General features: G+C 40.4%; 7 protein-coding genes across 20 annotated transcripts; 2 read left to right on the top strand and 5 right to left on the bottom strand.

Moving 5' to 3' along the window:
* Positions 1-33187: 33187 nt before the first annotated feature.
* On the bottom strand, positions 33188-41919 carry CRHBP (corticotropin releasing hormone binding protein). Its single transcript, XM_021531853.4, has 7 exons — positions 41744-41919; positions 41215-41308; positions 40447-40604; positions 38349-38559; positions 36645-36793; positions 35210-35327; positions 33188-33917 (listed from the first exon to the last, which is right to left on the bottom strand). Exons 1-7 carry the CDS (start codon positions 41822-41824, stop codon positions 33760-33762), a joined length of 969 nt encoding a protein of 322 aa, XP_021387528.1. The 5' UTR covers positions 41825-41919; the 3' UTR covers positions 33188-33759.
* Positions 41920-50095: 8176 nt separating this feature from the next.
* On the bottom strand, positions 50096-75435 carry S100Z (S100 calcium binding protein Z). Of its 3 annotated transcripts, XM_085567833.1 has the most exons (5): positions 64474-75435; positions 57341-57486; positions 55796-55899; positions 54838-54995; positions 50096-53670 (listed from the first exon to the last, which is right to left on the bottom strand). In XM_085567833.1, the coding sequence occupies exons 1-5, from the start codon at positions 64570-64572 to the stop codon at positions 53512-53514; spliced, it is 666 nt and encodes a 221-aa protein (XP_085423959.1). In that variant the 5' UTR covers positions 64573-75435; the 3' UTR covers positions 50096-53511. The 3 variants fall into 3 exon arrangements, with proteins under 3 accessions (XP_085423959.1, XP_085423960.1, XP_085423961.1); XM_085567834.1 differs by lacking the exons at positions 55796-55899; positions 57341-57486; XM_085567835.1 differs by lacking the exons at positions 55796-55899; positions 64474-75435 and having other exon boundaries at positions 57341-57467.
* A 160-nt stretch (positions 75436-75595) lies between these two features.
* Positions 75596-81178, bottom strand: F2RL1 (F2R like trypsin receptor 1). Its single transcript, XM_021531851.4, has 2 exons — positions 80999-81178; positions 75596-77474 (listed from the first exon to the last, which is right to left on the bottom strand). Exons 1-2 carry the CDS (start codon positions 81066-81068, stop codon positions 76372-76374), a joined length of 1173 nt encoding a protein of 390 aa, XP_021387526.3. The 5' UTR covers positions 81069-81178; the 3' UTR covers positions 75596-76371.
* Positions 81179-110009: 28831 nt separating this feature from the next.
* Positions 110010-117909, bottom strand: F2R (coagulation factor II thrombin receptor). The gene is made up of 2 exons (XM_031507299.3): positions 117471-117909; positions 110010-111561 (listed from the first exon to the last, which is right to left on the bottom strand). Exons 1-2 carry the CDS (start codon positions 117529-117531, stop codon positions 110360-110362), a joined length of 1263 nt encoding a protein of 420 aa, XP_031363159.2. The 5' UTR covers positions 117532-117909; the 3' UTR covers positions 110010-110359.
* On the top strand, positions 116684-117500 carry LOC146763887 (uncharacterized). 2 transcript variants are annotated; one of them, XM_085567371.1, is made up of 3 exons: positions 116684-116824; positions 116945-116996; positions 117097-117500. In XM_085567371.1, exons 2-3 carry the CDS (start codon positions 116984-116986, stop codon positions 117396-117398), a joined length of 315 nt encoding a protein of 104 aa, XP_085423497.1. In that variant the 5' UTR covers positions 116684-116824; positions 116945-116983; the 3' UTR covers positions 117399-117500. The 2 variants fall into 2 exon arrangements, with proteins under 2 accessions (XP_085423497.1, XP_085423496.1); XM_085567370.1 differs by having other exon boundaries at positions 116760-116996.
* Positions 117910-121565: 3656 nt separating the features above from the next.
* IQGAP2 (IQ motif containing GTPase activating protein 2) lies at positions 121566-244820 on the bottom strand. Of its 11 annotated transcripts, none has more exons than XM_085567361.1 (38): positions 244754-244820; positions 223135-223234; positions 180661-180817; positions 179461-179538; positions 177682-177758; positions 173083-173150; positions 172615-172728; positions 168257-168438; positions 167594-167681; positions 166864-167039; positions 166277-166364; positions 163688-163851; positions 162990-163150; positions 160537-160661; positions 158355-158518; positions 150044-150134; positions 145963-146124; positions 144649-144791; positions 143538-143708; positions 140777-140860; positions 140002-140073; positions 139770-139839; positions 139257-139465; positions 138400-138549; positions 137439-137602; positions 136584-136808; positions 135834-135974; positions 135414-135498; positions 133814-134046; positions 131618-131750; positions 129991-130093; positions 128964-129105; positions 127200-127287; positions 126084-126296; positions 125129-125289; positions 124164-124307; positions 122960-123068; positions 121566-122502 (listed from the first exon to the last, which is right to left on the bottom strand). In XM_085567361.1, the coding sequence occupies exons 1-38, from the start codon at positions 244797-244799 to the stop codon at positions 122389-122391; spliced, it is 4995 nt and encodes a 1664-aa protein (XP_085423487.1). In that variant the 5' UTR covers positions 244800-244820; the 3' UTR covers positions 121566-122388. The 11 variants fall into 11 exon arrangements, with proteins under 11 accessions (XP_085423487.1, XP_085423489.1, XP_085423488.1 ...); XM_085567363.1 differs by having other exon boundaries at positions 166876-167039; XM_085567362.1 differs by having other exon boundaries at positions 168260-168438.
* F2RL2 (coagulation factor II thrombin receptor like 2) lies at positions 151490-156043 on the top strand. The gene is made up of 2 exons (XM_021531834.3): positions 151490-152244; positions 153955-156043. Exons 1-2 carry the CDS (start codon positions 152187-152189, stop codon positions 155040-155042), a joined length of 1146 nt encoding a protein of 381 aa, XP_021387509.1. The 5' UTR covers positions 151490-152186; the 3' UTR covers positions 155043-156043.
* Positions 244821-252732: the final 7912 nt, after the last annotated feature.

Raw genomic sequence — 252732 nt, 5'->3', positions numbered from 1 at the left:
GGCTTAATTTCATTTACAGGCATATGTTTTTAAGATACTATATTTCCAAAAAATATAGTCCAAAGACACCTGAATTTGAAAGCCATGGTACCTGGCAGTGCTATTTTAACAAGAATGCTACTGTTCTCTGTGAAGACTTGCAGTCATGTGCTGTGCATTAAGTACTGTTCTGACTGGAAACCACCACAATCAAATGACTGATCTCTAGAAGATGGGCTACATGAACAGACAAGAAGTAAATCTACTTCTGTCCATATCCTAACTCAAAGAAAATAGGGAAAAAATACATGTGTTTTGTCTTTAAAGCATTTTGTGGAAGGGTGTAAAGCTCAGCTGTGGACTGGAGGTCCTAAGATATACTAAAAGAACTAACACAGTTTCAGACCTCAGTTTTTCTCCTCTGTAATTTCTCATTGGAAATGTATGTCTCATCAGTTGAGAATTAGTGTATTGTCTCTATCAAGAAGTTTTATTTTAGGTAGTGGCTTTCTTTTGCATCAGGATAGTTTCACTTAATGTGTATAAGTAAGCAGACCTCAGCTGGAGGGAGATACTTCCTGAAATAGCAGATTTCATTCACTGCCATGTGTTAAATTGCCTGAAGTTTAGGGAATGGCACTACCTTCTTTTTAAAAGACTGGCCTTTGATCTGTAAGTTAAATACTCAATTGTAGAAGTAATGGATGTTGCAGTTTAGGCGGTGAAAAGAAGATGAAGAGTGATGCCAGCTCTCCAAACAGTGCCTATTCCTAAAGGTTTGCAGCAGACAAAAATGGAGAGGGTGGAGGTGACATGCATCCCTGCCACCAGTCTGTCAGTGCCACTTTCCTACCCATGCTCTTAGGGACCCTTGACATGGACTGAGGAACTGTTGTTGCCACCACCCCATCTGAACTCCTCCTTCATCCTCTGGGATTGAGTAGTTACATTTGGAAGTTTAGATGGCATCCCAATCCAGCTAGACAGGAAACAGATGCTTAGCTCTGGCACCTTGTGTATTAAAAGAAGGTGAGATTTTGGTCACAGGGGCATTTGCCATCAAAGCACAGAGGCCTGTGGAATGAAGATGAAGTGGTTGTAGGAAGCAGGGACAGAAAGGCTGCTGGAGCACAGACTGTCTGGCCAAGGGCATTATCTCCAGAAGAGCTTTTTTCACCAAAAAGTTGTCACGACCCCAGACCTGCATGCAAGAAGATGCTACAGTGCATGCTGCCTGCACAGGCAAAATTCAGGACCCCAACTCTGTCAGGGCCTGGAGGTGAAGGAAAGGTGAAGTCACAGAGCTCTGTTGCTGCCTGTTCTTTCCTTATACTGATGCTATGCAGGAACAACCAAGAGTTGCAGGAACATTGGCCAGCCTGGCTTGCATGGCTGGCTACAGGACTACTCTCTCTTTTTCCTGATTCCCCTACCCCAGTGGAGGATGTGATCCTCATCTATTCCTTTTTGCAAGCTTCTCCTAAGGGGAGTGGAAAGAGGTGGGTGGACGAGTGCTTGAAAGTATTGTTGCTATCACATCTTCAAGGCATTGCCTCACCTCTGAGATGGTAAAGGGTTCTGTGAATATGATTACATGTGTTTTCTATTGCAAAAATGGCCTTAAACATAGTGATTACAAATTCCTTGAAATTTGTAAACTTGGTGCTCATAGTTCCATATTCTTGTCTTGTCTTCTCTTTCTCCATGTGGATGCCAGCCCCACTGCACTTCAGGTTTTGGGGTAAATCTCTGGCTGTTCGTTTCTGGTTCAAGGTTTCTTAGGAAGTGGTGATAAAAGGCTTGGCAGATACGTGTTTTTAGCCTTGCAATGACATGGAGATTCTGAAAAAGTTCTTCAAGTGATGATAGCATACCTTGAGACATGAATTCTCACAGCAAAATCCTCAAAAATCTTCCTGGAACTTAATGGTTCTTTCATTAGCATACCACATTTGATGAAGCAATGACAAATACAAAGTTCAGTGCTTGAACATCCTATTTAAAGTAATAGTAGCACTACGGCACACATCACAACCTACACATATATCATAAAGAAAAATCAGCTACAGGGAAATGAAAGAGAAAACCAGTTGAATCAAGAAAATCTGTAGATCGAGCTGCAGATATTTTCAGCAGGGAACCCAGAGATCTTCTTCCCTGTCAGCACTCTCCTTTTCTTATGGATGCACATTAATTTAAAAAGAGATGCTTCCAAACTTGATCTAAGCTCTCTGGAGTGGTCCTAAGCTTTTTTTAAGGTGAGAACATTTTCTAGAGTGGCACTTCTCAGAGAACAAATTCTTTAGTACATCCACTGGAGTCACATGGTCTACCTCTTGCCATGGTGCTGCTTTAAAGAAGTCAGATTGCCTGTGAGTGGATTAAGGGCTCCTTTGCTGTGATGTGGAGTCAAAACTACGGGAGAGCAGAATGTGTTATGCCAGAGAACTTCATGGAGTTCCTCAGAGCTTGGGCTGATCACTGCCTTGGCTTTGCTCTTGTCTGTGGTACCAGCTGATTGCTGACCAGGGGTCCTAGTAGCATCTTCTCAGAGACATGAGGAGTATTTCTGCAGAAAAGCAGCCCAGAACATTATGTATCCAAACAGAAGACAACTGGTTAGTGACCTCTGTTCTGATAGGTACTGAGGATATGGCACAGGGGTTTTGTCAAGCAGGACCAGGATGTGCTTGTGAAAGGCTGCAGGTACCAGCAAAAAGTTAGTAATTTGAGCTGGAATTAATGCTATATAGACAGTTCCAGCCAGTGTTGACAGCTTGTTTTGCCATGCACAGAGATTTCAAATAGAATCAGTGAACTACTTGCTATAATCTACCTGTAGCAACTTTGAACCAGTTTTAAGACAACAGTATTAATAGGATTTAAAGTTTCTGCATGTGAGATTCCTTTTGTGCCTGCACCATGGGCGGCTGTCTCCCTGTACAGCATCTTAAGGCTTCTAAGTTTCCATAGACACCAACTGCATGTAGTAGACCTACCCATTGTGCTATTGCAAGGACAGGCTCCCCAGTTTGCAGCTGGGGATATTGCTTCTGTGTTGAGGCATTTGAAAGTGAGACATCATAGCACACAACTCTGCAGAGCTTGAGCTCTATGAACATATTTCCAATATTCCTAGAACTTCTGACCTTGAGACATTCAAGGGTAAGAATGTAAAGTGAACTCAGAAAATCCAAACAGGTCTAACCATGACTAGACAAGGACCAGTGTTTCCCTGTAAAGCAGGGGTGTTAAAATAAATAGCTTTTACCACTAGGTGGCATTTAAGGATTGGGTTTGGTGTTTTTTGTGTTTTTGTTGGTGCATTGTTTCCTTTTTCCTCACTCTTTAAATTTTTTTTTTTATTTAATGTTCTGAAATACAGTATTGAAAATTGCCTAACTAGGCCAAAGGGATTGCTAACCTAATTTTCTTCTTCCCTCCAGCTGCTGGAGACAGTCACTGAAATTGACTTGTGGCTATTCTTTGAGGTGATCTAAGGGCTGCCAGCAGAGTAAAAAGGAGCGAGATTTGCCTATTGCCTATAGGAATTGGTACCCTAAGACAGAGTGAATAATTTGCTTCTAAGGGACAGCTTCCTTCTACCCTTCTCCTTAGGAATGCCTGCTGCTGGGAGATAACTAGATCCTTAGTGCTGTAGGGTGAACAGATACCTTAGCACAGACACCTGAGCTGCTCCAAAGCCAGAATGTTCTTTTCTGAACTTGCTGTTAATGCAGAAGAGTAAATATGGATGTGCTGTTCTTGCTGTACAAGAGATAACACTGCATGCATTTTGTCATTACTCCCTGAGGAGCTTGTCTCAACCAGCACATGCACACTCAGAGGATGGGTAGCTCACCATCCGCCTACCAGTATGGACAGGTCACAAGAACAGCATCAACCTAAACTCTTTGGCTTTGATGATAACTTGGCTTACACATTTTATAAAGGCTATTAAATACACTTTTTTCAGTGGCATAAAGTTTCCAAATATCTGAAATATTTTCTTAGTGATTGTGAATAAACCGTGACAGCCTTGCTGAGTCGCAAAGGCAAAAATAGATTAATGCAGGAAAGATTCAAAGTGGTAAATGAAGCTTGTCTCTGAAGACAGCAGAGTTCAATATCTGAGGCTCGGGCTGAAGATCCCAGAAAAAAAATCCAAAAAACATCTGATGCTAATGATGCCAAAATAGTTGTAGGTAACCCTCTTTGCAATGCTACATCCCCATTGCAGAAGGATCCCACTGGCACGACAGTGATGACAATCATGGTGGATTTGTTAGTTTGTCATGCAGGTGAGATCTGACTTTCCTGTGGGGTGTAGTGCTGTAGTGTCCAATGCCTGTCGTGCTCACGTCCAAGGAGACTTCCCACTGTCCTCTTTCCAAGTACTCCTGTGTAAACCTACTTCATCCGCTCCATCTACACTTCTGCACCAGCCCTGCTGACATATTTCTTGCTCTTCACCCTGGTCTCTGCCAAATCTTAGGCTAACAATGGCCAGGCAATGCCAAAGAAGTGTGTGGCTTGCCTACACACTGCCTACAGGGCCCTTCTCTGCCCGTAGCATGCCCCAGAATTAAAGATGACAGTGCTTGTTACAGGAAGAGAAACAGTCACATAGGCCAATCAAAAGCAGATGGCTAAGACCAAGAAAACTGCCTGTGTGGGTTTTTTATCATGTGATAGCAGGGCAGACAGTGTGCCCATACCTCCATGGCCCATCACACAGTAAGAACATGTGAATTTTACACCTGTTTGATCAGCAATTGTTAAACTTTACCAATTACTACTAATAATACTACAATACTTATAGTATTAATTATTACATGTATTTTTGGAAGTCGCAGTATTCCGACTTCCTCTCATTGTGCTACAGTTGTTGCATCATTTTTAAGTTCTGGTTTTAGTAAAGAATCAAAAGGAACACAGAAAGACTGGATGATGTGCAGGTATGAATTTGGAACACTTAAATTGCTGACAATTAAAAAGCTCTCTTTACAGGAATTTTTCTTGCAAATGCAGAACTTTTCTAGTTCTAGTTACACAGTTTCCACTTGTGTAACTGTGGGGAATATGAAAAAAAAAAGTGAAAGAGATAGTTTTGTGAGGGGAAACAGGAAGCAAAGGAAGCAAACTCATCACTGGGTTAATTAAACTGTCAGGTTTCTTCAGCTAACTCATATTTAATGAGAAAGTCTATAGGTGTATTATCTGTTAAAATGTAGCTGGAGTAGTGATCCCTAAACTGCTGTAGTCATTTATAGCCATGGACAGATGCATTTAACTATTCATATTGCAATGCTATTATGTAGAGACTCTAATTAAGAACAAATCAGGTATGACATGTTTCATATGCCATATGAATTACCTGACATTCTGCTGGAAGCCTGATGAGTTAAAATGATCTTAATAGCTTTATTATTGGAATTGGAGCCAAATGAAATTTAATCTCATTAAAACAACAAAAAAAGTCAATTTTTAATATTAATTATTAGATTATTAAATGAGAACAAAATGCAACTCAATGTCCAGACTAGCCACAGTTTTGGTATGAAGACAAATTTTTAATTTTTACATGTTTTTGGATTGACATAGGCAATACATCTGACTTTTATCTAGTATATAGGATTTTTTTCTGCAAAAAGTACCATCTTTTCTAGTCTATGATAAAGTAACATTTAGGATTGTGAAGTTTTTCACAAAGCTTTTTTCATTCTCAGCAGCCTCTTGAGTCTGATTCATTCCTCACATCCAGAACAGCTTCCATCCCTATGGAATGGAACAAAAGTTGTGTCAGATAAGCAATGTTCAACATTATATCCTGTTCCCAATTATACCCCTATTATTTTCCTGTGCTTTCTCCTTCTGGGGGCCCATTTGTCCTGAAAGAGAGCACTGAGGCTGTAATAGTTTCAGTTTGCCATGTGAAACAGGTCTTTCAATTGAAACTTTACAAAGGTATTTGTAAATATATTGTCAGAATTTGTATCTGTATTTAACTTGTACTTTCATGTCACACACACACACACACACATGAGAATAGAAGGGGGTTTAGAGCTTTTATTATGAAAAATACAGGGTTTTTTAGTCACTCAAATAGAGTGGTTTAAAGGGGCATACCTTATTCCCCCTACATAATCCTTGAAATTTTAAAATAATTTTCCTAATATATTCCATCATGTCCTAAACCATCAGGAATAGCATTTACTGCAATAAAAACACAGTGCATGACTAGGAACGTTGTGCTCTCAAAGGGACATGCTGTACTTTGGGTCAATAGCTGAGGTTCAACTCAATTCCAAAATCACCACTGACAAGCCAAAGTAGGGAGATGTAGATGTGCTTTAGAGGGTTCTCTCTGCATGATGGTGAAACTTGTGGTGTCTTTCTTTGCTTAGTTGGCTTCCCAAACATCAGTAAATCACAAAATCTGGTGTTTCTTCAGTACGAGCTCTGAAAAAGTTGTTTTCCTGCTGTGCATTAGAAAAGTGCAGCAAGTAAGCAGGAATGCATCTGTGTTTTGAAAACAGGAGGGTGAGCCATGAAAATTCCACCAAGACCATGGTCTCAAAGCACTCCTCAGTTTGTATGGGTTTTTCTTTTCCCCAGAAGCTATTACAATGGTTTCTTTCCATATGGAGATTCTTCTTAGAAATCATCTGGTTTGAAACCTTTAGATTTACCAGGCCCTTCTTTTTAAGTGGCACCTCGGGGCAAGTGTGTAAGGAGACATGTAGGAGAATGTTGTTCCTCAGGTGGCAATGGCTACTTTTCTCTCTTTGCCAGCACAAATACATTAAATTCCTTTGCTAGAATTTCTTTGAGTCTGACTAGCCTGTACTGTTTATTTGCCACTGTATTATTATTTTAAATGTCTGTTGATATTTGCATGTGCAAATACACAAATCGCCACAAAATTTCTGTCTAGATCTCCATCAGCTGCAGAGCATAACAGCTGCCTCTTGTTATTAATCACACAAAAAGGAACTATTTGGACTTCTCACTCCAGAGTGCCAGTTTGCCTGCTCAGTTTTTGAAGGGTATGAGACTGGCTACAAGTGAGACCAACAGAAAGCCAAATTTCTCACTGTTACTACAGATTTTGGTATCTGATCCAGATACTGAGTTAGTGATGACAAACCAACTGTGAAGTACTAGCAAAACTGAATGAAAGCCTAAATTATATATGAGGCTGCAAGCTTTTTTCCCTTCTCTTTCGCACCTCTTCCTTGCTGCTAGTGTTGCCTGTGCCAAGTCATTTAGCAGTCCTCTTTTCACTGCAGATGGAGCACAAACACTTCTAGAAGTCTCTATTCATGCCCACAATAATGTTCAGCTACTCATGTCAGGAATACTGTAGTATTAAAGTGTAATGCTACTCACTGTTGTGCCTCTGTTCAAATGACTTCATGGTCAGTAATCAGTCCCAACATCATAACTCTGGTGCAAACATCTATATTTTTACTCTTCATAATGAGAGGGTTAAGGAGAGAATTTTATTACTACATTGCCAGTATAAACTAGTCACCTCTACTCTGAGAAACACACTAATAGCTTTTCAGATGAGAGGGATAAAAATCTGCTCTGTGCTAGCTAGATTTGTCAGGATAATTTAATATTAAGTAATTTATCTTTTGCCAAAGTAGCCACAAGGGATAGAGAGATAAAAATAATGGGTGATTTTGATGTGAAACTGGACAAGAATTAGGAACTTATTTAAACAGCTACTATGTACTGAGAAATAAATATATTTTCAAACCATTAAAATCTCAGAGGGGCCTGATGGCTGCTGGTGACAAAGGTCTGTGACTTTGATGCATGCACCCTTGTCCAACAGCTCTTCAGAGAAAACTGGAAAATTTCACAACACAAACATTCTTCTTTACAATCAAGCATCTCAGATCACTTAGTTCCATGGGATGGTGAAGTTTACCCCTGCCTACTTTGATCCTTTCTTTCTTTCCAGTCTTTCTGACACCCTACAAGGTTATGTGAAGGAGCTGGTGAGCTAGACTGCCAGGCCTGACTACAGGTGGTTACAGCTAATGGAAAAGCTCTTTTCTGCAAGGCTCAGGGCTCATGCCTGTGGCCAGGGGTGAGCTTGTTCAAAAGCCATCAGCAGCTGCTGGGAATCTGTCAAGCCTGCATTTACTGAACAAAAGCTGTAAGGAAAGCCAGTCCCTCTCACGGGAACTGACAGAGCAGGCAATGGGCACAGCCTGCAGCAGTGGCTGCATCCTACATGGCCCCAGCCCTCAGCTGCTGCACAGCTCTGTGAATGCCTCTGGCTTATGCAGAAATTGAATGGGGAAGGGAAAAGCATGTCCTTGGTGGTTCTGTGCTCCTCATGCTCGCAACTTGGTTGTAGCCAGAGCCAAGAGGCATTGGCTCCTCTGCCAGCTGCCCACCAGCCCAGGACAAGGGTGGCCAGCAGGATCCTTCCTTCCTGTGCAGGAGCAGTGGGGCCACAGGTACGGCCAGTATGATGTACAAGTGTGCTGTCCTGGGGAATTGTGTCAGGACTGCTCCCATATGTGCTTGAATTTGTTAGTGGCAATGCAGCCCCACAAGGTTCTCCTCAGCTTCTGGAGTTACACAAGCAAGCCTAGTGCTTCCCTGCCCTCACATAGCTGTATGCAGATACTGAATGTATGTGAGAGGACTCCTCAAGACTCTTGTGTGTCTCCCTTCTTGAGACTAGTTTTCTTGAGATGTTGTGGTCAAAATTTGAGATTAATTAAATTTTTTCTGTATTTCTAGCAAAATTTGTAGGGAGGGAGTATTGGAGTACTCATATGGGCTGCTGAGATGTTCTATCTCTCAGAGAAAAGTGTATTGCTCCTTACAGCTGCAAGATCTTATCTTAGGGTGACGTGCAGGATCTGGTGGCCATGAAGAATTGCAGCTCAGACCTGAGGACAGCATGGTTTTGTATTTGGACTCAGGAAATATGTGTCACTCTGCTTCCTCCATTATCTGGGACTAGCCACAACTTTCACATACAGAACAGGAGATCTCCCTAATTTTTTTTAAAACATTGCATACAAATCAGGGACTAACTTGCTTTAGATAATTGGCATATTCTTGTATACATCCATTCCAGGTCTTCACTCAAGGAAAACCAATACATTACCTGTAGCTGGAATTCAAATCCTTTAGTGACAGATTTAAGGTAGAGCTAGCTCTTGCTGGTGCCTTTAATGTACTTGGATCTGGTCTATGCACAGAAATGTAATTTAACTTGGGCAGGTATCACAGTAGCACAGCTGAACCACTCCCAGAACTGGTAAGAGAGACCACCAGGGCTAGCACTGTGCTTTGTAAATAAACCTGCTAGCTAGCAACCACTCTATAAATCGCTAATGCAAGACTGTAGTGCACAGATAAAGCTTCAGAGGCAGATATTGTAAAGCATCCAGCACACACAAGGAACAGCTGTGATAACCTGTCAGTTGCTTCCCTAACCAGATTAGAAAGCCAATACTAAAGTATTGAAGACATGTGACAGACTGTGTCTGTCTTCTGCCTTTGCTTACTCGTTTAAGCACATTGTGGAAAGTTTTGCATACTTCTCTTCAAAACAGCAAAAGAAGCATGAAGTTACATATATGGATCGTATTTCCTTAAGTTACCCCTACACAGAATTGATATATAAAATGTGGTGATATTCACAAAGGCTTGGCATTCAGAACTGTTCTGTAAATAAAATAGAAACTTCTTTTATATGCAAGTATATGGTGATTCTTAAGATACCTCAGAGATACCTGACTACAGTGGTTGAAAATATGGTTGTTTTGTTCTGTTCAGAAAAACCTTTTGATCTTGTTAGGTGCTGGTTGACTGCAGTGTGAGCACATGACATTGACAGCATGGCTTTCCAAGGTGATAGGAGCTTCATTTTGCCCCTCTGGATGAGCCCCAGTTCCTGGCCTGTGAGCACAAATGGAATTGCAACAGTTCTAATGGGCTCACAACAGAATGAGTCATTTGATAGTCAGGCTTGTACTTTCTATCATAGCCAGGAAATCTACCAGTCACTGAGTGAAAGAGGAAAAGAGAAAGGCTGGGGCAGGATTTGCAGGGAAAATGAAGTTTCTGTTTGTATGATAAGTGGCCTTTGGTCCACAAAGACCTTCCAGGTCACAAGAAATTAAAAGGAACAGTTCCCCCTGAAATGCCCCACAGATGCAGAAGATTGGCAGAAACCCAAAACAAGAAGATGTAGAAGAACACGTCAGTACTGGATGAAGGTGTCTCTAGCTGAGAGAAGGCATGCTTTACACATGTAGGGCATGAGCAATCATTGCACACTTTGTACAAGCCCACAAGAGCCAGTGCACACAGTTCTGTATGTACCAAGTTTACTGAAAACATTTGTCTCTATTATGAAAGATTTCAGCTCCAGACTGTTTGGGTTTTTTCCAAATAAAATGGTAGGGCAGCTTGAAATCCACCTGAGCTATAATAAGTTGCAGAACTTTAATGTCCAGTACTACATGCAGATGTTATCAGTGCCTGTAACTCATCTTTTCACTCACCATGGTGATGGGTCATGGTAATATCCCACAAGTTATGTAGGCTTCCCTAAAGCCAAAAAGTAACTGTGCTAATAAAATGCTTCTTCCTGGAAAATCTGATCAAGTAAATGTCTTTCCCTTCAGTGATTGCTCTATGAAATCCTTTGAAATAAAAATTTTTACAATTTAGAGGCCTGTAGAGTTCTTTAGATGATGTTTCCCTTTGGCAGCATCTGCACTTTTCTGAAAAGGTTTTTGGGTGAAGTGAACCATAAGATTGCTCCAAAGTAAACATTAATCTCTAGCTAGAAATGGCCTCATTACTCAGCAGGTTGTACATTCATTACCGGTTCTCGTCTGGAGATCTTGCAGAGTCACCTGGAGCCTCGTCTAAGTGTTTTAGCATTGGTGAAAATGGGTATTAATGATTGGACCTAATAGGGCCACATTGTAAGGTTTGATTTGAATGCCACTGAGTAACTGGGCCACCTGGAGTTGACCTGCCTGAAAATGTCAGCACAGCATGTGACTATTGAGAGGGTTAGGAACTACTGTTTCGATTAGTCATTTTATTACTCTGTCCCTAAATCCATCCATTCAGCCTTTTTTGGGCTTAAAGCCAACCCCAGCTGCTCAGGCTGGGAACTGCCTTCTCTTAGGAAGACCAAAGGAAATTATTTGTCCTGTGTCTATTTGAATCAAAGATCAGCAGGGGAGGCTTTCTTCCTGTCACAAGTGAGTTCAAGGCTCAAGTGGGTGACAGGTAGGCCACCACTGTAGCTTATAACGACTCCAGTTAAATCCCCAGCCACATAATTTAACTGCAAGTTAAATTAGGATATTGTACAAAGAGGGTTCCAGATGTAGGTGTCTTGCTTTCTTAAAATAATCCTTAAAAAGCAGTCACATGCCTAAAGCTCTATGATGTGGTAAAACTTTTCTGTCAAGCCATGACAGCTACCAATGGACTATGCTGCATCTGAATGCAAATCTGACTCCAACTCTAACACTTAAGAGATGTTATCTTTTGAGATAGTCATCTCTGGAGTCATCCTGTTTATTCAGAAGTGGAGTTTCACACTAAATATAGAGATCAAAATTATTAATGAAGTGAATTTTTTTAATTGCATGAATTGTGGTGACTATTTTCAGGAAAATGTAGTAATCTCCACTTTTCAGCAATAAAATCCATACAGTCTGTGTCTGATTATAGAATTGAAGGATAAATCAAGTCATAAGGGATCTTCAGAAGTCCTTAAAGCAAATTCCTGCTCAGAACAGAGTCAGCAATAAGGACAAACCAGATAATACAGGATTTGTCATGTTACTACAATGTCCATAGTCTTTGCAAGAGTTTTGATCCTTGCCCTTACCTTCTTTCCTCCTGTACAATCTGATGACCACACACATCAAGGTGGTTGAACTTGATGATCTTGGAGGTCTTTCCCAACCTTAATGATTCTATGATTCTATGAGAGTCTCCCAAGTGTGCGCCAAATAATGTGAATATATGTTTAATATATATATGTTAGGAATGGAGTGTGAGCTTACACAAGTCCTAGCTTAGGTTCAGATTTCTAGCAGTAGCTTTATTTGAGGCAACCTGCACACCAAATTGCTCTCGCTCACAAGTTCTTAAGGTTGGCCAATTAGATCTATTATAAAATGAAATATGTATTGAATAAACAAGATGAACAGACAAAAGACTTTAACAGACTATTTACTACACAGGATAAACAAAAGAACTACTAGTACATACATAAAGAGTGCATGATAAAGGTACCTATATTACAGCTAGTGAAGAAATAGCATAGACTTAGGAAATCAATGTAACTTACCACTGAATTGATGATGGTGCACATGACTTTCCTTTCACTCAGTTCCCAGAAAAGTAACTCAAGACAGGTGTTCCCATTTTGAGGATAGGTCCCCACACATTTCCAGAGAATGTGCAGAAGACTTCTGCATTGTGAAAGTTCTGTGTATCTTTTATAGTTTATAAAGTGAAGTGTTGGTCAGTCAGAAATGCAAGACTTACCTCCCTTCAATTTGCTCTCAAGGCAAGAGATAACACGACTGAAGAGCTGTCCAGCCTGGGTTATCTCACCAGTTAGCAGATTCAGGTGAGAGGGAAAATGCCTTGAGTAATTTTAGACAAAAACAGATAAGCTCTTCTGTGGTAGAGGGGAAATTCTGCTACAATATATTAGAAAAATACCAGAAAATGGACCCCAAAGTGCCTCTGTACTTGTTCGCACCTTATTAAATTGGTTCAGATCATCCTTAGTTTTGATTCTTGTGTGACCATCTTTCTTCAGCATTCAACAGGATGTCACAGAGTAATATTCAATTTCTGCATTAAAAACATTAACAAAAATGTGCAATATTTTTGCCACATAGCTGTCACTATAATAGGAATATCTCAAAAAATCATTATTTTATACACAGCAGAATTATATTTCTGAGTTGCACACTAGACACATGTCTATTTCAATTGACTTGCCAGCTCCTCACATATGTATTTTTCATGTTCACAGATACAGACTTCCTTTTTTTGATGTGTGATAAAAGATGTCTGTTGTTGATACAGTCCAGCTTGTCAGTTGATTACAAGGTTGTATGAATTTGCTACCCTATTCCACTACACCATTAATTTTCCTTGGAAAGATCTTAAACAGATGATCATACTCTTTTAGGCACTTGGAGAGATATCTCCATTTATTAATCTGTGAATGATATACCTTTAATGAAATACCAGCAGAAACATTTCCAAGTCATCATCACTCCTTCCTGTCTGTGCAGGAATTGATCTTTGACCAAAATGGAGAATGAGCTCCAAACTGAAGCAGCCTGGGTGCTCTCTCCTCCTGCTTCAAAGATGCCTTCAAAGACTCTGCTTGCAGATGCTTGCAAATAAGTAGTGTTAATGCTGGAAGTTACCAGCTCTGGAAGTTAGGAGAAAGCAGTCACACAACTTCTTTTGCCTATTCTTCAGATTCTATTTACCAAGCAAGCTCTCATCTTGGGCTGAAAGCATGACTCAGACCTATGTGAAAAAGTATTTCAAGAAGCTCATGAGTCTTAATCATTATCCTCCACCAGATGTCAGGGAGCTCTTAAAGTTTTTCAGAGACAAAACTCCAGTTTTTATCCATCTGGTCAGGACTAATTAAAATATGGTCTGGACAAGACAAAAACGTATGTTGAATAACTTAGCACAGAAAAAAAAAGAAGTGATAGCAAGACAACTTCTGTGAAACAATTAGCACTCTGCAGAGCACAAAGACTCAGAGCTGCTGTTGCCATCCTTTTGCACAGTAATGTTAACAGGCAATCTTTTTATCTCTGTGCTTATAGGGAATGACTATAAATCATCCCATTACTTTTAGTATCTATCAACAGGCCCCAAAAGTCCATTTTGGACAACCAAGGCTGAGCTGATATATGGTGGTAGCTTTTGCACACCTTTGGTGCATTGTGGTGCAGGCTCATATGGAGAAGTGTTGTAGGTTTGTCACGGTGCAAAAGAAGATGGTGTTTGTCATCCTTGCCTAAAGGCAGGAAATGCAGAAACAGCATTCAGAAAAAAGGGAACAATTGCTGGAACAATTAATCTAGAGGAATTATATTCAAAAACAGAATAATGGAGGGATTGTTTTTCTTTAGTATGAGTTAAAGAAGAGGCTTTTGTCTTTAATTGTTATTGATAAATGTAAAAAACCCACATTTTAATGAATACCTGAGAGAGCAAGTAGTCATAATAGAAATCTTTGCATAATCTAGCTTCTAAGTGTAGAAATATAAAAAGTTGTTTAGCCTGGAGAAAGGGAGGCTCATAGGACACTTTATCAGTCTCTTCAAGTATCTGAAAGAAGATTGTAGTCAGGTGGCTTTCTCCTAAGTAAGAAGTAATAGGATGAGAGAAAATGGCCTCAAGTTGCACCAGGGGAAGTTTAACTGGATATTAGAATTTTTTTTTTTTTTTTTTTTTTTTTTTTTTTTTTTGGAAAGAGTAGTAAAATATAGAAACAATCTTTCCAGGGAAGTGGTGGAGTCACCATCTCTGGAAATATTTAAAGACATGTAGATGTGGCACTTGGTATGTGGTTCAATGGTAGACTTGGTCATGCTGGGATAATGACTGAATTTCATGATCTTAAGGGTCTTTTTCAACCTAAACAATTCCATGATTCCATGGTTCTAAATAACTATTCAAAGCTAAAACAATCTGTATTATTCCATACAGTGGGCTAAAAAAAATAAATATAAATCACAGGGGATTCACGCTGAAATTTCATTCCGGTGACTCAGATACTTGTTTCCAGAAGAAACCCCATACATAAAATGTATGATAAGAGAAATAAACGAATCATTTTTAAAACCTGTAAATTGTAGAGACTCATTTTCCATTCCTCCCCTTATCTGCTTCACCAATGCCATCACAAAGCTATCAGCCAGCAAGCAGAGAAGGTAGCACTGCAGAAAATATGTGCAAGGAATTGGGAAGCAGGTACTATGAAAAAATGTCATTATGCTATATAAAAATATAACATATTTTTATATGCTTTTGGGATATTCATATTAAAATGACAGCTGCATCCTAAGAAATACAGATTATTTTTCTAAAATGTGGAAGATAAAAGTTTCTCTGCAAGATTCTATCTAATCCTGAAAAACACAAGCTTGATTCCTAGACTAGCTGATGAACAGCTGTAGTTTTCCAATTTGTTTTATTGAATGGTAAGACTTTGGCATAAAACAGCAAAAATGGAAGAGTAATTTGGTAGGTCTTGAGAAAAGCTGGTGTGAGGGCCAAAAAAAGGAAATGAAGGAAAATCTCTGCATTCCTGATGTGAGCTCTGGACCTTTTTATTTGGATTCTGACTGATGAGGTTTCATACTTTCTACATTATCTTTCTCCTTAAAGTACAAATTTTTAAACCTAAAGGGTTCAAAAGGCAAAAAATTATGTCTTCCACTGTGTAACTGTTCCACTGTTGTGATATATTTAATTATGTGAAGTTACAGCCTTAGCTAATTAGTTGACAAAAATACAACTTTTAGAGCATTTCCTCTGGATTTTTTCATGGAACTAAGGGTGTTTGTTTTTTCAGTAGTTGCTTAATTACAAAAAAGCTTCAGGAGATGTTCATCAAGAGAATTATTATTTGGAATATGCATTTTTCTTTTGAATCATTTTTTCAAGGGAAACTTTCATATATCTTTCCAAAACACTTCTCATGGTTTACCGTAGGGAAAGGTTCACAGCTGCGTGTGCTGCCTCTACAAAATTTCTTGTGTTTGTCTCTTTAGGGAACTAAAAGTGAATAGATCAATTTCAAGGATACCTTGATGACTGGTAATATGTCAATAATATCAATAAATATTGGTCTGATTTAGGGGTTTTGCCTGCTGAGATAAACAGTAGATATATAAAACCCCAAACACTATGAACTAATAAACATTTAGTCTCATGAACATTTGAGAGAATTCAAGAGAAGTGGGCTTATATCATACTTGCAGGGTTTTGTTTCATTTCAGTCCTCATCTGTTCTTTATTCTTCAGAGAATCCAAAGACGTCAGCTTGGATCTGTGGGCTTTGTTATACATACAGCTAAGTGATTAATCCAAAATTTTGAAGGACTTTTTGGTTGAGTCATAACCTCCAAAGGCACCTCTTCTGCAATGCCAACAAACATTTCCACCTTCAGCATGCAACCACATAATACCATAACACTGTGAACCTCCTGTTGGGTCTGTCCAAAATTTTTTGGCAATAGCTAGGAGAAAGAAAAAAAAAAAAGAGGTTGCTTTTATTCTGCCTCATTTTCCTGTTCTGCTGTACAGTGTTGCCTCTGCGTCACTGGCAGTGGGAAGTAAGCAGGTGAGATCTCCAGTACTCCATCCCAGGTGAAACACTCAGTGAAGCCCTTCTCCAGCAGAAAAGATGCATTTTAAAATGTTTTTCCCTAACAGCTGCTTCTGCTGTGATGCAGCCAGGCCAGAGCTTAGGTAGCTGTCTGGATCAGTCACCAGTGTCAAGCATTTGCAGGAAGTCCCAGCATTTGCCTATGCCCCCCCAGAGGGGACATGTTCTTACAGCCACAGGTGTGTACAAGGCGGGGGCAGCTGCAGTGGCTCTCAGCTTAGGGGACCATGCTGTTTGTGATGTGACTGGAGACCTGTCTCGCTTGCCAAGGGTAGCCAGAAAACTCCCATGGACCTGGGGAGGCTGGGAAGAAGCTGGGAAGTGCAGTTATTCTCCGCTCTCAGCAGCTGCCTCCACCATCCCTAATTTCTTCAGCCTTGACTGTCTGTTTATTAAGCCAATTTAATTTAGCCTTAAAGCGTAACTAATATTAAGATCCATTTCCTTTGCAGAAAGTAGCAGGTCCCAGAAGTTATCTTACTTGGAGAAGCATGATTCTGGAGCTGAAAAACCTCTCCATCACCATGGGCTTCTTGCAACATGCAAAATTTGGTTTATAACTCAGGAAGGTGAGGTGATGTCACTCTTGCTCCAAGAATGACACAAGAACAGATGAGAGACCAAATTGCAAGAGGAGAAAAAGAAGCTTTAATACAAAGGATTCTCCAGTTTATATAGACTGATATGATACATTCTATTTGATTGGTTACTTAATAAAAACATCTTTCTCACATACCATCCTTGAGAAGAACAGAAAAACAAAGTGGAAAAACACCACCAGATTGTTTATACTAACAAGTTATCACATTCTTATAACTCCCTAAATATTCTCACAAGCCACTGTGAGAAACGATTGCTGTGTCTCTGCCCCTGACCAGGCTGGCATCCACAATGTGTTGGTTAGAAAGAGGATAAAATGGCTCTTTTCCTATCACTAATATCAAGGTCATGGCTAACATTTCCTTCTCCATGATTATGGCTTACTTGTCTGCAATTTCTTTTCTCGGTCTGCTACAGAACTATTATAATGGTGATTTCTGTTACTTTATTAGTGACTCAGTGGCTTTAAAATGAGACTTTTACAATGATGTTATACTAGTATCTAATGGAAATGTTTTAGTTGAAACCCAAATCGTGTTGACATTTTAACTCCACCTCTGACTCAAATAATTAATACATTAAATGGGCACTGAAATATCATGAACAACCAGTTTTGAAGTAAAGTATCCCAGTTTTGAAGTAAAGTATCTTAAATTGAAAAAAAAATTAAAGCTAATTGAACATGACATATCCTTCAGAAATTTGGAGTAACAGCTCAGATGCACTGAATACCAACCCCCTTCCTTCTCCTGAGCACAAAAAGTATTTGTTTCTTTTAAACATCAAAATGTCATGAATGTGCCTTTCAACCACATTTGTTAAGAAATGCACTGAGCGGTGGTTAGAAGTAAACATGAGTTTTAAATGGTCTTAATTGTTTATCCTGCCCCATTGTACAGTCTTGGAGCTCATTCACCCCAAATGAGAAAACAAGCAACAGTTATTTCCATGACTCACCAGAACTCAGAAAAAAAATATGGAGTGTTTAGATATTAATCTGAGATTTTCTTTCTCTTTGAAGTAAAAACATTCATAGCCAGTAAAAAACAATTTAGTCAGCTCTGGTCATAAAGGACTAGTAGTAATGACATTCAGGAGCTCAAAATGTTGTCACTGCTGTTGACTCTCTCTGTTCTTGTATCCCAGTCTTGGCCCTTGCCATGTAATGGATAAGACATAATCAAGTTTTTCAGTGAGAGAAATAGATTGCTCTCCTCTTTTGAAAGTTAAATAAAATTTAGGGGATGGAATAGAGATCTTTACTGGCTTTGTAATTTGAAAACAATTGCTATTAATGAATAGCTTTCTTACAAAACACACAAGCCACTTTTCATTCCCATTCTTATACTACCAATGCAGTAAAAGGTATCTGAAATGTCAAGAATGCTTTTCATTTAATCAATGTTAACATTTATTCATCAGTTGAGGGGTTTATTAAGGAACTGTCTCTAGAGGAAAGATGAGGGGGGCAGCTGATGCATCCTTTTTACTGTGAAGGCTTAGAAAAGACAAACATGCAGACACCATGAGAGTGAACAGCAGCAAAGACAGAAACCCCAGTTCCATTTCCAGCATCTCTTATTCTTAGCTTCATTGCAAACAAAATTCAGGTGTAAAGCACTCAAACCTGTTTTTCTGACTTTATCTGGTATCACAGGGTTATATCCAGGGTTATCCATCTTATGGATTTCTGGGTCAAAAGCTTGGCTCACTGGCAAAAGATACAGATGAGGACATGCTCAGAAGAAGAAGAAAGTCTACTAATGCAATACAGAAAAAGGATCTATGATGAGAGAGGACACTCAGATCTCCCACCCCGTTTAGGACACAGCTGTCTCTACAGGAGCTGGCAGCATTTTGCTGAACACCGTGGCCAGTTCTGGATGGTTTCCATATTGTCATTGAGGCCACCCCAGTCTGGGAACACCCAGGCTGTCTGGGCCTCTAGGTCTTGGGGCTCAGTGACCTCTCCAGAGCATACGTGGTACCCCCCAGCACATTCGAATACATGCTCCATATATTATAATTCATATCTATATGTGACATCAGCTTCTGCAGCATTCTCAGCAAGTCTGGTGTAAAGGCAGCAGCAGAGGTGGGGCAGCATGGAGGTGGCACCCTTGGTTGAGCTCAGCTGGATGACATCTTCCAGCCATAGGTTTGTTGTCAATTTTAATATCGGAAATGTTAGTTTGACCCACAATCATAATGTGGTTTACAACTCTTGTCCCTTGTGTTCTACTGGTGTCTGATTTTTGGCAGAGTGAGTTAGTCACATGCAGGCTGATCTATTCTGCCTGGAAGAAACAGCTCTCTGAAACATGCCCAGGTTTTGTAAGGATGGGATCTGGTACAGAACAGAGGCTGGCAGCAGGTCTACACTTGCCCAGACTGATAGTTCATCAGCCCTTTTTGGTTGCTGGCACCCTCTGGTTAAATGAAATAAATATTTCCAGTGAATCTCAAGTATTAACATCCAGGATAACAAATCTGTGCTATTCCATTAACATATCCTCCTGCTTTTTGAACTGAACTGACAAAAAAAAAAAAAGAGGAAATTACTTCTCTGTATTTTGATCTCCCAAAACAGCTTTATTTCAGCATACAGTTTTGACCCAAAGATTTTCTCAACTTGCAATTACCATACTTGATACATGCAGGCTCATGCTGTGGCTTAGAATAACTCTATATTATCTACTTGAAGCCTCTTTGCTATTAAAGTCCTGTACCACTTCCAGTTCCTATACAAAAAGTACTATCTCCTTCTATTTTATTCAAGTATCAGTAAAAATAAATGGATGGAAAACCCTAATATCACTACAGCTGAACCATGATCTCAGTATATATCCCTGCAATCATTATCTGTGGAGGGAAGAACGGTGACGGATTTTGCCAGGAACCCTATTAGAGGTTAATTTATTCTTCATTATTTAATAGACAATGTTGAAAACACAAATATCAGTGGGATAAAAAATGGTTTATGTAAGAAGCAGTGGGGAAACTGTGGTAAACCAAAGGTGAGACTAATCCCCTAACAGAGAGGAGTGAGTAATCACAGCTGAGTCAGACAGAGCAAGATTTCACTGGGGGCTGAGCACGCCCATGAAGAGCTGAGCATTTCTGTTCTGTGACAGTGGTCACTACAGGTGAGGCACAACCTATGTGAGCACCACAACAATTTGGAGAAGACAAGCAAAAGGACTGTTTAAATTTCTAGTGAAACTGGACCAAGTGGCTTTTTACTATCTGTGTAATGAGAATTACCACTGAGCAATTCATTACTGGGGGTAAAAATGCTCAATGTCAGTGCTGCAAAAAAAACCAAAGAAGAATCATTACTATGCATTTCTTTTAAAAGGCCAGATAACCTTTTCAAGAGTGCTATTAAGCCAGGAACAGCATGATCTAGAACAAGAGATGTATTTCCAATGCTCAGCTAAGATCGTGCCACTTTATAGCTCTTGTTGAAGGTGTGCAACATCAGGAGAGAATTTAGTATGCTATTTCTCAGGGGAGCCATTTGCCTTATGGTATTTGCAGCTTGCATAAATGAGGATGAGAAGGATGTTGATTCTGAGTCTTTTTCCTAAGTATTAATACTGAAGAAAACAAAACAGGTGGGTGGCTAAGCCCCAGGGTGTGCTCAGAAGGTTGCAAAGGGAAATAATCTCTTTTAACATATACATTTGCAAACTTCTGTCTAATGGGCTGTCCCTGGAAAGCAAAGGTGTGTTCCAAAGCAATATCAGATCCTTAGCTAGCTGTTGTCTCAACAAATTGGGAATTCTCAGGCTGTTCCAGCAACTTGCCACTGCCAAAAAGGGGAGATTGTTTCCACCCTCCCCCAGCCTCAGTTACTCATGCCTGGCCTAGAATCGCAGTGGCTCTCTGAGTCCTTTGCTAAGCTGCACTGTCTCACTGGCTTTCCAGGGAATAATGTGACAGATTCTCCATGTCAGTGGCACAGAGGAAGGTCAGACACCCTGGAGAAGCAAGAAGGAAGAAAGAGGAGGACATGAGCAGTGTGACTCCAGCCTCAGTCATTAGCATCTCTGACATCGCAGCAGAGCAGATAAAATCTACTCTTTTTCTAGCTTCTTTTATTTTTAAAGAAGTAAACAGCTTTAGACCTTCCCTTCTCCCTGTCTCCACCATTGTGAGGGATGATGATTGATGATGATGATGATGATGATGATGATGATGATGATGATGATATGAACACAACTTACCTGCTGGCTTCATTTGCTGGTGTGTCTGTGTAGTCTTCTAGCACCTCTCCTTGGATAGTCTGGGGTCTGTGTGCTCCCTGTCAGAGTTGTGGTGCTCATTTACCTTCATGGCTCTTGAGGCTTATCTAGTCTTGAAAAAGTAAAAGGGTGAAAATAAATCATGCTACAGATTCCAGTCAGATGTTCACTTCTAAGCACAGGCTTAATAAATAATGCTCTATCAGTATCAATGCACATCAGTGACCATATTGTTCAGACTTGCATTTGGGAGTACTTTCCAATTAAAAGCAAATCACTGAAAGAGACTTCCAAATTGGTTTCATTGAAAAAGAAGAAATGAAGGGAAGCTACTTGAGATCTGACAATAGCTGGAGTGATTTGTAAGCATGAAGCATGCAAGATAACATTTAATTAACAGTGGCAAAAATAGAACATCACTTTGAATTTACGTAAGTTCTCTTGTTCTACATATGAGCAATGCCCTTTCTTTAAGTTCCTCTTCTTAGAAAAATGTATTAACCCTCCATTCCTGTACATGATACACCAGTCACAGGTTGGGCAGCATTTCCTCTCCCTTTTTTAAAGATTTCAATACTGACATGTAGGGTATCCAGACAGTATGTTTCAAAAAATCTCAATGAAATAATTTTCCCTAAAGCAGTGAAAATGACTGTTTGTAAAGTAGAAGTTACAAATAAATCCTTGTATCTAACTGCTGCATGAATTTGAAGCATCTCTGTGGCTCAATCAAGTATTATGTCCAGAGCATATGGAGCAGCTGGGATGCCTGCAACTCAGGGGACAATCCTGGCCCCTGATCAGCAGAGCCAAACAAACAGGGTTTTGGTGCCTGTTGCCGGATCTGTTTTGGATGCCTGCTGTTCCCAGGCACTGGCTTTGTCACTGCTGACCAGTGAGAGGTCCCTGACACTGTGGACAACTCCAATTACTCAAAGAGACAGATCTTGGGAGAGTCTTGGCTCAGAGCATACCTGCCAGCCCCATTACTCCTCTCTTGATTCCTATGAATGGGATCCCACAGCCTCTACTCAGCACACAGTGTGACAGTGTTGCTGTCTGCATCAAATTTGCACCCTGCATCAGTATGTCAGTGTTGAGACACACTGAAATGGTCACTGGGTTTGCTCCAAAACCCCCTCCCACCCCTCTGGCCTGCTGCATCTCCCTTTTCAGTGAAGCTGGGCAAGCTGCCCCTCTAAGGACACTGTTCTTGCCCACCAGCTTTGAGAGTCTGTGATGGTAGGCTGGTGACAAAACAGCAGCTGTTTAGTAGGACCTATGGTGCTGGACAGTATGCCCACCTTATTCACTGCTTCTCACAATTCCCTTGTGATGGAGAGGGTGTTTTAGACCTAGAATACAATTGCAGGGACCGTATAATGCTGAGTAGCCAGGTTATGGCCTCCCTGTCCATGGAGAACTCCACCCTTCACTGGCTAAGGCCCTGAGCAACTTGGTGCCACTATGGAGCAAGTGCCCAGATGATCTGCTGAGCCCTCTCCAGCAGAGCATCTCTGAGGGGCTGGGCACTGCAGTGAGCACACAGCTCACTGGCATTTGAACACACTTGGTTTTACTCCACTTTTGAGTTTTGCAAATTTACAGCATACTATACTACACCTCTGTAAATTAGAAAAAATCAAAGAAACCATATCCCAGTATGAAAACCAACAGAAGTTGTAGTAATAGTAAGCTGTACAGAAATTAGTAGTTAACTCATTAGTAATAAATAACTAATTATGCATGGCAATTAATCAAATCTACAAGAATTACGAGCATAGGTATGAAAGATCTACAAGAAAAATCTACAAGAAATACGAGCATGAGTTCTATTTCTGTGATCTTATTATTCAGAATTAAGCTATACTCCAGTTTTTGTGACAGTTGTTTTGGAGTTGTTGGCAGAAGTGATGGCTTTTCAGTTATGGTGTCTTCTAATCGTACCCCTGGGTTATGATGAACCAGCTTGGTCTTTTCTAAATTATTTTCCTTTTTGCATTTGATCCAATACAGACTCCAAAATCTACTTGACTTTAATGTGTCCTTTATAAAGTATGCAAATACATGCTTGTCAGAACTTTCCCCTTCTGCTCCACTTTTCCTTAATAAGATGGTAAGATGGGAACACACTCTGGTGGATCATGCTCCTTAATTAGGCTGGTTTTGGATAAGAGCAAACCACAACCACTGGGACAAATCCCTCAGGATTCAGGCTAGTTCATTCTTCATTTTTGATAAGATCTTTTGAACAACATTGCCACAGTATCCTCAGCCCCCCACAAAATGGTACCTGTAGAGATTGACAACTTAGATGGGCTGGGAATGAGCAGGTTTCATATTATTGTAATCCCTGTTATCTGTGTTCAATCTAACCAGATTATGGTAGAACACATAGTGCAATTTCCATGTTTTGTGAATAATCTATTTCTAACATGAAAAATAGTGTATTTTGACAGGTAAGGCTGATATAGCTGTAGTGACTAATAGATCAGCGAAAAGCAATCTCCTTCCAAAAATAGCTACATATTTGGATGTAATGAGATGATAAATGTGGGTGTCATTTGCATTATGAATGGACTTTATTATGCAGGAATGGCTCTGTGAAGCTTTCCAGATTTACTTCTTTTCTGTCTCTTATTTTGAGGATCCAATTCTTCCTGCTTCTAAGCAGGTCTTTTTTATTTTTTGTCATCTCATCTACTTAAAGGAGTGTACTTGAACAGGAGTCTTTTTTCACCAATTACTCTAGTAATATTGCTTCTTCCCAAAGCTTCAGCTCAGCCCTGGATCTTGCAGCAGCATGAAGACAAAGGTTTTTTAGTACAATAACAAACAGCCTACACATTCCCAAAGGTGAAGTTGGAGCTTTACTGATTAAACAGTCAGACACCCTGTTTGGTTACCACTTCATTTGGGATACTTAATTTTTGGCTTCCAATTGATTGTTGTATTTGGCAGGACTGAAGGAGGATTTACTATAACTCAAATTCAATTATGGCAGTGTAAGAAACACGCGTTATCAATCTTATTTGCCTTGCAAACTGGCCAAATTTCCAAACCGATATATTTTTAAGAGAAACCAAAAACTTGGGTCTCCTTTGAAAGGTGTTTGGATCTCCTTGGAAAGGTACCCAGTTTAATGCTCAGTTTGCTACAATACTTGAATTTGATCAGGAATGAGACCAACAGCTACTTAGAGATATTCTTGATTTTGTCACGTCTTGTAGACTCACAGAAGAGACAACAAAGTGCTTTGAACCTGCTTTTTGTCCTGTCCAAAGAACTCATCAGAAGAGAACTTTTCCCTTGTAAATATAGACATCTTAATTCAAAAGGATGTGAAATCTTTCCAGAGAGGTTAGTTTTTGACTGTACCCCTAGCTCCATATTGAAGGGCTTTCTGGGACCTGCAAAATCCACATGCACATAATTCTGATATCAAGAGGTGCCTAGTTTGGGTTGCAGTAGGTGACAGGCATAGGTTGTGAAGCTGCATGTGTCCAGCTCCTGCTGATCCACTCACCTCATGTGACTTCCCACCACCAAAGGTGTTTCGGTCTGGTAAAAAGCAAGGCTGGATCAGTTGATGCTCTCAGCAAATACCCCCATCACCGTAATTGAACTTCTGACATCTGAACAGAAGAAGTCATCACCATCCAGGTTCTTTGAGTTCTACTGTGCTGCACATATCTGCTGTTATTTGTCAGTTAATTAAAGCTGAGTTTTTCAAAGACAGTGATTATTCTTCAGACAAATTATTATGATTTTTTATCATCTGCTGTTATGATAATGCTGTCATTTTTTTTTGTTATGTGACAAGTACTCAGTCATGCCCTCTACTATTGCCTCATATTGTTTTAATAACTGAGCTTTATATAACATTTTATTTAAAATTTATTTAAAATTTATTGTGTGTCAGTGCCTGACTTTATCTGCACATGTCCAAGGTATGCATAGTGGTCAGTGGGCTTGATGATGGTCAGACTGAATGATAGTGTAGCTTCTGCTTGTTTCTTCCACAAAAAAGATCCCTCCCTAAGCACCTTCTCACCACCAGCAGTGGGAAGCACCCCAGAATGGGAGAAATCCTGTGGGAGAAGAGCCAAGATTATCCTCAATCCACAAGTGAGAGCCAGGCATGGCAGCAGGGCAAAGGGGGAGAGCTGGGGTGCTGTGCCTGTGACCTTAAAGATCAGAAGATGTTTCTCCTCCAGCTTTGGGGCGTGTGAGTTCCTGGCAGAAGCAATAAGGCATTCCTCATGTGGCTTCTCCTCTAGGCCCTTTCCCTCCTTCATAGCCCTCCTCTGGATGTTCTCTAATAGTTTATATTTTGTGAGAACCCCAGCCTTGCTCTGGGGTCTCATATGGTGGTGAAATTCCTCCTCCAACCCGTGCTTCCAAAGAAAAACTCCGCAGGCTTTAGCTGTTCGGTCTCAAGGCAGTTTATTGCTAGTTATCTAACAGATTATGTTCTTGGACTGCAGCTATTTGATCAGTGGCCTGGGTAGAGGCACACACACACACACCCTGACATCCTCTCTGTCTGCTGTCTTCTTCGTCTCTCTCCTCGCCCAGGGCTGCTGCTATCTTTTATATGATATATTACGTATAACATGTTTATAGTTTTCCCCCAATACCTACTACCTATATTACAAAGTGCTTTTCTACTCTAAACCAATCTGTGAGTGCAACATCACCAAGAACATGGAGGCAAGGAAAAGGAAGGAGGAAGGACAGGATCAGCCCACTTTCCTCCATCTTAGAACTTCTGACCCCCATGTACAAAGTGAAAACCCCCCTGTATATGTGCTAAACTCCCCCTGTACAATACTAAAAAAATTTCCCCTCTACTTTGTAATTACTTTTACTATACTATCTAACCTTTTGTGACTGCTTCTTCCACCTCCAAAGTTGGTAACTCATTCCATGGCTCTAACTCAAAGTTACAGCTGTTTTTCAGCTGTCTGCCAGGGTCTAGAATGCCTCTGACTAAGGCTTGGAACCTCTAAAAATGTCTGAGAGACATTTTGAGTTCCCACAATATTTTTCTTACACTGTGGCACCCAGAAGTGCCCCCAGCACTGGAGGTGAGGCCACCCCAGCTCAGAGCAGAGCAGGACAATCCCTCCCTTGCCCAGCTGGCCATGCTGTCCCTGATGCCCCCAGGACATGGGTGGCCCTCCTGGCTGCCAGGGCACAGTGGCTACCAAGTGGTGGGACATCCATGAGAAATGTGCCCTTCTGTGAAACAAGCATCATGTGCTTGACTTGAAGGACATGATAGGGGCTTTTCAAAATGCTGTGTGAGTCCTAATGAGGGATACTGAGCACCAGTATATAGATGGAAGGCAAATTTTGGTTTTAAATCTGCTTGCTTTCCTGTTGAGGGGCGAAGTTATAAAAAAACTATTAGTCAACACTGTAATTGATGGTTTGATGGTAATTTGCAACAGCACGGTACCATGAATATCAATTTTATTCAAAAGAACAGATAATGAAAACTTTTCATTTTGTAGTGACTCACGTGTAATACACTGCATTTCCTTTAATAGGAAATGATGTGCGTACAAAATCCATAGTTGCTATGATTAGTTGTTGCTGATCTTTAAAGATAAGAAGCAAAGTGGGGGGAAAAAATTGAAAACTGTGTCAATTTATCTACAAGAAAGTTACTCAGATACCATAAGTAATGAGTCTCTGAATAAAAATGACTATAATGAATCACTTCCTTGAAGTATAATTTAGCTGTGTTTAGAACTGAGTAAGTACAGCTTTGAGGTCCTAAGAAGAGAGCATTTCATGAAGGCAAGTGAAATTTCTTAGAGCCATTAAAAATTAGCTTGATCTCTGTAACATAATTGGTACTACATATATTACAGTGAAGGATAATGGAATCTAGAGTTGTTTGAACCCTGTGTGAAAGAAATAATGTGGTTCCTGCAGATACATAAAATCTAATTGGCATGTGAGGCCAGTGCAATGTGGTGGCACAGGAGATGTATTTTAAATTTGCAGGAGTAGACATTGGGTGGAAAGGAAATTATGCAGTCAAGTAGTTAATATGTTCTGCAAATCTACTTTCCTAACTTTTCAGCTTTCGTGAAACTCCACCCTGACTGTTAGTTGAAACTTCACCACAGAGAAAGCAGGGCACAATTTCACAGACTCAATGTCAGAGCAGATATTTAGGAGATATATTAGAAGTTGCTTAGACTGCCATTCAGAAAGACCAGACATGTCTTACTCTGAGTGCTTATTTTCATTGTCAGTTGAGAAAGATAAAAGTCAACATAATTTTAGTGGGAAACTTCAACTTTAAAAAAAACATTGTTCATTGTTACAGGGATTAGTACATTACTGCCAATAAATCTATGATTTTTTTGTTGCTGCTTTATGAAGAAAAAATCTAATTCTGGGAACATATGGTAACTTCCCACAGCAAAAAATCATTGTAATATCTCACTATTGCTGATCTTTCTTTCTTCAAGTTACAATTTTTCTTCTGAGTTTTCACCTCCAATGACAGAAATCAATGGAATTGAAGAATCATAAAATATCCTGAGTTGGAAAGAAGGTACAGGAATCAAAGTACATGTCCTGGCCCTGCACAGGACATCCCTGTGAATCCCACCATGTGCCTGAGAGCATTGTCCAAATAATTCTTGAACACTGTTTGGCTTGGTGCTGGAGAATCTGTTCCAGTGCCCTGCCACCCTCTGAGTAATGATCCTTCTTCTGACATCCAACCTAAACCTTCTCTGTTAAAAATTCAGGCCATCCTCTTGGGTCCTGTCACTGACCAGCACAGAGAAGAGATCAGTGCCTCTCTATCCTCTTCCCCTCACAAGAAGAAGATGTAGACTGCAATGAGGTCTCCCCTCAGTGTCCTCCAGGCTGAACAGACCAGGTGACCTCAGCTGCTCCTCATACAGCTTCCCCTCAAGGCCTTTCACCATCCTCATGGCCCTCCTTTGGACACTCTCTAGCCTTACATTAGGCTGTTGTGGCACCCAGAGCTGCCCCCAGCACTCGAGGTGAGGCTGCCCCAGTGCAGAGCAGACTGGGACAACAGTGCTGTGCCTGATGTCCCCAGGACACGGCTGGCCCTCCTGGCTGCCAGGGCACTGCTGACCATGCTCATCTTGCCATCAGCCAGGACCTCCAGCTCTCTTTTCACAGTGCTGCTCTCCAGCCTTTCATTCCCCAGTCTGTCTGTACACCCAGGGTTGCTCCATCCCAGTGCAGAATCTGTTACTTGCCCTTGTTAAAATTCACATGGTTGGTGATTGTCCATCTCTCTAATTTGTTGAGGTCTCTCTGTAGGGTCTCTCTGCCTTTAAGGGAGTCAACAGCTCATCCCAATTTAGTGTGATCAAGACAACTTTGACAAAAGATTTCTAATGCACCTTACTTATTGAAAATAACCCTTAATTTATGAGTGTTCTTTTTGTTTTTTGTTTTCAAAATCCCAAACAGCTTGAACAAATTTGTATCTGTTCCTGTATCAAATCCTATTCTATAAGGCCCTTGCCTTAGAAAAGGCAAGATTCTCTCAGTTTGTTAGAGCACAGTGGAAATAACACTAGGGTTGTGGGTTTGATCCCAGTGTGGAGACCATTCGGTAAAGAGTTGGACTTCGTGATCCTTGTGAGTCCCTTTCAACTCATAATAGTCTATGATCTCTGACTGCTCCATGTTGGTGGGTTCCATAACAATGTTCCCTTTTCCATTGCCAAAAAACTCATGACAAACCTTTCTCAGTTGACTAATCCTTTCAAATGCCTGGTGTAATTTCTCTTGGGACAGATTTTTCTCCCAGTACCTCCAGAATATTTCCATCTTCTGAATAATTTTGACAACAAAGACTCTGCACTCTCTATTAGATTTCTGCATTATAATTCACATATTTCATTTATACCTGGTATAGACGGAAAGAAAAACCCCAACAATTCAGATGAGGAGTTATTGCATGGTTTTAAGTAAAAGAGTTTTCATGTCAAATCTGAGTGGACTTGAGATTTTTAAGGTGGGAAATTCAGCTTCCCTTGGGACACTACATTATTTTTTCTGAACAGCCACCCTGAATTTAATGTTGTTTCATGTCCTGTATCCCTCTGTCTTTGAACAAATTTTTTTGCACTTATAATTGTTGATTGTTTCCTTTCCCTGTAGACAACAATTCTTGATAGTAGGCTCTTCAGTAGCTTTTGTGGTGCTGAAGAGTTTTTCAGTCACTGTTTAAGTGTCGGCTCACTTACAAATTCAAGGCTTGTTTTTTTCTTTCCAAGCTGAGCACAGTGCTCTTGTGCCATGTGTTGTTGTGGTATCATGACCCCTTTTATATCACTTCTCTAAAAAAAAAGTCAGTGGCGATGCCAAGTTAAAAAGATGAAGAAAAATGGTTTATTCTCAGATATCAGAGTCTGCACTAATGCTATCACTCACACCTTTCCCCAGGGATTTTTTGGGTTTTAGCATTAATTGTGAGATTTGATGATTTTGCCTGCAGTGGTGGATGTCAGGGTGTCTAAATACTGGACATACAGTTTGTTATCAAAGCCAACATTTCAAAACACTTCCTCTTCAAATACTTTTATTACATTTTTATTGTTAGGGGCTTGATTTCTTTCATTATTCTTAGGAGGCTTTCCATTTCTTGTCATCGTCCAGGCTACAACCTTGTTAATTGATGAGTGCTTTCCTTGTTTCTTTCAACAGATGTCAAGTTATTCAAGTTATTCACCTATTTCTAATCCTGTTTTTTTTTTCACTCACTTGCAAAATTTCCAGTTGTCTTATTTTTAATTTTTCTTCTTGCAGTGCTTTTATTGTCTTTTTAATTTTTTTTTCACTTATGAGGATACTTATTTCTTTATTTCTCCAGTAATAAAACCTTGAGTATTCATGCCATTTGACATCTAAGAGCTGACTTCTTGTGACTGAAGTTCTGCAGCTCCTGAAATGTGGAAAGCCTCCACAAATACACATACACAGATTGAAATGACTTGATTTTCTGCATGTGGTCGGTGTTAAAGCACAGACCAGAGAATGCCTGGTTGTCTGGGATCCAGGTTTGTCTAAGACAGCCATCAGAGAGGAGTAATAGAGCAGGAATACCATTGATGGTGCTGCCTAAATTTATGTGGATTGAAAGTCAGCCAGTTCTAAGAAAATCACTATGTACTGGAGTACTTCACATGAAACAGGATCAACAGGAGGTGCTGCCTCCTCAATACCGTCTTTTTCATTTTCCTTTACATTTTCTTACTAATAAAGTCCACTTCTGTACTTCTGTAAGGTGAAATCTCAAATCTCTTAGCATTACGAATCTTTTCTACAAGGCCTTGGTGTTTTGGAGGGAGCACAGGAAGCTGAAAGGTGGAAAATCCCACTATGAAACTGCATGAAGCAAAAGACTCTGAGTTTACCTTGACTGGTGACTTAGTGCTCAGCTATTGGATCTGAAATATGTTGTTGAAGTTTCAAGTCCTCTATTTCCTAATGACAAAGGTGTAGTGTTTTAAAGACCTCTGCCTCTCCCCAGTTTCAAGGGAGGCACATGAAAGGGAACATTTTGACATAAGAGTTTATTCCCAAATGGCACAATGCAGAAACTGCCCTGGTTCACTGCAGGTGCTCAGAAAAGGCTCGTGAGACTACTGCCCTGACAGTAACAGGCACCCAGAAAGGATGAACTGAGCAGCTGTCTGGGGACAGAGATGCTCTGTCACTTCAAGTTTTCACAGAAAAAAAAGATTTTTCATTGAGCCCTGTTTTTTCTTTCCCTGACTGACCAAATCAGTGTCTTTCTGTGATGGACTGACTGTATCAGTGGACAAGGGAAGGGCTACGGATGTTATTTATCTGCTCTTCTGTAAAACCTTTGACATGCTCCCGCACAACATCCTTCTCTCTAAAGTGGAGAGAAGGATTTTATGGGTGGATTGTTAGGTAGATGAGGATTGGCTTGACAGTTGCATCCAGAGTGCAGAGTCAATGGCTCAGAGTCCCAGTGCACATCAGTGACAGGTGGTGTCCCTCAGGGCCTGTACTGGGAACAGTGTGATTTAGATCTTTGTTAATGGCACAGATGAAGGGAGCAAGTACACCCTCAGCAAATTTGCAGATGACACCAAGCTGAATGCACCTGACACCATCCAGAAGGACCTGGACAAGCTCTAGGAGAGGACCCATGGGAATCTCTTGAGGTTTAACAAGACCAAGTGCAGGTGCTGCACCTAGGTCAGAGCAACCCTGGTACCAGCACAGGCTGTGATGGGCAGATCACAGCAGCCCTGCCCAGAAGGATTTGGGGGTGCTGGTGGCTGAGAGGCTGGACATGACCCAGCCATGGGCACTCCCAGCCCAGAGAGCCACACGTGTCCTGGGCTGCATCCAGAGCAGGGTGGGCAGCAGGGCCAGGGAGGGGATTCTGCCCCTCTGCTCTGCTCTGCTGAGAGCCCACCTGGAACCCTGCATCAGCTCTGGGGTCCCAGCACAAGAAGGACATGGAACTGCTGGAGGGAGTCCAAAGGAGGCCACAAAGATGATCAGAGAGATGGAACACCTCTCCTATAAGGCTGAGACAACTGGACTTTTTCAGCCTGGAAAAGAGAAGTTTTAGGAGTGATCTTCCAGTACCTGAAGGGAACCCACAAGAAAGATGGAGAGAGACTTCACAAGAACATGTAGTCAGAGGAATAGGGACATGGATTCAAACTGAAACAGAGTAGGTTTAGATTAGGTATTAGGAAAAAATTCTGTTCTGTGAGGGTGGTGAGACACTGGAACAGGTTGCCCAAGAAAGTTGTGGAAGCGTTCAAGGCCAGGCTGGATGGAGCTCTAGGCAACTTGGTCTAGTGAAAGGTGTTCCTGCCCACAGCAGGAGGGTTAGAATACATGATGTTAAGGTCCCTCCAAACTCATTCTATGATTTTATGATTATAGGATGTGATGTTTCTGATGTTGGATGGCAACACCAACACTGCCAGCACTTCAGCACAGCTTGAAAAGCCCACAGTGGTTTGCAGAAGGCTGGAGCAGGGATGTAGTGGCCAAGAATCCCTCAGTCAGAGACCCCCGTTAGGGTTACTACATGTCATGGAGTAACCATCAGTACTTCTGTCTGTTTTCCTTGGAATGAAGTGAAACATTCCCACAACCCCCACTTTTTCCATAAACACAACCCTGCAGGTGTGGATACAACTCACCTGAATTAGATCAGTTTGCCACAGACATCCATCTGTTCATGAGTCAATCACAAAAACAGGGCTTCCAAAAGCACAAGAGGGAGAGACTGAGGCATCCTGTGGTTTTCACCCCCTTCAGTCATGGAGATTAACTACAGAGCTGCCAAATAGTCAAGACACTTGATTTTGGACGGATAACTGTGAGATTAAGAGCCATAAGTTAGAGTGAAAGATTTCAGGAATGCAGCTGGATTAATTAGGTTTCATCGTTAACTAAGCCCTGGAGGAGGAACATTTTACTCTTGTTACTGGCAGGTACCACTCCCAGAAAACATACCAATCAGACCTTCCTCTCAAAGGTAGGACACAGCCCTGGTCCTCTACTGTACTGTCCTTCCCAGAGTTCTTCTAGGCTGACACTCCTTTCCTGGAAAGGCCTGGAAAAAATAAACCTATATTTTTGTATCCTTGCCTTCACAGGTCAGCAGGACACCTGACCAAAGAATCTGAAAGAAGGAAGGTACCACTAAGTGTACTTCTGAAATTTATTCTGTGTGGAGGGAAAACCTACATAGAGAAACTAAATTTTTGCTCGTAATAGTTCACGGTTTTTCAGCAATATGCATTAAAATTATTCATTTCCAGAAAACTGCACAGGAAGTTTAATCAGTATGTTAAAAGACGTCTTCAGGAAAAATACAACATAAGAACTCTTTGCCAACTCTTTGAATGTGTTTATTTATGTTTCGATTTGTGTAAGGAAGTCTCATGCTATAAATTTTTATTAAAAACATGTCATTAGAAATAAATAGTACATTTATAGTCATAAGTAAAACAGTAGTTTTTACACACACGAATGTTTGGCTTCCTCTTACAAAACAGGAATTGTATTTCACCATCTTTTTTTGTTTATTTGTTTATACTTGATATAAAAGGATAAAGCTGCTGCATGAAGTTTATATTTATTGTGGGTTTAATATATCCCCAGACTAGAGTTTTTGTCTATTTTCCTAATAATACTTATACAGGAAAAATACCCTTCTATTCTTGCTACTGATTTTTGATATGGTAAATGCGCTTAAACATTGCAGAAAGAATATAATGATAATAACAAAGATTATTACATTTGTTGCTTTTTCCTGCTTGCTGATGGGAATGACTGATTTGTATGAGAAAATAATTATGTTTATAGAAAGGCTCGACATCACCACCTAGCTAAAGGAAAAGATACATTATTATAGAACTTTATTTTGATTAGCTATATGAAGATGCATGTCCTGGTTTCTCAGATACTAGGAAAACAGAATTCCTCAATGCTGTTCTCCTTTCTTGTTTCTGTTTCCTGCAGATCCAGTTGGTGATACTCAAATGTCACACGGTTGATGTGTTTGCCACTGGAGACCATTCGCAGCACAGTGTTGTCACAGCCAATCTTCATTTGGGCTGTTTAGGGAAAAGAGATATAAAACCACATTTATATGAGAGAAAGTGAGGGAAAAGAGATATATAATGATGGAAATTATGAAGCACCAATACTTGCAATTTTGGAATTCACATGTCATGATGACTTGGTGGTGGTGATATTGCTAATTAACTTGTTTGTTAGTTTTGCTTTACAATGCTTGGGTATTTAATCATGTGTCCTTCCCTCATCCAAATGCTACTCCATGTCTGTGTGCTACTGTTAAATACTATGAGTGATAGGAAAGGGTAATGGCACTCTATCCTGGAGATAGCCAAAATTAGCAATATCAAAATGTTTCCCATTAGAGGGAAGAGTGGATTTTTGTCTAAGGACATTCTTCACAGGAAAAAAGGCATGTGAGAATCCCATCAAGACATACTCTAATGGTAGTGCCCAGCATGTGGTCCCACTCTGAGGGAAATGGAGTGTCACTAACTGCTGCTTTAGGCAAGCCATTTGAGTGGAGGCTTGGCAAAGCCTTTTTGTTTAGGGAACTTGGGGTAACTTCCCCACTTGAGGAGAAATCTGGTATGTCACTGGGAGAGCAGGAGCTGCTGAGAAGGATTTTCACTTCCTTCACACCACCAGGAATCTCATTCCAGTGCTCAATATTATCATTCAAGAGTAGCACTTAATAGTTAAATCTTTGAAAAGTGCCTGGACTGTTAAGTTGGTGCCCTGTTAGTACTCCTGAGATATGACAAGTGTGCCACAGGGGTTAGTCTGTCATATCACTGCCACTCTTTGTGGTCTGCTATTGAATATTAGGGAAACTGGAAGTTCTTATTTTTATGGGGAGAAAGAAGGCACTGGACCAGCATGATAGTGAAACATTCAGAGCCCCAGCAGGTTCAAAATATAGAATGGGAACTCTGTGGCTTTTGGGGCATGTGTTACACCTGCAGCAGAAAAGGTCTTGGGAACACTGAGTAAAGGAGAGAAAAGCTCTTTAACTGAAAATGTAACAATCTGGCTTTGGTTTTTGTGAATTTCCAGACCTTTTTATGTGCTGACATTCTAATATTTATTTTTGTCATAGGACAAGAATTCTTAAAATATGTTCAGCCTTGTCATAATGATTACTAAAGGGGCAAATGAAGGTGGTCATGAGTGTGCTGTAACACATAGCCTGAACAGCTTTAGCTCTCATGTTCTGCTAAATGTGAAGTTCACCAGTCTAGCAAGAAGTCCAGATGTGTGTGGGGGTCTCTGCATGTCTTATTATGATTAATTATTTTATTATGTGGAGGTAACTGGAAGAAGTTCTTACCAGACCCATGAAAGGAGTGACAGAGGTCAGCTAGTGGAAACATCTTGGATGGGTCTAAGCCAGCTCCTCCAAGAAGCTCTACAAAATCTCCCACTCCTGCACAGCTTGCAGATGGTTTCTTAAAAAGTCAGAGGCCAAAAGTTATTTACCATTCGTCTTCAAAATGTAGTAGTTCTGCAGACATTACTGTAGCTAGCAATAGATTTTAGTAATCCCCTGTGCTTAAAGCTGTGTAAAATCAGTTTCTCATCCTGAGCCGTACTACCTTGATTTGACATTAGTAAGTTAATTTTCTTAAGGCATTCCAAAGAAAGACCTAAGTAGACTCTGAAAATTACTGACAAGTAGAAAAGTTGTTGATTCAACTGCTTTTAATGCAGATAAGCAATCTGCATTAAAATGCAGATGCTGGTTCTGGATACTTAAACATGTAATCAAATTAATGCAGGCATGGGCTATATGTATGCCAATATTCCACTGGCAGGCAGGAACTTCAGTTCCACTATATCATACTCATTCCTAAAAAAATGCTAAAATGCACCATTGTGGCAAAGTTCAATTAAGGTAGAAATTATAAAAAAGAGTAGTTTTTTTTCTGAAAGCAATAGCTTACTGTATATTAAACCCACAATTTTCCTGATATTATTGCTGTTTGCCAAAAATATCTTGCATGGGCACCTTGAGCACCTTTGGGCTGTCATTCCTATGGTGCTATTTAAGTGCCTGGTTTCTTTACCTTCCTTTGCTGTTGTCCTTTTCTGCTCACCAATGAATAAGTCAACTAATTTACTTGCCCATCTCTCAAAACCTGGCTTGTTCAGACACTGGTAATCTCCTTGAAGAACTCAGGCTGTCAGGAGAAAACAAATTTCCTTACTCTGTTCTTCTGAATATTATGGAATTGGCACCTTCTTACACCTCCCAGGCACAAATATCACCAATAGCTCCTGTCCTTTTCTCTTGGTTTGTCACTAAGCACCAAATACCCTAGATCAGAGCAGAGAATGCTCAGGCAGTCAGTTGTGAGCATGTTTGTATTTTGTCTGTGATAATACTTCGCTATCTAGTGGCCCCTTTCTCTCTTCAGAGCGTTTGCTGCTTTCATTAATTTAAATACAGACAGCTCACAGAGAGAATGCTCCTTTCTTTATAATGAAATCCTTACCCTTTGTTATGGCAAGCAATTGTTACATTACATTCATTAATGGTACTTTGCATGATTTGGCTGCCATTGCAACATTAAGAGACAATGGCGAGGGGGCAGCCCCAGCTCTCCTCTCTGGGAGAAAGCAGAGCTCTCAGTGTGCACACAAGAGGTCTGGAGCACCCATGCCTTAGCAGCCAGCACCACAGCCTATCCCTGTTCACCCCTTCCCTCTTCTGTGCCCACAAAAATTGCACATGCTAGTATTTTCTTAGGAAATAAAGATCTCACCTTTAAAAAGAGACCATTTATATGTCCCAGGATAAGATCAGATATTTTTATCACCACTGGGTAGATTATGGAGAAGCTGCAGTTTCTGTGCTGGTGAGGAATGACCATGGTAAACCTTCCTGAAGGGGTCTGAGAGATGACATTGCAAGCTGGGACACAGGAAAAGGTACAAGAGTTACTTGTCCAGGCATCACTGTATGTAGCAAAACTGCATAATTAAAGTACCAAAAAAAGCAGAGCTAGTTTAATTACTGGGAGTTACAACCAAATGCTGAAAAAAATGTGTGGCATTTTCCGAGGTTCTTGCAAAGCATTGTTCTTTAAAAATTCCCTCCCCATTTTTTACTATATAGCACGAGGTCTGGCAGAACCTGAGGGTGAAGCAGTCAATAGAAGAGCTAACACCTAAAATCTGTACATCAGGGCCTCATGCCATCAAGGGCTCATACAGTTTATCAGTTTGAAGGAGGCTAAACATGGGTGGAGGGAGAAATTGTGTTTTGTTTTGATAGCTTATTGCCTGACATTGCCAGCAGCCCCCTAAATCCTGTTCTGCTCCTCTGAACTGGAGTTCCTTACACTCAAAATATCTCACTGGAATGAGAACATGATTTTATCTTCAAGTTCAAACTTAAGAATTCAGGTAGAGGAGTAACTTATCTTCTATGTGAGTAACCCAAGGGATTCTTGACATAGATCTGCAGTTGCTTAAGCAGGACAGTGAAAGACACCAGCCACCTCCAGCAGTTGAATGGAATAATCACATCCATGGGCAGGAAGCCACACCAGAGTGGGGACCAAGTCTGAATAACTTGGAGTAAAGTTGTAGCAGACATAATGTCACTGTTTTCTGGTTTTGGGGGCTTTTATTTTGGTTGGTGGTTTTATTTTGTTTTGTTTGTTTGAGGTTTGTTTGTTGTTTGGGTGGGTTTTTTGTTTTGTTTGTTCTGTTTTGTTTGGTCACTGAGTAGTTAGGAAATAAATCAGACTGGCCTGAACAATAATTGTTAAATGTCCTGTCCTTTCTGGAAAACACAATTCAAGTGAAGTACTGGACAGGTTGCCCAGCCAAGTTGTGAGTGCCCAGCTGTTAGAAGAGTTGGATAAAACCTGGAAACCTGGCCTAGCATGTGGCATTCCTGGCTATGGTGGGGAAGGGATTGAAATGAGACAATCTTTATGATCGCTTTCAACCAATGCTGTTCCACGATTCTATAATAATTTGTGCCTTGCCAGCTCACAGGCTTAGGCAAAGAACTTGCAGATCGATCTCTGTGATCATACATCTCATAAACACCACACAGCCATTCAACACACTGATTTTACTGTTGAACTTTTTCACGTATTTTTTCCTCATTTTTCACTCAGATCTAGAAAACACTGAGATTGAAGTTGCTATTTGTTCTAGCTAAATGTGTTGGAACATGCCAATATTAGATTGGGAGTGATCTTATTTGAAAGAGAGAGCCTTATGGGCTTGCATATTGAAGCCTGTGTGATCTCTTAAGCTGCTTTTTTTCCCTAGGGCATACACTGAGCCTGAATCAAGCCTGCAGGCATGCAGGTGCACGTGGCTCCACCAGCCTTACCGCAGCTATGCCAGTGCATAAAACCACAGTGAGAAAACTCAGTGCAAAGCACCACATTCTCTTTGCTTCCTGCCCAAAATCCAAGGCCCTGTGGTGGTATGAAACGCAGACTTACGGAAGAGATTGCTGATTTTCTTGACTGTGACAGTAAATCCATTGCCTGGTAGCTGAATCCTGAAGAAGATCATTGCCACGTTCTGTGATGATCTGATGCTCCTCTGAATATTCCCACTTTCACAGAAGTCTACATATCTTTGAGAAGTGGTGAGCGGATGGTCCAAGGAACTGGGAAATTTCTCTCCCTTGAGTATCCATCCATCAAACACCTACAGAGGTTCAATAATATAAAACAAGATTTTGCAGAAACATGAAGTATAGCAGATACTCTTTTCTTTTGCACCATATAACCTGTTCAAAGCCACAAACTGAAAACAAATTTGTTGTATTTATTGATTTCCTAACATGTAGCTAATTATTCACGCTTCAATGGATGTTTAGGAAAGGGATACATATAACTTTTAATGTTGCTTTTATCTCCTTGACAACTTTTGTTATCTATTTTTTTTTTTTTGAGGGAAGTATCCCTTTTTTCTTCAGCATCATCACCTTCTTTTTTTTTTTTTTTCTTTGGAATTTGCATTGTTACTATGAAAAGTTTTTGACCAGCTTGATTTGGATGCTTTACAGCTTGTCATTAATGGTCCCAGTGGTCTGGAAGAGATATTGGAATACAAAAAACTTTGGGGAAAAATTATTGGCAGAGGTATTGCTCTCACTTGTGTCACCTATTTTACCTCATCCTAACCACCAGAAAACAAAACAAGTCCTGCATTATTTATCTGGATCTTAAGCATCAACTTCTACAAATCTTTCCTTCATAACACAAAAGCAACAATCTTGCTCACCATCTTCAGATCAGAAGTAGAAATACATATTAGTTCTAGCACAGCTACTCAGCTGCCTGCCTTGCTGTTTCAATCCTCTCCTAGCTGCTCTCACATGGTAATTCATTGAACACTTCAGTCAATACCCCAAAATTAGAGGACCAGGTTCAGCCATCACTTCAGTCAATAATTCTGATGTGAGATTTCCTGATGAAAAAAACATCAGGATCTGTCTCTGAATTTGCCAGAACTGTAAGTTTCTGAAGTAATGGGATGCAGGTGCTCAAATTACACGAGGGGAAAGCTGCTTGTATATATATATATATAGAGAGAGAGAGAGAGCAATATAATAGAAAAGTTTGGGACACCATTACCAAAGGAAGGAAAGCTCAACAAAATAAAAAGATATCTTGGCATTTTTCTGTCCCCAAGAGTGACCATAAGTGCAGGTACAAAAGCCTTAGCCCCACAAGAGACTGAAATTATTCTCCCTGTAGCCACATGGGGAGAGATCTCAGCCAAGATATGGAATGAAAGGACAGAATTCTGAGCAGGAGACAAGGAAAGGGCTGAAGGGCAGCTTTCCTCCTTCTCTCTGTTCCTGGACCTCAGCTTGCCACTAGATGGGATGGGGTCTGTTCTGTGCCTTGCCAGTTCAGCACAAAGGGCAAAGGGCAGAGTGAAGGGAGCCAGGGACCATCAAGCCTCCCCTTCTCTCCTTGATCAAGTTCAGATCTTGGTAAATGCTCCTGCCTGCCAGAGAAATGTGCTGGGAAAGTTTTTTAATACTGGAATATAAATGACTCTGAGTCATGAGTCCCCTTCCGTTCAGAACCAATGTCCCAAAAAGTTCTAGCAGGGAAATTTTAAAGAAAGCCTGCAATGATCCAGTCACATATTGATATGATACTAAGTGACCTGAGAGCAGGGGTCCCAGAGCAGTAACAGTGATCCAGAGGTCCATATCATTATCTGAAGGGCTCCTGTGAGTCACAGTGCAGTAAGTAAATCCTACTGACCAAATTTTCAGCCATCCACCCAGGTATGGACACTCTATAGAGGTGCTTCTGTAAAAGTTCATAAGAGCCAGTACTGAAGGCTGGAGAGGGATCCTCATCCTGCCTCTGACTTTGATTTAGAAGAGTGGTGATGGGGGAAGACAGATACTCAGTGCCTCAGGGAGGAGACAGAGCCATCCCAGAGGGGCTTGCCTGTTTTTTATGCACAAACACACACAACACACAGATGTGCACGTGCACTTGCCTGCCCCTTGCACACACAGCAAACACCTCACGAGTCAGAGGAGGGCAGAGACATGCAGATTTTTACCTTCAGGAAGTCCCCCCCTTGGCAGTCGATGTTGACAAAGTCGTAGTGGATTGTGATGAGCTCCTCGGGCTCCCCGATGAAGAAGGTTGCGCAGTGCAGCTGTGGTTGGTCTGCACTGAAGGTGAACTGCCCCTCTATACTCAGCATGTCAATGCACCCTGGAGAAGCAGGGACAAAGGGCTGCTGCCTGTGCCTGCTCAGGAGGAAGACTCCGTGCCAGCTCCCACTGTGCAGGGAAGGAAGGGGACAGGAGAGACCCCCCCGCGCCGGGATCCGGCTGGCAGTGAGGACAAGGAGAGCCAGCTGAAGGAATTAGGAGCCTGCTGAGCATCAGAGGACAAGTAGTGACTGGCAGGTGTGACACAAACGTGTGACGGGGGGGAGAGGGGGAATGGTGTGTCAATGCATCTCCGAGCAGAAAACTCCGTGTGTACGTGTGCACAAGTGCACAAACACTCTGTTCTTTCAGATTTCACTCCAGTCACAGCTGCTACACCTGCCCCACCCCTTAGCAATGTGACCCTGCCTAGGGACGTGGGTGGGGAATCCCCATCCTACTCCAGTTATTTGGGACCCTTAACTATGAACCCCACCCTCTGCCTTAAACCACAGGTTTCTGTGGGTTTAATGCTTTGTCCTTCTTCTCCCTAGTCTTGCAAAAAGGTCCTACAGCTCTGTTACTTCCAATTAGCCCCTTCCCCTCCCTGAAGTATGCCCAGGATTCTCCCACCTGCCAGTATTCCCTAGCAGAACACCAAAGAAACTCACGGAGCGACCGCCGGTAGATCTGTCCTGCAGACAGCTCCCGCTTCAGATCTTCACTGAGTAGTAGGAAGGGGTCATTTTCACCAGCATCCCTCACCTGGTTAGAAATGGAGGGCAAGAAGAGTCTGGGGCAAAGTGAAATGCAGCTCTCTCCCTGTACCTCCCAAAAACAGGCACAGTGTATTATGTCCCCCCTCCAGAAACAATGCAGCTGTGGAAGAGCTCAGGCAGAAAGCTGCCAACCTGCAAGAGAGGGGAAATAAACCTGGGATCTAAGAAGTAAGCCCAGCAGCTAAGTGCACTGAGAGTTTCTTAAATCCTCAAAATTGCTGAGCATAAATAAATAGAGAGGTAGTACAGAATACATGGGACTGTGGCATTAATGTTACCCAGGAGTGAGTTTAATGCAGAAGAGGGAATAGGAAAGGAGGAGAGAATAAAGCATAATGCTCGAAACGTGAGAGAACAAGTTAGTTAGAAGATAGCAGCTAAAATCACAGTGAGATTTTTAATCATCAGCCCTACTGCTCACCTCTAGGTATCTGGTTTCTCCTTTGGAGGCTGCTAGGAAGATGAGAACGAGGTGGCATTGAAACTGGAAAGCAGACGGCATGCTGACACCTCCTCTGGCAGCCGTCCCCCTGTGGCCAAGTTTCTCAGGGATTGTGCCGGTATGCAGGAGCCGCTGGGGTGTCTTGGAGCGACTCTTTTTATAGAGCTGTTGGGAGGGGAGGCACTTGGTCCCCGTACTGATAGGGTAACCCATGGTAACTGAATTCCTCTCGCAGTGACACAGTACGTGGGCATGACAAGGGTCCAAATTGCAGCCACAAATTTTCAAGACGGTTGAATTCCCCTCTGTGGCAAATGTCTTTCCTCCTAATCTGTCTGGTGAATAGCTGAAAACCTCTGGGAGAGAGAGAGCCCATCCCTGTGCATATGGGGCACTCATGCACTGTGTTTATTTCCAGTTATTCAAAAGCAAGCAATGAGGAGCATCCCTCCCTCCTCCTGGGGCAGTCATGGGGTATTTCAGACCTGCAGAGCCTTCTGCCTACTTTCTGCCTACCTCTGCTGCAGTGCAGCTCCCTGCAGTGCCTGTGCCTGTGCTTCCTGCTGGCCAGTCCTGGGTGGGCACCCCTGTGTCCCAGGTGGGTTTGCAGCCTGTGCCAGCATCCCTCCAGGGCTCTGCAGCAAGCACAGGGGGAAAACCAGGCAGCTCTTCCCACCAAAACTAGCTTTTCTACAGAAATTATGAAAACTTGGTCTTCCCAAGGGCATATCCATCACAGAACTCCTGATACTGTTTCAGCCTTGATCCTCAAGTGAAACCTGAGAAGACCTTTAGAAGTTGAGCCTAGGAGTGAAAATTCATAACTCTGCAGAATACTAAAAGTCAGGAACTCAGCAGAGGTATTAGATGTGGGTATATACCTGAAATCCATTGAGGTTCCTTGGGAATGACAAGTTTTGTTGGAAAACTGCAGGGTTTAGTCCCATTTTGCATTAGAGGATGGCTGGAACATTAATCAGGAAGGTGACAGGTGCCTTGAAGACCATGAGGATCAGAAGGGGCTGCAGAGGAGCCCAGCCTTACTTGCTATTATTGTCTTCCTCACTCTCTAAAGAGATTGATAAAGAGATTGATAAAGAGCTTGACCACTCCAATCCCAAATTCTGGCTGCAGTGTCCCGGTTTGCCCTGTCAGTCCCCAGCCTATACCTCAGACACTGAGTGTTGAGGAATGCAACAGTGCAGGGAGCTGGATGTGCTGCTGCAGTGGGAGCTGCAGATGGAGATCTGGAGGGCAGGAGTCCGAGCCCAAAGTAAGAGGCTGTGAACTGCCAGCCTTTTTAATTCCAGAAAGCCCAGGGACCTTTGGCACCAGCCAGGTGACTAGACACTAGGAAATACAGCAAGAGTCGAGGACTCAGCTGGAAGATCACAGACCTTCATATACATAGACTGTGAGGGTGTAAAAGCCCAGGCATTCCTTTGTTCAGGGTCCCTCTCTGGAGGCAGTAGCTCAAGGTTTCTGTTCTGCACCATTATAAAATTACCTAAAGGAGACAGAGGTCTGAGGGTCTGCTGTGGGAAACCTGGGCTTGAACCAGCGAGGAAAGTTAGTCTGCCTGAGTGAGTGAGGGATGTGTAGGGAGTGGAATGGGCACCCATGGGCTCACTGGACTTGCACGCTGTGAAGGGGCTTGGATCCAAGCAGTTAAAGGTTCTTGTGGTGGGAGTGTGACTGCCTGAGTGCCTCCTGAATGGTCAGACTGGGACATTATCTTGCTGTGAGTCCTTCAAGATCTTCAGTGGAGGACAGCGTGTTTGATTGTGTGTGAATTTGTTACTGAAGATTTCAAATTTCAGAATTCAGCTCCAAATATTAGAGAAGGACACATGGCACTGCAGCTAAAATATTATGACTCTGTTAAACCAAATGTGAGGTGACCTACTCAGAATAAAACATACAGCAGTGACATCACCATAGTTTAAACTCTTGCCTATGAATAGCTGAAATCTGGGCTTAGTACAACATTCACCGGTGGAAGAAAAGCAGGAAGCTCCACGGTCTGAAGGACATCCTGGCAAGTGAAGTGAGGGTACTGTCTTTCTCCAATAAACAAGGTGGTGGGAAGGACAATAGATGCCACCTCCATATCCTCTGTAATTTATTGCTCACACAGGGACTATGGTGACTTTGAAATTCCTATGCAACACCTTGGAGTTTGTTATGAATATACAGATATTCTGTGTAACATTGGTACAAAAGCTGAACTCAGATGCCATTTGGTGTTGATGTGGAATTTAATTTTAACAGAGGTGCTAAGTTGGTTTTCCCCCCCCCTAGTTTTCAGCTCTGGGCTCAGCAGGAGCTGATGAAGCCTGATGACATCCTGACCAGCCACATCACAAAGCCTCCCAGTCCCTGGGATAACTCTTTGTGTCTTGAAACACAGGGCTGTCCTCAGCCTCCAGTCTCATATGCCCTCTTTTGTGCAGCTCTAAAGCTTGGGGAAGGCAAGTGTTTGGGATGGAATAGGGAATCAATGCAAAATGCAGCTGCTGCTGCTGGCTGGGGTCTGCTGCCTCAGGTGGAGCTCAAGCAGATAGATCCCCAAAGGGACCACTTAAAGGGAAAAGAGGAGGTTCATCTCCTAGCCATGTGTCCCAACTCCCAGAGGGTGAGAGAGAATGTGATATCATCTTCTCACTCAACTCTGCTGCCTCCGTAGTGTATCACAAGTCCACTTCCCCTCTACCCTCCCTTTGCCTGCTGCAGCACTGCTTTTGTTAAAAGTCACTTACAGAAACTGAGATTTTCAGGAGATGGGAATGTGACTAACAAAGTAAAGAAAAAGAACTTTGAATTGGGTTCAAAAGACCCCTGCAGCATTTCAGAAGGGAAAAGCACCTTCAATGTGATACAAACCCTTGGTGAATGAGGACAGTGTAATTTTTCTTCCATGGAATTTAGTCATGATAATGCTCTGAAGGACTGAAATTTTTTTGTTAATATCAAATTGTTTAGCACAGTAAAATGCCTTCCCAGTGACACCCTGTCACAAGCTAAATAATCAAGTTGATTGGCATCTTGATCTGCTCACAACTGTAAATTACTCTGTGAGCCGCCCCTTTCCCTGGCAGAAATGATGGAAAGCCATGGTGCTGTTAGAGTCTGGGCTGAGTGCAGGGCTTCACCCACTCTGCTGTGCTGCAGCTCAGCATTGTTTAGGCACCCCAGCCTGTGCAGAGCCTTGGGCTGTTGAAGCAGTGCTCATGGATGGGCTTTTCCGGAATGTGCTTTGGAGGACCTGCCTATCCCACTCATGCTCAAAGCTTGTAGGTGTCTTGTCAACTATTATAGAAAAGAGGAAATCCCAGCTATAGTAAGAAGTGGAGAAAATAAAACTGAATGAAGAGAGTTGTGAAGCAAGCTCCATTTACCCTCCCCCACGGTGATCAAATAATGTTCTGTCCTATAATACAAATGGTAAATGCATCTTCTCATAAAAAGCAAAACTAGTTGTCACAGAAAGAATATACATGAAGTGCTCAGTAGTGAGATTTCTTAGTAAGAAATGCTTGAGCTACAGACAATCCTTAGAGATCCCTCCATGTAGCAAACAGGGGCTGGGTGTTATGAACCCGTTCTGCTTTCAAAAAGGATCCCATGGGTGCCCATCTCTTCTTTCACCTCAGCTGCAGCCTGAATTCTTGCACAAGTGGCTCAAGCAGACCAAACCCCTCACTAGTATGAGGACCTTAAACATGAGTTAAAATTTTCTGTAATAGACACAGTTCCAAGCAAGCTTCACACCAGAGGGCTCAGCCTGGCTGCTGCATGTCCCTTGGGGGCTCCTCTGCTTGTGGTTTCTTGAACTGAGAGGAGCAGCAGTGAGACTGCAGTACAACTGCTCCAGGGAAGAGGAGCAGTCCTGCCCCAGGCACTCTGTCCTCAGCTGTTCATGCTGATTTCTCACTACTGCTCAGTGCTGGCTGAAGAGATGCCATGTGGGGTCACACACAGTGTGAGACATCTGACTGGACTTTAAACTTAATATCTTGTCAGCTGCTAAACAATGTGCTGAGCTACATTTATTTCCCTTATGCTTTTTCCCACTCTAAGTGAGAATTCATTCAGGGGTTAGCTTTTCATTTCCTTCATGGTGTTTGTGAGATGTAGTACTAGTCATTCCTGTCTTGTTATCGGGTGGCTGCAGGTCTCATACCAATATCAGTGTCTTTGAAGAGGAGGAGATTGCTGCACATCACTTCTAGTTTATTATACATGTTCAACTGTTTGTGAATCCTTCAGTATAATGTTTCTGAACAGTGGGATCAGTTAGCCCAGATTAAGGTGAGAAAGAAATCTAGTGCCTCTATAGTGTCACAACTGCTACAGTGAAGGCTACATTTTTTTGTCCATCTTTGCTAAATCACAATCAGTCACTGCTTTGAAATAACACCACAGAAAATAAAGCAAGGGGAAGACTGTACAGCAAGTCACAGTCCTAAAAGCCATTAGGAAACCACATCTTTGATACAGACATGTACAAGATTTCACTTCAAACTCTGTCTGAGCCAAAGACAAACATGTAAGGAGCTCCTGTTCCTGGCTCAGCTTAAGCACTTGGACTATGGACATACAACAGGAAAGACAGAATTCAGCATGGCTAAAGTAGATTGGCCCTGGGTTTGAAGATATGTTCTTTTTGCAAAAACAACAGAGTTGCAATGACAGCTGAAGAAGAGCACTTCCAGCAGCAGAAACACAAAGTCTGAGATCACATTTTGTGCTTCAGTCCTTTACTCTTGTGTTTGTTTCAGTATCAAGCAGGTGTCCCAACTGTCCATGATCCAACCTGAGACTGACTCCTCCCTCTGTAATCAGTCTCATCTCCATCAATGATTTCTGTTGCTACCTGTCTGCCTCAGCTTTGTGCTGGGTATGACAAGCCTCTTCCAAACCTCACAACATATCTCTCTGTAACACCACTTCTATTACTTCTCTGTGTGTGTCTAAATTTGCTTTAAATAGAGCTGAACTCTCCCTAAGGTGAAGTAAGAGTGACTTGATAACTCTGGGCAGTTTGACACAAGAGATAGTGTGATTTGTCACATTAAGTGGCTTAGAGGGATGACAAACACATGTGATTTATGAACTGAAAGCCTATCAGCATCATGCAGGCTTGATGATGTTGCATTAACTCTATTTATGGCATTGGCAAAAAGCAAAGATTGTGAAATTCGCAGTTTACTGGGTTACAAATAATCAAGCGAACATTATATTCAGACACTGAGATTACCCTGAGGGAGGTTATCTCTACCAGCTCTGCCTGTGAGTCAACCAGCATCTACACAAAGCACTCAGGCCCAAGAAGTGGGAGAAAAGTTTTTTTCTTAGGAAGGAGGAAAAATATATGAGAATGGATGACTGGAAAAAGCACATGCCATTGTTCTGGTGTTGGAAGAGGTGCTGGATTTTTGGTGAGCTGTTTAATTTTAGCATGGACTTTCCTCCTCTGTGGATCCTTAAAACAGAATCTGTGCCCTCAAGGGCTGCTGGAAGAAGGTCTCAACACCAGAGCTGCAGAGAGGTGCCAGCATGGCCCCTGGCAGCCTCTTCGAGCACATCACATCTGCCTTTGACAGCTGCAGCAGCTGCTCTGACCAGTACCAGTCCTGGCAGAAGAACAGTTTCCTTTCCAAAACATGGCACAGTTACTGCACCTAGACTTTGCTTGGAAGTGTAACCCTGATGGCCCAGGTCACATCCTGTTCTAGATCTCCTTTACCATGGCTGCAACTTTCTCCCAGTGACCCTCCCCAGAGCAACAGCCCCTGTTCCTTCTTTCCCAAATTTCCTGTTCAGCTTGGGGCTACTGGAGCATCTATCACTGTTTTCCATACTGAGTCAGTTTATTACGTAGAATACAATCTCAGATGTGTTGAAAAATCCCTGTATTTCCATATATCATGTTTTAAAATTTGTTTAATCTCTGAAATATAAACTTTACCTTCAACAAAGCACCACTTTCATAAGTGGTATTTTGAGATGCTTTGGGTTTTTTATCCAAAAAGGACAAGTATTTCTTAGCAGAAGTGACCCTCCCTGAGGAGAATAATTCTTATCCAGAAAAAAACTGTAATTCAACACAATTCTGGTAGTGTTAGACATCACAATAATGGACCCAACTTCAGAAACACTGTGAACTGTTACACAATTCAGGCAGTCAGTATGAGTCAGATAAGAGATGTCAGCATACCCAACATAATGGTATATTTATCCTTTCAACTGCTCCCTCTGCGTAGTCCTTTGTTTTTCATGTGTGTGATTCCTTACTAGTCATCCCCAGTACTGTGCAGTCTCTGGTGCCAATTTGGTCAGTTAGGCTCCAAATGCTTTTAGGTGAAAGTACAGGAATATCTTATGTTAGTGTTAAAATCACATATATTGAAGGACCTTGGCTCACCTGGTCAGCATTTTTCCACCTCCTGAAATCTAAAGGCAGTTTCACCTTTGCTAGCAATGTCACAGAGCATCTTTAGCTCCAGTGCAGTAATGGGCTTTTTAATTTCAAACATAAACAATTCTCCTTCTTGTAATACTACTCCTAGGACACTAAAAATGACCCAAGAAAAAACTTCCCTGAGAGAGAGGTTTTTTCTAAAATTGCAGAATTAGGTCATTAGTGCAAGGGCAAAACCAGTTTTGCTTTCATCTACTGAAGGCATCAATAGCTCAATGGGATAGAACTCTCCAGCCCGGTGTCTCATCCAGACACATCACTCAACCACAGGGATCTGTTTGCTACTGCCACTTGATATCCCCAGCCAGAGCTGAGGAATTTACATCTTTCTGCAACATTCTCTACTTCTTGCCATTTTTCTACTCTAAAAATACAATCTTGAGTAGAGCTCCAGGTGGTTCAGTTGCTTTTCTGCCCTTTATTACTTGTTTTACACACAGATTTTTTTTTTTCCTGCCATAGCTTTATTCTGTAGTGCTTTTCTTAGTTCATGCAACTACTGGGAATGTAAAATCAAAGCAATACAAGGAGTTTAAGGGAGAGTCCACTGACAGATATTTGAAAGCTATACTGTGATGATTGCTCTGCACCCCATGCAATCAAACAGGATTTGAGATGGCAGCTTGGAATTTAAAGCAAATGTGTAACAGGAACATTTTCCATTGATTTTCCCCCAAAGACCTGGGCTCTGAGAAACTACATCTTCTGTCTTCCTCTTTGCTGTCTTGTTGCAATATTTGCAGTTTTATAGACTTGTCCTTATTTAGCCAACCAGCTTACAGAAACACAACTTTCCATTGAAGGCTAATTTAGAGTCTCAAGCACATGTTCTCAGCTGCTGCAAAATTATGCCACTGAGTGCAATAGGCTCTGTCATTTTACATCAGCTGAGAATCTGCTTGCAAGGGCAAAATAAGTGGATGCAGCTGCAGTTCTCTTCCTTGGGAGTTGCCCCTTATACACAACTGATAGCAGGTGGCTGAGAGCTGGTATTTAAAAATGAAAAGTTTTTTGGTGTTTCTTTTTTATAAATATTTTTGCTGAAGTTCATTCATGTGCTCTCTTTGAGAGACCTATAGCCCACCATCCTCCAACTCAGAGGAAAGGATGGACAGAATTAATTTTGAAAACAGAATTCCAGATGATAAATTAAACATTCTCTCTCATGCCATATCATGTGGCAGAAGAAAGATAAAATTGAAAATGTTACCCCTTTTTTCTTCAAATAATACAGTGCTATTCAACAGATGTAATTATCCCTAAAGATCCATGCAATAATTGATGGCCTGTCAATCAAAGCCCTTATTAGACATACTCATGATGTCACATCACAGTCTATATCTTAATCTAAATCTAAATCTTCCTGCCAGTCAAAAACCTTTATATAGATTAATCTGATTTCAGATACAAGTTTTGTGTGCGGCCTTTTACCCAACCTTTTCAAGGCTGTGATCAGAGAGGAGCTGTATCTTTTATGTGTGCTGTTGAGCTTGTATCATGGACTCTGGGCTGCCCCTGAGGGTTTTTTTGTCTGGCCCCACCCTGCTTTATGCTCTAGCATGGAGCCTGGAAAAGGATCTGCCTTGGGTGGCTGAGGGACCTGGGGTGGACCTGCACTGCTACAATCAGTGGATGGCAATTACTAACATTACTGGCTACTGGAAACATCATCTGTTCTGCTGGGGCTTCCCTTCCCTTCCCTTCCCTTCCCTTCCCTTCCCTTCCCTTCCCTTCCCTTCCCTTCCCTTCCCTTCCCTTCCCTTCCCTTCCCTTCCCTTCCCTTCCCTTCCCTTCCCTTCCCTTCCCTTCCCTTCCCTTCCCTTCCCTTCCCTTCCCTTCCCTTCCCTTCCCTTCCCTTCCCTTCCCTTCCCTTCCCTTCCCTTCCCTTCTCACAATGCCAGGCAACTTTGTCCCTCATCTTTACAGGGCAAAAACAGTGTTTTGGAAGATTGTTATCCTACTGCACTTGATGCCTTGCGCACTGCTTGGGATTATTATCCCATTGCACTTCCACACCTTCCATTGAAAGGTGATGCCTTCCTACTGGACCTAGGTGGCAAGTCACCACTTGGAGGCACAGTTCCATTACAAACTCCTGTCTTCATGGTGGTGTCATACACAGCTCTTCAGGATTGGTAGTTGCATAACAAATCTGAAGAAGTTATAAATTTACCAATAGGTAAATTTATTAGGCTTTGTGTTGCCAGTGCACTCTGGCACTTCAAGTCTCTTTCAAACGGAAATAAAAGCAAATGGAAGAGGCTGACGCTTTCAAGATAATAGAATTTATCTTCTGCAAATCTGCTTTTTAGATGTCAAGCAAAGCAATTTCACAATATATAGAAAAGATCTTGTCTGGCATTGTTATATTTTTATTGGTCTTTGATGTAACTTGAAAATATTAGGCCATGTTTTGGTGTTCAATTTTCTATAGGTTTTCAGACAGCCTGATATAACAAATTGAAAAAATGCCTGTAATTAGACATCATTCCTAACACTGAGGCATTTTGGAGAAAGCCACACAGCAAGTTTGATCTGCATGTAAAACTTCAAAGTGTTCCCTAGATCCATGTACTACAAAAAGACTTGAAGTCAGCCAGAAAATAACAGTAAACAATGAGGAAAAAAAAAATCTTGCCTTCAGGTTTGAAAGAGAAACTGAAAACCCAAAAGGTTCACATCTGCTGGGTACCATGTTCATAGTGAGATTGGCCTTGAATGTACCCTCTTGCATAGCCAATGTCAGTGGTTTCAATGACATTTTGAACAGAGGATTTCTCAGTTTTTTTCTGGCCCAGAGGCAATTCAAAACTTCCAGGTGATCCTCATATATCTTTCTTAGAAATTATATCTCCTGGAATGAGTAATGTTCTAATGGAACATTAGTTGGTTCCTGCGGGAGACGGGTGAGAGAGGGCCACTGGTACAGTGGGTTAGCCCATAGGAATAGGATGGCTAGTCTTACTCCAGGCCCCATATTGTGTGAAGTCTTTGTGGGTTTGAGTTTTGAATGTATTTTGTGCATTTTCATACTTTTCTGCTTGGTTTCCAGTCTTTGTACGAAAAGGTTTCTTCTGACAGAACAGAGTTTAATATTTGTCCTTGCAGTTAAAACAGCAACAAAGAAACACACCTAACAAGACAAGTCAAAACCAGTGATTTAAGAGGTTCTATGAAACTTTGTTGGAAAAAAGATAATTTGAGTAATTCTCTGATGCATCTCATCCACAACTCATCTACAGGTAAGCTCCTTCCACAGGGCAGTTAGGATCCACACAATCCCTGGTAAATTCAGCTGATGAGATGGCTCCACTGTAACAATGACTCCTGCTGCCTGACTCCAGGGCAAATTGCTGCTGCCAGCTGTGACCCAGCATGAGTCTGCTATGCAGATGGGCTGCTACATGTGCAATAGTTCATCAGGGATGGGCAGAGGGTTTATGAAATTTCTGGAACTTCTTTCCAGAAAGATTCTTGTTCAAATTTTTTAAAGAAGGAACTGTTTTTTACTGTTTTTACTCGTTTTAGCTTGGAGTTGGAGCTATAAACAGCTCTTCTTTCACTTCCTCTTTGAGGACAGGGAAAGGCTTAGAGACTAGCAATGGTCTGGGACCCATGAGAAACCATAAAAACCTTAGGCTTTAGGTTTTCTAGCTAGTTACTTTTGCCATCCTTGCAATGATATTGAGGTGCATGACATTAAAGGGGACAAAAATTTGTCCAGTTGTTGCCAGTTTTACTTTTGTACTTTTTGTCGTGTTGGTCTAGATGATATTTTGTGAATTCTGTATAACTTTGTTGCTGAAGGCTTAAAGCATGCTGTGGCACTGTCACCGTTGTAAAGTTTTCTTTTCTTCTGGGATAATACCATATGGTGACAGCCATGTTCTTAGGATGATGTCTGCCCCTTGTTACATTTATTACACCCTGAAAAATACCCTGCTTATAATAAATTACATATTCTTAATCATATATAATTTCATACAAATGTACACTTTGCTAAATTATGTTTGGATGCCTGGGAAGGAGAGACAAGTGAACTACATTTCACAAATGTTGCCCGGCAGGGCACATCTTCACTGGGGAGTGTTTTTTTAATAATGCAGCAAATCTTCATTTAATTGAGATGCCCTTTATTATAGTGTGAAGTTACAAGAAAATAACAAGGAAATAAGAGAGCTCTCCATGTAGGAAAAAAAAGCCACAATATTCTTCCACGGAGGACTTGCAGGGCTTCAGAAGTATGCTTAATTCAAACAGGAGAGTGTAAATACTCTTAACTCAACCCAAGAGTAAGGATTCTGGAAGGGGTGGCCTACTCTCTCTTTGCCTGGCCATGCAGCTCAGGGAATCCCTGCTTCCATACAGGGTGGGCATCAGTGTAAGATGAAATAATCATTTTTCCATAAGATGACTCACATTACAAAGTTGTATCCTGGAATTTCATCATTAAGTCTTTCACAAGTGGTCCTAAAAGGCCTCCTTTTAACCATGCTAAAGTAGTGGAAGCAGAAGTCATTTACACATTTCCCCCAAAGACCCAGTCCTTCCATCACCCCTCCAAGCAATTTGCTGACTAAATCTTCTATGTACTTGAATAATTTATGATATGAGTATATTAATTTATGCCAAGTGAAGAGGCTGACTACTGGGATGCAGCAATGCCAACAAACCAAAAATGGAAGCTGGAGACATGGAGGAAATGAACCCGTAACAATGGCAAGTGATATTTTATGCTCCAGCAGCAAGAGACAGCTGTGACCACATCTGAAACATGAGTGTGGGGAGCAGCAGCTAACAAAGGTTTTAGAATAAGCAGAGCTGAGCTAAAAAGAACCTACTAGTTTTGAGCTGCAAAATAAAGTTATTATAAAATGATTGAAAACTAACTTGCATTACCATTTTTTCCATTCAGAAAGTATATAAGTAACATTCCTGTGACTTTTACTTTCCACTGACATTGAAGAAATGGAAGTCTCAACTTGTGCCAAATTATCTGTCAGCCCAAGCCCTTGACCTGGGCAACTGATGAAGGCATGTTACAGATGCATGGAGTGCAAAGACTGGAAATATTACACATCTCAAGTAGTATAAGCTGGCTGTGGTCCAGCTTACACCAGCTGCTGATTAGCTCCATAAATGTCTTAGAGCAGTAACAGTTGGAGGAATTATGGTTTGCATTCACTAAACACCAATGAGGGATACCTAACTAGGCATGCTATGCTTGCATTTGTGGCCAGGAGATTGATTACACCAAGGATTTTTAAAATTCCTCTTTCTTTAGCTGTTCTTCAAAGAAATCATTACATGCCACAGTCAAAGCAGCAACCAGAATTACAAATTCATTAAAATCCACTTCATTGTCCTTATTGGAGTCCAGGTCATTCATAATTTTATCAATGAGGAGAGGGTCCTTTTGGCCCTAGAGAGAAAGAAGAATGACTTAGCTGTGCAGATCTTGAATGTGCAGTTCTGACATGCCTGGCACCACTGCTCTGTTATGAGGCTGTCATTGTTAAAGGGCTGCATGAAATATGCACCTGAACAGCAATACATGTCTAGTCACTCTAAGATCAGAAACTAAAGACAGTACAGCCCTTATAAGGTATACAGGGACTAAATAAGGACTGAAATTAATCAAACAGGTTTTAGGAGATATTGAACATGGATCCCTTTTGTCAAAATGGATCTCTAAAGTGCATTTCTTTGTATCATCCCATGACCAATAGCAGTTAGATTTCCAACAGAATACTCAGAAATGGTCATATTATATATCCAGTCATCCAATTCAGAAGACCTCTGGTTGGCAAACAACCATCCTATTCAGTGGGAACAAGAACATTGAATATCATAATAATAAATCAATAGCCAAGATAAAAAGAAAATCCAGTTCAAGGAAATGGTTGCAATATAAAGAACATCCTGCTGGTGGTCAAGGGTCCAAATAATTTTTACAATTAAGAGGATACATAAAATCATTATTTTTAAAGCTTATGATTTCATACAAGCATCTATGCTGTGTAATGTAGAACACAACAAACATGCAAAGAGATATTCAAATTAGCAGCTTATCATTTAAAGGATTTTCTTAGCACCTCTTTGCAGTGTACACAAGCAGCAGTACTGTGTGGTCAGTGTGCACAAGCTACTTTCCTGTCTCATGACAACTGGTTGCTGCATTTAATCCTTCAATAGACTTATCTATGCCCTATTATTAAAAACAAACACACAAACAAAGAAACAAACTAACTAATTTATAATTTTTTAGCATTGACCTTGCTACTGCTTCTAGGCTGGCCTAGCCCTCTTGCTCAAAAGCACTGTGGAGTTTGCAGAGCACCAGTACCCATCTCTGCTGTCAGTGGTACATGGGAGGGCACTGGGGCTTGACCACCCTCTGAAAACATATTTGTCAAATGGGACATTTGACATCATATTCTTCTGTACAGCTCCACAAGGAACTATTATCTGAGAGACTGTGACAGGGTGGGCCTTGCACAAGGAGGTGCTATTCCTATCCAAGCCCTAGGATAGCTGCTTAACCCACTCATGGTACAGTCACTCAGGAGGTTCAAAAGCTGCATCTTACTGAAAGGAAGGCAGTGAGCTCTCTGGTGAGGAGCTCCTTGAGTTCTCTTTTACTGAGCTTATATCTGTCTCCTTCTTTGCCCGAGTAGTGATGGAAAATCCTGATCAAGGTGTCCATTGCATCTTCCAGTGGAGTGGTCATAGCAGTGAGCAGGAGAGCTGTGGGGTAAAGATATGGTCACTGACATTGCACAGGAGTCAAACCAAAGGCCAGTCTCTGAGGAGGGAAGGAGGGCCAGATGAAGACAGAGATTGTTAGGCTAAATTTAGGCTTTCAGTTGATCCATCCTATTAGCTGAGTGTGAGCAAGGATGGGCTGTAATTAAAAAAAACCCATTGTCCTGAACTCATAAGCAATCGCTTCAAACAGAAATAAAGGATTTTTATTTAAGGAAATGATCTACTGTGTATCCATTTTATAAAGCTGCTGTAAAAGGAAATCTTTTGTGCTCATACCTGAAAATACAGGAAAAATGAAGGCCCACCCTCCTACCTGCTAATTTTAAAATTTTCTCAAGAAAATGTCTTCGAAAAGTGCCATGTGTGAAAGTACATTTATAAGGAAAGATCCACACCAGTTTAAAGGTGGACAGAGGAAGTATCATCTGCCAATTTATTTGGTCATCTTTGCTTGGGCTGAGCCTTTTTCCTATAAATTGCTTGCAGCAAACAGGTGTGAGCTGGTCATCCCCAAGGTTTGCTTCATTGAGCATACAGCAAGAAGGTACACAGCGAAGCAACAACAACAAAAACACAAACAAACAAACAAACAACAACAACAACAACAAAACCAACCAGATGGAAATGTAATTACTTGCAAAGTAGTGTACTCTAAAAGTAACTGAAAATAGAAATCAAGTGTAACTGAATAAAGCCCAGAGAAAGATTAAAAAGCCAGAATGCACTTCAGGTAGGACTGGAGTACTGAACAATATTGTCATGCAGAGGTTAAGACTTACCTGCTTTACAGGCTAGTGGAGGTGTATGCAGCAAAATGAACAGATCGCAGAAGGTGATGGTTACCTTCCTTTCAAAACCCATGCACAGGCTCTTGTTTATCTGGCTGAGGGGGTGGATTACACAAATAGAGACAGACACAGGGATGACGGGTCTTCTGTTTCCCTCTGCATTTGCCTACTCTGTTCAATAAATGCCTCTTGCTGTAACTGGGTCACTAAAATATTCACTAGGTAGAGTAAAGGCTGCATTTGGAACACATGGGATACTTTTTATAATTTGGCCTTTTACAAATACTCCCATTCAGGGCCTTGAAGATGAAAATTAGAAAATGCTAACAATCACCAAGTCGATATAAAACAACTTTCCACCATTTCTAAAAGAACACTGTCTATTCTGTCTTTCAGCATTTCTGCAGTCTCAGTGCTGGCAGCCAGCATTCAAAGGCACCTGGGTACCTGGGGGTAGGCTTCTACCTATGTTTGCCACGTATCCCTTGAAATGTCTAATTTAATTTTCAGATATCTCCATATGCCTAAAACATTATCTCTTGATGAGTGTAAGTCTTGCTGCAGTAAATGAGTTCTCAGGAGGAAATCAGGGAACTAGTTTCAGTGGAAGGTGTGCCTGGAATAATGGTGTACACTGAACAACAGTCTTGGCTTCATTTTGACAGTCCTGCACAAAAACTGTAGTCCAGCATCTTTCTCTGAATATATAACCTGGACTAAGAAGGGCAATAAGCGTCTTCTGCCCCAGCTCCAGGAACTTGTTGATGCTGAGGGATGCAGGAAACAGCAGCTTCACCATGGTAGGGCTTACCACCCCAAATAGCAAATAACCAGGGTTTTCATTACAGAGACTCAGAGCAGAAAACTGCTTGTGAGTTTGCTTTAGGGTTTAGTTTCCTTTAATAAAGCCTTGTACCAGCTGCAGACATTTGTCCAGCAAGCACAATTGTGCAGGTGAACAGGACACAGAGCTGCAGCTCCTTCTTTGTTTCATTCCAACCAGAAGGAAAGAGAATTAGATGGGCATTGTTTTTAACTCTGAAATCCTCCAAGCACTCCTAATTTTGACTACTACCATATATATCAGCCCACATACCTGCCTGCCTGCTGTGCCTTCAGACATGTTTCTTCTGCCTGTGCTGTTGTGACAAATCTCCACAACCTGGGGGGCCTTGTGTGGGCCTTTGGGGAAAAAGGGAGGGAAGAAGAGGGGGTGGAACTCATAAAAATACTGGATCCCAGTGATGAGGGAAGTGACTGTGTAAAGTGTAATTTCCAAAGCAGGCAGGCCCTTCTGACTAGGGGTCCCCGTGGGCAGGCATGGTGCTGTGTGCAGGGCAGACACCTGCACCTGCCATCCCTGTGGCCAGGAGTGCTCACCAGGGAAGGGCGAGCCAGCACTCAGGGAATTATTATAAAACATTAAGGTAGAAACCAGAGGAACAAGAGGAACATATCTCTCCTGGAGTCAGAGGAAGGTGAAGAGGAGAGCTGCTCCCCATACCCCTTCTGTATTTGGGGAAAACTCGTGGGTACCTGATTTTGTGCAGAAGTTGTCGCTGTCCTTCTGTCCTCCTATCAACACTGGAATCTATCTGGATCATATAGAGCATATGAGAGAAGAACATGAGGGATATCAGCACAGCATATCTCTCCCACTCAGTTCTGGGAATCCTCTGTGGCTGCAGATGAGAAGAAAAAGCACGGAGCTCCTAATGTAGCTACAGTCACAGGGTTCTGTCTTGCCTGTGATTCACTAATGATTATAACTATTGCACAGAAATAGTATACAGATAAACATGAAAATACTTGGTTGTTTTTTGTTGTTTATGGGTTTATGTGGGTTTTTGCCATTTATTCAACAGCAGTTTCACCCACAACCAGAAAAAAAACCACAGGTGACTCTATATAGAAGAATGAAATCCTTCTGTCTGTTTATATATTATTATACTGATCCTCTGGCTAATTAATATTGCAAATTAATTATCTAAGCAGAGTCTACAGGAGGTACAACTTCCAGGAAGCAGGTATAAACTTTCAGAGTTGCCATCCTTAGGACAGAAGAAAGAAAGGGTTTACTCTGTTATCTCCAGAACATCAGGTCAATAATTTATACAGTGATATAATATGTGCAGATTCTTTCTACAGGTACTTTCACTCCAGCTAATTGAGCAAGGAACCTTCATTCCCACCCACTAGTGGGTGACATACACAGGGAACAGCTGCACTGAGCTTGTTTGTCAAGGGGTCCATGCAATTTGCTGTGTCCAGTCCTTTCCTCCCTGGCTAGTGAAATCCTGCCAGTGGCTCCAGTGACAGCAGTCCCACAACTTCTTTGAAGGCAAGTCCCAGCACTGTCTACTTGAAATTGATGATTATCAGTCAACTGTTATATACTTCCTCATCCAACACTCCAGCACAATCTGTTTTAGTATGATATCTAGTTGGCACTGAAGATAATTAAAGTCAGCACAGACTGCAAAGCAGTTCAGTATCAGGCAAAGCCTTGACTGTGTCAGCAAACACCAATATCCCATCAGTCCTCGCCCTGCACTCTTGTTTCCAGCAGGTTAAGCACAGGAGCAGCACCAGATGGGGTTGACAGAGAATGTAGGACTGCCTGTAGACACAGTGAAGGATGGTGTCTTCCTCATTCATACCTTAACTTTGTCTGTCAGAACCTGCCAAATCACAGCAGTGTTGCTGGGAAAGAACTTCTGGAGATGCTTAGTTCCACTGCCTACTCAAAGCTGGATAATCTTCAGCATTAGACTAGATAGACACAGTTTTGTTAGGTAAACATAAAAAACCTCTAAGGATGGAGATTTCACAAGTTCTTGAGTAACCTGCTCAGGTGTTGCACTATCTCCCTGGGGAAGATGGCTGCCCTAACATCAAGTCTGAGCATCCCAAGGTACAGTTGTGAGCACTGGCCCTTTTTGCATCACCAACACTACCAGAAATACTTTGACTTTATAAATTACCTGCAAATAGTGTTGACTTTTCACTTAAACTCAAAAATAAATTTGGAAGCAGTCTATCTATCTAGCGATCTACCCTGACTCACCCAATCTATTTCCATCTTTTACTGTCCCTTTCATGTTATGTCCTTGACAATTATATACTTTCCCAAAGAATATTTCAACATTAAAATTCCACATTGCACTGTGGGAGCAATGGCTGTCATAAGGGGAAGGGGCAGAGTCTCCACCTGACCCAGCACAAGTGGTCTGCAAGACTGAATTCTGCCATCTTTTCTCAAGCAAGTGATAGACTTAGGCTAGCTAGGCTTACACAGTGAGCCAGCCACCATGACTTCCAGAAGATGATCAGAGGGATGGAGTACCTCTTGTGTGAGGACAAGCTGAGTGACTTGAGGTTGTTCAGACTGGAGGAGAGAAAGCTCTGGGATGAGCTAATCAATCCTTTAGGCCTTCCAGTACCTAAAGGGAGCTGACAAGGCTAGAGACTGGCTTGTACAAGAGCATGTAGTGACAAGACGAGGGGTAATGGCAGCAAACTGACAGAGGGCTGGTTTACGTTCAATAGAAGGAAGACAATCTTTTCTGAGAGGCTGGTGAGGCACTGGCACAGGTTGCCCAAGGAATTTATGGATGCCCCTGCCTGGAGGTGTTCAAGACCATGCTGGAGGGAGCTCTGGGAAATCTGGTCTAGTGAAAAGTGCCCCTGGACACCTCAGATGAGTTGATCCTTAAGGTGCCTTCCAAACCAAAGTTTTCTATGATTCTATGATTTCACTGGAGGCTGTTGAGAGAAAGGGAGATTGTTCCTTGCCCTGTAAATCTGAGAAAGGACCCAACATGCAGGACTGATTTCTTTTATTTTAGTTAGGGCAATAGAAACTTGCACCCAGCTGGGAGGCTCTATGATACTGTTCCTCCTCTCCTACTTGGAGATGGGGCAGTCAAATCACAGGCTTATCTTATTACTATTTTTGAGGTCTCTGCTCCTCAAAAAATGAGCAGAGCTCTGACTTGTTTGAAAGTAGTCAGGTCAGCATAGGTCAGCAGTCTTTTTCCTCCACAGCTGGGAAGGAGCTTTGACTTATTCACTAGGATTTCTCCTTGATCTCAAAACACGAGCTGCCTTTAAGCCAGAGCAGTTTATAAAGTGCCACTTTAAGCCATAGTAAAATGCTACTCAGCTTAAGTGTGAGAATCTTGTACTTAGGGCATTTGGTTTTCATCATTTACTAGAATGCATGTGGGGAATATTTTCTCAAAAGTAATTATTGTACTGGGAAAGACAAGTCAGCTTCCCACCCACATCCTGTCATTATTTATTTTTCCCAAATTCACACAGCTCTTGGTATGCACATATTTTGAATCAGTGTGGTAGTCCCAAAGTGGGAAAAGGTGAGATGGGAGGCAAAACTGCAAGGCTCATAAAGACATTTATACTACACAATAAAAATCCTATATTGGATTAGAGCCTAGATTAGACTAGAGTATATTAGATAGATTAAGGACTTTATGAGAATTACATTTGAGTTAGAAGTTCTTGTTAAATTATAATGAGCATTTTCTCATTTTAGGATTGTCAGCATTTTCATTGGTAGTTTGTATCCATATCTGTGTGGCTGACTGATCTACTAATTTCTCCCTCCCCTGCAAGTTCCAGCTCACATCTTCAAAGCCGCTTTAACTGCTGTAATCCCATAGGCAGCAGAATAGCAAAGAACACTTAAATGTCTTCTTAGTAGCTTTTACCACCTAGATTTGGTGGTTCACTCTCTAGGTATCTTTTTTAATAGGTTACACTTCAAGGGCTGCACAGCTGAAGTGGGTCCTTATATTCTCTGTTGAGTTCTGTTTTGAACAAGTTACACACCTCTTTTCCAAAACACATCACTGAGTTTTTCACTGAACTGTCTGGATCATTGAACCCTGCTTGTTCCCATAGTGGTCATTCCTCTTGTGATACCCACTTAGCAAAGAAATTGTAGCATTGTCAGTATTTGAGTTACTGACTTCAGTTACCACTTACTGCTTTCTTCTCCTCCTCATAGAAAATTGCTCACCTCTGTGAGCAAGCATCCATTACTAGCCTGTGAAGGCAACATCTATTGTATATGAATGTACTGTAATCTGTAAAATATGTAGAAAACTTCCATTAACCATAAACTGGAGTTTAGAAGTATTTCTGGCTACAGTTCTTTCTTCCTCTTATGCCTCTGAAGCAGATGGATCTGTCCAGCTATGTTATCAGCCAAGAAATTTATGAACTTAACGTTGTCTATCTATGCCCAGGAAGGATGCCAAAATAGCATGAAGTATCTTGGTGTAGATGGAGAATCTGAGCCATTTGTACCCCAGGTAGTGGCAGAGGGTCCTGTTACAGAGCAGCCTGGTAATCAGAGACCACACACCCAGTGCCAGCTGGCTGTGGCAGCTCACATTACAGCTAGAACTTGGCAATACATCACCATCTGAACAAAGCCAGGATACTCATTTTCCCTGTATTAGATCTGCTGATCAGTGGGGCAAACCCATCCCTTGGAGATACGGTGGCTCTGACTGGCTCATGCTTTTTCCTAATTCAAACTCATACTAACATGCAGCAGTCTTCATCCTGGTTCACTCCAATGTCCGGTTCCTTCCACAAAGGTTTTGCAGCTAGATTCAGCTTGTGTTTTGTAACTATTGGGATCTCTCCTTGCAGGCAGTGGTTCTGTGTCTCGGGATGGTGACCAAGGCACCTACTAAATTGTAGTGGTAACAAAATCTTACACAGATTTTGCAGGGTTTTAGGTAGATTATTGAGTTATTCCTGCCTCAGTTCCTCCTTCCTGGTTTCCAAGCAATCATACAGCAGCTGCTGCTTTGGGAATGGGACTTCAGGGTCTTGTGTGACTAGCTTTCTGCTGCCAAGTAGCATCTCTGAGCAGTGAGGGCTCCTGCCCCATGCAACTACACAACCTGTGCTTGGCCATGCCATGTGTGAGGTGGCCATCATAGCTCCAGATGCAGAGCTCACCAGGTTTTTTCATCTTCTCTACCCTCCCTGTGAACTCAAGTGGGCCTATTTGCAGATGACTGGCAAATAAGCTCACACCTTCTTCATCACCAGTGCCAAACTAAATATTAAAAATACAACAGGAAAATAAACACTCCAGATGAACTTGATTCAGTATTTCTGGGCACTACTGATGTTAAATCAATATAGAAAAATGAGGAAAATACTGTGTTCTCTTAATTTGTGTGTGTATAAAAAAGTAGGAATATTCCTTTGGTCTGAAGCTGCCCCTTAGTGTCCTGTTGAAGAACTGCTTCTTCCAGATCTCAAGCTAGCAACGACTGCCAAAAGCTGTGGGAACCAAGGGAGAGAAACTCCCTCCTGTTGGCTCCAAGGTACACGCAGGTGTTTCACTACTGCTTTACTACAGTAAGCCCTGTATAGGGGTCAGCATTGTCAACAGCACACCAATCAAGATGCATTATCATTAAAAATTATAGAGGAAAAAAATAACCATTGCACAGCCCTGTTAGCTAGAGGTTTAAACTCTGCAGAGAATTTAAGTACTTAACATAGGTCAGTGTTAAAATAAAGGAATTTAGGCACATGATTTACTGAAGTCTAGCTTTATATTCCACTATTGGTCCTTAACAGCTCATCCCAGACTTACCAACTGCAGAGAGAAAAAGAAAGTTCAGAAGCATTTAAGGTTAATGCTCCTGTTTGGAGGGTAAATGTAGAAGTCTAGTCTAGAGGAGTGTAATGCTCTCTAGAAATGTTACAGGAGCATTCTGCAAACAGCCACGAATTCTTGACAAGTGCAGTGGGATCAAGAAACCTCAAGAGGGCATCGAGAGCTAGTAGATGGTGAGGGTATAGAAGGAAGACTTTAAAAAAATATATAAGGACATGGCTGAAAGCCTAAGTAGGTATTTTGCATGGTTTTTTACTGTGGTGGAACTTGGAGACATTCCCAGAGGATAGAGAAAGAGACATATTGAAAGGATCTAGCTTAGTCTGAAGTGAAGGTAGAACATGTTATTGAACAGATCCTCAAAACAAGAGGTAATGAGCCAGGACAGGATGGAATCCAGCCTAGACCTCTAGAAGAACTTGAGGCAGATGAACAATGGGAGCCTCTGGCTCAGACCACAGTAAGGAAAACTGACTGGTACAATGCCAAGTACCATCCAGAGAGCTGCTGAACATTAGATCTGCTGTCATGTTGGATAAAGAGGTAGAGACCCACCTGAAAACCAGAAGGATGGGAACATGACTAAACACAGTGTACTGGGGGAAAGTAAAGAAGAGTCACAATGTAAAGCTGCTGGCACTCCCTGAAGAAGTTTGTGATGACTGACTTCCTTGATTACTGCCCTTGTTCCCAGAAAGCATTCCTCACTCTTAAGGAAATGAGGCTGCCATGGGATACAATGAAAAGAATCACATAGGAAATGTCTAACTGGGAGATAGGTAATTAAGAATAAATTGTTCGGTTTTACAAGGAATAGAACAAGCAATGGGGTCTCACAGGCACGTGTTCAGGAGGCAGCGCTAATCAATATGGTCACTGGTGTTTTCAGAAAGGGAAGGAGATATACTTTTTTGTTGTTGATACAAGTTACACAGAGACAGAAGTTAAAAACATCCTTGTGCTGTGAAGGATGCAAGAGGACCTCATGGAATTAAGTGATATGTAAGTATAATATATATATAGTCAGATAAATTCAACATAGATTAAACACAAAGTGTCATGGGGGCATTATAAGCTCTGATTTGATTATGAGAATTCATGAGAAAGATCTTGGGGTTACTGCAAGTGAACATGTTGGTTCAATAAGAACCTGAAAATAAATAGGTCTAGGAAAGAAATGTAACACAAAAAAATGGAAGTCTTTTTATGCCAATGAGTTCAAGAGAAGCCCATTTATTCAACATCATGGCAGTCTTCCCACCTTCATTTTATGCTCAGTACAGCAGAATTATAAGAATAGCAATAAACAGCTTCTATGTTAGAGAGAGCTAAACACACAAATATCTCAGGCTGCAGAAATATGTAACTGGGTATGTAAAAAAATTATATGTATTCAACAATGGCACAGAGAAGGTAAGAAGTAATTATACATTATGCTTACAGTATGCTCTGGATGTTCTTACAGCAGGTGCAATTGCTCTGAGGGATCTGCTCCAGAAAAGTTGATTTTTGACAATACTAGGAAAGAAGCTGGACCAACCCTACAGGAACAATGCATGTCTCAGAGGAGCCAGTTTGAGCATTAGAGGCTGACGTGAATTAGGAGGCAGAGGCAGATATAGTTATGGTACAATTGATTTAATTGTCTTTAAAAAACAAGGAAATTAGTTGGTTGTTCCTGGTTTAATGAGCACCATAAATGGCCCAGAGATATTTTGCATGCATGTGAAAATCAAGAACAGCTGAGATGGTGGAAGTAACAGAGAAAGTCAACAGGCATAATTTCCTCTTCACGCTTTAGAATGTGGGGCTGCATGTTTTCCCTCCATTTGGAGGAGAAATTGTTAATACACTATGGTATGTAGATACACTCCAGTGTATCAGCAAGATGCACCACCCAGTCTGTTGTGCCTCTATCCCTCCCTGTGCAGGGCAGTAGCAGGAGCTCCCAAAGCCCTGGCAGGTACCACGTGCAAGCCGTACCTCATGCAAGCCATACCTGGCGGTCAGGGATCTCCTTCCTGTCAAACAATGTGGTGGCCCCTGGGCTTCCTGTGGTCTCCTGGCTCACACCCTGGCCACACACTGTCAATCTCATACCACAGCCCTGTGCCACCTGACATGTCTGGTGCCAAAAGGCTAGGTGTAAGCATGCTGACAGACAATGCACTTGCACTTGTGTGTCCCTGGAAACAGCACAAACACATTCTCAAGCCTTTGCCAGCACTTGCTGGGTACTGCTGTTCTGATTCATCTGTTTCACTTCTCCTTGCTGTTTTTATCCTTGCTTCTGCACCTCCCATGAATAACACTTAAAGACTTACAGCCCCTGCATTTGCAAAGGGCTCCCCTGGCTCTAGTAGCCTCCATTGCATCTCAGTCTGCAGCATGAGTTTCTTACAAAAAGAAACTCATAATTTCCCATCATCCTGCTACAGGAAGCCTCTTTTCTATGGGTGATCAGTTAGCTCACATTCAAGTCTACTACATTAGATGCACAAGATTAGCATGAACAGAAAAAAAATTAACGTTTCAGCTAACACCTTCAGTGCATAAAACCAAAGATGTTGGAAGAGACAAAGCAAACACAGGTGATTGCAGAACTATTACTCAACTAATACACATCATGGTTAAAATATATCATAAAAATTTGAAAAAAAAAAAGGGAAATAAAATCACCAAAGTGAGTTAAAATGGGTAAGAGTTTTGAAGCAATTACACTGAAATATGGACTATGTCCCACTAAAATAAGTCATCATGTCTGCTGTAGAAAGCACAGCAGTCATCCACAAATCCTTTGCTCTATTGCTTCTAAAAGGATGTTTTCTTCTATTGCACTTGCTCCATTTCTCAAGTACTCCACAACAAAGCCTTAAAAAAGCTTGAGTTACATTCATAGCCTCCTCCTCATCTCCTCCCTGCCATGCTGAATAGTATTACACCTATTATCAATGTGTCTTCTCTTTACTTTGAAGAGTGACATAATACTGTTTAAACTCTTTCTTAACCACAGGACATTGTACAGGTTGCATGCAAACTCTCTGATTGCAGTGAGTTCTCCACATCTGTTATACCTGAGAGTTTAATAATATTAATATAGTACCTTCTAAGAAACATATCACTCTGAATAGAAATTCCTTCATAATCAGATTCATATGATTTTCTGTTATTTCCTTTTCAGATATTTGAAAATATCAGAGTCCCTGATCTATGGAAAGGAGAACATCAGTGACTAATGTAATGTGCAACATTTTAAAATTTATGCTTTTACTTCCCCTGCAAGTTTGGTGGGGTTTTTTGTTTGTTTGTTTTGGGTTTTTTGATGGTTTTTTTTTTTTTTTTTTTTGGGGGGGGGGTTTTGGGGGTTTTTTTGGGTGGTTTTTTTTTTTGTTTTTTTGTTTGTTTGTTTGTTTGTTTTGGTTTTTTTTTTTAGAGTAACATTAGATTTTACCTCTATGGAAAGCCTTTTTCAAACTAACACTTTTCTCATCATTTAAAGGTTGTTTTAAAGTTCATTGTCACTCTGCTATTTCCAGTGAAAGCAGGACAACTGACATATATGCAAAGACTGGTGCTAAATAAGGTTTTAGGTGTACTTTTGATGATACAAAGCACTACCATCCCTGAATTAAAAAGCTTAATGATATCACCATCCCTACTTGTTCTCTTTTTCTAGAATATTCTGGTGTCTTGGGGTAATTGTCAGATGTAAGAGGCTGGTGGGTTTGCAGGAGAGTTTATGCTACTGTCTTCTTTCTCTTGTGTTGAGTTGGATATTTAAATATGTTTCTCTTGGTACAAAGGTGAAAGTATCCTTATTCTCAGATAAAAAGAAGCAATCTAGAATAACTGAGGCTGTTAAGACTCCTTAGAGGCATACTCCGGCAGAAGTATATCAGAAACAAGTATTATATCATTAGTGACTGCCTTAATTGTACATCTCTCTAATTATGGTACCTTTATTAATTGCACATGTTGTATCTTCCAGTGGTCATTGGAAAATAACAGGCATTGATGTCTTTTATTGTAGAGATTATCTATATAAAATTATGCCACTCACAGAACTTTCCAACTTACCGATGTTGCTGATCTGTGGAAAGTTCCTAGATGATATAACAAAGTATGTATTTCTTTTGTCAGGCAACTGAGCCCAGGCATTCCCCATTCTTCATTCTTCAGGTTACTGTCAAGAAAAGTCTGCAGTACAAGGAAAGGCAGGTGCTCTCATTTCCTCTAATGATGCAATCCCACTAATGGGACCGGTCCAGCACTCTCAGTTGTTCCTGACTCACCTGACACAACATGTTGCAGCTCAAGAAATGCATCCCAGCCCATGTTCTGCCTGTGATATCAAAGAGATGAGGACTTGCAGCGTTGTGCAAGAGGTATTACAATTCCTCATTGAGGAATTACAGAATCACACAGAATCACAGAATGACTAGGTTGGAAGAGACCCTCAAGATTATCGAGTCCAACACATGCCCCTGACACCTCAACCAAACCATGGCACCAAGTGCCACATCAATCTTTTTTTAAAAACATCCCGTGATGGTGACTCCACTGCCTCCCCAGGCAGACCAATCCAGTATTTATCACCCTTTCAGTAAAAAAACTTCTTCCTAATATCCAACCTATATTGGATAGATGAAGGTCTGACAAAAACCAGTACATATCAAGCTCTGCTTTTGCTCAAAGATTGATTCCTTACTTAAGAAGTATTTTTTTTTTTTCTTGAGTCCACTCTTGTGAAGCAGCCTCAGCCACCACCCTCAGCAACACAAAGTTATTTGTAACTATAATGGCATGGTAAATATGCATTAAGTTACAGGTAGAAGTTGAAGATGAAACAACATTTCCACAATGGAAAGCTTCATGTGGGCTCAGATGCTCTGGAAATAAAGACAGAAATCAACTATCAGTGACAATAATAATTTTGCATGTCATACTATTCCAGAAATCTGGAGATTACAAGACTTAGACGGCAACAACTCTTCTTGCTCAGATAAGCTTATGCTTTGAAGATTTGTTTTTATCAGTGTTTCAAAACCAAGAAAAAACAGAGGAGATTGAAAGATATTGTAATCATGTTCTACTCTGAAAGTTACATTTCAGGAGCCCCCTATCTCCCCAGCAATCTGCTTCCCCGATCCCAAACCTTAGCAGGGAAATTTAATATCACCTGTTAAGTCCTCCTTCTTCTCTTAAATCAGATATGAATGTGTATTTTGAAATGGGAAGCTACAAAATAAAGCACAGCACACGGAAACCGAATTCTTTCACGCTCGTTTGTTAAAGAGTGCGTAATAACAGTTAGAAACAGAAGAGGGAGCCTTTAATCACTGTAACAGCTCTGTTTGCAGATACTCAGAAAATTAAAACAAAGCACGATCCTGTATGTAACATTCCCCAGATGATCGACAGAGTCCTCGGCTAGTTCCTGAATACCACCGACCTCCTCGGGCTTGGACTGACAGCTTGGTTGGCGTGTGACACGTACCTCTCCCCATTTACTGAGAAGCCGTGCTCCTGCACCATGCCGCGTCCCTTTTGTCTGCTCAGACGGCACCATTTCCCTGGTGCAAGCCTCCTGAAGCTAGGAGGCTGAACACCAACAGTTTGGGTGTGATCTCAAGGGGGACTGTCTACTCCAAGGAAACAACAAGAGCCAAAGACCTTGCGTCTCTGACTTTAGTGCAATGGCTTTGGCCCCTCATGGGGAAGCAGGTGCTCTGGGAGGGAGGAAATAGGCTGCCAGGCAAGATGAACTACCTTCTGCAGGTGTCTGCCTATTCATTTAGGATGCTTAGATACCAAAGCAGAGATGTGTGTCTTGAGCTCACTTCTGATTACAAACTGTGAGGAACTTTCACTTTGAAAAAGGAATTAATTGCTCAGCAAAGAGGTCCCATGACTTCATGCTAAGGGAAACTCTGCATCAGCTGGCATAAGATATGTGCCATGTGCACACTTGAACAAGAGCACAACCTGAACAAGAACACAAATGCTCCTCAAGCCACAGTGCCCTGTGGACCCTTTGTTCTTCCCAATCACATCTGACAGGACTGGTTCAGTGTCTTTGAGTGCTACAACCAGCAGTGACTGTAGGGTTGGTGCTCATGCCAAACATTGTTTGAACTTAAACCACACATAGAAGATAAAAGACTGTTAAAACAAGAGGGCTGCTTTCTAAAGGCCTGCTATCTTGATTTGAGGTGTAAGCAGCCGAAGTCGTGACCTTAGCAGCAAAGTCAGGCACTGCCATTTTCCCATGTGTGGCAGAGGTGTCTCTACTCTGTGCTATCCCGTGTCCTTGAGACAGAACCTGCCCATGCCCTGCTATAGCACAGTTACCAAAGCAGAGGTAGCTGGTAGTGGACTCTCCCTCTACCCTCTTTCTTGCCATCTCTTCCTCAGCAGCTTCTTGGCTCAAACTGCAGATTTGATTACACAGAGCTCACTGTAGTCTGACTTCTGCTGATGCTTGAGCCAGCTCCACATCCTTCAATAGCAAACTGAAACAAAGGCACCTGCATTCTTCAGAGACATCAGACCAAACAGACTCTTGACCAACAGTGCACCAGCCATCACAGTTAGAGATTTCCATTGTCATCTACATTGCTGACCCTACTAATCAAAATGCCATGGTTGCTGGGAGTGCTGCAAGGCTCCTCAGCCTTGTCTGCTCACCTGGGGTCTGGCAGTCAGACATTTGCTGAGGATCATCTTACTTGGCTATCATTGTAGTATTCATGTCTCTTCCTATTTAGTCAGTGACACAGGGAGCTTCCAGGTAACCAGCCTAGTACACACAACACAGTCTGCATAAATTATGACTGAGCAGTTCCATAATGTCCTTTCAGCATTTCATTTCACCATCAAATCACTCTTAATAGCAATAGCACATTTCACCCCAGCTCAAAAATATCACTACAATACAGCCACCTGACCATTTCTAGCTGTGCTCCTGAAATTAATGGAGATATATTAGTGACTTCAAACCAAAGCAGGCACCTTCTTTGGGTGGGATACAGCACCACTTGCCTCCAACATGTCCTGAATTAGTGCTAGAGTCTTGTCCTAGATAATTTTACACCTTGAACCATGTTGTTCACCTCATCCACTCACCATGTTTGCCAGACAGGTTTGCCAGACTGGGATTAGAAGATGGGATGTGAAGATGAAATGTCAAGGGTTGTGTTGTGTCAATCTGAAAGTATGCTCTAGTCATGAGTCACTGCCAGCTAAATCCAGGAACACCACAGTGTGGCACTCCCTCCCAAAATAATGTCATTTTGGCTCATCGACTCCTTGTGTTTTCTTCATATCCTCCTGGGTTTTCTAAATCCATGACACAGGACACTCTTCCCATAAATGAAGGAAACTCCTTCTACCCATCACATTTTATCTTTTAATTTATGTTCTTCAAGTTAATTATTTCATTTATTTCCTCTTATTTAGTGGGCTAGCCTCTCCAAAGAAGCAGCATATCCCCTTGTTTTACCCACCTAAATTATTTCTTTTCCCTAAGTGCTTACATATGCAGAAGCAGGCTCCATCCAAACGAGCTCTACCTCTCCACTTGCTGCAGTACACAGGATTATGTGATAGAGCAGTCCTCATTGCAGTCATTCAGCTGGGGAAGCATGGACCCAGCTGCTGAACCACAACACTATGAGTACATACTGTCCTGAACTCAGACTCTGTGGAGAAAGCATGAATACTGATGGTGTTCTGCACTGCTACACTGCCATATAATTAAAGGCAGCATAGCTCAAATGTTCAAGACTTCCCTGAACTAAGCCCTTATTAAGCAACAGGAACTATATAGGTACCATGTACTGTGGAAGAGTATTAATCTCCTCTCCAAGACATCACATGGACATTAAATGCTTGGTAAATGCTAGAAATTAGAGAAGGGAGGAGAAAGGGTATTATCAAATAAACAGCACTTCAGATTCAAACATACTGAACTCTGTACCCAGCAGTTTGCTTCTTGAAGGTGAGACACAAAGCTGGAGTGCAATTGCTGAACCAAATATAGTTGATAACTGCAAGAGATAATCACTCATGCCTTTGTTCTGATAGAGCACTCACCACTTGATGTATGCTTGACAATTAAAATCCTACCAGCCTTAAGAATTACTATACATTGATTTTTACAAGTATTTTAAAATGCAGACATCCCTCCTCTCCATTGTTTCATCAGAGATCTCTGCACCAACTGACTGGTCATGGGAGCTGTAATACCTGGAGGTGAGAGCTGTTATCAGGGCATTTCTCAAGTTCCATATGTAGACTGGTCAAATTTAGGCTTTTCTTCTCCTACATTTTGTTGCCTTGCTTCACTAGACAAGTGCTCATTCATACTCTTTACTGCATATTACTAACACTTTTGAAACGAAGGATTAAGGCTTAGTCCATGTGTGCTACCTGCACATGCTACCTTCTGCATGTTGTTGACATGCAGAACTCCAAATACAGATCTAACCTTAGCAGCAGGACTCTGCTTTACAACACACACAATAATCCCATGGATACCAGGTGTAGCAAGTTCCACCACGAAGGTGCAGTCTCTAGGTTACAGCCACATTAGGGCTCTAGCTATGGGTCAGGTGATCAGAGATTGCACTTGTTCTCTCCTGTGCACACTCCTATGCTCTGGCAAAAAGCAATATCCAGCTGAGCACCACACTGACACAAGCTGCACATAGCATTCAATAGCTATGTGGCAGGGAAGCAGGGTACCCAGAGACATGGGAGTGGACACACTAGCTATCTCTGCACTTGAAATGCTGCATCTATATTGAGGCACAGACACTGGAGATTGACCCTGATAGGATTTAGTCACAAATACCAGACAGTTCTCAGTAATACTGAGTTGACTCTGCCAGGTGCAGTCACATGTTCTTGATGAACTCCAGAGCAGCTATGAACCTACCCATCTCCATGTTCACACAAACAGGCCTTTTTTCCCTTTTCCTGGCCTCCAAAGAGCTGGCCAGACCATCAGGGAAGCTGGTTGTAGACATACTTCAATGACAGAAAAGTCCAAGTCACAAAGGTAGCACTGGATCAGTGAGTCCTTATGGACTGAGAGAAGTTTTCACAGTATCTCTGCACAGCATTCCATGTATCCTTGTATTCATGTATCCATGTATCCTGGTCTTTTTTCCATTATCTGAAGCATCTCCACCACCCTTGGCCTGGATGACAGAGAGCTGACGACGTAGCCAGCCTGTTGTACTGGTCCTGCTAGCAAACAGTGCCTGGAGAATGTTTACCTGCAAACCTAAAGAAGGTTATCACTCCTGAGACAAAACATGTAGGTAATACATACCCTCCTGGCTGTTGTTGAACCAAAATGATGATGACTACTGTGCTTATGCCATATGTAAGAGTGATGCTGTTAATTAACCAGGTTCAAAGAGCCTATGACAGATCAAATACATCTGTAATGAAACTTGGGTCCCAAATGGCTGCTATTGTAAGTAGGCATTATGCTGTTTGATTCCCAGGGCACAACATAATGTGCTAAATAAATTCAGTTGTCATACCACAGTCAGACAAAATGAATGCTAAACTTGGTGGCACAGGTGGTATTAATTGAGGAGTTATGAAAAAACTTAGACAAAATAGCTGAATTACTAACTGAAGTGTGTTTCTCTTGCCAGAATTATACCTGATTATTGGGAGTCAATGCTGTAATCAATAAAAGGTTATGACATGTCAAGGAAAATACAGTTCCATGAGCTCAATATGTGCACTGAGCAGATAGTGAAGAGTATAAGAAGGGACATCACTACGGAACTTCCTGACCTTTCTGGTAAAAGTTGCCAGTTTTTTTAAAGAGAATTCTGGACGTAAAACTTTATGGAGTTCTTGGAAGAGGCTAAGCACTAGTGGAGATAAGGGTGATCTAGTATATCCAGTCTACCTGGATTTCCAAAATATTTTTGGCAACATTTCTGATCAAATAAAGTAGTCAGCCATGGAATAAGAAGGAAGGTTGTTTTAGAATAAGTGATTGCAAAGAAAGAAATATGTGGTAGCAGAAAATCAGCCAGTCTTCACTATGCCAGTAACTCACCAGTGTGGTGCTAGACATGTACTGTTCTGCACGTTTATAAATGGTTTGAAGAGGGTAAAACACTGAGGAACAAAAGTTTGCTGCTAACATTCTAACTTAGCATACAGAGCTATGGCTTGTGAAATGACTGTAGCCAATCAAGAGAGAGTTGCAATTACAGGTAGCTGTATGAAAATACCAGCTCAGTGCTAAGGAGCAGGACAAAAAAAAACCAACCCGCCCCCCCACCACAAAACAAAACAAAACAAAACAAAACCAAAACAAAAAAAACAACCCCAAAAAACACCCAAAAAACCAACATTGAATAGCAGGGGCTATTGGAGAAGCAACAGTGCTAAATAGAAGTCATCACTGTGCCACCCATAGCTCAAGTACTATGTGTCATTTGGAGACTGTATGGAAATGGGAAGGTCTCAGAGAAAGGAAACAACACTGTTGCTGAGAGTGGCTGGGAAGGAAGTGGCTATGACACCTCAATGTGCAAAGTGCCTAACAAGGAATATGATACTGGCTTACAAAATTTAAAGTGGATGGACAAGACATTTAGGGACTTATTCACATTATCTTCTACTTTAGGAATGAGGGGATATCCAATGAAGACTGTGGGTCCTGATTCAAAGTGAATAAAGTGAGGTTGACAACATGACACTCAAATGAGGCCATCCAAATTACTTAAGGAAATTCTAATGCTGAAGGTAGCAGGATGTTGAGACAGTATGATGGGGAATGTGATTCTTGGCTGTGCTGGTTACTCCAACCCAAGTATCTGCCTCTAACTTCTTTCTGTTGCTGTTAGACATGTTCTCTAGTCAGATAGTCCTGCTTGGCAGCACCTTTCCTGATAGCTGGCAAGGATCTTAGCTGCCCCAGCCTTTGTCTCCATTTTTTTTCTGAACTTCAGAGCACATTTCAACTATACTCCAAAGTACAGTATACAAATGGTGCTGGTCACATCTTCTGTGCATCTAGTATGTTGGCCAGGTGCCTTGTGCAGCAATCCTGCTGGTTTTTTTTGACATGTCCCTTGATGCCTTGCTGTCTTGTTGACCTCCACAGGAACAGGTGAGAAGATGACTCTGGCAGAGCTGGATGTACCCTTAGCCAGAGAGAGCAGAGCCATTCCTACAGACATTGGTGGAGGTTTGCTCCCTGCTGCCAGGGAGATTAGGCAGCTACTGTGCTCTGACTTGCCTTGCAGTTGCACAGTGAAAGCATGTTGATGGTGAGACAGTCTGAGCCTCTCTCTTGTTCTGAACAAAGAGCTCATCTAGCAAAACAACTAGATACTGTTCCAAGCCAAAAGTAAACTTTCCTCCTAGTTTAACTTTAACCCAGAACTGATCCAGTCCACCCCAAGGTCACACTTGCTTGTGACAGTATGAGGAAACACCATGATCACATAGCTGGGAAAGGCTAATCTATTTCTCAGGTGTGGCATAAGCTTGAGCTTGTGAAATATTGACATGGTGCACATAAAATACACTGATTTTCAACTCCCTGATGCTTTCATGAATGTTGCACTGATTATTTTTTAGCACCTAAACTTTAATCACTAATAGGTAAGAAGAGTTTTTGGTTGTCTTAGTGTTTGAATTGCAAAGCTGGCACTGCTCAGGAATGCATTTATTGTAAGCTGAAGACAATCACCTTTATACCAACCAACCCTGCCCAAGAGTACAGCCTCCCCTTCTCCACTCCCCCCCAAAAAAGATTTAAGCAACCACCTCCACCCTCCTAGGCTATATGCTCTTACTCTGCTATTATAGGCACATAATTGCCAATTCAAAGAACTGAATCAAATTGAATGAACAACCAGCCTAGTTTAACTGCTTTGTTAATTGAAGCAAACTAAATCATGCTAAATTCAGGATAAGGATTTGCAATATGGCTACACAAAGGGAAAGCTTCACTTACATGACTGTAAGCTCTTTGAATAGTATTCTCCAAAATCTGGCACACATCATAGAGACCCATTTTAAAAAGAAATCATTCTATTTACTAGAATTTCTTTCTCAAGTAGCTTTCAACATACTGCAGTACCATGTATTCTTAATTGTGCCACTGGCAGACCTCCACTGTTGCCACAGGTAAGAAAGATCCTTCATTGCAGCCTGCTTTGCCAACCTGCATGTAGGTGAAGGCTAGAAGGGAGAAATGGTCAAAAAATCAGCAATTTCCTTCACATGACCTTCAACAGAATTGTCTAATTATTTGACAGGAAAAAAAACAATGAAAAGACTATAAATATACAAACAGTGCTTAGTGCACTTCTGATTAAATAATGATAAGAAATAAATCTTGTTTCCCCAAAAGACAGGCTATATTAAGCATGTAATATTTTAGACATTTAGCAGTCATTTGTGAATCATGAGCAGTCTCTTTGTGGTATTATAGACACACGCTGACAATTTATCATCTTTACAACATATAACCTTTGTACTCATGACAGAACACAGGTAAGTCTGTAAATACATGAACTGGATGCCCTTTCTTCATATTACTCACTACTTCATATAGAGCAGGAAGCATACTGCTTAGCAAGATAAAGGGAACAGGCTACAGAACGAGTTCAGACAGCCTTTCATGAAGACAGTATAACTCTCTCAATTTCAAATTCTTCCAGTGAACTGTGGCCTCTTATGTACATTCATTTCCCAGTAAGGGTGCTAACACCTTCAGTTCAGTAATAAATATATAATTATTTTCCTGCATTTGTCAAGAAACAGGAAGAGAAAACTCAGTGGAGTAAACTCTCCACTCCTTAATGAGACACATGTTAATATATATTGCTATTTTAGCTTGGTCCTCTGAAATACGATCATAAAACACCCTACTTTCATTGGTCTCCAAACAAATGTGTCATTATGTAAATTTTGCTCTACCATTTAGACATTACAGCTACAATTGTCATGCTCATAATTAACTGTAAGGAGTATCATCTTTGTTAAGTGAAGTCAGGCAAGCTGAACTTGAAGTCAAGTTGAACTACTTTTGAAGTGCATATAAAAGAACAAAAGAAAGCACTCAACTCAAATGTGTTATATAAAAAAATCTTATTTAGATGTCTTAAAAAATACAAGGCACATTTTATAAAATCAAATAGCTATCCATCAACACTTTGTTGTATATCCCCATATGAGATCATGTACTGGCAAATGTTAAGTAACAGTGGATAATCTCAATTTTTTTATCCCAGCGCTAGCTGATAAGATCAGCTTGTTAACTTGAACAGGATAACATTATAGGTTTTTGCTATGTTAGTATTTACAGCACAGTAACTTGGAAAACATTACATATATTATGTCAAAGAGAATAAGCAGTCTAATCCAAGATGGCGAAATGGATTCTCCTCTATGTCTCTCTACAGCTTCAAATGATGTTCAGTGAAAGCAGGTAGACAGAGCAAGGTCCTATACACACAATCTGTTCAGATGCTTAATACATTACAGTTGCAGTTAAAAAAAACAGATTTTTATGGTAATTAAAAATGCTAACAATACTGCATAAGATTCCAGAGACATTTTTCTTTTTAGCAACTTTTATATTCAACAAGAATGTCTTCAGCCTCACTTTTAGGTCAGCAGCATTTTTGCACAGCATCTGAAATGTCTTCTTTTTTTCCCCCCAGTTTCTCAGGAATATTTATTTGCTTATCATTTCTACACAGAGCAAATGTCAGTTCCAAATTCCAGAGTTCAATGTAATTAAAATGCAGAGGTGTTTCTTCAGAATCTCTTGTACAAAATAAGTCTATTGTCACTCACATCCTTTCATCAGTAATAACAAAAGTTCATTTTTCTAAGATTTAACTCAGTAGGTTGATTTATTGGTCCTACTTGAGTTTGAAGAATAAGAACTCGATTTCTTGGGGTACCTGCTTGATGAGAGAGACACTTGCATCCTCTGTGTAGTTCGCACACTTTGGCAAAGAAGAGCATATTTAAGGTTGTCTCTGAAGTCTTTTGAAATATAATAATAGATGAATGGATCAATACAACTATTCAAAATGGAAAGACACAGTGCAGTTATGTACCACACATACAGATGGCTCTGGCTGTAGGCTTTGAGGAGTGAATAGTGCACAATAATCAGCACATTGCTAGGTGTAAAACAGATGAGATACATGGACAGGACAACAATAATGAGTTTGACTGCTCTTTTTCGTTTCTTCCCAGTGCTTACATCTATGATGGAAGCACTCAGGGTCTTAATCATTAGAATGTATGCAACAGCAGTGATGATAGCTGGGATTAAGAAGAGTCCAATTGCAAGTGAGAGGAAATAACTGAACATATCATGAGCTGAAACATTTTCAGGTAACACATCATGGCAGGTTGTGATGTTAAGATTTGAAATATATGCTGTCTGATTAACAAGATACAATGGTATGGTGCCCAACACAATCAGTATCCAGATAGCAATGGAGATGCCCAAAGCAATTTCTGATTTTTTTTTTGAATGCACTATGGGGTTCACTACTACCCAATACCGTTGTACACTGAGACATGTCATGAAGAGGATGGAACAATACATGTTTCCATAGAAAAACGCAACAAATACTTTGCAGAGACCTTCACCAAATAGCCAGTTATTGCCATTTAGATGGTATGAAATCTTCAGTGGGAACCAGACAACAAAAAGAAGGTCTGCCAGTGCCAAGTTAACCATATAAATCACAGCTGGATGTTTCTTCTTTGTTCGGAAAAAGAAGACCCAGAGGGCCATGGCATTGCTTGGCAAACCAATTATAAAGACAAAGATATAAACAATGGGAATAAAAACTGTAGTCAGCTTTCCTGTGAGGACTTCTGCTACAAATTCATCCACCTCGTATAACTCTTCAGAATTATTTGCATTTTGAGCCTTATAGCCAATGAAACTTCTTCCTTTTGGTTTGCTGGAGCCATCATTCTCTAAAAAAAAAAAAAAAAAAAAAAAAAAAAGTTGTTTATGTTGTTGAAGTACAGACTTTTTGCCCTTTTAAAAAATAAACTAGATACAGCAATTTCCTCTGAACATTTACAGAGAGCCTGATCAACCAGAAGATTAAGACTGATGTTCAAACACTTGATTTATCTTTCCTTTCTTTTAAATTTATTATCCAAAAGACAGCCTTTATCCCTTCAAGAATTCAAGGATTCTACCAGAAACAAAAACACTTCTCCATGTCACCAGAGATATTAAAAATGCCTTGTTAAAAGTGCATCTTAAAAATGGGCTGTTGGGTGCTCCTACCACCTGAACAGTTACAGTAGAAACTGCTTCAACTACACCCCAGGGCACCATTTTCACACAGCAGTGCCAGATCTGAGTGCTGGGTCACAGAGAACTTCACAGCAGGCTAATTTAATTGCAGTAGAAGCTTTGCCAGTTTAGATGGCCCAAAAATCAGGTATGTAGTAAAAAGAGAACATACAAGTAAAAAGAGAACATTCAGTAAAGCCAAAACTGAAAGTGAGATGCCATGTCTAAAGCCATGCACAAATAATCTCCAGGGCATGCCACATGTTACGGTGTATCTGAACAGAAATTTGAACAGACTAACTCTGTGCATGAAGTGGCAATACAGTCCTCATCTGAGACATCCTTCAGGAGAGTTGCTCTCTGTGGTTTCTACTCGAAGTATCAGGTGGTAGAGCCGACAGCTAAGGCTGCTCCATACTACAAGCCTTGCTCTGCCTCTTCAAATACTGTGGGAGCTTACAAACCATATGGGTGAGGCAGGTGCTCCTAACTCGAGTCCTGTAGGACAGACTTTGAACAGCCCAGTTCATGATCCCTGCACTCACAACACAGTCCTCCTCTGCTAACAGGCTAAATTGCACAAGCAATGTCCTGGAATGCACACCATTCCGAAAAGTCAGACATTCACCTACAGACATCCAGCTAAACTGTATGGACATGGTGGCTGCCTGGTTTAGGGAGGATAGTTTCTAAGCTTAATATCAATATTTGTGGATTTATGTAGCCAAAGCCTCCCAATTGTAACATAAAAAGAGTCTTTTTGAGTACCTGAACAGTGAGCAGCCATGAACAATGCTGAAGCATGGCCCATCCCTTTATTAAAATATAATTAATACAGTTCCAAATGAAAAAATGCTTCCACCTTAAATTTTAAAGAATTCTTACACAAGAAATATGTAAATACACAAGTGTGCTTTTCTCAGTACAGATTCCTCAAAGCAGCCCAGTTTAGATAGCTGCTCTTTTCAACTTATAACTGCAAAAGTCTGATGTACAGCATTAGATTTCTGTCTAGAATCTGCAACTTTCTGAAAATGCATACAAAAATATTGACAGTCTTCAGAGTTTTGAATTAAGTTAACTTAGATTCACTTGAGCACTTAAAAATCTCCAGGTCCAGGCAGCCTTCACTGGGAAACCAAGGTGCAAGAAAACTGCTGATTTCTTAGGCTCACAGCTTAGCTGAGAAAGATCATGGAGATGCTTGGAAGCAGATCCTATAGACTATTGACAGCAGTGATCAGGATACAGTAATAAAATGCACCATATGTTAAGCATCTGTCCATCAGAAAGTGGTCGATATTATCAAATAGTAGTCATGCTATTTTCATTCCATTCCTAAGACTCAAATTATTGTGGAGAACTAGAAGAATAAATACTACCACTTTGTTATTACTAAAGGTTTGTGATCAGATATAAAACAATGATTTGCAATTGAAGTTCAGAGGTTAGGTAGAAAAAAAAAGCCTCATCAAAAAGTCCTAAAATGTTAGTATGAGACTACAGTAAGAGGTACACTGAAGTGCATGCACAGATACCTGAACCACAGACAGGACTTTGTATTGCTAGAGTGTCAGAACAGGGACAAAGGTTTGTTTTATTCTACTTTGTAAGACACAGTGATTTCACAGACCAAGTCTTGTTCTTATGCTGACTTTAATTCGAGCCTCAAAATATACTGGGCAGCTTTTTTCAGTCCAACTAGAAACCTATACATATAAGGAGATAGCGTCCTGTTTCCCTGCAGTTAACACTCCCTCACGGAGCAACCGATCCTTTGTTAGGAATGTGCATTTCTACATCCTTTCCTTACTCATTCACCACTTGCCGTTTTCCATAACAATCGGGCTCTTTTCCAAGACCAGTTTCACCCTGCTTGACTCACATACAGAGAATGCTGTTGACTTGCTAATCTGCCCACGGGAAAAGTTTATTCTCTCCTCCCACAAAAGACTGTTTCAATACCCTTGCCATTTGTCCAGAAGATATAACCCACTACATACCAAACACAGGATTATGCCTACCCTGCAGACACAAAAGTGACAGCAGCACGGATTATGCCAAAATTAACTAGTTTACTCATGGCAGTAATACTCCCAACAGGACTAAATTTAAGATTATCCTGGTTTTTTGATCTGTAACCTCCCTTGTCCCCGAGAATTCCAAACTCCTCACTCCGTCCAGGCCAGACAATTAGGCTATTAAATGGCAGCTTAATTTCAGGAACTCTGGTCTGAAGAACATAATTTGCAGCTACCTAGCATCGATCCCTTGAGAAAATATGACGTATGTTTGGCTTCAACACGTATACAACGTATATCCTATACTTAGCTTCAATATTTACACAATCTTTACGCGTATGATTTTATTAGGTAAATAAGCCTAGTAAATGAAATATGCAAGGACACAGTGAAAAGGTATGCACAGATATGGCAATGAGGTTTATTATAAAATGTGGTGAAAAATTAACTTCATGCAGTGAAGTATTAATATGAATGACTGTTTAGGTTTTTTTCCTCAAACTGCACTTATATTCAACAAGCAATAGCACAGACTAAAAATGTAAAAAGAATCCTAGCTTTTTAGATTAGGGAAAAAAAAATCAAGAACATGGTCTTTAAATTTTTTTTTTTCATGCTTATCGCAAGGGGAGGCAGGAAGGAGACTACAAGAAAGTTGGAGAGGGGCGTTTTACAAGGCTACTTAAAGACCAGATGGAATGGTTTTAAATGGAAATAGAGTAGATTTAGACTAGCCAGTAGGAAGAAACTCTTTATGTGAAGGCGGTGAGGCGCTGGAACTGGCTGCCCAGAGAAGCCGCGGATGCCCCGTCCGTGGCAGCGTCCAAGGCCAGGCTACACAAGGCTCTAAGTAACCTGGTCCTCCCTGCCCGTGTCAGGGGGAGAGGGGTGGAATCAGACACGAGCTTTGCGGTCCCTTCCAAGCCAGCCCGCTCCACGATTCTGTTCCAGGCGGGTGAAGCCAAGCCCCACGCGTCCCACGAGCCCTGAGGGGGCTGCTCGCCGTGAAGAGCTTTCCCTCGCGGCCGCGGAGCCCTGCCCACGGTGCCGGCAGCCGCACTGCCACCCGCACGAGTTTTTCGGCTCCGCGGAACCCCGCCCCGACCACTCCGTGCTCCCCGAACCCCAGCCGGGCCGGACACCTGCCCCGCCGGCCCCGCTGCTCCGCTCACCTCCAGCAGCGGCGGCAGCTCCCAGCAGCGCACACCACAGCAGCAGGCACAACCCACGGCGCGCAACCATCTCACCGCGCCCGGCCGCCGCCGCTCCGGCCGCGCTCACCACCAGTTTCACCTGATACCTGAGCGGGGCGGGGCGCGGGGCGCAGCCGGGCCCAGGGCCAGCCCCGGGGGCGGGCCCAGGCCGGGCCCTGCCCTCAGGGCGGCGGGCGCGGTGCCCGAAATGGTGGGAGCCGCTCGCTGCGGGCTCCGCTCCCCCGGCGCAAGATGGCGGGCCGGCCGCAGCCCGCCGGCTGTCGGCCGCCCTCGGGCCGCGCCTGGCAGCCGCGCGGCCGCTGCGGGCGGAGCGGCTCCGCCGGTGCCGGCCCTCGCCCTGCTCACGGGCACCGCGCTGCTCGCGGCCCTGACCGCCCGGTGCGGTTGTCCTGGGGCACACCGGCGGGACCCCGCAGCGTTTAGTGCGAGCACAACACAGCCGTGTTGTGCTTTCCTGGTGTTTACCCTTCCGTGTTACATAGCATTACAGAATCACAGAATCGTGCAGTCTTAGGTCAGGTTGGAAGAGGTCACAGAAAGTCATCTGATCTAGCCTCCCTGCCCAGGTAGGGGCCTCTGGAGTGCATTACTCAGGATTTTGTCCCGTCCAGTCAGCTTTTGAATACTTCTGGAGAAGTATTCACACCTTTTCTGGTCAGTCTGTTCAGTGCTCTGTCACCCTCACAGTAGAGAAGTTCTGTGCATCAGTTTCTGCCTGTTACCCTATTGCTTGGCACAACTGTGAAAAGCCCGGTCCATCTTCCTGGCAGCCTCCCTTCAGATCACTAAAGACATTGATGAAGTCCAGTCTGTCATGGGCACTGTGGGTATCAGACACTCTCAGCCTTGTGGTGTCAGCAGACTCTCTGAAGAGGCCCTTCATCAAAGTCATGGATGAGCACATTAAACAGTACTGGGCCCATATGCATCATATATGGGTTACATGTGTCATATGACAGATGGGCAGAAAAATGTGTAATGACTGTTTAACCTACATGCATTTGTGGTACTCTGCTGGCATGACCCACTAAGAAAGTTTAAGTAAGACGTTTTCACTTGGCAGCTTTGCTTAAGCTTAGAATACACCAACTTCCCTTTGGTTTTGCAAAAAGGGATTTCAGGAACAAAATTAAGCACAAAGTAATGTCATCAGTATTTTCTGTTTATCTGCACAGATACAAATTTTGAATGTTTTCATTGTCATCAGATAAAGCACACAGCTTACCGAATTCCAGAATTAAAACCATGTGTTCAACCCTGGTTCACAGCTGCAGACAGAAATTATCTCTCTACCTTATTCTGCAAAATGCTCTGTGTTCAAGCAATAATAAAATTGCCTTCTTTTCCCTTTTTTTGAATGAGCATTATATTTATATGAATATACTCTGTTTTACGTGGTTCTGAAAGAGAATAAATTTTTTTGGTTTTGTCTTTCTGTGATGCTCACGAGATACAGTTGTCTGTGAGTACAGAGAGATGAAGGTAAATGGCACTGGGAAGTTTTGGGTGTCAGAATTGAGATTAAGGGTCTCTTGTTTTTGAGTCTTTGTAATAAGTTACTGCATGCTTAAAGCACAGTTCCTGTTTGTCATCCACACAATTTACAGATTTCTCATCTAAGTCCCAGCCTTCTAGCTAAACACTGGGAAAGTCATAGCCCATCCCTCCAGTGTCCCTCCCTTTCTCACTTTCAGTACTATTTTGTTTACCATTATAAACCACTTCATAGACATTTAATCCTGCTTTTAATCACCTTGTACCATGAGCTGTAGTCTTCTCATTTGGATCTATATTTAGCCTCCCTTTACTAGTCTCCAGAGTTTTTCCTCTCAGATCTCCATTACTAAGGAGTGGTCAGTCTTTCATCCTGTTCTGATGTAGCCAGTGCTCTCCTGCCAGTTCCCTGTTACAGTTTTCATTCTTAGTTCTCTCTTGATTTATTCCATCCAGTCCATTGTTTTGTCCCCTTTACATTCAAAGCAGAAAGCTCCTTCTCACTTTTGCTTGGATCCAGCAATAGTGGAAGGAAATAAGCACACATGGGAAAAGTATTTATTGCTGTTGCTAAGTAAAATCTGGTCCTGGCTGTCCCATGACAGACCAGAGCTACAACTGGAGAAGCTCTGTGGCTATGTGTAGAAGCACGTGTCACTGCAAGTGCATCTTCTGGAAATGCAGCTCTGGACTTTGCTCCAGGTGAGTGTAAGGAAATTATACCAGCATAGGTTTGTAATGCATCTACTTTATTGTAGAGGTTCAGAAACATGTAATTGATGGGAAGATAATTTCCTTTGAAATTTTATATAATTTAATATAAAATCATTAGATTCTCAAACAATTAAAAATGGAGCTTATAAGAGGGAATGCCAGATGACTTTAATATCAGAGAATTCTATCAACCTGTCTTATAAGAGAGACCTTATTGCAGCCTTATATAGAGTGGGCTTTTGGGAAAGGTGGGGAGAAACATTTTACCTGTAGTGATAGAACAAGGGCTAACATATTTAGCAAAAAATAAAGTAGATTTAGGTAAGGAGAGAGTTTCCTTACTGCAAGAGTGGTGGAACAGCAGAATAGGCTGCCAAGAGACATTGTGGACAGGACATTTCTGGAAGAGTTCAAGGCCAGGTTGAATGGGGCTTTGAGCAATCTGGTCTTATAAAAGGTGTCCCTGCCCATGGAATGGCATTGTACTAGATGGTCATTAAAGATTTCTTCCAACACCAATTACTCTATGAGTCTCTAGCAAATTAATGGTTTTTGGCACTTGTAAGCAGCTCCTGGTGCTTTGACCATGCAGTGCCAACCAGGCTTTTGTTCTGATTTTGTTCTGCTCAATTGAAAAATTAGAATTCCCAGTTTACACTTTTGAAGGCATAATATTTGTTACAAAGATTCTCCACATATAGTCTATAAATTAGTTCTTTCTCCTAACTTAAATAATATTTAATAGAAACTAGAAATTGTCTTACTCCTGCTCAAATTACTTGGACTTCTCAACAGAGCATGTCAAAACATGCCTTTATTGAAGACAGCTGATTTGTCAAACCTATTTGCAGTCCTAGCAATGTCTATTTTTCTTTCCAAACTATTTGATAGTTTGGAAAGAAAATTAATAATTTATAATAAACACAAAGCAACTATCTTCTTGTTCACACTTGTTTATCATTGGATAATAATTGACCTAAATACAACTGCCACAGGAAAAGTAACTATGTGATTGTAGAGGCTTATGAAATCTTCATTCTCTGTTATAAATTGGTTTCTCAATTTTCTTGGTTTTCTATGTACTTTTCTTTTTCTGTTACATATATATATATCTGTGTGTGTCTGTGTACACATATATATATAATACATATACATGTATATATAAATATAAAAAATACATATACTCCTATGTTATATTGTAATGAGTTGGGGGAAATAATCTTTAATACAGTGGCTTGAAGGGAGCTTTGACCTTGCACATCATTGCTTATCAAAGCATACCCAAAGCTGACAAAAGATAAGTGAACAGCAGCTCATAATTCTCTGCTCTGTCAATGTTTGTTTGGAGATGTTGTCATAAGAGTCTTGTGCACCCTGGGACAAAGGCCATTACTGGAAATATACCCTCCCTTCCACTTTGAGTAGCTGGTGAGTATGTTTTTAACACAGTCTAGCACAGGGGCTCCAAAGGGGACCTTCTCTGATATACTCCTTGGGCCTTGAAAATTTTAACATCATGGCAATGTCATGTAACCATGAAGATACGTTACTGTCAAAGATAATTATTACCCCTTTAGTAATTGAGCAATGAACGTGGTTTCATTGCAAGGCACTTGTCAGTACTCATGAAGTGTGTACTAGAATAAACATGTGGGAGCATTTTTATTATGTAGAGTTTGTGTGTGTACTTTTTTGCTCCATGGGAATTTCTGAATTCAGATGGCAAATATGCTTTTAGTGTGTGGCTTATTTTAATTATATGGCATGTCTGTTGCGGGAGAAGGTAAGGGATAGTTGCTTGTATCTGACACAAATATATGGATTTTTTTTTCTTTTTTTAAGGGGAAAAAAGGACTTGGTTTAGGAAGGGAAAAGGAATAAAAATACCCTAACTTTAAATATCAATACGTCTTGTAGGGTTGGCACAACACTTAAAATATCCTTCAAGGAATCTGGCCAGTGCAAGTATTCTCAGAGGGAGGGTAAAGTTTGGGTCAAATGAAACAATGTGAAGAATTTAATTTTAAAAACTAATGTGATTTTGATTCAAAAGAGCTGATGTATTACCTCTCAGTGCTTTAGCCTGCCCTCAGGCTAGCCACCTGTCTTCTTGGAAACTTAGATGAGTACCTGGGTACTAAGTTACAGTAAGACTCTGCTTTAGTAATGGAAGACCAGGACTGTGGATATAATAAGCATTTTTGATGACTCATTTCAACATCAAGTAGTTTTTTACAGTTCCTCCTTCTGTATCTCATTCTTAAAACCCTCTGTGCCATTTTAAGTGGTCTCTCTTGATTATTTTCCTGAGCCTTTGAACAGGTCTCTATTTCCTGCTTGGTTGGCCTTGCTGGCAGACCTGTTAGGTACTACATGAGGGTTGTCACTAATGCCCTTGCTCTATGTGTGTCCAGCAAGGAGCCTAGGGAACAAGAAATTATGGGCAGCAGCTGTATATTTTCCATTTCTCTGTGAGCAAGAGTCCATTTTATTTCATTCTGTGTTTAAGAAGTCTGTTCCATTCCCTCACTTACCCCATCTACCCCAAGATTCTTGCAGATTTTTTGAAATTCTGACCATGTAAAAAATATATAAGCACAATATAAGTCTATTGTGCTGATATGTTATTATGTTGTTACTATGTGAGGTGCCAGTGTAGTTGGCTTAGTAATTTATGGCATTTTTGGGGTTACTGTGTTGGCAGAACATCTAGGTAGTATTGGCTATTTTAGGTGATCTCTTAATGGTTACTGGGTATCATCCTGATTTGCCTTTCCTGACCTTCTGCCAGCAGCATCCTGTGTTTGTTTCTGTCTTTGGCTTTTAATTCTGTGTGTATTTTCACTTTCTTCAAAAGCAAGATCCAGGGTTGGGGCTGGAGGTATAACAAAGAAATGTGGTTAAAGTTGTAGATTAAAATGTTAGGTATTCTCAGTGCCTGAGGGGTAGAAACATAGATGGCCCAAACCAGGCTTCATGCTGACAGAGAAGTAAAGAGGTGGCTCCTGTTCACCATAACTTGCAGTGATAGAAGACTTGTGTGTTGAATTTAGTGAAACAGTTTGGTCTCAGCAGAATGTAAAGCAGGGCTTCTGTACTGCTGTTGACAGTTGTTTAGCATGAGGTACATCTATCTTCAAGTGTCCTTGCAGCTACATGAAAAAAGCATGTTAAGGTATTAAAATCAAGCAATTGAAAGTTAGGAGATGCTCTCATTTGGCATTCTGTTCAATTTTAATTCATCATTATTGTGCATATGATTTTTGAAAGGGATTTAGTTATGACCTCATACTCAGTCTTTCTATGGTTCACTTCATGGAATGTGCTCATGAAACCACAGATCTTGTACTTGCACCTCTACTTATATGTATATATACACTTGAAACACCACTATTTAGCTAGTTCTGATCCTGCTGCTATTGAAAACTGGGCAAGAACTCTCTCTGTATAGATAGAATACAGAGAAAAGGATGTGCAGATTGCTCAAAACTCAGCAGTACAGCCACTAGTTTAGGCTGAGTTTGTAAAATTGTCTTGAAGGGAATTGAAATTTATTTTCAGTATGGGTTTATTACAATTCTTGTCTTGTTTGTACCTCTATGCTGGAAGGAATACAGGGTGGAGTGTATAAAATAACAATGCCTCTTCAGGTAATATGAATCATTACATAGTGAATCACAAACATACTGTGTTCCCACAATGTTGTGCATCAAAGAAGTTGTTGTATGTAACATATTTCTATGTAGTTTGTTTGCTGTTCCATTGAGCACCAATGTATTATTTGTTGGATATTCTTTACTCCATCAAAATCTTCCCTAAAGAAAACCTAAAGTCCAGAGATGTTGTAAATAACTGGAAAACCTGAAGAACGTTTGTGTTCTAAACACTTTGTTTAGTCTAAAGAAGATTTGGAGAGACTTGATGACATACCTAAAATATGTCCAGGGCTGCAGTATATTTTCAATGTTCACTGAGTCGACTAAAGTTTTGGCAGAGCTAGATATTAGGAAAAATGTTTTAACAATCAGCACCAGTTTTCCTGAGTGCACATTTTCTAGAGAATCTGTAGGACATCCATCATTGGCACTTTTAAAGTTTAGACAAACAAGAATGATGTAGGTATGTCTAGTTCATCTTGACAGGAGAATTAGGTGATGCCTTGAGCACAGAAGTAATGCCTCCAGCACAATCATTAGTGACTCTACAGCAATGTTTCTAGCTGAATCAAATCCCAGTCCTTTATTGTACTGACCTCAGTGGTCTTACTTTTTGTTTAGAATCTGAATACAGTAAGATTTGGTGTCATGTTCTACCTTGTGATTCACCCTTGGTGGTTTCACAGACATGCACTTCTGTTAAAAAAAAAAAAAATGCTTTCAAGATCCTGTCTAATCTGATAATCTGATTCTGGCTAGGAACATTTCAGATCATTACTGAGCAATTGTGAGTCAGGCAACAAGGCGGAATCTATCTTTACCATTTGGGAGAGAAACTTGTTCAGCCCCCCTGTATTCTTGCTTCCCCACCACACAGATGACATCAGTTTTCCTAATCAAAGTAAAGACTAGGAGCCCAGAGGGAGAAGCACCAGGTGGAGCACCGAGGAAAACCACCACCAACTAGATTTCAGAGTAGCAGTAGACCTCTGAGGAGCCCCATGGGATTTGTACCTACTTTGAAGAGCTAGACCACAGGTGTGGGTAAAATGCCAATCGCAAACCACAATGTTTGGTGAATGCTGGGAATAATTGCCTTTTGAGTCTGAGATAAAGAGCATGAAGAGAGTGACATTGAACCTGGTGACCTTCAAAGAGCGGTACCTCATGCATCTACTTCCACCAGCCATTTAATATTTCTCATTTTACTGGAAGTATATTTTTGAGTGTTGTTCTGCTGCCCCTCTTACTACTCCTCACATCACAGTTCTCAGTATTTTTGACTCCTTCTGACTCATCTGTAGGGGATGCCTGTGGAAAAGAAATTCACAAATCAAGGGAAAAAGTGGTGATTTATGAGTAATGACTTGGTGATGCTTTTTTGTCTTTCCCTCTCAAGACCCCTTTATCTGCTTGCCAGAACTAAAACATACTGTGCAGCATTTAAATAAATCTCCAGCAAATCCACAGAGAAGAAAAATGTATGTGGAGAAGCAGGGATAGGCTGAGAAGTTTTGTGAAAGGAAGAACAGTCTTCCTCAGAAGAGTCTCATGAAACCTACACAAAGTTAAAATGGTAAACTTGCTTTAATCTAAGCCATAGTCAATAAAAGGCAGGTGGTGCTTTACTGCTGAAGTGAACAGCAAATACAATGTGAGCTGTGATTTGGTCAGTGCTTTCTGCACGTGTCAGTTTCAGATGATGTTGGTTTCAATTGCCTCAGTTTTGTTGACAATATGTAATTATCACAGTGTAGATAAGTCATGAGACAGCTGTGGGGATTGATGAACTCTGAGAATTGTTGATGATTCCTTGAACTTAGAGTTTGCCCAAGCAGTAATGCTGTTCTCAGTTGTGAATGAATGCCAAGAGTCAGCATCCATTTAATGGCAAAAATGAAATCCTTTGCACACTGATTAAGCACTTGCTAATGCTGGGATCTGTCTAGTCTTTTTAGATTCCAAATGGTACTTTCAAAGAGCAAAATAGAAATTAATTCTGAGAGCTTCATGGGAAGATCTCTGTGACAAGATCCTAGTTCAGTTGGACAGATTAACATGTGACATTCATTCATGATGGGGCTAACTGATGTAAAAATTAACATTGTAAAATAAAGGAGGGCTTTAGGACAAAATTCCTAAATCTGAAAACTCTCCTACTCTAAACAGTTTTTCTCTATGTAGTTGCTAGGTCAACTTTCCATTTTTAGGACCCGTCTCTTACTCATCCTTGAAATTTGATACTTGTAATAAATTAAAAGTCGTAACTTTTAGGAAAATATGATTTATTCAATCACAATATCATGTTCTAAAATGGAATGAGTCTAAGGTTTGTACTGTATCTGGTTATTTCCCCATTTTTATTCTGCAGCCTTTGGAAGTTTAGGATAGCTGCTAGTTTGAATTGCCCTTTAAGTTGCATGTATGAAATACAACATTTTGGCCACATCTCCTAATCATTTGTGAAAATTGTAACAGAATCATGCATTTATTAACCTCTGATCATGAAGATGACCTGCTTATTTAGTTGGTATGTCAGCATATCCATATTATGTACATTCATTTCTAATTTATCAGTGATCTAAATAAGATATGAACAATTGTAATATTTCTAGTCATCACAATAGTGAAATATTGCAACTGGCATCTGGTAGAGGATGGGGGAAAAGAAAAATACTTGAAAAGCCATAGGTTTTTTTTTTTTTCACAATGCAAATTGACTTGTACTATCTATCCCATATCATCCCTTTGGGTTGGCCCATAGGCCAGAGTAACTACCTAAGAATCATGGCATACTTATCCATAGAGAAGCAGAATTGTAACAGCATTAGTTCTCCAGTCTGGTTGATGCCTGTGTTGATGTAAAAGAGACAGTGTTTCAGATATGTGGTTTAAAAGTCCAAGGGCAATGAGTGGTCAGGCAGTTCACATGACAACAGTCCTGGTTTATGATATTTAAAGGATGCATGATGTTAGAGTTCAAAAAAGGCAAGTAGAAGAAATTATTGTTCTGGCATTGTGTGTTTTGGCAGGGACTATTGTAGTTTTATACCAATAGATTAATATCAAGGAAGTTAAGCAATACATATAGCAATGACTCTTGCAAGCTATGTTGAACAGGATTAAAGTTAACTTCTACAGCTTGGCATAACATACAGAATGGTCACATTAACAATTTAGGCATTGACAAGAGTCCAACAGTATTTATGGCACGATAGAAAGTACTGAATCACTTTTGTATAAGACCTGACTAGGCACCTGGCAACACTTCAGTCTATTCCACACAACTAGGGGCTGGAGTCAACCACTCAAACACTCTGAACCATGCTCAAATATAAAAATCATGGCACAAAGGATGTCCAGCATGTAGGAGACTTGTGAAGGTTCTTTTCAAATGATGCTGGGCATGCAAGAGGTTTCCATAAATTCTCATGAAGGTGATGCAACTCTTGTGGATTACTGAAGAGACAAACCATAACTAACTGGTGAATTTCCCTGAGCAGATTGTAGTATTTGTGTGAGAGAGTAATTGGGGAAATACCATTAGTATTTGTCCTCTTTTTATTTTCTGTGCATCTGCTTATGGTGACTTTTGTGGCTGGTATCCAGGACAGTGAGTCTTCCTTTGAATAGTGTGGTCATTTGCCATAGTTCCCAGGCTCTTCTGAGGTGTAGGTTGAACTTTAATATGGCCATGTGTCATTATGGATGTCATTCAGATTACACTTGGATGTCCTCCATCGCTTCTCTGTGTTTCCTTCTGTGTGCCAGCAAAGCCACAATTTGCTGATGAAGAGGACTCCTGGAGGCATTCTGTGCTCTCCAGGAAGAACAGCTGTGTTATGCATTGGCAGGATCTGCAGGTTTGGCTGGGCAAGCACTCACAACAGTGGACTGCAGTAAAGATCACCATCTGAGAGAGATGCTGGCACTTCATAACTTTGCAGAATTCCCTGCATAAAAAGTTGTCTGTGGAAGGATAGCAGGTCTCTGTACATGCTGCCTTGTGATATACCTTCCCTGCAAACAGATATTGCTAGTTGTGGCTTTGGGATGGGCAAATTACAAAGGCTGAAGGAGAAATCTCTGTTTGAACCCATGCACCTCCCAGTTCTCCAACATGGAAAAGATGTGTCTGTTTGCTTTGAGTATACATGGTCTTTTAATAGTTTTGATGTCATCCCTCTCTAACTCCAGTAAATGCTATTTCACTAAAATTCAAGTGGTTCACAGATAACTTTTTTGGGAATTTTTACTATCATTGTCATTAAAACATATGTCATTAAACATATCATTAAAGTGAAAGGGGGCTGTTTTTGTCCTACTTAGGGATTGTGTAATAAAAAATGCAGTGATTTGAACTATTTCTAATTATTTTATCAGTGAGATTGTGGTCTATTTAAAAGCAGAGCCCAGTGTCCACAGAGAAATTAGTTTAATGGAAAAAGTGTGTCAGTTGACCATGATGCCTGAAAATTATTTGGAAATTCCCAGTACTAAGAAGTATGTGAGGAGGAGATGCAACACAGCTGTGGTGAGTCACAGGCTTTCCACACAGGCATCCTGTCTGTTCACACAGTGTTTATTCAGTGTGGCAGGATACACACTTGTCCCCTCCCAGTGTCTCAACCCACCTCCCACTGTCTGCACAATCAGGAAAAACCACATTATCATATTCAATACCATCGATTGGCCCAAAATTGAAGCTTGCCACAGTATTAAAAAAAGCTAGTGTTATGACCAGAAGTAATTCTATTGTGAATGGTATAACTTCTTTTTAAGATTAATAAACAACAAAAAAATTATTATCATTCCTACTTAGAATTTTTTTTTCTTCTACTCAGCTGAAATTTTTCTAACTTTTAAACTGCGGATACATAACATGTATATGTCCTAGATGAAATATGTTCTAGATGGTGATAATGAAATTGCTTAGTCAATTAATATTTAGAAGCAAAGGGCTGTTAGGATTTGCAGGTTATTTGCTGCATGTGCAGAGCAGTCACTTTAACCACTGAAGAGGAAGACTATCAGAGAATTGGGAAGGACAGAAAACTTCCATCTGCCTTGCTGCAGGAGGATCATGTTGGAATGCCATACATCTGGATGCTACATTGTCCCTGGTTCTGCATTGACGTCCTTTGGGGTGGCAGGGAGAAGTGAACGCACACCAGCAGCCCTACCCTGATCACCTGAGCACAGCACAGCAGTACTGGAGCCAGCCACAAATGTGGGGCTATTGCTGCAAGGTGCAAAATCAGGAAACATTTTCATTTTCTCCTCTTTCTGTCTAAAACTGTTACATGTTTTTGCGGGATGCACAGGGATGAAGCAGAACTTGGATTGCTAATCAGTCCCCAGTACAAGGAGCAAGAAGTTAATTCCTTTAGGAAGGATGAAATAGTTTCTTCTAGCAGTTGCATTTATTTCAGTTGCACTGGATTGAACCAGTCCCCGGCAATTTTCACTACTTTGGTTGCTAGGTGACTATGTGAAATGAGATGCTTCACCCCAAGATGCAGGCATAAAGAGCATTCAGTGAGAGCCTGTCTTCATCAGCTTCTTGTGAGAGATAATCTTGGTTTTTTGATGGCCTGATCCATTTCTCAGGTAGTGGTATACTTGGCGCAAGCTAGGGTCTGTTACAGAGACTTCACATCCCTGCTTCTGCCAAGGTTCTAGTTCAGTTCCAGTTCAGTATCCACTGCAAGTCTGGGCTTCGCTGCAACTGGGCAGGCACAGTTGCTTCCGAGACCCTCTTTCTCACAGAATCACAGAATGGGTCAGGTTGAAAGGGACCCCAGTGGGTCATGTTGTCCAACTTCCCTGCTCCAGCAAGGTCATCCCGGAGCACATGACACAGGATTGTGTTCAGATGGTTCTTGAATATCTCCAGTGAAATTCTCCGCAACCTCTCTGGGAAATCTGTTCCGGTGTCACCTGCACAGTAAAGAAGTTCTTCTTCATGTTCAGGTAGAACTTCCTGTGCATAAGTTTCTGCCCATGGCTTCTTGTCCTATTTCCTGGCACTATTTCTGCTGTGCTCAAGGCAACTAAGCTCACAATTCTGGCTCTCAATGAGTGAGGAGCTGTTTTTCCTTTTTTCTTACTCTCTCCCAGCCAAGTCTTGCTGCAGCAGGGTGAGGTCAGAGATCTCCTGCCAGTTTTCCTCACTGCTGGGGAAAAGTCCCTGATGAACTCATACCCACCTGCTTCCTTTGCTAAATCCAAGTTATGGTAATCATATATCCTCTGAACAGAGAGAGATAGCTTTCCCAGGATTTTCCTGAGAAGCTGTGAGAAGCTATAAGACAGCTCAGAGAAAAGAATGAGAAACAATTCTTATCTTCACTTGTTGCACTTAATGTTGTGCAGATGTGGAATATGTTATGGAGATTTGTTTACCAAAGGGTGATTTCTTAATTGGCCAAGGGTGATCGTGTTTGGATTTCAATTAACCAATCTGGTCTGTCTGTTTGGACTGTCTGGAAGGGTGAAGTGTGCTTCTTAATAGTACAGTACAGTACAATACAATAAAGCAATTGATCAGCCTTCTGCAATCATGATGTCTGTGCTAATTAATACCTGATGGGGACCCCTGCTATGATACCAAGTAAACCTTTTTTATACTATGTTTAATAATTTTACATTGAAACAATATGATCTTACTTCTGTATATTCTTTTAAGAGTCAAGAAATATAATTTTGCACAACAGTATAAAAGGCGAAAGGCGGGAGCAGCAGTACCTGGATTTTAGCTCCCTACAGCTACTCAGTATATTAGCTTGGTTGTTACAGCTACTCAATATATTAGCTAACGTCACTGGGTTGGATGGCAAATTAACTAGGAGTATTAACTAGGTTGTGGGAATTAAGAAAGTCTAAATGTTTCACAAATATTTGCTCAGTGAAAGGTATATTCCTAGGGTTGCAAAGGTTAATTCTGAATATTTAATTCAACATATCAATTGATGCTGGCAACTTAAACACTAGCCTTATTGCTGAGCATTTTCTGCAAAATGAAGACAAATACTCTTCTACCTACCTACCCATCTGTGGTCCCAGGGATTTGAAATAAAGAAAATGCTGGACTTCATTTTGCCCACTGTGTTTGGGCTTGTTGAGACATTAGCAGAAAAGCTGGTTGATCTGGTTTTTCTAGGATGGAGTCATAAGAGTATTACCTTTCCTGACCTGATGAAAGATAGGGAATTTTTATAGCATGCATATTGTGGTGTACACAAAAAAATAATTGAAATAAGATTAATTTACCTCTACTTATATAGAAAAAATATATTTAAATATATAATTAATATGTAATTAAATATTCAGTATGGTGATAGGAGAATACAATGAAGTATTGTATTAAGATATGAAGGATTTATGAAAAGTAATTAGGTGGTTTAGGTAAAAACCTGATCCAAAGAGATAAAATTCCTGGTATTTGGCTTCCGACTCCCTGCAAAAAAAGTAGCCTTGTTCCTGCCAGCCTCCTATGCTGGGCAGAGCAGCAGGAGGCTGCCCCAGTGTGTCGGACCTCTGGATGAACTACAGGCAAGGCTGTCCCTGCTGGAATAAACTAACTTCTTTTGGCCTTAATGGGAGTTACAGATACCCTCTTGTGGAAGATTTGTCTGAGTGGAGCTGGTGGAGAACAGGTCTGGCTGTTTCTATTCTATAAAAGCCTGGCACTAAAAGCAGACACAAAGACTGCAAAGACAAACCCCGGCAAAATAGCTGTATGTCCTTACTGCAGGCACGAGTTAGTTCTCTCCATGCCTAAGGGCTTAGGGGGAAACTGATGAAAGTCAAGGTGCAGTCTGCTCCATGCCTGAGACACATCCAGAAGATCCTAATTCTGCTTTACCACTGGATGTGGAAACAAAAGATTTTCCTCGCTCTCAACCTTCTTCTGCCCAAAAGAAAATCTACAGAGAAACAGAAGGAAGAGGAACACTTCCCTTTCTCACTCATTACCTTGAAGACTGAGATATGTAAAGGGGCTTTCAGCTCAGGTAGATTTTCATCCTAAGCAGTGCTCCTATTACCAAGTTAAAAAGTACTGCAGTGTTTGGACATTTTGCATTCTATTTATTAAGAGTGACCTGACAGGATGTGACCTAATACCACAAAATCTTCAAACATGTGGAATAAAAATATGAAGGGTCATTCTCTACATTGCTTTCCACATTCTCAATATCTGCAGCAATGAAGTGAACAATTTAAACATTCAGCAAAACTTTACAATATTATCAGGCTCATTCCTGACAGCAATGAATTCCCTTATTTCATTACTGACTATGTAACATAATGGCAAACATGATATCCCCAGACAGTACCAGTCTTTTTTAGAGTGCTTGTTCATGGAGCTGTAAAATAATGCTTGCCATTCATTTTAACTAGTATATATTTTAGACCTCTCTCTTTAGTTCCCAAAACACTTACCAGGCAATTGGAAAAAGACAGATATGTTGAAAACTAGACAGTGGTTAACAACATGTCTATGGTTGAGTTAAAAAGAAGCTGTTGACAGTCGTCCCCTTGTCCCCCCCCCCCCCCCACCAGTTGATACTATTTTGCAAATAATAAACGTAGTTTTTCTTTCATTTATTTTAGCCATTAGAATATATGCAAGTTGAATCTTTAAAGGTTTTTTAGTTCTTCTGGGAAACTCAGAACTTTTTTTAAAACTTTACAAAAATACAGTAATTATAATCCTCATAATAAAGCCTCTTGGATTGTAATTATCAGCTCTTCAGGGCAAGGATTGCATAGTGGCTTACTCAGTAGGTGCACTGTTTGCGCTTGCTTTTTCTAGGTGCTGTCAAAATACACATTCAACTCACTTTTAAGGGAAAACCCATCCTGAAGTGATGAAATGAGGAGGTAGCCTGGAGTGATGCCAGTGTCTGCTGATGCCAACACTGAGCTGTCGGCACAGAAGCTCACTGTGCATGGAGAGCAACAAGGATCTACATTGCTGCCTATGACTTATTCTTTTGTGTTTTCTGTTCCTCACCCATGTGTAAGTCTTACAGTGAAATGAGTCAGATAATACTATGCCATATCTGGCCTTCCACAGGATATAGGATATCCCTTCCCCACTGGACAGTGCCAAAAGAAAGGACTTGATGTCTCAGTTCATCTAATGACCCTGTGCCCAAGGATGCCATCTGCATCCTCCTGTGATTTTTGGCAGTCAAATAAAATATGATATGAGCAGAAAGATGGGCTGCTGGGAAAGAAGACCAGCTTTGATGAAGTCAGGAATAAAAAGAAAGAATTAAAAAATTTGGGATGAGGAGCAGGAAACTCAAAAGGACCATAAAGATTCCATGAGGATATTCAAAGAGAAAACTGTAACAGCCAAAGTACTGCCATAAAATACAATACAAACTGGTTTTATAAATACTTTGACTTATAAATAAATTGACTTCAAAAGGTGGTCTAAGGAGAATCTCCATCCTTTTATCGGATGTAGAGCCAAACAGTGACAAAGGAAGAGAAAAAAGCTGAGATACTTAAGTGCCTTCTGTTCTTCAGAATGAAGTAAAATGAAAGCAGAATGAAATTCCCATAATCCCAGGGCAGATAGTAACTTGCTATACCACTTACACACAAGTGTGTGGGTCCAGATGGGATCTATGCAAGTGTACTGAGGAAGCTGCTGGAAGTGCTCACCAAGCTTCTTTGCATCATGTATCAGCAGTCCTGGCTAACTGGGGAGGTCCCATTTGGCTGGGGGTTGACACAAGAAGGGGTGGAAGGAGGATCCACAGAACAGGCTATGGTCAGTCAGTCCTTGGTGCCAGGGAAGGTCATAGAACAGGTTATCCTAAGTTCATCACCTATCCAGCATGGATTTGTGAAAGGCAGGTCCTGCTTTACCAACCCAATCTCCTTCTATGACAAGGTGACACACTTAGTGGAAAAAGGAAAGACTCTGTATATTTTCTGCATATATTTTTAAAAAGCCTTTGGCCATTTCCCACAGCATTCTTCCGGAGAAACCAGCTGCTCAGGGCTTGGACAGGTACACTGTTTTCTGGGTAAAATATTGTCTGGATAGTAAAGACCAGAGAGTGCAGTTTATGGAATTACATCCTGCTGGTAGCTGGTCACCTGTGCTGTTCCCCAGGGCTCAGCACTGGGGCATTGATGATCTGGTGAGGGCATTGAGTGCACCCTCAGTAAGTTCAGAGATAACACCAAACTGGGTGGGAGTGCTGATCTGCTGGAGGGAAGAAGGCTCTGCAGAGGGGTCTGGGCAGGCTGGATCATGGCCTGAGGCCAATGGTGTGAGGTACAACAAGGCCAGTGCTGGTCCTGCCCTTGGGTCACAGCAACCCCAGGCAGCTCCACAGGCTGGGGCAGAGGGGCTGGAAAGGCCCTGGGGGTGCTGGTGACAGTGGCTGGACATGAGCCAGCAGTGCCCAGGTGGCCAAGAAGGCCAATGGCATCCTGGGCTGGATCAGCAATGGTGTGGCCAGCAGGACCAGGGCAGGGATTGGCTCCTATGTTCAGTACTGGTGAGGCCACACCTCAAATCCTGTGTTTTCATTTTTGGGACCCCCACAAAAGGAAGTACCTTGAGGTGTTGGAGCGAGTCCAGAGAAGGGCAGTGGAGCTGGTGAAGGGTCTGGAGCACAAATCCTGTGAGGAGCAGCTAAGGGAGTGGGGGGTGTGCAGTCTGGAGGAGAGACATTATCGCTCTCTACAAATACCTGAGTGTAGCATGGTGACTGTCAGTCTGTTTTTCCAAGTAACAAATGACAGGACTAGAAGCAATGGGCTCAAGTTGCATCAGGAGAGATTAGATACTTGAAAATGGTTATTGATGAAAAGGGTTGTCAAGCATTGGGACAGGCTGCCCAGTAAAGCTCTGGAATCATAATCCCTGGAAGTGTTCACATGTGGATATGGCACTTTGGGACAGGGTTTAGTGGTGAACTTGGCAATGTGAGGTTAACAGTTGGACACAGTGATCTTATGTGTCATTTCTCATTTAAATGATTCTGTGATAGGCAGTTATTTTAGTTTTATATGTAAATACTCAGGCTTAAAAAACAATATTTTGTAATTAGTGTTCCTCTTCAGAACAGTTTATTATCTCACTGTTTTTTTTCATAATGAGTGTAAGGCTCCAATAGATGATAATGGCTAATTTCCATCATACATATTTGATATATTGAAAGTTGAGCTCTGACTTTGGGAGAGGCAGTGTAAGATCTGTGCATTTAAATAGGAGAAGAATCTGTTAGTGATGCTGACTGAGTAACCTGAAAAAACGGCACTTTTGCATATGGTTAAAAGCAGACCTTCAGAAGATTAAAAGCTCTTCAGTCCTGCCCTAGGCTGAAAAGAAGGGGAAAAGAATGGAAAATCCCTTGAATGCATAGTGAAAGCTAATGAAAGGGTGAAAATCTCATGGTTATTAATGATTGCCATATTCTCAATTTAAATAAAAATATATTTTTTTTTAATTAACTGGTAGAGAGTGTTTCTATACTGTCAGCTTTTCCCACCCCTGCTTATTAATGGAGTCATAACACAGTGACAAAATGCACTGCAAGAATAACATGTGGAAGGAGGTAATCTGCAAAATGGCTTAGTGTTTGGATTGTTATGAAGTCATGCTTCCTACCTGGCACTGAATTTTACAATAGCTGTTACAAAGTGAGTGTTGCTGACAGCTTTGGCAATTCATTGTTCTGAATTTCACTGAAATTGCACAGTGCAATAACTTGCCTTTAATTAGAGAAACAGTTATACTTGACAGAACTGGCTGCTACACTCTTCACACAAGCCCATGATACCAAAACCAAGACATGTGCAAAACATGTTGGCAGTAACTCCAGCAGAAACCGCAGCAACAAAACCGAAAAACCTTTCTGGATAGAACTCTGACTACACAACAAAAGAAGCTATTAGGAGAGAGAGAGCCCTGCTACTCTCCATCTAATATCTTCATTCTTTGTGCAATTAAAATTTGTAGTGCAATGAACAGAACTGCTACAGTAAATATCCAACTGCATAATTTGTACTTATGAAAGAGTTGTTGAGAGAAAGCTCTTAGCTATGTATGAGAAGAAGAGCACAGCAATGTCATTGATGATTATAATTGGATTTATTGCTGATATAATAGTATTGCCAGGGAAGTATAAATAAATAACCACTCTGTCATCTACTGCAATAGATTATAGTATAATCAGGTCATGTCCTTCCTGTTGAGTTGCAAACTTCAGTGACACCTCAATTGCTTTCTAAATTTCTCAGGGAAGTCTAGGTGCAGCTAGGTTGATTTAGTCTAAGACTGGTCAACAGTTTATCTCAAAAGTGCTATAATATAAGCAGGTTTGGCTAGAAATGTTTAGGTTTAGAGTTTTTTGCCTTACAGAACTCAAAATTACAAAGCAACAAAGCACCTATGTTGCTACTTTAGGATTTTATGTTTGTGTGGTAGTGCTTTTTGCTCACCGTCCAAAAGTGAGTGTTCCTTGCAGGCATCTCTGCCAGGGAAGGTGTTGACCCTGAAGCTGCCTGCAACATCAGGAGAAAAGTTTGCCCAGTTGACCTAGCCCCCATCAATGCTTTACCCTTATGCAGGCTGATGTGCACTAAAGTAAATCAAAAACATCTCAGCTCCCCCATCTCTGGAATACATTAATTATGCCATCATCCACACAGTTCTTCCTGCAATACCTGCCTGGTGTTTTATCTTAGGACAAACCATATTGACTACTAGAGTGAAAGTGGTGTGGTGGGGAAGGGCACACATGAAGATCTGATTGTCTTTCTTCAGCATCACAGTCAACTGCTTGCAACACAACAGGATTTTAGAATAAAGAGCAAATGTACTATATGCTGAAAGTTGGTTATATAACCAGGGCTGTGATAGCAAGCTGTACTGGCCATGACACAAATGAAACTGCCCTTACTATACTTCAGTCAAAGGATGTTACAATTATAGTAGGTTCTTGTCCAGTACAACAAGCAAGATCCAAGCAACCTCTTACAGAAAGGACAGCAATGCTATTTATTTGTCCCTACCTTTGTCCCAAAACATTTGTTCAATGAGTTTAAGAAGCTACCACAACCTGGAAGGACTCACTCATGGTATTTCAGCTTAGTTTATAAAATGAACTTCAGATGTTTTTCTACAAAGAGTTTATTCCTGTTGAACTGTCCTGAAAGATGATCCTTAAAAATGTCATGCTTTTGTTGCATGTAGTCTTGTTGCTGCAGACTGCTTTGCTAGAGAAGCCCTCTGTTTAGGCTGTGGGGCTGGATGTTGTTATCAGTGTCATTACGAGCAGTGATTGACTCTGGTTTTATGGCTCAGAAAATATCTGCTTCTCTATGTGAGAAAGAAAAACAGGAAATGCCTGCTTGAGAATGCTGTTGTTGCAGTGCCAGCAATAAATTAAAATGAAACTCTGATAAATGACTAATACATACATGTATCATGCAGCTGTCAAGTTGGGTTCCCATCGTGCATACACTCCAGAGTGGCTGTTCCTTGTGCATTAGCAGTGTTTGATATGGTTGCTCTATAACCTCACATACCTGCAGGTCCCTGGCCAGTGGAGAGACTATTCCAGTTCTTTTAACTGAAGGATAATGCCACCTCTATCTCCATGGTCCTACTGTCCTCACACAGGGCCTTCTTCCTACTCCTCCCCTGTTAGGAGCAGAGCAAGTCTGGGCTGTTTGTATATTGTTCATGCAAGAGGAAGAAATAAAAGAAAGCTGAAGGCAGCTAGTTGCTTTTCTTTAGTACTAAAAAAAGGGAGGCCAAGGAGGGTTATTCCTCAGTCAACAAAAACTCCTGAATTAGCCTATTCTAAGTCACTCAATAACCAAACCTTCAAAATTTTATATAGGAGAAACCTGATTGCTGATTCATTAAGCTAAATCTTGTTTCTTTCATCAGAGGCAGCTAAATTTTAGAAGCTGGGCCTGGTTTGTGGCACAAGACTAGTATATGCCTATTAATGAGGACAGCAAAAATTCCTGCCCTGCATATGTTAGGAATCCGAGGCTTTGCCTTGAACTAGCACTCTCAGGCATGAATGTTCCTGTGCTTGGGGCCAGAGCCTAGGCAAGCCCATGAGCACCAGAGAAACAGGAGGCAGAGTCTTACTTGCTGCACATCCTAGAGCTTGTATGCTGCTGCATACAAGTACACAGACTGCAGCAGAGCACATCAGATGGAGGTAGGTGGATGTTGATTCATCCTCCTGCCTCTCCTCCTCCTCCTTTTCAGTTTGGGTGTGCAGCTGTACTCACAGGAGTTGGCAGGTCAGGGATCGAAGAACCATGAGGGCCAGGACAGCCAAGCCACAGAGGCACCTGCTGCCACCCCAGCTGTCCCCAGGGATCTACGGGCTTTTTCTCCCTAGTCTCAGCTTGAGGACGTGATGCTGGGCTGGGTACATGAAGCACTCAATGTAGCTGCAAATTGTCTGTTTGCTCAGCTGAGTAGATTTGCCTTTCTTTGATGGTTTTGAAAAACATAGCAATGCAAGAAAATCTAAAATCCCACTTAGATTTTAGTATCGCTATCCAGCCACTACAGGTACTTCTCTCCCTTGAGCACCTCACAAAGCATGCAAAAGTTGAAAAGAAGATCCCATCAATGTATTTGTAGAGTTTTCCATATATTCATAAGAGAACTCTAACTCTCATCATGTAGGCAATGCTTTTACAGTCCTTAGTTTGCCCGCAGTGTAAAAAAATAGCCCTGAATGGAGAAGTGGCTTTTTCTTGAGTGGCTGTTCTTTGCTCATTTTGGTTTTTATATTCTGGTCTGGAAATGAGGTTGAGGAAGTTAAAAGCTAAAACATCTTGTTTCATTAGAGTACAAACAGGACATACTGTGGTGAAGCAAAGATGAAATACTTTGCTCAAAATAGCAGTTGCTCTTAATGACTGATTTTAAAGTTAGAAGATATTTTCACTGCTTTCATAGATCATGTCAGTGCACTACTAATACCAGTTCATAAAGTAAGATAATACAGACCTAAAATGTACCCAGAATGGTTTAAAGATTAGAAAAAACTGTCTTTTTTTTTTCTACCACAATGTAAAAGTGGGTGAAAAAAGATAACATACTTTCAGACAAGCCTGTTTCTTAAGCAGTTTTAAGATTTGAAATGTAATTTTGAAAGATTTTTAGCAAAAATATTTAGTATCTCTCCCATAGTAAAAAGGGTTAAAGACTGATATAAAAGGGTTATAAACCATTTAATGAAAAAAGCAATACAATTTAGCAAAGTAAAATATATGTTTCATCCAGTGAGGGAAATGAAGTATATCTCTCCTTACAAAAACTTTACTAAAGACAACATAAAAGTAAGAAAAAAATTTAGAGCAAAGTAAGATATCTATGCTGTATTTCAGAGCTTCTGTAAATAAGGTTTTCAGTGATAAGAGAATTATATTATATTCTTACACCTCCTAGCTTGTTTTTGAATGACAAAAGAAAAAATCTTCAGCATATTTTTAATTTCCTTGGTCATTAAAGCTGTGGTAAGTGACTGATGTATTATATTCTTTGCTGGGTAGGATTGCATGTTTCTTGGAGTCAGGAAAAGGAAACAAAAAAAAAGTGTGAAAATGAATGGAAAGAAATGCTAGAAATGGCACTAATATACAGGTTTACTCCTTATGTGACTGTGTTGATTTGGCACAGCCTGGTTTTTGCTAGTGGGGGAGGGTCACAGGTGTGGCTTCTGTGAAAAGCTGCTAGAAGCTTCCACCATGTCTGACAGCCGGTCACTGATGGCTCTGGAGATGAACATGCTGCTGGCCCAATTAGAGATGTTGGTAAGCCTCTGTGATGATATATTTAAGAAGAAAACCAAAACGGCGCAAGAGCAGATTTTTTCCAGGGATGGCAAGGCACTGCTGCCGGGGCCATCCTGGCATAGTATGTGGCGATGTGCCGCAGCCGCTGCCATCTCAGTGCAGCCTGCAGTGAGCCTTGCCTGGCTGGCTGCCCCTTCCCAGTCACACTGTGGCCACAAGGGCAGAGGTGGCACTGGTGGCTTCTCCTTCCCAGTGCCCCACATGAGGAGAGGTGTTAAATAGCACCAGTGCCACGGTGGCCACCACTGCCTGCTGAGGTGTTGGGGCCACCTGGCCAGCAGCAGAAGCATGGTGAGTGATTCCCCGATGTGGAACCTAGATGAGATCAACTTCTTGGCACTGCAGGATGCTGCAGGAATCTTTTAAATGGTAGAACTTGTTGGCAGTAGTACCTATGGGCAGCAGTTTTTCTTCTAGTCAGAGAAAAGAAGGACGGGAGGATGTGAAGGAGAACAACATGAAGGCACCAAGGTCAGTGGAGAAGGAGGGGAGGAGGTGCCCCAAGCACCTGACCTGAGAATCCTCTGCTGGCCATGGTGAGGACTATGGTGAAGCAGCTGTGCCTCTGCAGCCCATGGGGATCCAAGGGGGATGCAGGGATCCACTTCCAGCTCATGAGAGAAGTACTCACATGGCAGCAGGCTGGATAAAGTTGTGATCCAGTGGGAGAGAGAGGGCCCCTGCTTCCAAACTAGAGCAGCCTGTCCTTAGAGGACTGCACCCTGTGGAGGAGTGACCCATACCACACTTCCCCAACAGTTTTGGGAAGATTGTTTGCCTGTGGGAGGGATCCCAGGGCATAGCAAAGGCTCCTCTCCCTGAGTGAACAGTAGGAGATCTTGAGTGATTAACTAACCAAAAACCCCCATGCCTTGTCTCCCTGAGCTGTTGGTGGGAAAGAGGGAGAGGCTGCAGGTAAAAAGGTGTTTTAAAGGCTTATTTTACTTGTCATTATCCTCTTCTGATTCTGTTAACAATACATTTACCTTATACCTTTAAATTTGAATCTGTTTTGCCCTTAGAGTGTTTCTTCCCAGTTTTTATCTCAACTCATAAGCCCTTAGTTAATTTTTCTCCCTGTCCTCTGCCCAACTGTAGCAAGAAAGAGTGAGCCAAATGGGTTTTGTGAATTCCTGGCATTTGGCCAATGTCGACAGTGACCTATAGGAAAAGCATTCAAGAAAAATATCCTTTGAGTTATTCAGAAAGGAGGAGAAATATTAACACTTGAACAGGCAGATAAAACAATGTAGAAGTTTAGCTAGCAACATTTTTTTCCTCCTTCTTTTTGTTCTTCCCCATCTGGGACTGAGTTCTCAGTACACATGCTTTAGGCAAGCTGTAAATGTTTATCCATATTCAGGTTATACTACTCCAGTTATGCTAGCTGACTCAATTTTAGAGCTTAAATTTCTTGCATTAAATAGTTCCTACAAAACACGTCAGATGTGAATGGTATCACTTTACAAATCCACAGGTTTGCTGCAGGAAGGAAGAAATCTTCTTGGTTAGAACATGGTGTTAGTAACACAAGGGTCATAGGTTGGATCTCTTTTTTGACCACTCACTTAAGGGTTGGACTTAATGATCTTTGCAGATCCTTCCCAACTCAGAATACTCTGTAATTCTTCTATTTGCAACAACATTGATGAGTAATAGAAGATTGAATAGGCAGTACAGATTGTTTATTTTAAAAGAGAAAAGATGAGAGGAAAATCAAAGGAGTGACCATATCAGAAAATAAATACTTGAATCTCTGAGTTAAGTTGTTGAGTAATGACTAGGTGACAATAAACCCTATGTGCTTTGAAAGTAGATCTCCAAGACATTTTGCTGTGTAAATGATGACAGGAACTGTGTGGGATATTGTCTTGGACAAGAAGCACTCAGCGCATATGGAGGTTTCGGTAAACAGGACATAGTAGGAGGTGGCAGTAACAAAATGCACACTTCCACAGCTGGATGCCTGTTTTCAATTAAGCGCCATTCTATGAGAAAGGAAGTGTTCAGCAGCATCATTTCCCATCAGTATGACCACTGGCTTGTGTCCATCATAACATCTTCTAGCAGATAGACAGGGTCTAAGGGTTCCCCACCCTCTGGAGTTTAAATTGAGTAGTTGGACCTGGCTGCCTGGCTAAAATAGAGATTTGAAAGGTTTGGTTTTAGGAACATAGCCTACTTTATGTACTGCTGATCGTAAATGTTCTTTCCAGTTTGTAAGCAAAAAAAATTGCATTATTGAAACACATATCTAAAGGGAGAAAAAAAAGAGCATTATAAGGAGCCAAAAGTGATAAAATTTTTAGAGATAATCTGGCTCTAAAAGTATATTCAATTACTTTCCATTTCTATGTTCCCTTCTGAGGAAAGCATCTGTAAAAGAAGTCTGCCTTCTGTGCAGGAGTCAAAGGGAGAGACATGGCAAGCCAGCGACAGCAGGCTGTGAGCACCATGGGAGCATGAACCATGTGTCCAGGCACTGTGGCACATCTTCCCTGCTGCCCTGGGCACATGCTGCCCCATCCATGAGTGTTCTGGTTTGTTCTTGAGCTGTAATTGTTTAATGTTAGATTTTTCTAGGTTCTGTAATAATTCCTTCTATGTATCCCTGTTCAGTTTCCCTAATGGTACTTCCCTAAAGTTGTTTATTCCAATTTTCCCACCTTTCCCTGTGTCATTCCCTGTCCATCACCCTTGCACCTCCCATGTTTCCAGACCCTTCCCTGTCAATCCTTCAAATCCTGCCCCTGCAGCTTGTCACTCATAATTTGCTACACCCCTCTTACCAGAATGTTCTGTGTCAGTTATGTTATCCCTTCATATTGATTTGCAGATTACGCATTCACTCACCCCTTCTCTTCCCTATTGTTTTTTTGTTAATGTGAACCACCCCCCCGTCATGCTCCTCCTTGTTAGCTATCATTGGTTTGTAGGCAGTCTCCTCCCCAGAGATTGCCCACCCCACCCCTTTATAAACTGCTGTAATCCCTTTGTCTTGGCTTTTCCGTATGTTTTCTATGCAAGTTTTCATTGGTACACCTTTGGGCTTCTCCCTGGGTGGCGTGGGAGGAGCGGGGGAAATAAACGTCCTGGAGCTCTGCCACTAGAGAGTCCCCCCCTCTTCTTTTGCCACGCAGCCACCACGAGGAACCCACCTTTGGGTGTCCATCTTCGGCCAGGCCAAGTGGAAGGAGTGGTTCCAAGCCTGAGGCCAAAACGCTACCCTTGGCCCCAGTTTAGGAGCTTGAAGCAGGGAGTGGCCACATGTGACATTGCTTGGAGGAAAGGGACATTTAGCTGGTTACGTGCTCACCCCTTCTCCCAGGATCCAGGCACAGCATCACATGAGGATGAGAATACATACATAAGAGCTTCCCAAGAATTGCTGGCTCAGTACATAGTAGTGTGGCACAAAAAGCCAGTGAAGACACCAAGTTCCTAACACAAAACCAAAATGATCCTAAGGCAGGGACAGTGACTCTCCCAGGTCTGCTAAAGAATGAAGAAGAATTTGATTCAGTGTTATTCATTTTTATTCTAGTGAGAGAACAGCAGGACAGATTTTTATGGTAGGTTGACATTATCAACTCTGACCTTGATGGAATTATGTTGTATGCAATGCATTTAGTGACATGTTTTAAATGTCAGACACTGCTTTTGAGGAGAGAAGATTGTTTAGAGGCTACAGGCACCACTACTGTAAGGCTGGTAACACAAAGGTAAGAAAAACTATTTCCCAAAACTTTGCTGAACCTTTTTACAGGTTCTATTTAAAATCAAGCCACTTACTTTTCCAACAAAATTCCAGTATTTTTTTTCACTTTTTCAAGTACACATAGCTGAGACGGCTAATCAGTATTTTACAGTTCAGCATGATACTCAGATCTGGTTTTTAGTGGTCTCCTCCCCAACAAGTCAAATTACAACAGCCATATCTAGTTATTTTAATGCTCTCTAGTGTTGACTTGGATTATAGCATGTTATTTGTTCATCCTCTCCTGCTGTATTAGCAATGACTAAATCACAGCACTAGCAAAATATAATGAAAAAGCATTTGTTTGGATCATTAATGTTAGAGGTTACATTAATTTCTTTTTTAAAAATTTGCTCAGCATCTTGTGAGATTTAATTGTGGTCAGATCAAAAAAGATGAGAATTATTTAAAAAAAAAAGACCTTATTAGAAATTTATTTAAATATTGCATCCAGCATGTTAGATCCTTCTTCCCACAGCTCTTGGAGAGCTCCAGTGCAAAGCCATAATTTATGATCTGGCTGAAACTGATGATCTGATGAAGCTGGCTTGTACTTTCTTTCCATTTCTGGATCCTGTCTAAAGTGGGGAGAGATCCAACGACCTGATGCAGTTTACTTGGTGCAAAACAGTAACAAACTTTGTGGCCATGCTTACACTTCTGGCTAGGGTTCATCTAAATAGGGATGTAGAGCTTACAGCCAGCAGACCATATTTTGTCTGCAGTCAGGCTGCCTGCAGGTGGTAGGCTGTAAGGCAGGTGTATGCCCAGCATTATCTGATATAATGCTTCTAGTGAGAACATACCAATCCCTGCAAAATCCTTGCCTTGCTAAATTAAGCAAATCCTCCCATGTGAAATTAGTTATACCAGTGACAGCTGGTATATGAGGTATTCTACCAACAGAAGCTATGTTGAATAGAAATCTTCCTCCATCAATATTGCTGCAACATGCAGCTGGCATAACTGGAAACTTAGCAAGCTTCCTTATGCATGTTTAGTGCCTGACACATCCTTGTCTCCAAATATTATATAGCATAAACTGGTTCTATAGCTTGCTTCGTATCGAAAATTATGCGCCTTATATCCAGCATTATGGAAGAAAAATGAGGAAAAGACTGAAGAGCAGAAGGTATGGCTAAAACAGCATATGTTGTCAATGGTTTCACTTCTCTTGGTCAGATGTTTACTCCTTCCTCTTCCCCTGAAACAACCTGTTAATTTTCTTTCCCAGCTTGCAAGGTGCAGTAAACATTAAGGTATGGTTAGGTTTTCCTGTTAATTTAAGCATGTCAGTCTAAATTGCAGTACTTTCCTGGTTCAGTTTCTTCAAAATTTACCACATTCTGCTTTGCTGTGGAACAGAGTAGAAATTTAACAGGGTAGAAATCTATTTCAGATTTTAGTGAAATCTGCTCTTTTGAAGTCTGGTAACTCTGTTGTGCCCAAAGCTCCCTGTTCTTGCAAAAACCTTGTCCTACCTCAGTCAAGGAAAAGAATGCGAACTTCCAAGATAAGGAGAGCCCCTTGAACTTTGAAAGACAAGAGCGTAAAGCTGAGGCTGCTAGAAACAGACAAGATGACCACAGAGTTCTCTCTATACAAGAACTGATAAGGACTAATTGCAAGTTGTAATGCAAAACCAGCAAAATGAATATGCATGAACCTATTGTGAAACTCTATACATATGTACCAGTAAGGGGAATAAAAAAAAAGTTTATGAATTCTCAGGGGTGAGCATGTCTTTGAGGGGAACTATCCCCACATGAATCCAGGGCTAAAATAAACATACCAGCTTTACAACTTGTTACAAGTTGTAGAGTAAGTTTTTTTCCACAAATCATCGTCATGGCTATGCACAGCAGTTCATAGAATCATCAATTCATAGAGTGGCTTGGATTGGAAAGGACCTTACAGATCATCCGGTTCCAACCCCCTGCTGTGGGCAGATATTCCTTCCACTAGACCAGGTTGTTCAGAGCCCCACCCAACCTTGGCTTGAATAATTCCAAGGATGAAGCATCCAGAACTTCTCTGGGCAATTAGTTTCAGTTCCTCACAAACCTCTCAGTAAATTTCTTTCTAAATCTATTTTAAATCTACTCTCCTTCAGTTTAAAGCCATTACCCCATAACCTATCCCTGAAGGTCATGATATGTCTTCCTTTCTTTCTTAGCAACTTCCTTCAGGTATTGAAAGAGTGAAGTAAGGTCACCCTGGAGTCCTCTCCAGGCTGAACAACCCCAGCTCTCTTAGCCTATCCTCAAAGGAGAGGTGTTCCATTCCTCTGATCATCTTCATAGTCTTCCTCTGAACATGGGCTAAAAAGCAGATCCCCAGTCTGTAACTCCAGGAAGCACAGAGGTAATTCTTTTCAGCCAGCAAAGAGCAGATGTCCATGGTTTCAAGATGGATTTGGATTTTGCTGAAAAACAAGACCATCCCTAATGCAACATTAAACAAAATGAGAATGTAACTTGAGTATCTCCATTTGTGAGGCCTTAGGCTTGCAGACTACATATATGTATCATTCTCATTCATGTACTTAAAAATGGCAAAACCTTGAGAACAAAAATCTGTCTTAAATGTATTAAGGAACAGACACAAACCAACAAGAGATCATGGCTAGAAAGTCTCTCACTGTCACACCGTATGCAGAAAGATTATGTCTCCTGTCACTTGTGCTGGACTGACAAAAGCTCTTTTCCACTGCTGTACTTCTTGGCAGATGTATGTGGCAAATCCTAAAAACAAATTCCTACTTATATTGATTTCCATTTTCATGCACACTCCTATTACCTACATGCTTGTTTCTAAAATTGAATTGCTGTTATTTTTGCTTTACTGTTCTTTGTAGCAAAAGATTGCTCCAAAGAATGAAGTTAGCTATTGGTTAGCTACATACAACAGTCATTTCAGTAGATATGGTCATGGTGTAAAATGTGAAAAATGTCCATGCTAGCCAGGATAAAGGATATTTTCAAGTCCTAAATATATGCATGATGACCAACCATGTACAAGAAAGCACTGCATTTGGAAACTGCGTAACAAGATGGTGAATGGAGCTTTTCCAATGTATTTTCTTGGAGAGCCATTGACTTATTGTGAAAGAAAATCTCACAAATTCTTGTGAAATTAATTCTCAAGAATTCCTAACTAAAATGCCTAGTATACACTAATGGTAGGAAAACTAAAAACAAGCTAGCTCCAGCTGCTGGAAATTAACTCCCATTTTACAGATTGCACTAAGCAATAGCTGGGTTTTGGTTCCTCACATTCTGAAAACCATACAGACTGTTTTGAAGTGGAATATGTAAAAATATAAAATTAACAATTTCAGTGTCCAGAGACACTGAAATAATGCTAAGAAAGTAAGTTAATAGATAATTCTAGAAATAATGGAATATAGAAGGGGACAAAAAAAAAGCCTGGAAAGGTATTTTAACTTTTTTGAGGAACAACTGGATGGATGGAGTGATTCCATATACAATAATTTATTCAACCTGATAGGTACAGTTCAAAATACTAAACTGGAATTTCTACAATAAACTGAACAATGCAAAGGATTTATCTGAAAAAAGGTTTATTCAGAAAACACTCAACAGCTATTATTAAGAAATTATTTTCCCCCTACATTAACTTATTTACATATACTATACATCTTTATATATATATATATCTATGCATACACACATACAGAGTTTTAACTTGAATTGTGTATTGCTATATTGGATTCATAAAGTTATATATCATACAACAACTTGGTTTAAGACAGAACAGTCTTCTTTTTGTCTGTGTAAAAATTAAGCAATTATAAGACAAGTTATCTCAATGCATTGCTAGCAATTTCCTGTAGACACTGTTATTCACATTAGTTGTCAACGTAGCCCTTCTGGTACTAGTGGTAGACATCAACTGGCCACTGCTGTTACTACTGTTGGGATCAAAAGTCTTTTCACAATTGAAGAGACTGAAAAGTTGTCGCTGATACTGAGAAGAAGCATAGTAGTAAATAAAGGGGTCAATGCAGCAGCTAATGCTGCTGATAGAAACACAGAGTAGATAGGCAAAGTAAAGATACTCTAAGCTGTTGTCATATGAAAAATGGATATAATGAATTAAAAGGAGAACATTTGTTGGTCCAAAGCAAATAACGAAAACAGAAAAGACAGTCACACACAAAAGCAAGGCACGTGTCTTCTTGTTTTGCTTTGCAACAATGGTGGAAGAACTAAGACAACGAATGATACTCACATAACAGACAGTAGAAATTATAAATGGTACTATGAAAAACACAGAAGAGAAGACAGAGAAGAAGTGGAGGTAATAGCCGTGAAGTTCAGATTCTCTCAGCACATCATGGCACGTAGTTATATTTAACCTGGGTATTTCCATTGTTTGCTCTCGTAGGAGAAAAGGTATAACCCCAGCTATTGCTACAAGCCATATGATGAAACAAACCAGAGAGGCACGAGTTAGTGTACGCCACCCCAGTGACTGCATGGGGTACACCACTGCTAAGAAGCGATCGAAGCTTATGCTTGTCATAAGCATTATTGAGCAGTACATGTTGCAGAAGAAGGCAGCAGTGATGAAACGGCACATTAGAGGCCCAAAAACCCAGTCATTTCCTGAAAAGTGATAAACAATCTTAAATGGAAGCACACTTACAAAGAGAACATCTGCAAGGGCCAAATTCAACATGTATATTACAGCTGGCTTTTCAATTTTCATCTTTTTAAGAAACACGAGTATCGCTGTAATGTTCAGAGGGAGACTCAGCACAAGCACTAGGGTGTAAACTGAAGGAACAAAACGAGTCAGCCACGGACTAGTGAGGTATCTTGCTGTTTGAACTGATATCATTCCTTGTTCATGTAGGAACGATGCAGACTGATTGGCGGCTCCTGATCCAACTTCCAAGTCATTTTCAGTATCACCATCAACAGGAATAAGATCAGCCTCCAGACTGGAAGAACTACGAAAGGCAAAACTTCTGATGTGTGGTATGTTGGTGTTATTTGGAAAGCCTGAAAAGTAAGGAAGTATTAAGGTTAATAAGCCAATATTTAGATGGTATGGGGAAGTAAAAACATCTTTCAAGAAGGGAAGTTAAGATTACATTAGACAAACAAAATAATAAGGTTAATTTCTGATTCAAAGCACAGGTTGCCCACAGGTCAGCCATTTTATTTTAGCTCTTCCTGCTACAAATTTGAGTATGTCCTCCTATGTCTCCTATCTCTTAGCTTCAAAGTGTGGGAGGATGGATTGTAGGAGAATAGAGATAGTGAAGGCAATCTCACCCCTGAGGAGTTGCCCTGTACTAATTACCAAAGAGTAGGAACAGGCCTGCCCTTAACAGGGCACAGCTGTGTCCAATAAGGATGGGTGTTATAAAAGAGTGGATTAGCTGGTTGAGAGAGGGTTGGAGTCAGCTGCCTGTGGTGCTGTGAGGAGCAAGGGTCAGGCAGTCATGTTAGGGACAGTCAGGGTCAGTATGTGCTGCCAGGGACAGAAAGGGTCAGGTGTTGATGTTAGGGACAGTAGGGGTTAGTGTGTGCTGCCAGGGACAGAAAGGATCAGGTGTTCATGTTAGAGACAGTAAGGGTCAGTATGTGCTGCCAGGGACAGAAAGGGTCAGGTGTTCATGTTAGGGACAGTAGGGGTTAGTGTGTGCTGCCAGGGACAGAAAGGGTCAGGTGTTCATGTTAGGGACAGTAGGGGTTAGTGTGTGCTGCCAGGGACAGAAAGGGTCAGGTGTTGATGTTAGGGACAGTAGGGGTTAGTGTGTGCTGCCAGGGACAGAAAGGATCGGGCGGCAGTGACAGGGACAGGTAGAAGTCAGCTGGCCATGTGGAAGAGAGAGAAAAGGAGTCAGTGTTGCGAGGAGCTGCCTGTGAGAACTCACAGAGAGAAGGTATGAGAGTCTTACAGTAAGATAATAAACCAAAGGTGACAGTTCCCATCCACCATCGATTGGTGCCAAACAGCAATGCCAACAATTGGTGGCCCATACGGGGATGAGTTCTAACATGACAGCTTTTATTAGCAGTGATTCTAGCTATGCTTAAGGATTCCATCTAATCTATACTTCCCTTGGGCAACTGTAACACAAACACAACAGGGAATTTGCCAGCCTTGAACTGTCTTGGCCAGACCCTTCATGCCTTTTGTAAGAAATGAGATCCTGACTTAAGTACTCATACACAGAATTCCCAGTAAAAGCTCTCATTACCAAAATCACAAAAAGTAAAAGTGCAATTAAAACATAATGATTTTGAAATATTTTTGTGTGCTCTGGAGACATCTTACTCAACTCAAAGGCTCCCATCAAAAGAGATGGCAGAGCAGTTTTCAAGGTAGATGTAGATAGACCTTTTGCTTGTAACAGATGGGTAGCCACAGATTGTGCTGAAACACTTTCTGAGTTCTACTGATCTTAACCCACAGTGTTCAGGAGAGCAGCAGGGGTCTGGCATACCCCCAGAGCACTTCTGAAACCTACAGTTCTCTTTACAGCAAGGTCTTCTGCAGCATGCTTTTGTAGCTAAGTCAGGGAAGGCTGTCTCTGCTTTTTGAATGTAATAAGCCAGGCAATCAGTGCTATAAAGCATTAACTGTGTGGCTGTTGTTTGTAGGGGGTTATTTATGTAAAAAAAGAAAAAAAACAATCAAAAGAGCTATTTGGGAATTCTTTCAACAAACTTGTTTGTATGGAGAAATATTTTGTAATACTATAATTTTCAGTTTTGGCTTAATCTGCTTTGGCATAGAATAATTCAAGTGTAATGTGGGTAGACAGAAGTGAGAAAGTTACAACTACTCAAGTAACCAGTCACCTGTTTGACTGTGCAATTGATCCTTTGTTGGATCCTAGAGCATTAAAACAAAAATGAGGGTGTCATAGCTCAGATCTGTAAGCTGAAAGCACATGGAATGATTCATCTGTGCAAATGCTGTTTGTGAGAAGCAATTACTTGTTTTATAGTAATTGAAACCAATTTTTTTAATTAAAACAACTGAAGGAAGCAGATGGCAAAGAGAAAAGTGGCTGCAGCTTTAAGCAGACAATTGCCTCACTTTGTGCACAGGCAGTGACAGAAGGGTCCTACCCGGCATGGATTTTTGTGAAATTCGGACTTGAATGTGGGAGTAGTTCAAAGGACTGGTAAGGTAATTTGGTGATTTTTTTTTTTAGATTGGCTGTGCTTTATGTACCATGCTGTGTCATAGCAGCATTCTAGGGGCAGAGAGACAAAAGGCAAGAATAGTTTTCCTATGCAAAGTGACCAGATTGCATCCTCTGCCAGTCAGAAAAAAAGATGCTGGGAGGTTGTTACAGAGACTGTAGTAGGAATGATGTAGTTTGAAGCAGAAATGACAGAAGTGTATGAGATTTGGTGATTGCACAGAATGGCACTAAATGCATACAAGGGGATGTTCTGTCTTTTTAAAGAAAACATGAACAACAGGCAGAACTATAAGGCCTTAATCTGTAACAGTTTATAAATCTAGTGTAAGCAGTTGGATGCCCAAAGAGTCAGCTCCTAGCTTTGCAGCTAAGTTGCAGCACAAGTCCTTTTGTATGACACCTCTAACTTATGGCAGACATCAAAGAATTAGATTTTCTATATTTAATGATCATTGCAATGTCACAAATAACACCATTGGTCTTGATCTCTTCTGGGAGGATTATAACTATACTTGAATGAATGGCCCTCCCTGCACCAGATTTCTTACACCTGGAACCTTGTCTCCATGATAAAGACATCAGTGAAAGTGAGAAAAAATCTGTCAACTGTCCCTATAGTATCTCCAGTACACAAAAAGTTTTATGAATTTAAGTATTTTAATTCTATAAGTATTTATTTTCAAACCAGAAAACTATCGAAAGTTTGAAATATTGAAAACTATTTTAGTCTCCCAAAGGTTGACATTTCCATGTAGAATGGTGTGGAGAACCAAACAAAGAGGTGGCATGGTTCTGTGTGAGGAATGCATGTTTTTGGGAACACAAGATATAAACAGACTTGAAGAGAGAGGGAGAGTAAAGCCTGGAGTTAGGAACTGTGTTGCCAAGACTACCACTGAATAACATGGTAACTGAGGCACCAGTTGTCTTGTCCCAGTATCCCTCAGATTTGGAGGACCTGAGCTGTGCTGCAGTTTCACATTTTTGAGAACTAGCAAACCAACCCAATCAGAGTCACTGACCCTTAATGACTGAGGTTAAGTCTCTTAGTGTGGATGCCCTGGGTGATAACCTGAATGACTTCTCATCACCAGCTCCTAACTGAGAATGGTATAAAAATATGCTACACGAAAAGAATGCTATGAGTGGGACAGGTACCTTTTACTGACTACCAGCCATTGTCTAAGCTAGTGCTTATAGCTAAATGAACATTGCTAATAATTTTAATTATATTCTGAATTCTTGGAGGCATCTTATTTACAGGTTTCTTAGATGAAAGAATTTAGAGTCACTTTTACTCCATTACAGAAATTTTCTAGAGGTAGAATCCTATTACAATAAATCAAACAAACAAAAAAAATGTATAAATAATTTTAGATAAATATCTGGAATAATTTGGTGAAAACTATGTATTCTTTGTATAAGCAGAGGCTTTCTAAGTTCAGAATTGAACTCAACCTTCATTCTGCAAACATCACCTCTACACTGACTCCTGTTCTAAATCCATGTCCCCATTTTGAACTTAGAAGACATGAGGTACTACTTGCAAGCCAGCTTTGTGGGAAAATGTAATGAGGCATCACACTTGCTATTTCGCTGCCACTTGATAACATGAAGAATGGTGACCTAAACTTTCATGTCTATTTTCATATGCAAGGGACTACTCTGCATCCCACTCTGTGAAAGAAAATACAACTTTGACCAATCTTAAGCTCCAGAAGAAACTTGAAAAATATTTCTGTAGACCCATGAGCATGGACAGAATGTTACAAACCAGCAGACTTCACATCCCGAGGGATATCTTTGTGATGTCAGAGACTAGAGAACAGGCTTGTGTAGGAACACAAGCCAATTAAATATGTTCCCTATGTGCTGCTGGACAATAAATAATACTGATTTATGGGCATTATTGGCAACAGCTGCATACTAGCTTATAACAAATAGGTTTCTTTTATCTCTCCTTTGTACAACCCCAAGTGATAAGCATCTATAATCTAAATTACTCAGTAGCCCATAAATTAGGCATGTGAAGGCAGACTCTGAAGTGCATGCCAGACATGCATTAATGAACAAAATAAGACACAATCTTGTAGGAGTGATGACAGTTAATTGCTTTTATAAAAATAAAACTGAATTATTTATGAGTTCACATCTCTATTTATATAGAATTCATTATTAGATTACACAACTGATGTGGTAGCAATCTGAACACATTTTCTTGAACTATTGTTTTCTTGCAACTGGGTGTCTGCTCTGTTTTCTCATCTCTTTAACCACATATGCTGGCTTCAAACAATGAATAATCTCTGTCTTGCCATCAGTGTCTCAAGGCAGGGAATTCCAGGCAAGTTTCAGACCTTAGACACCTCAACAGCACTGGTCAGATAATTTGTAGGCACTTAACACCAACCTACTGCCAAACTAGTGCTTTTTCATCTGCCCAAAGGAACAGTGCAGGTCAGTAATGTGGTAACTGTGCACAGCGAAGGATGGCAGAAAAGCCAGAGCAGACCACAGGATACAAAAGTGCATGGGCAACAGGAATGATGTACATTGTGGTAAAAACAGGTTATTTAGGACAGCGGGGAAATTATATTATTATGATGGGAGTGAGCACAAGAAGAGCAGAAGACATATTCAGATGATTGGGTTTTGTTAGTTCTGTTGTACATGAAGTAACTGGAAGAATAGCACCAACAGTGAAATTTTTTCCTAGCATTAACATGTGCAGCTTGTCTTTTACACCACCTCCCCCTTTTCTTAAAAAGATATTTTCCTTAGACTTCTCATATGAACATGATTTCAGCTTCCTTCCCACTTGTCCTTGTACCAGGAAGTTGTCCAGCAAAAATTATTTGCCCTCTCTGATGCTTCCCTCCCAGCATAGTTACAAATACTAGGTCTATCCCCTTTCAGTTTAGCTCAGCAGTCAAAGTATGCTATGCTCTGAAATTTCCTCTTAGCTACTCATCTAATCAGCCCTTTTACATATATAGGACCTGAGGCTCTACTGCAGGCCATCGTGGGACGTTATTTCTACAGGAGCACTATCGCCACTACCTGATTGAAAGAAATCTTAAACTGAATCAAGGAAAATTGTAATAGCAAAAAAACCCCAGTGCTAATCTCTAAATGCACAATCCTTTGTACTGCTGTACCTCTGCCATAAGGTGTGAGGTTAAATGCATGCATGTCTTCTCTCTCTTTCCTTACCTCAGCATCTCCATCGTTTAACAAGCTCTGAGCAGGACGGATACATGGGCTCACCAGGTAGGGTTCTGATGTTGCTATATCGTGAATAACCATGAAATAACCATGAAAGTAGTCTATCTACTTGGGGTGCATATTCTGAACAATTTTGTGCTGGCAGATCTTCCGAAATTTGCACCTCCTAGAAATTCAGCTGGCACACCCTCTTCCTACGTTGCTAGTGAAAGGTTAAGAGAATCCAGCAGCAAGTCTCGCCGATCTGGTCCGTTCCCCCGCCACCTGCCACTGCCTGCCCCCCTCCTTAACCACGGCGTCACCCCGAGCCATCCTCCACCACCAAGAACAGCCTCTCCTCGCCGCTGCCAGGAGCACAAAGCGCCGAAGAAAACTCGGCCCGAACTCGCACGGAAAACTCCCAAGCGGGATCGCACGGCCCGGCAGCGTGCGGACAGGCGATGCTGAGCGCTGGGACGCCTCCGGCTCTTCGCTCCGCGGCCGGAACACGCCGCCAGCGCCGCGGCCCCGCGGACCCACCTGGCCGGGGCGGCGGGCAGCAGAGCAGCGCCAGGGCGCACAGCAGCGCCCGGGGCCGCATGGCCGCGCCTTCGGTCCGCGGTCCGTCCGCCCGTCCGCCCGTCCGTCCGTCCGTCCGTCCGTCCGGGGCTGGCGCACGCAGCCCGCACGAGGCCGGGGCTGGCGGAGAGCCGCACCGGGACTCCCTCCTGCCGCAGGGATGGGGCTGCGCGCCGGGGCTCGGCGGGAGGGGAGGAGAGGGAGGGGAAGGAAGGGGAGGAGGAGGCGCAGGGGCAGCGCCCGCGGGACTCGGAGCCCGGCCAGCAGCCCCCGCGCCCCGCTGGGACACGGGAAGCGGCGGCCGGATCGGGCAGGGTGAGAGGTCGGGAGCGCCGGAACAAAGGGTTATGTTCAAGGAATTATTCTAAGCTAAGTTTGCCAAATTTGCAGTCCGAGTGCCTCACGGGAGCAGTTGTACGGGCAGATGAAATGCCTGCATTACTCACAGCTGAAGGATCACACTGTTTCAGTTGATCTACTTCGTATAAAGGAGATGACGTTCAAGCTGGCTTGTATTGCATGTGTTCAGTAAACTGCGCTACAAACACAGGGCAACCCAAAAGCGATTCATTGCCCGGCTCTGCAGCCCTCTCTGCTGTTCCAAAATTCCCGATAAAGTGGTGCCACTCCCCAGTCCAGTGGCGCTGACAAACTTTGGAGTCTGTGATCCTTTTGAGATGCTCATGAATCAAGAAGTGGTTGAAGCAAAACCTACATGAAGGTTGCATAGGAAAATATTTTGGTAATTTTGCAGCTATTATTTAGAAGCTTTGCTTTCAAAACATCCCACTGTTGTTTAAGTGTTTATTAAGCCTGTAGGACAGTCAGAAGCTTTAAAGTGGACACTGGCTTGCTAGCGTGTGCTATCCATGCCTCAACTGTATATCCTTCTGTTTACAGCAGTACAGACAAAAATGGGAATGAGGGAAGGCTGATTTGAACTTGCTTATATGTATGAAGTGCCTTTATTACTGCAGAAGCACTGAGCTTTGTTTTTGGTGGAGAATAAAAATAATGGAAGACAAATTTCCCTAATCATATGTACTGGTTCCCAGTAAGCTCTGTGTCTCTATGGTGTTCCTCTCACAGTTCTACCACTACTTATAACATGGTTGAAGATGATTGCATTTGTATAGAGCAAGAAATAAATACAAGTTTTACAGCTAGCCAGCCTTCCCACAGCTCTATCATCCCACATGCTCTAGGAAACCTAGAAAAAAATGCTTTATACTTAATTGAACTATTCATCTGTTTAGACAATACCTTAATCAGAGGTAATTATTTCATCTGGGAAGAGAAAGTGAAGCTATTCTTTTTGTGAGGTGAAGCTAGTAATTTCTGTGTGGTCTCACAGTTCTATAACATGCACAGACGTTGCTCTTCTAACACTCTAAACCCAAAATAGAACTGAACTAAAACAGGTAATTGTAAAAATGACTCAGGTTCTCAAAAAAGCATATATTGCTAGTATTTTTCTTACATTTCAAGAAGTGTTAGCCAGTGGGCAAATGCTTGAGGAATAACTTAGATTGCAGAGTTTGTAAAACATATGAAGAGAAGCCTGGTTCTCTTCAGATTGAACCTCCAGAAGTATTTTAGTCACAGACATTAGAAACCATCATAGGGCTATGCCCTTTCATCTTTGTAACCTGGTTATTATATATACAGCAAGTGAATAAAACCCATGCTTGTTAAATTTTATGTCTGCATATGAAAACCAAATTTAAGTTTTGTATCCTGTAGTTTTTTGAATCAACTTGCTCCTTCCTCTCAAGATAACTTATTGTAACAGAGGTGAAGAGTTCAGGACTTAATAATTTTTAATGCTACTTGGTGTTTTTTTTAGTAGAAGTATGTTACAGAACAAAACTTCATTCCTTTTAAACACACCAAGTTTACCAAAAAGGACTGCACCTATCTAGCCAGACTGCTACATCATTACTGTTTGCGGAAGGAGATCTTTCTTACTACCAATACACGGATTACCCTGGTGCTTGTCAGAGGTGGGTGGTTACTGCTGAAAGATGAGCACAGAAACACACACCTCAAGCAGGGAAATCAGTCATCTAGGTAGAGGGTTGTGTATCTTGTTACAAACTTTTTGAAATCACATGTAGCTGTCAGTGTTTGGATTTTCTGGGAATGAAGGTTGTTTTACTCCTGTATTCTTTAAAAGAAAGTTGGACAGTTAAAGGAGGTCCACGGATCAGTGCAAAGTGAAACAGAACAAATCTAGTGCTTGTGTTGGTGCTCCTGTCTGCCTGGCCTAAGCAGAAGGATGTTGTTCTGCAATTTTGTGGGTAGCTTTTTATCTTTAGAGGCCCTTGAGAATGGAAAAATTCCAAAATAAACTAAGTAAGCTGCCAGGCACTCTTAATGAACTCTAAAGACACGTGATAGAAAAATGCAAGCCTTGTGGTTAAAAGGCTAAGACTATTACCGATTATAATTTCTTTTCCCTGCCACCAGTTAAGGAGGAAAAAGCTGAGAGATAGGCTGTGCAAAGAAAGATGCATTCTCTCCTGTAGTGACAACCGATGCATAGGCCCAATTCAGCTGTACTGGCATTTTTTCTCAGATTTTGGAACAGCAATGCAAGTCTTTCCACACCACCATTTCATGATTGAAGCTGATTTCAGCAAGTCCTTTCTAATGTTGGAATTCCCCACATTGCATCTTACAGTAGCCTCTAAAACACCTTTTTTTTTTTGTAGTTAGTAGCTGTCAGCAGCAGTGGGTGATAACAAAATCACTTTGCTCATTTGTATGGTACTTCACACTACCATCAATCTTACATGGAGGAAGAAAACATTGTGGTCAATCCTTCTCAGCAGGGTTCATATTATTGTTCAGTGACAAGGCCCTAAATGGAACTACCTAATTAAGGAAAAAAGCTATAAAGGAGTTCAAAGACATTAAATGGAAATTATTCTTTGATGTGCACTAGGAAGAACAGGAAGCCCAGGCTGGAAAAGGGGCATGCTGGTACACAGACTGTACCATTCATAATTGTCATTATGTGGAAATCAAAGAAGCTTTTCTAAGCTTGCCTGCTCCAGGAAATAACTGAGGAATGTGCTATTTGCATTAGAACCAGGCAGGTACTAGATGTGCAAGTATATCACACAAAATTGCATAACCAGGAGTGAGTTACTCCCATAAAGGCTGTGGGTCTCTGGCATGTCTCACCAGCACAATTCCAGGCTTTTGACACATTGCCTCAAGAGTCCGTCCTTAGGAGCAACATCACACCTGTGGCAGATTTAGTGCTCAGCTAGAGTTTTTTAAAAATACAGCCATTAGTCAAGTCTGTTGCAAATAAAAAGGGGAACAAAAGATTGGGAATTGAATTAATATTCAAGTAAAATTCAGTTCTCTTCTTCAGAAGGAAGAACGAAGCACTGTTTTCATTTTTCTATCCAGCTATTTTAAGTGAAGTAGGGTATCAATACTGCAGTATTTATGTCATATTAAAATGGTTTATACATAACCAGCTAGAAGAAAACTGGGATCACAGAGTAGTTTTTTAATCATTTAATTAGGGATATTAACTGTTTTAAAGTAGTCATGTATTCAAACTTAATGTCATACATAAATTAATATCTCCAGCAAATGTAATAATTTTTTCAGCTTGTGTAACACCACACATCAGTTAGTATATCAGCTGAGTTTGTAATCCATATATCTGCCAGTGACTTAACACTGTTCTATTCTCTTACCAGAGTTCTTACTTAATATTTGCTTTTATAATTAATTCCAGAATTTCTCACTATCTTTTGAAGTGTTTGTCACAGGAAAAGTGAGAGAAAGAAGTATTTTCTATTGGTCACATTACCAATGGCACAAACTTTTGCTCTGTTATAGTTCCTAAGCAAAATCTTCATCACATTCAATGGCATAAGGGCCATGAAGTCTTCACTGCTGAGCAGCTTTCCTCAAGTGTACTGGAGACAGGCTTAATTACATGCAATTTTATAAAAGCACTGATATAAATTCTTTCAATTACCATCTAGGTTGCAGCTTTAATAATTCCTTGAAATGAGATTTAGGGACCAAGCCAGTTTAATTAGGTGATGTTTATTTTACATAGAACAATCTCCAAAGAATATTTAAAAAACCCAATCTAAATACTGATTTTATTGCATTTATTTTCTTACAAAAAAAAAAAAAATAAAAGACAGGCACAATTTAGGTATTCAAATACTTCAAACTGAATAACTGTTCGCTATTCAGATTTCCCCAATACCACTCCAAAGGCTGTGAAAATAGAAAATGTCATTTTGCACAAGGCAGTAGTGCATTTAGTAGGAATGAATCGCAAAATATATTTTTGTGAAGCAAGTTGTTATTGTCACTCTATAATTACCTATAAAATTTTTTGAATTGCACAATATATTTGCTTTGCAATTGACAACTGCCACACAATAGGCCTAGTATGTAGCTAAGTATTTGCTCAAACTATCCCTTAGAAACAAATTAGGTTCTCTTTTGGTAAATACTTAAAGTCTAGTATCAGCTATATTATATATCTGAGGTAATTTAAAAATGTTTCAATAGGAAGAGGTTTATATATTTAACTAAATTCAATTTCTGTCTACTTTAAAATCTACACAATAGCTGTGTGTCCTAAAGAAAATTTTGATTTGAAAGTACCAACACCAATGAAATCTTGAGCTGTTTAAATGAATAGATTTCTTGGTTTTCTGTTTTGTTATCAATGCTGAAAAGGCACTGTGTACATTCCTCTGAACATTTGGTGTTTTAGGGTGTGTTTTTAAAATTTAACAAGCATCCAACGACAAACTTCAAATATTTATAAGCAAAAAAATACTGAATAGACTTCCCACTGATTGATGAAGTCCATGATATCTGAAAGTACTCATTTTCCATAGAACTTCTTATTCAACAAGAATATGAGCAAATTCACATTCACTTTAGCTTTATCAAACATTTTCATTACAGCCACACCTTCATACTGCATCTGAAGCAAATCCTGAAATGAGAAAAAAAATCATTAGTGTCCATCTAAATCCATACCTTACAGTAACAAGATGTGATAAACATCATCAACTCCAGGTTCTTAATAACTTAAAAAATTGCAAGCAAGTATTGGGATACATGTAGAAAACATTATGTGTCCTCTAGATCCTAAGCTACAGATGGTCAGTAACAGCAAACCAGAAGAAACACTGTTTTCTGTGTATTTCCATTTTTTTTTCTTAGTATTTCCTGCTTGCCACCTGAACTAATGTGGTGGTTGATTTCATGCAATTGCCCCGGAATAAACATTAAATCAATGCCCATGCCCAGCATCCTGCAGATATTATATAATTATTCTTCATATTAGCTGCTGCTCTGTACTGATTGACTGGTTTATGGATACATGTGAAAAAAATACTGAAAAAGCTTGTAGTTACAGCAGCAACATAGCAAAGGAACAAAATTCAAACCTGGAAATGGAGCTGCACTTTTTCCATCTCAACTCCTAAAAATTTTGCTTTGATTTCAAAGTCACCCACTTCTTCTCCAGGTGTGATATCAAACATCACATTCTTAAACCTTGAAACAAGAAAGGTAATTGAATACATAGGCTGTGCACTTTCATATAATCCAGAGACAGTTCTGGGGAAAAAGCCTTCAGAACATAGAACTTTGACCACAAGCCATGTCATTGGTGTCAAAGAATCACTCCATCCCTCCCTGCACTGCACTCCATATAGGGTCTTCTCAGAAATTTTCTTGTAGCATGAAAAATACAGAATTCTGAAGTCTTTTGTACTGGAGAAACAACCCCCTAGAAAAGCCCAACCCCAAAAAAACCAACAAAAAACAACAACAACAACAACAACAAACCACCAAAAAAAACCCACAAAAAGAAACAAAAATAAACCAACCCCAAAAAAACCCCCACCACCACAACAAAAAACTACCAACCAAAACCAAACCAACAAACAAAAAATGCAACAAAACACCAAAAAAAGAGAAGTATTTGGGAAGTTCAGTGAACAAATTGGATCCAACACCCAGTGGATAGAAACAGGACAACCAAATTTTCCTTCTGCCATGCCCAAGTGTCTCCTTGCAGGTACATATTTGCCTCATGTGGCTTCCTCTACCTGATTAATCCACTTGGGGAAAAAAAATAGAAAAAGAAAAAAACCTGAAAAATCTTTTCTGTGCAGAAGGTGGAAGGAAAGGTGCAGAGAATGGAAGACTTTCACTACCACAGCCTCAAAATGGAAGAATACAAAAGGGATGTTAAACCACCACATCCATTCACCCTGCCATAGTGAGGAAGAGCACAAAACATGAGGTTTACTAAGTTATTTGAAAGTGACTGGTCAAGATATGAAAAAGGATTGCTACAATTGCATAAAAACGTGGTCGTTAATAGTGAGTCTGCTGCCAAACTCACACTTGTTCGTGTAAGACAGTGCTAGGGCTGGCTTGTTAAAATATTTTCCCAAGGTAATCATAGAGCAAGGTACAAAGTAAAAAGAAATAATTGTAACAATTACACTGTAGCATCCTTCTGAGTGCAGAAGTCTGAGGTAATTTTAGCTGTGGCACAGGAAATTAAAATTTCTTTTATCAAAAGCCAGGCCTCTTCAGAAATTGTTGATCAGAAAATGCTCGGAATTGATTTGCACTTACTGATTGGTTTGAAGATCTTCAATTTCTAGGATGACACCTTTTTCATGAAGTCTTGCAGCTGTGTACTTTAGTGAGGTCTGTTTCAGCTTTTTGCTTCCTTTCACCTCCTCTTTTCCATCTAATTTAATTGACCTCCGTGAATTTCTGGAAAGAGAACAAGAAAACTGGTTTTTGATGTGTTTGTCAGATCCTTAATACTTCATTTACTCTTCTAGCCATATTTAACTTTCTTTCATTCTTTCTTGAACGTCTCTAAAAAAACAAAATTAACATCCCCAAAAATCTAAGAGTTGGAAGAATTTTTAGTATGCAGTGAATCATCTAAATATCTTGCCAATGAATTTTGAATCATCTTTTTAGCACTTCTTTCAATTCTATTGTGAAATGCAACTCTGATCCTAAAGAATCCACAATTTTCAGTTCAAAATTGCAATTTGTAAACTTAAGGTGACATAAATGGTAAATATTCTGTAATTAGAGTTAATTTTTGGATCAATGAAGTGTGCACTAGGATTCCTATGTCAGTAAAATGCTTTCATTTTAACATTTTGGTGGAATTGGTGAGGAGATTGCTTTCAAGTAACTCTGTCATATCTGGAAGGTAAAATTATTTAGGCATTTATTTTCCCCTTTTCTATTCTAATGACAAATCCCAAACCTTTTAAAAAAGGAAGAAACCAATAATTACTTCCCAAAACTTCATGATCTCTGACCTTGCAAATGGATCTGCAAAATAGCACCAATTAAATATACTGAAAACATCTATACATCTCTTTACATAGACTTTTCTTTCTCCAAGCACTCTTAAATAAATGCAAGACTTTAATATCCAGATGCTGACACAGTTAGCAACTCTCATGGACCTTTTGTAGACTGTCAAACTTTAAACTACAGATTAACACCTGCTTTTCATCTTGATAAAACACACTAAAAGACACATTAAAAGAAAGAAAGACTCAACTCACTTTCTTGTTAAGTTGTCTAAGCAAGTTTTTATATAGGTGTTGTAATAATTAATTTGTTCCTCATAAAATGCTGTCTTGGAGTTAAGGGCATTCAAAGTCTGCTGGAGTTTCACCAACTCAGCTTTTCGATGATGTCTGTATCTTCTTTGATTCCGGATATCCTAAATAAATTTATTAATGTCATTGTTTTATTAATTTGAAATTTTAAAAAGCCTTAGTTCATTTCCATTCTAATTTGTAATTACAAAATCTGACTTAATTACTGAGAGAAAGCACAAAACTAGCACGTTAGTTCTTACAAGAACTGTAGGTAGTACTACAGTTTGTTCCCATGGCAATCACATTGCTACTCATGTATAGAAGTGGTCTTGAACTTTGCTGTGCTCTTTGCTTGTGCTAAAGGTAGTTCAATATATTAAAGTTCTAATGGCCAGTATGGGTTGTGGATGTGGAATAGGATTAGTTGAGAACAGTCCCTGTGCTTTATCAGCATCAGGATGGGCACCACATTGACCCACTATTCTTCTGCCCAACCACAGCAGATCAGTGTTAATACCAATCAAATAATATTACATGGGAGTTTAAGACTTCTGAAACCTTACCAAGATCACAGCCATTCTTAATTGAAACACCACTGAGCAATTCCAATTACTGTTAATACAAAGTTATATTGAAACATTATAGAGGATGAGTTAAATCACCAGCAGCATCAAATTCAATATCAGATTCAGATAACAAAGGTTGGAGTTTTTTGTAATTTATTTCAGACAGTTATTCAGGAGTGTACTGCCTTTCACTTACTTTGTCAGGGAAGGAAAACAATTATTTTGTATGTGGATACTTGAATAGCTTAGGGTAGCATTCCCTGAAAAATATGTGTTTTACTTCTCTAATTGGAATGGATTTAGGCTAGATGCTAAAAAACATTGATATACAGGAAAAAAAATCAGTTTACCTTAGCAATCTCATTTATAATTTCTTGGTACTTAGTTGCTGAAGACACTAGTCCTGCTTGTTCCAATGTCCGGAGATTTCTCTGAATTTTCCTTTTCTTTTGTTCTATTGGTAGCTGCCCATCTTCAAAAACAGACTGACTCTGCTTCATTTTCTCTGGAGTTTTGGAATCTAAGATGGCACGTTTTTCTACAAGTTTCAAATTCTCAGATTCCTGGGGGGAAAAAAAATATCCAGAGCAGTTATTTTCTAGATTTTAATAACTGTTAAATGTTTAAGTACATTGAATTCTCAAGTACATTGCATAGGAGATTATCAAGAATCAGAGTGCAATCTTTATGTCGTATTACTACTTGGTCTCAAAGTACCCCATTTACTATGCCTTTGGACATACTTCAGCTATGTAGTGACAACACTGAGGCACATATTTGAGTTATTCAAAATGTCTAATTCAGCCAGGCTCAATGACTTCACCAAGTTGTGGGAAGACTGTCCAGATCTCACAGGTGTTTCCTATACATGCACACACTGAGGTGAACTAAAATCTGCACATTATTAAGATGCAGTTTTGCATGTCAGTGTCTATGGGAAAGACTTCAACTGTGAGCTCTTCCCACTCAATTCCCGTACCAAGGATAGCAGTTGTTTCCTGAGCATTGCTTGTAGAGATTAAGCAAATAAACTAAAGGGTCAGGCAACTTGAGTTACAATACTGAATTTAATGAGGGAGGCAAAAGAAGAGTACAGAGATTCACCTCAGGCTATTTGTTGTATTATAATATAGGAGAGAAAAGACCATGTTTACAAAAAATGTAAAGAAAAAAATATTCTAGTCATATTCTAGTGACTCCAATACATCAAGAAGAAATATTTTAGTCTAATCTAGCTCACAGCTCACATTTTGTTTATCTCTGAAGCTATTTCAAATTATACAGCAAGAAAACCCAACTATACAAGTCTCATATTTTGAAGATTCTAAATCTGAATAGTCTAAAACCACCAACAAACAATTTCATTATTAGAATGTGATGGAGAAAGCTGTCAGAGGTCTATTAAGGCTTTCAAATAGCTTTAATAAAATACTTCCTTCCCTATTCAGGACCAGTATAACACTTACCTGTTGTGCAGTGGCTGGTGTTTCTAATATTTCTGAGAGTGTATCCCCTGGTTGTGTTCGTATCACATCCACAATGAGTCTTTTGGTCCTTTTAAAAGGATATATGGATATTACAAAACAGTTATAATTTGTACATGTCATTTCTTCAGCCATAAAAGTAGTAAACTCCCCCTTTATTATGGATTATTGGTAAAATTTGCTTTCTAGCTTTTTATGTTTCACAGCTTCCTTTAACAGCTTTAACACTGAATATCTGGTTTCTACATAGTCTGAATAGAGAAATACATGTAAGCTTCCCTCCATTTATTTTAGAAAACTAGCACAGTAAAAGAGTTACTGTTAATAAAATACAAGCAACAACTCACATGTGGATTTTAATTGTGATCATGACAAAACAGCAGACAGAAATATAACATTTGAAAAGCCTGAGCCATTAAAGGTCATATTTACTGAATAAAGTGGAAATGCACTCAGAACTGCTAAACTTTGAAGAAATTTTTCATTTGATGCAATGCATTTACACAAACCACTTAAGGACAGATATTTCTCTAGTGACAACAGACAAGAAACATTTCCTTGCTAAAAAAGGGAAGCTGCTACACCCTGATATGTTAACCAGTTCTTTTCTTGGTTAGAATTTATCTCATTTCTATTTGTTCATAATACTTCCAAGAACATCCTGCTACAGAATTCTATTAATTTAGAGGACAGGGTTACTGAAATAGCTCATTATTCTTAACAATTAACAGAAAATTGAAGATGCAGTTAAAGTTTCCAAGGAAAAATGTCTAAATATTGTCAACATTTCTATTATATAACCTAATAGTTTAAAGTGATAATCTACTTAGGTGCAGTTGCTTCTTCAGAAGTAAAACTTCACACCATTGAGCAAATGAAAGAATACTTATTTCTGATTAAAGAAAACCCAAACAGCTTAATAGATCAGATTTGAATTACGGACCATGTCTGTCCTACTAGTTATTTGTGCTGTCTTTCCCTTTTAATATGAACTTTTGCCTTCACACCTATGAGGTACATACAAGCACAGTAATAGAAGAGAGCAGCATTCTGTTCTCCTCCTTACTCAGATTGCACTAGGATTTTAAGTAGGCCAATCCCTTTTCTGGATACATTGAAATATCAAAAGATGGGTGCCAATAATGTGAAACAAAGTACTGTGATGTAATTAATTTTTACTATAAAGTAGCCTATACTATAAAGTGTTCCAGAGCATCCCTGTAGCCATTTTTTAATTTGTTTCTAAGACAGAATAAACAACAATTTTCTTTCCCGGATAAAAGCATGCAGCATGCACTATTCCTGCTGAAGTAACAGTTACATTCTTTTCAAATGGCTGATGGAAGGATATCAGGAAAGTGTTTATTTTTGAGTGGGAGGAAAGGACATGGTAATACTGTTGGACCCTTTTCATCAGAAAAGACTGCTTTTCATCTCTGCTTTCCCAAGGCTGTAGCATTTTAAAGCAGAGTGCTTTTACAGCTTCACAAGAGAACATTTCCTAGATAAAGATGCAGTCATGCTTCAAAACACAAATGGCAATATATTTCTTTTCCTGGAAAAACTGACTGTTCTTCTGATTTTTCCAAAAGTTTAAGTAGCACTGAACACAAACTGGCTTTTGACAACTGAATGCACTCAGCACCTCAGAAATGCACTTAGACAGGGTAAATGTTTAAAAAACAATATTTAAAAACAAACAAACAATAAGCATTGGCAGAATATACATGTTTGAGAAAAACGTACTTTATCATCAAACTTTTGAGATCCTGATCTTCACCTTCTCGTAATTCATATTTGCATGTTAGAGACAGTGAAATCTCTGTTTTTGCAAGTTGACTCAGTGTGCTTTCCCTGTTGGGATCATTGGGATCAACAGCTCCTTCCCCTAAAAGGAAACATATTTTACTCCAAGTGTTCCAATTTTCTCATGATTCAGTACATGAAGCAAACAAGCAACTACATGAATCACTGTAAACAATCAGAAATACTAATCTTATGTTGTACCTCCACATCGTTCCTCTTAGAAGCAGTCTTTTTTTGGACATTGAGCAATCAAAACAATAACTTAGCTATTTATAAACCCAGTTACAATATTTTGGAAATTACAACAATCCTTGATTTTCAGGCTCCTGATGTGCAAAAGACTTTCATGTTGTCTTCTCAAAGAATAATACAAACAATGTAACATCCTTTATTCTAACATGCAGTGATAATGAAGAATGAAAGAGTATCAGCTATGTTAACAGGCTATTCACTTGAATGCTGGTGTTACCCATGACTACTTGCTACTTTCTAATATAATATAATAAATGCAAATCAAGTATCAGTCAAATGCATTACTTTCTAAGAAATTATACAAATTTAAAAGGTAATTTTTAGTTGTATAATTAAGTAGCAAAATAAAAAATGTCTGGTTTTAGACTTCTCTATATAGATTTTCTAAGTTTCTACTCAACGCTAGCAAATCATAAGACCAGATTGTTAAAAAAAAAAAAAAATCACTCTTTTCCTATCTGCACAAGTGGATCATTCAAAATATTAGTAATGTTTGGACTTTGAATCACACATTAAATTATAGAGTGAATATTGCAGTTAAGAAAAAGGTTCAAATATCAGGTTCAATGTTACAGTAAGTTTATGGAAAAATAATTCTGTAGTAAAAAGAGAAGCAGAAGCTCTTGCTCTGAGAGACACAAGAGAATTTAAGTCAAGCCTCTGTATAATTCTGCCCCTAAAATGAAGTTACCCATAAAGACAAAAAATAGCATACCAAGGAAAGACTCTATATCAGGAACAGGTCCCAGACCTTCCAGCAATTCATTCAGCAGGTCATTAGTCTCAGTGGCAATGGCATCTTGGTGTTCCAAAAGCAGCTATAAATAAATGTAAATGAAATCATCATCCAGAAAATGCTTTCCTGGTATCTTTATACTTGAAACTAGGTCTGGAAACCAAATGTAGAAAAACAGAGACACAGATCACAGTAATGATCAGGATTGTGGAAGACCTTCCCAAGGCCAGGAAGCATCCTGGATTCTGGGCTAAAATTTAGAGTTGCCCTTGCAAAAACAGCTTGTCTTATTCCTCCAGCTATTCTCTCTGGAGTGCTAAATAACATGGCTGTGCAGAAGATTTGCAATGAGGATTTAAAAATTCCTGATTGTCACAGAATAAAGAATGATAATCCCAAGCAGAGCATTTTGGTGCTGCATCCTTAACACCCAAAGGAATAAAGACAGTGCTGTTGATCCATAGAAAGACACCTATTTTCTGAATATCCATCTCAGTAGCTTACAACAGTGTCAGTGATACCTTTCAGAAAGGACTGTATTTTCTAAGTGAGGAACCAGCACTGCAGCACCCACTGCACCTAAGAGACATGTTATGCTAGTCACTAGACTCACTAGAAGGACTAATGTTCACATATAACTTCTGGTCATTACCTGCAGGCATAGGTCTGTTGCTTCAAAAATTAAAAGAGCAGGCACAAAGACAAACCAGGTTTTTTTGTCTTGGTTTTTTTTTTTTTTTTTTTTTTTTTTTTAGCAGATTAGGTTATTAGTTTTCAGATTAGTTATTACTTGAATAAAACTAATTTTCAGAGTGGCCTACTGTGAGTTGGCTGTTCTACCTTTTCCAAAGTGTATCTGGCAGTATTTGGGAGATTCTTTTGTGGTGTTTGTGGACTTGTTTTTTTTTGGTGTTTTTTTTTTTGGTTTTGTTTTTGTGGGTTTTTTTTTTTGTTTGTTTGTTTTTTTTTGATGGGGGAATGTTGTGGAGTTTTTTTTTTGACTTGGGCTGGGGGACACACAGGGGACATGTTGCAAGCCAGGAAACAGATGGTAGTATCCCAGTTTTAGGAGGAACATGTGGCAAATATTTAACTTATACCCTATTAGGTCATACTTCAGACTGCAGTTATTTTGCTCTTTACCCACAGTAAGAACAGGAATGATACCACAGCTTCAGTTGCTCTAAATCAGATGTTTTAATCTGCTTCCAACAAGTCACATGACAGAATGCCAGAGCCACAGCATACAATTTCTATTCCCAAAGGTTTCCTTCAAACTGCTTTCACTTTCTTACCCAAGACAGAAAATAGTTTTAAAGTTAGAAATGTTACGTAAGACTGGAACATAATTGTTCTTTCCCCTCATCAGAAAGTGTTACACACTAATTATTATTGAAGATGATGCTTGTGCATGAAAGCAGAATTTGCATTTTTCCTAGGGAAAAAGAAAATCTAGTATTCAGCTTCAGAGCATTTCAGACATGAAGAGAAGAAATTACTTCAAAAATAAGAATGAAAACTAAGTTTTCCCCCAAGAGTGTTAGCGGCAAATATTTGATAGTCTGTATGCTATAGTCCATTGACTAGTCTGTTTTGATTGACTTACTGAATGGGTATTGATAATTTCTTCAATGGAAATATATATGACAGGCTTGCTAAGGGTCACCATATCAGAGTATTCATCAATATTGAATTTCTCCTCTGGTTCAGGAACATCACATGCTGCTTGAAAAAAATTCCTAAGAGAAAATGAGAAAGACTTCAATAACTGTCCCTTATAAATTCACTTATTTCGGCTGTATTAAAAAAGCCACAGTCTTTGCCATGCGTTATGTTTCTCTTATAACCTCCAATCTACCCTCAATGTTTCAAGGAGGCAACACATCAATACAAGTGATGAAGTCTTCTCTTTCCTGGATAGCTCGTAGAAGACTATTTTAAAGGGGTTGGGTTTTTTCCACTACTTATTGGACAAAGTAAATTTTAAGGACTTAGATAAATATCTATTAATGGCCTAGAAATTATAAAAGGACATCTCTCTTATTTTGTGAAGGTACTTTGCAGTATGAGGTGTGCTGAGAAGGAATTGATTGAAATAGATGCACAAAATTCCCATTGTCCCACAAATGTTTGCTGTTAGGCAGAAAAGGAGCTGTTCAAAATGAGAGAAAATGTAGTATTGTTTATAAATATAAGAATACTGAAAGGAAAAAAATGCAGCATGGTTGAAGTGTTACTTTAGTGTGACTAGCATGCACATGGAGTACTGAGACTTGCTTCTTCCCAAAACGACATCTGCTGTCTCTCCATGCCACTGACTTATTCTGGGATGTGCACAGACCACCAAGAACCAGCAAGATCCTCTTGTAGAGAACCACTTTGTTTTCTGAAGTGAGACGACGTGAAATGGGGCAGCTGGGAAAAACAGGGTTTTAGATTGTGCGTATGGGTTTGCTTCAGGAGCGATATTATGCCAGCCCGATGGTGTTGAACAGGCTACACGTTTCAGGTTCACAGCACCTTTGAAGTATTAGAAAAGAGTAATTACAAAGAAAAAAGAACAAAGAAAATGGGCTGAAAATCTTAACTTTAGACAGGAAAACCTGGAGACTGTACAAAATCACAGTGGTATTGCATGAGTTGTGTGCAGAATTCATTAATCAGTCCAAAAATAATGACCAGTAGGGTATGCAATGAAACTGGAGGAAAATTTTAATTTTAACTGACAGGTAGCAAAATTCTGAATATTGCTACAGGAGGAGATGTGAAGGCAGGTGATCTCAAAGGCTTAGGAAGGGTATGGACAAATTTCTGCACAAGTTCATAAATGCAGAGTAAAAGATCTAGGCAGGCTTAATGGCTTTGAGCATAGCTAGCATTGCTAATAGTATTCCAAAGGGGAACAGGTAGCTAAGGGCAGCCGCTGTTGCTGTCTAAGAAGGGCTTAGTTAAAGTACAGAGCACAGGCATACAGATATTTAAGTTAGCCTAATTAGGAGAAGGATTCTTCCTTTTGTAGCAATCAAGGGCTGACTAGAATAGGGCTCTTTTGTTATCATTTGTTATTCTTGCTATAACACTTTCTACCTTGTAGCTTTTTCATGCTTATGCAATGCCCTCAAATACTTAATTAAAATTACTAAGTTGAATTGTTTCTGTATCCATGGTTGACATCTCTCAAGGAAACCCATTACATGAACAGTGCATTTGCTTTCACAAAGGGCAGACACTAAACACAGAAATTCTGAGTGCAAGTTTATTGCAAAATTCAACAATACCATGAAGTAATAGCAATGAATGGGCAGTAACCCCAAAGAACTTGTGTCCCAGAATGTAGCAAAACATGCAATTCCCTATGACTGCAAGATAAACAAAGGATATCTGTATAGAATCTGTCAGCAAAGATGAGAAAAAACTCTACAACTTTTTCCTGACAAATATTTTTTTTCCTCAAAGCATTCGTATCAAGCAGATCTGAAATCAAGATTAATCAAGCAGATCCCAAATCAAGCAGACATTGATTCTTGTGGATAATGAGTTACCTCAGTCTGTTCTCAGTCTGTGCTTGCAGTAAGGAACTGCAAGCAAAACAGTAGAGATGATCTCAAATTAATGCACAAGTTGGAATACAACCTGTTACTCCTGCTCCAGCTTCCTTGTCAGTGAGCATTTCTCTTTGCCATATCACTCAACATTTTTAACATTTTGAATAGGAAATTCCTATCAACAAGGGGTCCACCTCCCTTACTCATCCTAGAGGAAAGCTCTTAGTCTGTAGGTTATTTGTGAGGGCTGTGCATACCTGAACTTCTGGTAGGTCTGTGAGAGGTAAGTGTTCATAGATGACAGATGTTCACTTTCTCCTTCAAAGAGTTTGTTAGAAGCAGCGTGCTGGAGGACTTTGGCCACACAGCCTAGGTTCCTCCTCTGGTCAGGGTGTATCTGGCCCCCAGCTGATATATCGATTATATCAAAGCCATCAGGAGCAACTATGGCAGGGTTCATGTAGCGATAGTACAGAAGGTTGCCAACAACCTAAAGAAATGGAGAAAAAAGTTAAGAGATCTTCCCTTCGCATACAGGAGTGACACCTAACAAAACACAACCAATCATTTCTACTTCTAAATTAGACCACAGGGACTGGTTTTAGAAGAATCTTAAGAGACATGTTACCTATGGGGCTAACTGGACAGACCTCTTACATGACATTCCTCCTACAACACCTCTGTGAACATCAGTTACGGACTTTTAGCACCACATTTCAATTTGGTACTGGCTGTAGTTCAGCTAATGCAAGACATGGAGTTAAACACAAACACAACTCTTCTAAATTTTGCAAGGTTCCACTCCCAAGGCTCATTCTGTGAAGTCCTGCAGATACTGGCAGCATTTAATGCACTCATTGATAAGGGAACCCTTATCAAAGGGACTGGACTGCAATGCAGCTCTGTAACGCTAGAGAACAGATTTCCCAAACTGCAGTTACTGTAACAATGCTACAGCATCTTCTGAAGATGGCAACTTTAAAGAACCCCTGGTCTCAGAATCAGGCAGGACTTTGCTTTCTGCAATTTGCTTATATGTATGCACCTGCAGAACTTCCAGCTTACACATTTAAAAGCTTTCAAGTGGGTACTCAATTTGCTTTCTAAGTTTTTTAATAGGCTGAGCAATTTTTAAAATCTGTATTGCTGGAGTGATGGACAGTGAAGAATAGGGAAGTTCTGCTAAAATGAAAACCTTGTCATTTTAGAACCATGTAATTAAACACCAAAAAAAGGGTCTTTATTGAAGTGCAAAATAGTCTTAATTGGACAGGGTTGTCAGTCTCTCAGCTGTTTGGAAAGCTTATGGAGCAATTCCCCCAAGTCCTCTGAAGAGACACTGTGGCTGTGGTAGAGTAACAAGAGCCATTGTGCCAGTACCATACTTATCACTCATACCTTATTTTTCAGTCTGTACAAATGTCATGCATAATCTAGTCAAACTTTTCTTTTAGAAACATTCCTCATTCAATTTAAATTACAATTTCTTACCATGTTAACAACTTTAGATAGGGGAGAAAAAAAAGACTACAGTGTTCTCCAATGAAAGGACCGGTGATGACAAAGACCTCACTCCCAATCCAAGCCCCAGTCAGATAAACTCCAGCCTTGTCAGTACAATTACTATCCAAAACAGGTTGAGCATCCTCTTCCGTAAGAATTGCTGAGTGCCTAGATTAACATTGTGGCAACAGAATCATCTTCTCCCCTTCCTTAGCCCCTTTGCAACTCAATAAGAAGTGCCAAACTCCTTCAATAAATGCTCTTTACCCAGTTCCTTAGAATATTTATTGTTTATAAAAATCCATGTTGGCATTAAAACAACAGGCTGCTGACAGTATGCCCTAGGAAGTTTACCTTTAGTAGTTCATCTTCAGTTGCATCCGGGAATTTCTCATGGAGTGAGCTCTTCAGAACTTTGGCTATGTATCGCATTCCATAACTACATGTAGAACAGATGAAAAGGCAAAATATTGGAAAATACTTAGATGAAACAGAAAGCAATCATTCTAGTCAGCTTTTAAAAAGTTACTGGCTTTTTGCACACTCCCTTGACACACAAGTATGAGTTGATAATGGAAAACACAAAACGTTTCAAGTACAGGGACAGGTTTGCCAGGCTGCTAAAGCAGGCAGAGAAACCACTCCCTCTACAGGACATCTCATCCGAGAGGAAGTATCACAAGCCTTTGAAAGCATGGAAAAGATTTGAAAGGATCTCCATCACAGAGAACTGCATGTGAACTGCTGCTTGGAGAGTCCTAACACAGCACTTACGGCAACATATTGAGAGAAGAGAATATGGATGTGAGAACTTTGTCAGTTACTGCTCGCAAACTCTGAATAGATGATTCCAGTTTATTGACTACTTCTGCATGTGTCAGTGCTTGTTCTGTGGTCACGTCGTATGGTAGTTTGCTGCAAAGCAAAAAAAAACAACATGAAACCGGTTAAATACATTTGAGAATAAAATACTTTTTATTTTCATAAGGGCCATCAGTGAACAAAAATCTGACAAACGCAATTGAAGCTGGATTTTGTTACTAAAAGTCTTAGATGCTTTGGCCTCCTTTTTCCAAATTACTGGTAAGTAATTTGCTTAGTTGGGAGTGCACATGTTATCATGTACCTTCCCTTAATAACAAAAGTAGGATACAAATATAAAGCATGCATCTCCACATCCCTATCCCAGCATAGTTCATCAAAAGCCTAGGAAACTACTAACATGCTGTTAGTAAAAAACTCAAGAAAAAGACTTAAGTTGTTCCATGGCATAATCTATTACATTTACAAAGATTAAGTAATTGACTTTGGAAGGTCATGACAATGAAAGTGATCCTTTCATTTTTCAGGAGAAGTTAAAGCACCTGTTTTTCAAGCATCTCTCCCCAAATCTCTCTGCTGGAAGAAGACTGAGAAGGGGTGCATGGGCACGAGTACAGAACAATTTGTCAGGGAAAGAATAGGAAAGCAGAACTGAGGGATTCCTCATGTGTATGTTACACTATGTCCAGCTTCCTCACTCACCTGGCCTCACCAGTCTGCATTTCTAGCTGGTTTACCCATGCCTTGTAAACATCCACGGGACTAGTGTTGATGATGAGAGATTTGTCCTCCATGATTTCTTTCACCACCGGGCCCAGGAGCTGGCGCAGAGTGTTCTGTCCACGAGCGCCTCGGCTGAAGCTGACCACCATCTTAATGACCGTGGGGTTTCCAGTAACGATATCCTGGATCTGGTCTACCTTAGAGCTGTACCAGGAACAGAAGGGTTATGACTTATATGTGCAGTTATCCCTATTTTCAAATCCCACACTTTTAAAACTACACTATTTCTATGATGAAACCTCTTTATATAGCCTATTTCTTAAGATTTTTATCTGCAATAAGGTGGTATATAGAGACTGCTGTCTGAATTCTACATGTATTATAGTAATGTCCTGGAACATAGCATAGTCCATGGCAGCTAATTTATACCTGATTTAGACCCAAATACCTATTCAGCCAGTATCTGTTAGAGGCATAAAATAACATTTCATTATTTCAGGATAAGCCACTAATCTTCACTTACAGAATATAAGATTACATAAAGATACTTTTTCTACCCTTACATATGCAAGCACAAACTGAGCCCTAGCATCTTTTTACAAGCCATTTTTTCATAGAGGAATATGGTCTGCCATAGAAAGTTTTTTTTCCCTTGAATCAGCAATCACTTAACTTTAAGAGTAACACCCAGAAAACAAAGTTCTCCTGTAATAAAATTATATGTGTAATTTTATGGTAGTTTAAAGATTAACCACCAATTTCCTTTAAGCATGAAGCATTCATTGAACTGTCTAAACCACAAACTGGCTGAATACTTCCTGTGTTTGCACATACGTTATCTCCTCTTCTAGAGCAGTTTTGAAGAGTTTGAGAAGCAGGTATTCTTCCCGTTGATTTGAGGCATAGTTGTACAGAGTGAAGATGACTGTATCCATAAACTTTGTTGATTTGTTTTGTGGCATCTGGAAAATCAGCTTTGCCAGATATGTGGGATTAGTCTATAAAGAAAAAAAAAGAAAGAAAAAAAAAAAAGGAAGAAGACTTGTATATGATTGTCCAGGACAAACTCTCCCCAGCTGGAGGGCAGCTCTCTACATTTGTTCACACCTAGAGCAGTTATGTTGACTCAAACATATGTCAGTTTTCCATGCATCTTTTACTTTTCTGCAAATCCTAGTACATAAGAAACCCTGAACTGCACAATCTGTGAGAAGCTCCATTAAGGATTTTATTTGCAGTTCCTGTATAGTACCTCTCTGCATCTAGTCTATGTATTTGATGACAACTAGAATTTACCATATGACAACAGCTATCTACCAAGAAAACTTCGCACACTACATGTCTACTTTGGAGGGCATCTGCCCTGGGAGGATGTAAAATTCTTCTAAAAAAAATGTCAGTGAGATCAGAAAAAAAAAGGCACGAGAACAGATACGTTGTATTCTGTGAACTGCATTGCAGACCACCTTCCTTCCACCACGTGCAATGTATGCCATTAGTGACAGTAATTTACATGGACTACACGGAGATAAACGTTTCTCTTCAGACAGAATGTTCTGTACAGACAGAAGTATGCAAGCAAAAACCAGCCATATTTGCTGAACATTTTAAAACCAACAAGGATCTTCTCAATTACAGGAAGTATTAGGAATTGATCTGTGTCTGCTGCAGTCTGCATGTTATTTGGAAATATTTTCATAATCACTACTACAATAATTAAAAAAAAGTCGTACAATATATTTCTAGTTTTTCTTCAAAAAATTGCTGCTGTGTTAATTTTCGCAATAAAATTTACCTGTAGAAGGTAGAATAAGTGTTGATAAGCCTCCAGTTTTTTTCTTCTCTCTTTACTCAAACCTTTGATGCCCTGTTTGTCAACCATAACCATCTCTTCCAGTTGACTTTTGCTCTTTTTGTTAAGTTTCTTACTGTGCAGTACCACATCCTGCAGAAAGATGACCACAAGTCTGGATTATATATTCACAAAAAGGCAGATTGCAAAAATGAACATATTCACAACTATGTTAAATGCAGTATTACTCCAAGTACCTTAATTAGCAGCTTTGTAAATTTTGCTGCACTATTCACTACCCAGTTTTTTAACATCTTTATCTTTCACCCATATGGCTTACTAACAATGATTGTATGAGGTCTGATCTTCTATACAGGAGATCCTATAATTCATGATTATTTAGCATTGAACATAATCATAATTCATGATTAATTAGCATTGAACAAGCTGTTCAATATGATAAGGAGTCTACTCTATTCTAACACAGAAAAGATGTAAAAAGATTTTAAATCTGCCAAGTTATTACTATTGTCCACAACAGGTGGACATTCAACGCAGGACAACAGAACATCATCTAGCACAAGGCAGAAACATGTGAAGATTTAATTTGCTAGCAGTATTTTGACTAATTGAGGGTGACTGAGCACTAGTACAGGTTGCTCAGATTGTTGGAGATAATCAGCCATCTGGACATGGTCCTGGGCAACCTGCTCTGGTGTCCCTGCTTGTGTAGTGGGTTTGGACCAGATGACCTCCAGAGATCCCTTCCAGCCTCAGCTGATTGTGTAACCCTGAGTTCCTTCAACACGGGGAAGTGCTCAGTGCATGCTGCCAAGGGAGCCTGAACAGACCGCACTGACCTGAAGAGTGATTCTGTTTTTTACCAGCAGTCCAATCTTTATATCCATTAAGTTCAAATCCTTCTCCAGCTGTTGATTGGATCGAATTTTTGTAACCACTTCCTCCCTTAACCTTGTTACTTCCAGTTCTTCTTGAAAGTCTAAGTCACTTTGGTCCAAGAGGTAGGCAAATTTGCGCAGAACAGTCAAGGGTGGATTTTCAGCACCAACTACAGTTAGGAAAATAGGCTTGTTAGTTGACATAATACTGAACACCCCTAATGCCCTCAGGAAAACTATCACTATGCAGAAAATTTGAAGTTTATGCCAGTTAGCAGTACTTTTGTCACACTTTAAAAGTACAGCTATGCAAAGCAGTTTCAATTGAAGAATAATTATGTTACAGACACTTGCACCCACTTTTGAAGTTAAATAAGAGATTGAGAAATCTCATGTGAAACTTATAAAAAATCCTGACAGAACACAGTAACATGCTTGTCCCCAAACATACAACATCTAAATGTTACTACTTACTTAGTGTTCTGTAGTCCTCCCTGGCCTTGTTTGCTCTAAGAAATGCTTGTATCTTTACAATCTGGTCATTCTGAAGGGGATCAAGATTAAGCAAAATAATTAATTGTGATGCACTTCTGCTCAGAAACATACTGCAAAATTTGCACCCTCTTTCCTGTTTCCCAAAACTGCTCCTGCAGTCATATTATCTTGCTTCAATGCTTTTTGTTCAAAATGGAGAAAAATTACTTACATGATCCTTGAAGTATTGTAGGCGGTTCCTGTAAGCTCTCCTTGCTAGCCACATTTTGACCCATGACTGAATCTGAAAATTAAATAAAAATTTTTAAAAAGTTAAGGGACACAGCACAAACTTTCATGTGTGTGTGTGTTTATATTAACTTTTGAATATCTGTTTCTGCAGGCATGCAGTTCTCATGTGCTCAGGGCCATAGGTGACTGTACCACCAGGCTCCTTCTGGCCAGTGACCAGATAAAGGGGTTCCCATTAAGACACTAAATCAAGCTGAGTTCAAGTTTCTACCACCTGTGTGTAACATTATCTTTGGAAATAATTTATACCTTCAGGTTTCAGGTCTAAATTCTAAACCAATCTCCCTCAAAAACAGGAGAGCCTGTCACAATATTCCATCTGTGATCTACAATCCAATTGTGACATACTGCTCCCATTAGCATCTCAGAAAAGTGAGCACTTCTCAGAGAGAGATATTTGACAGCTTTTAAGGAAATAATATACTATCATCCCAAATGTTTTCTAGTTTAGTGTTGGAAAGAGACATGTAAGGAAATCTCTTTTAAGAGCCCCTCAAGTTCTGCAAAGCCTGTTAGAAATCAAACACAGAGCTTTCAAGAAGCAATTTGCTTAACCTATCAGTTAAACAACTTTGAATACCATGCACATTTCTGGAAAACCTCCAGCCTGTGCTCCTAGTCTCTGATTCCCAGGTGGTGATGGACTATGTCAAGGGTTAAAACATACTTGGCCCAAAAACATTGGGTGTTCTTACCTTAACAATAGCAGCAACATTGCCTTGAAGCACCTTTAATCTGTCAACATAGCTTTTCCTTTGTTTGAATCCTTTCCAGAAAGCCTATTTTAGAGAAGGCAGGAGACCATTATCCCTAGTAAGAAACTAGTATTTGTTAAATCTACATTACACACTAAAATCATTAACAGTGTTTATCTTTTATAAGAAAGTCTGCCATTTGTGATAAAGAGATAACTAAGGTATAAGTAAGATTGCCTCTATTTTTCACACATCATGTTAATTTTGACCAATCTCAGCAAACTTTATTGTCCTGTGCTATTTCCTTCACCCTCCTGAATTCATCCTTACTCTTATCACCAGTACACCCACATCCTTAGCATCCCAGTCACTGGCTTCATCCCACAAGTGACTTCCAGCTCTTGCCCATTACTTAGCCTCATCTCCATCCCTGGAAGGGTAATGGAGTGTGTCATCCATCCAGAGATGGGGACCATCTCTGTCCATGTGGATAACAAGAGGATGATCAGAGTAGTCACCATGGGTTTGTAAAGTAAGCTTGTAAGGGTAAGGGGAGAGCAGTGGATATTGTCTATTTGATGTTAGTAGGGATTTCAACACTGTCTTTTAACAATGTCCTCACAGACAAACTCAGGGATGTGGGCTGGATGATCGGACAGTGGGGTGGATCAAGAACTGGCTGAACAACAGATCCCAGAGGGTTACAATCAGTGGCAGGGTCTAGCTGGAGGCCTCTCCCTAGTCGTGTCCCTCTAGGGTTTAACTTATTCATCCCTGGTTTAGAGGGAGGGGCAGATGCCTCCTCAGCAAATTCAGAGGACACAAAGCTGGGCAGAGTGGCTGATAACCTGGAGTACTGCGCCCTTCAGAAGACCTTGACAGGTTGGAGAGATGGACAAAGAACCATCTGAAATTCAGCAAAAGCAAATGCAGGGTCCTGCAACTGGGGAGGAACAACCCCAGGCACCAGCACAGCCTGGGGCCGACCTGCTGGGGAGCAGTGATGTGGAGAAGGACCTGGGGGTCCTGGTGGACAACAAGCTGTCCGTGGGCCAGCAGTGTGTCCTGGTGGCCAAGAAGGCCAGTGCTATCCTGGGGAGCATTGCCAGCAGGTGGAGGGAGGTGATCCTGCCCCTCTTCTCAGCCCTGGTGAGGCCTCACCTGGAGTGCTGTGTCCAGTTCTGGGCTCCTCAGGACAACAGAGACATGGAGCACCTGGGGTGGGTTCAGTGGAGGCTACAAAGATGATGAGGGATTTGGAGCATCTCCTTTACAAGGAAAGGAAGAGGGAGCTGGGCTTGTTTAGCCTTAAGAAGAAATGACTGAGATGGGACCTCATCAATGTCTATGATTATCTGAAGGGAGGGTATCAAGAGGGCACATCAGGCTCTTCTCAGTAGTGCTGAGCAAAAAGGACAAGAGGCAATGGGCAGACACTGATGCACAATGAGTTCCACCTGAATATGGGGAAAGAACTTCTTTACTGTATGGGTGATCCTGCACCAGAACAGACTGACCACAGAAATTGTGGAGCCCTTAGGGGTGTTCCAGAACCCTGTGGATGCAAACCTGTGCCACGTGCTCTGGGATAACCCTGCTTGAAAAGTGAGTTTGGACCAGATGACCTGCAGTGGTCTCTACCAGCTCTACTCATTCTGTCACTCTGTTCCCTCCAGAAGTTGTCCCTTACTTATCTGGACCCCCATTGTTCATGCCTTGGCCTCTTTTCCAAGTTAATTCCTTCAGCTGACTGTCTGCTAGCTCAGAAACAAACACTTATCAAGGAACCCAGTGACAAGGATAACAGATAGTTTTACTGCTGCTTTTGCCTCTCATCTCTATCAGCTAGTGACACTTGTCCTCTATTTGTTGTCTTTCCACAAGTCATTTCTACTTTAATGCCAGTAGAAAGAAAGCAGAGAATTTGATTTACCTACATTTCTCCTTATTTTGAACCTATTCACACAGACTTTGAATTTCTCAAAGTAAAATTGTTTACTGGGCTCAGACACCATGCTGGAAAATGAAGAGCCAATCCCAAAAACAATTACTCGTGGTAAAGATATTTGTCAAAATGAATTGTTAAACATAGTTACAGTAGATTAGAAAAATTCTCTTGTGTATTTTTGCTTTTTTTTTCTTTTGTGAGTGGGTGGTGGAATGAATTGCTCCTAATAGGAGCTGGGTATTTCACCATTTAAAACCAGTGTGCATGCCTCTGTCAGTGTTTGCACCCTCAGCAGAACATTTCCTTTTGGAGTTCAGTAAACTGGAAACATCCAAGAAATACTGCCAAAGAACACCAGGCCAGCTGCCACTCCCTGTCAAACTCTGACTTCATGGAGCAGAAACAAACCACTTCCAACTAGGAATAATCTAGTAAGGAATGTATTGTTTAAGTCATGCTTTACCAATGAATTTTTTGCTTCAATACTTAACAAATACCTTCTGGTCTTGTACTGTGCATAGTTAGGCACACCACAAAAAAATCTGAGCATGTCAGAACAAAGCCAGGGCTGTGCATTAATGAGCTTTTCCCAAGTAACTTTCACTGGAAGTGGATGCGATTGATTCTTTTAAAATTGGATAATTGCTATGTGAAAGCACATGTATTTCCAGATGTAGAATTTTAAACTTCTGCTGCTGAAAACAGGGAGACAGATCCGTTTGAGATTTTTTATCAGGGTAGTAATCAGTCACATCACCTGCTACATGCAAAAAGCAGCCCAAGCAACATTAACTTCTTGTTCCAGACCAATACCTGTATTTTGATGGCAGACGGTTCCTGGTTTTGAAGATACGCTTTTCTTTCCTGATAGTTTTTTCTGACTAAGAACCCCCTTGCTCGGGCTTGCAGACCAACAATCAGATTTTCATTAGCAAGCCACAGCTGCTCTCGATTGTAATCTGCTGTAACTTGCCCAGCAATGTTCTGTTAAGAGATGACGGGAAAAGGTCATTTAAAAGACAAAACCATCCTGGAATTTGTACTATGTTCTCTCCATCTCTGCAGTTTATACTCACCCTATCCAAGTCCCTCTGATTTACTCCTGCATTTTAATCACAAAGAAGATAGAGCTATGTTCTTACTGCTGAACCCTACATGATGGGTAGCCAAACTGCTTTCAAGCTTCAGTCATTCAAGGGGGTATAGTATTCTTTTATACATTAGCAGGATTCTGCTTTCCTAACACAAGTGTCTTGTACAACTCAGACATCTAAAATACTAACTGAAGCAGCAAGTTCTCTGTTGAGGACACTCAAGTACTGCTGCATGCAGAATTCAGAAGGACTTACACTGACTCGAGTTCTTTGTGTAGAGGAGTAAGAGTGTAACTTAGGTGAGCTGCATCAGAATATAGAAGAACAAATTATTCAGAGGCTTGTGTGATCTGCTTTGTTCTACTTCACACTAGTGCAAAACCTCTACAGTAAGGGAGCTAAATAGCATGCTTATGCTCTTGAACCTGGAGATACAAGAATACTGTCAGAGGATTAGATGTTAACAGAAAATGGTGGTCCCACCTGCTCACAAATACCTCATAAAATTATTTGTTATAGGCCAATGCAAAGTCCTATAAAAGGATATGGAAGCAATCAGACTTTACTCCATTAGTGTCTGTTGATGTTCATTAAAAGAAATGCTGTAACTTCCAGTAAGGAAATCCTTAAATCATTGCCTGACACTAGACAGGAGACTGTGTTGCCTGCCATTGTCTGCTTAGACTTAAGTTGCTGCTCTTGTCAGAAGCAGATACTGATAAAGTAACCTTCAGTTTCATCCACCACAGCCTCTTGATAATTTCATGTCTCACACTCTCTCAAATATTTATGTTGCTTTTGCAATAAAAACCAATGTTTTAGCCACCTACCTGGATTTCTTCACCGGTTAACCATGAAGTTTTTGGTACAACTCCTTTGGGGGCAACACAGGTACCTTCCTCAGTTTCCACATTGTAATAGTAATCATACATGGCTTTCATTACAAGTTTAATCCATGGACTTTCACTAGAACCTAAAAGCAGTTCATACCATTAATGACCATTTGTGTCCTGTTTCACTTATAAATTACAGCTCTTCCTACTCATTTCCCCTCCCTGTACTTGCTGTGAAGCCCTTTGACACACAAAATCTCTATAAATCTTTGGCCTTTTTGTAGCAAGGATTTTCAGAATACCCGCTAAGTGGATGAGGGTCATTCCTCTAAGAACAAAATGGTGAAAGGGAAAAAGCTACAAGGCTGGTACAGATCCACTGCCAGCTTCTCCAAACCCTCATGTGTCAAATTAGTGCTCCTGAAACAGTGTGTCATCACTCATAAGTGAAACGGATTGTGTTTATAAAAAATATTTTTCTTGTCTTCTGCCCAAATTCTGGACTTACTGACTCTTACCTCACACATGACATTTCCTATATCCACATCATTTTCTTGCTTATTACTTTAGTAAATCAGTCTGCATTCTGACAGACAGGAAAAAACTCATTTCCTCATGGACAAAAGGCCCCAAGACAAAACTAGTAAGGCCTTTGAAATACTCATGTTGCAAGGTGAAACATGCCCATCTACTGTAAGAATGGGTACTACTACACTGACAGTAACTCTTTTTGCAACCATTAGCTAACCTTGGCTGCTGTTAGTTATGACCAGCTTTTGCAGCTCTAACATGATAAAAAATCCCATCGTCTGCTAAGAACAGATTCTAGCCCCAGCTTTTGCTGGTAACTGCTGCTCTGGCAATGCACAGAGACCATAGCTGGGCTGTGAACACTGTCAGATACTGGCTTGATCTTTGACAGTAATCTGTAGGACTGATGTGTGCGTCTCTGCACCTGCTAATATGACAAAAATTGTCAGCAAGTAATAGAGTTTTTTGAGAGAATTAACTCATCTATTGACAGTCACAGAGAAGCTGCCCTAATTTCACTCAGAGGCAGGTTTGAGATTCCAGAAAGTCTCAGCTAGATTCTGGAAATCACAAGACTTGCTTCTCAGCATGTACTGTGGTCTGCATTATGTGCACAACAGTACAATGTCAAGTAAAATGCACTTGGGAAAGTGTAACATTTGTCAAAAGATTTTAAGGCAGCAACTGTTTCCCTCAATTTACAGCTCCTTCCTGTTCTAGCTGTCTGGTTGCCTTAGTGACATAGACATGTGAAACTGTCCCGTTTAGGGAGTTTTTTACCTTCTGTAGTTTTCAAGTTCTTGGCTTCAGAGAGGCTCCTGAAGTAGGCTTCAGCACATTCAGCAATGACTCGTAATCCAAACCTTGACTGTAGTATCATTGGGATTGGCTGTGAATCACCTTTCTCCAAGCTCTTGTTGATCATGGATATTCCAACAGCCACTAGGGTCAAAAAATAACAGAAAATTTAAGTGTCTTATACTCTGTATGCCCATAACTCTAGCCTCCAGAGACTCTGAAAATAGACTTCTAAGACTGGCACACGCAGACAATATGGCATACACAGCAATTTAGTGCTTTACCCATTTTCAACCTCCTTCATACTTGTAAGGACAAGTATTTTGGAGAACAGCAAGCATGTAAGGTAGAAAGTGTGTGCTCTACTGGGGCTTGGATGCAGCCACAGCACAACTGAGAGCTTCTCCCCATCAAGTGACATATCAGGTGAAGTGGGGCAGGGGTTGAGGATGGCAAGTACCCACACACTCAGCCTGCCCTAACAGACAGGCCATCATCTACTGATCACTTGAGAGCCTTCTAGAGGTACATGAAGTAATTTGGTTACAAGCTGTAAACATTAACATTCACTTCTACCATACAAAATGGGAATTAAAACAGATTGCCTTGAGTAAATTTTTGCAGCAACCTACTCAGCACCCTGAAGTAGCCCTTTCTTGACCTTGCCTCTTAAGCTAATTCATGGCCTTGAATTTGCCAGAGATGCAGTTTTTGCTTTCAGAACGTATAAAAGCACCTTGAGAGGTGATGCTGTCAAGCATGTGCAGCTTTGGTGTTACATGGCATCCCTCATACTCTAATTCAGGACTTCCTCACGCAGATCCCACCATCACTGAGAGAACAGATTCCACAACACTTGGCAGCACACATGTGAAAGCATGTGCCACTTCAAAAGGACCTTACCCACTAGATGTTTAGGCTGCTTTAGAAATAATTGCTCTGGTCTTTAAAGTTGTTCCTTCACATCTAAATTCAAGATCCATGCACAGAGGAACAAGTGAATAGAGCTAGAACACCCATTCTGTGCTTTGAAACAGACCTCTGCCCAGCACACATTCTACCATTGCTGTGACACTGTGATATCCAGGCATCTCGCCTCAGCAGCATGGAAGCAGAAAAAACTGGGAAGCCACACATTACATCTGGCTGCTGCTGGCCCCAGACTCATACACAGTCCCATGTGCCTCATCAACTCTGTTCAGCAGTGTTTGAATGCTTTCCTTCCTCCTTTTCATCATGTTAAGGGTGCTGGAAGATATTTTTATAAAGACAAAAGAAAACACAGCTTAAGCTAAGATTCATTTATGTAGGTCCACTGTCATCTGGATTTTCCTCATATTTTAATTAATTATGCCTACATATTTGAAGGAAAATATAAGAAAAGTGCTTATCAGGGAAAAAGCTCAAGTTGGCAGAAATTATTCCTTTCATTTTAAAATGCTAGCAATTAATACTGTGGCTGTTGCTCTAGAGAAAGGCCATTTGGACCCTGAAAAATCATAAGATAACTGAGGGTTAGCCATCCTCCTCAACTGCCAGAAAACTGTCAGCTCCATTTGCTTCTCCAGCAGTTAGGATGCCAATACCAGATCAACACTGCAAAGGGTTTTTCTCCACACCCATCCTCCCTTTTAAACAGCTGTGATATACAAAACCACAGTTGTCTGGTGTGATAAGCCTGAACTCTCAACAAGGCCAAAGATCAGCTTTTTCCTATAACTTGGACTGTCTCAGGACACAGACTTCCTGCTTTGACAGACTCTTCCTGTGCAAGACTGAAGTCAGTGTTCAAATCTACTCCTGAAGGCTATACAGCTGATATTTGGCTGATGTCTTTTTGTCCTTCACTTAGATAAGGAGTACAATGGTTGAACTCATTAAAGAAGTGAAGCAAGGTGATGCAAAACAGAGCAAGCACCACAATGGGTTAGGAAATGCAGCAGCACTTACTGAACACTTCTTCCTAAATATAGGTAGAAGATACAGAGTCCTTTACTGACAACTTTAGGGATGACTGTAAAAGCCTTTCAAAATTTTAATAGTGTACCATTTAGTATTCATATAAGGCATAAAAGTTAGTTTGGAAGTGATCAAGACTGTTTCAGTACCACTGCCAGTATCTTCTCTTATTTTACTGCTTATTTTATTGCCATTACTGCAGCAATCTCAAAACCACATTTTAAACTGAAAAATACATCTTTGACTACCTTGTGAAAGTTTTGGAATTGTTTGCCTTTCAAAAATAGAGCCTGTGTGATAGATCAAATAAAAGTTCCTTTCCAAGTTGTGATCAAGCTGAACTTTAAGTTTAGACTACGTGAACACACATGCAAGCTTCCTGAGACAGGATGTGTTGGTTATAGGAAGTATCAGGTTCTGTGCTGTGGGGAAATGTTAAATCTCAGGTTTTAGCTGCAAAACCTTACAGCTCTCTAAGAATGTGCTGTGCTGACAGTGCTTCCTTTCAACCCACAGGGCAGAGTACATGAAATTAGTACTTTTTTTCTAAAAGTGAAATGTTAAAACAGTTCCACTGAGCATCCTTGATTGTGAAAAACTGTGCATTTACTACGAACAAAAATTATAACAAAAGATTTTAGAACAAGTGGATGGACCAGTAATTTACCATTAGAAACATTGTGTGGTATTGCTGTATGAATTATGCTGTCCTAATTTCTTCAGGCTGCTTATGATACATATTCTTGATGCTTTTACACCAGTGAACACAAATGAGGGCATTTTAAAGTTGCTCTTAAGGTTTAACTCAAATCTGTTTATACACTACATGTTTCCTTCCTTTCTCTGTGCTCATGTTTCCTCATGGCTCTGGATGGCATTCAAGGGAAGCAGGTTTTTCCACAAAAGAAGGTATCAGCACTCCTCAGCAGAAAATCTAGGTTGAGACAATATGCATGTATCTGACCCTATCTCAGAAAACACAAGCCCAGCGCTTTCTATGGATATGTGACCTACAAAAATACTTCAGATATCTTCTGTGTATCTGCCTTGTTACATGAAGATGACATTAGTTGTTTAGCTCAATTCCAAAGTAATAGCAACACAAAATGCAACATTCCTGTAGCAGGGATAGCTATTTGTAATGTCCATCTGTGTTCTCTTCCACCCACGACTGCCCAAGCAGTAACTCCTGACGTGCCTGTGCACTCACAGCAGCCCCATGGCACCAGGGATGGCTGAGCACAGCACTGCAGGAATGCACCCACTTCAGCACTTGCATTCACAAGCTCCAAAGCTCCAAAGGTGCAACAGAAAGAAGCACTGACTCACCCAGAGCCAAGTGAAGCAGAAGGCTGACCAATACCCAGTGCCTTGTCTGTGCTGTGATGGCAGGCACATCACCATGCTCTCCAACGCGCCCCATAAACCCAGTGATGCTTGCTGCTACGTTGCTTGCCAAAGTTTATTATGTATTATGAATACTTTTTCTAAAATTATCATATTCAGCCAAAGCTTTGACAAAAGGTGTTGAGTCCATTCAGTACACAGCACTCTGACAGATTAAGTCTCAGCGTTTTTCCTACAGATTGGAAGAGCATATGCTTTTCAAAAAGAGCTAGCATTTCTTGTACACTGCTTTAAAAGTTAATCTTCCTGATTTCTTTGTCAGCAATCCATAAAATATAAAGAAACATGAATAAGCAAAATTGTAAACATAAAAATTTGCCCTTAAAATATGCATAAAGATTTTAGTCTTAAATGTAGCAAAACAAGCTCCTGAACAGCATATCTGTTCTCATTCATATATTTCAGGAGCTACATGAAGATGCAGTGACATTAGAAAGATTGGTCATGATGTAAACCTGTATAACCAAATCCATTTAATTATTAGCCACACCTTAAAGATTACCACTTTAGATAGAACTAACACCACTCCTGTAGTTTTAAGTCATCTCAGTCTTAGTATGACAAAGAACATGCATTCATTTCTTTTCATGTATTTAAAGAGCTTGCACCTTCTCTGAAGTGGAAAATATAAATTACCAATTTCATTTTCCCAAGACCAAGAAAAACAAGACCAGTGGAGATGCAGGTTAATGCTTACAGGTTGCTGCTTCTTTTATGTTGTTATTGCTGTCATTGATTCCTCTTTGTATTTCATCCAGCCACAGAAGAGCTGATTCATCTTGAGATTCCTAGAAAAAGGACAGTAAAAAGCCTTGAAAAAACTGAATAATAAGAGTTATCTCAATATAGTGATACAGTTCCAATACACAGTCTCTGCTTTGCAAAGCTCTAGAACACAAAAAAAGGATTTGATTGTTTAAAATCATCAATGAAATACATTCATGTTTTGTTTACTGACTTGAAAAAGATCCTGTTCAGATACAAATCTCTGAAAGTTTTGATGTCTAGAAGAACAGAATTTGCTGATACTACTGGCAGAGAATTAATTCTACTAAAGATCAATACAAATTGAAACATTTTTTTTTCCATGATATGTAGATAAAGTAGTCTGAGTCATGTAAAATCACACAGACAGCAGGAAGCTGGCTTTCTTCAAAATCCCTTATTTGGAAAGGATCCTTGTGTATATCTAAGTACATATTACAGTGAATACTCTTATAGAAAGTCCAGATTTAGTAAAGATGACTTAGCTCATGCAAACATTTCTGTAATTAAGCTGCGGAATAGGCACTGCTATTCTTTCAGGCCTAAAGTGCATGACATTAAACCCAAGTTAAAATAGAAGGTGCATTAGAGTGGGATCAACATGCCTACTAACTAGCCCTACTGTCCAGGTTCACTGGTGATACCCACACTTCAGCAGATAAAACAGGGTTAAAGTAGTATTTTAAACCTAATCCAGTAGGTGGGTGGGAAATGCATGCTAAAGAGGAAATGTCACGCCTATCATAGACTAGCAATGAGAGAAGCTGGAATGTATTGATTAAGAGAGATCTAGGAAAATATACACACAAATATTTCAGGGAAAAAATACAGCTAGAAAGACATTCAAACTAAAACAGTGTGGATAAAGAAGCAGCTTTGCAATGAGTATCCCTGGTTAAGCACTGAAGCTCAGGTCAAATAATAAATCTGATATCCACAGAAACTACAAAAACAGGGTAAAAAAACCCCTAAAGACATGCTCTTCGGTTTACATCATGTATGTAAGCAAGGTAGCAGAATACTTAGTATAACATGAAGTGGTGTCAGACAATCACAGGACAGTGGACACATACTGCTTATTTTTCTACCAAGTGAGAGTTAGCACATGAGAGAATGTTCAATAAATCCCCAAACTGCCATTGCATTTTGAGAAAAGCTTTGAGAGCTTTTACACATTAAATACAAGAACAGACACAAATACTGCTCTGGAGCCAAGTAAAACTTATGCTGATCCTCACAACTAGCCTGGAAGCCAGACCAAGGCTTGGGTTAATTTGGCTTGGTGAAACAAGCTATTGCTATTTGGCATTGAAGGCAAAAAAAAAAAAAAAAAAAAAAGCAAGCCAGGCAGAGAAAAAGGGAGGGATCAACAAAGCAGGAAATGAAAACAGGGGAAAGGAGAGGAAAGGTTTTAGAGGCTGCAGTGTGTGGCAGGATGGAAACTGCCTGGGGAGAGGCTGTAGGTGGATTGAAGGAGCCAAACAGCTAATAGTGGGTAGGGAGGCAAAAGGCAAAGCAGAATGCAGTTTTCCTGAGGTATATTTGTATGTATGGTTTCTTTCTTTCTGTCTTTGCCTTTTGCTAAACTGAGATAGTCACACCCTTCTGCAAGCCCAGCTTTTCCCTGGAGAAGGGTACAGAGTTCAGCCACGTGACATTTTGGTCCTGAATGAGACCCTTGAGGATTTACTAAACACACCCCTTGATTTTTCCAGAAAAAAACTTTTTACTCCAAATACCTGTATGTACAAATGTCAGTAGAACCCTGCATATCAGCTTCAGGCTTGTGGTAAATTAGGAGTTAAAATGCTGCTGTAAAGGATTTTATCTCTGTGTTGGGCTGAGGCTGAAACTGAGTCATATGTGCATATTTGGATACGTCACACTCTCTTGCTGTAGTAGACAAAGAACAAGTTAGCTCCTTACCATAAACCTCATGCTTACAGGATGCTTCTGGAGGACAGATCAATCTTTCTTTAGTCCCTTACAGAGAGTAACCCCCCCCCCTACAAAATGTCTCTTGAGATGAACTAGCACAGCGCCATCCTTCAGCTGGCTGGATTTCACACACTACAATGAAGATACTGTTTTTCACTGGACTGCTCTCTCTTACTTCCAATCTTTGCACTACAGGTGAGTCCTCTTTTCTGTATCTATTCCATATTTTAGTCAAGACTTTTTGATAATGTTGCTTTACCAGCTGTGGACTTAAAATGAGTTGTACATGCATGTATGATTACAGAAAACTGCTCCGGGATGTCTCCTTTAAAGCAGATTTTTATACTTTCATTTCAGTGACACATTACCCCTGCCAGTCATTTTGTAAAAATAGTTTTATTTAAGAGGACTTTCTGCACTTACTGAAGACACATCTTTTATCTAGTATTTTTGTAACAATATGAAATTTTAAACCTGTAGTGTCTTGTTTTGCAACTTCACAGATGGTGTTATTAGAAGGAAATGCCCAGATGACTATTGTGATAAAAATAACTAAAGGAAATGATCAAATAATAAACCTTTCTAGAATTAAAAATATTTTCAAAACAAGCTCATTTAGAAAAGCTGGTATAGATAAATATATATATACATACATACATAATATACATATATATGTATTTACACCTATGTCTATTTATTATACATATATCAGCCAATGCAGGCACATGGATGACTCCTAGTGAGTGGTTAAAACTAAACTTCTGGAATAACTAGCAGAAAACTACTAGAAATTATGTAGTCTGCTAATTATTATTATTATAAAACATTCTACTATTAGAGTGAACATTAATAAAATTATTCTCTTTAATTTATTCAAATATGGAAAGGTAAAAAAGGGTCCAAGGATTTTCATCCATATTTCAGTTTGCTTCTGAATTTCAGTTTCATGGTGCATGCTGAAGGCTTAACAATAAGTAATTTTGCATTAAATGCACATAAGAAAATTTAAGTGACACAAATATTTACACAGTTGTTTACTGTGCAAAATCTATTCTACAGCACATGGCTTTAAGAAGCATTTTGAGCACATTTGTGCTTCATGTGGAAATGTTGATATATCTACAAATTTGTCTACTAAAGATTGAAAAACAGGTGTTAGCAGTATTAATATCTAATAGTGTGTTAATAGTATTACTGGTTTTGCCCACATGCTGACAATATTTACTCACACATAATTTTCCTACTGCTTGAAAAGTTTTATTCACTTCTTAGTAAATCACACCTAATACTTTCCCAACCATTTGTTTTCAATTTTCAGACATTGCCCTTTCTCATGTACAAGAACCTGAAAATACCAAGTTTGCTTTAGTCAAAAGCTGCAGAATAACAGTTTCACATGTGAGACCAAAAAAACCAAGGGTAATTTCAGTTTTCTAATTTGAAAGCTTCAGTGTTAGACTAGATAGTGCTTTTTGCATCTTTTGCAGTTACTCATTTAATACATGAAGTGACAGGATAGTAATGGTGGCTGACCAAGCCTAAACAAAGACTGCTTATATGATGAATGACCAGCATTCCTACTACTGGGAAAAATCCTCCACTGGTCATAAGCATTACTGAAGTGTCTGATGTTTTTCACCAAAGATTACTGAAAACACTCAAAGCACAGAAAGGTCAGCTAACACTACGTTAATGATGAATTTTCAAGATTTGATGTGAAATGATAAATGAAGACTGTTGTCTGTACATTTGAATACCCAAAGCAGAGGAGAATGTCCCCAAATCTTTTAAACTTATACTGCTTTCACATAAAAATGGTTATCTTTCTCTGTTCTGAAGGTGAGTCATCTTGTTAATGCAGTAGTTTGTCTTTTTTAACAATTCTCACTTTTTTTTATTTCTAAGCTTCAGAATTTTCACTGAATGGCTCTGCAATTAAAACCGTGTCTCTTATAAAAACTTTTCGTGGACTTTCAGCGAGAGACTATGATTACATCCCTCCTTATGCTATAGAAGGGGAAACAACAACCATCCATATCAGAGAAAACAAATGCACTTCAACAAAGCCAAATGATTCCACGTTAACAGAAGTGAGCAACACCACGCTGGAGTACCTCACCAGCTCCCTGAGCACCAAGCTAATACCTGCTGTCTACCTCAGTGCTCTTTTACTGGGTGTACCCTCTAATGCCATCATTCTGTGGATGCTTCTCTTCAGGATCCGCTCTGTGTGCACTGCCGTCCTCTACACAAACCTGGCTGTTTCAGACCTGCTCTTCTGCATCATACTGCCCTTCAAAATAGCCTACCACATCAACGGGAACAACTGGATATTTGGGGAGACCATGTGTCGAGCGACCACGGCAGTGTTTTACGGCAACATGTACTGCTCCATCCTGCTGCTGACGTGCATCAGCGTCAGCCGCTACCTGGCCATCGTTCACCCCTTCACCTACAAGAGCCTCCCGAAGCGCGCCTACGCCATCGCCGCCTGCGCTGCCGTGTGGGCCATCGTCTTCCTCTACATGCTCCCACTTGCCATCATGCAGCAAAGCTACTACGTGAAGCAACTGGACATTTACACCTGCCACGATGTGCACAGTGCCTGTGAAACTGTGTCTTCCTTCCAGTTCTACTACTACGTGTCCTTAGCTGTATTTGGGTTTTTAATACCGCTCGCAACTATCGTGTTCTGCTATGTCTCGATTATACGAACACTCAAGACTCACGAGTGGTTCTGGTATGTTAAAGTCAGTCTGTTGATTCTTACCATCTTTGCTATTTGCTTTGTGCCAAGCAATATTATCCTTATTATCCATCACATCAACTATTACTATTACAAGACAGATAGGTTGTATTCTTTTTACCTAATTGCTTTATGCCTTAGCAGCCTAAACAGTTGTCTTGATCCTTTCCTTTACTTTCTAATGTCAAAAATTAGAAGTCAATCCAATATTTATCTGACAATGGTTAAAATATCCAGGGAAAAATGAATTTATTTCTATTACTGGAATTATGATTTTGTATAGTACTAACAGAGACAGAAAGAAATCTCAGGTGAAACATTTATACATCAAGTAAAATCGGTTAGAAAACACATTCTCAGTTAAATTTACTTCCTCCCACACAAGGAATATCTCCAAAAATACACTTCTCTAGCTCTATAACTTTATTAAATGTATTGCAACACCTGTTTTAGATTCAGAGAAGTAGCTCTGCACCTCCATTTCTTTCTGAGATCACATGGAGAAGTTCCCAGAATATCAGCTACCACAGCCTCTAAATACCAGAAGGAGTCAGAATCCAAAGAGCACTTCTAGGGCAATACATGACACTTCAAATTAGCTCTCAGCCAACAATCACTGCAGAAGCAGTGTTACAAAAACAAGTTTTGGCCTGGTGAAAATGGGAACAAGCTCTTTCTACGTGCCTGGGCGCAGTCAAGAGCAAATACTCCCTGGATATGCAGAGGGAAATACAGAGTCCCCATAGGTTCACAAAACAGTGAGTCTACAGCCGTGGACACAGAGCCTGACTCTGCCAAGGCTACCTCTCCCACGAGGCTGTTTAACCAGTTCTGCACTGGAGACTTGTTCTTCCACTTTGTCAGCGCCTGCATTCCCCTAACCCACAGGGATTGCTGGGATCTAACCCTTATCAGTGTAAATCCAGGCATATATTAATCTTGCTTGGTAAGCAAAACAGGGAAGCTATTTTGTAGTATTCTCTATTTCCACATCCTCACAGCAAATACCTACAGTGTTACAAATATGGCAGCTAGTTACTATTGACTATTAGTAAAACAATGGGTCAATTTTTACCTTTACAGAAAGTCAAAACCTACTTATATACTAATTTCCTAGAAAATTACCTCAGTGGTTGTCATTTGAATTTGTAACTGCAGCATGTAAGTGAGGCTAAAAATGTCTTATGTTGTTTTGATAATAGTATTGTAAAAAAACTTTACTTAAATAAAATGAGTTGCACTGGAAAATGCCTCAAGGAAATTTGCAGCCTGGTGAGGGTCCCCTTTTTCTATTTCTTCTGGCTGTTAATTTAAGTTAGTTTTAATCCTGTCATTCCTTCAACATGCATAAGAACAAATTTTAAAGATAAATCTAAAATAATTCAAATACTACACAACAGTTGAAAATATAAAGGCAAACCTAACTAAAACCTCTGTACCTATCACACAAAAAACCATACAAACAAACATAGTAATTTGGTCTGTCTGTTTAACTTTCCAGTTATCCACAATATGCTCCCTTAAGATAGGGTTTTTCTTCAATGGGACCCAAATACATTTGGTTTGAAAATGATTTCAGAACTGTTAAGAGCTGTGGTTTTAAGATTTACAGGACAAAATAAGTTCCAGGTTTGCATTTTCAGTTTTGAGCAAGGAACAAATAGGTCAGATCTGAGATAAGGACCTCAGATTATAAGGATGATGGGTTCTGGCAGATTTGGGTGCAGGCTCCCCCAAATCATCACAGCTATGGGGAAATGACAGCAAGCTGCTCGGATTAAGTGAGTAGGTTTGACGCATATGTTTTTCCAGATGTTGGGGCAGGAAGTTTATAGGGAGACCTATCTGATTTGTGTAAATCAAATACTTCCTTTTACCACAATTCACTCTTAAAACATGCTAAACACAAATTCTGACAGATCTGCTTTATAAACAGGGATTAGAAAAAGTGGAAAGTAGACAGACTTCAGAAATTGCATTACCTTTACAATTGCGTTTGGATTTTTTTTTAAGGAAATGTCAGTCTAAGTCATATTTTTACCTAAAGAATGGTCATATCTATGATTGATCACTGTAAAGAGTAAGTATGCATCTGAGTGTTTCTTCTGGGAGCACGCTTGTTCTGAAACAGAAGCAACACTCCTATTCACAGAGAAGGTGCGCTCAGTAGTTGCCAAAAGATTGCAAAACCTCAGAAGAGAAAGGCAAAGAGAAATCTCTACGAACATTAAAAATCTTATAACGAGAAGACGTCAAAGAGATTGTACAATTTTTGTGCCAAAATTTGGAAACACCCATTTGTTTCCTATGAGCACATTCACACCCAGACAGGAGTAGGCAGCAGGTTTGCATTTAGGGAGCACTGGGGCAGCTGGCAGGAGCGAGCCAGGGTAGGACTGTTGTGTGCAGGCACTTGTGGGCTGTAGGTCTGTGCCTTGGGGACATCCTGGCTCACTGTGCACACACATGGCACGTCCTGGGTCAGCACTGTGCAGCCAGAACCCTCACTGTGCAAAACACTGTCCCCAGCCCATCCAGGACAGCTGAAGTCAGAATGCACGAAACCTTCCCCCAGCACACGTGGCGAGAGAGAAGGCTTTTCAGCACTGAGGGCTCAGTGAGACCAGCCCTTACCTGGGAACCCTGGTGAGAAATTGATTTGTGCAAACACCTTTCAAAAGTTCTGACAGCAGATTACAGAAACACATGGTTTCACAGCAGGTACCCCAGGCAAGGTGACACAAATGCTGGAAGACACTTTACAAGCCAAAGTTTGCACACTTTCCCCACCTCACCACATTGACTGTGAATTTTAATTGTGTTTTCCAGACACTGGGCATTTTAAGTGCTGTGCTAGTAGCTTTGGCTAACCTTGTGTTCAGTCACATCCTGCAAGCTGCTAGGCTCATCTTTGTTTATGCTTCCCTGAGCTGTAATGCTAACCAGGCCTCTGCTTTTGGGGAAGCAGATAGCAACATCCTGCTGAGATAGGTTTAAACTGAAGGCACATGCAAGACTGTCAGCTTGTTACTGCATGATAAAGCTTTAAAAGAAATAAAGCTTTAAAAGAAAACTCCAGTATAATAAAACAACATAAGCAAAGGAGACTCCTCAAAATCCTTCCCAAAGATTTGTTAAATAACACCATAATTGTGACTTCTTTCTGGCAAAAACCTGATTTTCCACCTATATTGTAGCTATCTGCCTGACACTGTCCTGTAACTGCATCCTTACACAAATTCTTATCTGAGTATTGCTCCTGCCTGTATTTTGTAATAGCTGCAAGAACTTACTAGAATTAAAATAAGTGAGATTACAGCAGTAGCAAGACGTATGCAGAAAATGTCTTAATTTTAATACATTGAGAATTATTCCATTTTGCCAGTCAAAATAAGTTATTGTGCAAAATTACTTAGTGCCAGATTGTTGTCACTGGCTTATTTATAACCTCTGTGGGCAAAGATAATGTGAACACTGGGGGACCAGGACAGGGACGCAGAAGCAAAAAAAAATAATTGGCATTTCACTTCTCACAGAGAACAACAGAAAAAATTCTAACCTTGCATTTTTGTGCTTTGGCGTGGTGCAGAACATCCTGATAATGCCTTGCATTTGCTGGTCTCACATCTTGCAGCTTGGCTGTGGGCAATAGCAGGGCTTCTAGAGTTTTCTCAGGATCTCCTTGGTCAACTGCTTCATTAATGTGTCCAATTGCAATGATTCCTATGAAACAGAAAAGTTATTAAAGATGCACTTATCAAAATTGAAAATTTTCTGATATCACACACAAATAAAGCAGTAACATGAAGAGCAGAAAAATCATGAAACAAGAAGCAGAGGCAGCAACAGCAGCTGATTTTAAATTATTTTTGTTCTTATATTAATTTGAAGCTATTATGCTATACAACTCTCCTTCCTATCAAAGTTATTGATATATCTGTATAAAACTCTTCATAAAAATCAGAATTATCCCTGGCAAAAAAGGGAAAACGGATTTTTTTTTTCTGGGAAGAAGTACCTACACAAAGCTTAAGAAAAAGTTGGGTGTCACAAATCAATATGTTCAACATATTGGCTCACAGTGCTGAAAGATTTCTTTTCAAGTGATTTCAGACCACATTACTTGAAACCCTGATTTGGACAAATGCATATATACTGCACTTGCAGCTACAGAATTACATAGCAACTTAACCTAATTTCATAGAATTTCACTGTAAATAACCAATCTAACAATGCTGACCAGTGGCACTCAGTACTTCAGTCAGGAAGTAAGGCACAATGTATTTAATAAAACCTTAACTCATTTTCTTCAGACTGGACCCAACAGTTTCAAACCAATTTCCTCCTGTCCCTAAACAGTAACGAAATGTACTGCTTGTGGTCCCTAAAGCCACCACAAAAAGGCTTCAGTCAAGGGTTTCCCATCACCTGTGATGCATGACATCCCTGCTCCCTCAAAAAGTGGATCATCCCTCAACAAGTGTCTCTATACCCACCACAACCCACCTGGTGAGGTCACAGATCCAGGTCATCATAAGGCTTGGAGAATGAGCAATTTTTCCAAAAGAGGGACTATGCGGATATGGGACTCGCTTAAGGAAAGAGAGGCCTCCCTTCTTCCTCTTCTCTCTGCCCATCCGCCCTCTCTAAACACTCCCAGGCAGAGGACAGTGTCACTGAGAGAAAGAGCAGCTCTTTTGGTACTGAAGGCTTTCACTGACCCTGCAGGGTCTGTTCCAACTCCTAACAAGTGCAGAGGTTCAGACCAAAAATTACTCTGGCAGTCAAATAAACTGCTCAGCACCCTGCCTGGTCAGAGGGCACAGAGGGCAGACATGGCAACTACTGGACTAGATTTAGGAAGCAATAATCCAGCCAGTTTTAGAAATTCTGCAATATAAAATTTCCCTTACCAGTATGAAACAGCAGCACGTAGGACACTAGTGGCAGTCCAGGAAGGGCAGGAGCAGCCTGTGTCTTACAAAGGCTCTCAGAGTTTACTGAGACTACTTCCAAAATGGCAGGCAGTCTGAAAGCTGCCTCTCATTTCCTTGCTCCAGCAAATTTGGAATAACTTGATAACCTCAAAATTCTACATACAGCAGAAGAATTTGGTGCTTTAGTTTTTTTGAAGGCCAAATGACCAGCTATCACATTTAATATAACACCACCCTCTTATGGCAATACAGTTACATTCAGCTTCAAAAATAAAATCTGAATCCATTCACATGAGAACACATGGGCATAAGAAGCTGCTTCTCAGGCAGGAAATCAAGTTACCCCAAAAGAGAGCAAGACAGATATTTGCATTGTCTAACTGCTTACTGATTCCTTTGTGAAAAACAGTAACTTGGAATAATTTACACATGAAAACACTTTTCAATTGAACACTGCTTGTAATTTCTTCCTCTATCTCTCAGTATGCTCTTTGCTTACAACTGCAAAATCCCCATAGTGTAACCACCCAGGTCTGGAAGAGACTGCCAAGCAGGCAGAACCATGGCATTTTTAACCATACGTAACCATTTTTAACACTTCAGAAGGCAGGCTCTATGATGTCCTTCAGCCATCTGAAACAAACAGGAATACTTCAAGGACATTCAAAGATCATCAGGCTTTCAAAAATTTTAAATGCTCTTCTCCTTTCAAGAGCATCTGAATGAGGCCACTCAGTTCATAGATTTACATACCGAAGACCCGGCTATGACCTCTGTGGGCAATGTGGAGGAAGAATTACTTACTTTCATTTTCTTCTTTAATTTGCATATTAACCATGTCAATGCAGTTCTGGATATCATTCCAGCTTAAATAATCTTGGCCTTGAGATGAAGCCTCTGACTTAATAGACAATAGTGTATCAGCATAACTATAAGAAGATATAAAATACATAAGTGTACTTCATATATAAGATAAAGTGCCATAAAGAATTAGTCAGATGTATCATCCATCATTTAGTGGCTAGTAATTTTTTATGACTTAATTTCAGACAAATTCAGCTCTTGCCAGAACTTATACATACATGCAAGCTGCCTGTTCTACACATGCATTTCAGGATCTGAAGAAATGGCCCTATAATTCAGAGAACTTTTCTTGGTTATATGGCATGATGGCAATACATACACGTACATACAACTTCTGTATGGTGCAACAGATAAATGTGGGGAAAATTACAGTCAGCTTCTTGCTTTAGGAAACTATTATTGTCTTCTTGACACTAATTCAAAGACCAGAATTTCAGTCAGTTATATCAGGTAGTAGCAGCAGATGTCCTACTACCTCCATGAGGAAGATGATGAACCATGGGCAAGGGACTGAAAAAAAAAGTAAAAATTATGCCTCTCTTCCCACAACCCAAGATCCTCCAAGCACAGACTCTGTAGCCTGAGTCTAGTCTTCCTAGAAAGCTCATGGATCAAATGAGCTGGAAACCTTCACAGTAGTGCAAATTCATATAAGTTGTATATAAGTTAAATAATTTTCATATTCCCAAATCAAACATAGAACTGCTACAGTATGCCAGATAAAATCTTCTATTTCCATCAGAAGCCTGAGGAATGAATGCCTGTCAGAAAAAAAAATAGGAGAGATTCTTAATTTCCTAATCTGATTTGTCATTCCAGCATCTAGTAGCCTGTGTTTAAGGGTTTCTGGAGCTGGAGACTGTGTATCACTTTAATTGTTGCAAACAAGGCTACAGTCCATTAATTTACCTGCTCTATTTTAAAACCTTATGTATTACTGAAGAATTAGCCCCCCTATGGGCTTTGTGAGATGACAGCTTTTTTTAAAAAAATTAAACTTTATAATTGATAGAGTCCAATATTTACTTAATTAAATTCTCAAAAATCCCCAAACAATTAGAGTACTATAAGCTAGTAACTGATTCTATTAACCTTCTCCACAACATGTGCAGTTTTTGGGACCTATGACATAGTTCTCCTAAATTGTCTCTTCCAGAAAACACATTCCAAACAAGTCCATCTCTTCTGATAGAAAGACATTGGACATCATCTCCCTCAATAAAGTTTTTCTAGCTCTGCTGGTATTGTGCAAGTCAAAGCTTCCTGCGATATTCAACGCATGGCTGTTGGCAGCACATGTTAACATAATGGCTTAATAAAATTCTATTTAGTTGTCAAATCCAAGTAATTCCTGCTGTTTCATCTGTGTTCACTGATGGTGCAATCTAACAAATGGGTCAGTAACATCACCAGAAATGCTGCACTTGGGACACTTTGGGGCCATTTCTGGATATTTATAACATCGCTTTTATTTCTCACAAGCACTGCCTCACATCAGCAGAGGCAAAGTAGCGGAATAGTTTTACTCCATTTTATGCCATTCTTCTCTCTCTGATCAAAACACTGCACTCTTAATCTGACTGCCTTCCTTCTGGCTTTGAGACACCCAGCAAAGGCCACTCTCAGATTCGTGTCCCCTGACACTACAGTGAAGATCTTCAGCTTCTGTGGTCCCTTTTGCCTCCTAATGCCTTCCAGAAGCATGTGGAGGTTTCCACTGCCTCTGCCAAGAGACAGGAATTGATCCACATTCCCATGCTCTGCCTTGCATGCTGGGGGCACACATCTGTCATGTTGCCTGATCTTTTATTGATAGACAAGAGAGCAACTGCAGTAACAGCACATCTATGGTAAGTCAGGCAAGTGACAGGGCAAGCAGCTGGCAGCCAAGTGAAGGCTACAATGTGATGCTGAACGTATGTGTATGCAACAGCATTTTATTCACTTTTCTAGCAAGCAAAAATGGGCTTGGCCATGGCTCAAGAGATCACCTGGACCTTGAGACATTAAACACTATCTCATTCCAAAGACCATCTTTCAGACTTGCAGAATGGTTAGTGACTAACAGTTTCCAGCTACAGCTGTTTCACATTTTAGTGTCTGCAAAAATTCTTGTAAGATGTTCATGTTTGATTTCTGAGGATATTTTCCCTGCAATTCACATCTATAGCCTTCAAGGCTGTGTTATTGCTTATATTTAGATTCAACTAGCACAGAAATTGTCACACTGTTCCTTATTAATTTAAATCACAGATGTTTATCTTGCAGCTCTTTCAACTTCACAGCCACAACACAGGACAGACCACCAAAAAAAAAAAAAAAAAAAAAAAGCCTACTTATTCTTTTTCAGAAGTTGCCAAGTCTCATCCAGACAAGACAAAATGAACCTTTACCGTTGCAAGTTTTCCTCTTCCAGATTATTGAAGCCAAGGCATGGGTCTCTGAGATGATTTTTTATCATTAGGATGTCCTTATTTTCCAAGGTCTGGTTTAGCAACACAACAGCTGACAACATTTCTACTGCAATAGACAGTTCATCATGTGCCAGGTAGTTCTGTAGGACAATAATGTACTGCAGTCAGGAAGCTAAATAAGAAGTGTATATATTTGAGTTACACACTCGAGATACCATCAAGGATATGGGCTTGAATTAAGAAGCCTGGAAAGTTTCCTAGTCACGGGCATGCCAGACTGGCACAACCATGGTGGTGGAGCTCAGTGGGTTTCTATGTCCCATCCAGTCTGCCTTTCCTTCTTTTGCCCCAAAATGTCATCTGTTCTGATCCTACTCATAACAGGGATAGATTATTTTCTACACAATATATAAACCAGAGTTAGTCCTCATTAAGAACATGCAACAATTAAAAAAAGTCCATTGATTTGTTGCAACACAAGAGCTCAGCCAGACTGAAGTGTGGCAAGAAAGAAACCCTGCAATTAAATACTGCCTTTTAAACCAAAATGATTCATGCAATACATAACACCATGGCAAGAGAATTATGTCTGATTTTACACAACATGCTATGTTTGTGCTCTTTCATGGTCTGACTACACAACTTCAACAAGCAAGTTGTAAGCTTTTCACTCTTACCACAGCATTCTGTTGTTGGAGGTTGAACAGCTCAGTCTGATAGACAGCAGCAGCAAATGAGTGAACAACAGGCAGCTGTGCCTCGGGTTTCAGCAGTGCAACCAGTGTTTTACTAGGATCACAGTTACGAATTGCTGTATTGATATTGTCAACCGCTATAAGTTCTAAAGAACAGCAGGGAAAAAAGCTTATTAATTTTCATATGCTGTTTGCTCTTCATGCCATGTAGATGACAACTAGGTTATTACAAAGAATATAATTTTCTGTCATAAGAGAAAAAACCATTTTTGTGAAATGATATGACTGCTGAATGTTGCAAAAACTGTCTGTGCTCAAAGATATTGAGCAAATAATTGATTGGAGGACTTTAAAATTTCTGGGCTTTTAGAAATGAGAGACTGCTTATTGCACCTCTAACACAAAACAAGGAGCTGACCACACCCTAGCATAGAGAAAGATCTAACTCCTCCTGGTTGTGCTTGCAGCAGGTATTGATGCATGTCAGCTCCAGCACCTCGGTCTTGCTTCACCCCAAGTGCTCCCTTCCTTCTGCACCACTTTTCCTCTCTCACCTCTTCCTTTGGCAGGATCTAATTGAGCTAGCTAAAACAGGCCTGTACCTGAAGTACCAACAACATTATCAGTTTCTATTTCAGGAGGCCTGGTGGAAATCAGCCAAATGTATTAGAGGGGTGGGATTTTCTGCCAGAAAATTAGCAGCTGAACTGATGAAAAACCATGTGCTATGGTTTCTAGAACTTCCTCTGCATGCCAACACCTGTTTGCTTTTCTGCCAGTGTGGAAGATCAGTCCTTACAGGCACAGCCATCTAGAAATTAATCCCTTTGTTACAGCTCAAATTTTAATTTAAACAGGCCACAAAGAGAGAAATATAAAGGTATGAGTGTAAACCTTTTCAGTACCTCAACAACTTGCCTGTTTTACTTTTTGCTGGACTGACATTGTCAGGGGCTTAAAGTCTAGCAGAAAATTCTGAAAAACACTTCCCACTTGGGCAGCTGCAGAAGCTTTACAACATCCCTCAGCTTAGTCACTGTCACCATTATTGCACACCTGGAGGAGCCATCTCTGAAGAAACCCAGGCCAGGACACACCCAGGAACACACTGTGCAGAACACCACTCTGGCCAGGCAGAAAGGGAAGCAGCCTTGAAGAACACATGTGGCCAATTGAAGAATAGCAATTATGCAAATTACTTTTCCATCAATAAGCCCCACTCCTCTGCCTTATCATATGGTTTTTCTGTATATTGTCATCCAGGGAATATTTTTAGTTAGCACTGATTGCCCAAATCTGAGACAAGACTTGTGCAGAAGACACCATCCACAGTTTGTGTATACAGCAACACTCAGATCTTATTTTACAGAACAAAGTCTTTGAAAACCTTTTGGCCAGGCCCACCTAAGAAAAAACACCTCGCCTCTCATTTAGTTTTCTCTGAAGCATAATCATATGGGACCACGTTGTCCCTGAAGACAGTCTCTATTGGCTACACTTAAAGTTAGAAACCAGGAAAAGCTCTCACAGCTGCAGCATGCATGCATGCTTTTAATGCTTTTTTTAAAGAAAAAAGTAAAGAGGAAAGGAGTCAAGGTCTATAAATGGACTAGACTAGTTCTGCAGCCAATAACCAAGCTACTGACTTCTAGTTTTGAAACCCAGCATGCAAATCACAAAACATATTTTACACTGCTCACAGTCCTGTAACAAAAGCCGCTATTTTTTTTTTTCTTCTCAAGCCAAACAGAAGAACTAAGTTACTCTCCAGGTTGCTGTTAATGCTTTTTACACATCACATTTTCTTCTTCCTTTCCTCTATCAAGAGGTAACTCTTTCAGAGAAAGTAATTCTCATCATGGCTAACTACTGTGAAACAGGCTAACATTTAAGGTATAAAGTCAAATTTATCTTCTGATATAAGCTGACCTCATAGCCTTTATAGCCTTTAAGGCACATCACAAAAGCAATCAGCCTGGATCTCAAAGCATTGAATACAGTACCAGAGACAAAATAGCCATGCCCAGATGCAGTATGAAATGACAGCAGAACAACCAAAGATTAGCTTCCTAGCAAAGAAGTTTCCAGTCAAAAGCAGCAACACATGCACTGCAAATTTAGATCCCCTTTAACTATATTTTTTTACAAACTATAACTTGTGATGTACAGGCTAAGAATATGTTAGATTTAGATAACATGTGTCTAAAAGTGAGATTTTTTTTCTCTGCAATGTGAAAAATACTCGTGCATCTTAATTCTACAAGTATGGTCATTGCTCCCAAGTGAGAATTAATACTACACTGATAAATATTTGTTCAAGCCATCAAACTTTCAATTTTTTGCTGCTGTGCTTGCCAGTAGCTCAAATCAGTTATTTCAATGAGAGTACATCCAATGCAGCACAGATTGCTGACTTGGCAATTGTGACACTGAGAAGAAAGATTATGAGAGTAAAATGCAATACCTATGGTTTCAGTTTGAGAAACCTCATTTATGTGCAAGAAATGGTGGACTCAATTATCTTAACATAATTAAATGGTGATGGTAAAGAGTATTAAAACAGTTACTCACTAAGCTTGTGAGCCTCAGCTTCTGCATTGGCAACACTAACTTCTTTCTGTATTTCACTTTTGTCGAGCACATGTGGAATGCCTGCTATCTAACAGATCAGAAAAACAAGGTTTAATTATGCTATTGTTTGATGGGAGATAAAGGATAAAGTCTGGTGATGGTACACTGCAATTTGATTGTACTATCACCTATGCATCAAATACAAAGCTCACTAAACACAGCATTAATCTTTTCCTGTGATTTTCATCTTACTTAAATTAACAGATTTTCTTCTTAAAAGCCAATTGGCATCTTATTTTAATGTCAATGATTAAATATTACTTTTATTTGTACTCAAGTTATAACTAATTTTGTAAACAAAATATTAGGGGCTGCATGTTACACCATAAATTTTCTTATTACATCTTAGTTAGTAAATACAAGGATACCATGCTCTTTAGAGCAAATGGAGCTCTTTGGTATTGATTAGTACATCACTTATTCTCAAATCTTTATAAAACTTTTCATAAATGATGCAGAAAGGCAGAGTAAAAACAATTTCTCTCTGGATTAAAACCAGCTAAAAAGTGCAAACTGACATGTAGTACCTGTTCGATTACCTGCATTTTCTGTTCTTTAGAATCACTCAATTGCAATAGGTACCATGAGGAATTTTGCGGCAGAACTTCAAGTAGGCTCAGAGCAGGGCGGTTCAAGCCTGCCATCAGTGCCCCTTCATCTTGCCGGTCAATAGCCTCATTCACTTGGACTAAAGCTATGTGAACTGAAATGAAAACAATGCCTATAAACAGCAAATACAGCTTTCCTGAGGAAAAGAAGTCCATTGCTGTCAGCATCTGACTTTTTGTAAAAGCCAGCTAGGGTGGCAGTCTTTATCTAGCAGAGAATTACCTCTTTCATGCCCATCAAAGGGAGTCTCTGGCTCTGTGTGAGCCTGGGTGGAAGCAGTTCAACCACAGGTAAGCAAAAGCTTATGAATTAATTTTGGGTCTATATAGAAGAGGGGGTCAAAATTTACAGTATTCTGCACACAGAAAGAACATAAAGAAACAGAGCAGGCAATAAATGATTTGATTCTGACCTGAGGAATCTTTACAGCAAAACCACAAATAGAAATTAGCCCCCCACCCCACAAAGATTAGTAGAGAAAGAAAAGCATGACAAAACCAGTTGTAGACAGGTATTAGCCACTTGTGCATATTTTACAAGTTTCCACAGAAATATTTTGTTTGTTCAGGTGACTCAAGTAGTGTTCGGCTGGAATCTTGGAGACCATGTATTTTGTGCTTATTTCCACGAGGATCCAGAATAGCTTACTGTTTATTTTATTGATATTGCCTTGAATCTCAGCTTGTGTCAGCAATTCCTCATAGACATCTCTCTCTTCATCAGAAATTGTGCCATTCTAAAGAAAAAAAATTGTTGCTAGTTCACACAAAACAGTTTGCAGAGAGAAAAGCTATTAGCCAAAGTCATTAAAACTGAATCAGCTGAAGCATTTACTGAATGTATTTGTAAAGCAATTTGTTGACTAAGTGAACTGAAAAAGTTAGCACTTTGTCATAGAGACCATTAGCTCTCATATAAAAAACACAGCAAATAATTTCACATTAAATATATGTGGCAGAGATTATACTTTATACTCAAGGGTATTATTGTGTTTACAACTTTTTAAGCAGTAGATTTTTTTTCCCTAAAGCAATTAATGGAAGAAAACTAGTTCTTTGACTATTTAGTCTTCTGGTATATTTAGCCTTTGGGCAAAGTTAAGCTGCATCATACTCACAGTAATTGTATTCTTATAAAATTGGCTTTTAGCATATTTCATTACCATTATTTCTCTTAGTTATCTTAAAAGTGATCGTTTCTTCCTAATTGCATGAATTTTAAAAATTAAGTTAATTTTTAGAGCAATAATAATGCTATAGCATGAGAAGAAACATGAAGAAATGTGTACAAGGAGTGCAAATAAAACACCACTACCTTGAGTCTTGCATTTGATTGTTTCTTTCTTTTAGCATCAAAGAGTTCATTCTGATAATCCTGCGCCAGTTCCTCATCCACGCTGAGCAACATTGCATTTGGGTTCCTCAGAGTCACAATGGTTTGCTCGGCTATTCCCTTCTCGACAGCTTCGTTGATTGCTATTACAGCTGCATGCACTAAAATTGAAAGCACAGTCCTAAGCTTCAGGAAGCAAAAAAAGTCAAAAAGCTGTCACTGTTTCTTCTGATTTCTTTGAAAGGACTGCTTAATTAATGTTCAATACTTTACAGATTTGAGAATTCCACTCCATGTTTCCTCTAAATTGCAGAACTTCGTGTTTACTCAAAGGTGGCACATTGCTGTCTGTTCCATGTTCACCCTTTCCCCCAAACAGGGGTGTGCTGGTTTCAGCTGGGGTAGAGCTAATTTTCTTCTCAGTGGCTGCTATGGGGCTGTGTTTTGGATTTGTGTTGAACAAAGAGTTGATAATACAGAGATGTTTTTGTTATTGTTGAGCAGAGCTTGCACAGAGCCAAGGCCTTTTCTGCTTTTGGTACTGCTACACTGGGGAGGGGATTGGGGGTGCTTGGCAGGTTGGGAGGAGACAGAGCCAGGACAGGTGACCCCAGCTGAGCAAAGGGATACTCCAGACCATGTGACACCATGCTCAGTGTATAAAGAGGGGAGGAGAAGGAAGAGGGGGACACTTTGGGTAATGGAGTGTGTCTTCCAAGTCACCATCATATGTGATGGGGCCCAGATCTCCTGGTGATGGCTGAATACCTGTCTGCTCATGGGCAGCACTAAATTAATTCCTTGGTTTGCTTTGCTTGTGTGTGTGGCCTTTGCTTTCCCTATTAAACTGTCTTTTTCTCAGTCCATGAGCTCTCCAGCTTTTTTTTTACCCTTCTGATCTTGCTAGCTGGAGAGTGAGTGAAGGGCTGCATGGGACTTGGCTGCTGGCTGGGATTAAACCATGATATAGTTAATATTTTACTGACAGAAAATAAAACATGAGTTATATTTTATCATTCAAGTCCTATTTTATTTAGAAGGTAATTACATGTAGGAATTGAAAGCATTTTTGGTAGTTTTTACCTTAAAGCTGTGTGTTTGTGTCCATATAAAAGTACTGTCTAAACTGAGTATATCTGAGAGATGAGGCAAAAGAATAAGGAAATTGAAGCTCCATTAACCTTGTCCTCTGCAAAAACACATTTAAGACCCTTCAGCCCCCAGGCAGGATGCAGCCCTGCACATTACATTTGAGCCTCCCTGAGATGGTTTCTTGCACATCAAGATCTCCTTGAACCCCTAGGCACATGTAACAGTCCCTCCTCCTGTCACCTGCAAAGCCACAAGACAGCAGACTTTAAACAGAGGCAAAAAAAATCCAGCAGGCTTTGCAGGGTCCTCAAAAACACAGGAAAAAGGGAAAAGAGTGCCATAGGACTCATCACAGCCACTGATCAGCTTAAGTGTTAAGAAAGAGAAAAAACCACTTCATTGGTTGACTCCAAGAAATTAAAAGTTACAAAAGCTCATGCTTTTTCACACAGTAAATTTGCATGAGTGTAGAAATTCAAAACCACTTATAGCTGAATTAGATGTAGAATAGAAGCTAACACACCCCTCACAGTTACTCCCTGAACACATTTGGCCCTAAAATCAGTCTAGATGAAGGCCTTGCACTAGAGCTGCACTTTATCTGGACCTTCATGCTACAGAGACCCCAACGCCTGTCTAGTGGCACGTTAATCTCAAGTATTTTACAGACTTTACTACACAAAATGTAAATTTCTGAAAAATGTGTATTTAGAAGATATCCCAAAGAAGGAACATTGCAGCTCCACATTTATCAGCACAGCAGCCTGCCTAGGATTTACTTTCATGCCACCAAGGAGACATGTGAAGGGAAAACACAATGACCATCTTTTTTTATTTTGTCAATACTTACTTTCTACTTGGACCTGCATGGTGCTGCTAAAGTGAGAAAAGCATGACAGTAAAAAGAGATTATTTGGATTAAGTTTAACTGAAGATTTAAATATCTGACTCTAAAAAAGGGAAAGCAGAGATGCTTCAGATTTGAGGTTTTAGGAAAAAAAGTACAAATTTAGAGAAGTCAGACAAAAGATCATATCACTGAACACCCAACAGGGGCAAATGAAGGAAGAAGTGAAGCTATACACCCTCAGAGATGGCAGCTACTGGAATTTACATAGCTGTTGGTGGATAATCAATTGCTTAGCACTGAGCTCATGCCAGGTTGTTCTAAAATTGTTTCACTCTAGCTCAGCAAAATACAGCTGGGCAGTAGAAGCAGCTAGCATGGTGGAGGAAATACAAGCAGAGAAGCACACTGGTTTCATTTGTCATTGAACTTTGTGAAAAGACAAAGTTCACATTGAACGTGAGGAGGTTTTCCATTGAGAGGGTGGTAAGTCATTGAACAGGCTCCCCAGGGAAATGGTCACGAGCTATTGTGCTCGTTTATAACAGCATCAAACCAGACAGAGCTCAAGAAGCATCTATGCAATGCTCTTAGCTGTATGATTTAGTTTTAGGTAATCCTGTGCAGATCAGAAACTTGGACTCAATTGTCCACGTGGGTCCCTTCCTCCTTGAGGCATTCTGTGGTTCTGTATACACCCATATCCACTCCAAGGGACTAAGAAAACTGTCCTTAGACACATATATGATCCAAACATCCTCATATAACAAAACACATTGGAAGGGTGGAGCTAGCTCCTAAATGGAGCTAGCAAAAAGCAGCCAAAAGATACAGTCAAGATTAGGAGAGAAATCAAGCAGATATTGGTAGATCTGAACCAAGAAGAGCAGGCTGGAAACTTGGAATAAGAGAGGTTTCCTTGCAGAATAAGCTCTCTGTGAAAGCACTCAACTTATTCTTCACATGCTGATTTAAACTATTGCTGACAGCAGAGTAGGAGTCGTCAGCAGTTGTTCCACTTTTGTATCTCCTTTTCCATACTCCATTTAGGAAGAAGGATGGTAGACCCCTTCCTTTGGCAGGATCTCCATTATCCAACCTCACAAATGTGTGAGGGTTCCCATAGCAGATGTTTCCTGTTGTGGGGCAGAACACGTTATCTACAGCACAATCCTTGCTCAGAGGGACAGAATCAGCTTCAGGAAACCCTGCTTTTCTAAGACTGAAATACTTCACAAGTTAAAGGAAGCCCTACACACATTGTAATAAGGCTTTCAGTGAAGCATGTTTCATCTTCAGGGGAAGAAGCCCTTTAATCTTCAGTGGAGGGAGCTCCCTTGAAAAAGTGCTTGGTAGTCACTAAATATCTAAAAATCTGCTAAACTCCTGCTACTTCAAAAGGCAGCATTTTAAGATCTACCTTTGGTGAAGCATGCACATATTAAGCAGGCTTCAAAATATACAACATAGACAATATGAATCAAAGTGTGTTTTTAGTTAGGCTCTGAAAATTTCAGCACATTAAGTAATATCATGAATCAGCTTGCCACTTTGCAGGGTGAATAAAGTAGCACAGACTTCTGTTCTTCAGTTTACCCTTCTGAAAATACTAGGATCTTAAAACAACTAAAAATGAATAAAGTAGCACAGACTTCTGTTCTTCAGTTTACCCTTCTGAAAATACTAGGATCTTAAAACAACTAGAGCTCAAGCGTTGATTTAAGTGAACACACTTGATTTCATGTCATTTAAATTCAAGTAATTTTTTTTTTGGTAATGTATCACCTCATTCCACAGGGAAAAAAAAAAAAAAGTGTTATAGAGAAAAACACCCAGACTTACACATGAATATGCATGAGAGAGCAGCAGTACAAAAAACATTTACTTTGGTTTTGAATGGAAGCTGCTCAAGATAGACTCAAAAGAACCCTAACTGTCCAGCAGAGCCTACCCTCCTGCAGGGTTCTACCATGCAACTACCCACTGGTGTTTTCGGAAAACTGCAAAAGGCAAAAAATAAAAAGAGGAGGCACAGAGAAGGTATCAAGTTCCCATGGCTGTCTTCATTGTACTCATATGGTGCAGAGGCATGCACAGGGGTCAATTCATTATTCTAGAGGAGCACTAACTACCAAAAAACATTAAACCTGTTCAAAATATTGTGAGAAATCTTTGCTTTTGGTAGCATTTATTATGGGTCAATGGAGATACCGAAAAAAACTCAGACTGCAAATTTTGAAGAGCCTTGTAACAATGAAGCAATGTGGTAGTGAAAACTTGGTGACTTTCCTTTCTAGCCCTTAAGAGGTGGCAGACTAAGTGAATGAGAGCACAGAAAACATATTGTTAGCATTCTGTCAAAGAACTTATTAGAGAACAGAACAAGAGTCACACTTACAGGCAGCTTCGTCCACTGATAATTCACTGGCCAGAATCCCACCAATTTTACTGAAAGATGGCATCTGGATACCATATTTCTCCAGCTCCTTTCGCATGTTGCTGATTTCTTCCTCTGTTCAGACAAAAAAACCCCAGAAATACTGTCAGAACAAGCATGACAATTTCACTATAAATAACTATACCTACTAAAATGTTTCTGAAGGTGCTTCTGACCAGGGCTTCTGAGCAGTTTTCCCTCCCTGTTTTGAAGGACTCTAAGATACAAGTATACAATGAAAACTCCCTCCCTCCTGTCCTTTTGAGACCGATAATCATTAAAAATAGCAGCCTTCCACCTGTTTAATTTGTAGCAGTGCTTGTAACAATGTTGTCAGAGGAGAGAGGCCATAATAGAAAATATGTACAATGCTAGCAGATTTGCAGTGTAAAAAAACCATCTAACATATGATTATAAGCATCTTTTTACCTGTGAAGTCAACTTTCCCCAGAAGGTCCTGGATCTGTGGAGCTAGTCCTAGCTTGAACAGATATAAACTGCAAAGAAGAAAGTCAGGCATTAAAGTTCTGCATGAGAAGTTTGCTTTCTGTACAAAAGAAAAGCACTTTAATGAAGCTTGCCCTTTAACCCTTTGACTTAGGTGTGGCAATACAGAATGAATTGACACTACAATTTTCTTTATGCTGTATTTTTAAGTCTTACAGAAAGATAAATCTTTTATTTCCAAGAAGCATCTCTAAGAGAGCGGCACTGTCAGTGTATCTCAGGTTACAGGGGATGTGTAAACAAGAAGAAAACCTCAGTAAAAGATAGGTAAAGAAATGCAAAAGCTATTACTAGGGGAAAAAAAAATCAAGATCTGAAAGCATTTTAGCACTGCTTATATCTTTGGATCTAAGTTCTGGTTTTACTTACATCAGTCACATCCCTGTAATTAACAGAAGAACACATAAATCACTGACACCCTTCTTACTAAGGGTAGAGGAACAAGGACCTGTAAGTCCACCCAACACCCTCTCAAAATATTTATGTCATCAGCTATTTTGTTCTTGGGAAATGAAGAAAGTTGATTTAATGTACTATCCAAGAACTAATACTTTCATTTCAATATAGTACGTAAAATACCTTCACTCATTCCTAGAGCTCTGGTGTGCTATCTGAATAAAACAGCTGAATTCATATAAATTTACTCAGTAGCTTCCAAACACAAGGCATGTATTTATCTGCATAGGACTGATGTTTCTATAATTTATCAGTGATATTCAATAAACAAGTGAGTTAAGTAAGAAAGATTAAAAACAGATAGGTTCTTAAAAAACATACTTAAATAACACATCCTTCCAAAGGATTATTTTTCACCCCTTTTCAAACTTATTCCACCCCAACATCATTCATTGCAAATGTGCTTTGTGTTTTAGGGGTTTTGTTTCTAGAGAAGCATATTTCCCTTCTGTGTTTTCTTGTAGGAGGGATATTTTGCTACTAGCAAATTATGGGATGAGATTTCAAAACACACATTTTGTAGCTGTTTTATGTGTTTAGGAGCACGTGGAATCAGTATTTATCTTCCATGCTGCCACAGCTACTCCTCTGTCCTGCCCCCATCTGGATGAACACAACACAACAAAGGATCTCTGGTAGGTCAACCTGCCTTTACAGCCTCTCAAAACCATTGCTGATACCATTCTTATATTTCAAATATATCTAAAATATAAATTAGGTTTTTCAGGGAGCAAAAATGTACATAGACTTCAGAAGACTAGAGTAATTAATCAGGTTCCTCTGTTACCCTGGTCTGCCTTCCAGTCTGAGTGAAGAAAGATTTTGCTCCAAATTTGAGACAGGGACACAATCCTGTCTAAAATGCTGGGTGTCATAAAAACAGTTATCCAAATCAGCAGCTGATGGTGCTGACTCTTTTTCTTGGGCCACCACAAGAAAAAAATACAAGAAGAAAGAGTGCTATGAACATTAAAGAATTTTTTTGTTGCTGTTCAGCACTTCCAGAAGGATGTTGAACCATGTGTGGTATTTCCTCTACTCTTTTGTTTGGATAAACTTATTAACCACCAGATGGTGCTGAAAATGTTCTTCAAGACTTGCAGAGGTCACAAAGACACTTCCCTGAGTTAACATATAATTTTGCTTGAAACAGCTTGCTTAACACTTTTGTTGTGCAACTTGAACCTCAGAAAACCCACAAAGTCAAAAGCAGGGGTCCTCGTGGTTAAGAAAACTGAATTCAAGGCATCAGGAGCAAGGGGAAAACAAAGGAGAAAGAACAGTTCTTAGATGAAACTCCTTTCAATTGAAAGCATCACCCACACAGAACTGCATCAGGCAGATGTTCCCAGGACTTGTTTTATTATTAGCTCATGTATAACATACTGTGAAGAACAGTTCTGAAAATAGCATGTTTTTTCTTTTACAACATTCTTGTTATTCTGCTGCTTCCTAGGAAAACAATGTTTTGAAGCAGTCCAGCTTCTAGAGGGATAGTTTGTCTAAAATATAGCAGTGATCTTTTTGCAAAGATAATTTGAAAACTAATTTTTCAGAGAAAAGTATCTCTAAGCACTACTATTTATGAAGAAGAATCACTGTTAGCATCTTAATTTAAATCAAGCTGTTCTTAACCTCATTTGGTGCAGGAACAAATCCAAATCTGCTTTCAAAAAAAAAAACAGTAATTGTGCAAATAATGGAATCTATGCCTTTGTATTTTTCAGGTCAGAACCAGAAGTTCCAGTTCTAGTTCTACCACTAATTTCTTCCTGGCCTTTTAGCCCAATCAATACTTCAAGTATTGATGTTTCAGTGAGAGAAAAGCAAGACGTAATTACATTCAACAGGAATAAAATAGGAAATCATTTGCTAAGTAGCTCTTTCCTGGCCAGAGCAGTGTTGTATTTGACAGCACAAGTCATCCCATGTGCTTTAAGTGCAACGGTGTTAATTTCAGACTTGAATCAGGATGTACCCTAAAGCTATATTTAAACCATCATGCTTAGAGTACCCATCTATTTTCAGGCCTTCTAACAGTAAAACATCAGCAAAACAATAAACAGCCAATGACTTTCTCTGCAAAATATTATCATTTCAGATGTCAAATATACGTTTCAGATACAGCTCAGCATTCCTCTGGTGCCAATCCACCTGGGAGCACTGCTGGCCAAGCAAAGCACTCTGTGTTTAATTCTGTTCTTTCCCAAACAGTTTTCAATGTAGCTTGCGTGGCATTCAACACTGAGATTGAAGTTTGATTTGAAAGACTAAAGTCAAAGACTTCTGGCATGCATTTTAGGAAAAGGTATGGAAATAAAGCTCAATCATTGTTTCTTCTATTCTTACATCCTGCACAGGATGCAGGCATAGGGGCCTACAATCTCATGGGAAACCATCATAAATGAAAGCATTCCAGGCCTATTCCCATTCAGTATGGCATGACACATTTGATATAAAGTCCATTTCTAAAATAACGGCACTAAAAAAACCCCAAAAACATAGTATGTACAGAGGTACAGAGTTGGAGCTTTGTGTTGATATGCATCAAGAGAAAGAAAAAGGACAAACTTGGAAGTGAAAGCTGAGACAACACAGACTAATTCTGGTACTGCATAAATCCTGGGGCATGCCAAGATGGAGAATGGAAAATTTTTACCATAGGTCAATCCACTGTAAACCTCGGCTCAGATAAGAGGTATAGCCATTGCAATGATAAGGCAGATATTAAGAAGATCTTTGATTAAGCTGTTGTTTACATAGCATTCAAATCCAGAGTTAATAATGTCCTATATACATGAAAGAGCAAATATTAAAATCAAATGTGTTCTTGCATCTCCTGCAAAATGTTTGAGCTGGCCTAACACAGCTTGGGAGTGGAGGGCACGCAGCCCACTGAGTCAGCCTGACCTGGTTGAGGTTGTAGTCCCACATATTCTGTTTAGGAAATCATTTCAAGCTTAGACAAGACACTTGCTTTCAGAACAGACTGCACTACCAAGTTACAGCTAAGAACCACCCTCAAATAGTCCTGGTGTCAATTCCCAGTTAATAGTACACCAAGTACAATAATTTTAAGGGGCAACTCTTGTCAAAGATGGCAAAAATATGCTGGACTGTCAAGTATGAACACCTGGGATGTTAAACAAATATGGTGAACTTTAGTGGTAAGTATTGTTTACTGCAAGTGCACATCCCAGGATACAACAGTGAGCACATCATTTCAAGGATTAACCATAAAAAAGTTTCAATAAAGCATGTATTGAATAGTTTCTCTGATAGCTCTGGAGCAGCTGATGTGCCTTTGAAAACCAATATAAACAGAGAAAAGTGGAGTGCAAGTTAATTCTGTTCTCTGAAATATTAGTGCCAAAAATATTTAAAGGGAAAGGTCTCTATGTACAAGAAATTAATTAGAAAAGCCACAGGAGGATGGAGATGTCTGCTAACAATACTGTTTCTCACACCAGGGACAGCACAGAGCAGATGTTTTTGTGCTAAACATAAAGAAAATCCTTAAAGCAGAACACACAAAAAAAGTTTAATCACTACTTTCAATGGTGTAGTCAAAGCTTCTCTGACTTTTCATTAAAAGTCAAGTTGCTTAGAATTTTGAAATCTTTAAGAATTTTATATCATTTTTACATGAATTACCACAGAATACAGTAATTAATTGCTTCAGTTTAGGGACAGAAATATGTCAGTTCATCATTATTTTCACTCTGATCAGCATGTCTGCTGTACTGTTGCGTTAATGTTTTGTTAAGTTTCTGTTAATTTGTTTGATTTCTGTTGAAGTATGTATTTTGAAATTGTATGTTCATTTTGCAAGGGGGTGTACTACTGAGAGAGGGATATGTGTGCTAAACTCAGTAATCCTTAATTTCTATTTTGAAAGTTATTTGTCCAACAGATCTGACAAAGTTCAAGTTTTGTCTCCAACTTAAAACTAATGAACTTGAAAATTCTGACAGATTTTGATATACGGGTTGTCCTAAAGCTATTGCAAGACTTACACTCCAAACTCTGTCAGCTACTATAACTTTTATTCTTGTCAGCAGTTACCTTAGAGCATGAATGCAGTATATCATCCTAGGGATGTTTTTGCGATCATAGACATCTGTAGTCTCTGGATAAAAGATCTAAAAAGCAAAGAGCATACAGTTAAAAGAAAAGACTTATTACTGAGCAGAAACATTTACTCTGCAGAACCATACCTTAAATTTACAGAATTTCAGCTGTTACTGTTATACAGCTATGAGTCACATCTCTTCTATGTTATTTTAACTTAATCAGTACTTTTCATAAAGAAGAGCTAAATAAAGCATAAAAGCTACTTAATAAGAGGGCGAAAAAGGAAGATGAACAGGCAGCATTTCAGCAAGAGTTTTAGAAAATATCCTTTGGCATAAGTTCAGCCAGTAGTGCTTGTCTTCTACAGACGCCCAAAACCTGGAATGCAGTTACAATTTGCAAAGCCTCATTACAAACCAAACCTATCAAGTATGGTTTAAAAATGCATAATTCTCATTGCCAGCACCCTTAACTTTGTGAATACATCATTTACAAAGAAAGAGATTTAGAGAGAGGAATATAAAGCAATTTAGCCAAGAAGTCACATCATAAGTTCCAGTTCTGGTTCTACCACTAATTTGTTCCTGGCCTTGATCCCAGTCACTAAACACTGTTTCTCCACAAAAATACAATAAAAAGACTTAGTTAACCGTGAGAGTTGGCAGCATGCTTCCAGCCCCGGCTGGTCACTCGGGGCTGCACTGTCCCATGGCTAATAGGACTAGACTGAGTAAGTCAGGAGCACAGTGCCCTCTTCATCATTTGCTCAAAACAGCTTTGTCAGGGAGAGTTGGGAAAGCTTTTGGCCATGACTATCCTTTGCAACAGAAACACAATCTTTCAGAGGAGAGATGGCAGGGTGGAAATCAGCCAGCTGAACAGAGGGCTGAAGGACTCAACTGGAAAAAAAGCCTGACCTGGAAAGGGCAGGACCCCTTCCTGTCTCTCTGGCATTTCTGATGGCAGTCGTGAGTGCCCTTTTTTGGTTATGGACACCTGCAGTGGCTTTGCCTACAGTAGCTGACCCAAGGTCCATTCAGCCCTTAAGGAGCTGCCTGAGCATCCCCACTGTGCCTGGCCACAGTGCCCCAGGCAGCACTCCGGGCACCCAGGCACCCTGGGGTGGGGAACTGCTTACTCTGGCCTGTGTGTGACTGCCAGAATGTATAAACAAACAGCATAGCTGCTTGCACACAGCCCTTTCTTAAAGGATTTTCATCCAAAACAGACTCACTGGCGCCCAGAAACAGCAGCAGAGGGGGGAGATGACAAGTGAAGACCCGCAAGGAGAAAGGTAAATATAAGAAGTGACCCAGGAAAGCAGCTGGTGGAAGAAGAGCAGGGCACAGTCACGCAGGTGCGCTGAAGGGTGCAAGAACAGTCTGGAAACAGGGTAGAAGCAGAGAAACTGGCACGTACAGTAAGAGGAGGAGGCAGCAAGAGGAACGATGCGAAGAGGTAACCTAAAGGAAGCAAATATTTAAGTTTTCTGTTTCAAACCATATTCCTTCTAGGCCCCCCCAGAGACTGCATTAGCAGTTAGCTCAAACACTGCTGGTGTCCCTGCCTCAGCCCACACACACTGCCAGCAGCAGCACAGCACTGACACTCCCACTGCTTTCCACATTACCTTATCCTCAGATTTGTTTTTTGAATTACCCCTTCCCTCTAGACTTACTGTAAGGAACTGTTTATGCTCAAGCAGATGAAAGTGAGCTCAGTGAGCCAATGATTTGATTTAAATTTCTTTGCTGAAATTTAAAGGCTTACCTTAGGCAGACCAATGGACTCCATTGCTCTTAACCACTGCACAGTGTTGTCAGTGTGCCGAAAATGAAGGCCAGATCTCTATTGGAAACATAGAAGATTATGAAAGTCACATTAAGAAAATTCTCTACCTATTGATCCTCCTGTTGTTTCCTAGTTTTATATCCTGAAGTCAAGTTCACTGAATTTTCCCTTGTTTGAACACAGAGACCAAAGTGTAACAGCTTCAATTTTGCTAATGAAGCATCCTAACACATAACAGCTCCACACTGAGCTCAGCTCATTCTTTCATGTTACATAACCCAGATTTGTACCCTTCAGGGTAGACTGTGATTGAAGTAGAAATTTGTACAGTCCTTCAGTATTCTTTGAGAGTAGAGGCTGTATGTCAAAGGCCAGGAACCAAAACACAGAAGTAGAAACACCGCTCAGCACTACCATGAAGTCTTGGAACTCTTCCATTCTACCTGAATACCTGACCCTCCCTAAAATCTATGCAGGCAGCATAAGAATACAATGGGAAAGTATTTTTTATTTTCTTTTCAATGTTATTTTTTAGGGTAAAGGGAAAAAGGAATTTCTCAAGTTTTGGAGATTTTCAAGAGAAACATTTAAATGTAACTGGAATTCTTAACCATACATTTTTTTCTGCCCCCTCTACATGTTGAGATAATGCATTCCATAGTGGGACTACTGTGCATGAGTGTACATATCCCTGTATTATCAAGGTTCTTGGAGCTACCAAAAGCCTACACAGGGAACAAGCTAAGCTCAGTTACTGTAGCTTGGTTTTGGTTTCTTGTTAAAGTTGATAAAACAAACATGGAGACGTAATGAAATGAATATCAAATATGCTCCATACAAAATGGAAAAAGTTTGAAATAGTTACCAAATTACTTCTGACTTCTATTCCTAATGAGAAATAACTTTATAATTTGAAAAGCTCATGATTTCCTTGGAGCCAGAAGTGCAATTTGTGCAGCTTTAACAACTTGAAGCAATACCAAAACATTTTTTTTAAGGGTAGAATATTTCTAACTTATCATACAGGCTTCCTACAGTTGTGCATCTTCTATCTAGTCCCTACAGCCTTAAAAGAAAGATACAGAAAACTAACCAGCCATGCTTGGGAATCTTTAAGAGCTGGAAGACAAACATTGCTGGGTTTTGTCATCCTGGTGAGAGAATTGAGAAAGTTATTACCTTGTAGCGTGCCTGCTCCACATCATAGATCTTTTTCTCTGACACCACATTAGGTGCAAAGAATTTTGCAAGCTTGGCAAGGTAAACACCATTTCTTAAGCCTTCTTCCAGTTCCGTAGTTGGGGGCAGCTCTTCGGCCAAGCAGACCTCCATCCATCTACAGAGATATTTGAGAAACATTGTTATTTGGGTTTTAATATGAGTTACAGCTTTTGCCCACAGCTATATCATACTTTAAATGTCACCACCACAATGTTATTATAACGGAAAAGGACAGGGGCTAAGGAGAAAATTGTCACAGTCATTTTCACATGGCATATCAAAATGATTAGAGGCTCATATCTGTGATTGTAAGCCATCAGTAAGCAAATAGCATGCTTTGAAGTATTCACACCCCAGGGGGTCTAACTCAAATATTGTGAACAGTACTAGGCTTTTGAATAAACAGTAAGTAAAGTGGCAAATGAGAAGAAAACATGGAGTGTTGTGTATTATTGATGCTTGCATTTATAAACCTCTGTGATTTCTATGCCAGTGCTGAACCTCATGAGCATCAAGGACAGCAGTGTTCTGGGTGAGGCAGGTCCCTGTAGCCAACGTGCTGTGCAACACAACCTCAAGCAATGCCCAGTCCAGTACAAAGCACTCCTGCAGATTATCCTCCTCCTGAACGAGAGCTCTCCGCTCTCACCCGTGAAACACAGTACTGATGCTGGAGGGACGCATGAGGGTTTTGTGGAAAAGCCCAAGGTAATTTACACATTTGAGGTCTGCCTGGCAGTAAGCAGGTTGAAACACAGCTTCTTGTTAGCAACTAAATCCTCTGAGGTTGAAGGATTAACTAAACTCTGAGTTTAACTAAACTAGTTATGCATTTGAGACTTAAGATGTGATAGACATGGTGCTAGACAGAAATCAGTATTAATTGAATACATAACCAGTTCAGAAGGCAAATAACTGACATGAAACCATATTATCCAGTATGTTTATACTGAGTAGCCAAGAGAAATTGCTTCCAAAGCATTTCCAAGAAAGATTAGTCTCTTAATCACTGGACCAGAAGTTCCTTACATTAGTGGTTTGGCCCTGTGATATTATTCTTATTTCCAGCAGCTAAATCACATTAGAAGGGCATTAAATCTGCTTGGTTCTTTGCAGTGTTGTATTTTATTTGCTTTGTCAAACTCTTGTGCTTTTAGAATGTTAATATCAATACAAATAAGAAAGATGAAGGGCAAGAATAAAGTTGAAGATATTAGTTCACTTAGCAAAGTGAACAAATAAAAAAGTGTATTACTGGCACTAAGGCAGCATCACTGTAAGCAAGACAGCATTACAAATCTAACATCACCTCCATAGGGGTGACTTCCTTTTGTTCCACTAATGCTTTGTTCTAATAATGTTCCACTTTTGCAGGACATACAAAAGTTGTTTCACTGCAGCACAGACTACCCAAATATATCCTTAGGAAAACAACACCCATAAATCCGACGCAATATCACATAGAACTGCACAAAGCAAGTGTCATTAGGAGAACTGTATTCTGCAGTATAAAAGCTGCTTTAGTGAGGAGAATCATATTCCTGATGAGTTTCCCAGCTTTATCCTGCACTTCATGTTTGCGTATTATGGACCCATGCCAAGGGTCCCAAAATGGCATTTTAGAAACTAAATAGATTTATACACTAAGGCGCCACATTTGGCATCTCCAAAAAAGACAAGGAAGAATATACATAGGTGTATTACTAGGCAAATATGATTTTTACCTGAGCCAGTTAACTTTTCCTATAGATTTTTCCTAGAATTTGACTTCTAGAAAAATAATTGTAGAGATAAGCATCAGGAGTTTGCTGAACCACAGCAGGTATTCACTATGAGCCATGGCTGACTCTGTTGTTCAATGGACCATCTCCAGAGATATGAACTGTGTCCTCCAAGCAGCATTTTGTACCTTACACTTCTAATTCTCAGTTTTCTTGTGAAAGGGTTTTTCTAACATCTTAAGTCCAGGGCACCAACATTGGAATTTTTTTGAAGAAGATACATGTGTCCACATGGAAATGCTTTTCTTCCTTACAGTACAAAAATTTACTACTTTTATATAAAACTGAGTAATTTCCTGAGCTCTAAATGAGATGTTAATCCAAAGTGAAAGCTACTCCTTGGCTTGTCAAACCTCTTGTAAAATTGTAAAATTGTTGTGGGTTTTTTTCCAGCATGGTGATAAGCCTTGAAAATTAATCTGGAACCCTCCTGTTCTAGTTAGAGAGGCTACCTAACTAGGTAGAGGTAAATGCAGCAGCCTGAGGAACAAACAGGAAACAGTATGAGGATGCAAAGAAAGCAGAAAGAAGAAAAAAATGTAACATAGAATCATAGAATACAACTGTCAAACTAATAAATCCAGATAAATATACAAGGGAATAAATACCTTTTGAAAGGAGAATGTTAGTAACTCAGTGGAAAAAAGAGGGGGAAAACTGGAGAGAACTTAGTGGAGCAGGCCTGAAAGATGCAAACTTTCTTTCCATTTATAACCAAAAATCTGTAAGTTATATCTCTAGAAAAAAAACAGGTGCCTGCAAAAGGGCAACTAACAGCATTTGGTAAGCAGTATCCAAGACTGAGAACACAGCTACAGCTGTATTACATGTAAGATATGTTTTACCAATGTCTGGAAGTTGCAGAACTTGGCTACAACAAGATCTAGTGTGAAAGGAGTTACTCTGTTTTGCACCTGTTTAATTAATCAGAGGAAGGAAAAACCTCAGTATTTCAATTAAAACCTGCTAGCATACAAACAACCTTGTAACTTTAGTTACACAAAACAGCTGGAAGATGCTATAAGTATTCTGCAGAGCCTTCTCTCCTCCAGTCTGAACAACCCCAACTCTCTCATTCTGTCCCCACAGAAGATGCACACCAGCCCCTCGATCAATTTTGCAACCCTCCCCTGGGACCTGCTGGATTAGGTCACATCTTTCCTGTGCTGGGACCCCAGAGCTGGTGCAGCACTGCACAGGTGGGCTCTCAGCAGAGCAGAGCAGAGGAGCAGAATCCCCTCCCTGGCCCTGCTGCCCACCCTGCTCTGGATGCAGCCCAGGACACGTGTGGCTCTCTGGGCTGGGAGCGCCCATGGCTGGGTCATAATGAGCTTCCAGTCAACCAGCGTATCTACAGCACTTTTCTCCCCAGTGCTTCTTGCAATTACAGAAGTTTTGTTCCCTTTAAACTGATTCAGTTAAAAGGCAATTGAAGTTTTAAACAGAAAGAAACCTTGTGAGGTTCTGCTTTTTAAGCCAGTTTGGTGAGTTTATGAAGGTTATAATGTGACATGGTACAGTCAGCAGGAGCACACTGGACTGAGAAAACTAGAAATGCTTCTACGTTGTTTTTTTTTTTAAAGTGAAACAGAGAATATCAACATGACAGCAAGGATTTATAAATACCTTTGGAGCAATTAATTTTGTTTCAAGGCTAAAGAAACAGCATTGCTTTTGGCCCACCCACTGTTTTCCTGAGCATACAGAACTGCAGGATCAACATCACCTTTAAATCTGTTACAGAAACTGTCGCCCAAAAAAGTAGTTAATATTGTTGATACACGTGATGAGGGGTCTGTAACTCAATCTTAGTATGTTTTCCTTCAGTATGAAGCTTATAGAGTAAGGCTGTTATAACTATAAAAGGTGCACATGCATTTCTACCATCCTTTTTAAACAATATAATCCCATAACTGTACTTTTAACAACTTTAACTTACTCACTGAGTTACACTATGAAAAACTTACACAATGGTGAACATGATGGTTTATTTGGTCTCATTTAAGATAAACCCAAACCCAGCTCCATGGTGGATAGACAAAAGTCAGCCTCAGGAAGCAGAGTAAAACATATAGCATCACTGAAGTTCTGGGTAGTACTGTCTAAAATTAAAAATCATTTAAACAGTCCTACAAAGTCACCCATGCCAGTTATAGTCCTACTGTTCAGACAAAACATGTATAAGCAGATATTTTCCTAAAGGTAACACGTAAGTAGAGCCCCACGTTTGATTTTCATTATACTGCAGTACTTGCCAACACACAAACAAAGGATTTGCCTTAGACAAATAACAAACCTAGATTTGATCAATGAAAATATATCTCCAAAACTTCAGTTCCAATACACAGTACTAAAGAGTCAGCCAGGACTGAGTATTGAGTAAGTATTTGCTTTGCTCAGTTTTGCTTTAACTCTTGACAATCCCTGGCAGTGCTGTTCAGCAGTGAATTTCTGGCAGGATAACAATGATGACTTCTATGCCAGACTCAAGAGCAACAAACAGCATGCCACTGACCAGGAGATCCAGTTTCCACATTTGACTATGTACAGAACAGATTTCCCATAGAGGTTGTGGAGTGTCCCTCACTGGAAATATTCAAGAAGCAGCTGGAATTCGTACTGTGCAACATGCTCTGGGACAGCCCTGCCTGAGCAGGGAAGTGGGACCAGATGACTGACTGTGGTCCCTCCCGACTTTAACCATTCTGTCATTCTGTGAAAGTAGCAGCAGTATTAGCTCAGACTGCATTTAAGAAGAAAACAAACCCTGCTGAACCTCATTCAAGACAAGGTCAAGGGAACTGGAAGCAACAGTTCTGCACTATGAACTTAACCAGTTATGAAGTTGTCATTGACAGCCTGCGTGGTCAGCAAAGCAGACCCACAGGTCAAGAGACTGGAAATGCTGGAGTCAATGTTCAGCAGAGAGGATACATTGCACAACCCACCCAAAACCCATCACATTCAGCACACATTTGTGCAGTACAATTTATACTTTTGCTGCCCTGCCCTTTATGCAACAAAATGTGGATCCAAGGGAACCAGGTTTGTACCTTGTGGGAAGCAGACCATCAAAGAAGAAAAGATGGGACTCCAGAGCCAAAGCTCAGACCACTGCCTGTTGCTGTGGAAAAGTTACAGTGAAGACAAGATAAATGTAAGTTGTGACTCATTTATAATCTCCCTTGCCCTCAACCACAGCCTTTCAACCTAGTTCAGCCCAAGTGAAACAGACTGTTGACCTTCAGAGTACGTCACCAACTTGTTCCAAAGAAAAATATATCTTTGCTAGAAAATAACACTAACCAACATCGACCCAAAGCAAAATGTTCAACTCTAGCTTTAAATGTCTGTGAAGTGGTGGAAGTGGTTTAAGTAAAAACTTTTACTTGGAGATATGTAGAAATATCTGAAGCATATGAACTCATAACTTAAAATTCTACACTTACATCTCTGGTTTCTGAATCTACAGATCTGTTAAGAAATCTCAGCTCTTAAATTTCCATTTGCTTAAAAAATATAATTTTCTTTTAGCTGCCAACATTTCCTTAAATATTATTTTTTCTATAAAAGATAGTGACGGCAGTCAAAGCAACCGAGGTGTGTTCCTTGGCTGAGTAGGGGGAGTGGTGATACTGTTGATTTGTTTATAAGGAAAGCCTGTATGTTAACTTAGGAATTTGTTCTCATAATACTGCAAGCTTTAGTATGATACATCTCCTAAACCATAAAACTGAAGAAAAGGTTATTTCACAAACAGCCACAGGCTACTTCCAGGGGAAAAGCAGGCACAGCTTCCAGCCATTTCAGGAAAATAGATACGTAAAATTTGAATACCACAGAAAAAACTATTAGTTGCATTAAAAATTGCACAACCTTGGAGGCTTGACTTTGAGGCTGAACAGAGTAGAGTGGATAGGTGAAAAAACTACTTTCTTTGCACCCTTTTCCCCCCCTCATGTTCTGATACATTCAGCATTCTTACAGATGAGAGCCTTAGCTCAAGCTGGAGCTACAGTTCTCTGATGCCAACTTACTCCTGGAATCAGACACCCTAGAAACATCAGCTTCTAAATTTGAGGCTCTAGATTCATACTCCAGAGACAGTCTCTACTGCATCTAAAGTTTACCTATACTAAGAACTTACCTTGTTTGAAAGGAATCAAACTCTGTGATTGTGGGTTACCAAAGCAGTAGCTGAAGGAAGGTGTGTGATCTAGGTCACCCCAGTCACAAGTTTTCTCATGTTACATACAAGAAGTAATGTGAAGGCTGCAACATGGACAACACCATGAATCACTTGGCTACACAAGGTCTCAGAACTGTAGCACATAAAGAAAATGTCAAATCCTTTAGTAACAGATTTTGGATAAATGTGCAGTTGCCAATTTTTTTTACACTTCCATGAGTTGATTCAAATTCAAAGCTGTGTATCTTTGAATCTCCAGCTAGTGTTAGATTTAACAGCATCTCAACTTTCTAGTCATGACTTCACCAGGAAGGATACTGACTTTCAGCAAGAGCTACACTGAAAACTATGAAACATTCATGTGTCGATTCTTAGTGTATAAATGTTAAAACAATACAGATCTCACTGCACATTTTTGCATTCAGTTGAGTTGCACATGCCAGCCTGAAGTTTGTTGCGACATTAATTTCCCTGATCAAAGCCCTTCTGATGCATTTCATATTCAATTCAATTAAGCAGAAGCTAGGAGCAGTGACGCCTTGCCTGACCTGCACAGCACACTAAACCAGCAATAAATCATATCAGCCACATTTTTCTACACCAGATTTCTGCTGCCATGACAACGCTGCCATATTTACAAAATAATCTTAAAGGTGTTATAAAATTCTAGTGCACAAGATGGCAGCACAGATACTATGTGGTGATTTAATCTGTTTTATGCCAGCCAGCCTTTATGTGGGTTAATCAGTGATTAAAGTCCACAAGGCAAGGTGCTGCTCAGGAAGCTGGCTCTGGAGCCATGACCTGGCCCCACTGCCATTGCAGGCTGCACGCACCCAGCAGCAGCCAAGTCCTGATTACTCAATGGTCTTTTGGTGGAGAAAAGATGTAGAGACTCAGCCAACATCACAGCTGACAAGAAGACATGTAACACACTGTGCATGTATTTCAGGACAGTCCTCAACCTCAGCAAACAGCAAGGCCTTGTTTTGCTTTCTTGTCTGTTTGCAGGACATTAAGATTTAGCATCGGGTATCAACCACAAACTCCAGGACTGCTATTTGAGATAATGTTGGTTGAGTGGGGGGTCAGCAAAGCCCAGGCTGATAGCCACAGGGATGCCTCATCTTTTCCCCCTGCTGTTGGCCTGGCTCCAAGCTGCCAAGGTCTGGAGAAGAAAGCTGAAGAGGCAGTAGAAAGAGCAGTGCTAGGAAGGGAGCTCACCATGGTGGTGGAGACTGATCAACCACAGCAAGTATGTGTCCTTAAGAAACCTCACCTAATTCTTCTAAGCAGAAACAACAGCACTCAACAGGTTACCTGAGCAAATGAGGTGGAATTATTAAGCCTGTGTTCAAAGGTCTCAGGAGAGGAAAAGTATCTGCTGATTGTATGGTTTGAAACCACCTTTTTTTTATGTGAAGAACTGGATTTTCATTTGAATGAAAAGGGGAAAAAAGGATGGAAGAAAGGATAGTGCTAAAAATCTCGCAAAACCTGTGCAACTAAGTTAACACAACTCATACTGACATGCATCACCCAGCTGCAGTGTCTAGACCAGTTTTAATAGCCTTCTCTTCCAACAAGCAGCAGAGACACAACAGCAGAAACACAAGTATTTCCTGTGCTAGTCTGGCAGTGGTGGCTCAGTGGCCCCTGGAAAGCATAATTTCAGACAGATGACAGATGCAAATCACTAATGAAATTTTAGGTAGTGCAGACACAAGCTCTGTAACAAGTCCCACATACAAACAAAATGTCTTCCTACAAATAAAACAGCATTTTTCTCTGAAAGGAACAGAAGATGAATTTGGCATATGAATTAATCTAAACTTACAAATCTTACAAATTTTCATGAATCTGTATATACACTGATTTGATAAACAGAAGCAGACAAAGCAATAAAAGCATTTATACAGCATAGCATTTGTATATGTGAAAATGTTGCAAAACAAGTTATTCCCCCCCAAACGTACCATGTTTGTTTTAGGAAAGCACTGCAGATTGTAGTTTAGACTTTCACATTATACTCTTGCTACATGCTACAGCAGTTTGCTTTGCTCTATTATGTCTTCTATAGCTACAATATGGTAATACTTTTTCGGACACCCTCTTATAACAGCACATAGTATTTTAGACTTAACAATTTAAAAGGTTCTGGCCTGGAATAATCTCATAGTCTTCCAAGCAATGCACTTCAGCAGAACATGCATGCCCCAGGCAAGCCTCAGAAATGCGGCAGTAAAATAACCAATGAATCCTGGAGATAGTCTTCGCACCTTCTTCACACAATAGTCCCACTAATCTTAAATTACAGTCTTTACTCAAAGCCTGCACCCTGCCATGGCAGTAATTCCTACCCAAATCCATAGAAAATAGAGCTACAGTCTCTATGAAGCACTCTAATAGTCATTTTGATGAAGCTTCTACTGAAATTAAATCACAGCTGTCCATTAGGAAACATGCTAATATGTCCATTAGGAAATATGTTAAGCCTCTCCCAAAATCCACCACATCAACAGATATGCTGTTTCTAGCAGCTGTCAAACTAGCCACACATGGAAGAATATCTAAAAACACCATCAAAGTAATACAGTAATTCTTACATCAAGATCTAGTACCATATGTGTTTGCCCCTTACCACTGCAAAGTGCCTTCCTCAGGTGTCAGAGGGATGTGCTATTACCTTTCTTTGCAGGTGAGAGAACAGGTATAAACATTACCACATGTCCACAATCATCACGCCTTTCTAAGGAAGGCAAGTGACCCAGGGAAATACTTCCTGTGTAGGTTCAACATACAAACTTTTATAGTGTGCAAGTGTTAAAGCCAAGGCTAAGATTCAAGATCAGCAACAGAAGGAGACAGTTCTGCCTGCAGACCTGCTTATTAGCAACTAAAGCAGCTGGATCAGCAGAAAACCCCCAAAGGAGGTGCAGACTGAAGACTGCATCGAGGCCACACATCGAGGCAGAGGAGGAAACCACACCTGAGCCTGGCAGGATGCAGAGTGCTGTTCTTACTCCCTGAACAGTTCAAGTCCACTGGATCACATGTGAACATTTATATTTTCCTGTCTAATATCTGACAAAGGTTAGTTTTGTGAAAGCAGCTAGCAGCAAGTCTGCAGGTACAGGAGCTGTAAAATAACCCAAGACATACATCTACTAGACAGGCAGTTGAAACTTTTAAAGAAAGGTACAGGACAGCAGCCAAATCAGAATTAAAAGCCATGCATGAGAGAACAAGATGTTAAGAGTGAAAAGACTGAAAGAGCCAGCTTGTGAAAGGCTGAACTGTTGTTCAAAGCATTTACTATTACATAAACCCTGCAAAACTGCAACAAGGAGTTTCAACTTGGTCTCATGTCAAAAAGAAACACAAGATTGAGGAACAAAGCTACAACCAAGGCATTTAGGTGAGACACAACATGCACAGCACCTTACAGTTCCCAGTTCCTGTTTACTTCTTCCCATGATTATGCAAGAAATGCTCTCCCCTCCACTTTCCATGGCTGGAGAGACAGAAGTCCCCTACCCACTTAATAACAATGTATAAAATTCTGAGAAGCACATGAACACAAATTAAGTATGCTGTAGAGGAGAAAAAGGCAAGCAGCCGTATAACAGCATTTGATAATCCATAAAGAAATGAAAACTTAAGAAATTAATGGTGTGACTTTACACTGGTAAAGAAAAGCAGCCATTCTGTAAGAGAAAGCATGAAAAATATTGAGTGCCCTGCAGCCTCACCTTTATCATCAGAACATACGCTAATAACTGCTGAACAAAACTTGGATCCTCCAGGACCACATCTTTTTCAAAGCTGCATAGTGTTTCATTCACGGACCTGAGGTAGACAGTTAGCACTGCTTTACACTAAGAGTGATAGCCAGAACTTCTATACGATACGTACATACTGGCTCTTGGTGAAGAACTGGCTGTAATTTTCCTAGTGTAAGCTGGAGTTTTTCTTGAGAATGTATAACCAAATGCTACATAAAATAGTAACTGGCATCTCAAACACATCTTTCTAGATAGCACTTAAGATACTTATTCTTTAAGAAAATGGACTGAAGGAACTAAGTGGTAAAACAAGGTTTTAGCTGTAGAACTCTAAAATAGTCACTTGGAATGAGGAATGTACTAAGGAATTATATTAATGTATTAAGGTAGCAATAGGACAGTGTGAAAGCTAAACTGTAGTCCAAAGACTAGGTTAGGCTAGAAGAAAAAAAAAGTTGATTGTAATCAACATGGTAAAAATTAAACAATGCAATTAATCATGTCATGCAACAAATGCCCAGTATCTAGTGACAGAACTTCAGTTTAAGGGTGCTGAGATCACCATACCCAACATCTGTGTACACAAGACAATCTCTTCTCCAAGAGCAAACAGTGATACACTCCTATCAGAGTACTCACCAAGTGATAAGCATCTACCATCTATGCCCTAGTATTCAAGTTACTCGAGACAGTGAGAGAGGTACAAGAAATACTTAATCAGCTAAGAGCCTTCCAGTTACCAGACAAGGTATTAGGGACTGGAAAAGCAGGCTACTGGGACACCATTTGGTTCAAAGGCCACAAACATGTCAATGGTGTATCAAGTCTGTGTTATGGAACCTAGAACCAGTTAAGGACATCCTCTCCTGCCACCACCTTGACTCCAAGTACCAGAATATATTTCCTTCTATCCTGTCAAAAAAGCAAAAAAATAAGTGTTTTGAATGGGTAAACCATCCATCAGCATCTACGTGCTGGCTGGCTCGCCTCCCCAGGCAGCCCTTGTTGTCTGGCTAGCTGGCCCAGCAACACAAGACCCACACATCCACGGCTGACCCAGGCTCTGTAACACCTTTGCCGCCACAGCCGCCACTCCAACAAGCTGTGAATGCCCCTGGATATCAGTGTCACCGTGTCAGCCAGCAGCAGGAAAGCAAAGAGGCAGGCAATTCCTTGCCAGTAGCAGCCCAAGGCAAGTGGAGCACATAGGAGCCACACAACCCCAGCCAGAATGCTATCACCATTACCCGTCACATTGTTTAATCACAAGATGCCATTTGCAAGAAAAGTCTTCTTAAACCCTATTTTGGGTGTTTGAGACTACTTATGAGAAACTACAGTGTTTTATGCAGAGTGGTAAATGTAAAACAAAGTTCTTCTTTGTTTTCTTGTTCATGCACAATGAGGAAATAAAAATGCAAGAATTTTAAAATCCAAAGGAAAAACTGACAAGTTTTAAAGGCTACTTCAGACCATTCATGGAGCTTATGCACTGTATCTCTGTTTCAAATGAGGTTTCAGCATGCTCTAACCCTCTAGCAAGCTGTTAGCTGCACACAGGCTTGCTCATTGATTTCTGTAGAAGTAATTTCTGAAAAATAAAAACTGCTGCAGAGAAGCTCAAGAGAGACTTTTTCAATCAACACAGTGCCCTATTTGGAAAGACTCCTGGTATCACCTCCAAGAGCTTTCAGGTACAGAAATTAACTTAAAAATTTCTGTATTAGAACATGGAAGTAGTTAGAGTCATTTTCATTTTGAAATCAAAGTGAATCACAGGGCAGACCCAGGCATCCTTATCAGCACTCTTTCATTAGGAAACAAATTTTTAGGCTGGTATAGCTCACTGTATTATTGTCACAAAAAGACAACAAGAAAGAAGAAACACCAAAATGGTTTACAGGAGCACTTTCTACTTTTCTTCAAAAACAGCAATAATCTCAGGGCCTCTAACTTGCAGTTAGCTAACAATTTAACACAGGCAAAAAAATTTCCTGTACCTGTGAACTTGAACCAAAAATTATTTTAAGTCAATTTACCTTGCTGCCAAGCCTATTAATGACTTAGTTACTTTGATCAAGTTAATCAGCAAACCACCACAACTTGTTAATTCTCAGCCCTCCACTGAGGCCTAAGCAATTTAGGTTGCTATTTTGACCTGTGAGTTTGCTCCCTTTCTTCCTCTGCCCATTCCTGTACACTTCATCCCAGTCAAGTACAGCACCTGCACAGCACTCTAAGCACTCTAGGAAGATACTGCTGCAGTTACACCCAGAAGCCACCACAAAAAGTGGATCCTCACTTTCCCCTATATTTCATAGAGCATGTTTTTGTATGTTTTTGGTAGGACTCGTGTATACTGAGCTACTGGCAGCTGCAACCTGCAGTCTGACCACCACAGGCAGTAAGAAGACTGATCTAAGAGGGCAGTGATGCTACTGGCTCTCATGACAATCTCTCTTTCAGTGTCCATCAGCCAGGCTGCACTGTGGCCAGCAAGGCAGCAGTGCAGGGTGTGAGGACACCAGTCACACACCAGTGCTGGGAAAACAACTGCCACAGGGGAGAGGAAGAGAAATGCAACCGTCACCATGCCAAACAGTTCCTGTCAACAAGAGAAATGGACAGGAAGAGCCAACCACAGTAGAAACTAGATAAGGAAGAGTCACAGGATGAACACGAGGACAGAAAGATCTACAGTAGGAAAGAAAAAGCCTGATAAACAATGATGACTGAGGTTTTAAAGGGGTGTGGAGGTTTCTGTACCTTACCCAGGTCAAGAACAAGATGCAGCTGTGCCCCAGAAAAAATAAGACTTGCCAAACTCTAAGGAATACATGAGATCCTTACCCTCCCATCAACTCAATTATCAGACATCTGAACATGAGCACTGGAAAAGATGCTTAATCAGGGGCAGGAAATTGCCTGGTGATCACAGCAGATTTGGCAGCAATAGTGAATACAGTGAATCTAAAGTTTCAAGAAACTTACAAAAAGAAGGAAGATCTCAAATGAGAGTATTAGTATAACTGTGCCCCAACAGATGCAAAATGAAACTGAAGGAATACGAAGTTCTGACACAGAGCACCTTCATACCTAGATCTTCAAAAAGATTTTAAAAGTATGTCTTGCAGAACTTCTGCACATTTACTTTGAAATCCAGTCAAATACTTAAACAGCATATTTACTTCAGCTTTTCATATAAAATTCAATATAGTCAAACTGTCTCCATACTCTTCTTCCACAGGAGAACTAATATGTATATCCAAAGAAACTTAACAGCCCAGTTGCTCTTCATTTAGAACACGAGAGTTACACTCTTTGATTTCAGTAGTGCAAGTGTTCTTGCAATGAAGTGAAAAGCCCTGCAGAAGTTCCATGTTCACCAAAGAAGATATTTGCTATGCAGAGGGGCAAATTGTTTTTCTCTAAGTGGGCTGCAAAAATACACAAAGACCCTCTCAACTTTCATCTATTTCAGATGGGAAAAAAGTGAACAAGCATAGTCCTCTTGCCCTTTTTGTTCCCTCATAACATTGTCAGCCACTAGAACTTCATCTGCTTCTAGTACCAGCTTCTAGTACAAGCAGGAGGCATTTGTGCAGGCAGCCATTTTCAAGTTCCTTAGACTGGTATCATGTTTTCATTACCACACTTCAATAAGGGAGTTTCTCCAAAGTGGAAAAGCAGAATTCCACCTAGTTGCCAAGTAATACCTTGTCCCATTTCCCACAACATGAAGTTCTCAAATAGGCCAAATCTTTGCATTCATCTACTTTCAACGTGCTTTTTTATCAGGAGGCTGGAGGTTTATCCAAATGTTTAATGTCCAGTCCCTTAAAATTCAAAAACTGTGTTCAGGAGATACCTGCATATCCTTCCTTGCAATGCTGCCACCACAGCACTGCACACAGGGTAAGCCCTATTCAGACTATGCACTAGCATGCTAAATGCTTTGTTTAAAAAAGAAAATAATCAAAACCACATTTCAGCTGTTATGTGTCTGGCAGAAGTAGGCTTCTCATGGAGGGGATGGACAATCCTTTATACTGAAGAAAATAAACACAGTACTACTGAATTCTATCATATAATCTGTAAATCCAGTACCTAAGTGGGAAGAATGTTTATAGATACACACATAAAGATATCTAAAGAATTTTGATGCCAGCATAAAAGTATCTGGGGGAATGGCAGTCTGGAAAAAGAAGTGCAGAAAAGCATTCAAGAGCTGAGCAAACTCCAGTGTTGCCCACCCAGTGACTCAACATCTGACCAAGCACTCTCCCTATTGCTATAGGGCACCATGGCTGGAGAAGAACATGAAAGTAAAAAAAAAAAAGCATGCATCCAGCCTAATGAGCTAAATGGGATGCCCAGCCTCTACCTGAGCAGCAAGTTCAATCAGCTCATTTGGTAGCTACAGGAAATAAAAATGTTTAACAGCAACTGCTTTTCCACTAATCATCTTACATATTATGTTGCCATTAAAAAAAAAGTATTATATTCATGCACAGTAACAGACAGTGAATATGTCTTTGAAAGAAACACTAGACTAATTCACAGCAAGTACATAATCTTTACTTCTCTTATTCCTATGAAAAATAGTGGAATATGCCCAGCATGCAGATGGCATGAAGTCCTAATTTAAAGATATCTCCTTCTTTCAAACAAAGAGCTGGAAATTATTCTCTTCTATATATCAGCACAAAAGAACTTTGTCTTCACTATGGCTCGCCAAGGAAAGAGTGTAAGAATTTATTCTTCAGAAATAAGGTTTTTTCCCTTGCCAATTGATTTACAAACATGGTAAGTAAAAGATAAGCTGTCTTTTAAATATCACTCTGGCAGATGTAGTTCTAAACAGCTTGTTAACAAAATCCTGAGCAACTTAATTCTACTTTTATAAATGTATATGTTATTCCTGAATTATAGCACACTCCTTTCACACAGCTTACTTTACATAAACACTGCCTCTCTGCTCCATTCTGGTTTGCTTTGGAAAAAAACCCCTACTGCTACTGCAGCATACCACATCTCTGGGTAAAGCATTTGCAACAACTGAATAGAGAAACACCAACTATATGAAACAGGAGAGTCAAGAAAACTCTAGATTAAGAGGGAGATTAAACTCAGATTTTTTTTTTTTTCAGAAAGTTTTCAGGTTTTTTTCATGCATTGCATTTTTGAACTAATTTCAGTATATATGTATTCTATTACTGATTGTATTTACATGCAAACAGCAAACTCCCAATCTCTCTCATGTTTATTAAGGTTAATTAGATTTTCCTATATGCAAATTTTTAGATAATTTGGGGCTCACAGTCAAACATAAACTTTACATAGATTTTTATTTTTTAATTTAAGATATTTGCTTACTTGAGAGAGAGCACCATACATTAGAGTATTCACTGCATAGCAATAACCACACAACTGCCTTTACTTTTAGGAGTCTAGCTAGAAAATTACAGTGAGGAAAAATTAAAACACTGTCTTTATATTGCAAATTACCACCATTCAATGGTGGCAAGAACTCAAAATTTGCCTTTGTGTTATATCAGTTTCTGTTATATAGATGAAATAGCAGTATGCTGTGTAAGAACAAAAACTAACCAGGACACAGCTGTAGCTCTTCATTTCAAGGAAGAACTTTCAGTCTCTCCTTGGTGCTCTCTGTCAAAGGGACCTAATTTTCTATGACAAAATACCTGCACAAGAAAACTTAATTCTAATTTTCAGTAATTGCTAGTGCCTTCCTCTTGCATCTTCTCAAAAAGCTAGAAGAGGTGATTTTTTGTTGTCTTGGTTTGTTTCTTCTAGAAAAATTTCATCTCAGTGTATTCTACTTTAATATGAATAAAAGTAAATTGATATTATTGTAGCAACTTTTATATTATTTGTATGTAGGCTCACAGGAATGTGCATCAGGCTGCCCAGCAGTCCACCAGCAACTCAGTTTTGAATTCACAAATCTTATCACCTTGATACTCATATCTAAGCACTGGGATTGTTTCAGCTCTGTTCAATGCATGCGAGTTTGCATGGCCAGAGTTTTCCAAGAGCAGAATGTCCATGTCAAGGGAAAGCAGAATGCTCAAAAACATCTAGAAATACTGAAGCAATGTGGATCCAAGTCTAGGTGGGGGCTTGAAATATTTAAACAACAAGAGGAATGCATTGCAACCCCTTTTAATTTTGCATACATATTATCAGGTCTGTACTTAGCTCTCCTAATGGAGATTAATATTGGATTTATGCTTTGTTTGGGATTTTTACATCTATGTAAACCAAGCGCCATGGTTATATCTTTGGCAATGCATTCATGACATATGAAGAGCAGTTATTTGAACCAGGATGAACAATATCCAATGTTCAATGTTCTCTAGTTATAGGCTGGTGGGAGCATAATCTCTTTTGATAATACCTGTCACCTCAATGCCTGAATGGAAATTCCGCTCCATAAGTGGAGGGCAGCCAGATCATGAGCTCTTCTAACTCCTTGTAAGCTACAAGTCCAAGATATGATATAGGTTAGGGACAATTGAAAGGCAAAGATCTTTCTGAATCAGTTTTAAATTATGAAAAATTTGACTTAAATGATGTATTTAATGGTCTTACCAGGAACATCTGTTGGTATTCTGGTTGCAATAATCAGGAGCAGAAGAAGCAGTAAGGCAAACTGCTCTAAGGGACAGAACCAGTACTATATCACATAGGGAAACAAAGTGCATAGGCTGAACATCTAGACTTATCTTGCTTAGTGTTGTACTTTAGTACAGGTGGATCAGTTTACATGCCAGGTTTTATTCACTGTTTGGTTTTAACACAGAACACAGAGACAGAAATTAAGTAATAAGAAACATGCTGCTCAGTTCATTTATCTTGGGAATACACTTTGTACAATATTCCAGGCCAGGGTCAGACATCTGAAAACATGATGGTTAGTAGCAAGTTAAATTCCACATACATTCCCAAACCAGCAGAACTCAAATTGATACATCTGCCAGAAACAGGAGAGGAACAGAACAAAAAACTAGTGTTAGAAGACTGTCAATTTTCCTACAAAATCATATGTGTTGCCCTCTTTTGCCTTTGCCAGTTCACAAAGGAAAAGCCTTTGACCCTGGTCTTACTTAATGCATCAGAATGCCCCAAGCTGCTGTGACAAAGGACTCCTGAGTGCTTTGTCACAGCAAGTGACACAGTGAGCAAGGGTTCCCCAGTGCAATCCTGCTCCAGGTCCCATATAGCACAATGACCACAAACAGGAAATGTTTGTTTTTTGGACCATGTGGTGTGGGGGCAAAGGGGACACAAAGTAGTATCTCATGTCAATACAGAAGATGTTAACATCTTAAATTCTGTCAACCTACTTAAGTGAGGCTAAGGATATAATATCAAGTTTGCTTTATGGCACAGATAGCTAGCCACTGGACAAATTAATGTGCTTCTCCTGCTTCTCTTTCTCTACTGCACTCTTGTCTGCATTTTCAATTTTGGCCACATCTGTGCCCTAGGGATAGTGGGGAGAGTACAACCAGGGAACTGATCCTGCTGAGAACTAATTCAACAACACAAGATTAATATGTTTTGACCAACTCAATTCCCTGATCTGACACCGCTTGGCTGTGTGAACTATTGCTGGCACAAGACAAACAGCAGGAGAACAGGATTACCCACTCTCTGGTAATCAGAAAACACAGTTCAAGAAACACTGAAGCTTTTCTTTATGCCTTTTACACTACTCCTGTATTTAATAAGCACACACACAATTATACAGATTTCAAAATTGAGATATGCATCTGAAATGCAGCTATTTCCTTTCTGTAGTTGTCAGCCTAATTTCTAAATAGTCTTTGGTTTGTACGTGGGATACTACAGTATCCAGATGACATCATTTTCTGGCAACTCTGGCAGGCTTAGCCTATGAGTCACTTTGCAAAATGTGGGGAGAGCCTAGCTAGGGAAGTACACAATTCAAAGGTTTCTATTGTTCTAGTTGACCATGGGGTCCACACAAGTTCAGCCAATGCTCAGAAAAAGAACAGCTATACAGAAAAAGCAGCTATAAATGAAAAGCAGCACCTTAGAGGAAAGATCAGGCAAACACAATTCTACAGTCCCAAACACCAGAGTTACACTATCACATACTTGCATGGATTGGTTTATTAATGGGCAGGTATGCAAACACACACTGAGGTACAACTTTATCTGCTTTTTCCAGCTGAGCATTTCCACAGCTGTAAGCAGCAGTTTCACTAACCCTGTTCACAAGTCAAGGCTACAGGACTACAAGGCTTCTCTACTCAACCCTGTCCAACACTCCAGTTAATCTGAGAAATAGATGGAAAGAGACACAGAAGACTATGGAAACAATTTCTCATTACAGACTGTCTTGAGGAATAATGCTAATTATCATGGAAGTGTTTCCAGTTCTTCACTGAATCCAGACACTTATCCACCCTAAGAAGAATGTTTCCTCTTTAGTCACTAATTGGATCTTGTTTGTAAAGCCAATCTTTGTTTCTAAGTCTGTCACAGTTTGGGAACAAGGTTGCTTTAGGGGCAGAAGATTTAAATGACTATCCACAGCTGACAGAGACAGTAGAAATATTGTCCACAGATAAAAGCATGATACACATTAACATACATTACTTTCCTTTTAGCTTTTATTTTGTAGCTTGGGTAGGATCTAACACTAATATCTCTTTTCAAGGTGTATTGGAAATATTTCACCTACGACAATTGGAGAGTCTCATTTCAAGTGTTTTCTAACCAAAAGGGCTGTCTGCACATCGAATGACAGATTAATTGCTTAAAGAGATATGTACTCCAAGAAAGAGCAAGCACTGCTTATTGAAGGCAGTGGTGCATACAGGAACAAGATACAGGTTTGCTGTACCAATGTTTCCTTGGTTCATTAACCATTTCTCCCCTCCCAGATAATGGTGTTAGCTAAAAATAATCAAAATGCTGTGACTGAGTTTGTGATGTGTGTACATCATCTTTGTGTGACACTGAAAACGGACTTCTTCCAGATTTTTCTACCCCAGGTCCCTAAAGTAATTATAACAGTTTAAAAGTAACCATAATTTGATGGCTTATATCCAACTGAAGTAATTTTGATGTGTTTCTGCATTTCATGACATTAAAAAATGAACACAACTACCATTAAAAAGCCATCCTCATGTTATTGTCTAGTGCTCTCTACTTTTTTTCTTAAGTGATCTTTGACTTCAGTTTTCTGACCTCTAGTCAAGGAAAGGCCAATGATACACCATATTCTCTGAATTCTAGCAGAGACCATGGCATCCTGAAGTATTTTGCACTCCAGCTGTGGAGGATGCTAACTTCTCCCAGCAGAGCACTGGATGAATTTTCAGACACAGGTACCAGATGGCCTCCACAGGCCAAGAAATCCTCAGCAGTAAAAAGATACAGAGCAAAGCTGTTGTTAAGCCAGCTCTGCCCTGTCTCATCTTCACCCTTCCCCAAGTCATCATTCAAACACTCCCAACCTCTCCCCTCAACTGCAGCTGTACTTCTGATAGAAGAGCAGCTGAAGAGCTTTCACTTTTAGAGCTGTGTAAAAGAGAAAAGTAATGCAGCACCACTCTGCAGAATTGCAAAGCTGACAGGTGACAAAGGACCAGCAGCCCAACACCCCCCACTGGCTACCACCATTACATTTATTCACTGAAAGCACATATTTTCATGATGATTTGTGGCTTGTATCAAGTTCAACTACCAAAACAATTCCTCAGCTTAACCCTTTTTTTTGCTACAGTTATGGAAAGCTACATCAGCAGTATATTTCTCCTGAAAAGCAGTCACAAAGAAGACTCTCCAAGCTAAGCTATTATGTATTTGTGTAATTTTAAAGTTCTGTTTTTAAATGTTAGAAAAATTATTCCATCCAACCATGAGGGTCAACTTTCATGCAGAAATGAAATGGACTTATCAATACAGAGGTTGTCTTTTAGCAGAAAAGTATATGAGGATTACTGAATATTGATAATTTTAATGCCAGGAAATCCTACTGGTTCCTGAATTCTATATCAAATTATTAAAAGCAAAATGCTTCAAGACAGAAAATTAGTATTTGTTTCCGATCTGATTTCTAAAATAAAAGACCATACTTTCAGCTATACCAAATACAATAAAATTGCATGGAGGGCTGAAAGCAGTTTAGATTGACCTTATCTCAAAAAAGATGGAAAAATGTGTCTTTCTCTGCACCTGTGAAAACAAGGGGAGAGTACGGCTTTCAAAGTAGTGGAAGAATGGCTCTAATTCCTGTGCTCAGTGAATTTGGATGCAGCAATCACTCCTGCTCTTATTATGCAGAACAGCTCTTTGATTAAAGAACAATTTGCCCAGGATTTGACTGTCAGGGGGAGGAGCAGTAACCAATGTTACTAAGTGAGTCAAGTCAAGTCAGTCAAATCTATCATACCCACAAGCAAATTTAAACCACTAGGTAAAATCACAGTATTTCTGATGGAAAACCTGGATTTCTAAAAAAGCTAGTCAACAGCACCATTTTGGGTTTTATCAATCAGAATAAAATATTGCAGGTCTGGATGCACTATCTGTGCTTACTCTCTGTTGTTAAGTACTTCAAATCAAACTGGCCAGATCTGCCTGCTTTGTAAAATATTCTCCAAATACTTACAAAAGACTTATCAACTACATTTGAAATAGTTATTTTTACGACCAGGTTCTCAGCCATTTATATGAGCAAGTATCTTAATTTCATGCTGCTTTTAAACCACTCTCTGAGAAGCATTTATTGTCATAAGTGTGTTGGGCTTTACAGAGCAAGTGCAAGTTTCCTCTTGCCAACAGAAGACTCCAAGCAAATAGTTTGACAATTTCAGTCCTGCATCTAAAAGTTTACCTGAATATGAGAAACATATGAGAGAAAATAAACTGAAGTGACAGTTACACAGGCTAGACAACAGATCCATAGCTCCATACTTTATTTCCCAGCATATTCAACAAAGAGGTACAAATAAGCTTATTAATTAATCTCATAATACTCTGAGGTTTCATTGAGTCTCAGTTTCTCAGAAGTTGCAAATTATTTTAAGTATGTAATTTCTCTGTACTACCAACTTCAGAGGGAGTAACCAGAGCTGGAAGAAATGTGACAGGTTTGTAATAAGCTTCTGTTCTGAATACCATTAGACCTAAAATTTAGGTACAAGACATCATGCTTCTTAGCACACAAACAGTCTTGGACACTATTCAAGAGGCTGTAACAGAGCACAGTCATTTATTCCAGTAGTTGCACTGTGGGAAAGCACAGATGTGTGCAGATGGTGCACAAGAAAAGCAGCATTCCCAAGGACTGAAGGCTCAAAATTATTTGGTTCCTTCAAAAGAAATCGAAACACAGCACGTAGAATCGTGTCAGGCTGAAATCCAATTAATACTTGTTTTATTAATTCATCTAGACATTTTTCTATGCATTTATATGGAATGTATGAAGGACTAAGAGGGACTAGTCTAATTATCTTTAGCAGAGCTAAGCTGCTGCTCAATTTTTTTTATACTAATCTACAAATGAAAGCTTTGTTGAAATCAAAGGCTGTCACTAAATTATGGGTCATTACCCCAGCATCTTAAAGATGTACATGCCTACTCTTTGTCAGAGAGATCAGCATATTTTATGAAGAGGTGCAGGTCTTTTTCACCTGATTTGAATATTTGTTATATGTATGGTCCTCTGTGCATCTCCTCTACAAACTGATGCAATGCCATGAGTCTGAGGACAGTGGTACTCATTGCCTTCTAAAAACTTTTTACTCTGCTTCCAAGGCACAGATCACCGGAGCTGATACATTATTGTGTAATTGAAGCAAAGTCTACATTTTTGCCTGAATTCTTAACCTAGGGTTTATAGGCCATATCTGAATCACTAACAAAAAAAGAAAATGGCATCATGTACACTGTGTCTGAAGTTGACCATCTGACACAGCAGGTTAGATGCTACAGATGTGTGATCCCTCCACCTCCAGCACTGAGAGCAAGGACAGAAAGACTGTGTGTCTTTATCACTGCCCTTTCAAGTGACAAACACCCTGCCATGCAAAGATTGTTTTCCAGTAGAATGGTTCAACACTCTCATTAAATATGTATATTGTTTTTTCATGCTTCATCTCTATTTAAACCCATTTTTTTATCCAAGTGGTATTTAATTACATTCTGGATGGAGATAATTTCAAAACAACAAGAGTAATTCTTTTAAGAACTCAAAGTCGATGCTTTTGAATAATTTATGATTTAAAAGGAGAATATGGGTGTCTTTTTGGCTGACTTTAACAGCTCTGACACCACATCTTCATGATAAATTTTCATCTGGTCAGTAGTGCTCAACAGAGGTCTTCTTTGATATATCCGTTTCAAAGGAAATAAATCTTGCACAGAGAAGAACTTGGCAATTGTCTCTAACTGAGGGTAAAGCAAAGTAAAGCAACAAAACCTAATTCAGTCTGACCCAGAAACAGGCTACTTCTACAACTGCTGGAATTTCTCCAGATCTCCACAAGTACCTTCATGGAAGCCACAGTAACCTCAAACAAGTGGTTAATACCTAGACAGCAACCTTGGCATACAGCAAAAAAGTTGTTTTCATAAAGTTTCATTATAGTTCTTCCATGTGTTATAATCAGCCTTTGCCTCACTACTGTCTAGTAATCCCCACTGAGGTCCACTGTAACAGGGTTCCCCAGTAAAGGGAAAGCCAAATATCTCCTTTAATTTTTTGATATAACTTTTTGGCCTGACCCAGGAGTCAGTTGCTCACACATCACATGATGTGTTTATCCAGCTGTGTGCTGAATATTTTCTCCACAAGGATGCTGCAAGAGACAGTATCAAAATCTCTCCTGAAATCCAAAAAGATCACATCAAATGGCTTCCCCTGATCAGCTAGGTGGGTTACCTTGTCATGAAAAGAGATCAGGTTTGATAAGCCAGGCTTTTCTTTCACGAAGCCATGCTGGCTGTGACAGGTGACTGTGTTGTCTTTCAGGTGTTTGTCAAAACATCCCAGAATAATCTTATCCAGGAATTCACCAGGCATTGAACTGAGACTGGCAGACCTACAGTTACCAGAGTTGTCCTCCTTACCTTTTCTAAAAACTGGGACAACTTCATCAGCTTCCAGTCAGCTGGAACTTCCAAGGCCCCTCAATCATCAAGTGAGGTTTTGCAATGAACTCATCCAGCTCTTTGAGGATTCTTGGATTAATTCCATCAGGACACAAAGATTTTTGGGAATCCAGCTGTAGCAGCAGATCCCCAACTCCACATATTCTATAACTCCGAGAAATAACTCTTGCAAATAAGACTAATTAGGCCATGAGTACTGGATGTACACATTTCCTACTTAATTGTATGATGTCTAATCAGCAACTCTGTGATGGGTACATTGACTTAAGCAAGTGTGCTCCTATGGGGAGAACCAGACGAGACCACAACCTAAAATAATTGAATGCTAATTTGATTTCTAGATGCAATGAAAGCCACAGCCAGCACTATTTGTCCACACTGCCCAACACACTGGCTGTATTGCTACTTGCCTTTCTTACATCAAATGCTAAAATGAAATACCAAGTAAACTGCAAGAGCTTCCAAATTCAATGGTAACAGGCAATCATTGTTCTAATGCCTGGAAATTGTGGAATGAAGATTAACAATGATAAACATCTGGCTACCATCAAATCATTCTTTGAGCATCAGAGAAGAGCATTAGCTGAACCAAAAGTATCTAGTGTTTCTACCTTCATGCACACCAAATGCAAAAATCTTTGCCAGAAAAAACTATCTGCACTGCACATAATAACAAACAGCTGTTCTGAAGCCTAACCAAGTCTCTTTTCCAGTGAAAAAAAAATGTGTCAGCCAGCAAGGAGCACAGCACAGGAGCTGCAGCTGGGGCACTGCAGCCACGTTCTCTACCAGTGCCCAGTTGCTGAATCCTAGAGGAGAAAATCTCTTCCAGGTTACATCATACCTGCCACAGTTTGCTTTGAAAGAGGATGAAAGCTATTCAGGTCAGGAAGGCTTAGTTTGTAGTAATCATGACTTGCATGAAAAAGAAACCTTCCAGAAACAGACTACACCAAGGTGTAGACACATGCTTATTAATAAACAAACCAAATGGTTAGGTGACTTACTTTGACAAATTTTGCACCTCTTAAGCCAAGAACATTAAATATGAATCAACTGATTCATATCTGATTTCTATGTCATTATGCTTGTTCTTATGTAAAAAGCAGCATTCTTGAGCTGATAGCATTCTGTTATGGGGTAGGATAGCTTAAAAGGACAAATATTCTACAATGATTCCTTTCAAGCACAGCATACTGGCAAACTTCCATCACTTGCAAACAAGAAGTTTGACCTGAGGGCATGAACTTCTATAGAATTTAAGATCACATTAAAATACATAGTTACAGCTTCTCATTACAGCACAAAATTTACAATGTGAATGCAACGTAAAAGTATAACCTAGTTGATGAGCATGCAGACAAATTGGTACAGTATTTTAATAATTTACTGTCTTTGCAAAACCAGGGAGATGATTCTAAATAATTTTTGCTTCTGATGTTCAAAATAAAGAAAGACACACACCTGTTTGGGGCAAAGAAGGGGATGACAATAAACGGTGGGAGCCTATTTGGCAGTCATAGGCAGGAAGCAAGTCTCTCAAGTGTCCCAAAAGCAAAGACTGAGGAAGATGGAGTAGTGGGAAGAAATTAGATTGACTGTAAGAGAATTGAAAAAAGGGAACCAGAAGAAAACTCCACTTTTTTTTTTAACCAAAGTGAAGGAGGCAGAACAGGAGTTGTAACTTATAATGAGGTTTGGACTTTTGTAGTTTTTGGTTTCGCCCTCCTCCCCTTCAATAAATAGAAAGATGCTAATTAGGTTTCATCTAGGATTGCCAACAAGATCTGCTGAAAAATACAAGAACTCATCCTCACAGCCAATGTCCTTCTTTTTAAAAAGATCCTTCCCTGACCACGCTTTAATTTTCATGCTTGCCATTAGCTAACAAGCAGCTTTTAAAATATTGCTCAGACTACACAAATAGTCAAGGATTTTCAGCTTGCTTTAGATCAGGCACACACCCATTTGCAGCACGTGTGAAAGTAGCAAGAGAAAGCATTTGATGCAGGGATACATCAGGTAGTGCTGTACAGATGAGTAAACATGCATCAGTCAGTAAGTAGCAAGCAAGAAACAAATCATTGGAATTTTAATATTTCTTAAATGAAAGCATAGAAAAATATAAACTTCATAAAGAAGTACTCAGTATTCCTGAACAGATTATATTTCTCCTTCTGGTAAGAATAACTGGTATAAATCAAATTACAGATCCTATGTTTTGCTCAGGAAACACTCCTCAAGTTTGCACAGGATACATGTCCGGTAAGCCAAATGTTTGAAGTTTTCTTCCCATGCAAAGTCAAAAGAAGAAAGGACAGAAACAGGGGACAATATTTAGAACTTAAGTTTCATATTCACTTCTCACAAATGACAAACAGCAAACCAAGACCTGATTCAAAATTAAGTGGGAAGCAGTGAGTGATCATGTAAAACTGACCTAGAGAATACATCACATGAGCCTTTGTCTGGATGAATTTTCTTTTTAGACAGTTCACAGATTTAACCAGGTCAGTACAAAATGTTCAGCAAGAAGACGCCATTCATCCCAAGAATTATCCTCATGCCTAGTCTGGATGGCTCCTTAAGTTTTGTCATCTCCCCCCATTCCCAAACTATTTCATTGGTTTGATGTATTTTATTTGTGCTTTTCTATACAGTAGGGGTCTCTGTTTTTCAAACACTATTTGATTAGTCTTGTCCTGTTCACTTTAAAGTAAACTAATAGCCACTAAAGTGGCGATTCAGTCCTTTACTGTAATGCCTATCTTCAAAACAAAAACTCCACCATAACAATGTGTTTAACGCCATGTTTTTAACTGTCCAAATTACTGTAGCAAGTTACCACTTGATTGTCAGATATCTTGGTTATACAAACTGTTTAATCTGACATGATCAGAAGTTGTTTAATCTAGGGTTCAGTGACTATCAGGTCTTCGGCACGCCAAGAAATGTGCCACCAAGAATGGGCAGACCTCGTCCCTCTCTGCAAGTTCCCCACCAAGTACAGAGCTGTGATCTAACAATCACCACATAGCTACCATAACTGTGTCGATAGTTATAGTGCATGTAAGCTAGTTTAAAAGACCAAAGAATGCAGTGTGCTTTTGCAGTTCATTATTAGATGAGCATACAGAGCTTACAGTTCAATATTTGGGTGGAGCAGAACAAAGATCATCTTATCCTTACAGAAGTGAGCACTCAGCACTTGTTCTGAGGGAAGAGCAATGTTTAAACTGTACTGATTCAAAATTCCAAAAATTGTAAAGAATTATTTAAAAGAAATAATTATCATTACTAATTTAGCTGTTCATGGCACTACAGGAAGTATTAGCACTGTACCTGCTAAACTAAGAGAGGTTAGAACAAAACTATGTCCTGGCAACTATCAGAAGCCCACCATGGGGCAAGCCTACATTACCTGATGGTCCTGCATGTTGTCAACTTCCTGCACAGCATGTCACCCCCTGAATTTTCATCCATCCCTTTCACCACAGCTCCAATCTGATTAGACTCATCTCTTTCTGCCCACTTCACAAGTACACTGCTTTCAATCCCATCTCTCTATCCAACTGTGCGCCTGAGGCAAAGAACAGTTTTTCATCCTCTGAAGAATCAATCTTCTCCCCTCATCCAAAAGGCTACTCTCAGTTACTCATCTCCTCCTTCATTGCTTTTCCATTTTCTTAGACTGCTTGACTGTTGCCTGTCAGGGCAGGCTCCGGGGAGAAGTTTGCAGAGTTTGCTGTCGATGTTCCTCTTCTCCCTGTATGGGTCTCCCCTGCTCCCCTACACCATCAACACATGTTTGCTTCTGCTCTTCATCTGGTTCCTTTCCTTCAAGCTCACACTTGAATTCTTTTGATGTCATCCTAGTCTAATTACTGACACAAAGACTATTCATGACTTTGCCAGCTGCTTTTCCCAGGACATACTCTGAGGCTAAAGCAGATGAACAGCAAGACAAAGTCTCTTCAAATTCAGGAACAGACTTTATTATCAGTGTCTAGGGAACTGCACCCACAAATCTGTCTCAAACACTCAGCCCAGCTGATGGAACATAAATGACCATTCAAATCTCACACTCAGAATAGCTTTTCATCTTTCCCTTCCCTATCTCTGTTGATGAAACCATTTGGTTATGGTATCATCAGAGAGCATCTGAACATCATCTCACCTGTTTTTTTTTACCAGTGCATGTCTATAAGTATTGCTATTTCCTCATCCAAGCCTCATGCTTTGGCACTCAGTGACAGTAATAAACCATCTGTACTGCACCATGTTCAAAAGTTTTCATTCTCTGCCTGCCTAGCAGAAAGCCATATGTGCTACAGCAGTGCCATACTTGCTGTGCAATGTCTTTTATATATACCAGGACAGGATATTCACTGTATTCAACCCTAATCTGTTCAAGTAGGTCACTCAGAGTTCAGTGTAGCACACACCACTGACACAGAGTATCTGGAAAACAATATTTCCCCAAATACTCTGAAAAAGTATGTCAAACATAGACCTCAATCACATTAAAAAAAAAAAAAAAACCAGATTTAATCAGAGCAATAATTTGTCAAAGTCAGAACCTTGATATCTGTAGATGTAGATCTTCAGATGCTAGTAAAGCACTTCCAAAATGAAACTTAGTGGGAGTGAAAGGAGAAAAGTAGCAGAAAAAAAGAGATTGGACCCCTCTGCTCTGGTGAGATCCCAGAGTCTGCAGTGCTTCATTCAGCTCTGGGCAGTCCCCAGGACAGGAAGGACACTGACCAGCTGGAGCAAGCCCAGAGGAGGAGCTGATTAGAGGAATTGAGCATCTCTCCTACAAAGAAAGGCTGAGAGACTTGGGTTTGTTCAGCCTGAAAAAGAGAAGGCTTAGAGGTAACCTAAATGTAGCCTTCCAATACCTGTAAGGTACCTACAAGAAAGATGTATATGACAAGGGAGGAAAAACTGAAAGAACAGGTTTAGATTTGATATTGGGAAAAAAATCCTTACTGTGAGGGTGGTGAGGCACCAGAACAGGTTGTCCAAAAAAGCTGTGGATATCCCATCCCTGGAACTGTTCAAGACCAGATGGGGAATGGCTTTGAAAAGCTGGTCTAATGAAAAGTGTCCCTGCCAAAGTTAGGGGGCTGGAAATTGATGGTCTCTTATGTCCTTTTTAACCCAAAACATTCTGTTTCAGCAGCAACGTTAGATTTGTATTAAAAGTATTTTAGTTCCTCCAACACACTCAGTCAGTGGTAAAGACTTGCAAGCTGTAATTCTTACGTACGAGAAGAACAGAGCTATGGCTGACTTCAATGAGGAAGGCCCAGAAATGCACATTAAGAAGTTAAATCTTAGAGATTGCATTTTTTAAGTTTTAGAGAAAAGGTATTAATGGGCTTCTTAGAAACACGGGCACATAGTTCTTTACTATTCACATAATGGAAAATTGTCAAACCTGCTGAATAAAAGCAAGTCAAATGAAACAAAGCTATCAGTCTCCTCTCTGTATCATGGCACTTTCCCAGTGAAAAAGGAAGAAAAGATCTGGATTACTATAAAGCACCTACTGACTGTTTCTTACACATTTTTTCTTAGGAAAGTAGCAGGAGTCCATCTTCAACTCACATTATAATTCAAAACACTTCTTCCAGTCTCCAACCTTGAAAATCTACCCTGGGACAATCAGCTATTTCACAAGCTCTTAGGAAACTTCTGCAGATCAAGTGATAATTCTCTGATGTGTCTTGACAGGTTCACATCAATTAATAAATTGTAGTTAGAAGTCTTACCTCTAGGAAAATCCTGTACAGTTCACTGATAGCACCATAAGCCAGCATAGCTAACACAAATGAATTATGAAAAAGGATCATTTTTATCACCAGCACAAGCACTTTTGACCTTTAAAACATGACCTCTATTCAAGGCAGAATTGTACTTTAAACTCATTAAGGACATATTATGTCAGGGTACTTCATCATGATTTCTGAATGTGTGCCTTGAGAGAAACTTTCCAACAGATGATGCAGCAAGAGAAAAGATGCCTGAGGTTATTCAGTTTTTTGGCTCCTTGATAAGACTCCTTGGAGTAATATGGTCATCATGAAAACATTCTGCAAACACTAACTCTATAGTATTTCAATGTTTAAATGTCAAAATTCGATGAAAGCAGTATTGTGCAAAAGCACTAACAACTGTTATTTTAGAAAGTGCTTTATCAGGCATTACCAAAGCTGTACTTCTAAACAAAGCAGTTTTCTTGTTTTACTTCCACGCTCTCATGCTTGCCAAACAGAATTTTTACTAGTAGGCAGCCATGTGAAAGGATTCACTGCCTTGAGGTAATATATCCCGTTTTAGACTACACACATTCTTATTTTAACAGCAACATTCAAAAAACCGAATGCTTCACATCAAATGTTTTTAGACCTAGTTCAGGTAACAAATCTGCACACACTTTCCCCTAATCCTTGCTCTGCCAGTCATGAGAAATTTAGAGTTTTCTCTCCTGTAGCAGGAGGAAAACCCCAGCTGCAGATTATTCTTCTGTACCTGCTTCATCCACTACAGATGCTCAAGCAAACCCAGGCTGCCCTCCTTACTCTGTCCCAGCACTACATATACCAGCACAATTATCTGACCTGAAACAAATGGCTAAGAGAAAGTGACCACAAAGAAAAGTCAGGGGCTTTGTACACTTGCTTCTTTAAATGAATCTGAGAAGTGGAGCACCTGAAAAAGAAGAGCAAGTAATTCCTTCAGTGCCTTTTCAGCACAGACATCAGCCAAGAGCACTTTTTTTTCCAAAAAAACAATGGACTGTTTTCCATGCATGGGAAAAGCACAAACATTTCATTTTACAAAACCTCTTTCTTTCACCTTATTCTGTCAGATTCTTCACTTTCTTTAAAAAAAAAAAAAAAGGACTATTTTGGTGGACTACCTTTCTGAAAGGCAAGAAATCCATTTTAGTTTTATTTCCACCAGTTGTTGGGGGGGGGGGGAGGCGTGTGGGAGACAGGGAGAAAAGTGTTAAAAGGAATTTGCTTATTCTTGAAAAATCCTAAATGAACTTCACACTCCCTCTCAGTCCCAATCCTTGCCATTCCTGTAAACATGAGAAAAAGACTCAGATAAAATCAAAACATTCTACAAATTTCTTATTATGCCCTTTTGGTTGGTGATGAACCATAAGCCTTTTGTAGATTGGAGGAAATTTTTCATTACAGTCACCTGCTTATTCACATCTTGCATCACATGAAAGGCCACACAGCACATTCAGCATTAATTATTAATCCAATCATGTTATCAAAGTACCAGCTAAGCAGGATCTTCAGAGAAGAGACAATTCCTCTGGTGACACCCAGTTCATACAGTACAGAAGCATAATAACTATAGAGCCTTGTGAACTCTGCCCTGAGACAGTCGCTTTTGAAACACAGAATCTCGACACTGATGTAAATCAGAAGCACTGCATGCATGTTTTCTCTTTGAACTTGCTGGAAATTATTGGATTGCTGAAAATTCTGCAGTGTAGGTATCAAGGCTTTTAGGAGGCCTGTAAAGCAATGGCAGAGTTCAGTCCTTGGTTTTGAAATCTAAAGACAAACCACAAGAAGGTGAAAGTGCTCAGACATGAACAGATCAAATTCTTTCTGCACAAAGGATGAATCCAAACAAAAAAAATGCATGAAGTATAATCTTTTGCCAATTACAGATTGGCAGAATACAGATACAGACTTTTTACTTCCTTTGCTGAAAGCAGAACAAATACAAATAATAGTTTTGCTGACCCCAGGGAATATTCAGTACATAAGGAGCCCTTGACAGATTTCAGAGGTCTCAATTCAGCAGCTGCAGTCTATCACCTCTTCCTTGCCATCTTGGGTTATTAAAGGTCAATCTTGTTAAATCCTCCACTTACCCCTGCTTTCCTAGTCTTTTTTTTTTTTTTTTGCACTGTAATGCAAAATTCAAACTTTCATTAGACACTTCTACAAAGGTCTGAAAATGCAGTTTAATGAGGGTTTTTAAAATTTATTATGGTCATTATTGCTATCATCATTATTGTTATCATCATCACTACTGCTATCATCATCATCATTTTTATAATTAAAAGGTTGGGTACTTGAAGAGGCTCCCCAGGATATTGGCCACAACACCAAGCCTGACAGAGCTCAAGAAGTATTTGAATGACACTCTTAGGCACATGGTGTGATTTTTGGGATCATCCTGTGCTGGGGCAGGAGTTGGACTTCCATGTTCCTTGTGGGTCCCTTCCAACTCAGGGTACTCTATGATTCTATGATTTCCCAAGAAGCAAAATAATTGCTGTTGACATTGAAAATACCACTGCAATCTCAGCCAGTAACCACCACAGCAAATGAGTTACTCCCTGCAAGTTTCAGGCACTGAAAACTTAAGCAGACACGATTTTTCTTACTTATATTGTTTGTCAACACTAAAGAAACAGAAGATGCTACAAAAATAATAAGAAGTCTCCCTATACTCCTCAACAGAGTGTAAGTGAATAAGCTCACAAATAAGTAACACTTCTGGGATAAATTCTATTCTCTCCTATTGCTTCTCAATTAGAAAAACAGTATGTGCTACTAACCATCATGTGATATGACTTTGACCCTGAGGAAGTGAAGAAAATGTTGAAATTGGAATCACAACAGAGCTATATTTACTTAGGAAAGACAGATCAAGATCTCTCTCTGTCAAGACAGAAAGCTTTATACACACAGAAAAAAGAATAAATGTTAATACCTTTCAATACTTCACCAAGACTTCAAGTAAAGTGTAAGCTCTCCCCAAAATAGACAGTAGACATCCCAGTATTAAGTATTATAGTAATCACAAAGTTAGATCAGGGGTCTCATGGAAAGAAAAAAAAATGGAAAAGAGACATGAACAAAGGATTTGAAAATACTGTAAAAGCATACTATTAAAAATTCAAAAATCAGCAAACATATCTCCTTCAATGTCAGTACTTCAGAGAAAAAAAAAAAGCAAACCATGATTTTTCCCCTCTGCCAATAGCTTATGTTCAACATTAAGTGGAATTTTGATTTTTGTTTTTTAAAACAAAAAGTTGAAGATAGTGTGCCTCAAAAGTTACTGGGTGGATCAAGTCAACACTTCCCTATTCTGTAGATGTTAAGCAGAAAAATGGGAAGCCCTAAAACCCAACTTCAGTCACGAATTCCATTGAACTCTGTTCCAGCAAAGAGATTGCCAGACCAAGGCCTGGCACTCTCCCAGACACGCTGCAAAGTAAATCCCATATGACCGGGTCTGTACATCAGGCTAATGCAGATGTACTTGAATAAAGCACACTGTGCTTTCCTTGGATCACTGCAAGGGAGGGGATGCAATCTGCAATGTGGAAACTGTCAGGAAAGAAATACATACCAGCTTTTAACATCTACTGATGTGACATCGTTTCACTGCTTTGTTTCTTTAATAGAGAAAAAGAGTTTGGCACAATGTGTAAACAGATATTTGATTTTTGCCCATTTTAGAGCAGCCTGTTTGACAGCCAAGCTTTAAAGATAGTCCTTCCACAGAGTGTAACTTACGATGCAGTTGATGCCTTGAGCCTTTCTCCAAGGCCAGTGACAGGCTGCCCTATGGGCAAATGTGACTGGCATGCTGCAGCATCCTCCAGATCCCCACCCAGCCTCACATCCCAGGAACAGCAGCCAGGGTCCATAACCTGCCTGCAGTGGTCTGCCACAAATTCTTCCCATGCTAAGCCTCCTATCTGGGGTTTTTGCACATTTCCAGTGAGCTATTTCCCTGTCTTTCCTTGCTCCCACAGCTTCTTTTATTCTATGCACTGTCAAAAAAACCACATGAGTGACCTGAGCATAGCTGCAACACTGTAGGGCAATTTCTGTGCAGTGGGATATGCATGCCTGCAGGAATTCCTGTGGGTATTTTATTGTCTCAGTGGACTAATTCTGCCTTTGGACCTACAATAAGGAGACTTAGAGAACATATGACAGCTGTAATGAAAATAATTGAGTTTAAGTCAATTTCATCTGTTAAAAGAGTTCCTCTAACACTCTTATGGCATCAAATTTTAAAATTCATCCACCTGCTTTGATGGCAAACAAGTTTTAAGAATATTTAACATGCTATAGTTGACAGAGGACTTGAGTTGTCAGACTAGCTTTATCACTTCTCTTGTCAGGTGAATACAACACCAATAGCCCATGCAGGAGCAATAAAAGACAGGATGAGAACAGAGTCTCTCATGTTTGCTCTCTGGAAAAGTGAGCAGTGTACTCCTGCCTTACAGGAATTGCACATTTTCACAATTACCAATCCATGGACTCTCATCCCAGGACAGTCAAGCTGTTTGTCCACTGGACAGCTGGAAAATTATACATGCCATTAGCCATCATCCTACCAGAATAAATCTACACTCAATGCCACAGGACAACTCACTTGTCAAAACTTACCAATTCAATTAAAATGATAAAAAAAAAAGCCCTGTAAGATGCTCTCCCTTTTAAGCTAGAAGAGCTGCTACACTTGCAGATCGTGGAGGTGTCGTAGCATTTATAGACACTAGAAGCTGTATGAAGTGTACATCCCAGCACGTAAAGCTCAAGAGCAGCCCCTTCCATTCACTTGAGAGTATTCATTAATGACCCTTTCCCCCAGACTCAAATTTGTCAGGCTCAAAACCCATTCACAGTTCAGTCTCTGCTTCTGAAACCAATTTCAGGCCTTATTGTCAGGAATGGTGCTAGTGTACAGTAGAAACGGTGGAGTGCATTAAATGTTTAAGGCCATGTCCTGCTGCCACTGCTGAAACAGACGATCAGTATCTCACCTCTTTTTTTGTGCCTAACACAAGGCTAATTCTGAACACATGCACCATATAACAGCAATATTTGGACTACCATTTCTCTTTTCACAAAAGAGGTAACTTCACAGCTTATCTTTTGTCTGTCTGTTTGTGAATTGATATCTAATAGCACCAACCACTTTATATGAGACACCAGTGAGCTCATATGATTTAAAACTGCAAAATAAAAATCTTGACAAGAAATTTTTTCCCTTATGTTTCAGATAAAACATTCAACTGAATTACTTTAAGTTGTACTGATTCAAGAATGCATGTCAGTGCCACAGCTCAGTTGAAAAACAAATACATCACTTAAATTTTCCAGGGGATGGTTTGGCTTAAAGAATCTTTCTCCCTTTTGGTGTTAAATCTGGGATTGAAGAGATTACGCTGTCTTCTTGTGCATTACAGAAAGTGCATAAGTAATTCAAAGAAAATGGAGAGCTGGAAAACAGAAACAATGAACAAAGCCATTTTCACAGGTCTCCCTAATCTGAGTGAGGTGCAAAGAATCTGAGGGGCTTACATAGCCACACACAGAGGTCTGCACATGCCTATCTAAATCTAGCAACAAAAATAGCAAAAAAAAATTATGGGAGGCTGTCACATTACCAGTCTCAAATGACAGTGGTTCCAGAATATCAAGTGCTCTGAGAAGTGTCCAAGCTCCTACAAAGTCTGTATAGATTCTTATCTGCTCTGGGACACTACTATACCTCTTAAGAGACCCTTGAATTTAAATACAGGTGAATACAAAGGCATCTTTAAAAAGCATATGAATCATTGAGGCCAACAGCAATCAAAAGCACCATACAGTGCACACAGTTGAGCCACACAGCTTCACAGCCCAATCAGCCCAGTTGTAAATCTGACCACATATTGCTTTAACAAGCAACCACACCCCTTGCAGAGGAACGCCACTCATCTCATGATGGGGAACACTGGTTGTGCAACAGCTCTATCTACTAACACAGGATTCACATGGTCTGTGGCCAGCAATGTTCAAAGCCAAAGCAATTTCCAGCATTGCTGCATTCTTAAATGTGAGATACGAACTGCCAGAGTGCTCCTTTTCTTGACAGCGAACGGTTGAGATATTTGCAACAGGAGTGATTTTCAAAAGAACCCAGACTACAATCCTCAGAAATTGTCTTATTCTATGAAGTGTTCGCTTGCAGTATCTAGAAGGCAAAAGCTGGATGCAATGGCATGCCTGCACATTCAGTGAGCACTGATCCCTCCAGTCCTTGAGCTGTTTTTTCCATCCAGAGCTGGGGATACAGCACCACACTGGCTTTTTTGTAAATCTAAACATTCATTGGACCAATTTTAGGACTTTAAGTTTCAAAACAGTAGTTAAATCATAGAGATGTGGATTTCTAGCATCCATGAAGTAATAGCAAAAGCTTCCTGCCCTAGCAGCATGTTTCTTGTGAACAGTCATTTCTCATATCCAATATTCAGTAAGATCCCATACACACCTGTGGGCAGCTCACTAGCATCAGTGGTCAGTACACAGTAGTGTTATAAAGGTTACCACATACAGCTGCTGACCCATCTCTTCTGATCTATGAAGAGCTATTCATACCTCTCCACAACACTTTCTACTGGAACCTGAATAAATACTTCTTCCAAAGATTAACAGCTCTCCAGGACACGGTAAACTGAGAAAGAACGATCTCAACATGTGAAAAGTACACTTCTGCAAAGGGGCTGTTAAGAAGCAAATTCCTTCAGTCCAGGTAATCTCCTCCTCTGGTCCAAGGCAAATAGGCAAATGATGACATAAAGCATTTTGAGTACTACAGTAGGGATACAGTCCAACAAGAAATGTGCCAGGGAGAATGCAGCACTCTCTGGTCAGCAGCTCCAGCAGCATGGCATGCAGCCATCACAGTGGCACAGGCAAGGCACACAAGCACTGCCACACATGCTGTCACCATTCCATCATTAACACACAGGGAAGCACAGGCCTTGGCTACTCTCAGGTAAATACAAAACAGTGCAGAAGGACTTACCCAAAGGTCAAGAGCAACACTGAAGTCCTTCAACACTAAGCAAAAGATGTCCTTCCTTCCCATGGGTACTGTCACAGTTCCTTTCCAACAGCAGCTTCACATGACTCTTAAGCAAGGTGCAAACCCCAAGCACCTTTGCTATCTCTAATCCCCAGAGCTCTGTTCCTCTCTACACATCTCAGCCCAAGCTTTCTTTTAGCAGCCTTCCAGATATGTAGTTTTGGGTTGGTGATGTACAAGCACCCCTGCCAGTATCCCTACTCCTTCATGCGCTCCTCATGGTAATGTAACAACTCAGCCACTACTGATACCTTGGTGAGGCCACCTCAGGTCATGCTTAATGTTAACGAGGAGCCACCCAGGGTGCAGAATGAAGCCACTGTTTTGACCTGACAATTGGGTAGACTTCTGAGTGGAATATAAAGTCAAAGAAGCTTTCTAGTTGCACCACAGATAATCCAAGATGTAGAGAAGAAAGTGAAGGAGAAATGAAAATGCTGTGTGCTCTCTTGGTGAAACTTAGCCTACAAACATCAATACACAGGCAGCAGAACATGAACTAGCTTCAAATTTGTCAGTCTTCCATTAAAAAAAAAAACAAACAAAAAAACCCCTAAAATTCCTTTTACAAGACAGCAGTGCCTAAAAGAAAGGTGGAAAACCTTGAGAAAGAGAACTAACAGGCTCTGAAGCAACTATACTGTCAGCTCCAGGGCATGCTATGGGACAAGTGCCACATGGTTCAGTCTACAAAAACAAAGGTCACCATCCATCATTGCTCAGCATCATTATTCCACAAGTATACACACTGAGCAATGACCCATTACAAGTTACCTCAACGTGCCAGTAAGGAGGTCAATGCATCCTGTATAGAAACTAGCACAAAAGGTTTCTCTTGCCTTTAGAACTCACTATCAAGACTTCATATGCAAATATCTCTATCCAAGCAATTATTGCATTGATTGATACCACTGACATCACACTTGCATACAAAAATTCTGGCTTATCCACATAATTGTATAACTCTCCAAAACAAAATGCTTTTTTTTTTTTTTTCTGGCAGTCTAGGTAAGCATGCTGAGGACCAAGACATGAAACAGCAAGTATACTTGTTGATCAGTACTTCTGTGTAGACCAAGATACTTCAGCAATAGGTATAACACAGCTAACACAGGTTTCCTCAAGGAATTTCACCTCATGACACACCCTAATTTCAAACATTTGACCTTCACAGAGGTGCTGCCAGCCACAGTCACTAGTACTTTATTTGGAAGGCAGAGGTGGGGAGACAAAATTCAAATTTACAATACAGTAGTAAGACTACCAATCCCAAATTAATTTTCTGACAAACCCATAAGAAACATGTTACTGAGAAATATTTTAATATTTTCTGCCTAAAATTAGGTAGTTTTATAGCTAGATTACAATATTTTATATTTACTAAGGGCACAGGTCTTTAAATATTTCCTGTAGTCTGAAAGTATTTGAATAATATTAGTTCACTCATGACCTGCCAAGGCTGAATGGTTGCCATAATTTTATTCCTGAAGAAAGAGCAACATGAAACCTGGCAGACTTCCCTTGTAGTACACCAAGTCTTTGTAGGACTCTGGTGCCTTCCCCAGAAACAGTGACCTCCTTAGCCACCCTCCCTGGTCCCACATGCCTGGCAATTGAGCTTTCTGTTGTGCTATGGTACTGCAAAACTTTTGGCTTTAACAAAAGGAAGCACTTCAGGGTTTGACCTTTTAAGTAAATTAGACTGTAGGTACATTTTTATTCAGCAGTTCACAACTGTCATATCTTCAAGCAATACTACAGTTAGCCATTGCAAACCAATAAACAAAAAACAACATTATGGAAGAAGCAGGTTTTGGAAACAAAACAGGACAATTTGTTTTTCTATTGAAAAGAAGTTGCAAAATAATGAGAATTTACTTATTCAGCATAAAAAAAAGACTTCCCAAAAATAAATTTCCTGGATAGCTTTCTTTTGCTGTATCATTATTGTCTTAATACTGAAGCTAAAACTTCAGTGTTTTATACAAGTTACTGCCTTACTGAACAGCTGAGCAAGAAAAAAAAATGTTCTGGCAGCTCTGTTTATGAAATTGCAGAATATGCTTTATGAAACAAAGTATATTCCATTTCATGCAGGGAGAGTCAAGGCAAGTAAAATGAGAAGTTCCATGATTCAAATTCAATCTTATCATAAGAAGGTATAATTTCTAAAAAGCCAAGAGAAACAGTATCTACTTTACTATGGATGATTATAAGCCTAGCCAGCCACAACACATTTACTAAAAATCTGATTTGCTTTGTATGCCAAAGTTTAAATCACAATTTAAATCCTTGAAATCTGTATTATCTTTACAGTGCAGTAATTACACATCAGCAGAGACAAGCAACAGCAAAAACCAAACCCAAGCCAGAATTTGATGTGCTGCTTATTTCCTTTGGAAAGGAGGATGCTGTGGCCAATATTACTTTTCCCATATTAGGGCTGGGAAAAATGTGGGCATGCACCTGTTAAATTCACATAATTCAAGACTTGAGAGCTTGTGATACAGCTGTTTATGCCCACTTTAGACCTTTTCTATTTACTAGTATGATTTTCCAAATTATACTGGATATCAGGGCAACATCTGGAGGGCTTCTATTAGTTCATCCATAGCTACACTTCTTGAATCTCTACTCCTAATTGTATATTCTTGTTTTTTTCTTCTCAGAAGTTCAAGGAAATGAGATGCTATCAATTTTTTGCTCCTTTTGGTTTTTTGTTTAGTATGCAAGAGACTTTGCTTAAAGGTAAAAGTAATAAATCAAACAATATATACCAGCATCCAAAACCTCATTTTATCAGATGTGCAATCTCAGGCAGAAAGGGGCCCAGCAATCTACCAAAAAAAAAAAAAGATTCTTTCCTCAATATCAAATATAACACCCTATCAAACTTTACTGACCTCTGCAGATATTACAACCCTGCTCAATGCATTTAAAAACCAATTTCCTATGTTGTATAGGTGTAACAGATACTGTGGCTAGCTCAGAAGGTATTGGCAGAAGTATCAGCTACCAATGACAGGATTCTTTTTTCATGTTGAACCTTTAGCCAAGTTTTTATTAAAGCTGGGCTACTGTAAGTAAATATGAAAACAGTAATTTGAAAAACAGCTGAAAGCACACATTCTTAGCCTATTTAATTAATTCTGGAATTTTAAAATGTAGAGCTTCTACAATATACTGTTTTCATTACAAACATGGTGAGAAGCAAAATATGCCTCCTGACATAGTCCCAGTCATGTTCTGCCTGATCTTTTGCTATTTATTGTTTATTTTAGTATTTATTATTCCCCAATATGGACAAAAGCACATCATATTTGCACACAGTTGATTATCTAAAACAGTATTTGCTGCCATTTCAGCAGCTGCCAATTGGAAAAACTCACCTTGACTTACTCATTCAGTCTATTTATTGTCATTGATATCCACAGTGTTATGAATATTAAAAAGTCCTCTCCAAGCACTCAGGACAGATTAAATATGCCATAAAGGCAGTTCCAACTCCCAGATTCACCCAAGAAGGTACTGCTGTGAGCAAGCAGGCAGCAGGCAGAGCTCTGGGTGGTTTCACAACCAGCTGCTGCACCTGGGGCTGAAGGCACCATCCTGCCTGCTCTGACTCAGACCCACTGCCACAAGCATGCAGCAGGGGAAGAGAGCCTGCACATCCCGTGGGTGCTGCTGCTGCACTGGGGAGCACCTAACTGGGACCCCTCCATCCAGCAGCAGCAAAAGTTGCAGATGCCTGTCACTTGGGATTGTTTCCTGTGAAAGCACTCTCTCAGTGCAGCTGAAGGGCAGGACCCACCATGTGCTGTGGAAGAAGCCTACACTCAAGCCTCTCCAGCTGGTCTCATTTGAATTGTCACCCTGTTGCTCTCTATGTTGCTTTCCAGAGTCCCCAGTTTTGTTCAGGCTCTGTAGTGACAGTGAAAATGATATAAGTGTGCAGGTACAGATAAGGACTGCATATCAGCAAATTTCATCCCTAATCAAGCACACAGAGAGAATAACCACACAGTGAGAAGCAATACAGGACTTCCTCATGTTTCTTATTTCTCCAGATTGGTGCTGCAAAAAGCATGGTAATGCACCTTTGACATCCAAGCCTGGGCCTGGCACTAGCTCAGCTTCCCTGGACAACATTAGTCACCTCCTGGAAAAGCAGGGCAAGGGGCTACAGAGCTATGAGACACAGGCATTTTTATTTGTTTCTGCAAGCTTTTTTGTAGCTGTTTGTTGCTGGGTTGTTTTCACAGTACCAAGAGTGTCTTGGGGCAATGTCCCATGCTACAACAAAATTACTTCAGTGGTTCTCTGTTAAGGGAGAGGATTCCCTCACACTCACACTCCTTTTTTCTCACAACAGCTCTGTCTACCCAAAAGCACTCCCAGGGTTCCCACCACACCCTGCATGGTCACCCTCCCTTCCTACTGAGCACTGGGACCAGTGCACTGAAGCAGAGGAGGACATCCATCAGCATTGTGCTGCCACAGCAGCTCCATCCATCACAGCCCAATTCCTTAGTCAGGGAAGTACAAAGCTCCTTACACTGCATCCCCACCTTATGAAGTAATAACCATTGAACAGTACTAGTAGATACTGATTTTCCAAACAGAGACCCAGAAAAGCTTCCAGGTACCTAACAACCCTGGAAGTAATTGTACTGGATATGAAGTCCCATCACGGACTGCAGAGCTAAAAGAATGTTTCATTTAGAGAACTGCTAGTGGCAAGAATCTCTATGAAAATAAATACCAGGAAGGGGAGGAGGTTACTCATAGCAGATGCTATTTTAAGTCATTAATTGTAAAAATAATTTCACATCTCCTTGTGAAATATCAAGGGAGCTGCTTCAAGTTAGCTAGAGGACTCAATTTCAAAGTGACAAGCAGCCCTGGGAAAGGGGAAGGTTGAAGACAGCCAGGAAGAAAAACTAGTCATGATATCAGCAGAAGAGAAAAGGTTGAATTTGGAGACTAGATGCCATAGGACAGCAGATAGGCGAGTTGCACCATACCAAGGAAAAAACTTGAGTGAAATCAAACCTTGACTCACTGAGGTTTGCTGATATGGTAGACTTGATCTAACACCTCCACAAGTGAAACCTGCTCCCTTCCCTCTCTCCAGTGTGCAGCTGCACCCCATCCTCTTCCTCTTGCCTGCTCAGATTCTCCTCTGACCCCTTGATCAGACCAGTCAGCTCACTAAACCACACAAAAAGCTAAGAATTCCCTTCACACAGCCAGCTCGGCAAGCTGACTCATCTGACCGAGGGCAATCTCTTGCAACTGCACAGTGGTGGCAGGAGCATGTGGAGCAGGTCAGTCCTCCCGAGTAGCAGGATGACACTTGCCATCTTAAATATCTAAACAGAGAACCACTGCAGGAGAAAGAGGAAGAAAGAGCAAAGGAGGCAATATTTGCTACACCAAATGGAACAATGTAGTGAAGAGGAAGTAAGAATGACTGATTTTTTTAACAATGCCCCTAGGACAAAACCATTGGCAGCTATTGAGAGGGAAACGCCTGGATTCAAGGCCCAGAGCACAATTTAATAGTAATTACTGACTAAAATACACTGGTTTAAACCATAGCAAAGATGCTACGCTTCATCTTCCCACAAAGGTTTCACAGCTTGCACTACTAATCACAGTTCAAGTTTTCTTTTCTCAATAGAAATTCACAGGAAAGTCATCCAAATACAGTTTTTAAGTAAAAACATCATCATCAAAAAACACAGAGCAGAAGCAAGACACTACCAGTGGTGCCAATAACAATAGCATGAATATAAGAGGCATCTTTGAAAAAGTCTGATCAGACAGAATATAAAATAGGCTTTTATATATAATATTTGCAGCACTTGAAGCTACTTCAAAAGCACAAGGCTATTGTACTCTGTTTCCCTGCTCTCTAATTATGAAAATGTTGTTGAATATTTGTTTTGAGAATGAAGTGAACATAGCACAGTACATTTGCACAAAGGGGATCAAAACTCTGTGCACTTTCAAATCAGTGTTTCATCTTTGTTGCTCCAAGAGATGCTGTTGCTGTCCAGTAGGAACTGAAGCAAGAGCAGAGTTCTTATCTTATTGCCCTGCCTGCACTTACCACTATAGCACTGAGATGATATCAATCATTAAACCTGTAAGAGCCCAGGTGATTTTCTGCCATCTTAGCAACCCGAGTCTCTCCACAAGAACTAGCACCAAGAAGGGAGTGCAGCCACAGAGCCAGGGACAAAATTATTTGCCCAGTTAAGTCACATAAGCCTGACTCAGCTACTCACAAAATTACAACCTTGTGTTTTTGTATCTAGCCCCTACTTTCAATGAAAATGGACACCACAGCCAGTTTCAGAATGCTGTCTTGATTATTTCTAAATCTTTCTTCAGAGCAGACTTTTCATATTGGGCATTAGTTTCTCATGCTGAGTGCTATGATACTCCAGTATTCAGTTAATACAAGTAATTCAAGATGTTGAAACAAAAATTATGATACTCAAGAACACAACAGGCCTGAATGCCCGCCTTTAAAGGCCAGAAATAAACATGCTTTTCATTTACTCACCTTTTTGCTTCTTCTAAGTGGCACAGATACTCATAAGCAATATTCTGACGCCTCCTCTCATCCATTTCCTCTGCAGAAAGCCTTTCATCATCCACAATAGCTGCAAACAGAAACCCATATCAAGTTATACATGAGCCCAGGTGATTTTTAGAACAATTTTATTTAAAACCTGGGTGAATTGCTGAAGAAGGGAAATAAAAATAGTTATCACTTCTCTTTAAAGGAGTCCTTTTATGGTATGCACAAAGATGTCCAAGTCACCAAGGGCTTTCTGTTCTTTCTACAGAGAATTCCTCAAGTTTCACTTCTCCAAGACCAAGCATGTATTGCTCTGAGGCCATTGCCTGGTTTGGGGGCAGGATGGAGCACTCATGGCTGATAGAGCACTCAAACATGGGGTGCTGAGGCTGGGAGCCAGCAGAGTTTCAGCTTACATATCCTCAGAAGAGTTTAAAGACTCTCATGAGGAAGCTCAAGGCAAGAAGCAGGTGGAGCAGCCCCATGCTAAGCAGATCCTCAACAAGAGAGACAAAGACAACAAACACACTGCAAAGGTATCTCAAGGACACACATGGGAATTGGCTGCCACTTCAGGAACCTGAGAGACTGCAACATGCTGAGCTGCCTCCCACTGATGGAGGTGACTACGGTTGTAATCAAATGAACCATCTGTGGTTTCTCCTATTTACTGCTGCAACTTCATCACCTCCTGTAAAAACACTCTCCCAGCCTATTAAGGATGTCTGTGAACATTTCCAGCTGCAAATCACCCCAATTATTTACAGCTACTACCCAGTGAGTGGTCCTTCTCTACTTATAGAGTACAGAGGGGGCCTCTGAGAGCAGGTCTCCAATTCTTCCAAATGTTTCTAGCAGCGAGTCTGAAGGAGCATACTGTTGTGCTGACTTCTAGATGAAGCAGTGAGACTTCTGTAAACAGCCTTCAGTATACATCAGTTACCAAAATGATACCCTATTTGTACTAAGCTGAGTTTTGGACTAGGTCATCTTGAAGGGATCTTCCAACATTGATCATTCTGTGAAAAATGTAGTCCTACATTCTTTCATGTTTTCAGTCATATGCTCACATCACCTCTCATGCCATACCTGGCAGCCCAGGGGCTGCATCAGTGAACCAGAACAAGGGGCAGCCCTTGCTAAAGAAATCTTTCTGGGAGGATTGGCTCCCTGACCTGAGCCACTGCATATTTGCAGGCACCATGGTGCAGGCACAAGGAGGGGATGGAAATGCAGGGCTGGACTAGCTGCTTTCTGTGACATCCCACGAGCCAGTTAGCTGAGAACATCATGACACATCCTCCATAAAGAAACACAGCCCCTGCTCCTCCTGAAATGCAATGTGATTTGTAAGTTCCATTCCCACAGACTTGTGCCTGCCACAAGCACAGACTTGTGCCTGCCACGAGCAAGTTCTCAGCTTTTCCCTGACAATTGCTTCAAGTAGGGGATAAACACTTTTAAGTAATGGATACAGGCAACTCAAGTAAAAGGCACTTTAAAACAGCAGGACTGGGTTTTGCAAGTACTTGCATACCTTGAAACCTGTACCTCAAAAAAAAAAAAAAAAAAAAGAGACAGAAATTATGTCACATGCTTTTACTGAGGACACAAAAGAAATCACACTACGCACCCACATTTTGGGCTGATGCTACTGTACATTTGTTAAGGTCTTGTGTAACTGCTTCAAGCTTTGTAGTTTAAGTTTGAATGATCACATGGGAGTTGATATCTCTCATCTTCCTTTGCTTTTAAGATTGCTCTTCCTAATTACCCAGATGTTTCATACACCAATCAAATAAATACATGTCTTGCTCAGAGTTTCTTTTAAGTCTGGTAGCTCCAATAAGCATGACTCACTCTAAAATGAGCTCTCAGATACTGCAATCAGGATATCACTTGCCATGAACCAAAACATTAGTTTGGAGGCAAACATGGGACGCAGATCACAAAACACTATGCCTAGCCATGGAGGCTGCTCCAATACTGTTCTTGCCCTCACCACCACCAGCACACCCAGACAGGCTGCTCTCGACTCCATCACATAGCTCCTCTGCTGCAGAGGGCTCCTGACTTCCCAGAGCAAGGGAAAAATACTGACCAGCACCACACTGAAACGTAATGTACACACTGAAACATAATGTATAATTTTATTACTTGCAACACTGCTATCAAGCGCCCCTTTTCAAAAGGTCTCTCAGCTATCAGTGCTTTAAGTGGAGACAAGTGCTGTCAGAAGAGCCCAGCTGATTGTCCCACTTGGCTATGGTCCTGTCAGCTAGGGTGGGACAGCCAATACCAGACCAAGCCTTCATCCCCCACAACAGCTCCCATGCCCTGTTCCTTGTAACTTGTTAAACAATTGTTTACTCCTGCCCTCCAACTCAACACAGCCATAAGCAAATCAGAAAAAAGGCAGCTTGTCTGAATATAGGTGAAGGAAAACCACATGACCCATTTAATCAGTCTAGGAATTAACCTGAATAACATTAATGCTTTGCAATTTAGTTCTGGGTCTGCACATCCAAAGATGCCTCCCATCCCCAACAAAGGTATCCTAGATCAAGCAGCTCTGGCCAGACTCAAATCCCTCATTAAATTATTTGCAAAAATTGATTCAGAGAGTGGATGAAGCCACCAACAGACATTGCAGAATTGTAATAGTTGTTCTGCTTTAAAAACACTGCAACAATGAGAGGTAAGGGCAAGATTCAAAAACAAGTTACTTGTATACACACTGGGATAAGGAAAACCTAGCTCCTTTCTGGAGGGTGTATCAGCAGCTCACAAGTTGGAAATCAGGCTTCTTTTCTGCCAGGGCCAAAGCAGCTAATGTTTCTGGGTTGGATATCTGAGCACTGAAAATACAGAGTACAGGGAATGCCAACACCTACAGTGCTAATCCTGGGAGGAGTCTCTTCTGACACCAGCCTCCAACAAGTCTGATTATACACTTACCCTCCAGCATATACTGGCTTCAAAGCAACTGTGCTATCACATCAAGAGTGGTTGCAGACTTTAGAAACGGAAATGACAACCTGCAGGTGGCCTCAGGACTGAGCTGCAGAGGCAATTACTTTGAAGGCTTGGGTTCTTAAAGTCTAGTCTATAATAATATATTTTGGCAAGGGCTTCAGTCTTTGACTAGAGCCCTGTGTACATCTTTCTTCAAACATCCTGAGAGTGCCCATCAAGCCAGCCACACTAAGTTCAATACACAAACAAGTTTGGTTTGGAGACAGAAAGCTCAGTCTTTCTGCTTAACAGAGCAAGTATTAGTCAGAAGACCAGGAAGATTGATGAAAGAATAAACATATTTCTATATCAGTAACTTTTTTAGCTCACAACAGAAGAGAGTGTTGCAATAAATGGTGTTACGTGGCAGAGTAATCAGGGCTGGGCTTCACCTGAGGATCTCTACCAAGCAGGATCCTGACACAAGATCTTCCAGCTGAGAAGATCCAAATGCCATAGAACAAGGCACACTCTACATGAAAGCTATACAGAGGGGAAAAAAATCATCTAAACAATATCTTATTATTAAATCCATTAATTACGTGACTTCAAATTCAGAGGAATTCCCTTAAAGAGGAGTGCATCTGGACAACTGACAAGAACTAATAAAAATGCTAGCCTTAAAGCTATTTCAATTCATTTTAGATGTTGACACCCTGTTAGCCAAGAGTCAGTAGACATAAAACATGTGCTAAGGCACCAAGTTCACTCACAGACACTTCTTAGTGAAAAAAACACTAAACAATGTGTGTTTGAAACACATGGAACAGTGAGCAGTACTAAAACTTACATTGCAGCACATGGGAGATTTATTCTGGTTGTCAGTACAGCACACCAACTTTCCAATTCTTCCCACAATTGATTCAACAGAAATAAAGGAACATTCTACTGGTAGTTTCCTACGTATGTATATTCTACATATTTAGCACAAAAGTAAGTGCTTACCAAGGAGTTTCCTAAATTGAAGATTTGGTCATCTTCTATCAGCTGACACATTGTACTTACATGGACCCTCCTCTCCTAAAACTGCCCCGTGTAGGCAAAATCTCAGACTAATTGATGTTTGGGGTCTGGTTGTGAATTGCAAAAGTTTCTGATGCGCCCTGATCCAAGATAGCCACTCCAGTTGTTGGCAAATTCTTGGAGCTATGCCACTTGCTGACCACAGAGCTGAGAACTCAACCCAAGGCACTCCATGACCTACAGTCAACATGGGCCTGCAGGATTTACTAAGTCAGACTCGGCAATAGGAGACAGCATGATAACATTTCAAATTTCTGATTTGAGCAAGTTCTCAGAAACAGAGCCACCACATCTGAAGATGCAATATTATTACTGAAACTAGCAACCAGCCCAGGTGCACAAAGCCACTGGAGCCATGACCTTACTAACAGAATCCAGAAAGAGAATCAAAACTTCAGGTTCACAGAGATGTGGTCACTTTACACAGGCATTTTAAAAACGAGTACCGTCTCTCTAAACATCATCCAGTTCAGGGCTCATTTTCATATTACAACCATGACAAGGATTTTGGAGGTCCCAAGATCACAGAGATAATTCACACTGATACCGAGTTTACTGGAAATCTAATCACTGTTTCAGTAGTTCACCACCCTTAGAGAATTTTCTTGATTTAATCTAAATCAAGAAAATCTAAATCTATCCTCTTTCAGTCTGAAGCTATTCCTGCTTGTCTTATCACCACCCTTATAAAAAGTGCCTCTCCATCTTTCTTGTAGGCCACAATAAACTCCCAGAACCTTCTTTTCTCCAGTCAGAGCAACCCCAATAGTCTCAATCTTTCCTCACAGGACAGATATTTCAGCCTTCTGATCATTTTTGTGGCCTCCTATTCTGGACCTGTTTAAAAGAGCAGCATCCTTCTTACATTGGGGCACCAGAGCTGGATGCCATACTCCAGATGGGCTGTTATGTGGCTGGAGTGGAGCCACTATAATCACCTCCCTTGACCTGCTGTTCACAATACTTTATGTTTGAATTTACACTAAGAGATGTTTCACAGGTCTAACTTGCAACAGTTTGCAAATTAGTTCTTGGATCCAGGGATTGTACCTTTAAATGGTGCTAAACTTAATATGTAACAAAAGAGTATGCAAGGAAAAGTAATATTTGTTACAGTTTCTAAATACAAATTTATGGAACAATTTATAAGGCATAATCCTTAAGTAATTCAGGTATAGCCATTTACCAAAGAGTTTTTCTTATCTTGGAAAAACTGAAGCTGGAAAAAAACCCCTGCAAAACCTACAACCGCACTTAAAGCTTCCTGGTCATTCATTTTCTCTCACACATATGACTATCTGCAACAGTTCAAGAACAACACGTGGCTGCTCCTAGCAGGCAGACCCTTTAATAAGGCATTTGCCAGAGGCATATCAAAGGACTTCTTACACTGAAGGCAAAGACAGGAACAGAGGCTTTTATTTCCCAGGGCCAATCCCCCTCAATTTCCTGCCACCAGAGACTTTTTCCCATGGAAAGCAAGACATGAGCAATAAGGAGGCTTTTGGCCTCCTCTTTTGGCACCACAACAGGGAAGTTCAATGAACAAGACAAAACAGACTATGGAGAGAACAAAATCCTCTTACGGTGATAGAATAGAATTTGTAAAGTCAGGGACAGGGAAAGAAAAAGATACAGGTGTATATATAAAATGCTGGGATAAAAATTTTTCATGAGAGTGTTTGAATAAAACATTAGCTAAAGCACATTTCACAGTCTCAGCTGTCTGCTTTCTGAGCCACACAGTAAGCAAGGCCAGGCAGTGTTTCAGTCCACTGGCAAGAAGTTCTGCAAATTCTGTATATACTCCCCTTACATCTTACTGCCCCCTTCTCCCAAGCTCTGCCTATATCCAGTACCCCTATCCAGTATTCGTCCAGTCAAAAGTGCTCAACAGAACCATTCTCGAATGAAAACAAAATCCAGGGAGCCTTTCTTGCACAAAAATTTCTGACTGACAGTTTGCTGGCCATAGCCAGTCCCAGTGATAGCTGAGACCAGTATAACAGGCTCTAGGCAGCATCCCATTTATTTCTCCCTGTAGTGTGAGGACCTTAGGCATTTGTCACCACAATTCAGTGCTGTAGCTTCAAGAAGAAGCTACTTGCATTTTAGATGGTCACAGTGACTTAAAACCTTATGTAATGAGAGAATATATAGCTATCTTGTCCTAGTTTGAAAAAGGCAAATAAATTCATCTTTTGTGCCTTCCTTTTATTCCTAGTAAAATTTATGGAACTACAACTCTCAGATACCTAGCACCCCACGAGCACCTGCCTTGGCCAGTTCAACTCCATGGCTGCTCCTGGTTTGGCAGTTCATGTGCTGCACCAGCCAAGCCCTGTACATGGAGCAGGTTGAGAGGGCAATGTTCTAAGGCAGGCTCACTGCTCCCCAGCCTGTTCTTATTGCAACAGGACAGGAGCTCAGGCACTGCCAGGAAGCTGCAAAACACAAGGGAAAGATACACGTACAGATATCAGAAAAACAGTTCTCAAAGCTACAAGCAGATGGAGTTCCCCCCGAGCCTCCACTCCCATATCAACTTGCAGGTATCCAACGTAATGATTTATTAAATATGCAGAAGAAAGTGTGTCAACTATAACAATGTGAACAGAGATAATTCAACAGGCTACTAAGAAAAAATGGCTTTACAGCACCAAACACCTACTACAGGTGTTCCGTTATTAAGGTGTTTTGTACCTACAGGTCTATTGTTACGATGGAAGTTATCTTTGGATGAAAAAAAATTAAGACTCTGATGAAAACAGCATTCTATATTCTTCTGTCAAAAAGTACAATTGCAAGCAAATAGCATGTGTCTCACAGCAATGAGACCAGATGGCCTGAACATTTTTCTGTGTCTCCAGCTAGGGGCATTCAGTCCATTCCCTGAAATTTGCTCAAAGTATGGTCTCTAGACAAAGGCAGACACTGCAAGCACTAAAAAGCCTACAACAGCTGTGAACTTGGAGGGCAGATTGACATGAGAGAGTAGACTAATACACTTAATTAAAGAGGGGAGTCTTCAATATGTAACTTTTCAAATGTTTCCAACATTGAACTACTCTCTCCCTTAAAAATTGCTGTATCTCTCCTAATTTTGTTTTTCATTGTTAAAGCATGCAGGCTTGTATGCTCAAACAAAAATATAAATGCATCTTCTGGCCAGCAGATAGATATTATCCACTCTTACAAATTGTGTGTCACATAGGATCTCCAGGGCCACTGTTCTGGACTACATCTAACTGCCAGACACTGCACAAACAGGGAAAGCAAACACACACCATTAGCATGGGAGTGTTGAACACAGACATCCAGTAAAAGACATCCTGATATAAAATTAAAAATGTTTGCTAAACCAGTCTTTCCCCTGAGCTTTCCCAGAGAGCCTCATTCCTGTGTATTTACTTTCCCAAGTCCTCCTCTTCCTCCCATTTCCTTGATAAAGGTCTTATTTCAGTCATACATATATGCTACCACAAGGCCAGCCAAATCCATTTACAGATACTGGGTGCTATTGCAATACATGGACCTTGGGACTGCCATACAAGGGGACAGTGATGCAACAGCAACCACATTCCATGCTCCTGAACCCAAGTGTCAAAACCACTTAATTTCAGCCAGACACTGCCAAAAGTCTGCAGGGCTCCTTAGACATGTCTCAAGATAACTTCAATCCCCACAAAGTTTAGAAAAAGTCTCATTTAACCACAGACACAAGTTGACTTTGGCATTAAGTGACTACATGTGCTGCCAGAAAGTTTAACATTCAGTTTTCTGCTTACAGGTATACACATCCTGTACTGTGCTTTTAAACCTCCAGCCTTCCACAGTATCATCACATGAGACTTCAGCAGAGGTAAATATTAAAAGACGCTAAGTAGTTCTGACATTATCTTACTGTTTGATACTAGAGCATGGACATCTCTTTCCTAGTATGGTAATTTAACCCTGTGCAGAAAAAAACCATTGCATTTTATCTTGACTTCATTATAATTGTTCAGTCTGTTTGGAAGAACAAGGAGATAAAATAATGGAATTGCAGGAAGCAGATGAAAACCCAACCATTTTAATTTAGCTGCAAGTGTTGCCATCTATGATTACAAACATGGAATGCAATGTATCAGCTTGTTGCTCAACCACTTCCACCAACATTTAACTGCTGGTCTCACTGTCTGCAGCACGCTTGGTGTAATTGCTTAACAAAATTGTAACTGTTTATCTTTGCATGCTTCGCTAGCTGGTCAATTCAAGTCACAACAGGTTTTCCCAGGATTGAGGTGCTCACAAAACACCATTTAAACTCTACCACTTTTCTGTGACCTTAAACTTTTAGGTCAACTTAGACAATTGGCCTTAGTGCTCTCCACTCTTTTTTATTTTAACACTCTTTACTCACACTCACTATTTACTAATAAACCCCCAGTCTAGGTTCCCAAAAAAGTCACAAGTTGGAGGAAGCACCCACACTGAGGAGGCAGTGAACACCAATTATAAGCTATTTCTTTCATTCACAGGCCATACTATCTCCACATACTTCATCCAAATGCATTAGCATGGCCAACCTTCAAGGCAGTTTTCAGAAGCTTTCTTTCTCCAGAGATTAGTTAATAAGAAATCAAATAAAGAGTCAATGGCTCCTTTACCACCTTTATGCATTTGCTGTTCTCTTAAATAAAGAACATGTAATTTGAATTCTATGTATTTTGACACACTTACCTTTTGTTTTGCTCATTTCACTGGAATTACTTTAACCTGTTTGCTTTTTACTAGTAATATACATAAAAATCCTAAATAAAAGAGCCCAAATTTTACCATATGGATTGTATTTTCTTTACATTTTACCTACTGTGACCTCAATTCAACTTAACACAAGCAGACTGTAAATAAAATAATGAGAAAGACAGTTTAATCTTGCCAGGCAAGATTATGCACTACGTAACTATGAAAGACAGAAAAATGCTAGAGTCTATAATGCACCTTGGTATGAGCCCTGTAATTAGTTTTAGTCAGAACACAGATGCAAGTCTTTTGCCTAAAAATGCCAATCAGACTTATTTCTACTATTAGGCAGTTTATATTTAATTTTTCTCTGAAGAGAATTGCATATGAATCAATAAGTCAGAAGTATACACACCCTTACATAAAAGGACAAGTAATTTGTGATCACTAAAATACTGTGATGATGCCAAAAAAAAAACCAAAACCGAAAACAACTAATCCAAAAGACATTCATCCCTATGCAAGCAGTTGGAATCAAGAGTCTCAAACAAGTTATCACGAAAGGTGACTGTGCATGCAGCCTTCTGCAGAACCCCAAAGGCAACTTTCATTGTGTGTAATCACATCACACCACTGCCTGAGGCCACAACCACACCCACCAACATTGGTGGCAGGGCAGAAAGACACTGCAGAAGTGGAGTGGAAGAACAGGAAAGTGGGGCTGGAGACCATCAGTAGTAAGGGCAGGGCACAGACAGAACTCACTACAGTGGCAGTGGGAAATCCAAATTCAGGCTTGTCTGTCCATTGTGTGTTCACACACATTGCTACCCACACCACGCCTCTTAGCTATTTGCACAGCAAAACCTCTGACCTAGCAACAGTAAGATCACCCTAATTGATGCCTCAGCCAACACACAGGGCCAGAATAAAGCACCAGGCTTACTGTGGCAAAGAGGGACCCTACCTGAGAAAGGTAGGCATGTTTGACAAGAGCTACTGATGCTTCACCAAAGGCAAAATACTTAAAATGAAGAGCATAACACAAAGGTTTTCTTCATCTACTTGGTAGAAATTCAAAAGACAGCCATTGAAAACAGTAGTTAATTAAGATAATGCCCTGCAAATACTGCAAAGCTTTTCTGGCTAAGTCAATACCTTGTTAAATTTCAGTCTTGAAAATGCAAAAAAACCCCACCTGTATTACAGCTTGAGGCCAGAACAGTGATTAGTAAATACACTTGTAGCAATCCTCTACTACCCAGGGTCTGGTTAGGGAAGGCTACACTTGAATGCAAGAAAAGAGGAAGACAAGAACAGGGACAGGGGAAGTGAAAGAGAGGGGAAGGGTTGAACAACTCAGACCTCCTGAAAGAAGTTTGGGAGGAAAGAGTTACCAAACGGATTCAATATTCAGATCATTGGACAGCTGAAACCAAAAAGCTTCCTATCACCAAACTCTCAGTACAGTAACCAACTGAAAAAAAATGTGGTAATGTGTAGCTCAAGGAACAGAAAATAAGGATGACAGGCAAGAATCCTGGAATAAAAGAGAATCTGAGGAGAAAGCTGTGTCTAGGTCACTAAGTAACTCATACTGCAGACTTTTAGGAGTCTTGATCTGAACCATGAGACTCCAGAGGACTGAAACACCTGTCTAGGAAAAGCCATAGAGAAAGAGCACCACTTAATCACTGAGTAAACTGGAAATCACCATGAGAAAGTCTGCAGTGTAGAAGCCCTCAGCCTTGACATCTGGTCTTTATTCTTCTTTTGACAATCCATCATCTTCTGGTTCTTTCACAGCCAATCTTTTGTAGGGTCCTTCTACCAAGGTCTGAATAAACCATCTGTTCACTTTTTCCACATTCTGAAAGGAGCTCCAGAAAACACCTGAAATGTTGCAGCACATTTTTCCTTCAAGGTACAAATATAGGCATGTGAATATACCATGAGATTAAACTGCAAGAGCACTTCTGCCTTTGCCTGCCTGCGTTTTAACTCCTATATAATTATGACAGTCACAATATCTTCAAAGTTTGTAATTCAAAATTCTTCTGCTTAAAGGCACAATGGATTTTTTGTTTTGTTTTGTTTTTTCTTGCTTTTTGAGGTTTTTTTGCTTAATCTTAGTGGGGAGAAAAAAACTTGCGCATTTGGGACAATATAACTGAAAATTCAGTTTGCAGCTACAAACCCAGACAATGAGATTGAACAGTTTGAATACAAAAATGGCTTCAAATTCACAAGAACATAAAGAAATGTGGTATGTTGCATAACACTTACATATAGACATGGTAGCTTTAGGTGATGAGCAGGACCCTTGGGCACCCAGAGGCAGAGAAGAACAGAGCCATTGCAATTCCTGTCCTCTCTCCAGCACTCCTGGCTCCCCAGGGAAGGCAGCTGAGCTGCTTGTTGAACAAGTCCCAAAACTGCTGTGTATTCAGTAGCTGTTTCTACAACTGATATGACCCAGCACAAGCAGGAGCCACAAAATAGAGGGTGGAGGCACAACATCAGGCTCACAAGTTAGAATCTCTCTACAAAAACTGGGCTTTCTTGACTGTGCTGGTCCACTCAGAGGCAGAAAGTCCCAGAGAATGGAGATGCACCTTCTTTGTTCCTGCCTCAAGGTGAGATGATAAATTCTTGCAGGAAGAAGGCAAATGCAGTGTGCCTGTGCAGGTGCTCAGTTCAGGGGCAGTGCCAGGCCAGCAGTGACCTCAGTTATCTCTTGAGACCTGCTTGGCTGCCTTCACTATGCAATAAGCAAGTGTTTGCAAAAGTACTGGAGCTGATACTGCTGGCTCCAGGGTAACCTCCTCCCAGTACTCCCTGGTAGGTCACTTCAGGAGCACGCTGCACAGGCAGGCAGCCCTTGCTTGTAGGGCATTTATCCACAGGGCTTCTGGACATCTCTGACCCATATTTCTCATTTACATACATACCCAGTAATATGAATTATTTTTTCCTTCATCATCAGGAGTTAGAACCATAGGTGAGAACAAAATCACGAAGTGTTTGAGCCTTGAATAGCAAACCTTTGAGCAAGATTTCAAAAGAACAATTCTTGACCTTTTAAGTCAGTACATCCAGTACATACTTAATGAAACTCGAAGCTGTTTTGAGTGACAATGACACGTTCACCATTGCATATATAATTGCAAAATCAGATACAGAGTGAGCTGGATGTTGCTCCTAACTTATCAATAAACCAAGTACTTTCATTTCTAGGACAAGTCTTTGACAGCTGCACTCAAAAGACAATTTTTTTTTACCTAAACCATACACTCAAGTTTTTAAGTATTAGTATTTGTTCTACTAAATTTACTCTAACCTGAAACTTTGTCCATAGCATCTTGAATAACTTAATTTTTCACATTATTTGCTTATGTCTACTTTATAACCCAAAGTTATATTTGGGCTAATGGAGCAAGTACTGACCTCAAGACAGACTCCTCATTACCTTGAGCACATTTCCTCTAATGAGATTATCACAGTGTTAATGCTAAATATCAACTGCACAAAAAAATATCGGGAGCATATCAGAAGCATTATGTAAACACCCCAAAAACAAGTATTTTGCTTGAAACAGCAATATTAAGACCACCAAAATAAAGGAAGCATAACTAGCACTCAATCACCATTATTGCACCAGCAGTACAAGCAACATGCATAAACTTAAGACCAAAGTTATGTGTTTGCAATTTTTGAAGTCTCTACCCAAAACAGAAATTTGGGCCTTATGCCACACATAACAGCTGGGCACAGAATTTTATAATCTTCTGTATAGCTGCATTTTGTTTCCTTTCTTGAAGCACTTCTTCACAAAAATCAAGACTTTTGCTCAGCTTGTAACAATTCTTCCAAGTTTTTCCTGGTTTTCAACTCAAACTCCATGGACAGCTTCCTTAAAATGAGGCATTTACTGCTGCTAGAGGGAGTGGAGCAGTGTAAAAATATATTTCCTCAGCAGTATCTTACCCAGGTGAGTTTCTACCATTCCTATTCCGTGTGGTAACTATTTCTGTATAGACACACTGTCACAACAAGCCTTGCTCATCGTAAGTACTCCTCCTCTTCCTGGCTTCCATACTAAAGGCTGTTAAGTGTGAACACACATAAAATACCTTCTACCTAATTTGTAACAGTTTTCACACAAATGGTCAATTTTCAAGAAAGTCTATACTTTATAACTTGAGGAAATTACATTAAAAAACCTAATCACATGTAAATTTGCATCTGAAATGAGCCTGAGAAGCTACTGGAGACAACTTCTACTACTGCTATAGGAGCCCAAAATTCTTAACTGCTCATTTCTTTGTCCTTTTGGGGAATCCAGGCCTGTCAATGGGCAGCATTTGCAGCTGGACAGAAGTAGCCTACCAGTCAGCATCTTCCTAACATGTTTCAGGAAAAATAATACATATGAACATTACAGAAATCCACCTCTATTTTTATCAGAAACTTCTGCAAACATTTATGAAGCTACTTAATTTTGTTTAAGTGTGGCAACAATGTAACAAAACAAACCTCCCCCTACCCCTCTTCCCTCACCCCTGCTCCCCCCCCCAAAAAAGAGGAAATACTAAGTGTTATTGCTATGGTTCAGTGTTATAGGAAACACAGCCCTTGTTTTGCCTGTTACTAACCACAGTACTAAGAAAGTTGATTCATTTTGTTCTAGGACAGCTTGTATCTCTGTAATCTTCAGCAAAACCATGTAGTCTTACTTTTCATTTTCTGTGTGTAGATAGAAGTCTGAGCACAAGGGGCTGGTTTTACAAGTGAAAAAGCTGTGCATTTTCTGGATTGTTCTAACCCATTTGTTAAATCACTACCATAGTGAGAGGTGATATAAATTAGCAGGCAGTCACATCCAGTCCTTGAAGGTCAGTTGTCTATCCACCTTCAATAATCAGCTGCCATGCAGCTTTGAATGCCAAGCCAAGGCTGGTTCTTCTCCCAGCATCCACTAAATCACAGTGAAGAAATTTGTGCTCTGCTGTGGCCTTAAAAGCAGTATTCAAAACAAATTCTTAGTTCAGATGTAGTAAGATCATGTTCACTGTGTGCTTCATTTTAAAACAGCTGACATTTTTCCTTGGTTAAAGCTTTGCCCCAGATTTCTCTCAACATAATCCCTGCTCTACCCTCCTTCATGTTCCTTTTCAGTTACACTACAACCTACTCATGTTGATATTCATTCTGCTACACTTATTGAAAAGATATGAAATTTTAAAATTGTTTGCCAGTGAACAAAGACCATCCAGACAGTTGTAGCTTGAGTAAATCTGTTGGTCTTGAAAAAACTAAAAATCACAGAAATAAGAAGCACATACCACAAGTTACATCTCATCCCCACAGTTTTGAGGCCCCTCAAGTCAAAAGTAATTTTATCAGCTACAAAAAAGAGATTTGAAAAAGCATCTTTTTTACTTCATGCCAAAAAAAGCATTTACTTTTCTTTCTTGGTTGGGTAGTCTAGAACTCAGTTTCTTCAAATTTTCTTAGCGCTGTAGCATTGCCAGGCAAACACTGACATGCCTTTACTGTCATGGATTTGTGAAATTACAGCACTGAAGACAAGATTACCTCAAAAACATTTCTGCAATTCAAAACTCCCTGGGCAGCAGAGAGCTGAAAGCAGCCCCAGCCGTTTCAGGAGGGCACGGCACAAGCCTGTCAGCAGCACCACAGCAGAGGCAGCTGGGGACACCAGGGTGATGCACGTGACACTCCTTCCTGTGTGCCCCAGTCCACCTTTGAGTTCTGCTTGCACGTTTTCCTGCCCCACTGCACACACACTTTACAGATCTGTGTGTGCAACTGTAGCACAACTTTAACTTCGTCTGCCATTCTTCCTTCATTCTTCCTTCCTTTTTCAGCACCAGCACCTGCTGGTACTCATCTCTACTCAAGCAACTCCATCATGCTGGAAGACCTGCCTGCAGGTTTATGCTGCAAACCAGACTGGGGACCTAATCCAGCCAAAAATAATTCCACAGGAGTAGTCAAGGTCATGTCTTCCACCAGTAAAGTTGACTGAAAGCACACTCCAAACCACAGTTTCAGGGTGTGGTTCCAGAGCAATTTTAACACCTCTAAACTGCCTGCCACAGTCCCACCTGGCCAGAAAGTCCCCCTGCCTTGGCCAGCAAGTGAAGCTGTGAGACCTCCAGTCACCCCTGCACAGACCAGAGGTGACTGCAAATCCAGCAGTGCAAATCAGCTCTGCGAGGGGAGATTAGCTTCCTGACAGATTGGATATGCATGCTGGCAAGAGGTGAAGTTGTCTTCATCAGCATGACAGAGCAGCTGAAGACAAGTTCATGCTGCTGAAACCTCACCAGCTGGAGCAGTCTGCAGCAAAGCAGGCAAGGGGATTCCAGTGCAAATAACACCAGTTAAAAACAACATCTTATCAATGATGCTTACCCTAGACACAGGGTTTATTCTCAAAAATATTGTGTCTTTGATTAGTTCAAGGGTTTTTTTTGCCTTGTTTCTAATACTTCAGCCAGAGTATTAGGCACAGATGGACCCCAGTACTCAGCTATGATTCCTCAAAACATCTTTGAAACAACACCCTTAAAACACAAGTGAAACATTTACTGGCCTGTAGTTCAACCCTACAACCCTGTGGAAAAGCAGTTGCCTTAATGAAGCACACTTCTGTACAGAGTTTGGGAATTTCCCATTCCAGCTGCCTCTGGATTAATCTGTGCTCTCCTCCCAGAAGAGGAGCATCAAATCCCACAAACATAATCAGTTTACAGAGTAGTTTTATAAATCAAGCACAAATGTAGGAGGTTATTATTCATTTCAGGAGGAACAGACAGTAGAGGATTGATAGCATGCATGACTACAAATTCCTCTACGCACTTTGAAGCCTGGTAAGAGTTGCTTTAAATACCTTGCTAGATGCCACAAAAGCTTTTACTGCACTTTCAAAGAAGCAGGTCAGAGTCCACAAGAGAGGACTGCAGAGACCACATCCTTCATCACTCACTTTATCAGAAGCCACGGGCTGCTTAGCCTTATACACGAAGGCCAAGATAAGCATCTGAGATGAGGACAGTAGTTTTTAACAGCTTTGGAGCCTGGCTGGCAGACAGGACAGGACCACACCTGGAGGCAGAAAGTCTTTATGGGCTGGCAGCAGTTTGCCAGCTGCTGTGAGTCAGAGCTCTGAAGTGCTCCTTGAATCTGATTCCTGAAGAATTTATATCTAGACAACCTCAGCTTGGGCAATAAGTGATAACAAAGAATTGACATAATCCCTCTGGATAAGTATTTCTTGCTAGCGCATATTCATTTGAACAAAACAGTAATTTCAGCACTGAAATCAGCCACCAGCACAGGTTCTTAATGACTGTTTATTTGCTTACATATTTCTAAAGGTATTTAGAAGTTAAGTGTTTCACTGTGCAGTTTATAGGAAAACCATCTGTTTAGTACTCCATTCCCTCCCTCTCCTGCCACCTTACCTGGGCTGTTGGCCACCAGAGAACACACTGCAGGCACTGCCTGCCCCACCAGTCCCTCACCACCACAGGCTAGGGCACTCGTCCTGCATCACAGCAACTGGCAAAACTCTATTGGAATAGTGCCAGGGCAACATGTTGGTCTCCACCACAACCCCATCCTTGTGTCAGCTACTCAGCAGCCCACTTCTCCTCCCAGCAGTGAAAATAAGGCAGTATATGTTCAACAAACCTCTTCAAAGCCCAACTGGCAACACTCTGGAGGGAACATTGCTGTTTTCTGAAGGGGAGCCCAAGTGCCAAGGTGCAGGAAGTGCTGACCCACGAATGAGCTGTGCAGGACTCAGCCCTCATACCACCCTGTCTTATCAAGGACCAGCAAATGAGGCATAAACAGCAGGCACCCCTCCCCAGGATGGGGGCACCTGGCCCTGACCCCCCAGCCGTGGTCCCCAGCCCAGGGTGGGCACAACTCCTCCCCTGCCCAGTACCTGCACTTTCATTCCACAACATGCAGTAGTTCAAGGATACTTATTCCAGAAAAACAACAAAACAGCCTGAACAAGTGAAGCAAACACAGCAGGTTAATAATTTCCTGCAAGGAGCAAGCACAGGAGAGCACACTTATCATTGCACTGAAATATGACCCACCAGTCCTGCCTGTCACTGACAGGCTTTTTTTTTTTCTGCCTTACATGTAGGGTTATTCTTAGTGAAATATAGTTTGAACCAGCAACAGTATCAAGCAAACTTGAGCTAGAAATATTATGTAACACATGCCACTTGACAGAAGAGGTGAGCTAAAAATCTGTGTGCTTCCTATTCCCTGCCTCAAGTATCGGACTTGACATAGCACGCTCATATGTGCTATAAATCTTGTTTCCAGTGCAATATTAATATTTCCTGTTTCAACAGCATTCAAGTTGCTTTAAGCATGCTCTAACATAGCTCTGTCCATTCTTTACAGCAGACTTCAGGGGAGATGAACCTGCTTTGTACAGAAAGCACACAGAGAACCACTCCTACCAAGTGAATTATGTGCACTTGGTTAAACAAAGCAGTTAAACTTTTTGAGTTCTCAATCAGCAGTTTAATTATTAGCAACCTACAAAAAGAGTAGAAGAGATAAACAGTGTATTAGGTTGCCAAATAACACCCATCAATAAAAAGGGGGAAAAGTGTTCTCATAAGTCACAGGCACTACAAGAAAGCATACACCAAAAAGAATATATATGCATAGGACATAGCAAAATTTATTTTTTAAGTTTCAAAAAACTTTCTTAAAAACAAATCCCATCTGTTTTCACTTAGGAAAATCCTATGGAAGTTTTACCAAAAGACATTTCCCCCTTTTTAGACTGCAAAAGAGTCATTTGTTTCGCTGCACTCACTAGACATGCAGACAAATTTACAGTGTTTTATGTTAAAAGCATTTTGAAAAGCCACTGGTTTGAAAACTTTCACATCCTGCTGAGCAAAGGTATAGTTTCATAGAGAGGCGTAGGCTGTGTTTCACTTCAGGTTTGCCCTGCCTGTCTCCACAGGCAGAACAGCACTCCCTCCTGAAGCTTCATGCTGCTTATGTCTCATCTCCAAACTCCTAGTGCCAAACAGTAGCAATTCTGGGAGCCAGCACCAGAAGCACAAGCAACGCCCTTATCACTGGATATCAAGGTCCGTTTTCCCCTGTTTTAACCCATAATCCATGCCCCATGAAACTAGCTTTCTGGCCTCAGCAGCAGAGGTGAAGACTTATTTGTGTCTCCAATACAAGTATCTGCTGATGTTGGAGCTCAGTAGACAGGGACTCAGGGCATATATTAATTCAGCTACTCTGAGCATATTAGTGCCCCAAATCCTTTTCAAATTCAGACACTACTCTCTGTAGCTTCACTATATTCCTGGAAGTGCAGTGAAGCCATTCAGACAGTTCACAAAAACTTAAATATTTGTTTCTGCACACAGATTTCAGGGAAAACTAGCTATAAAGGAGCTGAGAGTGTCAGGAAACAAGCACTCTCAAAGATACACTATTGTCTGATTTGGTATCTTCCCATGTTCAGTCTGTGAGGCACATCTGAGATTTATACTTTGTTTTGTCTTCATAATCTTCCACAGCACCAAGAACTTTTGTTATAAAAATGGCTCATACCTCTAATTGTAATATAAGTCCTAATCCCTGCAGTTTTGTGAACCTCTCTATCTGATTGTGCTAGGACTGAGAAATAAACCAGGCAACAGCTGTAACTAGACTGGAAACCACTATGTAAATTCAGTTGCAGTGTACCTGTTAATGCAGTTTCAGCTGGATAAGCTGGCTTCAGTGTAATTTGACATTCTCACTTGAATTTGTACTGGAGATAAATATCTGTCTGAAGGGCTCAGTGGAGCAGCAACAGAAATCTCTTCTGCATCTCTCTTAAGCTATTGACAAGAAGCAGAATTGGAGGCGCCTTTCAGCAAGTGGTCCAGGAAGCCACAAACCTTTCACCCTAATAGACCAAGGGAAGGCTCTAGCAGGGTGCTCTGAGGTCTGATTCTCCCATGAACCATGCTCATCCTGAACTAGCACCAACCCAGAAAGGGACTGTCTTGTTTGATTTCATTCATCAATTTCCTGACTTTAAATATGGAAATGATCAGCTCTAAGATTTTTTTTTTCTAGATTTATTTTTGTGTTACTATATCAGGAATGTTTGTAAAGTACAACTTCTTTTAAGTTCAGGATATGTCTCCCCAGTGAAATGATACTCGGTTTATAAAGTACTAGGCAGAAAGTTACGATAGTAAAATGCTAACATTCTTCAGAGCAATACACAAACTCTGCTAGGAACTTGAAGTCAAAGTCAAAAGTCCAAGTCAAGTTAAATGTTTAAAACAGTTCTATGTCACTAAAGCAAGGGGTCTTAGAAATTTGATAGCCTAACTTGGACAATTTATTAACTCCTTAGGAAATCCAGCATAGATGTGGTGTTCTCAACACAGGGAACTGTTTGTCAGTAATCCAAAGTGAAGTTTTAGTTATGTAGGGGGCTTTCATGAAAGCTAAGAAAACACTAGTGTTAGTTTTCTAGTTAAGGAGTATTTTCTCTTGTTTTGTTTTGTTTTTTGGTTTTTTTGTTGTTTGTTTGGTTGGGTTTTTTTTTTTTTTTTTTTTTTTGTTTAAGGTGCTGGGTGTCTTCGCTGCTCAAAACGGCAGCCAAATGCAATGCAGATAAAATGTATGTATTTCTCTAGACACAGACTAAAAAACCCAAACATGTGCCTCTACTGTCACTACAGACAAGTAGGCTTGTTCTTTAATGGAAGTCTTCATGAAGTTTCCTGGTGTATATTTTTTTAAATATTGCCATCAGCCTGGCATATTTCAAGAGCCTTTGCCTAGTCTCTTGAAAGGAATGTAATTTCAATGGTTCCTGCACCAAAAATTGCACTCCAAAAAGAAGTGGATGCAGTGTGGCACAACAGCCACAGCTTCTCACTCAGGGAAGGACAGAATAGCTACCTGATCTTGAGCAAGCAGACATGATTGATCAGAAGAGTGGCACCATTATAAAAACAAGTGTACTCTCATCCACTCTTGTACTTGGGGCAGAGAGACCTGACACCAAGCATGGCTACACCTCAGAACATGAACATCCCCATGGTTACTAGAACAAAATACTCTCAACTACCACAGCAAAGCATAAGCACTGAGAGGATAGAACGTATCTTCAAAACTATATTTAGTGTCATTCTTTCCCATAATAATTGAGGCCTACAATCTTTAATATACTCTGACCAGCTCTGTCAATAAGGTAATTCATCCTCAGTGCCAGGAAGGAACAAGACTCAAAGGACGAACCCTTTGCTTTGGGTTAAAGACTAATTTTTGCCTTTATCAGAAGTCATGTCACACTTCTACCTGTCCAGACCCACATGTTCTGAGATCAGCCACTGCAGATCCAAAAGGAAAGCCTCTACTGCTGGAGTCCTGACAGGCATACAACAAACATTTCTGCATCTCAGGCAAGTGGACAGTGTCCAAACCGAGGCTGGAACACGATGCTGCACACCTGGACACTGCCTAACTACAACGTGCAATGGCACAAGCTGCTGGGAGGACTGGTTTCACAAGCAAAATATTCACCTTTGCTAACATAACAGCATAGGCACTCAGACAATGCCTGTAGTAACCAGTGAACACACACCTTTGCAAGGATGCAACCCACCTACTGGGTAAAATGAAAAATGAAACTTACAGGCACATTCCACAAAATGCCCCAAGAGAGGGTATCAACAGGGTGAATCAGTCATCAATGAGGAAAAATGCTTAGAAGAGCATGGCATTCTGCAAGCTGAAGGTCTTACTGCCAAGCTTTTTCTACCTGTCTTAGGTGGAATCAAGGTGGCTCTTAACACTGTTAAGGAGTTTTGTTTCTTTCTAAAAGGAGATTTCAAAACTGGTTTTTAATGAAGCCACTACGATAAGAACTGGGTATCTACTCATTAGACAACAGGATGCCAGGGCTGTTGAGAACTTCGCAAATAATTTGCGTGTTACCATTTTGCAATGCCTGACGTATCAGAGGCATTTCTTGTAGGAATGGCACAGCCACGGGCTTGCACTGCTCTGCCCTGCAAGAGCCTGGAAAAGCACAGGCGGGTGCAAGATCCCAGCACGGCACAGCACGGGCGGGAGAGACCAACAGCAAGAGGAAGGTGTTCAAGGGTTTTTCTTAAACATACGTTTGGGAAGTAAATACACCCCTCTGAAAAGAAATGCCCGGTTCCTGCACGGTCTCTCCCCTCATCCCAAGCACTTAAGAGTTGCAAAGGTCTAAGATAAAGTTATAAAACTAGAAAGCAAAGGTTTAATTTTATAATCCGAAATTCCGAAGTAATAATCCAAAGGTTACCAAGTTACAACCTGAAGCTACAGTCATAACTCAAGTTACGAAGTTAAAACCCAAACCCATACCTGTAACACCAAGTTACAGCACTAAAACCCGAAGCTCGACCTCTAATCTAAAACTCCCGAGCTGCAATGCGGAATTCCGGCTATAATCCATTCACAAAGTTACAGAACAAAACGCAGCCCCGTGAAAACCTGTTCAAAACCCAGCCGGAGCCGACTGCGAGCTAACCTAAAAGGAGGCGGAGCGCCGCGCGCTGCCGCAAGAGTCTGCTGGGCGGGTTTTACTTTGCCTTCAGCTTGCATTTTTAGTAGTAAACCGAGAAAGCAGCAAGGGAGTGGGAAATTAAAAAAAAATTAAAAAAAAAAAAATAATAAAAAAAAAAACACCAAAGCAGAAAAAAAAAACAAAACTACGGAAAGGTCCCGAAACGCCCCCCAGGACCCCACTCACAGCCGTAGCGGGGCCGCTGCAGGGACGCCAGCTCCTCATGGTGCATCCTGCCGCCGCCGGGAGGGACGGCGCCGGTCCCCGCCCGCCCTTCTTATGCGGGCCGGGCCCCGCTGATTTGCTGCGGCCGCGGCCGCGCCGCCCCGCGCGGGGCCGGGGCCACCGGGGCGGCTCCGGCGCGGCTGGGGCCGCGCGGGTGCGCGGGAGAGCCGGGCGGGGGAGCGCGCGGAAAACAAGGGAAAGGGGAAAGGGAGAGTGAGAGAGGAGGGGGAAAAACAAACTAACAGAAAAGCACACGCCAAGATTAAAAAAAAAAAAAAAATAGGCAGAAAAGCGCCAGGTAGAAAGTAGAAAAAGGAGGGAAAATAAAGCAAAACGTAACAAAACAAAACACGCCCCCCTCCCCCCCCCGAAATAGACCACAAACAAATCCCCAAAAACAACAAAACCCCAAGCCTCAAAGCAAAGAAAAAAAATCAACCAAAAACTCCCCAAAACCACAAAAACAACACAACAAACTAAAACTCAAGAAAGCAACCAAAAGGCAAGGCCCAAAGCAAAACAAAAACAACAAAAAACCATAACAGAACAAAAATACCCAACCAGAAAACCAAAAAACACCACCCCAAACCACCAAACTATTTAAATAAACCAAGTTCCACAGTAAAAGGCCAAGGACTCTCCCCTATGGTGTTTTGGCAGGGCGGACTCTGAAGAGAGGTGAAGAACCAAGTCTAAGACTCCCTCCTGTAATTTTGCCGTTTTGAAAAATTCTCACACCCCACAAGCAGTGTTTCTGCCAGACCACAAAGCCATCACCATGACCTGCACCTTTGCAATTGGGTGTACTGAAACAGATTTTTGGAGTTCACTTAAGTTAACAAAATGAATTAAGCATTTATATTCTAGCTTGTAGAGTTACATGTTGAATTTTAACCTTTTACTTAAGAAACCTCTGCCTCAGGAGCACGGACACAAGCCACGGTTTTTAGGGTTGCTTTAAATGCCACTAGCGAATAGCGCAGCTAGTAGGGGCATCATACAAGTTAAGATTTGCAAGTGATGCTTACAAGCATCGCTGGTTAGTAAAGGACAAGATCCAGCTAAAAGTAACCAGCAAGCCCAACTGGGCTAAGAGTTAAGTGTTTGTTGAGAGATAACACTGCCCTTCAGTGTTAAAAGCTGTCACTGAAAGATCCTTGCAGTACAGGGTTTGTTGCCTGGTTCTTGCGGCAAGTGAGAGGTAATTTGCCCACACAGAGAGAGAAGGAGCGTCCTTAGGAGGGATATACCAAAGTTCAACAAGTTGCTGTGTAGCCTTTGACTGAGAACAACCACCAGTTGAACAGGTGCTGAGAAACCCCTTGAGGTGGGGTCCAGGAGTGGTAATCTCCTGTTTCGTGTGCAGATTGACAACCTTTTGCTGGAAGCCAGACTGGCACACAGCTTGGGTTCTCCTCCAACACTTGAAGTGTCAGAGGAAGTAGTATTGTATTTCATATAAGCAGAGATCCACATGTTGTGCGTGTACCCCTGAATTATAACCCAGGAGTTGAACAAGCAAAGTGTAAAATAGTTAATTTAATCTGTATAAAAAATCACCTGGTCCCTGAAACCTAGGACATGTTTGAAGAAGATTAAGAAAGGATAAAGGAGTGACCCAGCCTTAGTATTAAAAAGAAAAATGAAAGAAATATTTTTCCTTCTCTTTCCTCCCCAGTGGTTTGGATTGAACCCTTAAGAGTTCGTAAACTTATGTGGCACTGGGCAAACAATAAATTAACAATGATTGATGGTTAATTAATTAATACAATAATAGTCTAATATAAAAACTATTATTGATTATTAATTTGGCTATTAATATTTTATCTAGTTATTTGATTAACTATAAATTTATAATTATTAAATTTCATAACAACAAAAAAAATCTTTCTTTTTCCCTTTCATTTGGCTCATAAGAGATGAATATTCTGTAGTTATAAGAGCAACTGGCCAAACTGAAAAGGCATTTTTCTTTAAGCCACTAAAATAAAGCAATGGGAGCTCCACAAATTTCCACATATGCCCAGTTCCCCTGAGCCACTTTTGGGCTGAGATTTGCTGAGACAATTACAGACAACTATTGCATTTAACAATGGGGAGATGACTCTGGAGGTAAATGATCAAAAGTATGTAGAAGTATTGAGTTTAATACTAACCACTAGCGAAGTCATGAGAAAAACTGAAATTGATGAAGAAATAATGAATCAGGTATTCCCTGGGGTATGGGCCTCTGATGTACCAGGGAGAGCGAAAAACACTCCCCCTATATAGATCAGACTAAAAGAGGGAAAGCAACTTGGCAGGGTTAAACAGTATCCCTTGAGGTGGGAGGATAAGGAAGGGATTAGCCCAGTAACTGAGAACTTTTTTCGTTTAGGATTATTAAAAGAATGTCAATCTGATTTTAACACCCCTACCCTACCAGTTCTCAAACCTGATGGGTCATACCGGTTAGTACAAGATCTGTGAGCTGTGAACAAGGTAACTGGAGATCTGTATCCTGTGGTGGCCAATCCCTACATGTTATTAACTTGCTTAACACCAAAACTAACTTGGTTTACCATTTTAGATTTAAAAGACTCTTTCTTTTGCCTTCCTATCCACAAAGCCAGCCAGAAAATTTTTGCATTTGAATGGGAAAGTCCTAAAGGCAGACAAAAAGCTCAGTTTACAGAGACCAGACTCTCTCTCACAAGGATTCAAAAACTCACCTACTTTGTTTGGAGAACAACTTACAAAAGAATTAGAGACCTGGGGAGGCCCTCCAGAGGAAGAGAAGCTGCTACAGTACGTAGATGATATCCTGATAGCCACACAGACAAGAGAAACATGCGTGGCCTGGACAGTAAGCCATTTGAACTTTTTGGGGCTCCAGAGATACCAGGTATCAAAGAAAAAGGCCCAAGTAATAAAACAAAAAGTAGCTTTTCTGAGTTACGAAGTCAGTGCTAGACAACGTACCCTGGGCCAAAGCCAGAAGGAAGCAATATGCCAAACCCCAAAACCTCAGACTGTAAAGGAACTATGAACTTTCCTGGGGATGACGGGGTGGTGCAGGTTATGGATCTATAACTACGGACTGTTTGTGAAGCCCTTATGTGAACTGATAGCAACCGAAAGCAGGGACATCCAATGGACAACGAAAGCAACGCAAGCTTTCAACCAACTGAAAAAAAAGCCCTCTTGTCAGCTCCATCTCTGGGATTGCCAAACATGAGTAAGCCTTTCCTTTTGTTCTCCCATGAGAAACAAAGAACCGCCTTGAGAAAATTTGCACAAGACCTCAGCCTGTACCGGAGAGCAGTGGCATTACTTCTCTAAGCAATTGGATGCAGCAGCTAAAGGGTGGCCTGGATGCCTCAAACCTGTTGCAGCAGTTGTACTGAACATCCAGGAGGCACGTAAATTCACCCTGGGCCAAAAAATGACTGTGCTAGTGTCCCACACAGTGTCTGCAGTGCTAGAGGTGAAAGGCAGGCATTGGCTTTCCCCACAACGAGTCCTGAGATTCCAAACTATCATGGTGGAGCAAGATGATGTAGAGATTGTAGTGACTAACACTGTCAGTCCAGCCTCCTTCCTCAGTGAAAACCAAGGAGAGCCAGTGGAACATGACTGCCTAGAGATCATTGAGGCCACCTATTCCAGTTGCTCTAGTTTGAAGGACACCCCTCTCAAGAGTGCAGAAGTCTGGTTCACTGATAGAAGCAGTTATGTCATCAGTAGAAAACAACACGCCAGGTATGCAATTACTACCTGCAAGGAGGTAATGGAATCTAGGCCAACAAATACCTCTGCACAAAGGCCTAGATAGTTGCTCTAACTCGGGCCTTAGAATTGGCAAGAGGGAAAGAAATAAACATATATACAGACTCAAAGTATGCATTTGGAGTCATGCATGCTCACAGAGCCATTTAGATAGAGAGAGGACTGCTGAAATCTCAAGGGAAAAATATTAAACATTCATCAGAAATACTGTGACTTCTGGAAGCAGTCCAGTTGCCAGAGAAAGTAGCAATCATATACATTAATGCCCATCAGAAGATAAACTCAGAATTAGAAGAAGAGAATGAGCTGGCAGATAGAGAAGCAAAAAAGAAGCAGCAAAAAAATTAAAGTAATAACTGAGGCAGCCCTGGCTCCAGACGGGCAAATTTCCCTTGATGGTAAGCCAAATACAATAATTCAAACAAAAATTGATCTATGAGGAAAGAGGAGACTATAACCAAGAGGGATGGGCCACCATAGAAGGAAAATTAGTTATACCCTCCTATTTATTATAGTTCCTAATAAAGAAAGGACACCAGAAAACACATTAAGGTATTGATACCCTATATAAATATATAAATTAAAATATCATAGCTAGACATTTACAGTCAACTATCACACAAGTGATTCAATAATGTGACCTTTGCCTCCAGACCAACCCCAAAAATATTTCCAAACCAAAACTTGGCCAGATTGGGAAGGGCCATGGGCCAGGGAAGAAATGGCAGATTGATTTCACAGAATTGCCAAGAAAAGGGGGGGTCTAAGTTTTTACTAGTGCTAACAGATACCTTTCAGGGTGGCCAGAAGCATTCCCCACTCACAAAGTAACTAAGGGGTTGGTACAGGAAATCACACCATGCTTTGGAGTCCTGGCCACAATCTCCTCAGATACAGGACCACATTTTATTGCAAAATTGGTGCAACAGGTTAGCTAATACTTGGGAATAGACTGAGAACTTCACACCCCATATAACCCACAATCAAGTGGTCAGGTAATGGAGAACCATATGGAGTGCAGAAGGGAATGTCTACCCCAGACGTGTCACTAACCTTCTATATAATCACTCTAAATAAACAACTTAGAGCAACTGAAAAAAATGTAGCCAGAAACTGGGGTACAGAGCTCGATGCACCAGGACAACCTGGAGACTATGTATATGTTAAGTCTCTTACAGAGAGAGCCCTAGAACCATAACAGGGAAGACCATACCAAGTGCTCCTTACCACCTTCACTACAATCAAGATTGAAGAGAGATTTTCGCTGATCTGTTTAAAATAATTCAATTTTTTGTCTATTTTAACACTAATGTAAAATTAAAAGATGTTAAACTCATAGAATCATACTAAAAGAGAACTGTCATGATAGTGAATCAAAAATTTAAATCAAAACCTCTATAGTAAAAGAATTTACTATATTTTTAAGAAAAGGGGAGACTGAAACAGATTTTTGGAGTTAAGTTAACAAAATGAATTAAGCATTTATATTCTAGCTTGTAGAGTTATGTGTTGAATTTTAACCTTTTACTTAAGAAACCTCTGCCAAGGTACAAAAGGGCATAAGAAAATACAAATTTTGGAAGCTTCTTGCATAAAGAACAATACCAGAAAGGGCCAAAGATCCAAAGAACCCAGATAAAGAGGTTCCTCTGTCCCTAAGCCTATCGAGACTGACAGATGTACTCAGATAAGCACCAAAAGACCAAAAAGCACACGCGCAAAGGAGAAAAGTTCAAAAGTTCATCCATGAGGAAGACCACAATCTTCAGCCCCAAGAGACCACCAGAGAATTCCGCAGGACCACCATGGAAAACCATGTGTGCCTAGAAGGACGTGAACATATTTAGCATGAGAGGCAAGGGCAGTTGGGTCCAGGGGTTGAATATGCATAGAAAAGTTGTGTAATGTACTGCATATGGAACATCTTTGTGAATAAAAGTTTGGGCCAGACTAAGGCTCAATGCACAAGTCTTGGAGAGCGATCTCACTTGTGCCGAGCTCTGACAATCCATACCCATTTCATAACTACCCCAAGTTGTGGAGTCTATTTATTTATTCCGTGTATCACTTCAGTACTTGTGTGGACCTGTCGCATGATGCTGTTCCTTTCTAAGGAATTCTATGAGGGTGCTAGGCATGTTACCCTCTGTTACCCTCCATAACATTGGAGACTCCTCTCCAGGGTGTCTGTGTCAGAGAGGGCTTAATTTTGGACAGCTGAGCATCAAATCCATGAATCAATAATTCACATTTTGGGGCCACAGGCTCCCAGGTCACTATGAAATGCACCTGAAGATGGTCAGAGACAGAGGTTTCTCATATTCTCATATTCTCATATTCTCATATTGTATTATACTATATCCTTTCCACAGTCACTATGCCCATACCATGAAGTTTTATGAAAGACAGGATGGGGTAGTGTCTCTGCACAGCCACAGCCTGCCCGTAGGACAAAATGTACATGAACATGCTTGTATTTTAATGTCAGGTACAAGGTGACTCTTAGCACGTATTTGCAGTTGTCTGGAAGATTTTAGTAATTCGTGTTTTAAAATAAATCACTGCTGCATCTGTAGAGTCATCTCTGTGGTTGGACACAGCTCACTGAGGACACCCATCATAGTACTTAAGGCAGGGATTATTGAGGAAGAAAAGATTGACTGGGTACGGGAGAAAAACAACACCTAAGAGGAAACAGTGTTATTTTTCTTAAGGTGGTTTTGATTTCCTCTGCTCCCTTTTCCTCCATCCCCAGAGATCAGGGAGTATGACTTACAGCAGAGGTGTGTGATGCAAGCACCAGCAGAGCTGCAGTTTGCGCTTGGCTTTCTGAATGCTTTCTTGAGTTTTTACAAACACTCATTTACTTGCTTCTTCTCTTATATAAGAAAGTGCGTGAACAAACCCAATATGGAAAAGAATAAATTCGCTTCCTCAGTTTAAAGAGTTTATTGAAAATTTTTCATTTGCTTCAAATGACCATTTCTACAACCTTTTACACTGTTACACATCCTAAATCAAAAATGTACAGTATAAACACTTTCTCCATCTCTTTTATCCTTTAGCCAAAGAAAGATAATTCAAAATTTTCTTAAAAATATATTTTCTGACTGAAATCAAGGGGCCTTTTCCCCCTGAAAAGTTTGATTTGGCACAACTGCATCATGTTTCAAATGACACTTCTCTCTGAGAAACGCTTGGCCTGGTCTGCAGGTTGTGTAGATGTGGTGTGATACAGTAACAGAGGGGTCTCTGTCCTAAAGGAACAATCTGCCAAAGCCCCAGAGGGTCTCTGTGTAATATTGCCAGTCTTTGGTGAGTTTTCTTATTCCTTTATCTGCTGGAAAGACTAGGGTGTGTGCAGGCATGGTGTCACACACACCTTTGCTGAGAAAATGTTCATCCCTGTCTCTCAGCATCTGTGCCTGCAGTGTGTCCCCACCCTCCTCCTCCTCCATGGGTAGTCTTGGTCTAGGCTGGCACCAACAGTTTTGTCACCACATGGGGACTCATAGTTCTCTCAGATTGAAAAAGAACTTTTTCTCTTAGTAGGGTCATTTCTTAGGCCAGCAGTGGGTTTGTTGCTTTCACGCAGCTGCCTCTTGAATGCAAGTGCCAGCTTAGAGCAGGAGGCAGAGCAGGGTAAGAAATGAAAGGCCAGGGTAGGGAGAAGTGAGAATGTTTTTTTGGCAGCAGTAACTGCTTGCAGAACAGCAGGCATGACAGAAACCAACTGCTCTCAGTGGGAGCTGAGACAGGTAAAAGAATATTGGAGTAACAAGCAGCAGCCACACAGGCCTGCTCATGACATTGTGCATTAGGTTTGTTAATCCCTGCTTTTCCGAGTTTAAAGGCAAATTCCATCAGCTGTTTGTGGTATAAAGATTTAAACACCTCTGGCAGGGACCAGGCAGAGAAGTTGCAGCCTGCCCCTGTGAACTGCTGGGTGCACTGCATGGGTGGGAGCAGCCCCTCTGCACTGCCCTCCTCTCCTTCCTCCTCTTGTCCTTCCAAAGTCCTACTGCAGCTGTGACTGGCTGGAAAGGTTCCCTGCAATGAAGGCTGTGCATCCTCCCACTTTCTTATGGGAACCTGAGTGCAGTAGAACATTTAAAGTCAACCACAGGTTTTAGGCAGCCTACACCAGAGCTAACACTATGGAGAATACATTC

Source organism: Lonchura striata, chromosome Z, assembly GCF_050655825.1.
Source record: "Lonchura striata isolate lonStrDom1 chromosome Z, ASM5065582v1, whole genome shotgun sequence".
Taxonomy (NCBI): domain Eukaryota; kingdom Metazoa; phylum Chordata; class Aves; order Passeriformes; family Estrildidae; genus Lonchura; species Lonchura striata.
The sequence above is the reverse complement of the archived record's forward strand: the minus strand, read 5'-3'. Positions and strand labels throughout refer to the sequence as shown.

Bases quoted from the DNA above. Each gene is read 5' to 3' on its own strand.
- CRHBP (XM_021531853.4), bottom strand. From the start codon at position 41,824: ATGCCGTCTGCTTTCCAGTTTCAATGCCACCTCGTTCTCATCTTCCTA. The intron at 38,560-40,446 runs GTAAAAATCTGC...GAACCTCTGTAG, and splicing joins AAGGGGGGGACTTCCTGAAG to GTGTTTGATGGATGGATACT. The intron at 35,328-36,644 runs GTGAGATCTTTA...TGACTTTTTAAG, and splicing joins TAAATGGTCTCTTTTTAAAG to AAACCATCTGCAAGCTGTGC.
- S100Z (XM_085567833.1), bottom strand. From the start codon at position 64,572: ATGAGATTGACAGTGTGTGGCCAGGGTGTGAGCCAGGAGACCACAGGA. The intron at 57,487-64,473 runs GTATGGCTTGCA...TCTCATCTGCAG, and splicing joins AGGAGATCCCTGACCGCCAG to CCACAGAGGATTCCCAGAAC. The intron at 55,900-57,340 runs GTACCCACGAGT...CCACCCCCTCAG, and splicing joins CAACTTCTGCACAAAATCAG to CCAGATAAACAAGAGCCTGT.
- F2RL1 (XM_021531851.4), bottom strand. From the start codon at position 81,068: ATGGTTGCGCGCCGTGGGTTGTGCCTGCTGCTGTGGTGTGCGCTGCTG. The intron at 77,475-80,998 runs GTGAGCGGAGCA...TTTTTTTTTTAG, and splicing joins AGCTGCCGCCGCTGCTGGAG to AGAATGATGGCTCCAGCAAA.
- LOC146763887 (XM_085567370.1), top strand. From the start codon at position 116,909: ATGCATGCATGTCTTCTCTCTCTTTCCTTACCTCAGCATCTCCATCGT. The intron at 116,997-117,096 runs GTAGGGTTCTGA...TTGTGCTGGCAG, and splicing joins CGGATACATGGGCTCACCAG to ATCTTCCGAAATTTGCACCT.
- F2R (XM_031507299.3), bottom strand. From the start codon at position 117,531: ATGCGGCCCCGGGCGCTGCTGTGCGCCCTGGCGCTGCTCTGCTGCCCG. The intron at 111,562-117,470 runs GTGGGTCCGCGG...CTTACTTTTCAG, and splicing joins CTGCCCGCCGCCCCGGCCAG to GCTTTCCAAATAACACCAAC.
- F2RL2 (XM_021531834.3), top strand. From the start codon at position 152,187: ATGAAGATACTGTTTTTCACTGGACTGCTCTCTCTTACTTCCAATCTT. The intron at 152,245-153,954 runs GTGAGTCCTCTT...TTTATTTCTAAG, and splicing joins TTCCAATCTTTGCACTACAG to CTTCAGAATTTTCACTGAAT.
- IQGAP2 (XM_085567361.1), bottom strand. From the start codon at position 244,799: ATGCACCATGAGGAGCTGGCGTCCCTGCAGCGGCCCCGCTACGGCT. The intron at 172,729-173,082 runs GTAAAAAGATGC...TTGTCTGAACAG, and splicing joins GGGGAAAGTTGACTTCACAG to AGGAAGAAATCAGCAACATG. The intron at 167,682-168,256 runs GTGGTGTTTTAT...TTTTTTCTTTAG, and splicing joins CAAATGCAAGACTCAAGGTA to AATGGCACAATTTCTGATGA.